The 276,468-nt window shown below is 45.2% G+C and overlaps 1 protein-coding gene across 5 annotated transcripts; it reads right to left on the bottom strand.

The window, feature by feature from the left end:
• Positions 1 to 48,770: 48,770 nt before the first annotated feature.
• Positions 48,771 to 270,564, bottom strand: CPNE9 (copine family member 9). Of its 5 annotated transcripts, XM_029601130.1 has the most exons (21): positions 270,064 to 270,564; positions 243,576 to 243,616; positions 240,440 to 240,486; positions 223,249 to 223,352; positions 199,408 to 199,447; positions 198,721 to 198,723; positions 173,153 to 173,229; positions 92,313 to 92,376; positions 76,663 to 76,766; positions 74,661 to 74,765; positions 74,265 to 74,306; positions 73,075 to 73,150; positions 72,389 to 72,442; positions 71,512 to 71,573; positions 69,038 to 69,084; positions 67,801 to 67,982; positions 67,161 to 67,288; positions 66,698 to 66,800; positions 61,865 to 61,922; positions 56,018 to 56,091; positions 48,771 to 53,719 (listed from the first exon to the last, which is right to left on the bottom strand). In XM_029601130.1, exons 1-21 carry the CDS (start codon positions 270,138 to 270,140, stop codon positions 53,537 to 53,539), a joined length of 1,671 nt encoding a protein of 556 aa, XP_029456990.1. In that variant the 5' UTR covers positions 270,141 to 270,564; the 3' UTR covers positions 48,771 to 53,536. The 5 variants fall into 5 exon arrangements, with proteins under 5 accessions (XP_029456990.1, XP_029456986.1, XP_029456987.1 ...); XM_029601126.1 differs by lacking the exon at positions 56,018 to 56,091 and having other exon boundaries at positions 270,064 to 270,181; XM_029601128.1 differs by lacking the exons at positions 48,771 to 53,719; positions 56,018 to 56,091 and adding an exon at positions 56,417 to 58,561.
• Positions 270,565 to 276,468: the final 5,904 nt, after the last annotated feature.

Below are 276,468 nucleotides of genomic sequence, written 5' to 3'. Positions count from 1 at the left end.
AGCAGCAATTTTCAAGCAGCCTTTTTATGAGGGTAAACAGGTGTTTTCCCTCCTTGAAAATTGACTTCCTTTTAGCCTTCTTTTCTTTTATACTTTATTATTTTCTTTTATGATTCTTACAAACACATACAGAAAATGATAGTCAATAAATAATTTAGGTTTCAGAAAAAACAAAACAGTAGTCTGCTTTTCAAAATGTCTGTCCTCCTAAATAGCCTTTGTGTTTGTCATATTGAAATCTGACTGTTGCCTCGTCCTCCCTCCTCCTTGATCCCTGGTGGTCATCTTTCCCTCCTGGGCCATGGTAGTCTTTTATCCCTCCCTCTCTCTCTTCCTGTGACTAGCATGATTCCTGGGGGTCCTCTCCTGTTCCCTGATAGGCTGCCATTCACTCTCACTGCTCTTAACTAGGCCAATCATGGATTCCTGCCCCCTCTTTATCTTCCATTTCTTCATTCCTGGCTCATTCATTCTTCCCTCTGTCTTTCCCCTCATTCTGTCAACCCCAGTCCCATTTACGTCTGTCATCCTCTGAGTCATTCTACTCACTTTTTTGGTGAGCTCTCTTCTCCTCTGTCCTCTCTCAGGCCAGAGGCAGAGCACATGGCAGTAGTGAGAAATGTTTCTTTGCCCTTCCTCATAATCTTCAGCAATGAGGGATGAAGTTTTCAGGATCATAACAGACCCCACACTCATGGCCTGTGACAGCAACTCAGCTAATCACAGGTAGCAGCAGCCCACTCATTTTCTCCCTTACTAAACTTTCTTGCATCCCTTCTGGAGGACCCCTTGGGAAGGTCTCGCAGACCCCACTTTGGGAACCACTGCTTTATAGAAATACTTCAGGCCTCTTTCTGGAATCCTTGTGATCTTGTGTTTTATGCTGAACGCCACAAAGTTCACTTGTCCTACTTTTTAAACTTTGGACTTTGGCAACTGATGAAGGTAAAATAAAAAGCACAGGAAGTATTGTGTTTTTAAATGACTTTTTTTTGTGGCCCTCTGAGTATCCCAAATGCTTTGTTGTGTATCAGCACAAGGTACTATAAATACAAAGTTAAGGTATCAAGCCAGCAATACAGAACTGGGATGAGATAGGGGACTTAACTGGTGCACTGTATTTTATATATTTTGAACCTTTTGTACAATTTTATTGTAATTGCCTTGTGGCATATACATTGGATTAAGGCCAACTGATACCCTAAGCAACAATGGTGCCCCCTCTGCCCTTTCATTGTTTAACTGACAAGACATTAAGACTCAATAAATGCTGAAGGTGAAATAAGAGATTAAACATTCAGTTTTCCTCCAGGCCAGACCCCACAATTATATTAAATATAAACTTTTTTTTATTTAACACTAAATAGTAGTGAGCAAATCATTTACGTATAACAAGGTGGCAACAGTTAAAAATGCAGATTTTTAACACTCTGGTGTCCCCCCTTCCCTTGGTACCCTATGCATATGCTTATTTTGCTTAATGGTTAATCCAGGGCTGGTATAGCTAGATGGAAGAGTATCATAGTAACATATTTAATGATGGTAGATAAAGCCCAAAATGGTTAATCTAGTCTGCCCAGCAGTTGTTTAGGGTTGTGACTGCAGTTCCGTGCACTAAAATTTGCCCCAGGTTACCTCTGTTCTTCATTTCCATCTTGCATTTATCCCATGCCCTTTTGAATTCTGTTACAATTCTTGCCTTCACCAACTCTTCTGAGAGGGCACTCCAGGCTTCCTCCATTCTTTCTGTGAAAAAATATTTCCTGACATTGTTCCTGAATTTACTCCCCTTGGAGTTTCAGGTCATGACCTCTATTACCCACTATTTCAAGTAAAAAAACAAACAAACTGCATAAAGAATGTGAAGCATCACTCTAGTACATAAAATTATGAATGACACATAAGTAGCCAAATAGTGACTTTATTAGAATATGCTTTATAAAAAGACTTTTTCTTAGGGTAAAACATTTAGTAACTAAAAATATTAAGGTTGAGGGCATAAAAAATAAAATTCAGGAGGAAGTCCAGCAGAATATTTTGAAACAAAAATATAATTTAAAAGTGATGTCACATTCATAGAAAATAGAACTTGATAGCAGATAAAGACCATACGGGCCACATCAAATCTGCCCATCTGCATCTCTTGGTCAGCTTTATAGTTCCTTCCTCTCCCTCAGAGATGCCCTGTGCTTGGATTCTGATATTATCCTTCACTTTGTCCATGTGTCCACTATCCATTTTGTAAAGAAATATTTCCTTAGATTACTCCTTATATTACTCTTTTTCACTCTCATCCCATGACCTTGTGCAGCAGAGCCTCCTTTCCATTGAAAGAAGCCTACCTCTTGTGCATTGATACCTTGGAGATATTTAAATGTCTCTGTTATATCTTCCTTATCCTTCTTTTCTTCTAGGGTTTAAATTAGTACTCCTGCTACTACTAATTATAATGTATAAAGCACTACCAGACATATGCAGCGATGTACAGATACATATAAAAGTCAGTCTGTGTTCCATGCAGTTTATAATCTCGTCAAGACAAACATACATGTCAAGCAAGAGTCAATGGGAATTTGTGATGGAAGAGAAGGGCACAGAGTTCACGAGGAAAGATGTAGGAAGGAGAGAAGCGGACAGGAAGACAGTGTTATGACTTCAGAAGAGCAGTTACATGATCATAGCGACGTTGAAAGAGGATAAGCCATGAAATTGAATTTGGAATAGATTGAAGAGAGAATGGTGTTAAGCGGAGTGCCACAAAGATTGGTGTTGGGACCGGTCCTGTTCAATATCTTTGTGAGTGACATTGTGGAAAGGATAGAAGGTAACATTTGTCTATTTGCAGATGATACTAAGATCTATAACAGAGTGGACATGCCGGAAGGAGTAGAGAGAATAAGACGTGATTTAAAGAAACTGGAAGAGTGGTCGAAGATATGGCAGCTGGGATTCAATGCCAAGAAGTACAGAGTCATACATCTGGGGTGTGGTAATCCAAAAGGGCTGTTGTGCACAGAGCAAGAGAGGGACCTTGGGGTGATAGTGTCTAGAGATCTGAAGACCGCGAAGCCAGAAGAATGCTGGGATGCATAGAGAGAGGAATAACTAGTAAGAAAAAGGAGGTGATAATCCCTTTGTACAGGTCCTTGGTGAGGGCTCATCTGGAGTATTGTGTTCAGTTCTGGAGACTGCATCTCAAAAGAGTAAGAGACAGGATGGAGATGGTCCAGAGAAGAGTGACAAAAATGGTGGGGGGTCTCCATCAAATGACTTATGAAGAGAGGTTGCAGGACCTTAATATGTATACCCTGGAGGAGAGGCGGTGCAGGGGAGATATGATACAGACCTTCAGATACTTGAAAGGTTTTAATGATTCACATTCGACAAACCTCTGTTGGAAAGAAATCACTAGAACTAGGGGTCACGAAATGAAACTCCAGAGAGGACAACTCTGAACCAACGTCAGGAAATATTTCTTAATGGAGAGGGTGGTGGATGCCTGGAATGTCTTTCCGGAGGAGGTGGTGAAATCAAAAATTGTGAACGATTTCAAAGAGGCATGGGATAAACACTGGATCCCTAAAGGCTAGAGGATGGAAACGAAAAGAGCACGTGGGGGTAACTTGCTGGTCTGGTGGTTACTACCTTTAACCAATAAGCCTTCATATTGTTGATGCAACTCCATTATTGCTCTCTGTTTTAACAGCAGGGGGGAAAGAGGAAAAGGGGAATTAGATTCAGACTGCAACTGACAAGGACATTGAATTTTACGGTCTGGAAAAACAAGTAACTTGCTGATGCAGCTGTTGCTACTCTTGATCAATAAGCCTGATACTTTTTGATGCAACTCCAACATTGCTCTCTGCTTCAAAGGCAAGAGATAACAGGGAATTGGACTTGGACAGCAACTAACAAGGGCCATGACTTTGACGATTTGGGAAACTAAGTATAGGGGTGACCTGTATGGTGTGGCAGATGCTGCCATGGGCTTGCTGGTCAGACTGGATGGACCGTTTGGTCCTTTTCTGCCATCATATTCTATGTTTCTATATTTCTATAAGGTAGTTCAGCAGGAGACCTGTGAAGAGCAATAGTTTATATAGTGGATGAGCATCTTGGTAACATGCTCAGAAAAGAAGGGACACATTTAAGCGATATTATGGAGGAAGAAATGACACACTTTGAAAGTGTTTGGATGTGTGTAGAGAAGGAGAGCATGGCATAAAAAATGACCCCCAAAGTTATGGATCAAGGGAACCAGGAAGATGAGAGCGCCACCCACAGAGATAGGGAAAGAGGCGAAGCAGGTTTGGAGAAAAGACAAGAAGTCTTGGCCAAGTTAAGTTTAAGGGAACAGCGGGACAGGCAGATTGAGATTTGGCACTGAATTCTCGATGAAATCTCAGGGTTAGAGAGGTAGATGTGGGAGTCAGCATAAAAGTGGTAATTGAAAGCTATAAGAGGAGCTCAGAGCACTGAGGGAAGAAGAGGGCCTAGGACAAAGCCTTGAGGCACACCGACTGCTAGTGAAATAGCCGTAGAGGAAGAACCACCAGAGGATACAGTAAAGGTATGATGGGAGAAGTAAGAAGAAAACCAAGATAGAACAGCATCCCAAAATCCAATTGAGTATTGTATGTCAAGGAGTAGACAGTGATCAACCACGTCAAAAGCAGCAGATGGTTGATTTAGATCTTTAAGTTTGGTCCCATAGGTTTTATTACATACATACCAGTATATTAAATAATTCAACAACTGTTATTGAAGGGCCTTGCTGGTATTTTTTTTTTTTTTTCAGAGAAAGAAATAAAAGTACACATGATAAACTGTTTTACTGTGCATTTACATTTTGGGACTGTGTCACTTTAAAATTTCACTGGGGCTTTTGTCATGTATCACTATTTTAATGTATCATTACCTTAATGTATCACTTTAATGTTGTTTATTGATTTTATATCCTTTGTTGCATTATTCTTTGTGCCAGTAGCTGCTGCTTCTTGGATTATAAAGAAATACAATTTAAAACTACACTCAAGGAACCCAAGTGACTGATGAGGACAAAAGAAATAGTTTGTGAAAGAAGAAAGCTGTTCCTCCCTACGTACCAGGATCAGTCCAGACGGTGGGTTATGTCCCTCGTCCAGCAGATGGAGTCAGAACAAAGCTTCGGAGGGCGCTAGCACATAAACCAGTGTTCCCTCAGAGAAGCCTCAGTATCTTTCTGACTCTAGCAGATAGGAGGGTGTAGAGTTTTGTTTTCTTCTCTCTTGCTCTCCTTCTATTCTTTGATTACTCTTTGTCTCTCTGGGCATGGATCAAATTTGTTAAAAAAAAAAAAAAAGTTTCACAGGGCTTAACAGCCTATGGACAGGCACTTCCTCCCTGAGCTTGCAAACAGTTCTGTGGTTTGGGGCTAGCCTGTCTCTCCCTTCTCTCCTACACGGCCTGCGGGGTAAGTTTTGGTTGTTTCTTTTGGGTTGCAGATTTTAGCTGCTCCGGACTTCTCCAGGGGTGACTGCTGCGGTGTTCAGCCCCCCCCCCCCCGACGCACATCCTCGGGGCTGCCTGCTGCGTAGAGCATCTTTGCTCAGCTCAGGGTTGAAGTTGCAGCGGACGTGTCGTTTTCCCGCTGCCACGGTGCAGGTTCCCTCGTGGCGCCACCCCCCCCCCCCCCTTCCTTTCACCTTTCGCTCGCAGCGATGTTCGGCATGCAGGGAGCTGGGTTCCCAGCTCTCCCGCGAGGGGGTGTGCACGAGGTGCCTCCCTAGTGGGGAGGGCACCTCGCAGCCAGCGGGACGGCCTTCTTCGCGTGATTGAGCGTGCCTTCACATTTCGGGGTCGGGGTTGGCCCCGTTCCCGACTATGGTGAGAACGGCGGCCATTTTGGATTCAGAGCTGATGTTGCCTGCACCGGAGGGGGAGGAATTGGACGACAAATTTCCCTGCCAGCCACCGGTTCTTACTCCGGTTCAGCCTCTGGACCCCGTGGGTCAGCCCGGGTCTCTTCCTACACTGCCCTCCCCCCATCGGGACCTTCTCCTTTCTCTACAGGCTTCGTGCTCTTGATGCATAATGCCTATATGGCACATATGGGCCAGCTCCCTGACCCCGCAACAGGCCCTCCACCCGCCAAGGCCCCCAGGATGGCGGATTTCCCTGGGGGCGGGCCCTCAGGGACTTCACGGGGGCCCTCCCGGGTGCGCCTGGAGTTACCCCCGGTACAGGGTGTATCCCCAGCCCCGGATCCTATGCCTGTCGATCCATTAACCGGTGCGGATGACCTGCTGCTCGCTGCCCAGCTTGAATGCGACGATCCCAGGGTACTGAGGATTTTTCAGTGGGAGGAGCTGGACAATCTTATTCCGCATATTCTACAGGAACTTGATCTTGACGCTCCCCAGGATCCGGGACCCTCAACCTCGCATAAGAAGGAAGACCCAGTGCTAGCGGGCCTCCGACCTCTGGCGAGGGCCTTTCCTACACATCCCACTTTCATGCAATTGTTAGCTAGGGAATGGGACGCACCCGAATCCTCCCTTAGGGTCAGCAGGGCAATGGAGAAGCTTTATCCTCTTCCCGAGGACTTACTGGATCTTCTCAAGGTTCTGAAGATAGACTCTGCAGTGACGGCAGTCACAAAACGTACGACGATTCCAGTCACCAGAGGAACGGCACTACAGGATCTTCAGGATCGCAAGCTGGAGGTGCACCTCAAGAGGGTCTTCGAGGTCTCCGCCCTCAGAGTCCGAGCGGCCATCTGTAGTTCTCTTGCTCAAAGGGCGGGTCTCCGCTGGGTGCAGCAACTCTTGACCTCTCAGACATTGCCGCCGGAGGAAGCTGCTCAGGCGGATTGCCTGGAGGCGGTCATCGCCTACTGCGCAGATGCCTTGTACGACCTCCTGCAAGTGCTAGCAAGGGCAATGGTGTCGGTAGTCTCGGCTCGCTGCCTCCTTTGGCTGCGTAATTGGTCAGCGGACTCGTCCTCCAAGGGACGTCTGGGCTCCCTGCCATTTAAGGGAAAGTTCCTCTTCGGGGAGGATTTAGATCAGATCATCAAGCTCCTTGGTGAGAATGCGGTACACTGTCTACCTGAGGACCGACCCAGGTCTGCCAGATCCTTTAATTCCTCCAGAAGTCAGTTCCAGGTACAGCGTCACTCCCGTACCACCAGGCAACCAACACTGAGGGCTCCCTCCTACAGGTCTCAGTCATGGACATGCTCCTTTCGCGGGCACAGACCAACCAGGGACGGGGGGACCCAGGGAACCTCCGCCAAGCCCGCTCAATGATGCCAGGCTGATCCACTCCTCGAGCCCCAGGATTGGGGGATGCATCTCTCGCTTTTACGAGGAGTGGGTCCGCATTACCTCGGATCAGTGGATCTTAGACATCCTAAGGCGCGGCTACGCATTGGAATTTGTAAGGCCTCTCAGAAGCAGGTTTCTCTTCTCTCCATGTGGAACCCCACACAAGTAATTGGCGGTCTGCCAGATGCTCGACAGGCTGTTGATCGTAGGGGCTATTGTCCCAGTATCCCCTGGGGAGGTGGGTCTCGGGCACTATTCCATATACTTTGTAGTCCCCAAAAAGGACGGTTCATTCCAGCCGATACTGAATCTCAAGATGGTCAACAAGTCCCTCAAGGTGCTCCACTTTCGGATGGAAACACTACGGTCGGTAATAGCGGCAGTCCACAAAGGAGAATTCCTGGCCTCGCTGGACTTGACGGAGGCTTACCTTCACATCCCCATCCTCAAAGCACAAGATTCTGGGTCAGCACTTCCAATTCGAAGCCCTGCCTTTCGGTCTTGCTACCGCACCCCGAACATTCTCAAAGGTGATGGTGGTAGTGGCGGCAGCCCTCAGACGGGAAGGAATCCTGGTGCACCCGTACCTCGACGATTGGCTCATCCGGGTCAAAACATTGGCACAGGGGAACGCGGCGGTCCAGCGGGTGATCCACCTCCTGCAGTCCCTTGGATGGGTCATCAACTTCGCCAAAAGCAGTCTCCTGCTGACTCAGTCCTTGGTTTTCCTGGAGGCACGCTTCGACACAGCCAGAGGCGAGGTCTCCCTGCATCCAGATTGGGCGACTTCACTCCGAGAACAGGTGCATTGCTTCTCTGCTCTCCCCGAACCCACGGCCTGGGACTACCTACAGCTACTGGGATCAATGGCATCTACCATCAACCTCGTTCCTTGGGCCTTTGCACACCTGCGCCCCCTGCAAAGGGCACTTCTCTCTCGTTGGAAACCGGTGTCTCAGGATTACCAGCTTGTCCTTCCGATTCCCCAGTTCGCCAGGGACAGCTTCGGGTGGTGGCTGGAACCGCTTCACCTGGTGCGGGGCATGCCCCTCAAGGTGCCAGACTGGGTGGTGGTCACCACAGATGCCAGTCTGACCGGCTGGGGGGCAGTCTGTCAGACGAAATCGGTCCAAGGTCAGTGGACGAAGGCCCAAGCCACGTGGCCAATCAATCGACTAGAGACGAGGGCAGTTCGACTGGCACTAGAACACTTTCTACCTCTCGTGCGACATTGGGCGGTCAGGATCCTTTTGGACAATGCCACCACCATAGCGTATATCAACCGTCAAGGGGCCACGAGAAGTCGACACGTCTCTCTCTGGAAACGGACCTACTGATGGCTTGGGCGGAGATTCATCTCTCCCATCTTGCAGCCTCCCATATTGTGATGCGACTACTCGTCCGCCACTGGGGCACACCTTGTCTAGACCTCATGGCCACCTCGAGCAACGCCAAAGCACCTCGCTTCTTCAGTCACAGAAGGGATTACGGCGCAGAGGGGGTAGATGCGCTGGTTCTCCCCTAGCCTCGGGACCTTCTACTCTACGTGTTCCCTCCGTGGCCACTGGTGGGCAAGGTCCTTCACCGAATAGAGGTTCACCAGGGACTGGTGATTCTGGTGGCGCCAGAATGGCCACGCCGGTCGTGGTTCGCAAATCTGATCAACCTGTCGGTGGACGGTCCACTACACCTGGGGCACTTACCGCGTCTCCTGCATCAGGGTCCAGTATTTTTCTACCATACAGAACACTTCTGCCTTGCGGCATGGCTTTTGAAAGGAGGAGGCTCCGGTGACGGGGGTACCCGGACGCCGTAGTCACGACTCTGCTAAAGGCCAGGAAGACGTCAACATCCGTCGCTTATGTGAGAGTCTGGAAGGTCTTCGAGGTCTGGTGCGGCTCTCATTCCACACGTCCGAGATCGGCTTCCGTTCCTCAAATACTGGAGTTCCTCCAGGACGGTGTAGACAAAGGTCTTGCTTACAATTCCCTGCATGTTCAGGTCTCGGTCCTAGGGTCCTTGGTTGGTTTGCAGGACCGTTTGCCTCTGTCTTCTCATCCTGACATAGTTCGTTTCCTTCGAGGAGTGAAGCACCTGTGGCCCCCGAGTCAGCCGCCTTGTCCTTCCTGGAAACTCAACCTAGTCCTTCGCTCCATAATCTGACCTCCCTTCGAACCTCTGCACTCCTCCACCCTTAAAGATCTCACGCTCAAGACGGTTTTCCTGGTGGCCATTGCCTCTGCCCGTCGGGTTTCAGAGCTACAAGCACTGTCATGCAGGGAGCCCTATCTTCGTTTCACGGACTTCGGCATAACCTTGCGCACGGTTCCTTCCTTCCTGCCCAAGGTGGTTTCGGCTTTTCATTTGGACCAGACAGTGGAATTGCCCTCCTTCACTACAGAGGACTCCAGAGATCTTCGCAGACTGGATGTCAAGCGCCTATTGATTCGCTAACTCGAAGTCACCAATGAATTTCGGCGCTCCGACCATCTTTTTGTCCTCTGGTCCAGACCAAGGAAGGGTTCTAAAGCGACAAAGACAACCATCGCTCACTGGTTCAAGGAAGCGATCGTAGCAGCTTATATTGGGGCAGGCAAACAGGTCCCTCTGGGACTGAAGGCCCATTCTCTCCATTCTCAGGCTACATCCTGGGCAGAAAGCCAGTCTGTCTCCACTCAGGAAATTTGTCGTGCAGCGACTTGGAAATCACTACATACATTCGCTAGGCACTATCGTCTACACTTACAGTCGCCGGTTTCCGGTCACTTTGGCGATAGCGTCATTCGAGCAGAGCTTTTAGGGGCCCACCCTCTGTAGGGAAGCTTGGGTACATCCCATCGTCTGGACTGATCCTGGTACGTACAGGGAAAAGAAAATTATTCCTTACCTGCTAATTTTCGTTCCTGTAGTACCATGGATCAGTCCAGATGCCCTCCCTCAGGTATCTGGATTTTTTGGGGTTTTACTGCTTGACTGCCCTTATTCTGCAGTTTCTTTGTCTTCGTTCTTCCTCTGTTAACCACTAGGTTACGGGGTGGTGTTTCTGAGTTCTCTTTGCAAGTTTCACTGTTGACACCAGCCTTGCGTGTCGTATTTCAGGTTAATCTTTTTATTCATGTTTGTTCATGATGCATAACTTGATCCATCCTTGGCTTCCTAAGGCTTTGATATTCTTGATACAAGGCTTCTCTGAGGGAACACTGGTTTATGTGCTAGCGTCCTCCGAAGCTTTGTTCTGACTCCATCTGCTGGACAGGGGACATAACCCACCGTCTGGACTGATCCATGGTACTACAGGAACGAAACTTAGCAGGTAAGGAATAATTTTCTTTTAACATACATGATCCGTAAGATATGGTAAACCAAACTCCAGTAACCACTATTAATGCTGAAACACACATTATTGAATTGCAGCTGCACAGTGCTGCAATATATATATTCAGCAAGACTAATTTAACATTTACACAATGTGTGTGAACAGATGACAGTTACTTCCACTTGCCTTTCATTCTCTCTCTCTCTCTCTCTGAATATCCGGTGTTCTTGTTTTCTGCTTATTCTTAACTAAGGGGGTCATTTACTAAGTAGTGGTATTTTTTCCTGATACCACAGGAGATAATCTAAGGTGTGGTACTCAGCATCGCAGCTCAGCTTAGTAAACTGTGCAGTATTTCCCCTCATGGTAAAATAATGTGGGGAAAAATATTGCAGGATAAAAGGCCACAAAAACCATGCGATAGCGGCCACATGGGACTGCTATCTTCTTAAAGGGTCATAGCAACCTGTCCAACCCCCCCCCCCCCCCCCCCAACATGTGAAAAACCCTGCCAGACATCTTGTGCGATCTCCATCCCCATCTGCATCTCGGCGGCCCCTACACATTAAAAGTCAAAATAAAAAATATAAAAAGTCACACGATGGCCCTCCCTTCAAGTATTTGTGGCCCCCAGCACCCAGACCCCCCCCCAAGCTCAATCGGGGCATAAGTAGTAATGCGGCCAGCTGCTGTCAATTTTTGGCAGGCTCCAGAGGCCAAGGTAGCACTCCAGGCCCTAATAGACAACCAGGGAAACTTTAGGTATGACTGGGAGGGGTTGGGCTGGAGAGGACTGTGTCTAGGTACCTGGGGCGGGGGTCTAGGTGTTGGTGGAGGGACCAAAATGATTGAAGAGGCAATCAGTGTTCCAATGATCCCAGGGGAAGTTAGTTACAACTCCCAAATTGTAACTAACTTTCAATAAAATAACATGGCTTGCGATTTTTCAGGCAAGCTGCATTAAATTTATTTACATGAAATCGCCTAGTAATGAGCTGCTTTGCATGCAGTTACAAAGCGTTTGCATGCAAGGCAGCTTATTACCATTTTGGCGATATTTGGAGTTAAATAATGCACGGCATTGAAAATACCACGTAATTGCTACCGCAAGATGCTTTACTGCCTGGTAAATGCCTAACCTGGCTTAGTAAGAAAAAAACCCAGAGTTTGCGAGTAAAAGCCTGAGTTTTGTAGATTGCAATATCTTTATATGACCAATGAAAAAGATGCTGTAGTACACAAGTTTTTGAAGTCTCACCAGCCTCTTCAGCATCTGGAGTTAAGGAGTAGTTTAGTGGTTAGAGTGGTGGGCTCCAAACCTGGGATCAAATCCCACCTCTGCTACTTGAGGCACCTTGGGTAAGTCACCTTACCCTCCATTGCTTCAGGTACAAACTTAGACCTAGATGCATCAAGCCACAATGTTTTATCGCGGGAGAGTTCCCACCACTATAGCAATGGGGGGGGGGAGGGGTGTTGCTGTGATAACGGGCCCCTCTCCCCCCCTCCCCCCCTCCCCCAAAAAAAGCATTGTTTTGTCTCGCAGCAAAACACTGTTGGGCAAAACAGTGCAGCATTGGCCCTATAGGCACGATGGCGGCCCCAGCCTCATGGGATCGCCATCTCCTTACAGGACAGATGCCTAAAATAAAAACCCACAACTCAGAATAGGATAAAGCTGTGAGGGGGACAAGCCTGACCGCTGCTCACCCTGGGGCCACCAGTCAACATGGCCCGGCATCCAAATGTAAAAGAAATTCAATATTGCTTGAATGACGACAGCCCCCCCCCCCCCAACCCATTCAATAATCAATCAAGTAGGTCCCCCTCTTCCTCTTTGTTTATAAATATGTGCCACAATTATGTCCCTCTCCCCCCCCCCCCCCCAATTTAACAAACAAATCATTGGTGTACAGTGTCCCTCATTCCTTTCTCCATCCCCCAAATGTTAGAAAAGTTCATTGTTTCAGTTTTAAACCTTAGTCACCCCCCTCACCCCTCCCAAACCCTCCTCCTGCGTCTCCTAACCTTAAAATAGCCAAAGGGATCCTGTGATGGGACACGGAGCACCCCCTAGCCCTAGGCCCAGGTCCAAATGAATAGGGCAAGGTTCAGGCACCAGACCTCAGCCACATGCATTAATGTAATTGCAAACTTTTCATCCTTTCATCTGTGTTTGAGAGAGAGAACACTGTTGCAGGTATGAGCTGTAAATGAGAATTCTTCCAATCGGTGTTCTCCGCAGGATTTGGGTCTTCTGATCTTGAAAGAACTTTTCAGAGGCCACTCAAGATTTTATTAGCAAATTTAGAATATCTCCCTACCCTTGATATGACATTATACGAGCCCTGTAATTCTAGAATAGTCTGTGAAATTTGGTGGTCTATTTATTTTTCTAAAATGTTGATTACATTTGGATTTTGTCATTGTGTCAAGCAAAAATAAAATCATTCAGGCCGCTGACCACCAGAATTGATGATTTCTAGTTATGCTGTGGCATGAAAAGGAGAGAAGTACTTTTAGATGTATAAATCTGCATTGTCCAGTAATGGTGCTTGCAATGGCAGAATTGCAAATGCAGACTGCCTGCATATTTTTTTTCCTGAACCCTTTTAGGCTCATTGGCTGCAGATGGTGCTGTTGCACAAGACTAGCTTGTTGTTTCTCTTCCATTGCAGACAGTAGAGACTGAGAGCCCTCCTGGTTAAAGGATTTGGTGGCAGGAAATCCATACTGGCAAGTGAGATTTCCAGATATGAATTATTCACTTCACTGACTGGGTGGCTTACCTGTATTAATTTCCTGATATCTAAACATCAGTCTTAAACCAAAAGGTTGGTTAAAACCATCCTCCTTAACACAAAGGCTTCCATTGACTCTATTGTGTAATTGTTGCGTCTGTCGGTCTCAGATGGCTTCGCCCCGTATGCCTCACCTTGTTCTCGGCTCCTCACGCTTACCTTGGGAAAATGGCTACCACCGCATCTGTTTGCCGCCCTCTCTGGCATCCCTGGAACGGCTATGGTGTTGCCTCCCGCCATGTTCCTCCCAAGGACCTACTAGGGTGCACGCGCGCGCTACCCTCATCTTTATTCCAGCTATGGCGTGACCCTCGGCGGCGTCCCCCTCGAGTGACGTCATCATCATTCAGGTATTTAGGTTTCCCTCTTTTGCTAGCTAATCGAGTTAGCAACGATTGGATTCATCCGGTCTAAGCTGCTCTGCCGCTTCGGTGCTGCCACTGGAAGCTCTCTCCTTGCCCTTCGGGGTAACTACGAACCTGGGTGCCCGCTCCTCGGGGGCCCTTCCTCTTCTTTCAGGTGCCTTACTGGGATCAGGTACTTGCTCCTCGAGGTCCTGCTCTCCCTGCCTCGGTGCCTGGAACTAACTACTTCTGCCTGGTGGGAACCTACTACATTACAGCTACCATCTAGTGAATAATATAACTTTCAGTCTATCTCATTTATTTATTTATTTATTTATATATTTATAGCTTTTATCTATCGATCTTCTTGCATTAGATACAAATCAAACCGGTTTACAGTGAACAGAAAAACTTGCCTGTAGGCTTTACATAGAACAAGAATCGTTTTTAAAAAATTAGTAACAATTAACTAACAACTTAAATGCAATAAATAACTTGAAAATACAATTACATAGCTATACAGTTACAATAAGCGGTCAAACAAATTACTTGGGCTAGGATGCATAGAAGGGAGAGAGGAAGAAGGATGAGGTGCAAAGGGCTTGAAAAGAACGAAAGATATGGGAAACAAGACTAAAGCGTATCTGTGGCCCTCATATAGAGAAAGTGTGATTAGCGTGCATAAGAGCGAGATTGAAAAACGCAAAGAAGCAAATCATACTTGCGAGGAGATTGAATATGGATAAATTGAAGCTAAGGTGAGAAAATATTGGTCAGTATGCGGGTTCTGGAAATGCTAGTTTAACCATGTTTTGATTTTTACAGATTTAGTCCTGCTTGACTAAATTTTTACAGATCTACAGCTTTGCCGTGCTGGGAACCCGACATCGGAACCTCCCTATATCATCTTGGTGAGAAGGGTCCCTCTGCTGAGGGTCCCTGGACTGCTACCTTGGAACCTGCTCATTACTGCCACCTCTGGTGGCCTACATCTGCTGTTTAATAAAAGATAATTCAGTGTTTGTGCGTCCTGAGTCTAGCCCAGTACTGTGGCTCCCCGCGGGGCTCCTCCCCATGGGCGTGGTCATCTGCCACAGCACCCAAGAATCCACCCAAACACCTCAAAACCAAAACAGTAATATGAAAGACTGCTCATCAGAATAGGCTCCTGTTATTTCACTATGCTAAAAAAAAAAATCTTTGCTTACGAGTAGCCATGGTAAGATAACTGTACATGTTGGGATATCATGGGCTTGGGATGGTTGTATGTTGCAAGTTTTGTAAAATTTGTTGACTGATATCTTCATTATTCAAGGATCAATTTGTGTGGTTGCCATGTTAGTCAACTTGAATATCTACCTTATAAATGGCCTGTGACCGACGGCCCGCAAATGCGCAGTAGAGACCAGCTCTACCGCGCATGTGCGGGCGAGCACGTCGCTCTGAGGCAGCTTCAGAAAGAAAAAAAATGGCGGCGTCCAGCGGCAGCAGCGGGCGGCGGCGGCGGTACCGGCAGCGGGCGGCGACGGCGGTAGCGAGCGGCGGCGGTAGCGACGGCGGTAGCGGCGATGGCGGTAGCGAGCGGCGGCGGTAGCGGCGACAGCGGGCGGTAGCGAGGGAGGGAGAAGAGAGAGAGAGGGAGGGACGGACTGAGTGGGAGGGAGGGACGGAGAGAGAGAGTGGGAGGGGAGTGACTGAGTGAGAGGGAGGGACTGAGTGGGAGGGAGGGATTGAGTGAGGGGGAGGGACTGAGTGAGAGGGAGGGAGTGGGACTGAGTGAGAGGGAGAGGGGGGACTGAGGGAGGGAGTGGGACTGGGAGAGAGAGAGAGGGAGGGAGTGGGACTGAGGGAGAGTGAGTGGGACTGAGTGAGTGAGAGGGAGGGGGGAGGGAGTGACTGAGTGGGAGGGAGGGATTGAGTGAGGGGGAGGGACTGAGGGAGGGAGTGGGACTAAGTGAGAGGGAGGGAGGGAGTGGGACTGAGGGAGAGGAGGGAGGGAGTGGGACTGAGGGAGAGGACGGAGGGAGTGGGGACTGAGTGAGAGTGAGTGGGACTGAGTGAGTGAGAGGGAGGGAGAGAGGGGGGAGGGAGTGAGTGAGTGAGACTGAGTGGGAGGGAGGGACTGAGTGATAGGAGAGGGAGGGTGGGGAGGAGTGGGTGAGGGAGGGGGTGGTGAAGAGTGAGGGGAGAGAGAAAGAGGGGGAGGTGAGAGACAGAGGGATGTAGCCCGTTTTAACGGGCTTAACGGCTTGTGTAGAAATAAGGGACAACAAAAAGATTGCATGTGATACATAACTTTTTGTTGGACCAATGTAATACTTTTCTGGCTAGCTCTTAAGAGCTAATACTCAGTTCATTAATTTACTCATCTTCCACCTCACCTTCATTTTAAGGGAAGCCACTGCATCTGGATCTGCAGTTTTTCTTCACCCTTACTAATTCTTAGGCTTAATGCTACCGTGGTTGTTACATTTCCTTTCTGACAAATCACAAAAGCATGCTCATTAGTGAGTGAGTAGGATGGAAAACTTGTTTTTACTTATGCATTATACATGTAGGTCATGCAGGACCTTACAACCCTTTGGCCCCTATGGTGAACACAACTATTGTTCATCAGAAATATACATTAAAGATGGGCAAACACCCGCTAACAAAACAAAAAGCAAAACACCAAACAAAGATGTTCAGTGTATGTTATGTGTCCACCTTATATAGCAAAGAAAGTACTATAGTACATTCACTGATTTATCACGTTACAAGGAAGTTAGCAGTAATGTGATTATAGGAGTCATATGCCATAACTGTATGGGGTTATTATGTCAGATTTGTGAAATGTATGGACTACTGGACTCATAAGAGCCAACATTGGAAAAAAAATTGGAGTTGCTAAATGCAAAACAAATTACCTCTTCCTAGACATGCTTAGTATTGGAAGTTCTCAAGCACCTATGCCTATGACTGTACTTAACGTGTTACAAAGGACTAGATATCACCTTGCCTTCAGTCATCAGTTTCCAGTTTAAAATTGGGCATCGAAATGGCAGATGAAATTTACTGTGGATAAGTGCAAGGTGATGCATATAGGGAATAATAACCCATGCTATAGTTACACAATGTTAGGTTCCATATTAGGTGCTACCACTCAAGAAAGAGATCTAGGTGTCATAGTGGATAACACATTGAAATCGTCTGTTCAGTGTGCTGTGGCAATGAAAAAAGCAAACAGAATGTTGGGAATCATTAGGAAGGGAATGGTGAATAAAACGGAAAATGTCATAATGCCTCGGTATCGCTCCATGGTGAGACCCCACCTTGAATACTGTGTACAATTCTGGTTGCGATGGAGAAGGTAGAGAGAAGGGCGACCAAAATGATAAGGGAAATGGAACAGCTCCCCTATGAGGAAAAACTAAAGAGGTTAGGACTTTTCAGCTTGGAGAAGAGACGGCTAAGGGGGGATATGATAGAGGTGTTTAAAATCATGAGAGGTCAAGAACGGGTAGATGTGAATCAGTTATTTAGTCTTTCAGATAATAGAAAGACTAGGGGGCACTCTATGAAGTTAGCATGGGGCACATTTAAAACTAATCAGAGAAAGTTCTTTTTTACTCAATGCACAATTAAACTCTGGAATTTGTTGCCAGGGGATGTGGTTAGTTCAGTTAGTATAGCTGTGTTTAAAAAAGGATTGGATAAGTTCTTGGAGGAGAAGTCCATTTCCTGCTATTAATTAAGTTGACTTAGAAAATAACCACTGCTATTACTAGCAACAGTAACATGGAATAGACTTAGTTTTTGGGTACTTGCCAGGTTCTTATGGCCTGGTTCGGCCTCTGTTGGAAACAGGATGCTGGGCTTGATGGACCCTTGTCTGACCCAGTATGGCATGTTCTTATTTCTTAAGTAGCAGTAGTTACTGGGAAAATATTGTAAATAATCCTTTTTCGTCCATTCAGAACAAAACATGCAAAGTCCTCAGTGGTGCCCAATTTTGCCATAAAAGGCTAAATCCATTAAGGGGCTACCTTTGTTTTGTGCCAAAGGGTCTTAATACTTTTAGTTCTTGTATTTGTAGATAATGATATCCTAAACTGCAAAGTGTAAGAATACATTTTTCCAAGCTGCTAGTGACATTTATACTGAACATTATTAAATAAGGCTCTTCTAATTGTGCTATCGTGTACATTTCTTGTAAATTCCTAGATGCTGGGAATTTATTTAAAAAAAAAAATTCAAGGACTTCTTTGTAAAAATGTATTTTCTTTCTTAATCAATGAGGTTAATTCTGCTGTTTTCAGGGAGGCTCAATATTCAGTAAAACAGTGAGCAGATAAATCAGATATCCTGCTAAAGTTATCTGAATAACTTGTCCTGGATATTCAGTGGGATAAATGCTGGATAACTTTAAAACTGACTTGCCAGATTTTGAATATGGCTGGTTATAAATTTATACAGTTATAGTTATCCAGATAACTTTAGACTTAACTAGTTACATTCAAAAGATTGCGGGCCTATTGGCCCTAACAGATCCTCCCACCTGAGGTCCAAATTCTCGGTCCTGCTGAGCCGATCCTATAGCTCCCCCCACTTAAAAACCCCTCCACCCTTCCACCCTCCTGGTACCTTAAGTAGCCTTTATTCTCCACCTGGATCATGGTAGTGACCTATCAAGACCCGAGCTCGGCGCTTCTGGTGTCGCTAAGCACCTACATTTCCAGTGTACTAGAAGCATATGATGGAAATTAGGTGCTTAGTGATGCCAGAAGCACTGGGCCTGGGTCGTGGTACACCACTACCTCAATCTGGATGAAGAATAAATGCTATTTAAGGTACCGGGAGGGTGGGAGCGTATGGGTTTGAATGGGGGAAGGTAGCGGGCCCTAGAACTTTGAATTATGGTGAAATTTTGACAGGCTGCAGGAGCCCGGGGAGGGGCAGGACCGGGACCAGCCCAGGGCTTTTCTTTCAATATCTGATGGAGGGTTTTATTTTTTTTTTGGGAGGGGCGGGCTGCAGGATCAGCCCAGTAGGGCTGAGAATTTAGACCTCAAGTGGGAGATAAGAGGGACAACCTGTTAAGGCTAGCAGGCTCATGATTATTTTTTAAATTTTACACCCTCTATTCGCCGTTTAACCAGCTATATTCTTTGAATATAACCAGTTAAGTCTAAGGTTATCTGGGAACATGCTCCTGGATAACTTTAGACCTGCTCTTGGGCACGTCTAGAGTTAGGCCAAAAACCTATCCAACCAAATCTTAATTTTGGTGTTAGCCAGATAACTTCACCTAACTTCCCCACCGCAGAACGCTGCCAACACTCCCCTTTATTATTTGGCTAACTCTTATCTGGATAAAGGTTACTCTAGCTAACGTTTAGCCAGATAAGAAAGGGAAATTTCAAAACCAGCCATTTAGACGGATAACTCACAAAATATCCATCTAAATGGCTTTGAATGTTGACCTCAAGGAGTCTGATTTATCAGGTTTTCTCACATTCTGTCCATATAGGAAAACCCCTCAATAAACTATGCTTAAGATATGATCTCATTTCAGGACACTTTAACACAGCTTTGAGAAATGGATGCTGGGATCCCTTACTCATGTCCTACTTACCTGAGGAGAAACTCTTTCATACACCTGTTCTCCTCATGTTCATTTGACTTTTTCATCTGTCTACTGGAACTTAATTCCTAACATTTCTGCTGAGTTTTAATTGACTTAATCTAAGTATGTTGATGTGCACCAAAATTGGAAGGTTTAGTACATCAGCAAACATCAACCGACTGTTTCGTATGTCAGAGTATTCACTACTTGCCTTAAAGCGGGGAAACTGAATGCAGTGCCTTCAGGTTCTTAGGTAATCCTGGGAGCTAAAAGATTTCATTTAGTACGCTGGAATTACTAGAGATTTCATCATTCAGCTTTAGCAGAATAACAGGCACCGTGTTCTCCCTACACGTGCCTCTCTCGCCTTCTGTCAGGAGGATGTAATAATTTTCACTAGGGATGTGCAGTGCATTAATTTCTAGACAAAATGAAAAAAATGTGCCAAAACTGCATTTTTATTTTTAAAACAAAATGAGGAAAAAAAGTCTTTGTCTTTCATTGACTTTCATTTTGGAAAGTCAACAGAAAAAAAAAGAAGCCACCAGAACTCCTACCAGTGCCATTTGCCAACCGAGACTCGGCAGGACAGGAGCAGCTGGGGTTGCCCCTTCTATTTCACAGACTCCAGGCAGGGGGTAAGAGAGCTCGGGGGGGGGAATGGGGGGTGTTTAATGTTGCTGTTTTGACATCAGAAGAAGGGATTGAAAGTCAGTTTTTAGTTCTTTTGTGTTTTTTTCTTTATATTCATTTTGATTTAGTGAACAAAAAGAGCTTAGATAAACATAAAATGAACCAAAACATGAATACAAAAAAACCTCAATACACCTGAATCAAAAAAACAAAGGATACTAAAACATTTTCCCTGAACATTCCTAGTGTTCACATCACCATTTTCCATGCTACCCTTCACTCTAGGGTCACAGATGTTCAGTGATTCCCAAGGTTGAGTTTTAGGCTTTCTACAATGAATATGTATGAGAGAAATTTGCATACATATAGGTCTCCAATAAATGTGAATATATCTTATATATCTTCATTGTAGATTTCCTGAAAACTCAACTGGAATCCCGAGGACAGCTTTGGGAACCTTCAGTTCTTAGAAGGACAGCCTTCCAAATGCAATGTTCCTGCCTCCATATTGAGAGCACTGCCAGCTGAACCTATACCAAACCAGTATCAGCTTAATGGGCTGTAGTCCATTTTCAGATGAGATGTTAAACTGATGCTATCTACCTGATCCCAGTTCCCTTTTTCTCAGGAGTAGGATTGTTAGTCCCGAGACCCACTTAATTGCTAACCCAGGCTATGTAATACAGTCCTGCTTGACTAAATAATTCCCCTTGTACAAAATCTAATTAAGGAAAAACCCTCCTAATAACTTTAGTTGTATGGCAGTAATTCAAAGATGAATGTAGGCTCCCTGAGGAAAAGCATTATCAGCGTGAATAAATACTACCCAGACAGTACAGCGGCTTAATAGGAAACTTGGAACTTGTCTAGTCTCAATAATGAAGAGCATTAGGAAGGAGATGGTGCATTTCATTTCAGGCTGAAGAAATAATGGTAACCGTGGCATCAGAGGGGAGATCTCATGAGGAAAGAGGGGGAATAGAAAGCTAGACTGACATTCTAAATTCTGGAATTTGAGAGCTTATCAGATTGCTCTTTTCTGTATACAAAGCTAAAAATACATTCCAGCGCAGCAAATGGAAAATATATGCAGCAGATTCCTGCAAGAACATGTTAGGGACCAGTTTAAAATGTTCTTGTAAGCAGAGAGTTGTGTTTGGCTTGGCATTGAGATATAGCTCTGTGCTGTAAAACAAAGATTGTTCTACCAGCACTAACAGTACCAATCAGTAAAAATAAGAAGAAAAGTATTCGGGGATGATAACTTTTAAACAGCCTTTGCAGGCGCACTTGCACACATTTGCCGGTTCGTGTCCAGGGATGCAGTCATTTTATAACATACATGCCAATATGAGCGCATGGTATAAAATAAGCTGACTGCGCGCACATGTGCATGCAATTTTAAGTAGGTGCACGCCTATGCGCACAAATGCCACTTCTACTGCGTAAGTGAGGGGATTTTAGTAGACGCGCGTCATGTAATTACCAGTTTTCCCAGTTCATTCCCAGTTCGCCCAGATAAGGGATAGGACTTCCTAACCCCCCCTAGTTAAATAGCCTTGCTTTTACCCTGCTAACCCCGACCTTTAAAACCTGGCTCACCTCTTTACTGTTTTTTGTTTTCTGACTTACATGCCATTCACAGCAGATGTAAAGTTACGCGACAGAGGACCCCAGTTCGCACTTGTGTGCATAAGTATGTACATGCTAGATTCATTGTGAAATCCAGGAATGTCCATGCCTTGCACAGACCACGCCCATGCATGTATTTGTGCGTGTAGCAGCAAGTACGTGCGAATGCAGCCACCTTTTAAAATCTGCTCGGCATGCACTGGCCCGACTTGTGCACATATCTCCTGGTTTTGCCGCACGCAAGGCTTTTAAAATTCACCTTTAAGGTTTCAAAATCTATAAAAGCAATTTATGGTAAACATTTTAAGAACGGATAAAGAAGCCTTTTGTTGTTTTGGCTCTGCAGACTTACATTCCATAAGCGTTTTCAAGTGTCTCAATCAGATTCTTTTTCTCTGTGCACCGGCTACTGAATGTGGCCTGCAGCATTCAAATAATGCCTCCAATTAGTTGTTAGCAGTGCTGTGAACTGTTATCTGGATTTCGTATCAATTCAAAAATTAATTGCATCCATCCAGATACACATTCTGCTTATAGAGTCTGCTGGATGAAACTGATCTGAACTAGTCACAAAATGGTATCAGATAATTCAATAAATATATCTCTAATATAGGGCCCAATTTACTAAAGGCTTGTCTCCCATTCTGTGTCCATGGGAAAAATGTGTAGTAAATGAGGCCCATAGTTTGTGTTTGTGCTGTTTCATGTATATGCATCTTTTGCTAAAATCCTAGAAATGTAACTACAAGAAGAAGCCAAGTGTTATTAATCACTTTACAATATATATTAAGCCAACTGTGATGTCAGCTTATGTGATAGTTTTCTCCTTCCTCGGAAGGAATTAAAGCCTGAACGAATGCTACTTTGATTCTCTTTCTTAAGATTAGTATATACTGTATATACTAGTGAAAAGTATCTGGTGTTGCTTGAGGTGTCTGGTCTATAACAGCCTGTGTTTGTGCACCTGTGTGTGTGTGTTCCTGTGGGTGTGGGGGCCTGTGCCTGTACGCGTGTATCTGCCTGTTTGTGTCTCTGTGTGTGTCTGCCTACATGTGTGTATGCATGTTTGTGTGTGTTTTGGAGCCTCTGTGTGTGTGTGTGTGTGTGTGTGTATTTGGGAGCCTGTGTATATGCCTGTTCCTCTGTGTGTGTGTGTGCCTGTATATGTTTGTGTGGGAGCCTCTGTGTGTGTGTGAGAGAGAGAGAGAGAGTGCCTTTACCTGCCTGTGTCCCTGTGCCTGCCCTTGTGTGTGTGAGTAGGAGCCTATGTGTGTGTGTATGTGTGCAAAGCTGGTGGAAGCAGTAAGTGGACTAGGCAGCCACCTTGAGCGCCAGCAATCTAGGGGCAGCAATGGCTTCTCCTTCTTCCCACCCATGCAGCCCAAAAGAGGAAATAGTATGGCATGTGTTCGCACGGGCAGAAAGAAGGAGATGCCATGCTGTTGTCAGCAGAAGCAGGAGAAAGAACATCATGTCCCCTGTCACAGGGAAAAGCAGTATTGTCCCCAGCCCCCACAGCATTTGAATGCAGGAACAGCAGCAGTGCATCCCCGCCCATCTCAGGAAGTAGCAGCATCCATCCCGTTCTGTGGTCAGCAGTAGAAAGAGGAATAGGGGCCCATAGGTATATGGGGAGAAGCATGGCCATGGGCCCTTAGGCGCAAGAAGTAGAGTAGCATCAGCCCCAGTGGTCTGAAGAAAGATGAAGAGCCCTGTTTGCTGCGGGGGTTGAAGGAGGAGGCTGCTGCTGGACTTGTGCTTCTGAGGGGGAGGGGGACATGAGTGAGAGAGAGTACGTCTGTCTGTGTGGGTGTGTGAGAGAAAATGTCTGTGAGAGCACGTCTGTGTGTGTATGAGAGAGCTTGTCTGTGTGTATGGGTGTGTGTATGAGAGAGCATGTTCCTGTCATTGAGCTTGTGTGTTTATCTGAAAGAGAGAAGAAAGTTTGTTACAAACAACCTTCTCCCCTCCCCTGTTAATCTATGACATTCTCAGGGCATCTGGAAATCAAAAATTCCCAAGTATATGGACTGAAGGGTATTTTAAAAAAATTCTTATTAGTTTTAAGTATTGGGTGGTGTTTGTGTCTGCTGTTTGGAAATATTTTATTGGTCTTTGGAAAATTTGTATGAGTTTTAAATTATTGAATGTTCCATTCATCAACTGTTTTGAAATATTCTTTTGATTAGCATGGTTTTACTTCTGTTGATGATTTATATTTCCAGATTTTATTGTTTGATATTGTTGCACCAGAGGTGGACCCTTGGCTGAAGGTGGGGTTGACGCTAACCGCAGGGCAAGCCCTACAGGTCCCCACCGTCGAAAGGCGGAGCTGGCTGAGCAACAGAGGCCGGCGGGAGCTTTGCCAATACCAGCCCTTCTTCCCCGCAGGTTGAGCTCTTAGGTGCCAGGGCCGGCTGGTCTTAGGTGGGCCTCCGTCCGAAGACTCCCAGGGTACGATGTCGGATTCAGCCAGGGGCCAGCAGTGCTAGCAGGAAGATGAAGGCGAGTCCAGACGAGGCAGGGATCCAGAGACCCGGGCGCCAATGGAGTACCGGAAGCAAAGACAGGTGGCGCCCGAGTAGGAGAATGCCGAAGCCTGAAAGGCCAAGTCCAGGGTAATACCAGTAGAAGCAAAGGAGAGCAGGCTGTGGTCGGGGCAGGTGGCAGACAAGGACAGGTGGACAAATGAGCAAGGGTCGAAACCAGAAGTCAATCAGAATGTGGTCAGGCAAAACAGGGGTAAAGCCAGGAATCAATCCGAACGTGGTCCAGCAAAGCAGGGGTCAACCCAGGAGTCAGTCCGAACGTAGAAATCAAGGACCGGGAACAAGAACCAGGAACGTAGACAGGATCAGGTACAAGCAACGAGCACACGACAAGCCTGAAGACTGTTGCCAAGGCAAAGAACCACTGGCTGGGTCCAGCCTTATAAACCGGGACCCAGTGATGTCATCAGGGCCGCAGGGTGGATTCCCGCAGTGGCCCCTTTAAAACCCAGACAGTCGCACATGCGCCTAATGGGCAGCATGGTGCTGGACGGCGGCGTCTCCCCATGGACCATGCGGGGAGGCCCACCGAGGAGCTGGGGAGTCCGCAGAGGAGCGGGGGATGGCAGAGGAGGCTTGGGTGCGCAGGCGGCTGTCCACAGCCGCGAGGGAGGTCAAAGCGGGAGCAGGAGCTAGAAAGGAATACGATGAATGAGGTTATCAAATATGCGGATAATACAAAATTATTCAGAGTAGTTAAATCACAAGCGGATTGTGATACATTACAGGAGGACCTTGCAAGACTGGAAGATTGGGCATCAAAATGGCAGATGAAATTTAATGTGGACAAGTGCAAGGTGTTGCACATAGGGAAAAATAACCCTTGCTGTAGTTACTTGATGTTAGGTTCCATATTAGGAACTACCACCCAGGAAAAAGGTCTAGGTATCATAGTGGATAATACTTTAAAATCGTCGGCTAAGTGTGCTGCAGCAGTCAAAAAAGCAAACAGAATGTTAGGAATTATTAGGAAGGGAATGGTTAATAAAACGGAAAATGTCATAATGCCTCTGTATCGCTCCATGGTGAGACCGCACCTTGAATACTGTGTACAATTCTGGTCGCCGCATCTCAAAAAAGATATAGTTGTGAAGGAGAAGGTACAGAGAAGGGCAACCAAAATGATAAAGGGGATGGAACAGCTCCCCTATGAGTAAAGGCTGAAGAGGTTAGGGCTGTTCAGTATGGAGAAGAGATGGCCGAGGGGGGATATGATAGAGGTGTTTAAGATTATGAGAGGTCTTGAACGAGTAGATGTGAATCGGTTATTTACACTTTCAGATAATAGAAGGACTAGGGGGCATTCCATGAAGTTAGCAAGTAGCACATTTAAGACTAATCCGGGAAAATTCTTTTTCACTCAATGCACAATTAAGCTCTGGAATTTGTTGCCAGAGGATGTGGTTAGTGCGGTTAGTGTAGCTGGGTTCAAAAAAGGTTTGGATAAGTTCTTGGAGGAGAAGTCCAGTAACTGCTATTAATCAAGTTTATTTGGGGAATAGCCACTGCTATTAATTGCATCAGTAGCATGGGATATTCTTGGTGTTTGGGTAATTGCCAGGTTCTTGTGGCCTGGTTTGGCATCTGTTGGAAACAGGATGCTGGACTTGATGGACCCTTGGTCTGACCCAGCATGGCAATTTCTTATGTTATGTTCTTAAGCTTGAGGGTAAGTGGGCCTGGACGCGGGCCTGCCACGGGCGGCACACGCAACAGATATTTTATGAAGAATTGTAATGTTTCAGTTTTTCCATTGTTGCACTGTATACATAGTCTGGCTTGTTGCGGTTTACAGTTTAGTTATTGTCTGCACATTTGTATTACTAGTTTATGGTCACTTTATTCTGCATTTGGTGAGGGTGTGTTTGTATTTTGCATGCGTGACCGAGCTGATGTATTCTATTAGCATGTAGGTTCTCTGTAGGGATCTATAGCAGCTTGGTTTTTTCTGTTTTCCTAATAGTAGGTGTTTTGGCATTTTAGGGCCTGTTGTAATGCAGTGTTTGTCTTTTCATAAGTAGGGTTTTTAATGTTTGAGTGCTGGCAGTTATTGATGTATTAGTATGGAGTTTTATTATCTTGAAATTATAATTCAGTTTACTTGTGGCTTTCTGAGGGCTAAGCCCATTCCCAACACACATTACAATAGATCTAATACCAATTCGAAGGGTATTTTTTTTTACTTTTTTTCAGAGTTTTCTGGCTGGCATGTAAATGTAATATATATGTTGTAAGTGATATTTTTACCTCAGAAGACTGCACTTTAAATGCTCTTGTTCCTGTAAAATCTATTATTAAAATTGCATAATTTTAATGGTGTGTGGGGAGAGTGTGATGGGGCGGGCAGCGTGCCAGGCTGTAACTTTCGCCTAGGGCAACTAATACTCTTGCACCGGCCCTGTATGCATGTACTTGTGTTTGGCAGTGTGCGTATGTGTATCTGTTTGGGAGCCTGTGTGTGTGCATGCCTGTGTGTTTGGGAATCTTTGCATGTGTATGTGTGTGGGAGCCTCTGTGTGAGTGTGTGTGTGTGTGACAGGGCTTTGCAGACAGAGCATATTGTCTTCCACAGTGCACTGTCCATTGTTTAGGGTGCCACCTGGTGGCCACAAAACAACTGTGTGACTAACTGACTGACACAAGCCTAATTTCTATCTATCTATCTATCTATCTATCTATCTATCTATCTATCTATCTATCTATATGCCCAGGTGACATCTAGGGCAGCGTATTTCAATCAGTGTTCCTTCAGAACCGATCAGGTGTAGCATGGAAAAGTCACCACTGCCTAATGTTGAGATCCAGGCCAGTACCTGGGCTCTGCTCTCAATATCTTACAGCAAAGAGAGACAACAGTGGTGGCTCTTAATTTATATAGAAGCTCCTTTCTGAGAAGATGCAGAATTATGCTTGTCTCCTCTTCCCAGCTGCAGCATAAGCCCGGAGTGTGGTAATCAATGGGTAGCATACAGGACATGGATAGCCAGGCCAGAGCCGTAGATAGCCTATGGCCGATGTGGCCTCTCCACGAGGGGCGCCATCACTTTCAAAATTTGATTGACAATCTGACGGCCTCCCCTCTACCAATAAGAGGCTTGCACCTCAAAAGCTCAGCTGCCAGAGGGAGAAGAGCTGCTGTTCCAGCTTCTGGAGTTTGTTGCGGGGGAGGGAAAGCAGCAGTGGCCCTCAAATCAGGACAAAAGTAAATCACCAATGCTGCCCCCCTGCCCCTGCGCAGTCAAGTGCAGAGGGGCCCGCAGAGCTGCAAGAAGCAGCATTGGCCTCCCATCCCTAGAAGTCAGGAGCACACTCTGGCCAGCAGCATCAGCCTCCTCCTCTGCATTTAGGGAGAGTGTAAGCCATGAAAACTAAACATCGGTCTCTCACCATGCCCACGCAGCCTGAAGATGTTCCGCCTTTGGAGCTGCATTGGCTTCTCACCCCGCCTCAGCAGTCAGAATGAGCGTGGCCCACAGAGAAAGAAAAGCAGCATTCACCTCCCACCCCTGGAAGTCAGGAGGAGCCAGCCCATGAAGTAACATTGGCCTCCACCACCTCCCCCGCATTAAAGAAGAGCATGGTCACAGACCAAAAAAACCAAAACAAAACAACAAAGGCCTCCCATTCTGCCCCTGCAGTCAGAAGAAGCATGCCTGCAAAGAGAAAGAGAGAGAAAGAAGGAGCATGTGTGTGTGTGAGAGAGAGCAAAGGACCATGTATGTGTATGTGTGTTTGTGATTGAGCATGTGTGAGAGAGAGCGAATGAGCATGTGTGTATGTATAGTTGATCATGTGTGTATGAGAGAGAGCACAGGAGCGTGTGTGTGTGAGCGTGTGAGAGCGAGTGAATGAGCATGTGTATGTGTGTGCATGACTAAGCATGTGAGAGCGAATAGACGTGTGTGTATGATTGAGCATGTGTGAAAGCAGAGAATGTGTGTGTGTATAACTGTGCATGTGAGAGCAAATGAGCACATGTGAATAACTGAGCATGTGTGAAAGCAAACATACATAAGTGTGTATGATTGAGTACGTGTGAGAGCAAACAAGCATTTGTGTGATTAATTGTATATGTAAAAGAGAAAACAAGCATGTGCATGATTGTGCATGTGAGAGAGATTGAGTGAATGTGTATGTGTGTATGATTTTGTATTTGAGAGAGAATGAGGGACTGTGTGTGACAGCGAATGAGCCTATGTGTGTGTGTATAATTGAGCATATCAGAGACAGAGCAAACTGTGTGTGTATGAGCATGTGAGAGAGAGCACAAGCGAGTGTGTATGTGTGTATGACTGAGCATGTGAGAGCCTGAATGAGCATGTATGTGTATAATTGAGTATGTGAGAGTGAACAAGCGTGTGTATGTGTGTGTGTGTATGATTGAGCATATGAAAGAGCACATGAGTATGTGTGTATATGAGTGAGCATGTGAGAGAGCGAACAAGCTTGTGTGTGTGTATGATTCAGCATGTGAGTGAGAGATTGAATGCGCTTGTGTGTTAGAGAGAGGGGAGAACTTTTGTGTGCAACATCAGCTCCCACCACCACCCTGCTAATCCACGACATTCTTAAAGCATCTGGAAATCAAAAGTTCCCAGGTATGGAAAGTGGGGGATTTATTAATCTCTGTCAGTTATAATTATTGGGTATTATTTAATGTATTTGCTGTTTTTAAATATTTTATTGCCATACTAGCGGTACCCGGCCACGCGTTGCAGTGTCCGAGTCAGGTTCTTTAACCTCCCTCCCCCTTCCCCTTGCTCATTTACCTCAGTCACTCATCCTCCTCCCCCTTGGTCACTCACCCCCCCCCTTCCCTCCCCTGTCCCCCCTCCAACTCTCTCCCCTCACACTCACCTCTCCCCTCATTCTCCCTCCCCCGACACTCACCTCCCCCCTCATTCTCCCTCCCCTCACTGTCACCTCCCCCCGCCTACTGCCTACCCTTCAGATCAGAAAACCTTTGTCTTTCTATTTCTGTGGGAACCCCCCCCCCCACTCCAAACCCCCCCCCCCAATCCCAACCCTTTAAATCAAATAATAACCCCCACCCTCCTGCCCCCTCCCAAGACCTGGGAAATTAAAATTGTTGGTGCTACATGTTGTCTGTCCCTGGGCATCTGTGCGCGTTATAGAAACATATAGAAACATAGAAACATAGAAATGACGGCAGAAGAAGACCAAATGGCCCATCCAGTCTGCCCAGCAAGCTTCCCTCATTTTTTCTCTCATACTTATCTGTTTCTCTTAGCTCTTGGTTCTATTTCCCTTGGTTCTATTTCCCTTCCACCCCCACCATTAATGTAGAGAGCGGTGATGGAGCTGCATCCAAGTGAAATATCTAGCTTGATTAGTAGAGGTAGTAGGGGTAGTAACCGCCGCAATAAGCAAGCTACACCGATGCTTATTTGTTTTTACCCAGATTATGTTATACAGCCCTTATTGGTTGTTTATCTTCTCCCCTGCCGTTGAAGCAGGGAGCTATGCTGGATATGCGTGAGGTATCAGTTTTTTTCTTCTCCCCTGCCGTTGAAGCAGAGAGCTATGCTGGATATGCATCGAAAGTGAAGTATCAGGCACATTTGGTTTGGGGTAGTAACCGCCGTAACAAGCCAGCTACTCCCCGCTTTGTGAGTGTGAATCCTTTTTTCTTCTCCCCTGCCGTTGAAGTTATGCTGGATATGCGTGAAGTATCAGTTTTTCTTTTCCCCTGCCGTTGAAGCAGAGAGCTATGCTGGAAATTCGTGATGTATCAGTCTTTCTCCCATGCCGTTGAAGCAGAGAGCCATGCTGGATATGCGTCGAGAGTGAAGTATCAGGTACATTTGGTTTGGGGTAGTAACCGCCGTAACAAGCCAGCTACTCCCCGCTTTGTGAGTGCGAACCCTTTTTTCTTCTCCCCTGCCGTTGAAGCAGAGAGCTCTGCTGGATGTGTGAAGTAACAGTTTTTCTTCTCCCCTGCTGTTGAAGCAGAGAACTATGCTGGATATGCATTGAAAGTGAAGTATAAGAATGGAGTGATCAAGCTAGTTGAAAGGCATCAGGAATAGAGGAAGGTGGAGGTAGTAATTTGGTTATTTGGTTTGGGGTAGTAACCGCCGTAACAAGCCAGCTACTCCTGTCTTTGTTATGTAGCCAAATAGGGGAGTGCCTAACCAAATTTGTTATGTAGCCAAATAGGGGAGTGCCTAACCAAATTTGCACTTCCAAATTTGTTTTGTGGACTGGGGAGGGCTATTTTGGTGCATTCCTGAGATCGTGCAAGTTTAGTGTATGTATTTGTGTGTGAACCTCCCTCTTCCCCCAAAAAACAACCCTATGAGAAAAGTTCTCTTAAACTAACCACCCCACACTCTCCTGCCCCCCTCCCCCAGCCCCGTGAAAAACAGTAGCCCACCCCCCCTGCCCCCCCCCCCAGAGTTGCTGAATGAATGAATCCTGCTCCCCCCTCGTGACCCCTCCCCAAGATGTTCACAATAAATTCATTACCACCCCCCACCCTCCAGACCCCCAGAGACCTGATAAAAATGTCAGTCGGTGGAGCAGGCGTTCAGGAGCGGTCCAGGAGCGATGTATTGGCGTTGGTCCGTCGGCTGCGAGCACTGAAACGGGTTCCGACGGCCCTTTGCCCTTACTATGTCAGTGGGGTGGAGCAATGGCAGCGGTAGGTCCTCTGACATAGTAAGGGCAAAGGTCTGCCGGCTGTCAGTCCTGAAAATGGCGCCAAGGGGCCCTCGCCCTTACTATGTCACATGGGCTACTGCCGCCATTGGTGTCCCCGAGTGGCATTGTAAGGGAAAGGGCCGTCGGCTCCATGTTGATTGCTGGCAGCCGACGGCCGTAGTGCAGGAGATGTGTCCCGGACCAGTCCTGGCCCCCCGCTGGAGCCTCCCGGACTTCTGTCAGGTTTTGTGTGTGTTGTGAGGGCCTGGGAAGTAAATAAATTTGGCATATGTGTGGGGTGTGTGAGGAGGGTGGTTTTGTGTGTGTTGGGAGGCTGTGGGAAGTAAATAAATTTGGCATGTGTGTGGGGGGTGTGAGGAGGGTGGTGGGTGTATTTTATCTGTAAAGGAAATAGTTATCGTCCGGCGAAAAAATTGCGCGAATGTGTTAAAATGGAAGTGAAACGTGGACCTGGACTGGCGAAATGATTAGTGTAGCGTGTGTTAGCGTAAGGTGTAAACATCCAGTTGAGTTGACGCCGCGAGGGGGAAGCAGGGGGAGCCGTCCCTGCTTCCCCCTCGCGGCGTCCAGCAGCGTTTTCCTTCGTGGAGGAAATCCAAGATGGCCGCCGCCATTTTTAGGCGCGAGGCCGCACCTCCTTGGCTGATTTAAAAGGACCTGATCCCTTTAACCAGCTGCAGCTGTTCCCTATCAGCCAGAGCAGGGGAAGTATAAAAGCCAGCTTTCTCTGCTCATTCCTTGACTTGGCAAAGTCCTTCGTTCGTCAGGTCTGCTTGCTTTGGTGAGTCTTCCTGTGCTTTGGATCCGTTCCTGCTTGTCTTGGTGTTTCTGGTTCCTGACTTCGGATCGGCTAGCGGTGATTCCTGGTATTGAATTCGGATTGGTCCCTCGGTGTGTGACCTCGGACTGGTAAGCGACTTTCCTCTGGCACTTGACCTTGGACTCCTTCTTGACCGCCGTCTTCAAGGGCCCGCCTAAGTCCCAGCGACCCGGGTCCCTACGGGCTCCTCCCGGGGGGACCGTGGGCCTCCAGGGGTAAAGCTCCAATCAGCTCTTGCACCGAGTTCCTTGACCTCTCAAAGGTCCACCTAAGTCCCAGCAGTCTGGGTTCCTATGGGCTCCTCCTGGGGGGCCACAGACTTCCAGTGGCGAAGACACAGCTCCTCTCTTCTCGTCTCTACATCCACCTTCACAGTCGCCTCAGTCTCCAGTGCCGAGGGTCAGCTGGTCACGTTTCCTGCTCTGCCTCGCCACCCGATGGGAGAACCTACGGATCTTCTCCTAAGGTATACCATCCTCCTGTCGGTCCAAGGGTTCACAAGCCGAGCATAACAATTTACGTTTTCTTTTCATAAGCAGGATATTTACTGTTTGAGTGCTGGCAGGTAGGGCTGTTTTGATATGGGAGATTTACAATATTGTAATTGCAATTCAATACATGGCTTTCCCGGGGCCAAGCCCACAGCCAACATGCAGTTCCATAGGCCTAATACCATATGGGTTCCAAGTGTCTTTTTTTATTTTATTTTATTTTTTTGAGGCACCACAACTGACATATATATCAGTGGTTCTCAACCGGTGTGTTGCCAAAAACACACAGGTGTGTCGCCACACTTCCTGGTCCCCCGCTGACTCAGCTGCTCCCCTACCCGAGCAAAATAGGTCCTCCACCCGGGCTTAAAACGCTGATAGCTGCGGCACCGGCATGCTCTCTTCTTCCTGACCCCCCGTGGCCCGGAAGAGGAAGTGGTGAGCAGCGGGTGCGCACGCGGGAAGAAGAGACCATGCTAGTGTGGGCAGTGTCGGCCCAAAGAAGAGAAGAGAGGTGCAGCCTAAGGAATGAGCAGCGTGTCTTGGAGAAAAAAGAAGAACAACATCGACCCCCGCGGCCGATGGGACTCCTTTCTCCGCGAGGGCTGAAAGTGAAGGAGGTTGCTGCTGCTTCTATGGTTGGAAATGGAGGAGGCTGCTGCTGCCGCTAGTTCGGGGGGAGTGTGTGAATGAGCAAGCAAGCATGTGTGTTTGAGATCCTGTGTGTGTGTGTGTGTGTGTGTGTGAGTGAGTGAGACAGCATGTATGTGAATGATTGAGGCCTGTATATGTGAAAGAGAGTATGTGTGTGATTGAGAGCCTGTGTGTGAGAGACAGCATGAATGAAGTGTATGACTGAGAACCTCTTTGTGTAAGTTTGTGATTGAAAACCTGTTTGTGTGAAAGATCCTTTGTGTGTGAGATCCTTTGTGTGTGAGAGAGATCATGTGTATGTATGATTAAGAGCCTGTGTGTATAAGTAAGAGAGAGAGCATGTGTGTCTGTGTGTGATTGAGAGCTGGTTTAGGTGAGGGAGCATGTGATTGAGAGCATGTGTGTAAATGAGAGAAAGAGAGAGAGCATGTTTGTAAGCATGTGAATGAGAGTCTGTGTGTGAGAAAAAAAGACAGCATGTATGTGTGCAATTGAAAGCCTGTATGTGTAAGCGTGAAAAGATAGACAGCATGTGTATAAATGTGTAATTAAGAGCCTATATAAGTGAGAGAGAAAAAACATGTGTACATGTGAGTACTAAGAGCATGTGTGTATAGGTGTGTCATTGAGAACCAGTGTGAGAGAGAGCGCTGGTATGTGACTGAGAGAGGAGAAAGTTCCAAGCAAACCACCCCTCTTCCTGCTAATTCAGAACAATCTCAGGACACCTGGATATCAAACATTCCCAGGTATGCAGAGCAAAACAGTTTTTGTATCCTTATTATTTTTCATTATTGGTCCTTTGTGTCTGCTATTTTGAAATATTTTATTGGTATCTAGAAATTTTTTATGAGTTTTTAATTATTGGATATTCCATTCATCAGCTGTTTCGAAATAATCTGTTGTTTTTGTTAGTATGGTTTTGCTGCTATTGATTTTATATTTCTTGATTTGTTTTATAAGGACTGGTGATGTTTCTCTTTTTCCTTTGTTGCACTGCATACAGAGACTGTGGATTGTTGCTGTTTCCAATTCAGTTTTTGTCTGCATGCTTCTAGTTATGTGTTTTGGTCTCTTTATTCTTTGTTAGGTGAGGGTCAGCACATGTGTTTTAGGTGAGGTTTTCTGCTGGCATGGTTTCTGGTAGGGCTCTATAGTAGCCTGGCTTGTTCCGTTTTCCTAATACGAGGTGTATTGGTGCCTTAAAGCCTGGTGTAATATTTTCAGTGTTGCCTTTTCTTAGGTAAGGTGTTTACTGTTTGAGTACTGGCAAATTGGTGCTGTTTTGGTGTGGGATGTTTACTATTTATGCAATTTCTGTTCAGACAGTATATGTATCTTTCCCTTGTGTCATTCTTAACAATAAAAATAATACTGGAACTTTATTTTTTATTTCCGCCGTGAATTGTAATGAGTAATGTGTCACACATGTGAGCATGGTCTGTCAGGTGTGTCATGATGGCAGAAAGGTTGAGAACCACTGATATATATGATATAAGTGGGGGGTTTTTTTACCCCAGAATGTCTTCTCTTATGTAAAATCTGTTATTATACATGCATAATTTTGAATTGTGTATGGGGAGGGTGCAACCGGGAAGGAGATGGATGCAAGGCTGAGAGGTTCACCTAGGGTGCTTAATACCTATACACCACCCCTAGGGAAGTAGGATTGGTTGGCAGATGACGGTGGAAGATGAGAGAGGGGGGAGGGGAAGAGGAGGATTTGGAGATGAGGAGGTTCCAAGAGCACAAGAAGACCCTATAAAAGAGTTAGGAGACCAAGAAGAAGAAAGCAGTATAAAAAGATGAGGACCAAAGTGATTAGAAAAATAAAAGTCCAAACAGCCAGATTAAAAAAAAAAAAAAAAAAAAAGCTTTTTATATTCAGTTTAGTGGATGGACTCTGTCGACTTTGGGAATGTGCAGCTCATGATATCTTATTTTGCACAATACAGGAGGAAATTTATTTCTGTTTCTCTTTTTCTGTTATTGCATGGCATGCAGAATCTGGTTTATTGGGGTTTCCAGTTCAGTTTTTGAATGTAGGCTTATGGTGCCAGAATCCCTGTATTAGTTCCGATTGAGCTGGAAGCCCATTGGGGCAGGAGAAAACTGCTGGATCAAAATAAAAATTTAAATGAAAGCCCCATTTAACAGCATGTCCTAGCTTGTGGGGTTGTGTGTTATGTTCAAGTTGAGGGTGCCCTTTTTTTTTATTTGGCCATAGGTGCCAAATAGCCTGGCTATGGCTCTGAGCCAGTCCCTGCTTTGTTTAGTGCACACACACACACAGAGCATCTCCTCATCCTGAGCTTCCTCCTGTAAGTTCTTTCAGCCTCTCTCTTATTCCCAGGCTAACAGGCCGATACAGTTTGGACACACGTTTTCGATGCGCTAGCTTTACCCCTTATTCAGTAAGGGGTAATAGCACGTCGAAAACGCCCGTCCAACCCCCCCGAACCTAATAGCGCCCGCAACATGCAAATGCATGTTGATGGCCCTATTAGTTATTCCTGCGCGATACAGTAAGTAAAATGTGCAGCCAAGCCGCACATTTTACTTTCAGAAATTAGCGCCTACCCAAAGGTAGGCGTTAATTTCTGCCGGCACCGGGAAAGTGCACAGAAAAGCAGTAAAAACTGCTTTTCTGTGCACCCTCCGACTTAATATCATGGCGATATTAAGTCGGAGGTCCCAAAAGTTAAAAATAATCAAAAAGTTAAAAAAGAAAAAATTAAAATCGTCCCGCAGCTCGCGGGTTGAAAACCGGACGCTCAATTTTGCCGGCGTCCGGTTTCCAAATCCATGGCTGTCAGCGGGTTTGAGAACCGACGCCGGCAAAATTGAGCGTTGGCTGTCAAACTCGCTGACAGCCGCCGCTCCTGTCCAAAAAGAGGCGCTAGGAACGCGCTAGTGTGGGAGCTACATCTAGTAGCCAAGGTAACTAGCCCAGGCACCAATGCAGAAAGGTGCATTCAACCAAACACACCTTTCTGCCTACATTTCAACTCACATTTTCTGTGCACAAGACTTACTGCCACTGCAGCAAGGAGTTTTGCACACAGAAAATGTGCGTTGCAAAATGGGAGAACTGCTTAGTGACCTAGCATAGAAATCCCATGCAAATAAGGGCATTAAGCTGTACTCCTGAAGCAGAGAGGTGGCTGGCTAAACATGGTCTTTCCTAGTGCTGGAAACTTAACCCTTGATCAGAGATGGAATTAAATTTCTAGCACTGCTGTGCTGGCATTTAAAATCCTTCAAAATGGAAAATAAAGTACAAAAATTTGGATTTACCATTGCCACTTATCCAGATAAGTGGTATCCAGATAAGTGGCAGTGGTGGCTAATGGGAATGCATTGGTCTGTCAGGGACGTCCTCCCCCCCCCCACCTTCCTGAATTAAAATGTCCGTTCAGCTTGTGCCGAACCTACATTTTATACACAACTTGCTTTTCAAACTCCCGATGCATTTGCTTACTGCAGTGGGAGTTTAAAAAAATTAAATCTGGGTTAAAAATCACAGTTTCTTAACACCCAGCTTATTGCATTGACCCATGAGCCAGTTGCCCGCACTACACTGACTTTTCCCCTCTCCTACACTTGCAGGTAGAGGTCCATTATGAGGAATTCATGGTTGTCTCCAAGCCCCCTCTCTCCTTTAGTTTTAAAGTTTGGCAGAGAGAGTGGGGGTACTTTCAGCACTTCCCAAACTCTTCATCTGGTCTTCTCCATGTTCACACCCCCTGCTTTGTGGAAGCTGGTGTGCCACACAACATGTTTTTAAATATAGGTGTGCCTTGGACTTGCAAAGGTTGGGAAATGCTGGTCTAGGAGCCTTCACAAGCACTTGCTAGACCAACCAACAACTCTGAGTTGCATCCTCAAGAGTTTCCTGTTGGCCAGTAGGGCCTCCATAATATTTGTCACCATCTTCCCACCCTCCCTCGGATCGGAGCCCACCTCCTTTGTGGTATGCCCAGGTCCAGCTGGCCCCAATAGACTAGGAATCTGAATCTACATCTAGAGAGTCATCTGTAACTTGATCAACTTCTGCTGCATCTACTTAAGGTATTGAGCTTCAAATGAGTCCCTTTTTTTTTTAAAGGAGACAGTTGTAATTAATTACATTTTTGTAACTCAGAAAACAAAGATGGGAGATCATTAAGAGCCCTGAGAGCGGTGATAAGGAGGCTGTTGTGTGGATTCTGTAATTAATGCCTAATGGATGTTAATGCTGAGTGCGTAAAAAAAACAAAACAAAAAAAACCCCAAAAGCAAAGCATTCTATACTGTGGTCAAAAAAACCTGAGAATGACGTGCTTTTGATTTTTAATCTGAAGTGTACGTAGAGAAAGTGAACACTGAATTCTTCACTTTCTTCAGCTGAGCTTACATGAATAGGGCCACCTGGCAGAGGAGGCATCAAAAGTGAAAATAATGAGGAAAATTAAAAGCTCAGAATGGACCAAGCTGTCAAGAGAAATCTGCCGCTACTTCTGGGGGAGAAAGTGACTCATTACCAGATTAAAGGACTGTGCGAATATGCCAGCGGCAGCCATGGTCCCCTCTGAGCTGCATTTCATTGACAAAGTCTGAGGCTCCATGCAGGAAACAAACCAAATGTTCATCCTCTGATCTGAGTTCACCAAGGCCTTCCCCCTGCTCCCTATCACCCCCCCCCCCTCAACACAAAAAGCTTGTTCCGTGGAGTTTCCTTTGAGTGGAAGAATCCCATATCAGCTAGGAAGCATCGTCAGAGGCCAGCAGATGGCCGAAATAATGAGCTTGTCTCGAGATGCTTTGCTTTGAGGTGACGAGTATACAGGCTCATTCTTTACTTTTTATTATTTTCAATACCTGAAAAAATTGGACATGATCAATCCAAAGTCCTGGTTTGAAAGCTGCATAGTATATACTATAGTGAAGGGTGGTGTGCCTAAAAGTGGCACAGCATATGCATCTCTCCACTTCCTGTTGCACAGAATCACGTCAAGCCTTCTGGAAAAGGAACCAAGGCACAAGGCAAAATCATTCCCTAAAAGAACAGGAGGAACAGTAAAACTATAGATCTATAAACTACTGAACTTTGATTGATTGAGAGATTTGTTGCAAGAGGGTCATTTCAATCTTATGTTCTCAATAAGGGAGAATGCTGGACAGATGGACGTCAGCCCTAAGACACCCCCCAAGGGTCATTATAAAATGTATATAAAAATGTCCTTGACACCAGCAAGCATCTCCCCCTCACAAAGACAGACTCCCTTTCTCACGCTACTCAACCCCAACTAGACAGAGAGAAGGAGTAGCCTGGTGATTAGAGCAGTGGGCTGAGAGCCAGGGTTTGAATCTTGCTTCTCCCACTGATGCCCCTTGTAACCTGGAGCAAGTCACTTCATCCTCCATGACTTCAGGTACAAATTCAGATTGTAAGCCTTTAGGGGCAGGGAGCTATTAACTGTACCCGAATAGGTAAACTTGCCTTGCGCTGAGATTTGGACTTAATTACCTTTCCAAATTCATCTACTCACTCACTCTTTAATTCTAAAGCACAGATAGGTCCAGACACATACACACGCGTGCTCTCTTTCTTTAGGGCTGGCTGCTCCAGCTATACACACATCAAGAAAGTGGAAAAAAAGAAATTAGCAGGCAGCTGCAAGTCTTATTAATTTATAAATTTAATAAAACATTTTCAAAGGCTGAATGCTGAGATATCATATTGAGTCACGTTCGAATTGCCAGCAGGCACACTCCAGCAGCACAGAATTTGTTAAGAATTGTTACCTTTTTATTTGACTAAGTCAAAGCATTTTGTAGGTAAGCTTTCAAGAGCCACAACCTCTTTATCAAGTTATAGTGGGGGATTCAGAGTGTACAGTGCAGAGTTTCCTTAAAGACAGTAATTGTTTAATGCAAGCACCTGAAACACAGATAGGGTTGGAGAGGAGACTGGGCAGCTCGAAATAAAGTAGTCAAAAAACGGGGAATACAGAAAGACATGAATAATCCAAATAAAAGCAGGAAGAGACAGGGCATCAGTTATCTCATGCATAATACAAAGCATAGATAAGTCTAATGTTGAAAAGGATTTCTCTGGCTAAGTTTGAGAGGTATTCTGGCAACAGGGTTTAAACTTTGCCAGATAATGCTGAATATCCATGCTATCCAACTATGTTTAGCTGAGTAATTTTATTCGTCCTCAGAGCAGATCTGAAGTAATCCAGGAATGCATACCTGGATAACTTTAGACTTAACTAGCTATATTCTGATTATATTGCTGGTTAAGTGGCATAAATAGCAACAAATAAATAAATAAAAATGCAGGCCTCCAGGCCCAAACTTCAAGCCCCCATCCCATATCCCATTAAAAAACAAAATTAAATGTGGGCCATACCACCTGAATCCCATCCCTCCAAGCCCTCCAAAAGTTAAGCCTATTGGCCCGAGGATCCTCCCTAACCTCCCATATCAGAACATAAATAGGACGACCAGGTCCCCTCCTCCTGCCCACCTTCTCACTCCCCCAGCTCCAACCTGAAACCTCTCGCCCCACACAGCATCCCTGAAAACTCCTACAGCCACCGGAAGTGTGGTGCCATCGAAGTGCTCTCAGCAGTAGTGTCCAGCTCTGCTGTCAGAATATTACTCTGCTGTCAAAGCAACTCTGGCCTCCCCTGGGAGTACTACGATTGGCTGCAGGAGTTTTCAGAAGTGCATAGTGGGATGGGAGAGTTTGGTTTGGGGCTGTGAAGAAAGGGGAGAGGAGGAGAGAGGGTGGGCACGAGGAGGGAGCATGGATGCCTTATTTTCTGAATTTTTTTTGGGGGGTGGGGGAGGTGATGAGTTTCCTCGGGCCAATAGGCCTGCAAATTTGTTTTTTTTAACTTTTGGAGAGTTTGGGGGAGGGGGAGGGGCTCTGGACAACATTAATTTTTGTTTTTTAGTGGGATGGGTGGTGGGGAGGTAATAGATCATGCCTATAGGCCAGCAATGGAGAAATTACTTACCTGATAATTTCGTTTTCCTTAGTGAGGACAGATGGACTCAGGACCAATGGGTATAGTGTACTCCTGTTAGCAGTTGGAGATGGATCAGATTTCAATCTGACGTCAGCCCTAGTACATATACCCCTGCAGGAAGTGCAGCTCTTCAGTATTCTCCTCGAAAAGCATTGTGGAGATATGTGTGACTGACTAATTTGGATAACTTGAATAACTAGATTAACTTTATAACTTGATAAACTTGAATTACTTGAATTGGTTGAATTGGCTATAGCTGGAGACCGCCAGAGCCCTCAACCGGGAAACATCGACACCCGGTAGGATGGGTGTCCTAGATTGAAGGAAAGCATGGCTTACCCTTGATTCCCTCGCTCTTGGAGCTGTCCCCCGAGAATTCCCAGAGTAGCAGCAGCTGTGGGTGGGATGCTGAGTCCATCTATCTACACTACCTGATAATTTCGTTTTCCTTAATTAATTTCTCCATTACCTGGCGTGTAGCAGATGGACTCAGGACCAATGGGATGTATAAAAGCTACTCCCAAACCGGGTGGGAGGCTGCCTGTGATCCACTTAGTACTGCCCTTGCGAATGCTGTGTCCTCCCAGGCCTGAACATCCAGGCAGTAAAACCTGGAAAAGGTGTGGATGGAGGACCATGTAACCACCCTGCAGATCTCGGCAGCTGACAGCATCTTGATTTCTGCCCAGGACACTGCCTGGGCCCTAGTAGAATGGGCCTTGATTTGTAGAGGTGGCGGCTTGCCTGCTTCTATGTAGGCCGCCTTGATGACTTCTTTGATCCAGCGGGCTATGGTTGCTCGTGAGGCCGCTTCCCCTTGCTTCTTCCCGCTGTGAAGGACGAACAGGTGGTCCATCTTTCATACGGATTCCGACATTTCCAGGTATCTGGCCAGGAGTCTGCTGATGTTGAGGTGGCGTAGACTTTTGGCCTCTTCCGAATTCTTATGTTCATCTGGCGATGGTAGCGAGATGGTTTGGTTAAGGTGGAAGTGAGACACCACTTTGGGGAGGAACGAGGGAACCGAGCGTAACTGGATGGTTTCAGGGGTGAGCCTGAGAAACGGCTCATGACAGGACAGTGCTTGCAGCTTGGATATACGACGGGCTGAACAGACTGCCAGCAGGAAGGCTGTTTTCAATGTTAATAGTCGGAGAGACAGGCTGCGGAGAGGTCTAAATGAGGCTCCTGCTAAGAAATCCAGGACCAGGTTGAGGTTCCAAAAAGGTACCAGCTACTTTAGGGGTGGTCAGATGTGTTTAACTCCTTTCAGGAAGCGGGAGACATCCGGGTGAGAGGCTATGCTGCCGCCCTCGTTTTTGGTGCCGTAGCATGACAATGCGGCCACCTGTACCTTGATGGAGTTGAGGGACAATCCCTTCTGTAGGCCGTTCTGTAGGAATTCCAAGACTGCGGGAATTTTGACTGAGCGAGGTATGATGTCGTGGTCCTCGCACCAGGCTTTGAATATTCTCCAAACCCTTATGTATGTTAGAGATGTGGAGAACTTGCGTGCTCGGAGTAGGGTGTCGATTACAGCCCCAGAGTATCCGTTCTTTCTCAGGCGGGCCCTCTCAATGGCCAGACCATAAGAGAGAATCGATCTGGATCCTCGTGGAGGATCGGTCCCTGTTGGAGCAGGTCTCTGTGTGGAGGTAGTGGCAGGGGGTTCCCTGTCAGTAATCTTTGCATGTCTGCGTATCATGGTCTTCTTGGCCAGTCTGGGCCCACAAGAAGTACCGGTCCCCTGTGTAGACCTATCTTGTGAATGATCGCGCCTAGTAGGGGCCACAGTGGGAAGAAGTATAGCAGAGTCTCCTGTGGCCATGTCTGTACCAGAGTATCGATGCGCTGGGACTGAGGTTCCTGTCTGCGGCTGAAGTAACTGGGTACTTGGGCGTTGGACCGGTTTGCCAGAAGGTCCATGGTTGGTGTTCCCCAACGGTTCACTATCAGTTGGAATGCTGTGGTCGACAGCTTCCATTCTCCTGGGTCTAGACTTTCTCTGCTGAGGTAATCCGCCGTGATGTTGTCTTTCCCGGCGATGTGGATGGCTGAGATCTCCTGGTGGTTCCCTTCCACCCACGACATTAGGGGGTCTATTTCCAGAGACACCTGTTGGCTTCTGGTTTCTCCCTGACGGTTGATGTAGGCCACTGTTGTGGCGTTGTCCGACATTACCCTGACCACTTTGTCTCGGAGTCTGAGATCGAACCGTAGGCAGGCTAGTCTGACTGCCCGGGCTTCTATTTATTTATTTATACCTTTTTTATATACCGAGGTTCAATTAACAAGATTAATTATCACTTCGGTTTACATTACAACCAGCAAAAAATAACAGAGACAAAGTCTTGTTTTACAATGAACAGGGTAGAAGTAACCTGGATTAAAACAATGAACAGGGTAGAAGTAACCTGGATAAACATAAAATGGGTGGCGATTGATGTTCTAGGCGATTCTAGGCGATTCTAGGTGATTGATGTTCCACCCCGACTCTTCTGCGTTCCACTGCCCTTGGGTGGTTAGCTCTTCGCAGTGTGCTCCCCATCCTCGTAGGCTGGCGTCCGTGGTGAGCAGGATCCAGGTCGTTGAGGATAGTCTCTTTCCCTGGCTCAGGTGGCCGTCTTGTAGCCACCACCTTAGTTGGGTTCGAACTTTGCCCGGGAGCGGTAGACATACGGTGTAGTTCTGAGACAGTGGACTCCATCATGATAGGAGTGAGCGCTGTAGGGGCCTCATATGAGCTCGTGCCCATGGTACTACTTCCAGTGTGGATGCCATGAGACCGAGGACTTGTAGGTGATCCCATGCTGTGGGGCGAGGTTTGCTCAGCAGGGTTCGCAACTGGTTCATCAGTTTTAATCTCCTCGTCGGTGTCAGGATGACCTTGTCTTCCTTGGTGTCGAATCAGACTCCTAAGTATTCTAGAGTCTGTGAGGGCTGCAGACAGCTCTTGTTTGTGTTGACCACCCATCCGAGGCTCTCCAGTAGAGTCTTGACTCTGTTGGTTGCCTGGTGACTTTCCTCTGGGGATTCGCCCTGATCAGCCAATCATCTAGGTAAGGGTGTACGAGGATTCCTTCCTTCCTCAGTGTTGCCGCCACCACCACTATGATCTTGGTGAACGTCCAGGGTGCTGTGGCTAATCCGAAGGGTAATGCCCGGAACTGGTAGTGATGGTCCAGGATTTTGAAGTGAAGGAAGCGCTGATGTTCTTGATGGATTGGAATGTGTAGGTAGGCTTCCAACAGATCTAGGGATGTGAGGAACTCTCCCGGTTGCATCGCCCTTATTACAGAGCGTAGGGTTTCCAATGCGAAGTGGGGAATCCTCAGGTGGCGGTTGACTGACTTGAGGTCCAGGATGGGCCTGAACATTCCCTCTTTCTTGGGGACGATAAAGTAAATGGAATAATGCCCAGTATTTATTTGTTGTGGAGGCACTGGGGTTATGGCCTCTAGGGCCAGTAATCTGGTCAGAGTAGCCTCCACTGCCACCCTCATGGAGGGGTCATGGCAGGGGGATTCCACAAACATGTCCTGAGGGGTTTGGAGGAAATCCAGGTAGTATCCCTCTCGAATAATGGTTAGGACCCACTTGTCCGAAGTTATTGCGACCCATTTTTGGTAGAATAGGGCAAGTCTGCCCCCTATGGCTTCTTCCTTTGGACGGGTCGGCCGAATCTCATTGTGGGGTGCGGTTGGGGCCGGGGCCTGAGCTGGTTCCCCTTTTGTTGTGCTTGTTCCGAAAAGACTGGTTCCTGCCTGTAGGACAAGGCGCTTGATAAGTGTTTCTGTATGGATTGAAGCGCTGTGCACTTCTGCCCCTGGAAGATCGGGGGAAGGGTCGCTGGTTTTTCTTATTCCTGTCCTTCGGTAGCCATGGCAATGGGGACTCGCCCCATTTGTTAGCCAGTTTCTCTAGTTTGCTGCCGAACAGGTGGGATCCTTTGAAGGGCATCCTTGTGAGACTCGTTTTGGAAGATGCATCGGCCGACCAGCTTCGGAGCCAGAGTTGCCTCCTGGCTGCCACAGCTAATGATACTCCTCTGGCCACTGTGCGCACCAGATCGGAAGCAGCATCCGCAAGGAATGATACTGCTGGTTCCATGGCTTCCCCAGGGGTGTTGCTCCTGGTCTGTGATAGGCAGGCACGAGTCACCATGGTGCAGCAGGCTGCTATTTGTAGGGACATAGTGGTGATGTCAAAGGACTGTTTAAGGATGGATTCCAGACGTCGGTCGTGAGCATCTTGAGTGCTGCACCTCCCTCCACTGGGATAGTAGTGCGCTTCGAGACCGCGCAGACCATGGCATCCACTTTTGGGCATGTCAGAAGGTCTTTGGCCGCCGGGTCCAGAGGGTACATGGCTGCCATAGCCCGTCCCCCTTTGAATGTAGACTCTGGAGCACTCCATTCCAGGTCAATTAGCTGCTGGAACACTTGTAACAGAGGGAAATGGCAGGAGGTCTGGTGGAGTCCCTCTAGCAGGGGATTCGTCTTAGGCTCCCCCGAAGCACTTGAGCCCAGGATAGCAAGCTCCTTCAGGCTGTGGGTGACCAGGTCTGGAAGCTCTTCCTTGGTGAAGAAGTGTCTCATGGTCTGGTGAGGCTCTGTCCCCGGGGGGAGCTCCCCCTCCTCCAGTGGCTCTGATTCCTCCTCTGAGTTGTCCGTGTCCCCGTAGGTGGGACTTCTGGGTGGTGGATTCATTTGTCTGGGCCTAGAGGGCCTGGGGCGTAAAGGTCTTCTGGTGGAGGCTGTGGCTGTCTTGCCGGAGGCTCTGTCTGCATGTGAACGAAGGTGTGTAGGCCTTTGAAGAATTCCACTCATGAGATAGACGCTGGGTCCAAGCTAAGGGGTGCTGTGTCCCTGGGGGTCCCCGTTTGAAGGGGTGTCCCGCTGGAATTTGCTAGGTCCGGGGTACTCATTGAGGAGCTAGTACTCGGTCCTGGGTGGGACTGGCCCTGGGCTGGGTCTCCCAGGGCCTCCTCGCACTGGACGCACAGGGCGTTGGCCTCTTTGTGTTGTGCGGCTATGATGTGGCATGCTGGGCAGAGGCCTTGAGCCTTGAGCTCCATTTCCGGTGGTGCCATGGATATAGGCTCGTAAATCTTTATGCGCTCCGGTGCATCGAAGATGTGCGTGCGGGTTGTGTGTGCGCACAAGTCACAGTTGTGTGCCGGCCCAGTAAGCGCGTGATACGCGCGTATCTTGTGCGCACGGTACTTGTGCATGTAACTTTATGTGCACATGTATTTTGTGCGCCTGGCTAGCCTTGTGCGCCCAGATCGAGACGGCGGACAGAGCGGCGAATAGGGCCAAAATGGTGACGGTGACCACGTGGGCAATATGGTGACCACCTTGGAGGGTCTCCACGTGGGAGGACCCTTGGATATAACCGGGGCCTAGCCCTCCTAGGGTGGATCAACCCAGTGGTACTGGTCCCAGCCGGCGACCTGTGTGACTCCTCGAACCTCGGAGACCAGAGTCTTTAAAGAAGATTTCTACCTTACCTTGTCTTCGGCACTTCCCAGTTTCGCACCGGGCGGTCTCCGGCTGCAGGGGGAGAGGGCAAATACCTTCACTGCCGCGCTCAAGAATGCACCCGCTGCCTCTCAGCTGCGCCCAAATTCGGGGGCTAGGTCCCCGCCGAGGATCAGCCGCCAGACCAAGGCTTACCTTCGAGGGACCACGGAAATCACCTCGGGAATTCTCAACTGGGGGAGGGACCCGAGTGTGTCACCGCAGGAGAGTGGGGCTCATCTGTAGAGGTAAGTTTTCTTCTAAATTTGGGTTTTCTCCGTTGAATTTGTTCTAACGCTGTGAGAGCGTGCAGGTAGTCCCTAAATGCTATGCAGATGGAAAATACTGAAGAGCTACACTTCCTGCAGCGGTATATGTACTAGGGCTGACGTCAGATTGAAATCTGATTCATCTCCAACTGCTATCAGGAGTACACTATACCCATTGGTCCTGAGTCCATCTGCTACACGCTAGGAAATCTTTTTTTTTTTTTTTTTTGCTATTTCTGCCATTTAACCAACTGTATAATTTGACTATAGCTAGTTAAGTCAAGTTATCTGTATACACGTACCTGGATAACTTTAAATCTAACAGCTATATTCAATCATAGCTAGTTAGTTTTGAAAGTTATCAGGGTAATGTTACCCCAACAAACTTTTATTCAGTATTTTCAGCGAGACATTTATCCCACGTCAACTTATCTGGCTAACTTTAGCTGGATAAGTTACCCATTCGTGGCTCTTCTCTAATATTGGCCTCAATGTGTTTCACCAGTGGGCTAGAGTAAACCTTTTTTTGATTATGGAACATTATTATAATATACTGTGAAATCAGTAGAGCCCTGACCCTTTTCTCTCCTTTTATCCCACAGAATGTATAAGAATATGTGGGACCCTTGGGTTCCGTAGAATTTGGAAACTGAAGTCCATAGGTGCGCAGATTTTCAGGGAAAGGTTGGGTTTGCAGTGCACAGGTATAACTTTTCTGCTGGGTTTGCAATCAAATGAGTCTGGAAGAAAAGTTACACATGTACATTTCTTATGGATGACTTTGCAAAAAAAGATGACTCAATGAGGTGTAATTATCAAATTTGCAAAAGCCAACCTGTGAAGACATTTCTGGCTTTTGCTGAATCCTGAGTTAATGAGCTGCTTTCCATGATAATGCATCTCAGCAGCTCATTAACTCAGACTTATGCATGTAGTGAAATACGTATATAAGTTTGCAATGTACGAGGGGCCTGTTTTGTAAATGTTTTGGTTTGGAACGGAGGAGTAACCTAGTGCAGTGTTTCTCAACCCTCTCTTGGAGGCACATTTAACCTGTAGGGTTCTCAGGATAACCATACTGAACATGGGTGAAATAAATTTGCATACATTGGAGACTCAGTGTATGCAAATGTATCTCATGCAATCCTGAAAACTTGACTGGCTAGATGTGCCTCCAGCTGGGAAACATTGGCTTAGTGGTTAGAAAAGTGAGCTAAGAACCGAGGAAACCAGAGCTCAAATCTTGTTTTGTTCTGCGGCATTTTGTGCATGTGCAATGATAGGGATGTGAATCGTTTTAGGACGATTAAAATTATCGTCCGATAATTTTAATATCGTCTTAAACCGTTATGGAACACAATACAATAGAGATTCTAACGATTTATCGTTATAAATCGTTAGAATCGTGAGCCGGCACACTAAAACCCCCTAAAACCCACCCCCGACCCTTTAAATTAAATCCCCCACCCTCCCGAACCCCCCCCCCAAATGACTTAAATAACCTGCGGGTCCAGCGGCGGTCCGGAATGGCAGCGGTCCGGAACGGGATCCTGCTACTGAATCTTGTTGTCTTCAGCCGGCGCCATTTTCCAAAATGGCGCCGAAAAATGGCGGCGGCCATAGACGAACACGATTGGACGGCAGGAGGTCCTTCCGGACCCCCGCTGGACTTTTGGCAAGTCTTGTGGGGGTCAGGAGGCCCCCCCCAAGCTGGCCAAAAGTTCCTGGAGGTCCAGCGGGGGTCAGGGAGCGATTTCCCACCGCGAATCGTTTTCGTACGGAAAATGGCGCCGGCAGGAGATCGACTGCAGGAGGTATTTCAGCGAGGCGCCGGAACCCTCGCTGAACGACCTCCTGCAGTCGATCTCCTGCCGGCGCCATTTTCCGTACGAAAACGATTCGCGGTGGGAAATCGCTCCCTGACCCCCGCTGGACCTCCAGGAACTTTTGGCCAGCTTGGGGGGGGCCTCCTGACCCCCACAAGACTTGCCAAAAGTCCAGCGGGGGTCCGGAAGGACCTCCTGCCGTCCAATCGTGTTCGTCTATGGCCGCCGCCATTTTTCGGCGCCATTTTGGAAAATGGCGCCGGCTGAAGACAACAAGATTCAGTAGCAGGAGCCCGTTCCGGACCGCTGCTGTTCCGGACCGCCACTGGACCCGCAGGTTATTTAAGTCATTTGGGGGGGGGGGTTCGGGAGGGTGGGGGATTTAATTTAAAGGGTCGGGGGTGGGTTTTAGGGGGTTTTAATGTGCCGGTTTTGCGATTTTACGTTTTTTCGATTTTTCACGATTTTTTACGATATTTTACCCCCCCAAACGGCAACAATACGATTCCCTCCCCCTCCCAGCCGAAATCGATCGTTAAGACGATCGAGGACACGATTCACATCTCTATGCAATGATACCCTCTCGATCTATGGTCTGCAAAACCTTTGTACCTTAGTATATTGGTCCCCTAAGTGTAAAAAACACTGACCGAGGGGGAAAGAGTTCCATCCTATGAATATCAGTGGCTGGACTTGGGGTACACACATTCTGGTTTCCAGGGAAAGACTTCTAGGTTGCAATATCTGAGCTAGATGTGTGAGAGGAAGGGAGAAACCCTTGACAGTTGCGAATGAAAGCAGGTCAAAAATAAAATGTTGGATTGTTTTTAGTTTGAATATTTTTCTCCTTGGAGTGATTTTGAAATTTCTTTTCAACACTGTTGGTTTTGGTTGCAGTGTGATCTCTTCCAGAGAAATGTTCAAATCCTCCTTTGAGTTTTCTTCTGCCGTCTGTTCCTTAATGTATGCACTACTTAATTCTTTTTTAGTTTTTTCCAGTTTCTCTCTCTCTCTCTTTTTTTTTTTAAACTCAGACATGCATGTCTCTCATCTCACTATACATCCTGCTTTAAATGCATCCTCCACATGCAATCCCAGTTCTCCTCTAATTTGCATTCTTATACAAAATCTGGAGCCATGTCATTGTTATTGACTTGACAAGGGGAGTGTAGTCCTTGAAAAGCTGTTGTACAATATTTAGTTAGTTCCATCAAACAAATAGAAAAATTAGCAAACACGTTGCAGATCATAATTTTTAATTAGGCCAACACAGCTACCACCAAATTATACTTCCTGTAGGCCAAAAATGGGATTAAATCCTCAATGAACCAGAATTTCCATAAGGGATAACCTTTGCATATTTCATCCATAGTTCAATGTTACAATTGTTGCATTTATCATACTCTTGTGGAGTTAAACAGCCTAGATTTTTATAGCACTCACTACAGAGTGAATGCATATAGTTCAATAGACCTTGTCTATAACCTAGATAGCATGCTAACTTCAAACAGTAGTTGTGCCAGTAATTAATGCATCAAATTTAAATAGTGAAAAGTGAGTTGATTCCACATGAAAATCTCCTAAAATAGCTGAACTACCCAATGAAATTACTGGATATAATTTCATTCATAGCCATAAGATGTTTTTAGCATGCTTATGTATATAATGTTGTGATCCACCATGATCTTGTGGAAAAAGCGGAAATCAAACTCTGTAAATAAATAGATATGACTAAATATGAATTTCCAAGTCAGATGAGTGTTAAGTATGCTATACTCTTTGGAAGAGAAAATTCTGTCATGTCCCTGGAGAAGGAACACTTATTGATCTGCGAGGCTTTCTCTGCTGGTAAATGGAAGAACTGCTCTTTTAATCAGTACAGAAAAGTGAGCTCAAACCTAGCAATTTGTTTTTTCATGAAAGAATGTTAGGAAGCTCAACCCATAAAAAAAGCAAAAAGATAAAGTCTGGGAAAATGCTGAAAGAAATCAAATTTAAATGCAAAAAAAAATTAAAAAATTGGAAAATAAGTGAAACAATGAACTTGATTTAAGAAGCTTTTTCCCCATAGACACAGAATAAAAATAATAATAATAAAAAAAAAACCACTTAGTAAACCAGGCCCAGTGTTTGCACTGAGATCCTTCATTTAATAGCATATCATTTTTTGTGTTATATTTTTTCATTCTATTTTTCTTATCAGTTTTATTCTCCTTTCTCTTTACGATCCAGTCCTTCCGCCAGAGATCACAAATGACAATTCCCTCTCCTTTCAATCCTGTATGTTTAACCCCTGAGCCTACCTAGCCAGTAGGTGTCACTGGTATGTGCTGGCTAGTTTCTTGTGTGGCAGTGTGCAGGGCTGCCACCGAGTCATTGGTCTAGCTCAATTCTATGCAAATATATTGAATCAAGTTTGAACTGCCAAAATTAATACTCGGGCATCTCAGAATTTAAGAACGTTTACATCTTGGATAAGTTTTGTTTTGTTTTTTTTAAGAGATTTGCTCACATATCTAATACATCCAATATAGGTTTTGTCCCATTGCATGCATGGTCGTTTTGTCCCATTGCATGCATGCATGCATGCATGGGGTCATTTTCTGATTTTAAGAAAAATAGGGCATTGTATCCTGCATGCAATTGGGTAAAACCAGGACTGGCTCAGGTGGTCACCTTAACTATAGATCATAGTAAGAACCCTGCTACAATATCATTTGGATAAGGGATGGTGCCTATATTTTGGCTTATAAGTTTAGCTATTACTCAGAAGTTGTAACCTTTGGTTATAGTAATAAATCAAGAACAAATGCAGAACTAAGCAAAGAAAAGAAACAATCCCCCAAATCTATCTACCTACAATATGGACTTCAATTAATACAAAATGAGGGCACAGAGAAAACGAATCCTTTTTGTGGAGGTTTTACATTGCACATGCAGGACTTTTCCTTCTAGATCACACTTTAGCCAGGGCTTCCCAAACCTGTCCTTGGGATCCCACAGCCAGTTGGGTTTTTAGGATATTCCCAATGAATATGCATGGGATGAACCTGGCTTGTGCTTCTGGATTTATTTGCTTCTCTATCGAAAGTGGAAGAATCCTAGCTGGACAGACTGGATGGGTCAATTTTGTCTTCTTCTGCCATCATTTACTGTTGCTATGTTTTATGAATGTATCCCACCCAGAACTGTGGATGGGTGGGTTAGAAATTCTTTTGAATAAATAAATACATGCAAATTGTTTTCATACATATTCAGTGTGCATATCCTGAAAACCCAACTGGCTGTGGAGTCATCAGGGCAGGTTTGGGAAGTCTTGAGGTCCCATTTCATAAAACAGTGGTCCCGCTCTCATTTCTCTCAGATTGTGATACCTTTTCGTATGCTGCATAGAAATGTGACAGTAGACACAGACCATACAGTTTATAGTCTCACCAACTAATCAGCTCTATAATCCCTACCACTTCCTCAGAGATCCTCTGTGCTTATCCTGTGCTTTTTTGAATTCAGATACTGTCCTTGTCTCTCTCTATCACCTCCAAGGGGTATGCATCCAGCACCATTTCTGTAAAGAAGTACTTCCTTAGATTACCCCTCATTCTGGACCCTCCTTTCTGTTGAAAGAGGTTAGCCTCCTGTGCATGGAAACTTGGGAGATATTTAAATGTCTCTAACATCTCTCCCCTATCTTGCCTTTCCTCTAGGGTGTATATGCTCAGATCTTTAAGTAAGTTTGTCCCCATATCCTTTACAAAGAAGCCCACTGATCATTTTAGTAGCACCCTCTGGACTGACTCCATCCTGTTTATACTCTTCTGAAGGTGTGGTCTCCAAAGCCGATGCCATGCAGTATTCCAAATGAGGTTTCACATAGGACCTACACAGGAGCAATATCCCCTGTCATAGATGAGCTTCCCAAGGAACCTTCTCTTGTTACACACCTGTAATTTGGAATGGAGTCCCTCTTGAGTTACGGCAAAAGTTAAACTACCTGACTTTTAGAAAAAATGTAAAGTTATAGGTTATACTCATGCTTTTGGTTGAACAATCTGCTTCTTTATATACCTAGACCGAATTATCTAGGGAGATTTTTTTAAATTGATTATTAACTGGGATGATGTTTTTATGTTTATATTGGGATGTGTGTGCATGTGTGTGTGTGAGTATTTTGATGTCTGATATTTTGATGTTAATTTGTGTAGTATTTTTATGATTTGTTTACATTGTATTTTGTATAATGTGTTATTTATTGTAACCCATTCTGAGCTTTTCCGATGAAGTGGGAAATCAAATGTTAATAAACATATGCATAAACCTCTCATCTACATCAGCATCTTTGACTAATTCTTATGTTGGTCCTAAGAAATATATCAAAACCTGAAAAGAATCCTGTTTTCTCTAGGAACAATAAGTCTATCAGAACTCTCAATTATCCACTCTGGTGAGACATAGCTATTGTGTTAATTCTCCATCACATTAATAAGACCCCCCCCCCCAATAGAATGGGAAATTCTTACCCTGGCACCCACTTCCAATGTGGTCCCACATTTGTTTGCTGGCTAAAATCTGGAGGATTTTTTTGCACACAAATTTTTCTCAGGGGACACTCTTCTCATCACCTAAACTTTTAAATGGAAGCCCTCAGATTGCAGGCAAGTATTTTTTTTTTTATTAAAGTTTAAACTATGACCTTTTGGTTAATTAATTAAAATCATGTTTAATGGTGAAATATGGAGCCAAGCATTTTCTGGGTCATGGATCTCCATCCAACCAGAGCGCTGTAATGCAGTCCCTCACATTAGTGAGAGCACAAGTAATTCTCTTTTATTTTTTGTTCTGGTTTTCACTGAACTCTGCCCATAGCTTTGGAAGATAAAATTTGCTGTTTACCTGGAAACTGCATCTGAGTATCCTCTCAGTTACCTCAAGGTTGTTCTGAGCTAATTAAGTTGATACCTATTTGCTGGTCTGCCAAAGGGTGAACATACTCAGATGCAGCGCTGCACCAGTCCTGGAGCTCTGCTAAAGTAAAGTCATCAGTAGAATGAACTTGCAGTGAAGGTTTTCATGGGTAAATTAAGATTGGGGATATAATTTTGTGCTAAATCATAGTTGAATTACAGCTGAAAATAAATTATATTTACACGGTGGATTTCTATTATTAATACTGTTATTATGTGAGATAGATACTTTGAATATTACTTGCATCCTATGTTTTTTCCTCAGAAATCTTTCCCTAACGTGCCTGCTCCTCTCAAAAAATGCAGATTTTCGCTAGCCTAGATTTTATGAATTATTACAGATGTACAAAGTCTCTGAGTTCAAAGTCTGATTTCTAATTATTGTTTACTGAGAACTGTGAGGTGATCAGCTGAGAACAATTCAGTCTCTGTGGTAAGAAAAATGAAAGTGAATCATATATTTCAATGCCCCATCACTCTGCCTTGCTCCCCAAACGGAAGATATCAACAGGGGACTCCTGCCCCTTAGAGGAATATAATAAAGCTTTGAAGATTTATTGTTATTCTGAATCACGAGAGAGCTATGGTATATGATGCCTTATTAAGGACTAATGTACAGTGTGTCTTGGAATAATTAAAAAATGTTGTAAATGCTGTACATTAGCTAGCTGCCAGCTCATATTCCCGAGGGACTCTGCCGCCTCTTCACTCCCCTCTGCCCTTGTTTCATCCAGGATAGCCCACAGCGATGACCCAGCTGGTAAATCTGAATGATATACCCCCTCCTGCTGTTCTGTGCACACACAGCCAGGGCTGCATATTTTTCACCGAAGTCCTGCTGCGCTCTTCTGCTTTGCTACAAATGGAAAGGAGGAGCCAGAGGGAACCTCTAACTTCAGCGTCCCCTCCCGGGAGCTCTCAGCAACCTTGACCCCCACAAAGTCAGCAGAGTAGCAGCAGGGGTGTGGGATGTGGATGATACAGTCACACTGGATATCTGAACGGATGCTGGGGTGGGGTTCAAAGCGTTAATCTGCCCGCGACTGGCAGGAAGCGTTCTCATCCGGCCTGGCAGAGAAGCAGCTGGCAGGGGGGGCCTTTCAGGCATGCACAGACAGGCTCTGCTGCGTGGCGGAGGCTGGAAGGGGGCGGGGCTTGATCTCACGGGTCTTCATGTAGGACAGCAGCTGCTCGGGGATCTCGGCCAGCACGTCCTTGGCCAGGCGGGCCATGCTGAGAACCTGGTTTCCCGCTCGGTCCACGTAATCCCGGAATGGCACAAACTGCAGTGCAAGACAATCAAAGAAAGAGGCCACACGTGAGACCGAAATGAAACTTGATCAAAATGGATGATCGCATCTTAAGCAGGGTGCATCCTGGGGCAGGGGAATTTCATTCTTAAGCCCATATCGAATGGCAGCAGGTTACTGGCCAGTCTCACTGGTGAACAGCTTTATGGTTTGTTTGTTTTTTTTAGCACAGGATATGAAAAATGACTTGCATGCACCAAATACTGATTTTTGCGAATGTGACTTTTGAAAAACAATCAGAGCCCCGTGCACGTAAAAGTGCACACATAAGTTGGTTTTGCATGCACTTTTACGTGTATTGTAAAAGCCATTCAGTAAAGGGGGAAGGTGCAGATATAGCACTGATGTGCATAAGTCAATTTTTAAAAGTATGTGTGTAACTCCTAAATGTACGTCCGCTTCTGAGGTACATGGCTACCGGCACTGGCTCCAAGCACACCTGCAAGTTTTCAAAGCAGATTTATGCACATAAGTCAGCCTTGAAAATTCACCCTAAAGTCTTTGTACACACAAACCTTAGCCATGGGCAGGCTGCTGAAAAGTACCCTTCCTGAGCCCAACACGGAGTCCAATGTTTCATGTCTTTAATGGGGCCAATTTTGAAAGTGATCTACAGTAAAAAGCGTTTTACCTGCGTCAGGTAGCTCCCTCTGAAAAACTGCCCTCCCACCCTGTGGCTGAAAGTCCCCAACAACCCGCACAATTTTAGTTGCACTGAGAGAAGGCATTCCTGGGGGACGGGGGGTGTCACGTGTTGTGGTCGGGGGATGAAAACAGCATGCAGAGATTGTATTTTTCAAATACATACCTGTTATTTTCAATGAAAAAAAAAAAGTACCTGCAGATAAATCGGGCACAAATGTCTGCAGATACTTTGTATTGTCTTTAAGTTTAACAGCGAAAGTGCATGCACCCCTTTTCGTTCGGAAACTGGTCCGAAGTCTGCAGGTTAACAGCTGCCCCAGACCGTCTGAAAATTGCTGCCCCCTCCCACCGTAATGCATGTGGCTCTACTGCACGAGGGGGCTCACAGCAAACCAGGGCATGCAGTTCCAGCGCAGGGAACCAAGCCCCAGTCCCCAGCGCTTTCCGCTGAAATGTGAACCTTGCTGCGAAGATAAATGACTTTTCAATTAACGTCATTTTCTCCATCATTCAAGGGCCTATATATATATGTGGCAGAAGAAGTCTGCCCTTTTCCTGGGCCCGCTCTGGATCCCATTCATTAACTAATCCCCAGCAGTGTGAGAAGGCAGACACAGACTATAACTAAAGCTCTCCTCTCCTCCCCTCCCCCCAGTGATGCAGCATTCTCCCGAGAAGGGTAGGAACATTATCTTTAACTGGCCCTTGGATGAATATTTTAACAAAAGTAGACTTCCGAGTCAGCCCAAGATTGTAAAAGTCGCTGTCGGCCCATCCTCTGTGCCGGAGATGCTTTGCCAGCTCGGTGCTGCGTGAATGGTCTCTTCCCTGAGCCCCCATCAATCATTGATTAATTGACCTTTTCCTCAGATGCTGCGTCACGTCGTGCAGCAGCTGATGGAGGTGGCAGCTCGCAGCAGTAAAGCAGAATGCTCCTGCAAACTGTGTGCGATTCTCTGCGCCCCACTTCTCCAACTGCTGCTGCTAGATGGATTTATAAAGCAAGCCCGCCCACTGCTGTAAAATAATAATAAACAACAACAACATTACTGAAAAGAATTACTAGCCGGAGGCAGGCTCTGGAAGAGGGATCCCACTGATCCGGAAAGTTACTGGCCAAGGAGGGATACATAATACCTTTGAACAGGTGCTTTGAGATGAAGGAAACAGCAAATGGAACAGGGAAAACCCTTAACCCTCTATCCCAAGGGAAAACAGAAGCTCTCATATTATTCTAGAAATTATCTTCCCCATGTCCCCAGCCCCAGATCTGGACCTGGTAGGTGCTGTAAAGCGCACAGATAATTTGGGACCCCTGGCCTCTCTTAAAGATGAATTTTGAATATATTTGAAATGCTTAAGGGTTTCCAAGTGGCTCCAGATTTGCCCCGCAGAGTTGATCTATTCCTGGGTTTACACCCATTGCATGCAGGGACTTTACAGTTGGGGTAAACCAAGGATAGGGTCAACCCTGCTGGGCAGATCTGGAGCAAGGTGGCAACTCTAAAAGCAATGGAGGGATGCTGTGGGGATCTCTGATTCTCACACAGCAAGGACAGGAGGTGCAGGCATTTCTCGGGGAGGCTACTCCTCAACAGGCCTGTGTTGCCGCATCCGCCACTGCACCTGTACAATGTCTCGCTCTGCATAGCGCCCCCTGGAGGAGACGCGCACTTCATCTCCATCCAGTTCTTCCATTGCTGCAGGTTTGGGAAGGGCAGTGCACAGGGTGGGGGAGGAAGACGAGGGAAGAAGACCAGAAGGAAAAGGAACAGCAAAAGGAAACAAAGGAGGAAAAAGAGAAGGGGAAGAGCAGAGAAATAGTGTCAATGTCTCAACGGCAGGCACTTGTCAGCTGTAGCATTCTTTCATAGATCTGGCTCATCGACAGACTAGAAGGGCTCTGGCTTAATTTAAGTACAGATACTGTAAATCAATAAGTAATTACATGCACGGTAACAGTAACACCTAGAAAAAAAAAAAAGAGCAAAAATGACCTAAGCTCACACATAAACCTACCTGGAAACATAAGCATATATGGGATGAAATGCTACAGAATGATCCACCCACACACTGACTGCTTTCCCCAAGGGGGTGGCAATTTTCCTTTAAATAACACCAACCTTAAACAAACAATTTTTAATTCAACCTATAGGGTAGCATTGCTGTTTATTGCTTATGAGATGTTTCCAAGCAGAACGTAGCAACAACTCGTTTTCAGGAAATTCCTAGCTTTTCTGTTTCTAGTGCAGACCAGGCCTCCCTGTTTGAAGGCCAGGGAGAGAGCGTGTATGCATGCATGTACCTTTGTCTGCCTGTATGCATGTATGTAGTGAGCACTGATGCTTTCCACAGGCTGCCTGTTCATTTCTTTCTGCCTCTGGCTTGCAGAAGACATTTGGGAGGCAGGAGGGAGACCTGGGGACCCGGGTGTTCCCTGCCAGCCTCTGGAGAAGCTTGCACTGAATTACAGCTGGAAGTGCGGGGGCAGCAGAAGCCGGGCAGCTATGGCAAGGAGAATCTATCTTCCATCCATGCCCATGAGGGAGGGAAGCTCTGACCCAAGCCCAGGTCGCAGAGCACCAGTGGCAGCCCAGACGATGCTGCCTGTGGATGGTGTGACAATAAGGCCAGAAGGCACGAAATCAGCAGCAAGACCGAAAGTGGCCCAGGGAGCCCATCCTGCACAGCACAGCCTGACTCATTCCATGGCCTTGTGTGTACACGGCAGCAAGTCCAGGCATACAGGAGTTTGTACATTCAGTTTAATTCAGACAATTAACAATCATTCTCAGACGCTCTGCACGAGGTTACCCACCGAATTCTCCTTGTCTGCACTGGCAGGAACTGAATGATTAATCTGTCTTGTCCTTATCACAGGGTCTGCATTTTGTACACTTTGAATGCAGTAGAATTGATTTGCCTGTGGTTTTGTTTTGCTGCCTGCACCCATCAGCTCTCCCCCCCCCCCCCTTTTTGGGGTGTATATATGTGTGCTTGTGGGGGAGGAGGGCACGGTGCTCATCTCTGCAGGATATCTGGAGTGGCTCCAGCCTTGGGGTGGGAAATCCGACTCTCTGGCATGACACTGAGCTGTCTCCCCTGACTAATTAAGCTCTGCTCTTCTATGTATTCCCCATCTTCAGCTCTGACAATCATTTTTATTTAGTTATTTATAGACCTTTGATATTCCATGAGTGACCACTCTTCACACCTTTGAAGTTCAACTAATTGCTCTTCTATTTCCGGGGATGGCTCTGGGTCCATTCTTAGACTGTGATATAACACCAAACGTTTGCCAGTGTTCAGAGATTTCTCTAGACTTATGTGGGAAGTCCATAAAGGAATATACACAGAGCTCTCCTGAACTCTTTTGCCTGTGTTCTTTAATGTCAATCATTTGCTTTTATTTGGTGCCTAAAACTTCCATGGATTCTCTTTCTTCAAAAGCCATTATAACTGGTTTAGCAGCAAGTCTAATCTTTCATGTCGGTGAGTGCCATTTCTTACCTAGGCAAGTGCATTGCTCTTTGGTTTGTAAACACAGAGGTAAGGCAAATGCATCAGCGTCTGCTGTTTTCTCATCCTCTGTGGTTAGTTCACTAGAGTAATTTTTTAAGGCACGCAAGCTCTGCATCTACACAGTAGCCTCTTTTTTCCTTTATAGACAAAGGGGATGAAAGATTTAAGGGGGACACGTATCTAAACAGCTTTCTCTTGGTCACCTGCTATTACATTTGCTGTGGACATGACGTCTGGGGCAGAGTTTGCCTCTCTGTACTATGCAGCTAATTTTGTTCGGAATGGTTTGGAAAGTCCTCTGTGTGGTGGATGAGAAAGACAGCACTCCTACTGCGGGATAGTAGATCAACCTGTCAGGACTCTTCAAGGAACTTTCAAAACAGGAAATGCTTATACATTTACATTTTTGTCTCTTAAATTGCTGCTTGGCCCTCTTTCCCTCTTTTAAGGACAAAAGGAAGCCCAAATTGGAGAAGACATACTTCAATATTTCCTATCACAGATTTATGTCAGAATCTTTGCCCGACTGTTATGTAGAAACCATTTTGACTCTCGCATGTCCTTTGAATTCATGCCACCTGTTCTGATGTTCTGGTCTCATGAACACTAAAGGCCTCATTCAGAAATAATTGCTTTCCCATTCTTTACCTACAGAAAAAAAACACTTTGTTGAACAAGACCCTGAGCCTTCCAGTCTGAAAGCTTTGGTACGTTTACTAATTTTTCTTCCCCATTTATATTTTATTTTTATAAATGCAGTGATGCACCACCCACCTTATTATATTTACTAGAACACTGGGAAAGAAAGCTTGATGCTTGGCTAAAGGTATCCCAAAATTTGAGATGCTGAGTTTGTTTCCTAATTGATTAATGGAGGGACTCTGGCGTTTTTATTTTTTACTGTGGTTTTCTTTTATACAAGTAGATTTGCGGCTATTCTGAGAGTGAGGGTGAACAGGTTTAATGTCCTTTCCTAATGTTATTGAGGACAGAGACACCCAGATATGAACAACTTATGGCCAAAAGAGTATACTTTACCCCTTGACTTCCAGAGAAGAAACTTCTGCATTTTAAGCAGGATTGGATCCATTAATAAAGCAGTACAAAGATTAATTATGAATATTCAGTGGCAGTGACGACTGAATTCTGCTCTCACCTCATCCTTATTAGGTGCGTCTGGGCTCCAGAGGTAACCTAGTGTAATAACCGAGCGTGATCACAGAGAGCAAAGTCTTCCTTGCCCTGGGTCAGTTTCAGTGCACTGGGAAGAGGATCTCACCACTGAATCAACATGGAGACTGACTTCCCCTCTCATACTCCCTTCTGCCCATAACTGAATAAATGTGAGCAAACTCTCCCTTTCCCAACAGAAGAGATGAGCCACAGCCAGCAAATATTACACAGTACAGGACATAGTAAACATATGCATTTGTTTAAAACAAAAAGGTAATCTGAAACAAAATAGCCATTTTAGTTGTGGTATGTTTACCCAAAAATGAATGCACAGCCCCCCCCCCCCCCAAAAAAAAAAATCCCCAAATTTTGGGGGTAAATTAATTTTGGAAGATAGCACACACTGTTTGTAAACAGTACATTCTATTTTCTAAAATGAATGAAAAACAAGCAAACACAAATTCCCCAAATTTAATTCGGGCAAAAAAAACCCAACCCAAAATAAAATTCAATGACCTTTGCACATCCCTTATACATTGCATGTACTGGACCAATGCAGGAACACAGTAAGTTGGATGGAAAAATGAATATGATAGTAGATAAGATCATAAAAGCTCATATGGTCTGCCCATTCCCTATGATAGCATTTACTTCTCACGTATTTGAAATGTGCGCTAATGAGACTGTCTTTCTACAGCTCCATGCTAAGGTCTGTTGGGGGAGTCATAGTGCAGTTCTTCATATTGTACTCAATTGAAGGACTAAATTTGATATTACTCTTTTCTAATTCTGTCATCAACACTGTAATGACTAAAAAGCCCAAAGGAGTAGTGTCCTGATTAATTACCTATATTTTTAGATACAATGAAGGAAAGATCTTGAAGTTAGAATACATTTCTTTTGCCATTCTGTAAGATTAGCTATATTTGGACACAACTGGAAATCTTCCATCTTGCTGTCAAATGTTTTCGGGCCACTAAGTACTAATTACTTTGAGAAACACTGGTTAAACGAGCCTTAGAAACTCCCTGGGGGGATTATTCACCTTGCAACTTTCTACTGTCCTATTTCAAAGTGACTGAAATGGATCGTAGACAATTTTAAGCTATCCAGATGCACTTTTAAATTGTTCCATCATAGTGTACCTTTCCTTTAACACATCCATAACACTGTGTCCCACTTGCCTCTTGAACGATGCATCGTAATATATTTCTTGGTGGCCTTTCCAAAGCCTGTCCACAATTTTTTGCTTGTCAGTGACTCGTTACTAACTTTGCCCCTGCTCTTTCAGAGGCTGCACTGGGTGTTCTCCTCCTTCCTCCCTAAAGACATTGCACGATGCAGTAAAGTGCTTCCTTCTTCCATGGCTTTTCATAATCACTGAACATTTAATAGCAAGACAATTTCAATTCTTTTACTAGCGTAAAGGTATCTTATCGCACGGGGATTACATGTTGGCCCTTGGCTATTGCCTTCTGGTATAATTCTTTTTTTTTTTTTTAAACTGAAGCATCCTTTAGATCTTATGAATGAAAGATTACACTTTGAGAAAGGCCTCTTTTACATTCTGAAATAGCATTGATTTTCCTAAAAGCCTTTTGTTGACTTTATTTTGTGTTTTCCTTTGGCGTCTTCTGCTGTTTTTTTTCTCTTTAATGCACAAAATACCATCATGGTCTATTGTGTGGTGCCTCCAATTCCATTCAGAAACCTTTAATTAAAACCATTTGTCAAATGCAAGTGCTCTGATGCTTTCAAAGCATTAAAATCTTAACAGCTCAGACTCAAAGTCTACACTATCTAGGTGTGTGTGTGTGTATACATACAGTAGAGAGAGTAAAGAAGATACAAATGAAAAAAAGAGAGTGATGAATGACTAAACGTTTATATGTGAGGTGGGAGTAGATGATTGATGGTGAACCAATGACACACAGGGCCGGTGCAAACATATTTGGTGCCCTAGGCTTCACCCTAACTTAACTATCAGTAACAGTGGCTCCAGCACGGCACTCCCTTCTTTGATGGTATTGGCTGTGGGACAGCACCCTCTCTAGACATCAAGCTGGCAGGATTTTACCACCCCCAAAATCTTGGTACTCTAGGTGACCACCTAGTTTGCATAATGGAAGCACCGGCCCTGATGACAGAAGTGTCACCGGAACTCAAGAGGTGCAGCTGGAAACGAAGCCCCCCTGATGCTGCTGAAAATCAATCTGATGCTTTGAGGGGTTGTACTTTATGACACCCCATGCCCTAAAATGTTTGCCATCCTTTTCCTAGTGTGTGCACATGATGAAATCTGTGTACGTCTGTGGGTGTAACATGAGCCTGGCAATATGCTTCTGAGTGCATGTTGGTGTTCCACACATATCAATGTCCTTTTGCAGGGTGCTAGTGTGCAAAGATGGACGTGAAGATCTGGTTGTGTGCATATGTGCAAACCTCATCTTTCATACTATACTCCTCGTATCCTCTAGTTTGGTCTGCACACTACTACTGCTTTGCTGTAGCAGTGGACAGACAAGAGGAAGAGACAAGGTGGTGGGAACTATTCAATAGCAAAAAGGAACATGGGAAAAACAACTCATTACAAATCTGCATCTTCATGTTTCTATCATTAGACCACATAATTCCCAATTCCTAGCTCTACTAATAACAAGAATATTGGCTAACAGTAGAACGGCAGAAACAAAGAGGGTGGACACAGACATGCCAGTAATCTTTCCAAGCCTCTGGAAACATCCTTTCAAGAAAGTAATCGCTGATATTACTACTTACCATCAAACTCTGCTGGTCCTACCCCCACAATGATGATGGACATCGGGAGAGAAGAGGCCTGGAGGAAAATGAGGTAGTGCCTTTTAGACTAACATGCTTGCAAGGGGAGGTGGACACATCTAGCGGCTAGAACTGTGATTTAGGAAAACCCCATATTAGCATGTCCACCAGCTCCCTCTATGACCTTGGGCAATTTACTTTATCATTCTGCACCTTTTCCTCTCTCCCCTTGAAATGCCATCCTAAAATGTGGTGTCAGGCCTTCCACCTCAGAATCGGATGCAGGCGTTATTTCTAGCAAGCTAAATTATGCTGTGCATTGCTATCCTGTGTCTACGAATCCAAATTATTGTTGTTTTATTGTAGTGTTCTAGCCGGGGAAGGAAGCACAGACTGTTCAGGCTTCATTCTAATCAAGTTATTATGTATGAGATATATTTGCATACACCAAGTCTAGATGGAGTTCATTTGTATTTGCCTATTAACCTGAAATCCTGATTGATGTCTAACCCTCAGACCTCCAGAGCTGCCTCCCCGCTCTGTTACAGCAGATATTTTGAAAGCAGATGCCTCCTGACATTCTAAAGCTCCCACCTGCCTATGAACGTCAGTGTGAGAAGAGGGACCCTCCAGCCCATCGTAGGTCCACATCTGTGGCTGAGTTGCCTTGTAGGGAGGAGTTCCAGCACTCCTGCTGGTGCCTATCCCTAACGTACATTACAGGAAGTGGAGGCCCCCCCCCGTCTGCACTGAGCCCAGCATCTCTCCCTGCTGGATTTTTAACCTTCCTTGCTTAATTAGAATTACTGTCAGCTCTTCATTAAGCCAGATTTTCATCAGCCATACAGAAAGCATCCTTTCATTTCCTACCCCAGTGGGAAGAGCTCATTGTCTGCTTTAGGTTTTAGGAGCTAATTATTATTCTCAGCATTTAGGATATTGGCTTATCTGACTGCCCTCTTCCCTCCCTTACTTTCCCCGGAGGAAATGTGATTTTCTGCCTCTCTTTTTCAAATTTCTTTGCCATCCTTATACCTCTTTTCATCTCATTTTTCCCTTTGTCTCTCCCTCACATCATGTATGCTCTCTCCCTCTTCTCCCTCCTCAGCTCTCCATAGTTTTTTTTAATTCTTTCTTCCCCATTGTAATTCCTTTCATGCATTCCTCTGTTTTTCTTCATTTTGCCCCTCGTTTCAGTACCTCTTTCTCCTCAAATCTCTTCTCTCTTTAAGCTAACAGTCTAGTACTGATTTAGCTAGGCACATGGTGTGGACATTGCCAGTAGCCTGTACAGTTATAGTAATAATGAAAGAAAAAAATCAAGCTGCGAGTGTGGCTCTTTGAAAGTAAACTGTTACCTCTGTGTGTGGGTTCATATTTCAGAACTACATGCAACAAAACCCAATACCTAATCTAAGTGTTTATCTCTAAATCATTTTAACAGCTTCACTCAATTTCCAAAAACTTCTAAGACCAGCCATGCTCGGAACAATGTCAGTTACCTCACACAGAATGGGATCTGACTGGTTCATGTGGTGTGTGACGTCACCTGTGACATCATAGCCAACCTAGACCAATCAGACCCAGCAAGTCTGAAGGAATTTGTGATTCATAAGAATTTAAGAAGTGCTGTGCTGGCTCAGACCAAAGCCCACTGAGCTTGTCTCTGACTGTGGCCAGTCTGGGTCACAAGTAACCAGCAGATCCCCAATAGGTAATCTATTTCTTGTTGCCCATGGATAAGTGCTGGCTTTCCCAAGTTTATCTGGCTAAAATTGTGTATGGACGTTTCCTTAAGGAACCTGTCCAAACCTCTTTTCCTTCCCATTATACTACTTATCATCTGGCAACAGATTCCACAGCTTGAATTGTGTGTTGAGTGAAAAAATACTTTCTGTGCTTTGTTTTGACTCTGCCGGTTGCTAGTTTGATGTAGAATCTCCTTACTGTAGTAATATTTGGAAAGGTAAATAACCAGCTCTTATTTACCCATTCCACTCCACTCATAATTTTATAAATGCCTATCAGTCATTTCTTTTCCAAACTGAAGAGCCTTTACCTATTTAGTCTTTCTTCATAGGAGAGCCAATCCATCCCCTTAATCATTTTGGTTAACCTTCTCTGTACTTTTCTAGTTCCACTGTCTTTTTTTTTTTTGAGATGGGAGATCAGAACTGCACTCAATACTCAAGGTGCGGTTGCGCCATGGATGGGGACATTTATTTTCATTTTGTATTTTTATTTTCCCAAGAATAAAAATGGGAGAAAAGCAGTGGAAAAAAATGTACTTATCATTTTTCCGGGTGAATATCAGAGCATAGTTTAGTGGACAGACGTGAGGACAGGGAAAAAGTGCTGAAGGGGGAAGAAGTGGAGGATGGGGAAGAGATGTCAGGGTGCTTAAGAGGGAGGTGAGAGAGCAAGAAGGAGTGGGGATAGGGAGAGAGGAGGGATGCTGAAGAAAAAGAGGAGGGGTCTGAAGGAGTGGCAGGAGAGAAAGAGGATAGGTCTGAAGGCCAGGAAGAGAGCTGTCCCCAAGAAAAGCAATGAAGGCTCTGCATCCCCAACATAATTAACAGTATTTATGTTTGGTCTACCGAGCCTTTGTAGTTTTTCTACTAGAGGGTAAGGGGATGCATATGGGTAGGGTTAGGGGTAAGGATAGGAGGGGTGGCAGGAGGGAAAAGAGAGCAAGAGGAGGGGTGGGAGTAGGGGAAAGGAGAAGGGGGTGCAGAAGGGAGAGGAGGAGATAGAGCCCACTTAGTAAAAATGATGACCAGGCATCTCTTCTCTGCCCCCTCCTCTTTCTTCCTGCCCCCAGCACCACTCCAGGATCCCATCTCTCTCCCCAACCCCACTTCTACTTTCGTCTTCTGCCCCATCCATCCTCTCCCCAACCCTGCTCTCTCCTCTTGCCCCACCTCTCTTCCCCCTAATAACATCCCTCACCCTCATTCACACCCCCACAATCCCTGCATTTCTTCACACTAATCCCCCCCATCTTCATTCCCATCCCTACAATCCCGTCACTCCCTCCCTCTCAAAAAGGTCTATCACCATCATCCATGTCCTCCTCTCTCTCCATTTCTGAACCTCTGCTGGCCATGCCTGGTGAAGTACAGCAGGGGTACAAATGAGCAGCCTAACACTATCTTCATCAGACTCCATCTTCATCTGCTCACCCACATCTTTTTCTCCCAATCCTCCTCCCTCTTCTCGATGCTGCTGTGATGCCATCAGCCATCAGGGTCAGTCACTTTACCCACATGGCCACCTCCAAAAACGTCATGGCCTTGCAAGCACTCGGGTTTCTTTCTGCTCTGTGCCTGTTAGCTCCTGATGATGTCATCAGGCACCGACAGCCACGGAGCAGGAAGAGGAACTGAAGCACTGCCATATCAGAACTGAGTGAGTGACCAGGATTGCGGCAGAGGTCGTGGCAGGACATGCAGCAGCGGCCACCGCCAGGGGAGCTTCAGTTTTGCCGTTCCTGTTGCCATGACCTCTGTGGCCCCCTCACTTCTGATGGCTGCCAATTAGGGTGAAAATCTGTTTAAACTGATTTTCACCTTTGTAAAAATCCAGTTCTTCATAATCCGCTGCTTTTTCAACAACTTTGAATAATTTAGTGTTATTTGCAAATCTGATGACCTTGCTCGTTACTCCCTTTTGCAGATCATTAATGAATATGTTAAACAGCACAGGTCCCAGTACTGAAACCTGAGGTACTCCACTGTTGACCTTTCTTTGTTTGGAAAACTGACCATTTAGTCCTACTCTCTCTTTCTTGTCTTTTAACCAGCTACCAATCCATAATAAGACACTGCCTCCTATCCCATGACTTTTGATTTCCTGAAGAATATCTCATAAGCAACTTTTGTCAGATGCTTTCTGGAAATCCAAATACACTCTATTAACTGTTTCTCCTTTATCTACAAGTTTATTTACACCTTTAAAAAATCAAATATTGTAGTTTGAGTAAAGGCAAACTTTCCCCTGCTAAAACCATATTGACTCACTTGTTACCATGGCTGCTCCAGTGGAATTACCAGGAAATGTCTTAAATTAATTAAAAATCAATGACTCAGTAGTGATTTTTAATGATACAAGGAGAATATGTTGTCTTGCTTCTTTTGCAATTCCAGTTTAGACCAGAGCTTCTCAAACCTGTCCTATGGACCTCCCAGCTAGTTGGGTTTTCAAGAAATCCACCAGGAATATGTGTGAGATAAATTTGCATACACTGGAGACTCAATAAATACAAATTTATCTCACGCACATTCCTGGTGGGATATCCTGAAATCTGTGGGATCCTCAGGACAAGTTTAGGGAGTCTTGGTTTAATGCAGGGGCAGCCAACTCAGGTCTGTTAGTAAATCATTCACATAGAAGAGAATGGGGGAAATATGCTAAAACTTCTGGCAGGTTTCTATAAAGTAAAGAGGGCGTTTTCCATAGAAAAGAACCTCAAGTTCAAGGGAATGCGACATGAGAAAATACGCAGGAAGGATAAGTCAAGGAAATATTTCTTTTGGGAGATGTGAGGGATGCCCGTGCTCTCTTGTCAGCACAGGTGGTAGCCAAACAGTGACCAAATTCAATCTCATTGGGGACCAAGAACAGAGGCCAGTGGTAAGGAGGGAGATGACCAGATATCAAGCAGGGTAGACTTGAAGGTCCTTATCTGCATAATTACTATATTACTATGACATTATGACTCCTAGACCAAACACTTTTTGGTTAAACAATGACCTAAGAAACTGTCATCATTTAAGAACTGCCTTAATTCCATCAGGTCTGGGTGCCTCTGTGGTCATTTAATACTTAACTCACATTCACAATGGCTTCCTTGGTCTGGACCATGTCCGAGATGACCCCATCCGTGATGACTAATAGCACATAATACTGTGATCCGTCTACAACCTGAGAGGCGGTACTGTCAGGAGAAATCAGGGAGAGACATGCAAGAGTGTTAAAGGAGCTGGGATCTGTGCTACCAGGAACCTATGAATAATTAGGTAAGACTTCTCCCTTGTTCACTGTGAATCTGCTCTGCATAGAACATATTTTTCCTGTAAACTTGCTGACAGATAACATTGCTTAAATCCTTTTGGTCTTGCTCCTCTTCTCATTTTCTGACCTCATGCTCACTTGTCTCTTCTCTGGTTACATTACCATGTTTTATTGGACCTTATAACTCTCAACAAATTGATCAAGATTCATTTTTTGTCTACCCCTAGTGGGCTTAGCTCTGCTATTATCAGCTGTAGCAAGATGTTCAGATCTTCCTACTCACCGGGCAACTTGATTGATGACAGGGGCAAAATTGGTAGGTCCATAAAGCTGCACTGTCCGTAGGCTCTTAAAATATGCCTCCAAAACTCCCTGGATACCATCACAGTTTGGGTTCTCAACATCACTATTCTGTAATACAAAATTGCACATGGATAACAAGGTCTAAATATGTGAGTTTACTACCACCAATTATGATCTTTAGATGGGTACATTATGACATATAAACATAGAAAATCACTAGGAATACCTACAGGGCATAAAAGCATGGATAATATCATGGCAACTATGAAATATATAGAAGGAACTGTAGACATAGACAGCACTGGAAATAATTGGGGAGATGGGATGGGCCAACTGGTCTTTTTCTGCCATTATTTCTTGTGTTACTAGGGAATAACATCTTGGATGGCTATAGAACAAAGAATGGAAAACACTAGGAACATCTTCAGGGAACAATTAAATGGTCTTTGCAATCATTTTTGCCAATATTGACCAACCTAACAAAACCTAAAATGAATTTATTGTTTCATCTCCTGGCCTCCCCCAGGAGTGCAAGACGACTCCAGCAACATGCCAGGTGATGATAAGAACAAATGTATGTTCTGAAGTCTTTCAGTGAAGCTTTGCTATAGTTTCCATACCAGTGGAAACTCATGGGAGATCTTCCCATCTGGTGGGATCTTGGCACCAAAACCGTATGCTGGGAAGAGTTTGTCACTGTCATAGTCCTGGATTATCTCTCCAACTGCCTTTAGTGCCATGCCATATGCATTCAGCTGGTACGGGTTCATGTAGTGGAGGGAGGTGGGCTGTGAGGGATTACCTACAGGGAGCAAAGAGAAACATAGTCATAGAGCTTGACCCATCTCTATCTAGGATGGCTTCCAGTGATCATTTCCTTTTGGATTCCTCTTCAGTCATAATGATTAAGGTTTCAGATTCTAGTGTATTCTCGACTGATTCTCCAGGGACTATACTGTGCAACCCTCCTGCACCTAATCAGTCCTGGTTAATGCCCAGAATCACTGAGAGCTTCACATCAACCTACTGACACTATCTGACAGGATTGTACTAAATATCCACCATACCCAAAAAAAAAAAAATAGTGAAAATCAGGCATGGATTAAGTCACATCTCATATTCACTATGTATTAAGAAATGACATTTTATAATAGCGGCTTTACAGGTTTGCAGTCTTTCTCCCAAATGTATTTAATTCCTCAGAGTTAAGAAGTTCTCTTCTAGGATCTAGCATAAATTGATTGCTTAGCTTATTCACCCATTTCACTTGAATCTTCTTTTTCAAAGAACTGGAATAAGATCAGTAGAAAAAGAGCATTCACTGGCCTGCTTTAAACACCTGGGCCACAGAGCTCCTGACCATAAGCACAGCTTGTAGAGCTTCAGCACCCCCCCCCCAATCAGAAGCAGCCCTCCCCATGGCCATATGCCCATAAAGCCTCAATAACTGGGGAGCTGGCAGTGTCTACCGGGGTCAGACAGGGTACTTGGTAGAACAGCAGCCTATGTCTCCCTCTTAGCAGCACAACCTGTCCTCTTCCCAACTGCTCCTTATCTGGCCTTGAACTTCCCCAAATGAATTGGGGGTGGAAGAAAGAAGGCAGGAATGCTGCTCTTATGTCATCATCCAAAGTAAGTGAGGAGTGGGAGCAGATAACACGAGCACAGTGTTTTAGTCAGGAGCTCAAGGCCTGCGTGCGTACGTTGCTTACACCGACACGCATGCACACGGCATGGAGAGCTGCTGCAGCGTAGCAGACAAAACAACCCCCAGATGCAGCAACCTCGGTCATGTCACCTGGTGACCGGAGCTGCTATTCACATGCTAGGCTACATGCATGACAGCTGCTGACTCACCATTCGATGCTGTAAAATCAATGGCCACCGTGAAGTTTAGCTGTGTCCTGGTTTAAAAAAAAGACAAAACACGAGTGAGAGAGAGCGGCATGAAAGCGCGCAACTGGCCGCTCGCTGTCTGATATGGATGAGGCACATTGCTTTCCGTGTTCCTCCTGTTCACACTGCAAAACAAAGCACTGAGGCTTCTTCTCTTGGAGAATTCTCTTTTCCCCCCCACAAACTTCGGGTTCTGCCTAAAATAAATTGAAGCTCAGTCCCAAATACTGAAATGGCCACCGGGTAAGCTTTGTCCACAGGCCACCAGAAAAAAAAAACCCTTTCAAGAAACAAACATCCATTTAGATCAGTTCATGAGTCCTTTCCAAAATGGGGGTGGCACTTTGTGGACTCAGCCGATTGCGGGGCCATGGCTTACAGTGTTCAGCTTTTAATGACAAGTCACTTGGCACTTAGACAAAATCATTAAGATCCCCCTTTTCTTATTTTTTTAAAAATATATTTATATTATCTTCTCCAGAAGATAATCAAAACAAAATGAAAATCACAACAGCAGGACAAGGAAAAAATAGGAGACCAGGAACAAGACCAAAGAAGGAAGCAACAGTACCAAGAAATAAGTAGGTTGATATCTTAAGGAATCCAACAAGTGCTGCTGTTTTAAGGATAATTTCCAGATCCCAACAGACTTCTAATGAACTCCTTGCATTTCTTTTACTTTGCAATGAACTATTTTTCTAGCTGAGTAACTGGTACTGGGAACTGTGTTAATGCTGCAGAAAGGTGTATCTTTCTTTGATTTCTTACAATACAGCATGAAAGAAAGCGGGGAGGGAAGCTTTTGTTCTGAAGCAGAGAAAGCCTTTGGGTTACACTGGTACTGCTCCAGAATGGAGAGATGCCGAGTACCTGAACACCTGACATAAAGCTTCCAAGAAGTGGTTGGTGGGATAGAGGCTGCTTAGCAGACACAAGGCAGAGAGTTTGTGCGTCCACTTTAAAGTACATTTAGAAACCACCCTGAATACTGCACCAGGGCAGGTGCAGATGCTCTGTTAAGGAGGGATTCCCCACCAGCTGGGACCAGGGACTTCTGGGAACTCCGCAGAGCTCTCTCTAGTGCCCTAGATAACAAAACAAAATAACGGGCCGATACAGTAAAGTCCGCGGGAGAGCGGGCAAACGCACAGGCCACTCTCCGGTGCGCACAATTCAGTATGCAAATTAGGCCCGGCGGTAAAAACAGGTAAAAGGAGGCGCTAGGGACACTAGCGCCTCCTTTTCGACCGGAGCGGCGGCTGTCAGCGGGTTTGACAGCAGACGCTCAATTTTGCTGGCGTCGGTTCTCGAGCCCGCAGCCAAGGGTTTGGAAACCGGACGCCGGCAAAATTGAGCGTCTGGTTTTTGAGCCGCGGGCTGACTTCACTTTTTTTTTTTTTTTACTTTTGGTAACTTTCGGGACCTCCGACTTAATGTTACCATGATATTAAGTCGGAGGGTGCACAGAAAAGCAACCTGTATGACAAAATGCGATGATTGAAAGCATCTAAGGCTGTGGAAACATCCAAAAGGGCCAAAACAAAATCTTGTCCATCATCAAAACCTCTCCTGAAAAAATCAGTGCTAGACAGAAGTAAAATGTCCATATTTAGACCCTTGCGGAATCCAAATAAACTGATCCAGCACTTGGTACTCTTATATGAAAATATGAAATCATTAAGTTGTTTCAAAACAGCATTTTCTATTATTTTTACCATGAAAGGGAGGGAGGAAATAGGGTGGACATTGAAGAGATCAGACACATTCCCAGCTCAGCCTAAAATCAGTTTAAACTGAAAAACTCTGGAAATTTAGATAGGTTTAAACTGAAAATGAAGGCTCCTAATTATCCAGCAGCTGTAGTCAGATGGCACACCCTAACGGCATGCTAAAGGCATTGGTTTAACGCAAGCTGAAATGAGGACTGAAGTGAAGCAACACATCCACTCCTGGCGGAATCTGGTTCTCTATGGGAGTCTCGTTCATGCATCATTCAGACTGGGCCTTGCTCGGTTTCTAGGATTTTACAATGTTAACACTTATGGTGGCATGGAGCTGAAACATGATTGCTTATCAGGTTAAGTGAGAAGGAGTCAGCATTGGAGTCCTGAGGTGGTGGTGGGTAAATTAGTTCAGTTGTCAGAAACACCGCTCTGATGGTTATGAAAGGGGACAAATTATACTACTGGTTTAGTGAGAATGCTCTGGACGAATGCCTGGTCGATTTTTTTTTCTAGTATGATTTGTTTTCACCAATCTATGTTATTTGGTTGAAAATGAATACAATGCAATTTCTTTTTTATTTTTTTTTAGGGGCAAACTGAGAACAAAGAATAATTTAATAATGCTATTTATCTGTGGATATCGGCAGATAAGCAGGGATTTGCAATCTACATCGGTACACTACCATAGGTAATGGCTTATTTCTGACTTACCCTCCTTTGATGTAATCTACAAATGTGTATTCAGACTCAACCTTGAAGGACAGAAGGGTCACCTAGGAGACAAAAATTCAGAATGCTGTCTCAGGCATCAGATACTTAGTTACTGTTTTGGAAATACAATGAGCATGGTGATGATGTTGGCAGGGCCGGTGCAAGGGTATTGGGCACCCTAGGCGACCCTTGCACTGCCCCCCTCTACCTGTTTTGGCGCCCTGAGAAACACACAGTCTCTATTTCTCTTTGCCGCAAGCGAGATAGGCCCCGTTTGCGGCACCATGTGGCTGCTCTTCGGCTCCCCCTATGGCTCGCGCCCTAGGCGACCGCCGAAGTTCACCTAATGGATGCGCCGGCCCCGGATGTTAGACTAACACAGAGAGGCTGTGCTATCAAGCAGAGAAGTAACCTAGTGGTTAGAGCAGCAGGCGGAGAACCAGATAAGCCACAGTTCAAATCTGATGCTGCTCCTTGTGACCTTGGCAAATCACTTCATTCTCCATTGCCTATATATTAAGCATTTTCCCCATAGACACACAAAAAGAGAAAACCTTTAGAAAATAGGCCTCATAAATTGTAAAGTCTTCTGGGGTAGGCGAATGTCTACAATACCTGAAAATAACTTGCCTTGAGCTACCAATGGAAAGGCATGAGGTAAATCTAAAATAAATATTGAAAAAAATAAAATGAATGTTGAATGTTTGCAGACAATAAAAGAGGTATGTATGTATGTGTGAGAGAGTATATGTGTAGGGGGGCTAACCTAGGAAATAGGGAAACTACTTACTAGCTGGCTGCTAGCTAAACTTTTTCGCTGACTGGGAAACTCCAGAAATATGGTGGGAATTAATCAGCCCCTTGAAAAGTTACTTACAGTTCCTGAGTTGATGTATTTCTTCTTTTTGACCTTCTTCTTTGGATTTAAAACCTAAAGAAGGCAGAGTGATAGATCAAGGATACCCCTGTTAGTTTCCAGAGATGCAAGACATTTGTTTTCATTAGTGTGGATACTGGTGCATTTATCACTGGAGCCTGTTACTGCTACCAGTCAGATGTGGGGGGGGGGGGGGGGGGGGGTGTGTGCACAATCAGATGCAAGGAGAAGGACATTTCACGCGACGGGAAACAAGCCGGACGCGGGAAGACAGCATTTTGCTGGTATACTACATGGGGGAAATCCTGGATAAGACCTACTCAAAACAGCACAACAGGCAAATCTGCCAATGTGGGGCAGGGAAGCAGTCTGAGCGAGAACCCAATTAATGCAGAACAGAGGAAATTTTGGACTAGCACCTTAAGTGTGGGGTGGAGGATCAATCTGGAATAGCAATGTGGGAGAGCATGAAAGTATTTTTATTTACACCATAGCCCGCTGTATGGTGCTAAGATTGTGATGTCTGGAAATCACTCAGATCGATTCATCCAGATAAAAACAAAACAAAACTGTCAGTGAGTGGAGCCAGAATCAATGGTTGTGTGGCTGTTTAAAAACCTTTGATCATTGTTGGCACTGGAGAGATGGAACATGTGCTGTGTCTATTCTTGGTGTTCTCTCCTCACCTCATACACACTGAACTGACTCTGTCCTCGGGATAATTCCCTGTAGCTCGTGGTGAACTCCCCAATGAAGTCATGGCTGCCAAAAAAAAAAAAAAAAAGAAAAGAAAGAGGGTCAATTATAAAGGTATTTTGAGATATCAACCTTCATATTAATGCAGTAACTCTAGAGAAAAGAAATGGTCCTAGATAGGTCAATTGGAAGTTGAAATACAGCTCCCTTTATCATTATATTTCGTAAGTGGCAAGCTTTTTTTTTTTTAGTATTAATGATGGAAGATTTCCCAGTGCTATGTTTGATCATTAACTCATAATTGATCGGCGTGGAGTCCCAGTGTTGATTTTATATCACATGGGGATCAGTTGTTTTAGACTATGTCTCATGGTCGCTCATTCTCTAGGCTTCTGTTCAACTGGGGAGAAGGTTATCTCAGGGGCATCATAGGTCTTTAAGAGCTTTTTCCAGATGTGAGGCAGAGGAAGCTCTGCAGAACCTTCTTGGTGTGGGATAAAGGGAGCTCTGGACTGGAAGTGATACCATCAGTGTGTGAGAATTAGGGGACTAGGAACTCAGAATAGCTCCCACTCTCAGTGTTGGGGGGGGGGGGGAATGTAATTACAGTAACATCTCAGGCTGAGACACAGGGACACCTGTCACAGAACATTCCCTGTATGGGATGATTTCTTCTCAGTGGATGATGGCAAGTTCTCGGACAGAGGAATCCCTTGCTTCCTCTATAAAGACATCCAGCCTGGGAAAGTGAGAGCTCTGAAACTGTATCCTTATAATATGGAGCCCTAGCTCAATTCATCTTAGTGTTGCACAGAGGACTCTCTGGAGTTGTATAATGTAGTCTCCAGTTATAAGAAAATTATAGGTGTTCAAAAAGATGTGTCTTTTTAAACAGTATCACCTTAATATAGGGGTGAAGGTATATACATATCTAAAGCACAGGACTAGCATATACTAAGTAATTTAAGCAAAAGTGTTCATATGATACTACACACGAGTAAGGAGATAGGTATGGGTACATATCGGCCAACTGATACTGAGAATGAATAAGGAGGTGTGGGATGGATATAGATGCCAGAATGTGAGGTACTGGGATAGATGTGGAGTCGAGTAAAGACACAAATAGTAGGCAGGCACCCTATACAAGTATTAGGTTTCAGTTTTCCAAGCAAATGTTTACCTTCCACCCCGGTCCCAGTCATACACATCCACTTTCACAGTCCTGAAAGAAAAAAGCAATACAGAATGGTCAAAAAGTATCCATAGCTTGGCACTTATCCATGAAAAGAAATGATACATAGTACGTGTAAAGGTGCTGTGAGGAAGTTTACACTTTCAGAGTCCTATCTGGTATTGATCCAGCACTGCTGAAAGAGACAGCTGATAAGAGGGAAGGCAGTACCTGTGAAACTCACTTCTGTAGTGCCAACTGGTGCTTACCCAGGAGAGGGGGCAAAAGCTGCTGACAAGTTCCTACCAACTGTCCATGGTCGTAACTTTGAATCTGTACCTAGCTTAACTGATGAGTAAAGAGGAAGGATGAAAAATGGAAAAAAGGCAGTCACGGTGTCCAGACCTGTCATAATCCCCATTGCAGAGGGCTCGCACGGGAATAGTGAACGGCTGCCACACAGGGTTCAGTGTGTTCTTTATAACTTCTGTCTTGTGGCAGATGGTGAAGCTGCAACAGACACAAAACAAAGGTTCAGTCCAAATCCATCCAGCTCAGGAAGAACACACTCTGGGGATAATTTTCAAAAGGAGTTACGCAGGTAAATGTAATATACTATTGTAGCAATTTTCAACAGCCATTTACTCAAGTAAAGTGCACTTACGCAATTCAATGGCATATATTGTGGCAATTTTCAAAAGCCCACTTACTTGAGTAAATGCTGTTTAAAATCAGACCCTTAGTGAAGAGGGGAGTGGGTGGCAGCTTCCAGATTCAATAGAAAATAGAATGAAGTCTGGGGGGGGGGGGAGGGATATTTAATTCAAGAGGGCTCTGTGGAACAGACATAAAAACTCCTAGTTTGCATCTGACCTGCAGTGCAGACAATGAGGCTGCAAATAAAATCTCACTGACTCATAAGCAGGGGAAGATAAGGCACAGGTAGAACATGCCAAACACAGGTCTATGCACCAAAGTCCCATTGGGTTTCCTACTCACTTTGCTTGGGAAGGATTTGGCCTTTGAAACCATAACACTTGGCGAAATGGAAGACATGGCTGATAAGGCAGCCTAGCCTCTCTGCTGATAGGGCATCTCTCTCCATACTAGGATCTGAAGCTCTCGCCTTGTTTCAGCCAGTAAGAAAAGTATCCCTGGGGGATCCTATTCCACCAGAGTCTGCCCCTATCCTACATCTACAGGAAAACTCATTACTGATGGGGATTTAAGGGCAAGTATTATTGTAACAAAGGTGTTTAAGTTTTAAACTTGAAAAGTGGTTCAGTGTTTCAGTATGATTTTCCAGGAAAAGATTATAATATGTGTGTATAATATAACATATTATTAGAGTAGTTTGAGTTAAAATTCTTGTGCTACTACGAGCGGTAGCAGCCTAATAATTCCCACAGTACTGTAAATACTGTGGCCGTATTTACAGCAATCATTTTGCTAGAGTGTTCCCTATAGTCCTATTAAACTTTCTGTAGTATGCGGCATCATAGTAAATACTTTTGCCATCATGGTAAATTCTGATAGAGTGGATTCCTCTGAAAAGCCCAACCTTGTGGGACTAATTGAAAATGTTCTTGCAGTAGGAATGTCTCCCACAGGCCCTTTGAAAATACACAGTACTTTGAAATACATTATACCATGAGCTACAGTTTCCACCAAGATATTACAATGCCATAGTGTAGCTTGACTTGGTTTTGTTTTGATTTTCATGGGCACATCAAGTGACAAATGCAACCCTTTTTGGCCCACACAGTGGTAAATGCAACCCTTTTTTTGGGTCCGTACAGAAAAAGCTAAACTGACTAGCGTGACAGCTTGATGCGGCTGTTTCCAATGTGCTAAGCCTCTTTGAATTGGAGATAAGCGAGGATGGCAGAAGTTCTGACTGGCCCCTGCTCTTCTTTGTTTGCCAAGATTCCCATCTCTCCTCCTCCCCAGTCCCCAGAGATCACCTCCAACCTGCTGACCATCTCCAGAGTAGCTCAGAAGAGCCAGAGGGTCAGCAGAAGTCCAGTTTGTTGAGAGTTGCCTCGCCATTGGTTGACTCTTTCTGCCAGGGCTCTAACATACCGCCTGATGGCCAAACAGCATTTAGCTTATTCAGGCATATATTTTTCTGTTAAGGTGCAGGGTGCTAGTGCTCAGCACCCTTTTCAGTTCATGATAACACATTGTCTTCCAAGCACTACAGACCTCATTACTTTTATAGCATGAGCTAGTAATGTTTTACCTAAAAAAAAGGAATAGCTAACCAATCCTGTTGGTCAGAAGACTAGAAATGGTAAGCAGTTTGGAAGCCTAAATGGCCCCTTCCACCTTTATGCTTCACTATGTTCTTTTTTTTGGCATTCATACTGCTGTTTTCACCCAGAGGAGAGAGCAGGAGGGAACTCACGTCCCGTCCTCATTGCTGCGGTAGAATACAAGAAAGGGGTCCGATTTTCCAAAGAAGTCCTTCTTATCCAGTTTGTTGGCGCACAACTGCATGGTGGCGATATCCTGCAAAACAAAATATGTAAATCAGAATCTCAGGAGAATGTTTACTTATCAAAAAAACCAAATGTGACAACAGATAATGACTTCAATACGCATATCATCTACTTATGCACTCTTTCTACTGCAATACTGCAGACCCTAATGGATCCCCTCCATCACGCTGGTTTTCTTTGTGCTTGTCCCATATTTTCTTAAATTCTTTACTATTTTTGCCCTCACCCTTTTCATTAAAAGTAGGAATGTGCATTTGTTTCAAACAAATGCACAAAATCTGATGAATGAGGCTATTTTTGGTTTGTGACTAATGGGAAAAAAAATGAAAATAGCCTCAGACAAAATTTTGGAGTGTTTTCATAATCATATGTTTAAAAATAACAAAACAAAATGGGCCTCTGGCAGGACCGTGCCTTGACTCAAGGCCAAATCCTATCACTGGGGCCAGGCCCTAGGCCTAGGGCCAACACCAGGCCTTATTCAATGGAGGGTCCCATTGCTGAGACCCAGGCCTAAGCCCTGGCCCAATACCAGGGCTTGGCCCAAGGCTGAGTCCTGTCACTGAGGCCCTGGCTTAGACCTAAGCCCAATTCCAGGGACTGTTTCTAGGCCGAATTTTATCATTGAAGCTTGGGCATAGGCCCAGGTCAAATCTCTGGGCCTGGCCCAAGCCTGGGTTCCATTGCTAAGACCAGGCTCAATGCCGGGACCCTGTTCTCTTCACCGAGGCCCAAGCCAAGGCCTAGACCTGGAGCCCAGGACCAGGCCTTTCAACATCTTTTTTCCATTTTTGTTGACAAAAGATGATCCTGTCCACTGAAAGGGCACCTTCCTCCCGAGCAGAGAGCACCATTTTGATGTACACCATTGACATGTACATCAAAATTACAACATTTGCTCAGGAGGAAGGTGTCGTAGTGGTGTCACTGCAGTGCATCTCTTTAGGTGGGCAGCATTATTTTTTTGTCAACAGAAGAAAAAAGAAGATGGCAGAAGACCTGGTGCTGGGTCTCCAGGCCTGGGACTTGGCAAAGGAGCCTGGTCTTGATCTGGGCCCTAGGGTCTTGCCTGGCCCTATGTTTGAGCCTCAGTGACAAGATCTAGCCTATGTGATGGGACCTGACCTTGGATTGGGCCCCAGTGTGATTTGGTGATGGGACCTAGGCCTAGACCCATTTTTTCTTTAACATTGAAGGCTATAGGGTCTATGGATTGCTTTCCCCATTGACTTCAATGTAAAAAGTAAAACAAATGAGACGAACACATTTTATTTTTGTTTGAAACAAATCTTATGAATGACTGTAACCTATGAAACAAATGAACGAACCAAAACACATTTTTTGATTCTGTACCCTCCTAAATGGAAGACTGTTCCTTGCATCCCCTCCCCCTTTCTGTGAAGAAATGTTATTTTTTTAGTAGTGCTTTTACTAATTTATTTATATTTCTCTTTTCAGCAGTTCAAAGTGGATTGAATTAAGTAGTGTTGTTGGTTCTTGTGTAATACTATAAGGGAAACTGATATCTCTTATTATAATACTGTCAGTTATCAGCAAACCCAGGGCTTAATTTGTAGACAGAAAGGAAGTGGAACTATGGAGGGGGTGATATGGGGGGGGGGGGGCCTGGGGCCAGATCTGACCTAAGAAAGGGGTGGGACCAGAAGTATACACACACACACACATACACACACACACATACTCACACACACACTAATACACACACACACACACACACACACACACACACACACAAACAAACAAACACACATATACTTGAATCAAAGCCATGTGGCTGCCCTTGTCTCAGAGTAAGCTGCTCCACCTTCTCCAAGAGCCGGGGGCCCATAAGTTATCCGTGCAACTACTGAGTCTGTTCTGTTTTCTCGGGGGAGCCAGAATTAATATACACTGCCAGCTCTGCTCTGATTTCTCGGGTCCCAGAAAAAAGGTGGCAGAACGCCATTCTGGGTTGTTCTGCCAGAAATGAAGCCCTCAGTAACAGACATAAAAAGGGGTTGAATTAGCATCAATTTGAAAGTTGTGAGCAGAGGTTCCATTCAAGACCAGGGCTGAAGCCTTAACATTCGGCACTGCTGCTTTTACCTTTCAAACTTGTGTTAAGTCAAACCTTTTTTTTTTATGTCTGTTCTTTGCTCTGCCATGCCCGCTTCAATTTTACTCCTTCCCCTTCCGTTCCCTGCAATACAGGAGGAGAAGTAGGGTGAGGGGAACAAGAGGGGAGGGTCCGGATTAGAGAACAGACTGGATGTTCTCTTCTCTGTGTGCTCCAGCTCAGCCCATCTCCTTTTCCCTGCAGGCTGCCTGGAGGAGGATGGGCTGGAGCAGAAAACCCCTGCTGCGCTGCATCTTAAACCTGCAAAGAAGTGCCAGAACTGCCTTCCACCCCGTACCCTCACAAATGAAGCCTTGAGCACACCAGATCCACCATGGGAATAAACCTTTTTCAAGTTTACATGTGTATAGTTGAGGGCTGGGATGATCATAGAATATAAATAAGGGGGAGATCCTTCCCCTTATCAAATGAAAGTCAGTCATTTTCAGCAAGGTAGATGTCAGATCCATCCACCACCTCCTCTCCCTTCCCAAGTTTAGATCCCATTATTGAATATTCACGGAAGCTTTCATGCCCCTTGACAGACAGCCGGATGGATTCAACTTTTTCAGCCCTGATTGAAAAATGCTATAAACAGAGAAGTAACATGGAGACATGCTGATATATGAAACATATGCAAAAGAAGCAGTGAGCAGCAACCTATAGAAATCAAAATACAACAGGAATCAGTGCAAAATTAAATACTAAGTGCAAATATATTCTGTATATGGGGGTATCTCACATATCAATTATAACAGCGCTCACAGTGAGACTAACACGTTCACCCAAGTTAGAATTCTCTTACCTCATTCAAAAACGTATTTTCAAAAAATCAAACCAAGTGATAACATTTTTTTTTCCAAACAGTGGACAAGGCTCATCTCACTTCTTCTAGTCCAAAAACCTGCATACTTCAGACCAGACAGTGGCCATGTTTTGGCAGAGAAACTGCCTGTTTGGGGAGTGAACACTGAAGGAGACCACTGCGGAAATCAAATTAACCTCCAGATGTGAATCTCTTTTCATGGTTCAAGTGCATGGAAATAAAGGTTAATGAAAAAAATGTTTTAAACAGACAGGGAAGCTAGATGATATATATATACCTCAGTGCAGGAGTGGCCATTGGCCCTCAAAGATTACATGGTCTTTTTATTGAGCCTATTACTAGGGATGTGCATTCATTTAAAACAAAATAGGCAATGTCAATGGCATTGTCTATTTCATTTCACTGAAATCATGAAACAAAAAAAACACCAAGGGCGGATTCCAAGATGGCCGCATGCTAAAGGACAGAGCTCCGTGGACCCCCTCTTGCTCTATAAAACTTGGCATTCTTACCTTTTCCTCTGTTTTTCCCCATGGGCAAGAGAAAGGGCAAGGCTCAATATGTCAGCTACCTCAACGCCGAAGGGCCCGATGGATAAACATCTCCTCTGGAGCTGGGACCCTCAGTTTTGCTCCGTAGAGCAGTTGCTAGATAGTTTGCTGGGCGATAATTCATCGGCTGCAGTCCCTGACTTGAAACTTTCACTTACTCCAGAGCATCGCCGAGGACCTCCCCAGCCTGGGGTCTCTGTGGCCAGTATCGACGGGAATGGAAGTGTTCTATTGCAAGCCAATGACATTGCAGCGCCAGCTCGGTCGGCACTGGGAGATGCCAAAGTTGAGGAGCATAGCTCTGGGGAGTCCCCTTGCTGTGCAGAGGCAGCGGGACTGTCTGTTGATTTTTCCTCTCCTATGCCTATTACAGAGGGAGTTTCTAAAACAGAGGTATTTTCTTTATCTTTAATTAAACCCCAGAACATAACTTTAGACTTAATTTGGGAAGCCATTATGAAGCTTTCTCTTCAAGTGGCACAATTTATATCGCACCATCAGGAGTTATCTACTATAGTTCAAGAGTCACAGTCTCGCATAGCTGGAATTCTACCAAGAATGGAGCAACTGAAAACTAAAGAGACTTGCCTACAAAATTTGGTGGGAGCTATTTCTTTTGTCATCTGTACTTGCAAAGTGGAAAATCTGGAAAATGTTATCTGTCGTCAAAACATCAGGTTAATACATTTTCCCAAGAAAAAATTGATATCTCCTTTGGAGATGCTGTGCAGATATTTTATAGAAAATTTGAAAGATTCAGAAACCGTGCTCCCTTCAGTTTCGAAGGCTTATTATTTGCCTATGAACCATAAGAATTCACAAGAAAAAGAGGATTTTACACCTCCATTAGAATTATCACATTTATCTTCACTTCTTGAAAAATCTTCAGAAAAGGAATTGAGTCTTCTACTCTAATAGTAACATTTGCTATTAAGTCAGATCGTGATTTCATTTTGAAATTGTTCTTTCGTAATAGGGATGTCTTATTTCTAGGACTGAAAGCGCAAATGTTTCCTGATGTAGCTAAAGTAACTTAATCAAAGAGAAAGCATTTTCTGCTGATGCATCCAGCTGTCACTAGTTTGGGGGCTTTGTTTTGGCTTTACTTTCCATGTAAATGTATAGTTAGATTTAAGGGAGTTAAATATGTATTTTTTGAGCCCTCCCAGATAACTTTATTTCTTAATGATAGACCCTCACAGGGACCTGCTCCCTCTGTCACAGGTTACAGGTTTCTTATGATACCGGCATTCTAAAATTTTTTTGAGGGTTCCTTCCCTTCATTCGGTGTTATTATTGGTCTGTATTAATATTATTAATTTGTCTCTGTATTTTCTAGCTTGGAATTCCCCTTTTAATTGTGGGCTGACAGAATATGATTGCCTATAATGTTGTTTCCTATTATAAATGGATTTGTATGTGCTATTTCTGTACAAGTTTTTTTTTTGTTTCCATGAATTTTTGTTGAAAATTCTAAAAATAAAGATTTTTTAAAAACACGTCAAAATTTTATTTTTGAGTTTCGTATTAGTGTGCACTAACTGAACTTAATGCATGCTAACTTAGATTTTTTTTATTTTTTTTGTTTTATTTTTATTCAATTATATTTGACAAGTTTACAAGAATATTATCTTACATTAGGATAATATCATAGGTACATACACAAATTAGTAAATATAGGAAAATAGAGGATAAAGAATAATAATCACAATGACCTATGCAATCAGACCACAATGTGGGGAGAAGCCAATAAGAAAATATAACAAAAGAAAAATCATCTAGCCTAACTTCTTCTAATAGTTCACATCTTCAACATCCAATAGGAGTTGACAAAGATATTTAAGCATAAAGGTTGCTCCACGCTAACTTGGATTTAGTGCACACTAAGGCCTGGATTTTCTAAGTTCACAGAACTTAGAATATCCGGCAGTAATGGGAGGCGGGGCAGGCCTGCGAAAGCCGGCAATGATTGCACCGTGAACCCAATAGCGCCACCGTGAAAGGTTCTGCTATTGGGCGTGATACTGGCGGCGATAAGGATTCTTACCTTTTGCCGTCAGCAAAGTCATCGTGGAGTCTGCCCCTAGGCCAACATGACTCCTCCCCTTCCGGTGTGGACTCCGCCCTGATTTAGATATCGCACGCGAAAAGGGACTTTTCGCGTGCAATACCTTTGGAAAATGACCTCCTATGTCCAGTTAATGCACAATAACCATGAAATTAGGGGAAAAAAAACAAAAACCAAAACACATTTTAAAAAAGAAATCAAGCAAAAAATGACACAAAATAAAAACAACACAAAAAATTAGCTCACACCCCTACCTATTACCGAGGCACCTTATGCGCATAAGGGAGAAGCAAATCTTCATTTAAATTTTATGAATGGCGAAGAAGAAAACCAGTACTGCAAAGCATAAATAACAGATCTTTGCAGTTTGAATTTAGCCTACATTAGTATAACATTTTTCATGTAGCCAGCAACCCAAAATGCTCCACTATTTTATTCTGAGGTCCATATTCAGTCACTGGCCAGATTACAAAGTTAGGCCTGGATTCATCATTCCTCGCAGAATGATGAATCCTGCGAAAACAGGAGGCGGGCCTGCAAAAGCCCGCAGTCTTCGCACCATGGCGTTGCCCCGGCTGCTGGCTTTCGCACCGAATAACGCCACCGTGAGAGGTGGTGCTATTCGGCGTGCTACTGCCAATGATAATGTTAGTAACATTATCGCCAGCAGCGAAGACACTGCCGATTCCGCCCCTCCCCTCCCCGCCCCGATTCCTCCCCTCCCCCTAATTTGCATTCTATCACATGCAAAAAGGCCCTTTTGACATGTGATGGAGACTTATCGCACGCAATACGGCCATATCACGTGCGATAAGCCTTTGATAAATGACCCCCTTAGCTGGATAAACTTAACTGGCTAACTTTGGAGGGATATTTATTAGTGCAGCAACTCTATAGAATATAAACAGCTATCTTAATGATAGCTGGATAAGTTTATTTGGCTAACTTTAGGAAAGCTCTACAGCACAACCAGAGTTAGCCAGATAACTTATCTGGCTAACCTAACTCCTTCCATAAACATACCCAGAATGCCCCTAAGTTATCTGGCTACATTTTAGTCAGACAATGAGATATCTAGCTAAATGTTAGCCAGAGAAGTGGGGGAAATATTCAAAAGTTGACATGTAGCCAGATAACTTGTGAGTTCTCCAGCTAAATGCCTCTGTTAATATGCCTTTACAAATATCTATTATTTATACAGCATCTATATGCAAGATGCATTTTGCCTAAACCCTATAACATCAACAAATAAAGGCATGCTTCCGTAACAGAGATATAAGTGCTTTCTGTATTTAATATTAATTCCCAAATGAGAAGTATGCAGATAGCTTTCAACACTTCCCCTTAGCTTTGCGGAATAGTGTATTGATTGTAGTAACCCTGATTATTGTGCAGGGTTTTATCACAGCACTTGAGGGGTACATACATGGTGCCATCCTAATGGCAGCAGGGTGCACTGAAAGCAAGGACATAAGGAATGAGTACAGTAGGTAGGAAGAATTCTAATCATCGAGCTAAGAATTGTGTAAGACGACAGTGAGAAGCAGGGTTTGGGTGAATTTGTACTGCTCTGTTGTATGAGTGAGGTGCATCATTAATAGGGAGCTCTGAGCCAGAAGAGAAAGGTATTGTAGGAGTTATGCATTTATAAATTAAAAGTAATGGCCTGGCCTTTCTCTAATGTGTTGGTTTGCATAATATTCTCTTCTCAGTTTGGCATACAATTCATTTTGACCACAGTGAAAAGACACTGGAAAACAAATCCCAACCTTCCCATGGTGCTGGGCAAGGGTAGCATACAAAGGAAGTTCTGAATTCTGTCTCCAGCCATCGAGCTTCACTGTCATAAGTCCAGCCATTGAATGCCATGTTCTGGCTCCTTCAGTTTGGTGGAGGAATAGTACATTTCCTTTTCATCTTGTTTCTATCCTGGCAGTTCCCCAAAAGTGTTCCTTTCTGTCTCATCTCTCATGTGATCACCTTGCTGACTGTGCAATCATTTCAGTGGTTGATCTCTCCTGTTTATCTGTCTTGCCTGGTAAACATTAGTATGTTTCATTGGCAGAGCCTCCTTTAGATCCCAGGAAACTGTCAGAGCAGTCAGCCCCTCTTCTAGAAGATTCCATTGCCATCAGCTCTTGTCTTGAAGCTGAAATTCTTCAGGTCCACTTGTGATTTTTCTAGTCTTGCTGTGGTTGCCTCTGCCTTTGTTATCCTTCTGCTGAACCTGCGCTATTTAAATCCTCCTGCAGGAAAAGACTTGGAGCAGAAATCCTGGTCTTTATAGAGAGAAGCTTCCCTTCCTTTCATTTGCAGATGACACAGATCCAGATGACAGAAGTGAGCAGCAGCAAACAGTGGAGTGCAATAGAGCGTATTTGTTCAAAACACAGAATTTAGTGTTGCATAGGCCACTGAGGTGATGATTCCCACTCCAGGCAACTAAGCATACTTTATGAGGGTAATTTTCAGCAGTGTACTTTGCACATGCAGAGTTTAGGCTGAATTTTCAAAGCAGGCTTATGCATGTAAGTCCACTTTGAGAGTCTCATTTTCAAAAGCATTTATGCATGTAACATTTATTTAATTTGACAATTTATATGCTCTCTTCACAGCTCTAGGCAGTTTACAAAATCAACATACATAAAATAGAGCAAACAAAATAAAACATTAAAACTGCCAGACAAAATAATATCAACCCATTCCGGATTAATTGAAATGCCCCGGAACAATCTTTGGCTCTCAACCATTCAAGTGCTGTGTGGGAATGAGCGGTGATTCTCAAAGACCTGGAGACAAACTAGTCTGATTCCAGTCTTTCTTAAAACACTTATCTTTATTACAGCTTCACAATCACACAACAGTAGACTGTCTTCCCTTTAGAACAATGTACTCTCTTTACTTACAGTTCAGCTTCATCTCTTCTCAGTGTTTAGGCAGTGTTATGTTACAGGGGCTGCCTTCCACCTGGAGACCCAGGTCTGATCTGGTTATCCCCACCTGGATCCAAGCTCTTATTCCCTAGACTCTGGTTACATGCTCTGAACTCAACCTTCCCTGCAGGATCCTGCCCATAAAGCATACTTTCCTTAAGGAATTTAAGGTGGACCAGGCGACTAGCCTGGTCCTGCACCTGTAAATAGGGGAACACTAGGGACACAGCTTCACATACCCTCCCCTCAGCTTGGACCTACTCCCTCCTGGGTCCTATCCAGGAGAGTCCAAGACATCCCATTCCCCTTTCTCTGGCTTCCCACTAGCTATGCTTGGGAATGGGGACCTAGTGACATGCTCACTCCCATCTCTTAGGGTTACCCTTGACAGCATCACAACCACCATCCAGTGTGCCGTTCATGCAGTGCTCATCCCCAGGCCTTTAACTAAGTCCTTTGCTGGCTCTGGGTTCAAATTCCACCCTGATGGAGCTTTAAGGGATAGACTGGGGAACTACCAGTACTGGTTCCTCTATAGTCAGCTGCACCTACTTCCTGGCATCTGGTATCTTTTATGTAGAGCCCCTCCTTGTTCCTCTGTATCCTCAATTGCTGGAGTCTCCATAGCACTATCCTCTTGGCTCTCCATGGATTCTTCTTCCAGATTCTCTGCAGTGTCTCTCTCTGGACTCTCCATGGTTTTCGCCTGGTGCGTGAACAAAAGTATGCTTGCGCGTATGTTTTTAAAATCTACCTCAGCATGTTTAAACTAAATAAAAATAAATATAATACTTAGAACGGTACTTGCATGCATAAAAGAGATGCATACCACATGGAGATGAACTTATAACATCATATTATTATCCATCTGGCTGGCATTAAATTGCAAAGTTATTTTTTAATTTTGATAATATTAAAACCAGTACCACTAAACTCTACTTTCCCTCAAAAGAAATAAACTGTCATACACTGATTAAATTATGGCTTTAAAATTTGTTTGCATGATAATTTTTAGCTTGCCTTTTCAAATAATGTTCATGGCTGCTTACAGCATTATTAGTATTCAGGCACAATAAGTCCCTGTGCCAAAGAGTGCCTGAGGCAATGGGAGATAAAGTGACTAGTGCAACATCAGAAGCAGTGTTCACTGTTCACAGGGGGACAAGGGATCTGAACGCTGCCTTCTCTAATCCTTAGCCTTTAGTCTAGCCACTAGCCCACCCCTCCTCCGCTAGTTGCCTCTCCATATCTATATCTATCTATCTATATAAAACTAAGCCAGAAAATCAAACTGTGATATCATCAAGTTCAGCTGCTTGTTCTGCTATGACTGTTCAATACTTTATCTTGAAGCATAATGAGTATTTAACATCAGATTGCTCATGCTCATGATGGATTATTGTTACATAAATGTCTTACTCTCTGCATAGGAATCTTTGCATATTTCTGGGATGAGAAGGAGTATTGTTATCAGCTCTCTTCTGTCCCCCTGCAGTCCTGTTATTGCTGAATATCCCAGATAATGTTAGCTGGATGTGTTTATCTGGCTAACTAGCTCAGCTGGATAGTGGCTGAATATGGATCTCTTATTTGCAAGTTGCTCTATAGAGCAATTGTATGAGCATAGTTTGCACAAAGCTGTGCTGAGCTTTTGGGGTACAAATCTCTCACAGTTCCAACAAGCCAAGCTCAGATTATGATTCACTCCACATTCCAAATCATTGTCTCATAACCTAGTTTAAAGATTTCAAAGTCTTCTGCTTCTCTCAGCCTTTATGAAGTTACAAATCTCCCCAATTCCTCCTCTTTCTAGGGCTTATTCTATTTTTGGCTTTCCCTGGTGCTTTGGGATCATGGTTCCCAATGTAGAATTAATTAAATATCTTACTCCAGCTTCAGATAAACTACTTGGAGAAAACCCCAGGAGTTTAAAGCATGTTGCTTCTCTCCAGCTTTCCTATGGAAATAGTTTTTTTTACTCAATTTCTAATGCATGCCCTCCCCCCCAATAGGATACAACCCAAAAAATCCTGTCTGTTCCAGAGTTACCAGGTCTTCCATTTTTATTCACATTTCAAAGTTTGGGACTTGTTGCACTGGGGTGTGAAAATTCCACTGTTGGGATTCATATTTCTCCTTGGAGCTGTAGTTTCACCAGTAGCAAAGCATTTTTCCAGGCCTGCTACAACACATCCTCTTCTTCATCTCCTGTGCCATGCTGCTTCCCAGCATATTGCCTCCTTCAGCACTTTCAGCTTTTCAGCATATTTACTCTGGAGCATGCCCACAAATTCTGGTGTAGGATCCAACCACTCAGGGTGCACACAGAAAAAATGTTGGCTTTGGTTTTCTGTTTCATTTAATTTGTATCAGAAGTTCATTTGTTTCATTCATTTCATTTGTTTCCATTAAAGTTAATGAGGGAAGCAATGCATCCTATTTAGACCTCTATCATATCCCCTCCTCAGCCGTCTCTTCTCCAAGCTGATCAGCCCTAACCTCTTCAGCCTTTCCTCATAGGGGAGCTGTTCCATTCCCCTTATCATTTTAGTTGCCCTTCTCTGTACCTTCTCCAGTGCAACTATATCTTTTTTTAAGATGCGGTGACCAGAATTGTACACAGTACTCAAGGTGCGGCTCACCATGGAGCGATAGAGGAATTATGACATTTTCCGTTTTGTTACCCATTCCCTTCCTAATAATTCTTAACATTCTGTTTGCTTTTTTGACTGCCACAGCACACTGAGCCAACAATTTCTGTGATGCCTGGGTGGTAGCTCCTAATATGGAACCTAACAGTGTAACTACAGCATGAGTTATTTTTCTCTGTATGTAACACCTTGCACTTGTCCACATTAAATTTCATCTGCCATCTGGATGCCCAATCTTCCAGTCTCACAAGGTCCTCCTGCAATTTATCACAATTCGCTTGTGATTTAACTACTCTGAATAATTTTGAATCATCTGGAAATTTGATTACCTCACTCATCGTATTTCTTTCCAGATTGTTTATAAATACATTGAAAAGCACCAGTCCAAGTACAGATCCCTGAGGCCCTCCACTGTTTACCCTTTTCCTCTGAGAAAATTGACCTTTTAATCCTACTCTCTGTTTCCTGTCTTTTAACTAGTTTTTGTAATTCACGAAAGGACATTGCCTCCTATCCCATGACTTTTTAGTTTTCTTAGAAGCCTCTCATGAGGGACTTTGTCAAACGCCTTCTGAAAATCCAAATACTCTACATCTACCGGTTCACCTTTATCCACATGTTTATTAACCCCCTTCAAAAAAAATGAAGCAGATTTGTGAGGTAAGCCTTCCCTTGGATAAATCCATGCTGACTGTGTTCCATTAAACCATGTCTTTCTATATACTCTGTGATTTTGATCTTTAGGATAGTTTCCAATATTTTTCCCAGCACTGAAGTCAGACTCAGTGGTCTATAGTTTCCCAGATTGCCCCTGGAGTCCTTTTTAAATATTGGGGTTACATTAGCCACATTCCAGTCTTCAGGTACAATAGATGATTTTAATGATAGATTACAAATTTTAACTAATAGATCTGAAATTTTATTTTTGAGTTTCTTCAGAACCCTGGGGTGTTTTCCATCCGGTCCAGGTGATTTGCTACTCTTTAGTTTGTCAATCTGGCCTACTACATCTTCCAGGGTCACAGGGATTTGGTTCAGTTCATCTGACTCATCACCCTTGAAAACCATCTCCAGAACTGGTATCTCCCCAGCATCCTGATTAGTAAACACAGAAGCAAATAATTCATTTAGTCTTTCTGCAATGACCTTAACTTCCCTAAGAGCCCCTTTAACCCCTCAGTCATCTAACAGTACAACTGACTCCCTCACAGGTTTCTTGCTTCAGATATATTTTTAAAAGTTTTTCTCTTAGCCTACCTTATCAATGTTTTACACCTAACTTGACAATGCTTATGCTTTTTCCTATTTTCTTCAGATGGATCCTTTTTTCAATTTTTGAAGGATATTTTTGTTGACTAAAATAGCCTCTTTTACCTCACCTTTTAACCATGCCGGTAATTGTTTTGCCTTCCTTCCACCTTTCTTAATGTGTGGAATACATCTGGACTGTGCTCCTAAGATTGTATTTTTTTTAAATGTACATGCCTGTTGTACACTTTTAACCTTTGCAGCTGACCTTTCGTTTTTTTCTAATTATTTTCTTCATTTTATCAAAGTTTCCCCTTTGAAAATTTAGAGTTAGAGCTGTAGATTTACATATTGTCGCCCTTCAAGTCATCAAATTTGATCATGTTATGATCACTATTGCCAAGTGGTCCCACCACCATTACCTCTCTCACCAAATCCTGCGTTCCACTAAGAATTAAATCTAAAATAGCTCCCTCTCTTGTTGAACCATTTGCTCCATGAAGCAGTTGTTTATTCCACCCAGGAACTTTAGGTCTCTAACATGTCCGGATGTTACATTTACCCAGTCAATATTGGGGTAAATTAAATCTAAACACAACAGTGTGGAACCCAAATCAATATTGAAATATTAGCCTAAGAAGGTGTCAGCAAGCCTGACGTTGTGTGACTTCAAAACAAGACACCAACCGGTCTTCTAATCATTCACCTTCATCATTCTTTAATGCTTAAAAAAATATTTTTTTTGTGATTTTTATAATTTCCTTAAAAATAGTCATCCATCCTCAAAGAATATTAAAAGATAGACTCTTTAGATGTAAGCATTATATAGCCCAACACGGCCAGTGTTTCGCTTGATAGCTTCCTCAGGGGCATGCGAAAAATGTTGACATAGAGTCTTTAACCTATAAATAACAATACTGTCTTTAGAAATATTCAATTGAAAGAAGATGAAAGAATACTTATCATAGCGATATTAAGTCGGAGGCCCCAAAAATAGAAAATAATAAAATCTTCTTAAAAAGAAAAAAAATCTGCCTGCGGCCCGCGGGTTGGAAAAAAGATGCTCAATTTTACCGGCGTCTGTTTTCTGAACCCGTGGCTGTCCGTGGGTTCGACAACCGACGCCGGTAAAATTAAGCACCAGCTGTCAAACCCACTGACAGCCGCCGCTTCTGCCAATAAGGAGGCGCTAGTGACGCGTTAGTGACCCTAGTGCCTCCTTATTAGCGTGAGCCCTGAATTGAATACAAAATCGCGCGCCCAGGAGAGGTACCTGGGCGCGTGTCGGGAGCGCGGGCGCTCGCCTAGGAGCACCGGCTCTCCCGCGCACTTTACTGTATTGGGCCTGATTGTGACATCATTAAGACACATCCCTGTGCTAGGTGGGGCATCCCATTGGCCATGTCCTATGCCACCATTACACTGTGATGTTATTTCGGGCAATGTGCCAAGTATCTCTGGTAAACTCAAAAAAGGAAATAGTTTAATTGTGACCATAGCAAACATCTTTAAGATAAAATCACCAGCAGTGCAGTTTAGTAAATAATTTCTATCTCTTCCAAGCCATACAGTTGTGTTTGGTGAAAATTCAGAATTCATTTCTTGTTGCTCACTCCCAGAGATAAATGATGGTTTTCCCACAAGTCCACCTGACTAATAATTGTTTATGGACTTTTCCTCCAGGAACAAGTCCAAGCCCCTTTTAAATCCAACTATGCTAGATGCCTTGATCACATCCTCCGGCAGAAAATTCCATAGCTTGATTGTGCATTAAGGGGTAGATTTTCAAACGGTTACGCGCATATCCCCCGAAAACCTACCCCAAACCCCCCTGCGTGTGCCGAGCCTATCTTGCATAGGCTGCCAGCATGTGCAAAGCCCCAAGACGCTCGTAAGTCTCGGGGCTTTCCTGGGGGGGGGGGGGGAGAGCGGTGTCAGGGCGTGTCGGGGGCGTGCCGTGGCTGGCGCGTCATCAGGGGCATTCCGGGGGCGTGGCCGCGGCCTCCGGACCAGCCCCCGGACTGGACCATGGCGCGCCGGCAGCCGGCCCAGCGCGCGCAAATTACGCCTGCCTTGGGCAGACGTAACTTGTGCAACAAAGGTAGTGGGGGTTTAGATAGGGCTGGGGGGTGGGTTAGGTAGGGGAAGGAAGGGGAAGATGTGGGGAGGTGGAGGAAACGGAGGCAGGCTGCGCGGCTCGGCGCACGCAGGCTGCCGATCTTGGGCAGCCTTGCACGCGCCGGCCCCGGATTTTAACAGATATGCGCGGCTACGCGCGTATCTATTGAAATCCGACGTACTTTTGTTTGCACCTGGTGCGCGAACAAAAGTACGCGCGCGTGTAGTTTTATAAAATCTGCCCCTAAGTGAAAACATGCTTTCTCTGATTTCTTTTAAATCTGCCACCTGCCAGTTTCATGGAGTGTCCCTTAGGCCTTGTACTATTTGAAAGGGTAAACAGCCGTTCCCAATTTATCTGTTTATTTATTTACTCCCTATTTATCTGATTTTATACATCTCTATCAGTCAGTCACATATTTCCTTTATTAATACTACTGTGCGCAGCGGTAATTTATGTTAATGATTATTTCCCATGTTTTCTTGTGCGACAGAAGTGCCTGTTGTCCTGGGTCTAGGAGACACCGCGATCACTTAAATAATGAAGGGATACGGGAAAAGGAGCGCGGAACTCATTTCAGGTGCATAAGGGACCCACCCTTTGCTCCGAGGATCCTTCTTATAGAAGGCCTTCCAATATTTGCTGATGTTAATAGCACAGCCGTGAAAAGCCGAAGGGAGGGTGAAAGGGAATGAAAGAACAAACTGGGGAAAAAAAAACAAAAAACCCCCCCGATGCGCTGAATGAAAGTGATCTCAGGGTGGGGGTGGGGGGAAGAAAGACGAGGGAAGGCATGTAGAGAGCACAATTTCATTTCCTGCTTCTCTATCGTGATGAAATCTCCAGCCCGGGACGGAGGATCCAGCCAGCTCTAATTAACAGGACTTGGGGGCTGCTTGAAGTGTTGCTTCTGCAGTTCCTTCTAGGAAGGTTTAGGGGCAAAACAGATCTGGACGATGAGAGGATACAAAAAAATGAAGACGAACCGGGGCAAAGATGGTTTGTTTGGGGGTTTTGTTGTTGTTGTTGTTGTAATGTACTAACCCGACAGTTGCTCAGCTCCTCAGCAGTTAAGATAATGGTCCCACATTTCTTTCCCGGGATTCCCCTGGGTGAGAGAAGAGAGAGAGAGGGAGAGGGACATATGACTATTTATCAATAACAACAGCTTCTTTTGAATTCAAAGCCCCAGCATGATTGACAGATTGAGGACTGAGGCCATTCCTGAGCACAGGACAATGCAATTACTGTGTGGCTGCTGTGACGTGCACCTCCCTTCTCAAGGCTACTGAGATGGTCCAAAAAAAAAAGGAGTACAAATAAAGATAAAGCACTATCCTCATATTCGAGCTAAACGTACATTTCTGGTGTAATAATGAAAAAGTTGGGTTTAGGACTCACTCTACTCCCTCTCCTCATTTACCTTACCTTCAACTAAGGGCTCCAGGTCATCAGAGGCAGGCTGAACCAGTCCTGCTTTTACACTTATAGCATCAGTGATAGATTTAGGATTTGCTGCTCCCCTCCCATCTCCTTGTAAGGTCTCTTACAGGGTAGCAGATGGCAAGTGCCCCCCAAAATGTCACTGCAGCATCCACCTCACTTTGCATCCAGTCACATGTTTACCTTTTTTTTTTTTTTTTTGCCAGCATGAAACAGTGCCACGAATAATTCTGCAATGCTGGTGGGGTAAAGGGAGAGGAGTAGGGGATAAGGAACATGATTATATATATGAGGTGTGTGAGAGAGTGTGCCCCCTCCCCCACACACACATACTCACACATACACCATTCATCCATCTCCCACTGCACTTGGGGGCAGATGCTGGGAAAGGAGGGGAGGCAGGAGTACGGCAGGGTTGCCAGCTTCCTAGAAATATTATTATTGACATGCTATCTACACCTTGGGGAACCCTGATCCCTGCCTCCTTCCCCAGCATTTCAAATCCTTGAAAGGGCCAAACTCCAAGTCACTCCCACTCAGCTAAATTGCAAGGGAAGCCCCCCTCGCCAGTGGAAGAAGAACAGTGTTGCAGATGATTAAATGTGCAAAGCGGGGCCCTTGACAAAGTGATCCGCAGTGAGCCGGAGCCAATCATTCTTAATGTTGCCTACTCCCACCTGACAACATGATCTGTCAGTGGACAGCTCCACAGGAAGACAGGAGGAATCAGGCAGCCACAGCATGTGGCTTGGTTGCGCGTGAGCGTGGGGGGTGCCATCTCATTCCTTGCCTTAGACAGCAGATTGCCTTGAGCTGCCCCTGGGTGTGTCAGTGTGTGTTGAGCCAAAAAGGAGATCACAGTAATCTACTCCTGTCCTGACTTGCCACAAATAAGGTTGCTATTATGGAATGGTATTTGTATTACCAGAGGTAGAAGGAGCAAGGGAGACACTCAGGTCTCCATAATGTCAGAGCGCAACTTGTGGAAAAGAGCTCACAGATTCTCTAGTGCCTCAATATGAGAAACTGGGGGGTCAGTGAATTGCATTAGAAGGCGGTGGGATTTGGTTATGCTTTCCTGGCCTCTCTGGCAAGAATAAGTCTATTTCACTCTCTGTATAGAAGTACTGGCTATAGCTGAGAAGCTCGCAGCTGCTCCACGCTACTTTTTCTTGTCCGCAGGAGCTGCTGTGCACATAATGGTGTAGATATACTGACTGTCAGGGGTTCTGCTCTACTCCAATCCCAGTGGTGCTTTTGCAGATTTCACAGTAGGACAATGATGTGTACTCCGTATAGCACTATGAGCCTTATTTCTCTATAGTATGATATAAGAAAGCCATGAAAACCACAGTGGAATACAAGACGAAAGAGCTCCCATCACCGCCACCAATCAAAGAGGACTGCATTGTGTTTGGATTGTTGACCTTTTTATGCAATTGGCAGTGTGCAGAGAAATGTACAGCACACACCTGGGAATAGCACACACATTGCCAGCTTCGGGGGTACTTCCAGCTCTCTCAGCCTCAGTGTTCCCTAATAGGAGTCCCTGCAGAGGCAAAGACTACACAGAAAATATACATGGAACTGAGTAAGAATCAACAGTCTGGATCAATCAGTGCAGTGGTCCCTTGTACTGACAGCCCATGGCAGCCACCAGCATCGACTTAGATCCAACCTTAAAACCTACTGATGCTGTTCACTAGGAACAATTTGTGCTAAAGGTAATGTAAGCGTGACAGCAAAACACAGTGAGAATGAGACAGAGGGACAATGAAAGGCAGAGACAGAGGAAATGCAAAATGGAGATTGACTGCTTAGCTAAAATATTTATTTCTAACAAAAAAAGTAAAGGAAAAAACTTAGACATCACTTCTCTTCAACGTTTTTTTCCGTGTTGGAAATAGAATATTAAAAATGCCTTGAATCCATTCCCTACTGGCTGGGCAACGCTGTAGCTCTCCGGACAGCGCTGTGCTACTGATTTTCCAATTACTGCATAAATGCTTTAATGAATACAGCACTAAGAGCACAAAGGCTCACCCCCTTCTCCCTCCTCCTCCTTTTTTTTTTTTTTTTATAAAGTGTTCAGCGAGATGGTTCAGCTGCTTTCCTACAGATTCAGTATGATTCTTTTTAACTGCAAAATGCAAAACCAAAATACATCACAGAAAAATCCAGCACAAAGCCACTGGGAAATCAGATGGCGTGTTGAAAGGGAGACAGTATTCTGCTTTAGCTGGGGCAGTTCTAGTGTTGCACCAAAGTAATGAATGCAGGGGAATGGGAAGGATCGCGGGTGGCAGAAATTATTCTAATTACATGGATTTGCAGGTGGGCCTTATTTTACAGTAATAAGAATTTCTGGGGTTTTTTTTCTGGAGCCTGCATCAGAGCATTTCAGCATTAACAAATGTGGATCACCTAATAGCGCCCCATTATTACTTTTGTAAAAAAAAGCAAACACAGCAAGATACATATGCTGACAAATAGTGCAAAAACACACTGGCTACATGGAAGTAGTACCTAGGCACTGTCCTATGCCTGGATTTATGACGCCTGCAGGAATAGTTGTGGGAACAATGCAATGGCTATGGGAATATACAAGCCAAACCATAGGTCATACAATAGGGCTCTCCTTATTTGCTTAGCATTACATAAACACCAAATTAGAATCACAGATTTCTCACTTTTTAAACCTTGGTTGTATAAAACATATCAGTGCTAAATCCTTGTCCCTACCCTAAATGATGAGAAACATGAACGGAATTGTAGAGCAGCTCTAATCTGCCATTTCAACTAACCAGCATATAGTCACCGAGACCACAAGTTTGCTGTAGAAGCATAAAATAAAATGCAATGACATCTTAACAGGCTACAGACAGGTTCATTCACCAGAGACAGATGTGGATTGTTAATTATCACCAAAACGAGCTGAGAGGCTTTGGGAGGGAGTGCACAGCGCATACTGTGTTCAGTATTCTGGCTGTATTTCCAAATGGTTTAACAGAACCAGTTAATTAGCATTCACAGCTCTGTCACTTAGTAACAAAACACACAAAAATAAAAAGGATGCCCATCAATCTTTTAGAGAGGCCATATTACCAGTTTACTGCGTACCACTCTGCCACTGATTCCTTTTACCTGTCTAATATGGGAACTGGATGGACCATTGTGGTCATTTTATCTGCCGTCATTTACTATGTTATTGGATGGCCAAGGGAAATGGTCACAGAGCCTTACAGAGCCCTTCATCGCTAGGCCACTAGCTGAGGTGGCCTCAGTTCATTTCCAGGGGCTTCGATAAAAGCATTCGAATTGCAGTTCCTGTCAGTCTGTGCATACTGCTCCACACCTTAGTCACTTACCTGTCTGATTACTAGAACCATAGCTCCCACAATTGTAATCAGCACTAAGGGTGTGCTTGGAAAAAAATGCTTTGTTCAGTACTTAGCTGGGTAAAGCATGTATTTATTATTATTATTTTTTTAATTCCCGCTACATCTGCAACCTCTGGCTTATTTGGCTGACTGGTCGATTTTAAAAGCCTTACGCACGCCAAAACCGGGAGATATGAGTGTCTTGGACCTGCGACTGCCGCATGGATTTTAAAAGGCCTGCGACAACGCCCGTATTTCCTGTTCCGCGCACAAAACTTTTTTTCTGAAAAAAGAGGTGGGGGTTGGGCCGGACACATGGGCGGGGAATGGGCGGGCTGGTCCTGAAGCATGAATTCAGTGCGTAAGTCTTTAAGCGCTCATGCACATCCCTGGGTCCCCTACCGTATAACTTTACTTCTACTATGGATGGCGTGCAAATCATAAAAAATAAAAATAGGGTAGTCAGTGGGGTTTTAAGGGTTGGGGTTTATAGGGTAAAAGGGAGGCGAGTTAGCTAGGGGGCTTAGGAAGTCCTCTCCTTTACTGGGGCGAACTTGGAATGAACTGGTAAAAGAAGTAATTGCGTCGGCGCGCCTGTCTAGTAAAATCCCCCCCACACACACACACTTATGCGAGCAACGCCGTATTTGCACGTACATCAATATGAAATCATGCACACGTGCACGAATGTATACGCGCACGTGTTCTAAAATCGCCACATCCTTGTACCTCTAAGTTGTTATCCACTGAATAACCATTCTAGGGTGGGGCTGACTTAGTCAGATATCAGCGGTATTCGGCATTATCCAGTTAAGTCAGTCCGGTTAGTTTGGTTGTGCCGCAGAGCAGTCCTAAACGTCATCCAGATAATTTACCTGTACTGCCCATGGCTGAATAAGGACCTAAAGAAATGATATTTTGTTAGTTCTTTTGTGTCATTTTGGAGGGGAATTGGCATCTAACAAAACAAGACACATCGTTGGTCATTTTCAAGTGACGGCACAGCCCTAACCGGTACCAATTCATCAGTCCCTAAATGTCAAAGTGTAGTCCTCCTCTGCATCCTGTTCTATCCCTGTCCTTTTCTGTTCATGCCCTCTCCTTTATTTCCAGTCCTCGTCAATGCCAATCAATCTCTTTAAATCTGACTAAAAAAAAAACAAAACCCTGGCAGAAGACAAAAGACATCCTTTATTGCCAGCTGGTCAAGGTTGGTCCAAAATGTGACAGCTTGCAACACCCACCTGGCAAATGTTAATTATCTGTAAAAAATTAATCCAGAGGTATTGTAGCCTTAGATGTTTTCATTTCTGCTTTGTCCATCATCACTAAACTGATAGAAGCCCACAAGTATGAGGATTTTACAAGATGCAGCATATTTCACCGAAAGAAATTCATGAGAAAGGACTTTATTACCCATAATAAGGACAGGCTCTAGGAAAACAGAGGAACATTAATATCTGTGCATTATAATATCCAGATATGGGGAAATGTGCAGCTCTGGCTCTTCTTCTCAGAGACAGTTAACTTGATTAAAGTGCAGTTCATCTATTTCTTTGCTCATTAAAATTTTGTCTGCTCCCATCTGCTTAACATGCTGCTGAGTCTTGCTTGTAGTGTGCTGTGGGATTCCCTCACCTGCCACCCACGCCAGTTCCAGCACTCTGTCAAAATTGTGTCTCCACTTTTAGTTGCTGTAGGGGGTCTTGGGATAAATTAGTCTTGCACTTCAAAATACTTTCATTATGGCTTTGTTTTTTAATTCTCTTGAATCTCGGATGGAAAAAACTTTTGCAGAACAAAATACTAACACCGACATGAGTGAAGCTAATACTCCTGTGGCTGCTTTCCTGGGAGGGAGAGAGTCCTGTTCTGGGTGGATATTTCTTCCTCATATCGTTCTGGTAAAAATAAGTGTTATGGAAGTGGACCCTTAGGCCAAGGTGGAGTTGGCGCAACCTGCAGGGGGGAGCTCTGCAGGTCCCCGCTGTTGGCAGGCGGAGCTGGCAGGAGCTGAGGCCCAACTGGAGCTTTACCAAGTGCCGGGGTCAGCTGGACTTAGGCACGGGCCTTTGTGGAGGTGAAGATCCGAAGCTTGGAAGACAAGGCAGGCCAGCTCAGCAGGAAGCGCAGTCAGGTCAGACAGCAATCTGGACAGGTGACAGGCAGAAGATTCTGGACGAGGCAAGGGTCAGAGGCAGGCAGAGGTCAAGCAGCATCGGGGTCCAGTCCAAAGTCAAAGCCAGGAGATCAATCCAAGGAAGATGATGAAGAGGAGGAAGATGAGGGACCACAAGAACACAAGGAGATGCTGAAGACAGGCAAGGGGAAGACTGACCACAGAAGAGGAGCTTCGGAGACAAACCACACTGTCAGGGAACCAAGGGCAGAAGACTTGAACTCGGGAATACCACAGCGGAGACAGGAACCAGGAAGCAGTATGCAGGCAAAGCACTACTCCAAAACGGGAGTCAACCTATTTCCGAGGCATCTGTGGAGCACTGGAGGGAGCCTTATATATAGAGCGGTCTCGACATCATCAGGAGGCGCCTTGGGGGCATTCCCACCAAGGAGCCTTTAAGAGACGGCAAGTTCGGCGCGTGCGCGCCTAGGGGAAGCCCAGAGCAGCTGGCGGCAGCATTCCCCCGAACTACGCATCAGGTCTGTTCAGGCGCGATGGCTTGCGGCGCTTCTGCCCGGGAGGGTGGGGGGGGGGGGGTGTCTGCCCCGGCCTCGGGGGAATCCCAGTTGCAGCTCGGGGCTGGAGGTAAGAGCCGCGATTTGCGGCATGAGCCCAGGAACCGCCGAGCACAACGATAAGTTTTATCGACTCATGAAGATGCCTAGTTTCCTATTTTGGATATGGCCAATAATTATGTTATGGTTGGGGGCCACAAATGCATTATGCCATTATTAGGGCCCTAACACATTTTGATGAATGACCCTGCTAGTTTGCTCAGGGAAAGGAATTAGTGCATGGGGATGCTGCATGGCCATTTTCAGACATTAGCAAAATACAGGAGTCAGCTCACATGGTCAATTAATTGCCTATCCGGATAAATATATTAATACGAGAAAGCCTCTCTTATCGTAGCATTAGCCAAAAAAGGAGAAAAATAAATATTTTTTTCTAAAAAAAAAACCTCCTGGATTCTTTGCCATGATAAATGTCCAGTCCTTTTATTTAACATCATTATTTCAGCATTTTATATATAGCGCATTCATGGGTTCCTAAGTGATGCAGCCTCAATCGTGGCCAATGAAACAGGTGCAAAAGATGGAGAGTCTAAGTGTATTTACATGAAAATGAGCTGAAATAAAAGACTTGGGAAAGTTCAGATCTGCGGATGCATGCATATGTATGAACCAATCTGAGTAATTACAGATTTCTTTTCAAATAATTGGTCGTATTCAAAACCAGTCTGAAGCTCCTTCTGATTATCCAAGGAAGTCCATGTCAAAACAGTTGCAGATTTAAACCTGCATTCGAACCAGGCTGGAGAGGATTCACCCATCTCACATAAAGGAAACACCTTCGGGTCAGACGCTCAGTTGACCAGTGGGAAGTAAAATCATTTGATTATTAGCAAGGCTATGGGGATACTTAGACGCTCCATCATCAGTAGAACCCTGAGTTACCTAGGCAACTGATGGGATTTATGAAGCACAGTATTACTGAAAACCCCATACCACGTATGACTCATAACATTCATGTGCCATACAGAGCATACATATAGAGGACAGTAATCAAAGGCAGGTAAAATGGTGTTTTAACTGCAGAAATAGGCTCTTTGATTACTGCCCACCCTGTATACTGTTAGAAGTGCGTGCATATTTCAGCAAGGCATGTATTTTTAATCACATACCCCTGAGGCAGTGCCGGGGGCAGGGGAAGGGCAGAGAATGGAACTGCATCGTTCCAAAAAAATTACACACAGAGGACGCAGGCACAAATGTCTGTGCAGAATTTTATCCTTGGGCAATAATCAGAGCAAAAGTATCCACACCTCCATTTGCCTTGATTATGTTGCAAACCCCACAGAGTTTTCACCAGCACACCAAGTTTTGATTATTCAGCCTTTGATGTATTGCATTCAATAAAATTGAGGCAATGCAGGCTGGCTGTTTAAAACATGGGAATGAGATTCCGGAGCCTCCAGAGAGATGTCCCTGAGTTCTCATCCCAGGTCTGCCTTTATCACTTTATGACCTTGAGTGAGTCACATTATTTTCCCCGTGCCTTTTTGTATTCGCTGATACATGAGAAATAAAATGGCTTCTCTCTCGTAATAAGATGGGTAGTCTTCTTTTAGAAAAAGCTAGTATTCTACTGAATGGTGCAGTGATGTGTTGACGGATAACGTTCTGGAAATAATGATAAATAAATTAGGGCTCCTACGTTAAGTGCCTAAGTTTGGCACCTTTTTTCAGACAAACTTAGCAGCCAGGGAGGATAACTTTCAAAACTGCTCATGTGTGCCCATTTACACATGTATAGGAATTCGCACAAAGTTGCCTCAGTATTTTATAACCTATGCGCAAACAATACATGCAGATTGTAAAACACGGGTACATATGCATGAAAACATGCTTGCATATGTAAAAACTGCGAGCCACGCAAGTTCAAACGTATCTGGATAAATAGCGGCACTTATCTGGATACGTTCCGATTCATCCAGCTGCATAGCAGCACTTATTCGGATAAGTTCTGATCTATATGGCTAAGTAGTGGCACTTAACTGGTTAAGTCTGAAAAGTGCTAGTTGTCTGTCTAAGCAGCACTTTTCAGACTTATCCAGCTATGAAAGATAGCCGTACAGGTCTAAAAATAAGCACTACTTAACCGGATAAGTCTTAAAACACATAAAGGTCAATCAATATTCAAAGCCATTTAGATGGATAACTCACAAGTTATCCTTCTAAATGGCAAATGTAACATATTCAGCCACTTATCTGGCTAAATTATATTTTATTTATTCATTCATTTATTTATTTATTTAATAGTCTTTATATACCGACATTCATCAATGATATCACATCGGTTAAAGTAAAACAATAAACTACGCTTAAGATGCGTTTGACAAGAAACAAGAGAACAAAAATATCAATGCAAAGAACAATATATATGTCAAAAAGATTATCTAAAGTACTTATCTAGCTATAATAAAGTACTTATCCGGCTTTAATTTAGCTGGATTGAAAAGGGGCATTTCGGGGATGTTCCAAGGAGAGGCTGAGTTACCTGGCTAACCTAACCGAAAATCAGGTAAATCCAGCCAGCAGGGTCATTCTTTATTCTGCAATTGGCCAGTATCGCATGCGATATCGGCTGCATCGTGGCGGTATTATTCTAATTAGGGTAAAGGGAGGAGTGTGGGAGAGATTTTAGGCAGGGTTATCACCCGGCAGTGCTACAGGGGCGATAATGCTTTTCGCATTATCAGCCGGCAGCACCGCGGAAAATGACAACACCTTTTCCCGTGACGGCTATGGGGGCGATAGTGGGCGGAGCGTCTGCACCGCAGCAGGCGAAACCACACCGCCGTAATGTGGCCGGCTGCCCACTATCGCCCCTCCCCCACCCGCCCCTTTATTTTTCACACCTTATCACTCTGCTATAAACGTAACAGAATGATGAATCTAGGGGTAGGTTAGCCGCATAACTTTAGACCTGCTTCAGAGCAGGTCTAAAGTTATTCGGCCTTATATGGCAGGATAACGCGCTTCTTAACCGGATATCTTCAAAAATATCCGGTTAGACATAGATTGGTAAAGGGGGAAAAAAAAAAACATATGTAAGGAGACTGTGGCCTGTTTCTCTAGATCCCTTCTCCAAATTATAGCTGAGGCCCTGTCGGCCTTGCATCTGCCACCCCTCAAATCCTGTAAAGTATGTTTACATGCCCCTGCCCGTCAACCCCATTACCAACTTTTAAAAAAATTGTAAATCTCTCCCCTCCCCCCCGGGCCCCCCAACCTTCCAAGGTTTACGATCTAGCCAGTACTCGCACATGTGCTCTGGACCCCCCTGGACCCCCTCCTCTATCCTCCCCCGTCTGTGCTGGGAGCAAGGGATTTCCTTCCCTGCTCCCGGCGCTGCAGTGCTGTCTGTCAGATTCAGCGCTGGAAGGATAAGTTAACTCATTACTTACACTTCCCGCACTAGTTTTTGAGGGTTGGCAGATGCAAGGCCAACAGGGCCTCAGCTATAATTTGAAGAAGGGATCTAGAGAAACGGGCACAGGCCTCTTTACATGTTGTTTTTTTTTTTTTTTTTCCTTTTACCGATCTCTACTTAACCAGATCTCTTTGAAGAAATCCAGTTAAGTAGATGTTATCCGGCCACAAGGCTGCATAACTTAGAAATCTAACCAGCTATATATATATATATATATTCAAAGATAGCCGGTTAGGTTTTTTTTAGTTATCCAGCCAATAATTTTAGGCTGGTATATTCAGCAGGACATTTATCCCACTGAATATATGGGTCAAATTATCTGGCTAACTTTAGCCACATAACTTGTCTACTACCTGCGTATTCAATATGGATCTTGTTGGTATTTTTGAGTCATTTGATAATGGCAGCTCACCCCTAATTGTTTGAACCTGCATTTGAAGCTCACTGGCATATCTGTCTTGTAATGTGACTGCAGCTGTAAATTGCACTCTGTGCCAGGCGTTCAGAATGGAGTCCAAAGATCATTAAATAGCAGGAAAGACAAGGATGGAGCAAGCATTTCAGATGGAGAGGCAGGCTTAAATCTGAGGTACGAGACCGACACCTCACACAAGTGGAAAGAAATCACAGGAAAGTGAAGGGAATTACTGTGAAGAGACAGAGGCACTGAGGCTGAAGGCAACAGAATTTTAAAACAGTTCAAAACCTGGTGCGGATAAAGGCGGTGGTGAGAGCCACCTTGGGCATGAGCATCATGGCAGCGTCTTCTTAATAGAACCAAATGGGAAAACTTAAGGTGGGGGGGGGGGGGGGTGTCGTGTGATCTTCTTTTAGAAAGGAGAAAATATATTTTGATGCTTTCAAAAGATTGTGACAGTTCTATACTGTTGCTCTATCATTTGAGGATGCCCTGTGAGGCATTCCCATATGTTCTTTCAACATGTGTGCCACAGCCTGAAGCTCGTCAGGTCTGACACAGAGAGAAGGCCATCCTTACAAACATAAGAAGGTTTGGCAGAACTCATTGACTTTTATTAGGAGGAACAGGTAAAACAATGACAGAAATAACCTTTGAAAGAGTATATAGAAGACAAGCTCAGAACACCTTAAAGGACCGGCCCAGATAGCTGGACCAGTTCACCTCAAGGCATACCCCAAACAGGGAATCCTGGTCCCACTGCGTTTCCCTAGCAGGGAGATCACTAGCCAGGCCCAGGAAGGAACAGAGAGAGAGACCCCAGACCAGAGAAAGAATCAGGAATTACAGCAAGACTGCTTATGTATACTTGCTACATTTTGTTACACTTCTGCTAAGGTAAGCAAGCCTTTTTGGTTTTGGTGCAATTAATAAAAAATCTGCAACTACAGCCAGAGTTCAGATTCTCTGTCCTCTACTTTCCCCAAGCGATGGCTGTTCCCACAGTCTCACCTATAGTAGTAGCAGTGGGATTTTCTGACCTAAGCACCTGCACAAAGACAGGGGCCCACATCAGTAGCAGAGGGGAAAAAAGATTATTTTTCTGGGTCCTGGCAGAGATACTGAGATACAGCAGGCTAAGGAGGATAGCTCTGTCTGGATAGATAAAGACTTCTATTAACTTACAGGCCGATACAGTACAGTGCACTCCGACGGAGCACACTGTTAACTTGTCATTGGACGCACGTTTTCCCTTACCCCTTATTTAGTAAGGGGCGGAAAACGCGCGTCCAACCCGCCGAACCTAATAGCGCCCTCAACATGCAAATGCATGTTGATGGCCCTATTAGGTATTTGCGCGCGATTCAGAAAGTAAAATGTGCAGCCAAGCCGCACATTTTACTTTCAGAAATTAGCGCCTACCCAAAGGTAGGCGCTAATTTCTTCCAGCACCAGGAAAGTGCACAGAAAAGCAGTAAAAACTGCTTTTCTGTGCACCCTCCGACTTAATATCATGGCGATATTAAGTCGGAGGTCCCGAAGAGTAAAAAAAGTTTAAAAAAAAGAAAAAAAAAATTTGAAGTCGGCCAGTGGCTGTCGGGTCAAAAACCGGACGCTCAATTTTGCCGGTGTCCGGTCTCCGAGCTCGTGGCTGTCAGCGGGCTCGAGAACCGACACTGGCAAAATTGAGCATCGGCTGTCAAACCCGCTGACAGCTGCCACGACTGTCAAAAAGGAGGCATTAGGGACGCGCTAGTGTCCCTAGCGCCTCCTTTTGCCCGTTTCTACCGCCGGGCCTCATTTGAATACTGTATCGCGCACAGGCGAGTGGCCTGTGCGCGTGCCGGGAGAGCGGGCATTCGCCCGCACTCCTGCAGACTTTACTGAATCGGCCTGTTAGTAAGAGACAGATAGGCTAGGGTTTTTCTGTTTTGCTTCCCTGGAGGAAAAGGGAAAAACTTCTGTTTATCTGTACCTTGGAATAGGGCAGCACCCCCATGAAGCCTCTGCTAAACCAGTACCCATTAAAGGGAAATGGAGTGCCTACTGCAGGCCCTTACAGAGGGGAATCCAAACAGCAATGCAGAACTAGTATGCCCAGCAGTAGGCACTGCACGAACAATTTAACCAGCAACAGTTGTCATTGACACAGATAGCACAACCTATGCAAGTTGCTATGGCCTGGCAACCACCTCTCTTTCTGATAATCCTTAAAATAATAGCAGGAGAAGATCTGGACTGGTTTTTCACAAACTTTGATAGAACTGTCCAGCTGGCGGGCTAACCAGAAGCCTCGTGGACCACCTATCTAGGCAATCTGCTCACAGACAGCAGCCAGGCTGCCTTCCTAGCCATCAACTCAGATGTATAGGACAACTAAGCAGAATTAAGGCCACTGTTCTTGAATGGGCCAGTTATATGCCTGAAGCATATCAGCAACCATTCCAGTGGGGAATCCTACATCCCAGGAAGAGTCCACAGAACCTGTTTTATCAGTTTATGGACATCGGCTGGAAATGAATACAGTACTGCCCGGAAGATTATCAGATCGGTTGTACTGCCTGCAAAAAGATATGAAGGGGACCATCTATCTATGTAAATTGTTGACCAACAACAATGTTTGGAGTCACCTATTTTAAAATTGGTAATGCTGCATCTTCCTGTAAGCATACTGCATTGGTTGTAAAAGTACTCTGGAATGAGTACTGTGAGCTGCCCAAGGAAAACACAGCATCAATGGGAGCAAAACCTACCTCCTGAGACACTGCCTCTTTTATCCTAGTGGAAACCTCCCTAGTGTGTTTATGTGAGGTCATTCCATTCAATAGTTAAATCACAAGAGATTGTGAAAAATTGCAAAATTGGGAGACTGGACATATAAATGGCAAATGAAATTTAATGTGGATAAGTGCAAAGTGATGTACTTAGGGAAGAGTAACTCAAATTATAGTTACACAATGCAAGATTCCACATTAGGAGTCACCATTCAGGAAAAGGATCTAAGCATCATTGTTGATAACACGTTGAAATCTTCTGCTCAGTGTGCAGCAGCAGCCAAGAAATCAAATAGAATGCTAGGATTTATTAGGAAAGGAATGGAGAATAAAACTGAGAATATCATAATGCCTCAGTATTGCTCCATGATATGACATCATCTTGAATTTTGTATGCAGTTCTGGTCGCCACATCTCAAAAAAAATATAGCAGAACTAGAAAAGGTACAGAGATGGGCAACCAAAATGATAAAGGAGATGGAATGATTCCCCTAAGAGGAAAGGCTAAAGAGATTAGGACTCTGCATTTTGGAGAAGAGACGGCTGAGGGAAGATATGATAGAGGTCTATTAAATAACGAGTGGAGTGAAACAAGTAAACATTAATCGGTTGTTTACTCTTTCAAAGACCAGGCGGCACACAATGAAATTACTAGGCGATACATTTAAAACTAATAAAAGACAAATTTTTTTTAATCAGTGCATAATTAAGCTCTGGAATTCATTGCCAGAGGTTGTGGTGAAAGATTTAAAAAAGGTTTGGACAAGTTCTTAGAGGAAAAGTCCATAAACAATTATTAAGGAGGGCTTGGGGAACCCCACTGTTTATCCCTAGGATAAGCAGCATGGAATGTACCTACCCTTTGGGATCCTGCCATGTACTTGTGACTTGGATTGGCCACTATTGGAAACAGGATACTGGGCTTGATGGACCTTTGGTCTGACCCAGTATGGCAAGTCTTATGTTCTTATGTTATGTTCTTAGATGGAAAGAAGGGTGTTGAAATAGAAGTTCCTGGATGGCCTGGACCACCCTATGTAAAAATGGATATGTCGACACCTGAAACTCAACCTGGAGATTGCCTTGGAGGTAGCTGATGATTTTCCTCAGGTCCAGTCGATGCCAGAGCAGCCACGATGTCCAGAGAGACAAGTCTCATAGAGCCCTGGTGCTGCGGTCTGAAAGCAAGACCCCTGCCATGACCCTTGGAGCAAGTCAGACCCGATTCTTTGCCCCGGTCACAGGACTCAGACCTGCCACCTTGCTTCAATTGTGGATAGAAAGGTCACTTTGCCTGCGATTGTCACTGCATGGGGGATGAACTCACGGATGTCAACTCGATGACCCACCACTTCTGCAATTTTGCGGACATTCCGCATTCATAGTTTTCGACTGTCGTGGATCTAGTAGAACTGGATGATTGTTGTGTCCGTCACTGTCCGACGTCTCTGCTCTGCCCACCTTACCTCGTTGGTGACTCTCTTCGGGGTTGATGGAAGGCTAGCTGCTGCAGCGTCTCCAGGCCGTCCTCCTCTGGCGTTCCCGGACCGGCTCGACGCTGCAAGCCACCATGTTGACCAGATGCCTAAGGGCCTGCGCGTGCATGCGCAGCCCGACTGATGTACCAGTGTTGGCGCGAACCTCAGGGGCGTCCCCCTGAGATGACGTCACTAGCTCCAGATATTTAAGGTCTCAGTTTTCGCTAACAAGATGAGTTAGCAAGGGTTCGCTTCCTCCTGGTCGCTGCGGATGGGATTCACTCTCTGCGACCCTAGCTACTCTGCCTCCTTGGACTTCACTAGAGGTACCCGCTCCTTGGGGGCCTCGCCTTCTCTTTTTCTTTGCAGGTCGCAGTCCGGAACCGGTACTCGCTCCTCGAGGGCCCACGTCCCGGACTTGCTCCTGAATACCACTTCTGCTAAGAAGTCATCGCTGCTTACAACATTGTGAGTTTCCATCTATCTCTCGGAGCTTTCCCTGGGTTCAGGTACTCGCTCCTCGAGGGCCTAATGTATACCATCTCCTGGGCTGCCTTAAGAGACTATTGTGTGAGTGTTACCATCAAGGACTTGTTCCAGAACTCTGCATATACTGCCTACTCACTGTCTTAGTTTCTCTACAGCTCAGCCACCCTGGGATCGCTGTTCCAATACCTGAGGGACTACAGCCCAGCCGGGCGCTTCCAGCTCACTACTGCCACCTCTGGTGGTTTACTATATTGTCTAATAAAAGAACTAGTGTGTGTCTGTCTCCCACAATAAGCCTGACCAGTGGTCCCTCTCGGGAATTCCCCCGAGGGCGTGGTCACCTGCCACTGGTCCAAGGATCTACCCACAATTATTCTCAATAACTACAGATTGCTAATACCAGCTTTATCAACAGAGCTTTCTGACAATGATATCCCTATCCAGGCCCTAGTGGATTCAAGAGGTGTAACACCCTCATTTGGAAGGAATTGTTCAAGCGGAAACAGATAGACAATGAGAAAATGATGAGCCTCGCTTATATCCATGAAGACCAGCTACAATACCTGACCAGTCAGATCATGTTGAAGACCCCAGTTGGACAAGTTAAGATAGAAGTAAGAATACTTCCTTGGATCCAATATCCTGTTGCGCTGGGATGGGGCTATCCAGACTTTGGGACTCTCTGGAGCTACCTTACAACTGGTCCGGCTAGCTCCAACAAAGAAGACACATCATTCCTGAAAGTCTTCCCATTAGAAGACCCAGGTCTTTTATGTTCAAAACCCTAAGATACCTAAGCCCCATTGACAGTACTGGCAAGAAAAGCATAACTACTCCTAGCACTTAGGGGCTGCTTTAGGTCTGAATCAGAGGAAGATCCCCAAGCTGTTCAGAAGCCCAAAGTTATCCACCCTGACTGGGTGGGAGAGGGAAATTCCAGTAATTTTAGGTGGGTTCAAAGAGAAAACAAAACGTTTAAGTTTGCTTGAGAACGTATACAAAGTGCAGATTAAGAGTTAGTTGCTTGGGCTGAAGGCAGTAACTCAGCTCCTCTCTTCTTCATACTGAAGAAGGACTTAGCATACCAAAGGTTGAAACTTTTGAACAACTCTTGGTATCCCAACCTTATCACCAACAATTGTTGCAGTTAGTCCACAGCCACCTCCAAGAGAGCCACCTGGGGGAGGAGAAAACTCAATAAAAAATCCTAGCTCAGTTTTGTTGGACTAGCTTGTACCAGCAAGTCTAAGACCATTGTTAGCTAACAAAGCCTGCTGGTGTTCGAGCAGCTCCCCTGCTACCAATGCCTATCATAGAGACTCTGTTTGAGAGGGTTGCTATGGATTTAGTAGATCTCTTGGAAAGTTCCAACTGAGGGAATAAATACATTTTATTTATTCTGGACTATGCTACCAGGTATCCAGAGGTTGTATCCCTGTGGAATATGAAGTCTCACATGGTAGCAACAGCCCTGATGGGGTTCTTCTCCCAGGTTGGGCTACCCAAGGAGATATTAACTGATCAATGGACCCCATTCATGTCCAAGGTAGTGAAGCAAGTTTAAACCTTACTGGGTGTAAAAACCATGTGGACTTTAGTTTATCATCCACAAACCAATGGGCCAATGGAGCAATTTGACAAGACCCTCAAGCAGATACTGAGGAAGTTCATTGCAGAAGATGGCAAGAACTGGGATTTGTTGTAGCCCTATGTATAATTCACAATTCAGGAAGTTTCCCAGAGTTCATCAGGTTTCTCTGCATTTGGACTACTATATGGGAGAACACAGAGGGGGATTCTCGATATAATCCATGAGACCTGGGAGGAGAAACTCATGTCCATACAGAATCTGGTTGACTAGGTAGTCAAGATGCAGGAACAACTAAGAAGGGCAGGAGAAGCTGCCTTCCTGTGCCTTGAGAAGGCTCAGTCTACCCAAGCCTGGGAATATAATCGGTCCACTGTTCAACAGGCCTTCCAACCTGAAGACAGGGTCCTCATACTACTACTGTCTTCAGCAAGAAAACTATGAAGTAGTAGAAAAGATCAGTCACATAAATTACAAGGTGGCCCAAGCAGACAAATGGAAGAAAGCACAGGTCTACCATGTGAACTTTCTAAAAATGTGGGTCACACCAACTTGTGGCCTTATCCAAGAAAATGACTTTGGCCCAGAAATCCTGCACATCCCACGACCATTACAAGTCCCATTTGGGGACCAACTCTCTGTGCCACAGAAAATGGATCTAGACTAGTTTGTAATCTCGAATAAAAAAGCCTTCTCCAATGTACCAAGGTGAACTCACCTCACTTCCCATGAAATCATTATACTTCCAAGAATGGCGATTCAGCAGTAGCCAAACCAGATCCAGAAGCCAGACACCACATGGTAGATGCTGAGGTGAAAGAGATGCTTCAACTCGGTGTAATAGAAGAGTCCAATAACGATTGATTATCACTCATTGTACTTGTCCTAAACCAGATGGCAGCATCTGGTTCTGCATAGATTTCAGAAAAGTCAATGAGGCCTTGAAGCTGGAGGCCTACCCAGTGCCCTGCATGGATGAACTAATTGAGTGACTGGTGACTGTCCAGTTTATCTCCATGCTCAACCTTACAAAAGGATCTCTGCAGATCTCACTCACACAGGCAGCGGAAAAGAAAACAGCTTTCGCTACCCTGGGAGGACACTTTTAGTCCTGTCTTTTGGACTTCATGGAATTCCAGCTATGTTCCAACGCTTGGTTGACTGTCTACTGCGTCCACACCAGGGGTATGCTGTAGCCTACCTGCATGATAATGTCATTTACAGTGGCAACTGGGAAGAACACCTAAGTCAGCTACAAGCAGTACTTACAAGCTTATGGAAGGCCAGGTTGTTGGCCAATCCCAAGAAGTCCATACTAGGCAGTCAGGAAGTTCAATCCCTGGGATACTCCCTTGGAAAAGGGAAGGTCTATCACCAAGTGAGGAAGATAGCAGCTGTTACCTGGGTGCCAGTCCTGCAAACAAATAGTAAGGTGGGAGTCTTTTTAGGCATTATTGGATACTACTGAAGATGCATACCAAACTTTGCAGTTAAAGCAGAAATTCTCACCCGTATGCTACAAAAAGAAGGCACAGAGAAGTATGATGATCCCCGGAGGCAGAACAGGCCTTCCAGAATTTAAAGAAGGCCCTGTACTCAGAACCAGTTTTAATCAGCCCGGACTTCACCAGGTCCTTCATGGTATAGACGGATGTCTCGGAGATGGGCTTAGGAGCAGTTCTGGCCCAAAACAAAGATGGCCATGAACACACAATGGCCATCATTAGTTGGATGCTAATGCCAAGACATAAAAATTACTCATTGATTAAGAAAGACGTTTTAGCTGTCTGAGGCCTTCTGGTATTACCTACTGGTCACCAGTTCACCCTAGTAACAGACCATCAATCCCATGTTTGTGTCATCTGAAATAAGAAGTCACATAATAGGGTTATGAAGTGGTTCTTGGCCCTCCAAACCTTTCATTTTAAGCTGTAGCACAGATTTGTAAAGAAAAATGCCAGTGCTGATTTCCTTTCCAGGGAAGTGTCACAAGCGTAGGCAGATGCTCAACTAAGGAAGGTTGAACTAATGGAGATGGTGTATGAAGGAGTGTATGGAAGACAGGCTCAGGGACTGCAGTGGCATAGCCAGAACTGAAGTTTTGGGGGGCTCAAGGTTAACATGTGTGGGCAGTAGACATACAGATCTAGGCCCTACTAGTTATATTCTTCTTGATAAATAATGCCTTAGCATGCACCCTACAATGGATTTCTGAGTAATTTGCAACAGCCATCATGCATGAGTGACATTTTAAAATATTTTAATTCTATTACTTCAAGCACTTACAACTTTAAAAATGCCTTATTAATCTATATTAATTTAGTTTATATTTATTGCAGTTTATAAATACACAATATCATGTAAAAAGTAATCAAAGTTCAGAAACATCAGATCCAATCACGTAATAAAACAAATATCAATATATTCTTTTATGAATCCTCTTTCCAAAAATGCATAAACTACAATAAAACAGCAATAATCATAATAATCATCATAAAAAGATTTGCAACAGGTGCAGACAGAACTAGGACATGCAAAAAAAAAAAAAAGTCAAATTCTGGTGTCCTTCAGTGACAGCAAAATGAATTCCCTTCACTGCCAAACACTTTGGGGCGGATTTTAAAAGCCCTGCTCGCGTAAATCCGGGCGGATTTACGCGAGCAGGGCCTTGCGCACCGGCGCGCCTATTTTCCATAGGCCTGCCGGCGCACGCAGAGCCCCGGGACTCGCATAAGTCCCGGGGTTTTTTGTCGGGGGCGTGTCGGGGCGTATCGGGGGCGGGGCCGATCGACGCAGCATTTTGGGGGCGGGCCCGGGGGCATGGTTTCGGCCCGGGGCGGTCCGGGGGCGTGGCCGCGCCCTCCGGAACTGCCCCCGGGTTGCGTCTCGGCGTGCTAGCGGCCTGCTGGCGCGCGGGGATTTACTTCTCCCCTCCGGGAGGCGTAAATCCCCGGAGAAAGGTAAGGGGGGGGGTTTAGATAGGGCCGGGGGGGTGGGTTAGATAGAGGAAGGGAGGGGAAGGTGAGGGGAGGGCGAAAGCGAGTTCCCTCCGAGGCTGCTCCGATTTCGGAGCGGCCTTGGAGGGAACGGAGGCAGGCTACGCGGCTCGGCGCACGCCGGCTGCACAAAATCGGCAGCCTTGCGCGCGCCGATCCTGGATTTTAGCAGATACGCGCGTATCTACTAAAATCCAGCGTACTTTTATTTGCGACTGGTGCGCCAACAAAAGTACGCGAACGCGCATTTTTTGTAAATCTACCCCTTTGTGAAGTAACACGAAACTTGCAAAAAAATAAATTAATAAATTACTAGAACCTTACCAAACCATAACAGCTGTAACTCTCAGGACTCAAACAGCAGCAACCTTGTCTATGAAACGGCAGCAAGACAAATATTACACCAGGCCCTAGAACACTAATACACTACCTAATGGGCAAACAGAACAAACCAGACTGCTACAAATCGCTACAGAGAAACTAGACACTAGCCAAAATACTGCATCTCTGTCACACCTATGAAACACAAATAGACCCTTACCTAAGACAGAATAAGTGAAAAAAAACATGCAGACAAAAAAATGGAAAGCCTGGAATAATGAAGATAAAGCAAAATACAAGAAGTATAAGTATAAGAATTAAATAAAACTCTGGAATTTGTTGCCAGAGGATGTGGTTAGTGCAGTTAGTATAGCTGTGTTTAAAAAAGGATTGGATAAGCTCTTGGAGGAGAAGTCCATTACCTGCTATTAAGTTCACTTAGGGGTAGATTTTTAAAAACGGCGCGTTCGCGTACTTTTGTTCGCGCTCCAGGCGCAAACAAAAGTACGCTGGATTTTAGTAGATACGCGCGTAGCCACACGTATCTGCTAAAATCCAGGATCGGCGCGCGGAAGGCTGCCGATTTTGGGCAGCCGGCACGCGCCGAGCCGCGCAGCCTGCCTCCATTCCCTCCAAGGCCGCTCCGAAATCGGAGCGGCCTCGGAGGGAACTCGTTTTTGCCCTCCCCTCACCTTCCCCTCCCTTCCTCTACCTAACCCACCCCCCCGGCCCTATCTAAACCCCCCCTACATTTCTCCATGGATTTACGCCTCCCGGAGGGAGGTGTAAATCCACGCGCGCCAGCGGGCTGCTGGCGCGCCGAGACGCGATCCGGGGGCGGTTCCGGAGGGCACGGCCACGCCCCCAAACCGCCCCGGCCCAAACCACGCCCCCGGGCCCGCCCCCGAAACGCCACATCCCGCCCCCAAAATGCAGCGCCGATCGGGCTCGCCCCCGACACGCCCCTGACACACCCCCAACTGAAAACCCCGGGACTTACGCGAGTCCCGGGGATCTGTGCGCGCCGGCGGCCTATCGAAAATAGGCGCGCCGGCGCGCAAGGCCCTGCTCGCGTAAATCCGCCCCTTAGAGAATAGCCACTGCCATTAGCAATGGTAACATGGAATAGACTTAGTTTTTGGGTACTTGCCAGGTTCTTATGGCCTGGATTGGCCACTGTTGGAAACAGGATGCTGGGCTTGATGGACCCTTGGTCTGACCCAGTATGGCATTTTCTTATGTTCTTATGTTCTTAAGAAATACACAAAGTATAAGAAATACACATTCCCAAAGACAGCATATTCCAAATCGCTGAAAGGCAAAATAATTTATTTTTATCTTTGTTGTCTGATCTTATTTTACTAATCATTTGGTCCCAATCTCTTTTTCCCCCTTGTCTGTCTTTTCCTTGTTTCTTTTTCAGGGTCCCTTTTATTCTGTCTGTCTTCTATCCTTCTTCCTTCATACACACACAGAGACTCTCTCTGACATGTTCTTTTACACACACATGCTTTCTCTCACCCAGGATCCCACTCTTCCATGCTCTCTCACATACACATAGGTTCCCACTCCCATATCTCTCACATGTAGGCTCCCACTTCCACATGTTCTCATTCATATCCTCCTAAGCAGGCTTCCATTCACACACACACACACCCAGGAGGGCTATCATTTACATAAACACACAGACAAACACAGAACACAGGCAGACTTCCCATCGGTAGCAAAAGGAGAAGCCTGGTCTGCTGCTGCTCTTTGTGTGCCTGCCCGTGGTATTCAAAACTCGTGCGGCTAGTACCCCTCTATGCTGGCCGCACAGGTTTTGAATGCGCAGGGTCAGCATGTGTGGAGGAGCAGGAGAACGGGCACCTTCTGGTGAGGTTTTTTTTTTTCTTTGACTGCCAGCCTCCCGGTTCTACTCCTTTTCTTGGCAGCATCACAGACCTCCTCCTCTTCTTGGCTGCTGCCTGCTGGTGGGATGGGGTCCACCGGTGGCCTCGTGGATATCTTCCTCTTCATGGCCATGGTGGGATGGGGTCCACCGGTGGCCTCGTGGGTATCCTCCTCTTCTTGGCTGCTGGTGGGATGGGGTCCACCGGTGGCCTCGTGGGTATCTTCCTCTTCATGGCCATGGTGGGATGGGGTCCACTGGTGGCCTCGTGAGTATCCTCCTCTTCTTGGCTGCTGGTGGGATGGGGTCCACCGGTGGCCTCGTGGGTATCTTCCTCTTCATGGCCATGGTGGGATGGGGTCCACTGGTGGCCTCGTGAGTATCCTCCTCTTCTTGGCTGCTGGTGGGATGGGGTCCACAGTGGCCTCGTGGGTATCTTCCTCTTCATGGCCATGGTGGTATGGGGTCCACCAGTGGCCTCGCAGACCTCTTCCTCCTCTTGCCCAGCATGTCCGCTGCAGCCTGTGACAGGATATCTCTTCTTGGGCCACTGGACAACGCTGATTGGGTGGGCCTGAGCCCAAAGTAGGTGGGTCATGGCCCACCCAGGCCCACTCGTGGCTACACCACTCAGGAGCTGGCTCAAGGTATCTGGCCTGCTCCATCTTAAGACATATTCCAGCAAGGAATCCTGGTCTCAGGGCATTTCCCTTATCGGGGGGGAAATAGCCAGGCCAAGGAGGGACCAGAGAAGGGAGAAGGAATTTCAGCAAGACTGCTTATGTATAGTTGTTATGTTTTGTTACAGTTCTGCTGATTTAAGCAGGCCTTTTTGGTTTTGTTGCAATTAATAAAAAGTCTGCAAGTACAGCTGGAGTCCAGACTCTCTGTCCTCCACTTTCCCCAAAGCTACAGATGCTCTTATGGTCTCATACATCCGAATTAAGCAAGATCTACATAGAGTGCTCACTTTTAGACTTTTCTGTGTTCATGGAAATGAGAGGTAGTGAGAACAAACAGTAGAACGTGTGCCCTGCCTCACCACAGGACTAAAATGGTTTTTCATACATTTCAGACAAAGAACTTTGCTGTTATTAGTAAAAATCTTGGTAGATGTCTACTTGCAATACTGCGTTCATTTCTATTTTATTTCATATGGGAAAATACCAAGGAAATGTATAAGCCTAAAACATGACAGCAGATAAAGACCATGAGATTCATCCAGTCTGCTCATTTCACCTTCCTGCTGCAGTACCACTGATCCCACTTAGTCTCAGACTTTACCCTTGCTCAGTATAACACAGGGTCATAACATTGCTAAGCAGTAACGTATGTCAGCTCAAAGCTTTCAGGAAAGCTCAGTTGCATTCAGCATGTTCAGCCTGGAGCCAGAGACTAGGAAGAAAAATAAAAGCAGTCTTCAGGCTGTTCTCTGGGGGATGATGCATGGGGCAATTTTTCAAACCGCCCACATTGCAGCGAAGCCCGTGGGCACTTTTTACCTATGATCTTTGCACCCAATGTTCAGAGTGCAAGAATATGCGGACTTTCACTTTGACAATTGCTGAGAAGACAAAGTATCTGCAGGCATTTGCTCCTGCTTTTCCTGAGAGTACTTTTTTCATGGAAAATAATAATAAATACACTGCCCCCACCACCCCCAGAAATGCCTCCTTTTAAAGCGGCTAAGTGCAGGCGCGTCATGCAACTGCATGGACTTCCAACCGAGTTAACGATTGGCAATTTTCAGACCAAGCAATATCCTGCAAGTGCTCAGTTTCTACAGCTGGCAGCAGGAGTACATCTGGGGCTTCTGAGTTGTAGGTTAAAACTGAAAAACACCCCCTGATGAGGAGATTGGGCTTTTCAGTTGTAAGCTAGCGGAGGTCCAATGATGCCATCTAGCCGCTGTGAGTCAAGAAGAGGCAGGAGGTCAGTGGCCAGGTGATGTCATCGGAGCGGGCTGGCGGGGGAGCCCAAGCTTTGCCGGCTCAAGAAAAAAGGAGGCACCACTGGAGTTTGTCAACTGGAAGAACTGGGTAGACTAGATGGACAGACTTGTCTTTATCTGCCGTCATCTACTATGACACTATGCAAAAATTCAGGTGAACGATGTAAGAAACCTCTCAGACTGCTGAGCCTTCTGCCTTTCAGGTTACCTCGGGGATAATTGGGAAACTTAAGAGCTGATGTTGCTTGACAAATCAGAGTGCTGTTTTCACAAATATAACTCTAAAGGCTCTACTTTCAGTAAGTGTTACAGTTTTGGCTGCAGTGCAACCGCCTCACCACCAGGGGTCCCTCTAGTGCTGGCTTTCCTGACAGGCCCAGTCCATCTCCTCTGTCCACTCTATGCTCTGGGTGTGCCCTTATAACCCTGCCTGACAGTTGCCTCGGGGCTTCGGCATCGAGCTCTCCTGGGCTTCCTGCTCTAGCCTTGCGTGGCCTTCGGGCCTATCCTTGCCTTGCACGGCCTTCGGGCCTTTTCCTTGCCTTGCGTGGCCTACGGGCCTTCTGACCTGCCTTGCGTGGCCTACGGGCCTTCTGACCTGCCTTGCTCTGCTTACGGTGTGTGGCCTACGGGCCTTCTGTGTGTGTGTGGCCTACGGGCCTTCTGACCTGCCTCGCCCCGCTTACAGTGTGTGGCCTACGGGCCTTCTGTGTGTGTGTGGCCTACGGGCCTTCTGACCTGCCTTGCCCCGCTTACGGTGTGTGGCCTACGGGCCTTCTGTGTGTGTGTGGCCTACGGGCCTTCTCTGTGTATGTGTGGCCTACGGGCCTTCTGACCTGCCTCGCCCCGCTTACGGTGTGTGGCCTACGGGCCTTCTGTGTGTGTGTGGCCTACGGGCCTTCTGACCTGCCTTGCCCCACTTACGGTGTGTGGCCTACGGGCCTTCTGTGTGTGTGTGGCCTACGGGCCTTCTCTGTGTGTGTGAGGCCTACGGGCCTTCTGACCTGCCTTGCCCTGCTTACTGTGCCCTGACCCAGCCTGAACCTAGACACTGCTTTCTGCCGCCTGCCCTGACCCAGCCTGAACCTAGACACTGCTTTCTGCCGCCTGCCCTGACCCAGCCTGGACCCAGACACTGCTATCTGCCGCCTGCCCTGACCCAGCCTGGACCCAGACCCTGTATTAGCCATTCTTGTCTCTCTCAACCTGGAGCCACCCTTCTGGGTGGTGTTCACGACTCCTGACCGGAGCCCAGTCGTAACAGTATGCCGAAGCCATTCACATTGGGAGAGACAGAAAGGACTCAGTATTCAGACGGTGAGTCCTCACGGTTTATTATCTGTACCATTTGTCAAACTCTGAATTATCCTATGTACCTGAACTGTTTAGCTTGTCAGCTCTCGGACCAGGAGCACTGGATGTGCAGCAACTGTCACAGAAGAAATGTGTCTGTATACCAAGAATGCCTTAATTGCAATTCTCCCAAACCAGGCTGGTGGAAGTGTCTCTGTTTTCCTTGTCTCTTGCCTCCAGGCAAACCCTGCCCCCGCTGCACAGCTAACGGGCCACCGTCTCCTCATAAAGATTCAGCCAGAGCTATCACACTCTGCCCTGCTTCTGGCTCAGCTAGGAATGTTTTCACCCTGGACAGTTTACTAACAGAAGATTGTAGCATAACTTGTCACAAAACTTTTTACCAAAAAGCAGCTTATACTTCAGGAAAACCAAAAACTTACCTGGCCAAGAGAACTTCTAGGACTTCCGTTCTAGGAGATCAAGCACAAAAACAGATGGAACTCATTAACCCGAGCAGGGCTCTGCTTCCCACAGCTGCTGAACAGCCTGTAACGAGCTCCTTCCCTAGACGTCCTAGAACGGCCTGTGCCTTCTCTAACCTGCTCCTCCAGAAACAAAATCAGGAGCTTCAGACTTTGGCTCGAGGTATCAAGCCCTTGGCAGTACAATCTATGTCTTCCATATACACTACTTCTAACCTTGCTGCTCTGCCATCTGAGTTTGCTTCATCGCCCCGAATGGGGTCCGAGCCTGCTTCATCGCCCCGAGAGGGGTCCGAGCCTGCTTCATCGCCCCGAAAGGGGTCCGAGCCTGCTTCATCGCCCCGAGAGGGGTCCGAGCCTGCTTCATCGCCCCGAGAAGGGTCCGAGCCTACTACAACACCCGGAGAGGTGTTCCAGCCTACTGTTTTACCCCGAGAGGGGCCCGAGCCTGCTGCACTACCCCGAGAAGAGCCTGCTGAACCGGTCCTGCTGCCGCCCCCGGAGGGGCTTAAACCGGTCCTGCTGCCGCCCCCGGAGGGGCTCAAACCGGTACCACTAAAAGACTTTCTGACTCAGCCATCTGAGCCTGTTGAATTGCTCCAGCTGTTGCTGCCCTCGGAGGGGTCTGATTTCATTTTTGAGTACCCCCTGCTAAGATGGGACCCAGGAGGAGGGGGAGGCCTTGAGGAGGGGGTACTGTTACAGTTTTGGCTGCAGTGCAACCGCCTCACCACCAGGGGTCCCTCTAGTGCTGGCTTTCCTGACAGGCCCAGTCCATCTCCTCTGTCCACTCTATGCTCTGGGTGTGCCCTTATAACCCTGCCTGACAGTTGCCTCGGGACTTCGGCATCGAGCTCTCCTGGGCTCCCTGCTCTAGCCTTGCGCGGCCTTCGGGCCTTTCCTTGCCTTGCCTTGCCCTGCGCGGCCTTCGGGCCTTTTCCTTGCCTTGCCTTGCCTTGCGTGGCCTACGGGCCTTCTGACCTGCCTTGCTCTGCTTACGGTGTGTGGCCTACGGGCCTTCTGTGTATGTGTGGCCTACGGGCCTTCTGACCTGCCTTGCTCTGCTTACGGTGTGTGGCCTACGGGCCTTCTGACCTGCCTCGCCCCGCTTACGGTGTGTGGCCTACGGGCCTTCTGTGTGTGTGTGGCCTACGGGCCTTCTGACCTGCCTTGCCCCGCTTACGGTGTGTGGCCTACGGGCCTTCTGTGTGTGTGTGTGTGGCCTACGGGCCTTCTGACCTGCCTTGCCCCGCTTACGGTGTGTGGCCTACGGGCCTTCTGTGTGTGTGTGTGTGTGGCCTACGGGCCTTCTGACCTGCCTTGCCCCGCTTACGGTGTGTGGCCTACGAGCCTTCTGTGTGTGTGTGTGGCCTACGGGCCTTCTGACCTGCCTTGCCCTGCTTACTGTGCCCTGACCCAGCCTGAACCTAGACACTGCTTTCTGCCACCTGCCCTGACCCAGCCTGAACCTAGACACTGCTTTCTGCCACCTGCCCTGACCCAGCCTGAACCTAGACACTGCTTTCTGCCGCCTGCCCTGACCCAGCCTGGACCCAGACACTGCTATCTGCCGCCTGCCCTGACCCAGCCTGGACCCAGACCCTGTATTAGCCATTCTTGTCTCTCTCAACCTGGAGCCACCCTTCTGGGTGGTGTTCACGACTCCTGACCGGAGCCCAGTCGTAACAGTAAGCTGCTGAGTGGCAAAAAGAACTAGGTCATTTAACCTAGTTATCAATCGCTGAATTTTTAGCCAAACATAACCGGCTAGGTTGGCAGTTGAAAATTCTCTTAAATCAATCCAGACAAAATTTGCCAGATATAGGCCAGATATATGTACAGCCAGAGTACAACTGTGCTGAGCAGCTATATTGAAAACACCCCCCCTCCCCCCAGGAATGCCTCCAGAGTTGCCCATTCTCTGACCTATAAAATTTGTGCACCCCGTGACTATGATTGCAGAAAGTTTGCTGGTCAACAGGAGGAAATTTTCAAAGTCAGAGTTTTACCTCGCTAACTTCTGAAGTTATTGCAAACTGACTTGCTAGGGTTTTTTTTTTTTCCTGTTCTGGGATTGATTTGCAAAGCCATTTCGGCATAAACCCCACTTTTAGGCATAAATGTCTCTTACAAAATAGACCGGGGCTCCACGTGTGGAAAAATATGTGCATAACGTTCATGCAACCTCCACAGAGGCATTCCAGGAGGGTGGGGGTGCTGGAACTTACGGGTATACTTTTGCATTTTTAAAAGTAAACATGTGTGACCCTCCCCTCTGGGTTAATTAAAAGAGTTTCTTCTAGAGATTGAATCTTTCCTGCAGAGGAAGTTCAGGAGGCGTTTAATCAGCTTTCTGTTAACATTGCTCTGGTGGGAGGTGTTTTTCCCTTAAGGGATGGGTTTATCTGGGATATAAATAGTGCTTTCCACAGGCACCAAGAGCGTGGTGACTTGGAGGCTGGAGAAGAGACAGAGAAGTATCAGGGGAATTCCTAACCAAGAAGGCCATGGTGGACAAGAGTGGAATTTGGGGAAGCAGAGAAGAGATGCAGCCTGCAGCCCTAAGAAAGTGGGGTTGACAGTACACGTGTATTCGTTTGAAACAATATAGACAAAATCAATGACATTGTCTATGTCGTTTCATTTTGTTTTTGAAACAAAATAATAGAAAAAAACCATGAAATTTCATGTTCTTTTACTATTATGTTTTGTGTGCACTATTTCCAAATAGTACACATAGGTACCCCTGACAAATGGTGCAACCTGGGGGTCTCCAGAGACCTCCTGTGCCACCTCCCACCCCCGCTGCCCCTGTGGCCATTTCAGGAGTAATATTAATATTTTTTTAAATAAAACCCCAGTCACAGGCCTGTCCCCAGCCCCCAGCCCCTCTCTTTTGTAAAAAAAAAAACCAAAAAACACTCCCCAGGGAGCCAGCCCATCCACGATCCACCCTAGCCCGCCCCCCCTCCCCCCCCCGCCGGACTCATCAAATTCTCCCTAGCAATCTAATGTGGGCTTGGGAGCAACTCCTCCGCTCCCGAACCTGGAAGTTGCTATTTTATTTATATATTTCTTTATTTCTTTCTTTTTATTTGCTGCATTTATAAACGGCGACATCCAATCAAATTGATCTGTGTGTACATAAATAAAACATAAAATGGCATCAACAGCCTTCATGTTACAGGGGCTACCAGTCCCTCATCACATGATAGGAGCAAAGAGTGGCCGGAGTCATTTTTCAAAATGGAGGCTGCCAGGTCCGGGAGCAGAGGAATTGCTCCTGGGCTCACACCAGACCATAAAGGAGAATTTGGTGAGTCTGGGGGACTGGCTCCCTGGGGAGGGGTATTTTTTTAAACAAAGGGGAGGGGCTGGGGTGAGAGTGGCCTGAAACCAAATCAGAATGGAAAAAAAAGGACACTTAAAAAACTCTGAAAATACTTTGATGAAACAACATGAAAAAAAACTAAACAATAATTTTTGCTGTGCATATTTCTAGTTGAGCTTGTTGGAGATGTCAGGGAAGGGTTGCTGCCAGGATCACGAGTCCACCAGAAGGACCAGGTTAAGAGAGAGGGAGACTCCATTCTTTTTAGGGAAGCCCACAGTGAGGAGAAAATGAAGATACTGGGAGTTACTAATCTGTCAACCTTGGGTTAATAGAAAGAGAGAGGAAACTGGGAAACCTGAGTGAATACCGTGTTTGGGGATCTTACATGCACTGGAGACTGTAAAGGTGCCTTCTGTTTTTTTTCTTCTTTGGTATTGGTCTGCATGCTGTGATTTTTGAAGTTTGATTATTGTGTGACTATGCAATAAATTCTGTTTGCTTTGGAACCACACGACTGTGGCGTGGACCCTGTTTCGTGAAAGTCTCCCCTCGGGCCTCCCAGATGTGTCTGGTCCCTGATGGATTTGGTGGGTTTTGGTCTGTTCCAGGGCTGCAGAAGGGTCACTCACCACTCCTGAGGCTGCTAAAGGTGAGACCAACCGAAAAAGGGTTGCACGTAAACTAACCCCTATGAATTACAGCTTGCAAAGAGGACGTGCAACTTTCTGCGAGTTAATCCAAGGTGTGTGTACCATGTCAATTACCCGATCATTCTCACAGTGGAGTTAGGCACATAAGTTTGCTTTGAAAATACCATCCCACGCTGTTATAAAATTGCCCTCTCTGTGCCCATGGGAAAAGGGACAGTACAGACACCTAAACAGCAAATGAAAGGATGGAGCTCTTGTACAGTTTCAAAATGGCCTAGCTGGGAAGGAGAAGTACTCTTTTTCAAACAACAACATTACCTTTCTTATACTACCTACCTTCCTTAGATTTCCTCCCTCTAATACATTACAGTGGAGAACTAACACATTTCTCTCTTTCTCTTACCAAGTCTCACCCCCAAGAGCTTTCAAAATGTTGATATGTGATGCATCCGGCAGAAATCCAAGTCCGTAACCCCTTAGGACAGGCATTCAAAGTTCACTGAACCAGAAATGTTAAAAGGTTTATGCTGTGATGACAGCTTTATCCTTCTAGTTAAAATAAAAACATGGTTGCAGTAGGGTTTGCTGTCATAAAAAGAAGGTCATGCTTGCGTTCCTCGCAGTGTGCATGCTCTCAAAAGCTTGCGTGGTATGGTAAAAATAGCTGTGGTGATGATTGGGAAAAATGAACGTTCTGGCAGCATCTGGATGGAAAGAGTGCATGGTACGCATATCTGGGTTTAAAGATGCATGATGGATCCTTTATTTCTCTGGCCTTAATATAGGAAACCTGTGTGCACTCCCAGTGGGAAATGGAAGTCTTATCAAATGCTTAGCCATACCTGAAGAGGGCAAAGGGTATTTTAGCAGAGAAACAGCTGCCAGCACAGCACCAGCTGCTCGAAATTGACTTTCTTTATGCAGTACTGAAGCAACAAAGGTGGTTTTCTCATTTCTTGCAAGGAACCCTTTCCAGCAGAAACCCATCCTAGTCCTAACTGGAATGGTGCATGCAGGCCTGCAGAAGGGGCTGTTCCATGCCTGCCATGAAATACGGTAAACGTTTTCAGCTCTGGTCCTGCGACCCCCCAAGCAGGTGCTGGTTTTCAGGATCTCCTCAATAGGTGTTTCTGTACACGTTGGGTGAAAGAACCAGGTTAATTCTGCATATTTTTGTTACCCTGAAAGCGAGACTTGTTTGAGGATCAATCGTCCTGTCTTTTCTGAACACCACAGAGCCTACAACAGAAAAACCTTGGAGCTTTTCTGTCTGCCGTTCAGCATATTTTATTGACTCTTCAAGAATTGCATCGGTTGCTGATTAAAAGTAGGATTAATTTCAGAATCGTATTGATTCTGCTCAAGATGTTACATTTGGCGGCTCGCAGGTCAACCCCATGAGCCACCTCACTCACCCAACGCCGCCGACAACCCCCAATGCGGCCTGAGGCTTATCGCAGCAGGGACGCCGCACCTACATCTTCAGCCGTGCTGTGTGGCCCACATGCTGCCTGACTGCCTTCCCTCCCAGCTGCCTCTAGGTGTGTGCGTACTTGATGCGTGCCTTCTTAAAGGTCCTGCAGCAGGAAGATAACTGCGGTGCCCTTGGATAACATCACAAGGCCTTCCCTTATAAGGCCCTGTAGGAGGAGTAGTCTCTCATCTTAGAAACAGGTCTCCTGGTGCCCTCGTGTTCCAGCGGGTGTTGCTATCCCTGTCTCTTTTTTCCTTGTACCTTGTCCATGTTTCTTGACTTGGTTCCTTGTTTTGTCCTAGCCTCCTCCATGCTCTGTTCCTTGTTCAGTTCCTTGCCCGTCCGTTCTTGTTTCCAGGTCTCACTTGTTCCCTTCCTTATTGTCCTGTTGATCTTGTCTGTCCTGATTTGTCTCAGACTGACTACCCGGATTCTGACCCTGGCCTGGCCTCTGAGTCCTGCTGTCTGCTACCTGCCCTGACCTCTGACCTGTTACCCATTTTGCTGTTTACCGTCTGTCATCACCCTTGCTCAGATCGGACTCTCGCACTGGATAGCCCTAGGGACCCATCTAACTCCTGCCGGCCTCCAAAATCCCAGGTGAAGCTCCAGCCGGTCTACGGGCTTCTCCACCAGCTGCCAGTGTGGGCCCAGTGAGTGAGCTCACTAACGGGCCGATACAGTAAAGTCCGCGGGAGAGCGGGCAAATGCCTGTTCTCCTAGCGCGCGCACAGGCCACTCTCCTGTGCGCGCGATTCTCTATTCAAATGAGGCCCAGCGGTAAAAACAGGCAAAAGGAGGCACTAGGGACACTAGCGCATCCCTAGCTCCTCCTTTTGGACCAGAGAGGCGGCTGTCAGCGGGTTTGACAGCCGACGCTCAATTGTGCCGGCATCGGTTCTCGAGCTCGCTGACAGCCACGGGCTCGGAAACCAGACGCCGGCAAAATTGAGCGTCTTGTTTTCGACCCGACAGCCGCAAGCTGACTTCAATTTTTTTTTTTTTTTTTTACTTTTGGAAACTTTCGGGACCTCCAACTTAATATCGCCATGATATTAAGTCGGAGGGTGCACAGAAAAGCAGTTTTTACTGCTTTTCTGTGCACTTTCCCGGTGCCTGAAGAAATTAGCGCCTACCTTTGGGTAGGCGCTAATTTCTGAAAGCAAAATGTGTGGCTTGGCTGTACATTTTGTTTTCTGAATCGCGCGGGAATACCTAATAGGACCATCAACATGCATTTGCATGTTGCAGGCGCTATTAGGTTCGGGGGGTTGGATGCACGTTTTCGGCCCCTTACTGAATAAGGGGTAATGCTAGTGCCTTGAAAACGCGCGTCCAATGGCGGAGCGCACTCTACTGTATCGGCCCGTAAGTGGCACCAACTACACTGCAGCCACCAGGGTCCACTTCCTTCGGCAGTGTTACACAAGATTATGCTTCATGCCAACGGGTCTTTTTGAGTGCAGGTCCAGTATTATGGAATTCATGCTGAATATTTGTTTGGCTACTGATAATTTTTTAAAACAAGCTCAATGGTAAATTTGTTTTTGTCTTATTTGTTATTATCTTAGGTTCAATACAGAGCCCTAGATGACTATGAATTCAGCTAAGCCTTTGTTTGGTTTTATGAGGTTTAGGCATGTGATGAGTTAAATGGTGAAGAGAGGGATTAAGGATATGTAGAATGTTTGGGGTAAATAGATAAATGAGATCTGTAAGGATGCTTCGATGCTGTCATTTTGATTGTCTTTTATGGTTTATTTTATTATGGTTGTACCTGTGTTTTTTGTTTTGTATCCCACTTGGAGTGCATTTTTCATGAAATAAGTGGTTTAGAAATGTAAATAAAATTTTCAAACTTAAGATCCCTTAAGATCCTGTAGCTAAGGAGTAAGTCAGACTTCGGTGTATGGTAGGGTCATGCATGGACAACAATTTTGTTTCATGTCATTATGTCATTTTATTTCATATTTGTGTTGTGTAAATCATTTCATTTTCCATTCTAGGATTTTTTCAGTCATTTCATTTTTTTCCGGTTTTAGCACATGCTGGCTATTTTTTTTTTTTACAATGCGCATACTTTGGCAATTGCAAATAACATGTGCTAAATTGGTTTAGAGTGTGCTAAAACAACACAATGGCATGAAACAAAATTTCTTTCTTTTTTGTGTCATTTCATGTGGAAAATGACACAAAACAATCAGGAGCTATTGCTGGCATTTCCATGTCTTTTTAAAAAATATCAGTGCATCCCTAATGTACGGTAAAATGGACATTACCACACACACTTCGCTAGTGATAATTTCATTCCAAGGAATGGCTCATTTAGCTTCTGAAATTAAATTTTATTTAAAAAAAAAACAAAAAAAAACCCCAAACACAACATATTTGACATCCATTCATAAAGAAAATCTTACCCATTAGGATTATTTTATTTTTTATTTTAATCTAATTAATACTGCAGTAAATTTGTGTATTGTGAGAGCACAACCCTTTTCTCCTGGTTCCTCTCATTCTTTCTTTGGCAGGGTTATCAAGAAAGTATGCAAATACAAAACCATGTTGAATTTGGCCTTATTGTCTAAATAAATAATTAATTCTTGGAACACCAACAGAAAACTCTTACTTCAAGCCACAGCGCAAACTAAAACAGTATCATTAGAAACAGGAATTTCATTTAATTCCTTGGTCTGGTTTCTCCTGTTTCAGGTTTCCTGCTTCCAGACTCCAGCCTGGGTTGCAGCTTCCCAGCTTTTGACCCTCAGGCTCCTGCCAGAATTTCACTTCTCTAAACAGAAAATGAAAGAAAATCCTCAGTTTTAACAAGATGCTGCTGGAGCAGCCCTACTCCCACAGTTAATTAACTCCCCAGGCTCCTAAAGCTGTCAGCTCTGCAGCCCAATTCTTTAGCACAGCCTTTCAAAACATATGCAGGCTGTCCATCCTATTACATTCCCATTACTCTAATCTAATTTTTGTCAAACTTAGTAAGTCAATAGATATTACATTAGCAAAAGGTGATTAGGGCGAAATATGTGCTTGGTATCTGTGGCAGGGATTTTTGGCCTGGCAGTTTCCTCCTGCTCGTTTTAGCTTCCAGCTCAATCAGAATCTGACTGAGTTCTGATGTCATAAGACTTCATTCACAATTACCTGGGAATTGTTCCCAATTGCAGCGACAGCCTTTGGGTGGGGACCATGCACCACGGCTCCTTCTGGGACCCTGTTACCATCGGACCTAAATCGGGTGTCACAATTACACAATGACTATGACCATTCCTGGGAACTCTTAGGATTTCACCCCAAGACTCGGGAAATTTGCATCAGTTGCAGGGTCTCAGGGGAAACACTTGAAATCTCAGGGCCTCTCTATACAACTCAGCCACTCATCTCCCTCAGTAAGCCTGCAGAGAATAGAAGTTTGGAGAGCCTGGAGTAGACACTGCAAGCAGCATGTGGGGAGAAGTTGGAGAGGGGCTGCAACTCACACAAAACTCAGTCTGCAGCTGTGATTCCAGAACTTGGGAATCACTCAGCTAAGGGTAGAGTGAGGATGCATAAGTCATGGAGCTGAGACATACAGGGAGAGAGCAAAGAGAGTGCTGGGGTCAGGGAGAGAGGAAGGGGAAGCAATAAGGGATCATCTCTGGAGGTTGGGGGGACAAGTGATAGTGTTGGGAGGGAGAACAAGAAAGTGTCGCTTGATTGGAGGTGGGATGGAAGAGAGAAAGCTAATTACATATTGTTCCAGTCCTTCTTCCTCCCCCACCCTTTGCTTATCAACAGCAATCTCAGGGTGACCAAAACTGAAAAGTTCCCAGGTATGACTATGACTCCCAGGACCCTTCCAGAGACTGTGAATGTTGCTTCTGTAGCACCCCCATTCCAGCTGACCTGGGGAATTGTCTGAAGTGATAGGGAGTTATTTTTAAATTGCATGAAGAACTTTTTTACTCAGTAGGTGGGATTAATAATAGCGGGACAAGGCAGTCGCCAATCAATAAATAAAATGTGAATCAATTTTAATTGCACAAGGACTTAACATGAGATTCTTTTTAAAACATGCTGGTTTCACATGCTCTTTCTTTTAAGTCTGTTAGTAAGTGACCAGTTGAAATAGGATCAGGAAACATCTGCTAACTGCTGAGATGGGCCAGTATCTGAACTGTTGGTGATTCTTGCAGTAGCAGGATGTCTTCTGTTGGCAGAAGCCACAATTAAGCCATATATCTGCTGAAATTGTGCGTACAAAATAAGACCAACTGAATTTGCAACATTTGGACTAGAGCCAGAAAAGGATACTATAAAATTAATTATAATGAACTGTGTGCTTTAGATCAGATGAGAGGGAGAGTAGTACTAGCTGTCCTATCTATGATCTCCAGGCCTGCATTTCCTGGATTCTTCACAGATATATTGTTTTGCAAAATGGGAGATTAGTGAAGGAGGTATCGTCTTTATAAATCTTTATTATCTCTTTATAAATCTTTATATTTTAATATTATTATGCTATCTGCTTTTTACTGATTTATGCAATATTGCTGTGATGCTGTTTGCCTTTATTGATATTCATTATGATACTTTTTACCTTTGTTGATTTTTATTATAGTTTACAATTATCAGTAAACAAAATATTTGCTTTTACCAATTTGTGTTGCATGTTCTATGACATAATATACCCTCACTCAGCCCACCATTTACAGGAATGGATGACTGGACTAGGGAATCAAACCCAGGTCCCCTTGCATGGTACAGCACTGCTGCTGAGTAAATTTGTTTTTTGAACTCTTTATTTAAAGCACAGCAAGCCAAAATGCAGAACAAACATGCAGGGTACAGAGCAGAAGTAAACACAGCATATCATGAACAGTGTACAATATCATGGCTCAAAATAGCATTAAAAGTGAGGCCCAAAATAGCAAATATGCAAGGTGACACACATTAAAATGACCTCATAAAAGCATTCATCTCCAGGCCCCGTTTACTCCATACATCTGCTTATAACACTCTGTTATTTCTAAGTGCAAACATAACCTGTTCCATCACTGTAATTTCATCCATTAGTCCCCTGCAATGACTCAGAGGCGGTGTGCCCTTCCAATAAAAAGCTATGGTGATATGCGCTGCATGAAGCAAATGGTTAATCAACTGTTTTGTCCTTTTCGCTAAGTCTTGTGAAACCCCATTTGCTCAGTAGACATAAAGCGGCAGTCATGTCCATGGAAGAACTAGGGATTTCAAAAACATCCACATGACCTTCCTCAAGAACTCCCCCAACCTATCGCGTTCCCACCACATATGTAGATAAGATCTCATGTTGGCCTGGCCAACATAAGGGACTGGAGCTAACGAACCTAGAAAAATATAAAGGACATATATATGCCCTGTGCAGCAGATGAAACATTAATTCCCTGCTTTTGTTGCATAAAAATAATTTAAGCTACTCCAAATCTTGTACCAATCCATCTATTTATGACAGAGAGGAAAATCAGAATTCTACTGTTGAATGGGTGACCCACTGGTTAACAAATTCTGGGTCCCATTTTGAAGATACCGATAATGTCATGGATAGAGGTGGGCTCTCTGCGGCTGATAGTCAGGATCAAAGCACAAGAACAGAATCAGGAGGCAGAGACATAGTCAGAAGGCAGGGTCGAGGCAGGTAGAGTTTATGCAATGTCAGAGGCCGCATCAAGAGGCACGCAAGAAGTCAGAACAGGTAGCAGTCAAGGTAGAGTCAAGGATCAGGCCGGGTCTGATTTTAAAGTAGCAATGAGAATAGCAACACACAGGAACACGGAACCAAAATCTGTTGCTCAGGCATAGGTTCAGGGGACTGAGCTTCCTTTCTAGTAAAGCAGCGATAATGTCATCAGGAAGTGCCCACAGGAAATCCTGTGTGCTGGGCCTATAAAACTGCTGAGTTGGTGAGGCCCTTTAGAAAGAGATGCAGAATGCATCAGATGATCAGGATAACAGGGACCGTGTTGGACTCAGGACCTTGAGGTATGGAATGCTGAACACTGTGCAGCAGCCCACAGTTGGCAGCATATTACGGTACCACCTCCTTATGCCCCACCCCAGGGGTACCTCAAAACCATCTGTACTTGGGCTTGTGAAGAAAGAGATGGTAGAACTTCTGAACCAAAAAAGGGGCATTGAGATTCTCCACTGGTTCCCAGCTCTCCCAGTCTACTAAATAATAAAGTTAGTTTCTCACTATTTTGGAGTCCATGATGTCATTTATTTCAAAATCAGCAGAGACAGAAATGGAAAGAGGTTTTCTCTTAGTGTATCTGTTGAGAGTCAGAGTTTGAGCAGAGAAACATGGAGTTATGGATATAGAGAGAAGGGGAAAATTTAAGATGATAGGTCACAGGGTTTGTTTGTTTCTGGACCTGATAAGGTCCAATGAACCTAGGGGCGAATTTATATGAAAGACCTTTAGTCAGATGTTCCTTATGCTGAACCAGACCTTGTCCCCAGGAACGAATTGTGGAGCAGGTATATGCTTTCTGTCAGTATTCTTCTTGAAGTGATCAGCTGCCTCCCCAAGAAGGTTCTGAGTCTTCTTCCATATCTCCTGTAGATTGGCAGAAAGAGAGTCAGCTGCTGGGATGTCAGTGGACACACAGAAAGGTAGAGGCACTCTAGGGTGCTGGCCATACATTATGTAGAAGGGAGAAGATCCTAAAGATTCACTGACCTGGTTGTTATAGCAGAATTCAGCCCATAGAAGTAGTTACACCCATTTATCCTGTCTAGCTAGCACATAAGCTCTGAAGAAGCCGTCTAGGATTTGATTAACCTTCTCCATCTGACCATTAGATTGTGGGTGGTAGGCAGATGAAAGATTTAGCATCACCTCCAACTGTTTACTGCTTTGCTGACTTCTTCTTGGACTGATCCCTGGACTCTGACCTTTGCCCGCCTGACCACGTCTCTAGATTCTGGCTTTGTTCCTAGCCTTGTCATCACCTACACTCTTCTGGTCCTCCTCGTTCCATCTGAACTTCAGTCTCGAACCTGACCATGCTCTCCTTCTGCCTGTGGGCACGCCGGACTTCCATCCTTTCAGGAGACCCTGCAAGGCCCACCTAAGTCCAAGCGGCCCGGGTCCCTACGGGCTCCTTCCGGGGGGACCTCGTACTTCCAGTGGGGAAGTTCATCCTAGCCTCTGTCTCCTCCAGTGCTCCGCCCCCTGTGGGCAGTTACTTCCTGGTCCCTACCAGGGAGCCGTTCTCCACTGCTCCAGGACAAGGGTCCACCCCCGAGCGCACCACTCAGGGTAAGGGCTTGCCTTTGGTAGCGGGCTAGGACAGTACAGCCCCTACTCTCACCAAAAAGGCATCGACTTCCCTAAAGAAGGGTTGCATAAGGTTAGGCCTTTGGGGCACTGGAGCAGAGAGAACGGTGTCTTTCAGACTAGCAAATTTATTAATGGCATTAGATGTCTAGACCTTGGCATTCAAATCTTTCTTGGTAAGTGCGGTGATGGTGGTGATAAGGTGGAGTAATGAGGATGAATTGTCTGTAATAGTTGGCAAAACCAAGGAATCACTGAGTTGCCTTGAGACTCACTGGCCGTGGTCAATCCATATTAGCAAAGCATTTCGAGGGGTTCATTTGTAGGCCTTGCGCTGATATTATGTATCCCAGAAATGAGAGTTTGGCTGTTCAAAAGTGCATTTCTCCAATTTGGCATAGAGGGCATGTTCCTTTAACTGCTGAAGCGCTGTTTTAACATGAGAGCAGTAAGCATGAAGATTATATGAGTAGATCAGGATGTCATCCAAGTATACTATAAAGCAAGTATATACCGTAGCAAGTTCCTGAATATGTCATTGACAAAATTTTGAAAAATTGTTGGGGCATAACAGAGGTACTCATAATGTTAGGCTGCTGTGAAAAGGTTTTCCTATAAAGCTATTATCGCACTGTGACAATACACTGATCAGACTTGTAAAATTATTCAAGGTTGCTGACATGACAGAATATGCTGAAATGCTAGAATGTAGGCCACAAGTCAAAATGTAGGTTGATTGAAGCCTTAAATTTCGTTCCTGCATTCTGGACTCAATTTATAAAAATCACATGACCTATAGGAATCCCAGCCTTATTAACAAATATGAGGTAAAATTATAATATTACATTATTAATAGGATGTTGTCTTAATGTCAACCAACTAGGAAAATGTTATGCAAACAAACTAGCTCATTGGTGTGTAAATTGGAGGTGGTAATCTATTTAATCTATTGTGTAAATAATGCTCTGCCACACTGCTTTTGAATTGCTTTGCTGGTAATTTCATACTCTCCTGGAATATACCATACTTTATTCTGAATAAAGATCTTTCTTTAAGATGCCAGTATTATTTCTTTTGGAACCCACAACAATTGTTTGGTGTTCATGGGTGGGCTGGAATGAGAAGTGAGTTCCTGATTGATTAGTGAAGATTTGTCCCTTGCCTTGCTTCTCTAGACAGGGAGCCCTTGCTTTCTCCCTTCCTTTCAGGCCGATTCAGTAAAGTCTGCGGGAGAGCGGGCAAATGCCCGCTCTCCCGGCACGCGCACAGGCCACTCGCCTGTGTGCGCAATGTGGTATTTAAATTAGGACCGGAGCGGCGGCTGTCAGCGGGTTTGACAGCCGACGCTCAATTTTGCCAGCGTCGGTTCTCGAGCCCGCTGACAGCTACGGGTTCGGAAACCGGACGCCAGCAAAATTGAGCGTCCGGTTTTCGACCCGACAGCCGCCGGCCGACTTCAAATTTTTTTTTCTTTTTTCTTTTTTTTTTACCCTTCGGGACCTCAGACTTAATATCGCCATGATATTAAGTCAGAGGGTGCACAGAAAAGCAGTTTTTACTGCTTTTCTGTGCACTTTCCGGGTGCCCGAAGAAATTAGCGCCTACCTTTGGGTAGGCGCTAATTTCTGAAAGTAAAATGTGCGGCTTGGCTGCACATTTTACTTTCTGAATCGCGCGAGCATACCTAATAGGGCCATCAACATGCATTTAGATGTGGAGGGCGCTATAAGGTTCGGCGGGTTGGACGCATGTTTTCCGCCCCTTACTGAATAAGGGGTAAGGGAAAACGCGCGTCCAATGACTGTACTGTATCGGCCTGTTTGTGTGGAACCTCCACCTGATTTGTATATTTTTGCCACATATCTGCAGGTGAGAGAGATTTCTGTTATTTTAAGTTGTAGGTTGTTTAGTTAGTGTGTGTGTGTGTGTGTGTGATTTAGTAAAAGGGGTCAGTGTTTGTTATCCTCACATGCCTAGGGCACAAGTAGAGGTGGGGGAGGGAAGTGGGGATTGTTTTTTTGTGTCTGTGCTGTGTACTAGGAAAAGTAGGAGGGCTTTCCCTGATAGATAAATGGGGCAACCAGTTGTGATTACCTTTAGGGCAACATCCCTGGGGGACTTGCAATATTCAAGCAGTTAAATCAGTTAATTGTGGAAGCCTTTGCACATACAGGCCGATGCAATATAGTGCACTTGGCTGAGTGCATGGCTTTACACACGTTTGGACGCGTGCTTTGGACATGCGTCCAAAACCCCTCATGCAATAAGGGGATTAGCGCATCCAAAATGCGCGTCAAACCAGAGTGTAGCTAATAGTGCTCATCACATGTAAATTCATGTTGATGAGGCTATTAGCTATTATCCCCCAATGCTGCGTGTCCGCGGAGCCCATTTTAACGCTGCAAATTTAGTGCCTGCCTGGGAGCAGGCATTAAAGCATGTGGCACTCAAGGGCTGACGAAAAAACCCAAAACATCCTGCTTTCTGTGATTCCTCCTAATAGTATCCTAGCGAAAATAAATAGGAGAACCACAGAAAGCAGAATTATGTCCTGCTCAAAGGCTTAACAAAAACAAAAACCTGCTTTCTATGGTTCCTCTTATGGAGAATCACAGAAAGCAGCATCCCCAAGGTGTAGCCCAATCGAAACCCCTGCCAGCTTTGAATGAAGAAGTGAATACATTAATATTAAGTGTCAGGCACTTGATATTAATTTATTCACTCCTTCACTTCCTGCCGATTGGCCCATTCACTGTCACATGTCAGTGAAAGGACCAATCCTCTTTCAGAAGGCTGTCCTGAAAGGGGATTGGTCCTTTCACTGACAAGTGTCAGTGAAAAGGACTAATCAGGAACAGCCCTTCTGGTGGTGGGGAGGGAATTCTGGCCAGGCTGTTCTAGATGCACAACTCCTTCTTCTGGGCACCCGATACAGAGTGCTAGGGACGCACAGATTACCCATTTTGCATCTCCTTTAGCGCAGCAGCTCATTTGCCTATTACATCGAGCACCTAGGACAAGTGCATTCAAAAAACATACACCTAGTTTGCATGCTCAGTTTTTATGCGCTGATATTGCATCAGCCTGATTATGGTTAGCCTCGGGGTTTGTAGTCCCTCGGAGGTGTGAGATCTCTTTAATGTTAAGTAGATGAGTGCATATTTTGTCAGTCAGAGAGAGAGAGTGTATGTTTTGCCTGTGTGTTTGCAGGAGAATTTTTTTTCTTGCATGTTGGAATTCACATCATATCCAGGAAATACATCTCACCGATCTATTATCAGTCACACACATTTGCAGCTTGTAAGGAGGGCAGTTGATTATGAACCCTATCCCTTTGGGGGCCATAAGAACCTATGGTACATTCTAACAGCATGCAATTGCATTTACATTTTTGTTTGTATATATATTTTTATTTGGTGAACATGGTGTTGCAGTATTGCACTAGATTAAAAAGCATATTTCATGATACTGTGTTGATTAACTTTTTCAAAATTGTTCTACACATTTGGTACTGAAATTTGAAGCAGTGTGAGTGTTTATAATTATTGTATATATTCTCTGCACCATTTCAGTAGGATAGCACAGGGGCTGGCCCACCTCCAGCTAAGGCGGGGACGGCCATAACTGACGAGGTGCTCTGCCTCTGGAGCTAGGGAGGGGGCAGGGGCTGGGGGGTTGGGCCAGCAATCAGAATTTAAAGGTGAGCCAACCAGCCCCCCCAGATTCTTCTTTCAGTTCCCACTTAGCTCACGCATGAGGGGATGGCTTTTACGGTTCTAATATGGCATGGTAGGTGTAGGGAACTGCAGAACAGTCGTAGCATTTGGGCGGGGGATTGACCAAGGTCCGGAGAGCATAGTATCTGCAATTCTTGAAAGCAGGTGGGCTAGAGGATACCAAGTTGCATAGTATTCCTGCTCCTACATTTTATCAGTGGGTGACAGCGAGATGAGCTGACTGTCAAGTCTTTGGCTTTGTCAGCCGGGATTGGCCTGTGCATCACCCAAAAATTGTGTTGGCATGCTTAATTGAATGACACCAGCTCATTTATGGAGCAGGACTTCAGCGCACTGCTAGAACTTCAACAGTAATCAGGATCGAATGCAGGATAACCTGAGGGGCAAGGCTTTGACAGCCCTGTGTCCCCCAACGGCGCTTCATTGCTATAGCATGATACTTTGGAGCCCTTGTGAAATTGGAACATGGCTTTGATGGCTCTGCGTCCACAACAGTGCTACAATGCAGGAGCAGGATCCTAGGGAGCTTTTAGCGAATTGAAATTCAGGAGGTGAGGGCATGGTCGCCCCTGGGGATTGAGAATATTTTAGTAATCAATGTATTGCAGTGGTAGGCCTCGGCCGGTCCCCCCTACCTCTTTCGCTGCCCGTCACTGCCGCAGCAGGCCTACCGTGGCCCTCCACGCGGCCGCCAACGCCGTCTTCCTCCGGCCAGCAGGGCTTCTCTTAGGTGTGCGCATGCGCGGGATGCTCCATCCTTTAAAGGGGCTGCGGTGGGAAACCTCGGCCCGGCCCCGGGAGATGACGTCACGCTACCAGGGTATTTAAACCCCACAGCAGTCTCCAGCTCCTTGCCTTTGCAACAGGTTGTCTCCTCGGAGTGCTAGTTGCTGTTCCAGACGTCTCTTCTTCCTGTTCCTGCTTTGACCCTGTTCCTGGTTTCGTTCCTGCTCCTGTTCCAGTCCTCGTGATCCAGTGTCTAGTCCTGCGTTCCATTTCCTGCCTGCCTGACCGTGCCTTCGTCTCTGCCTCCGGCTTCCTCCTTGGTCCTCAGTTCCTGTGTCCCAGTCCTTGGCTTGATCTCCTGGTTTGACCTCGGCTTGTCCTCTCATCTCTGCTTGTCTGCTGCCTACCCCGGACCTTCGGATAGGACTCTGTTCTGCACCTTTGCTGCCAGCCCTGACCCAGATCTCCAACCCTGTATTCGTTTTCAGCTTCGCCGTCTTCATCGAGGCACCCACACCCAAGTCTTGCTCAACCTACGGGGAACGAGGGCTGGTATAGGTGAAGGTCCTGCTGGGTTGTCCTCGCCAGCTACACCTACCGGAGATGAGAACTACTGGGGCCAATCCCTCAGTGGTCACACCATCACTTGTCCTGGCCCAAGGGTCCACAACTTCAACACAATGTTTTGTAAATTGAATGAATGTTAGTAATTGTTTTGTAATATAATAGTTGTATGCTTTGACCTATGCTGCAGCTATATCCATCCAATAAAGTTCTTGAAAAGTGACAAATACCGTGGTTTGTATTAATAATTTGATCTTTTATTGAAGCTGGACATTTCTGAACTGATCTGATTGTCCCAATACGTTATTTCACATACCTGGTTCCTCCTTTTTTCTATATAAGATAATTTTGAACTGTTTTGCCACCCCCTACAGACTCTCTTTCTGCAATTGCAAATTAACTCTATACACATACCAAAAGTTCAGGACTGCTAATATTGCTTGATGATAATGTACATAAGCCTATATCAAAGTGACCACTGCAATAATATAAAATATAAACTTCACTGACTGAAATGGAAAGATGAGCTGAATTATTAAAACGGTTATAAAGAAACTGGGTTTCCCTGCTCAGAATTATTTTTGCTTCTTCTAGCAGTATTAAACAGCCAGAGAAACTAATGTTGAATTCATTTGAAGTGTTTACTGGGCACCCATGCTTACATCAGTACCCCAGCTCTGAACAATGCCTGTTCCTGGAAAAAATGGTTGTCTGACAACTACAGTCCAGAAGAACTTAATCTTACCAGCTGCTGAATATACATTCATTTTCTGATCGCAATCATATCATCTTTTACAGCTAATGCCTTCCTCATTGTTCCAGCATATCTTACCACCAGAATGATCTTGTATACAAAGGTCATGTTCTGCAGACCATATAGACTATTGACTGGTTTCACATCTTGACTCGGCTGAATGGTGTTTCCAGTACAATCCAGGTGAAACATCGTGATCTCATAAGGATGTCTACCTGCAATGCCTTCACACTGTTGAAGTTCACCCTAGTGAAAGCTTTACTCTTCTCCCTGGCTGAAAGAAAACTGCAACCTAGGGATCTGGTGCTAAGTGCTCCTCTGACCTACTGGTGGCACTGTGGGCCACATAACCTATCCATTCCATCCTCCCAACTCAGTGCTTCTTGCTTCCCTTGGCAGACATCTGTTTCCTGCATAAACTTGCATTTATATAGAGGCATTCTCAACAGTCAACTGCCAGAGCTTGATTCTTCCTCAGTCCTCTTCCTCTGGCTCCGCTCTTCATCTCTTGACTCTACAGCCTGCGCTCTTGCTTGATCTCCTCTCTGGCTTCTGGTTTCCTGGTGTAATCCAGTTCCTTGTTCAATTCCAGCTTTCTCACCTCATTCCCATTGAGGGCTCCCCCGCTTCTCATGCATTGCCTGCCACCAGCACTGGAGGGCCCAACCCAAATGGAAGGTGGCTGGCAGAGATGAAAGATCCCCATGCTTGTACTATCATCAGCCTGGATTTGCCTCTATAGATATTAAGCTACTCACTCCTGAGACAACTCACTGACAATAATTGTCACAATGTTTTATCAGTACCAACTCTGAAACTTTACCAAGACAACATTTCCAACTTATATTCCTGTAGACTTCTCCTAATGTTCATCATCCTTTGGCTCCAAGAATCATCATCCATTTCTGAACTTCTTGGTTTTGCAAAGTACTACTTCATCCAACCATGATCGCCAAGTCCCTGCTGATCTTGTTCTTGAACTTGATTCATCTTGACCCAGTCATTTGATTCATATGGGTGACCCAAAAATCACAGAAATCCTCTTCAAGAAAGAAATGGCAAATGTACACCTCATTTGTGCTAATGGACAAATAACTATAAATACTGTGGGTGTCTTTCAAAAGAGCTCTAATATCTTCCATTACCTTTCAGTACCCCATTCCCAACTTCTCTGTCCAAGGTTATGTAAACACTTCCATGATCACTTCTGCTTTCAGTTATCATCCAGATATCTATCCTCATTATCAAGTGAAAGAAAGATGACTAACCCCATCAGATCCATCCAGTTGGTACAAACTTATGTGTTACTTAATTTCCAACCTTGAAGTCTATGAACTAGTATTGCATTTGGTGGTCTACGGGTCTCCTCCGCGAACTGCCATACTTATCTCCAGCCCTGAGCCACCGTTGTCAATTCCCAATGTTGACAAGGACTTCCCGAGCAGCCACGCGGCAAGCCGCTACATTCAGACAGGCCCAATACGATGCATGGGACACCTGCTGCTCTCCCCATAGCTGTCCCTAGGCACGTGCACACCCGACATCACTGAATTTAAAGGGCTTGCAGCAGAAAATCCCCTGTGGCACCCATGGATGACCTTGCAAGCCCTGGCCTGTAAAAGAAAGATCCTCTTTTCCTTCAGTCCTCACCTCGGCAACAGATCTCCCTACAGTCCTTGTAGTGTGAGTTGCCTCAGTGATCCCTGCCATCTTTCTTAAGTCCCTGCACTCAATGTCTTCAGTTCCAATGGTCTTTGTCTTCATCTTCTGTTCTTCTACTTGTTCCTTACCTGCTTTTGCTGATCACCTCCTTCCAGCCCTGTCTATCAATCCCTCCTGCCCTATGGACAATTTCCCAATATTGACCTTGGCCTGTCCTCCTGGACATTCTCACTTGCTGACCACTTTGACTCCTGGACTCTCTAGACCGCTGCCTGCCTCCGACCATAGCCTGTCTTTGGATACACTTTATTTTCTCCTGCTCCAACCCAGCTTTGTCGATGGATCTCACCAACAGAGGCCCCTACCTAAGAACTGCTGGCCCTGGCACCTAAAGGCTCAATCTGAGGGGAACATGGGCTGGTAAAGGCTAAGCTCCAATTGGGCTTTTGCCTCATCTGGGTCCGCTTGCTGATGGTGGGGACCTGCAGGGCTCCTCTCTGCAGGTTGCACCAACCCTGCCTCAACCTAAGGGTCCACGCCCGCAGCAACTAGTAGTGTTTATAAAAAATCTCTCCTCCATAGTAGAGCAAAAAGCCAATGAAACTAGCAAGAGACTGGTAAAGCCTTCACAAGAAGTTTCTTTACATGACGGGATGGTTATGAATAATGGGAATTGAAGGAATTCTCCCTGCAGGAAGAGTCTGTTTGGTTGAATATGGACTTTTTGTAAGGTGTTTAAGGGTATGTGTAAATGTAATGACAATGTGTGGTAACATGGCATGCATAAGAAAGTTTAAGTTTAGATCTGCTCAGTTAGAATATTATATTAATGCCTTGCATTTGCTCTGACCAGTAGTGGTCCTCAGAAAATTAAGTTCTGGAAAGTCTATTCAAGTTCTATTATGAACGCTCTGCCAGCGAGTCTCCCCACGAGCAGGCTCCGCTTACTCACCCCATGCTGCCTTTCTTCGCAGCGCGATGCCGCCGATGTCGGCCCTCCCCCCGCACGGCAGAAGCCGCGGACTTTCCTTCCTCATGCGGCCCGGAGGCTGCCCTTGCTTCTCCTCTTCACCGCGGCTGGAGCCGCGGACTTTCCAGCCTTCTTTGCGGCCCGGGACCGCCCCCGATGCTGCTTTCCATCTTCGCGGCACTAAGGCCGTAGCCCCGGGCTGGAGTGGTGGTTGGAGCCGCCCCCGGGGCCTCCTGCAGCGGCTGGAGCGGCTGCCGACATCGGAGCCTGCATCCAGGCTCGGTCCTGCCTCTCTCTGCCTTGTGCGTCAGTGCAGGCTGCTGTCCGCGGTCCTGCACAGCTTCCTGCTTCCCTTAGGCACCGGTGCGCGCCTCTCTTCAAGATTTAAAGGGCCAGGCACAGGAAGTGTGCTGGCCCCACTTGTTATTGGACTTCCTGCTTTAGTCCTATAAAGGGCTGCTTCATCAGTCTGTTCTTTGTCTTGCATCGTGATGACTTCTCTCTGGAGGCTCCTGCCTGCCAGAGTTTGTAAGGTCTTCTGTCTTCGTGGAGCTCCTCGTCTCGTCTGCCTTCTACCACGTCTTCATGTCTTGGTGTTCTGCCTGAGGTCCCGGTCCATGTTGTGATGTCTCGCTATGTTCCTCCACGTCCTGATGTGTGTTCCTGCCTCTCGTCTTCTATGCTCCCGAGCCTTCTGGTCCTGTGGGCTGGACTCCCTCGGATGATGTCTTTCCCGGGTTGGAGTGGCCTGCAGGTGGACTGGTGTCCTGCGCTCTCGAGCCGTCATGTCCTGGATCTTTTCTGCGCTGTCCCGTTCTCCTCGTGGTCCGTGACCAGCCTGCAAGGGCTGTGTAGGGTGCACAGTGGGACAGGGTGGTCCGCGACTCAGTCCCGCGGTTGGCCTGAGTAGGGCGCCCTGAGAGACAGTGCCAATGTCCATGCCTTGTGTTTTGCCTATTTGGATGTCAAGTTCTTTGTCTTGGATGCCGTTGCATCAGCCATGTGTCTTCGTCATGGATGCCGTTGCATCAACCCTCTGTCTTCGTCCATGGATGCCGTTGCATCAGCCAAGTGTCTTCGTCATGGATGCCGTTGCATCAGCCATGTGTCTTCATCCAAGGATGCCTTTGCATCAACCCAGTGTCTTCGTCTAGATGCCGTCGCATCAATCATTGTCATGTCTTCGTGTCAAGGCCGTCTGCCCTCAACCTCAGGCCAGGCCTGCTCCTCCATGCTGTTCGCAGCAGGTCATGCTGTTCGCAGCAGGTCCGAAAGGGCTCGGAATGGTCGGAGGACCATTCAACTTCCAACATCCTCGGATGTTGGCCATGGGAGCTTGCCGGCCTGGCAGAGGGTAAGACTGTCAGCCATGCGGAGCCACCGTCAACCCTTGGCTCGGCCCTGAAGGTCTGGGTCCGGGCTGAGGCCCAAGGGCACACTAAACACCCCGTTCTCAACAGAATGCAAGGCCTTTCGAGGACGTTCTCAACAAGTTCCATAAACATTTACATTAATCTAACTAATTTGAACTTTATTTATTGTTGATTATACATATTCTATGGACAAAAGACAATTGGCCATTTCCTGTCCTCTTTTCTCTAGGGGGGGAACTACTTTCAATTCAAAGCTTCAAAACTGCAAATGATTTTTAATGTCAATATTTCCTATGACCCAAGATTTAGAACTTAGTTCCAATGAACCTTCTTATATTTATTATTTAAATTAAAGTTATTATGTTGTCATACTAAATATAACGAAGTAGGAATGTTAAGGTGCTGTGAAAAGGTTTTCCTATGAACTTAAAATTACTACACTGTGAAATTACACTGATCAGATGTAAAATTATTCAAAATTGCTGACATGAATGGATTTGCTTAAATGCTAGAATGTAGGCCAGAAGTAAAAAAAGTATGCCAAGTTCAGTCTTAAGTTTCGTTCCTGCCTTCTGGGCTTACAGGTATCCCAACCTCATTAACATATATGAGATAAAATTATAATATTAGCCTATTAAGAGGATGTTGTCTTAATGTCAACCAATTAAGAAAATATTATACAAACAAACAAACTAGCTCATTTGTGTGTAAAGTAGAGGTGGTAATCATATTTAATCTATTGTGTAAACAATGCTCTGGGAGACTGCTTTTGAATTGCTTTGTGATAATCTCATGCTGTCCTGGAATATTCCATATTTTATCTGAATAAAGATCTTTCTTTAAGCTACAGGTATTAAGTGTTTCTTTTGGTGACCATTTCTTGTGTCAAAAGCAGTTTGTCACTCATCACCCTCATATATTCGTATGAGGTTATATGCCCCCTGCAGATCCAACTTAGTGAAGATGGTGGCTCCTTGCATGTGGTCAAACAATTCAGATGTTAGTAGCAGGGAGTATTTATTTTTGATGATGGTGGCATTTAAACCCTGTTAGTCAATATATGGGCATACTGAATTATCCTTCTTGCCCACAAAGAAGAACCCAGTTTTAACAAGAGAGGATAACAATCTGATGACCGTTTCTTAAGGTTCTTTTGGATATATTCTGACATATTCTTGGTTTCCTGTACAGACAAACAGTATACTGTAGCACAGGGTGGTATCTTGCCCAGCATTAGGTTGATGGCACACTCATAGGGATGATGAAGAAGTAACATCTCAGCATGCTTTTTATAGAAATTCAATTAGCTGCAGTACATCAAAATGGCACCCTCCGCTGGGAAGGATGCATTGGAGTTAATTAACTCTGGTGTGTCTGAAGCGAACACCACCATTTCAAATATGAAGATAGAAGAAAACACCTCTGAAGAGGACCTCTGAGGTCTGGGCTCCAGGCCTGGGCCTGACCTTGGGCCGATGTCCGTTATAGAGACCTGACCACCAGGCTGAGCCCTGGCATCGGGCCTGTGCTTGGATCCTGGCCTAGGCCAAGGACCAGGCATCAGGACCCAGCCTCCAGGCTGGGCTGCAGCATTAGGTCTGAGTCCAGGCCAAGGCCCACGAATTGGGTCCCTGCCTCCAGGTTGGGACCGGCATCAGGCAAAGGCCTTGCCCCAGTGTTGTGCTTGGGCATAGGCCGCATCCTCTGCTTTGGGTCTAAGCCTATTCCCTAGGCATGGCCCTGGCTTTGGTCCTAGGCCTAGGCCCAAATAGCAATATTTTTTAAATTGATTTTCCCAAAAAAATGAGATTCCGATTAAATTTTGTTGGAATTTAACTTGTTCTGTTTTGAAAAAGACCAAAATCGATATAGGAAATTTCATCCCATTTCCAATTTCATTTTTCCTGAATGCCAATCCCTAGTGATTAGGACATTGTTGGGTAATAATTGTCTCAAAACTAGTCCATGCCCATAACATGTCTACCTGTCCTTTATGCCACTGTAGTTACGCATATAGGGGCAGATTTTCAAAGGGTTACGCGCCTAACCCCCGAAAAGCTGCCCCTGCACGTGCCGAGCCTATCTTGCATAGGCTCGGCGGTGCGTGCAAGCCCCGGGACGCGCGTATGTCCTGGGGCTTCGAAAAAGGGGCGGTCCGGGGTGGGTCAGGGGGGTCAGCGGGCAGTCCGGGGGCATGGCGGAGGTTCGGGGCGGTCCGGGGGCAGTCCCGAGTCCTCCAACATAGCGGTCAGTGCTGGGGGATGGCAAGCCGGCGTGCGCAAGTTACGCCTGCATCGGGCAGGTGTAACTTCAGAAATAAAAGGTAGGGGGGGGATTTAGTTAGGGCTGGAGGGTGGGTTAGATAGGGGAAGGGAGGGGAAGGTGGGGGGATTGCAAAAACAGTTCCTTCCAAGGCCGCTCCAATTTCGGAGTGGCCTTGGAGGGAACGGGGAAAGCCATCGGTGCTCCCCTTGGGCTCGGCGCACGCAAGGTGCACAAGTGTGCATCCCGTTGCGCACGCCGACCCCCATTTTATAACATGCGCGCGCCTGCGCACACATGTTATAAAATCAGGTGTACATGTGTGCGCGCCGGGTAGCGCACGCACATGTACGCCGCACGCGCTCCTTTTAAAATCTACCCCAAGTGTTGGAAAGGATTCAACAAATGAGGAAAAGCCATCTTAATGAGTTAAGCTCCTCCCAGTAGATAAATAGGGAGGTTTATCCATCTATTCATATGAGCCACTGAAGGATTTTAGGATAATTTAAATTATAAAGCTTTGTAATTGTGCTATAAAAGTAAACCCCTAAATATTTTAATCTTGATGTAGCCAGAGTAAAATTCCCTATATTCAGAGGCTGTTCGTGCGATAGTCCTATTGGAAGGTGTACAGATTTTGAATAATTAACCTGATAACCACACATCTGAGTAAGATTTTATTCCAGTACTTGTAGCTTTCTTCTCTCTTCTGTTTTGTTTTGTTGTCAGTTACCTGCTTGACCTCTTCCCACAGATTCTGGGAAGTATCTTCACTTGGTTTCCTCCCTCCTCTTTCCTGATAATGTCATTATTCTGGTACCATGTGTAGGAATGGCTCAGATTTCTGGTAGTAGACGTTCTCATATCACGCTGCAGTTGATACTCCTTGGATTTCTGCCTTTTTTCTTTGCCATTTACGATATTTCCAGTTACTTGCCCATTGGCTCCCCTGAGAAAGAGACTGATTTTTTTTACTGCCTTGCCTGATTCTTCTTATCACTCTTGTTTCTCTTGAGAATGTCCTGGGTATAGCTAACATCATACTTTTGGGCATCCTCTGAGATCATTCTTGCACAGTTCAGTGCCCTCCGTCTGTCATTTTCTTTTTATATTGAAATCTCTTTTCATTTTGTTTTCCATCGTTTTCTCTAAGGAACAGACAATCTCCCCGCCTTCCTCTGTACTGCTTCCCTCCTAGGTCCATTCATTTTGCTGGTGACTGCTTACCAGATCTCTCTTTCTTCTTTCTTTAGTTTTAACTCTTGGCTCTGTCCACACCACTTTCTTGGTAGTTTTCTTGTCTTGGACTTCTGAGTGAATTACAACTTCCTGTTTTACTGTATTGAGACAAGAAGAGGCCACTTTGCATGTCTGAAGGTGATTGTTATTGTACTTTTCTCACCTGCCTTGTGATCCAGAAGCTCTGGGGAGCCTACTGATGTAGCTTCTGAAACCTTTCAATATTTGCAAACCTCTTTTCATATTATTGTTCTTCAAGAACAGTTGCCACATGGACCTGGAAATGCCTTCATGAATTTCTACTGTACTTGCAGTGTAGTCACTTTAGAATTATTTTAACTTTCTAGAGCAGTTGTCATTTCCCTTGCTTGTATGTTAATTTGCATTTATTTATTTAGACATTTAGTTTGCCTTTCCTATAAAGCCCAAGGCAGCTAACAACTTAAGCAGAAACAACACACTCATAAAATATTTAAAACAATAATACTGAACAATAAAAACTATGTCAGTTCCTGCCACTGTAGTTGTTATTTCTACCTATGGACACCCTGAAGAGTAAGGGTCCCTTAATTTCAGGAATCTACCTTAGGAAGCAATTTTCATAGTGTTTCATTGCTGTGAAGTCTGCGGGTACCTTTTGCCTTCAGTCTTTGCTTCAATTCTCAAATGGGAGAATGCATGCATACTTTTACTTTAAAATTTATCTCAGGGAAAAAGTACCTGCAGAGGTTTGCATCTGCTTTGTGTTTAGATGCTATTTCCAGCCCATATTATGCACATAGTTTTCCTGCATATAGTTTTCTTCCCCACCGTCACTATGCCCCGGGTTTGCCTTCACTACAAGGCAGGTAAAAGTATGCACGTTATGGAACTATTGCATAATTTTACCAATTTACCAGGTGGGCAGTTTTCAGACAGGTGATTTACCTGTGGAAATCCCTTTGAATATTGCCCTCATAGGAGCTGATTTTCAAAGTACTTTACCTGCACAAAATTCTGTTTTAGGCATGTAAATTTTGCTTTGAAAATCTACCCGAGGGCACTGCATGCAATTGTGCGCATAAAACCTGACTTGCATGCGTTTTTACCCACAGTTGAAGTAGGCATTCTGAGGAGGCAGCAAAAGGATTTATGTGTATATACTTAGTTACACCTCCTTAGGAGCACATATGTACTACCCGGTGAACCCACGACTTTCCAAAGTGGACTTTTGCACATAAGTCCACTTTGAAAATTCAGAAGTGAGTGGATAAAAAGTACTCACCCACTTTAGCTCTATGTAGCTAGTTATAAAATTATCTTCCCTATGTGCTTCTAATTTAAAGTTCCAGGGAAAGAAAATATATGTATAATATTTTATGTTTTAGAATATTGTTTTATATTTAATATTTTAATTTGTGCCTTGATTGTAATGTTCATTTACTGTGCTGTTCTTTGCTGGCATCATCAGTTTTAGTGATCCAACAAGTAACAAATTGAACAAACAAACCAGCAAAATAAACATGTGCAGTTTGTCCTCCACGGTAACTGAAAGTTGATGATTGCCAAGTGCAGTTTGAGGACTATAACCAAATATTTTATTTGACTGTTTTGATGCGAAGGTTAAGCCAAACTTAAATAGGACAGGATACTATTGCCATGCCTTGGTCATGAGACTTAGGCGCTATCAGTGCTTCTGTGCAAACCAGACTAGCTCTAGGATACTAAAAGTTTGCCTGCTCTTCATCAGCTACTCAAATATGTGAGCAAACAGTGCCCAAACACGTTCCAGTCCACTAGTTTTACTTTGTTCCAGTGGAACATGGCAGTACAATTGAAAGAAATGTGCGATACTTGAAGCTACTCTGGTAAAGTCTGACATTGATAACTGGAGCAGAGGAAAGGCTTGGACAGCAGATGTTGGAATTAGTGCTTCATGAAACCTACGAGCAGGGCATTATTGTGCCCTATGCTTCTCTCTTTGTACAATTCTGGGTTGATTTTCTCCACCCTCTCTCCATCTCTCCACACTTCCACATAGATGACTGCACACACACACACACACACACACACACACACACACTCTCTCTCTCTCTCTTTCTCTCTCCCTCTCTCTCTCTCTCTCTCTCACACTCTCAAAAGGGCAGAACCACCGAGGTGGAAATGTGCTCAGATTTTTAAGATGTAGAATTTAGGAAGAGAAAATCATTCAACCTTTAATACAGCTCCTCCTGTTGTTATTTTTAGTCCTGCCATCCAGCAGAGATGAAATTAGTTTTGCAGACCATTGGTTATGGACTGAGGAAACCTGATGGGAAGCGGAACCGGCCAGCTGATGCCAGCAGAGGTGTCGTGCTGCTCTGACCCCGCTCCGGAAGAGCTGCACATGCAGGGCGGCTCTGTGATACCAAGCTGATGCACCATACAGAGCCAGAGGCTGTCAAATGCTGGCATTTAGTTCAGCTGGACGCTGGCCAGGGGCCAGCACTGATCATAAGTAAAACGCAACTGCAGTTATGACCATTTCAAACCAATCTACAAAGCCTAAATGAACCTGAATGTAAACATGAGAGCCCACTGTTATAGGATCACATTTTGTTTTTTTAAAGAAGAGAAAAAAGGTATTAGACCACCATTGTTAAACTCTCGTCCAATAACGGAGGCAATAGTGGTGGGAAACGGGCGACCCTCCAGCACGGATGTGCGGGTGCCACGAATAACCGGGCACCCCATACATCTGTGTGGGCGGCCACCCCCACCGCGCCGGGGCTTACCTCAGGTGCGCCAGAGTGGGGTGGGGGCTTGTTCTCTCACCCTGTGATAAAGATGATGGCACCGGCATTGTGCTGCCAGCGCCATGGGGGGGTCCCCTCTTCTTGGCGGTGCCACATTTGACGCCGCTCCTCCGGGTTGGTCCGGCGTCGGATGCAGTGACGTGAACAAAACGCCCCTCGACATCGGACCACTGGATTGGCCCGGAGGACCGTGCCATGTCGTGTCGGAGGAGGGGCGGCTGGCGGGAGATTTAAAACCCGCTGGCTTCCCTCAGCTCAGCCTCTTCTTCCTCTGGTCCTGAAGCAGGACCAATTGCTGCTCATTTCCCTGCCGGTTCTAGTCCTGCTGGACTGCTGGCTTGAGACCTGCCACGATCTAACTGGTGAGCAGTGGATGATTTCATTCATTTTGTGTTAATGTTTGTTTTAAAATTATGAATGTTATTTTTGTAAACCGTTGCGATCTCGATATGGAACCATGTTACATAAAATGTCTAAATAAACAAATAAATAAATAAAATAGCACCTAAGCAGCACTCCCACTACAATTAAATTTAAAAAAAAAAAAATTTCTTTTCACTTTCGTCTTACTTTTGGGGGACTTCTAAAACAGCAGGACCTTTGGCTGGGCAGCAGGCTCAGCAAGCTGAAGTTAATTGAGTCACCTGCCTCTTTCGCAACCCCGTCCGCCGCATGTCCATTCCCCGTTTCCCTAGACCCTGCTCCAAGAAAAGAAAAAAAAATTATTATAATTTTAATTAGTAAGATTTGGCCGATAAGTGTCAGGATCACGCCTATCTTTAAGGAGGTGCTGCCAACGTTTGTGACAGATGTCCTTGAGGTCCAACTCCTCAGCTGTGGCTCAGCAGGCCCCAGGTTTTAGGCACCCCTGTCTTTGAAGTGCCCGTTAGGCCGGAACCTTCAGGTGTGATCCTATGGCCCACCCACCCGCCTGTGTTTCTGACTAGAGGAGAGCTAGAATCGATGAGGAGGAGGTAGGGCACCTGGGCCGCCTTGAGGAGAAAATGCGGTTACGAAGGGGTCTGTGAAATGTGAGGAAAGGGTCAGAAAGATCCCCAAAGTAAAACATAATTTGACTAATTCTGTGACAGAAAGGGGCCAAGGAATAAAAGTGCAGGGGGAGATGCAGCAGCAGTTTCGGTGCTCTCAACACTGAGATGCCGCAGTTCGCATCCAATGAAATCAAGGACCAAGGGGTTCTCCAGCCGGAAGTCATCTCGCCTATCCTCCCTAGCATGGTACCAGAAGCAGGTGCGCAAAATTCTGTCGGCTGCGTAGAAGATGCCTTGGCACCTTCTCGCAAGGCTAGTGTCAGGAGCATGCGCAACCCAAGGGAGGAGCTGCGGTACAGATCCCATCCTGGCCAGCTTCTCGCTCATCTTCCGAATGTTTCCATAAAAGTCATGGTCCATGGCACAGGCTGTACTGGTGGCCCACCGACAGAGCTCATGCCCCAAGGGATCTGGACAGTTTCATGCATTATTGGAGGTAGAGGCCTTTCGATGTTTGTCCCCGGTCCATGAGGGAAAAATGTCCTCGCTACTCCCCAACTGCATTCAGATCTCTCCCATAGCCCTACCTGGATTTCTCACCATATCCTGATGGCGGTAAGAAATCGGGAGAGCGCAGTTACTGCCCTGACCAATCCAGGTGCAGGCGCGGTCGCAAGGAGCAGCCTGCAGCACTCTTAGGCAGCCTACATCAAGCTGGGGGTGATGACACACTCAGTCAGCAGCAACATTCATCATTGAAGCACTCAGCCCAAATCCCATCCCAGTGATGATGGCCGCAGATCCTTGACATCAAAGCCGCCAGCAGAGATTCCCGCACTGGTGCCACAGCCTACCGAGGAGCATGGTAAGTCTGCTGCACGGAGCATAGTTAGAACGAATAAGTGATTTTGGGTGCTTGCCAGGTTCTTATGGCCTGGATTGGCCACTGTTGGAAACAGGATGCTGGGCTTGATGGACCCTTGGTCTGACCCAGTATTAGGGATGTGAATCGGGCTTTGGACAATTGAAAATATTGGACAATATTTTCAAAATCGTCAGAAATCGGGGGCTCCCCCAAAACGATAAGAAATCCCCACGATATTGATCGTGGGGGTTCTCTTATCGTTTTGGGGGAGGGCAGGAAAAATGGCACAGAAAAATAACCCCTAAACCCACCCCGACCCTTTAAAACTAATCTCTTAGCTTCCCCCACCCTCCTGACCCCCCCAAAAACTTTTTACAGGTACCTGGTGGTCCAGTGGGAGTCCCTGAAGCGATCTCCCGCTTCCGGGCCGTCGGCTGCCACTAATCAAAATGGCGCCGATGGCCCTTTGCCCTTACCATGTGACAGGGTATCCATGCCATTGGCCGGACCCTGTCACATGGTAGGAGCACTGGATGGCCGGCGCCATCTTGTTCTCCTACCATGTGACAGGGGCTGACCAATGGCACCGGTAGCCCCTGTGACATAGTATGGGCAAAGGCTATCGGCACCATTTTGAATACTGGCAGCCGACGGTCCGAGTGCAGGAGGTCGCTCCCGGACCCCCGCTGGACTTTTGGCAAGTCTTGTGGGGGTCAGGAGGGTCCCCCAAGACTTTCCAAAAGCCCCTGGTGGTCCAGCGGGGGTCCGGGAGCGATCTCCTGCACTCGGGCCATCGGCTGCCAGTATTCAAAATGGCGCCGATAGCCTTTGCCCTTACTATGTCACAGGGGCTACCGGTGCCCTTGGTCAGCCCCTGTCACATGGTAGGAGCACATGATGGCGCGGGCCATCCAGTGCTCCTACCATGTGACAGGGTCTGGCCAATGGCACGGATACCCTGTCACATGGTAAGGGCAAAGGGCCATCGGCACCATTTTGATTAGTGGCTGCCGATGGCCCGGGAGCGGGAGATCGCTCCAGGGACCCCCACTGGACCACCAGGTACCTGTAAAAAAATTTTTGGGGGGTCAGGAGTGTGGGGGAAGCTAAGGCATTAGTTTTAAAGGGTCGGGGTGGGTTTTTTGTTTATCGGCTCGGGTAATGTTAGGCTGGTCCTGGGAGTCCCTGCAAAGTCACGACGTGCGGAAACCACTGACCCATGACCTACTGTTACGGCTTTGGCACGTCTTGCCCTCGGTCGCAATAGACGAATTCAAGACTATGCTCTTCCGGGTTGCATTTGCACTGGCATTCTTCAGCACCTTGCATTAGCGAGTTCACAGCGCCATCACGGAATGCATCGTAGCTACATGGCTTACTGTGGGAGGATGTCAGTGTCTCGAACAACACCTTATACCTAAGATTGAGACAGTCCAAGACCAATCAGGGGGCCCACGGTCAAATCATCACATTGTCAGTGGTTAGAGGTCTGGTGACATGTCCAGTCGCGGCCATGACCCTATACTCAACCCTACACTGAAAAGGGGATGGTCTGTTTTTGCTTCACCATGATAAGTTCCCATTAAACCATTATCAGTTTTCGGCAGTTTTCAAGAGAACCCTTGTGGAAGCAGGGCTTCAGAGTGAATGTTTCGGCACTCACTCATTGCGCATCGGAGCCGCTTCCAGTGCTGCCACCGCCGGTATCCCACAGGCTGTTATACAGCAGATTGGACAATGGAGGTCGGGAGCTTATGTGTCTTATGTTAGGCACAACAACAGTTCCCCTGTGCTGGGTTGGGCGCATGCTAAGATTTAAGTTTTCCTTTCACTTACAGCTGCCGTCTGATGTCGTGCTGCATGGATCATCGGCCACTCATTCATTACGCACACCTGGAAAAGGTCCATGAGCGGGAAATTTGGGCATGACCCCGGTTGTCAGGAAAAGGCTGGACTATCAAATGGCTGGGTTAAGGAAGCAATCGATGGCACAATTCTGGTCCATGCTGCAGTTGAGAAGAGTGAGTCTGACACCGCCAGACCTTATCATCATACACCATGGTGGCAATGATTTGGGTACGGCATTGGTCTCACTCTGTTGAACATGAGCAGGGACGACTTGAGCCACCTTGCCTCATCGTGGCCGTCCTAAAAAATCTACTGGTCCAAAATCATATCTCGACAAAAGATGATGGGCACTGGATGGTGGGGAAGGTACTGTGCCAAGTTCAATTGGCAAGTAGCCAAAGCCATCCAACACTGGGACAGTTATAATTTGAGACACGAATGGGTGGATGTGCATTGTGCAGAATTGTATGTTCTGGATGGAGTATACTTGTTAAACATGGGAAATGATCTGTTTCTGCAAGCTATTCAGATGTTACTCACTGATTTGAAGCATAAGCCATAGCCGTTTTGTATGGGGGGAGCCCATCACGTGCAAGTAGAAGGGTACTACCTTGCCCTCACATGCTGGGGCCCCTGTGGCAGTGGCGACCGAGTCTAGGAAAGCCTATTGTAACACAAGAGGCAGTAGAAGGAAGCAAGGAGATGCCGGTATAGACGAGAGGGGCCTATGGGCCACCACTTGGTTTTTGGCCATGGATGATGAATGTCAGGCCCAGGATTTGGGCCTTGACGAATCGATGGCCAGATACATGGGGAGGGACTCCGGCAGGGCTTGCTGCGTGGCGGCCGGGCCGAGACCCCTGCAGTGTTGGAGGTCACAATGCCTGTCCGGGGGCTTGCAGAGAGCGAGACCCCATGGCTCCGCTTGGGTGGAAAGAGTTATTGGCACCTGCCCGGCAGCGAGAGTTGGCATTATTGGTAGGACTCAGTGCCTACATTAGAATACCCTATTAAGGTACTCTAATAAATGGCTGTGGCCATTTCATCCAAGTTATGTGTCACATTTTCCTTGTGTGTCTTACTGGAGGTGTCTAGCTAGGTTGGGTGGGGGCGGCATTGAACCATGGGTGTCTGGGCTGCCAGTTATTGAGAAAGTAACTGCTACCTATGTCTGTAAATCTATTTCTTTCAGACTGCAAAGTAGAATTAAGGCCAGGAGTAACTTGTTTATTTTACCAAGGCCATGACTGTGTCACTTACTGACAGCCTAAACACTGCATTTTTGCTTGAAACCTGAGCCTTCGGATTCCCTTCCTTCCCCTTTTCCGTTTTTTTTCTTGTCAACATACAGAAAGGCAGATAAGGTTCACATCTTAGCCTTCTTTCCCACTGACGCTCCCATGTAGCAGGACATCAGTGAATCTCTGACCGTGACTTCCAGTACACCAATGGCTAATTCTCTTGGCTCTGTAGTTCCAAACACCCCAGAGGCCTCTTGTGATATATCCTATAGAAAGTAAAGTATTCAAGCTACCGCTTTCAATTCTTCTTAAAGCCTTATCAGATAAGAAGGAAGTCCCAGCAGGAAATGAAGTGCTCAATCCCATCCAAAGCAAGGAAGCTTTAGAAAAGTGACTGACATAAAAGAGACAGACAAACAGACATCAGATTCTCTTATAAAGTAAGGAAAGGTCGAAGATGCCTGCCGAGCCAGCAACTATAGTATCTTGATGTTTGGATGGAAAAGGGGTTAGTTAAATGCAAATCAGCAGACTACCACATGTGTGACCACGGAAGCTTTTTAATGGAGCAAAGAGAACTGCAAGACCACAGGATCCCCTGAGGAAAGTGCAGTTGTTAGTCCAGCACTTCAAAGACTATTTATTTTTCAAATTTCAAAAACCTACACGAGCTCCCCATCTGTGTTTCACACTTGACATGTCGCAGAACATCAAGATCGTTTTCCTGCCATTCCTTTCATTCTCCGAAATGCAGACTGACAACTTGGTAGCACTTAAGTCAATCCTGCTCACTTGGGTACATTCATCTGTCGCTTCACCTCACTGACAGCGCGTGGCTGATCATGCAGCTCATTATTCCCCAGGTCTGAAAGGAGCACAAAATCCCCTCTCTTTTGCCTAAGTTTCCTACTGTTTTGCCTTGTCTGTAGACGTGTTGAAATTTGGCTTCTTATCTTTGCGCATGAAATGACTTTGAGAATGAGTAGTTACATCTGTTTACTACACCGCTATGTGCGGTGTAGTAAATAGGGCCAGATTTAAGATTACAGTGCCCATAGGCAGAGGACTGATGGAAGCAGTTAAGAACATAAGAACATAAGAAGTTGCCATTCTGGGTCAGACCGAGGATCCATGAAGCCCAGCATCCTGTTTCCAACAGTGGCCAATCCAGGTTACAAGTACCTGGCAAGTACCCAAACATTAAGTAGATCCCATGTTACTAATGCCAGTACTAGCAGTGGCTATTCCCTAAGTCATCTTGTTTAATAGCAATTTATGGACTTCTCCTCCAGGAACTTATCCAAACTTTTTTTTAAACACAGCTGCAGTAACTGCCTTAACCACATCCTCCAACAATGAATTCCAGAGCTTCATTGTGCATTGAGTGAAAAATAATTTTTTCAAATTTGTTTTAAATGTGCTCCTTGCTAACTTCATGGAGTGCCCCCTAGTCCTTCTATTATCTGAAAGAGTAAATAACCAATTCACATTTACCGGTTCTAGTCCTGTCATGATTTTATAGACCTCTATCATATCACCCCTCATGCGATTCTTCTCCAAGCTAAACAGCCCTAACCTCGTTAGCCTTTCCTCATAGGGGAGCCATTCCATCCCTTTTATCATTTTGGTTGCCCTTCTCCCCTGGAAATCAGAGAGGAATAGGATACATCTCAGTTTTGGATACCATTAGACTTTGGGACACAAGGCATGTGCCTATGTTGCTGTGCCTAAATGTGGCCCTGGTTCTAAAATTATTCTTGACAGTACTTCTTGCTTTGCTGCATTCTCCTCAAGCCTCCTTCAAACTTGTGTGAGGCAGATCTCTTACCTAATAAGAGGTACCTCCTGCAAGACATATTAACCTCTTACACGACACCACAACACAAAGTCTGGTTCTCAACTACATACCCAAGAATTGAAAGATTATGTGTTTACTGAATTCTGCACATGTATTATGGCTAATCTGAATTAAAGGAACATGCTATTCAAAAAATTAAACTTTTTTTTTTTTTTCTGACTCTGAGCTTGTGACAGCAAGGGACTGGACTCCACAGAGTCTGTGCTCTGTTAACCATACATTCCCTAAGTTTATTAACTTTAACCTCTCACTACATGCAAAGCTACCTCTTTAATCTCCCCCCCCCCCCCCCCTCCCCAAAGCTATTTCTAAAATCCAGAGCTAAGCTTCTGCACTATGCCCTGCATCTCGCTCACTTTTGTTGTGCCTTAGGCCATGGTCTGGCTTTCATTTGCTTGCTGCTCTGTTCATCTTCACCTGTTTCTATTTCTGGTTAGCTTTCGGCTCTTTGCTGCAGGCACTGCTGAGAGGTATAAAACTGTCCAACTTTCTAATGGAATTGCTTTTAGCACCATGGAGAGACATGGTCTGCTTTTAATAGTCCCAGCAGTGGACTGGTGTCAGACTTAATAACCGGTGAAATCAACAACCCAGCACGAAAACTGTTTGATCAACTCAGCGGTGCTAAAAATAAATAAATAAATAAAAGGGAAAGGGAAAAAATATATATACACACGTCAAAGCAAGTCAAAAGGTTACCAAAGCTGCAGGCTTCCAGGGCTAGCTGCCTCCACCTGAGCTGGTACCCAGCTCTGCTGTCATCTGGCGTTTGCAACTGAGGGGAAGGGAGGGATTAGGGATCATTTTAAAGAGTCTCCATACTGCTTAAAGTCGCTGTTGGAAAACATGAGGCTAAGATTCTGGACATGATCCAACTGTATGACTTCTAGGTTATATCTGTTCACTACCTTGTACCCTTTTTTTTTGTTTTAACCTCTGAAGACATTGCACAGTGCAACTGGTGTGTATATTCTCCTTACTCATCACACAGACGTCACTGTGTAGCTGGGTCATGAGGGGCGAGAACATAGTCTGAACAGGGAGTCAGAGGGTACAAAAGTGCATCTAATTAGAGAGACTAGAGGAGATGTGGCCTGCAAGTCAAAAGAAAGCAGAGGTAGAGAAGGAAGAAGGAATCCCAACATCTCATGCTCACAAGAATGACTTTGTGTGGTGTTCACAAGCTTTAACGGTGCTATGTCCTGGCAGCGCTGTGACATTACATGGCCTCCTGCTTGGTGATTCAGTTACAGCGTTTACATGGCACCCTCCCCAGATAATTAAGTCTAAGCAAGCATTCCTGTTTCATGTTTTTTCAAAGCAGACCTATGAAAGTCCAGTAATGTGGCTGGTTCTGTTACAGCATTCCTCCTACAGATTTTGGGTCAGTTCAACCTTCTGCCATGAAAAATAAAAACACCAAAATGCAGAAAAACCCTTTGTCGAGGCAATGCCGACGTGCATCAGGTGGGAAAAAAAAAACCCACAAGAGGAGGCAGTTCATCTGGGCTCAAGGGCACTGCGCCAGGAATGAATGAGGCTGCACAAACTTCAATAATGGGCCTGGCAGTCCTTAGCTGACGTCATATTCTATGTTTCCATGACAGCTGGAAGCCTCTCTCTGTTTCTGTAATTCATTTTTCTGCAGCTCAGACAAGTTGAAGAATGAATTTTTAAAATTTAAATCAAGGATCAGGGCATTAGAAATCCCTCCTAACTTAGTCACCAGGCTCAGTGTCCCCAGAATAGGAACTCCTCAATCCTTTCTTCACCCTTCTCTCTCCCTCTCCATCTAAAGGGCCTCTAATTCAATCCTTTTTTTTTCTCTTTCTGGTGAAACCCTCTGCCCCAGTTTCTCCAAATCTCATAAAAAAAGAATGGCCTGTGCCTACTCCACTCATGCAGAGAAAATGCTCTGTCCTTACCCCTCCCCAGACGCCAGAGGAAATGTTTTGTCTCTCTTTCCTTCTGACAGGGAAATGTTGTTCATTTCTCCCTCCTGCCACAGGAATGTAATGTCTTTACACTTTTCCCTCCCCAGGGTGGGTGTTTTCTATTATTCTCTTCAGGCACCCTTGGCTTTGGCCAAGAATATTTTATTTTGACTTCCTTTGTAGCAAGAAATGAGTGAGGGCAAATAGGTGGTGAAAGCAATGCTCCGGAACAGCTTATCAGATGATGTTTGAGGAATATCTGATTATAAGCTGTTTCGCAAGGCAGTAAAAACTGCTCTATTTGTAGAAGCATTTCAGCAAGTGTAGTTGTTTTTTTGTTGTTTTTTTTAATCTAGTTTAATGTTTGCTGATTGTGAGTGTTTATGTTACTTATTGTTTTAATGTTCATTTTGTAATACGCCTAGCATAACACAGTTAATATAGGTGGAGTATAAATATTTTAAATAAATAAAATCATGTCATGCCTCTGTACCCTAAAGATGCTGCATAGGATAAATGAACTGCTCTATTGATCTGTCTGCCTAGTGAGTCAGATTCTCATCTCTATAGCAACAGAGGGAAAAAAAAAGTTCCATCCCAGTTCCAGACTGCAGAGTTAAAGCTAACTCTTTCAAGATGCAAAACTGGATTTCACTCCACTGTACCCAAAGAAATCTTATCAGATGTAGCTTGACAACTTCTGTACATTATTATCTTCACACTGTGGAGTTAAAGGACAGGGGACTGAAATAGTTTAACCTACACTTAAATAAAGATATTTGGAATATTTTTTATATTTTCCCAGAATTTTAAATCTGTTGGGTGGGATGTTTTCGCATTACTACAGATCAGCATCTCTAAAACTGCAGCGTCAATCTATAGTGGAAATCAGTGGGTTTGTTTTTGTTTTTTTTAAAGAACATTGCAAAACTATTTTAAGAAAGTCAACAAGAAGAAAAAACAAGTTCTATTCAATGGCCAAAGAAAATTCTTCTCACTTCTTCCATCTACACCCAGGAGCTCCACGATGGACGGGCAACTCAGTCTTGACCCTGTCACAAGGTGGGAAAGAGTTTGCTATCATTTACTAGTTCTCAATAACCATGATGGGCATTTGCTGCAACTGAACAGTTTCTGAGCTGACAATTTAGGTCTTGTGATGGACAAAATAATATATGGAAAGGAAATAAAATCACAGGAGATGACAGCAAAGGAAAATGGGCATTTTGGCTGAACTACAGAAACTGGGTCATGTAGACTAGGATGCAATTTTGCATTGTATTATTGAAACTATATTATTGTTAACTATTTTGCACTGCAATCTCTCTCCTCCTTCATCCAGATCACGTATACCTTACCCTTTTCTATTACCCATCTCTAGCGCCATCTCCTAGTCCTGAATACGAATAGTATTGCACTGTGGAATACACTGCCTAAATGCCTTGGGTGACATTTTCAGCTTTCAACGTATGCGAGGCCCCTTCCTACAAGTACTACAATCCTACTTTCTCTATGCAGACTGGTAAAGTATTCTTCGATTGTATTTCTGATTTCTATGTAGGCATTTCAGATCTCAGAATTTGCTATTTAAACTCAAACCTATCTATTCAATCAGTTCCAACATGGTTCAAAGTACAGTGCAGCGTTTCTCCTGCAGTCCTGCCAGGAAAGGAGAGATTTGAAACACAGTGTTAGATTTTCTATGAGACTTATCATTTGCTGGGGTCTTTTTTTTGATTTGGCAGTATTTTTTTTCTCTTTCCTCTCTGACTTTACAGCTCAGTTGGAACTAGCCCCCAGCACCCTGAGCCTTCATTCACAACAGCCTGGGCTTACTTTAACTCCTCTCCCATGTCGCCAAACTGTCACAGCAACTATCCTCCTGCAAGGGCCATAGACTGAAGCTCCCTCTGTAATCCAATGCATCAAGTCTAGGCACTAAAGAGTCAATATTTAAAAGAGTTTGTCTGGCTAAGTGACAGCCTTAACTGGACAAACCACTGAATTTGAAAATCCTGCCAGTTTCACCACCTCTAGCTTTAGCCAGCTAAGTTCTGGGCGCGTTCTGGACAGAGCACATGTAAAGACCTAACTCGGATATTCAGCATTATCTGGCTAAGTTAACCTCTGCTAGTGCCTAACAGAATTCCTAGCCGGAAAAACTTATCCAGCTAACTTTGAGAAAGCCAGATATATTCAGCGATGCACCCACGTTGCTGAGTATCGGGAACAAGTTTGCTGGATAAGCTTATCCAGCTAACTTAGCTGGACCACCTGTGGCTGAATACTGACACCCAAGAGGACAGTATTCAAAGGACTTTATGTGGGTAGATTGCCTTAGTTGAAAATTGCTCCCCTCAAAGCAGATAAAATTAAGTGTGGACTTTCACATAGTGCATAATTTTAGCGGGACTAAAAGAGGCATTTCTGGGAGGAGGGTGTTTAGGCTAGAGGAGGAAAATGACGCACATACATTTCATTTTTCTTCTCATAGTTTTTTTCAATTTTCATTCAAAAAATGGATGCAAGGTGGCTCAAAACAACAAAATACAATAAAATAAACAGTCATTTATAATAAATATTAAAATACAATCAAACAAAACAATACAAATATATACTGCACAATAAATATCTCATCCCCCCTGTCTCCCTCACAAGGGAAAGGGATTAAGAAATAATCCAATCTAGTTCTAAGTCCATTCTGACCAAATCACCTGCTGTCTTAGAGAACTCTGCCTCTCCTGGTCATTCCCAAATAACTACGCATGTTCTTTTGCCCCCATTCTGCCACCTGGCGTAGGTAGTCTTCAAAGGGAAACTGCCTACCTGGTTTCCCGTAGAAAAAAAGATGCAAGGTGCACACCTGCTAACGTGCATACAGATCTTGCAGGCTATTCAGAATTGCCCCCTAGATATGTCTGTTGTGCAATGACTCAGGCACTCTAACTCCCAGGAGCTGTGAACACTGCCTTCATAGAATCCTTAGTCCCCTATGGACCAAGGAGCCGAAGCTGGGTTCAGGAACTCAATACAGGTATCCTGCAGGCCAGCATCTCACAGGAAGCCTGAGAAGACTCTGGGCGAGAGAGTAAGGCATAGTATTGACAGTGTGAAGAGCTCTTTCTGATTCCAGGAATCCAAGCTAGCTAGCCACCCGGTTTATGATAAAAGAGCTGTCACTTGTAAGGGTGCTCACTACGATAATGGGACAGCTCGTGGAATCAGGGGGTCTCACTCACATGTACTGATTTCACTGACCTGCTTATGCTCAAAAAATAGCCTCTCTGTTCCTTATGCTTTGGTAAAAACAATGCATTAAAAGATAGGCAGATGGGTAGAGACTGCAAGATTAAACAAGAGAAAGGAAGTCACAGTACCCAACGCACTTTTGAAGTTTGCTTCTAGGCTATAAAGTAACAATCTGCCTTAGTGTCATTTCCTATGCCTTGTATGAAGAGAAAGAGCAAGAGAAACTCTGAGAGAAAAGAAGAGAGAAATAGTCACTCAGAATCCTTCATTCTCATCTCCTACCTTCCCATGTATCTCAATCCCTGCTCTGGCCTCACCCCCTCCCCCTCGTCCCTTGGGAACAGCACATCTGTATCAGAGCATGTGCTTGTTCACTTTACTGCGGAGCTTCTGCTCCTTAAATGAGAAGGGCGGGGATGACACACCAAGAACCCGGCAGCTACACACCCGTGCACGGCAGACAGCACATTGCTGGCATGAAATGGGGCCTTCGTTCATGCAGGAGGGGAGGGAAGGGGGAAAGTGCTGTGGACATGGGGAGATGACAAAAAGTGAGAGAGCGTGTGTGTGTGTGTGTGAGACTGTGTGAGAGAGAAAGTTTCTATGTGTTTAGGGAAGACCTGAAATCTGCGTAATACCCTTGGAGACACAACCCTACTTCATTTGCGGCTACTTGGGCTACTGAAAATTGCCCCATCAAGAAGAGCAATGGGCAGAAAAACTCATTGTCAACGTTTGTGTTTAAAATAAGAAGACTGAGAACTGAAACTTGCATTTGAAAGCTGTTGAAGCTGATACAAAATTTTGACTGCTAAGTAGGGAGCAGGAAATTAATTTTTAAAGATAAGTGGCAGCAAAGGTTAGGTGATTACCTCATGGGTTCTGTTCAAGTTTCTGAACGTACAGACAGCAAAAGTTACTTCCTGCCACCTACTTAACTAAAGAGGCATCAAAAGGCTCAGGTGGTGTTTGTGCACAGCATTAGATACACCACACACCAACAAATTCACCCATGAAAGGGCATTCAGCTCTCTGCCTATGGTTCTCTTTGGCAGCTCTGGCAGGGAAATTGCTCCCTGTAGGAGCTTTCAGAAACTGGAGACCCAGGGCTCTCTCTGTCCTTGCAGGTTTCCTTCCAATGCTAACAGCTTACTTTTTCTAAAAATTTATATTCTGCCTTTTGTGACTGGTTAGCTATTTCAAACAGACTATATTCAGATACTGTAGGTATTTTCGAGACTCCAGAGGACTTACAACCTAAGGGGGGTCATTTACTACGCTATGATATTTTATTGTGGAAGGGGCAAAATATCGTGGGGGTGGGGGAGCATGGCCACGATATTTAGCCCCTTCCTGGGAAAGTATTGCGGCAGCCTCCACGCAATATTTTTTCTTGAGGAAAAATATCGCAAGAAAAAATATATCACGGGGAAAGGGGGGAAAAAAAGCACATGATGGTGGCCCACATCACCCAGGGCCACCATCGTCTTAAAGGGCCATGCAGGCCGTAGTACTCCTGCCAATGTCCCTAAATCTGCCCCGGGGTTCTGGATATACCCCTACCCAGCCTTCTGCCGCTTGTGGAGGTGGCTGAAAAGACAACAAGTGTTAAAAAATAGAACGAAGTGTTGTGCAGCAACTCCTTCCCCTTTAAACCGAAGTCAATACCCCCTGCTCTAAATACCCCACTGATCCTTATATCCCTGGTAGCAGCCCCCATCCCCAGACCCCTTTTTAAATACGACAGATTCTATGGTAGTTTATTGGACCCACACTCCCCTTTCACTCTCTGCTAGGCTAGTGTCTGGCCCTCCCAATTCCCCCAGATCCCCTCTTATCTAAAGGAAGTCACCCTGATGGGTCAGTGGTGGTCCAGAGTACTCCCTAGGCTCTGAGTTGCTCAATTACTTTTTTCTAAAATGGTTCCGGATGTGATGGGGCAAAGGTATTGGCACCATTTTGAAAAAATCATGCAGCTTGCAATATTTCAGAAGATAATGTAGTTTACTATATTTCTGATATGCCAGGTCATTGAATTTGATCAAATTACCTATGATGAATCCGGCGAAAAAGGGGGCAGGGGGGTGAAGGGGGGTGGGCCTGCGAAAGGCTGCAGCCGTTTGCACCACGGCAGTGTGATTTCACCTGCCGCAGTGCGGCCGGCTGCAGTTTATTGTGCAAATAGCACCTCCGTGAAAGGTGGCGCTATTCGCCGCGCTACTGCCAGCAATAATGTTTCTCACATTATCGCCGGCAGCGGTGCCACGGCCGACTCTCCCCTCCTCCTAATTTGCATTATATCGCATGCGAAAAGGCCCTTTTCACATGCGATATGGCTGTATCACGTGCCCTAATGCATGCGATAAAGCTTTAGTAAATAGCCCCCTAAGTTTGCCAGATAATTTAACCAGCTAAATTAATATTTTGGCACGTATCTCACTAAAGGCCCTTCTCGCACGCGATAAAGCTTTAGTAAATAACCCCCTAAGTTTGCTAGATAATTTTATCTGGCTAGCCAGGCATGCCACACAGTGGCTGAATATGAACCCTGTATGCTTTTATTGTTCCTTGCCCTGAACCCTAGGAAGGGAGGGGGCTATAAACATTTTAAATAAATAAATAAATGATTGATTGATGAATTATATGCTCATACGTGACTTATAATCAGTGCATGAAAAATTATTAATAGTGCCAGGGATATCAGATACAAGGCTGGAGAGGTCTAGGGGAAGGGAATTTTCTGTATTTTTTCTCCTTCCCCTTCCCCATGGATATGGAACAGTTTACCAGATGTATTATGTCTACGAAAAGATTACCTGCGTGTAGGAAACACAAACACATGACTCTTTCAGCAGGCTGGCCCAGAAAGCAATTAGGAGGGGCAGTAGAGGTTTAAGAAAATTTGACAGGAAATTTTGGTTACTAGGTTTATTTAGATAGTGACCAAAGAGGAAAACAGAGTGGAAGGTGTGTTATGGCTGGATGGAGGAAACTCAAGAGATGGGTGAGTAAGAGAAAGCATATATCATGAGTATGGGATGGAGCTCAGGAGGTTGATATAAATTTTAATTATGCTATATTAGGTTTGAGTTGATAGTATGTTTTAATTATTGGGTTATTATTTTAATGAAGTTGTTTTTGAGAGTAATTGTAAACAGCGTGCAGAAGTCAGCACGTTTAAATCTGCACACAAAAAGTTATGCCTGTAAACCACGGGTCTTTGCCCTGAGAGCATGCCCCTGTGCTTCAGCATGTGCACGTTTTTGTAATGCAGGGAACCACAGATTGACTACATCTGTGAAATAATTGTAACGTGCATATTTACCAGAGTTTATCCATGGAGGCAAGTATTTTATAGAGGATGTGTGTACTCCACTTGTGAAAATAGTATACTCGTGTGTGTACTTCTAATCATTGACATCTCCACCAGTTCACCCACATTTCCACCAGTTCACTGAGACCCTCCATCACGTCACCCTGAGCCCCCCCTCCCCCCTCCCCCCCCACTGCTTAACCCATAGCTCAATTAGGTTGTCTAAAAGCGGGCATGTAAGTTTGGTAATGTCTGTGCATATACCACTTATTAAATAAAATGCTCACTTGTGAGCAAACTACTGAACCCCGTCCTGGAACTCTCATAAACTGCCCCTCTTCTCATGTACATGTATGCGAGATAGTGCTAGTATGCACATACTTCGGGCTCTTACAAAATACTGCTTGCATTCGATCATACTATTTATATGCATCATTTCCAGTTTTACACGCAGAAACCTTTTGAAAATTACCCCCATTTTGTTTCACTGTATTTTTTATTGTGAAAGCGTATTTTGATATGCATTAGTGAGCTTGTTATTTCATATTATGTTATGTTTTATTAATTGCTTTGAGCTGACCATAGACAAGACGATTAAAAAGTTGAGGTAAATAACTGGCTGTTATTTGGAAACAGCAAGATGCCTTGTGAGAAATTTGGACTTGTTCTAGCTGGGAGCTTCAGCAAGAAAGGAAACACTCAAAGTAGACAGAAAAATCTCAGTTCATAGGCGATAAGCGAGATTCTCTTCTTGTGTAGAAAAGCCATTTTTAGGTATCTGTTTCCATCCAAAAATCTTTGCTTCTGTTTTCTGATGCATGGCAAAATGAATTTATCTAAGGGCTATGGCATTATTTGTGTCTGCAGAAATGATTAAGTGCAGCCTAATTTTGCCTTTTGTTGGATTTGAAATGTCAGCCCCCCATCAAACACATGAAGGGGGTTGATAAAATATCAAAAGAAATCAGCTCAATTCCACTCTTCAGTAGAAGGGAAGAAAAGGAGATCAGGAGGAATAGCAAGCCAAGGGAGTACAGGTGGAAAACTATGAGCACAAATACTTGTAGTCTGGGCAATAAAGGTCTAGATCTGCAGACCCTAGAGGTGGAGGCAGACTTAGGTATTGTCACTTAATAGCAGAGACATGGTTCAGTTAATCTTAAGAAAGCAGTATGGTCATACCGGGTTATAAATCTGTTGAGAAGGATAGAGAAGACAGAAAAGGTGAAGGAGGAGCTCTTTATGTCAAAAATAATATCCAAGCAACTGAAATGCAGGGGCATTGGGAAAAGAGGAAGCACTCTGCGTTGTCTTAAAAAGATGCAATGGCACTGCCACTTAAACTGGAGTGGTCTCCAACTCAGGCGAGAAACCAGACAGAGAACATCCAAAAGATGGGAAGGAAAGGAGAAGTGCTGCTGGTTGGAGATTTTAATCTGCTGGATGTGGATTGGAGAATCCCTTCTGCAGAAATTGTTAAGAAATAGAGAGAGTGCGGATGACCTTCAAGGGACTCTGCTCAAATAAATGGTGATGGAATCCACAATGAATGGGGCAATACTGGATCTGGTGCTCACAAATGGCGACAGCATCTCTAATGTCCAGTAGGTGCACACTTGAGATGGTTTAATATAACAGCGGAGGCAGAGGTAAGACACATGAAGCTCAAAGTCCTGGATTTCAAAAATACTGATTTTGAGAAAAGAACCTTGAGGAGGAGCTAGAAGGACTGGGAGAAGATGGGTGACTTGGAACAACAGTGGAGCAAGCTAAAAGGAGCAAAGGCAAGAAATCTTTATGCAAGAAAAGTAAATAAAAGAAAGTGAAAAAGGAAAGTGGTCTGGTCCTCCAAAGAGGTGGCTGAAAAAACGAAAGCAAACAGAGCAGCATTCAAAAAGTACAAAGGATCTCAAAAAGAAGAACATAGGAAAGAATATATGCTGACTCTGGAAAAAGCCGAGGAAAGAAATCAGGATAGCAAAGGCCCAAGTGGAAAAAAAAGGATTGCTAGAGAGGTAAAGAGAGGAGACAAAACATTCTTCAGATATGTCAGAGAAAGGAAGAATGCTAGATGTGGTATTGTGAGACTGAAAGGAGACAAGATTCAATCTGTGGAGAAAGATGAAGGAAAAGCAGAAATAATAAACAAACACTTTAGTTTGGTGTTCACTAAAGAAGACCTTGGATTGGGACTGCCACTGTCGGCAAGAGTACAGATGGAAGTGGGGTACATACCACCTCATTTACAGAAGGGAGTGCTTGGATGGAACTAAAGAAGCTGAAAGTGGAGAAGGCCAGGAAACTAAAGGAGCTCAGCAAGGTGCTGGCGGGCCTTTCAAGGACCCATTCGATAGACCCTTGGAGAAGGGGTGGTGTCGCAAGGCTGGAGAAAGGCAGTGGTGGTCCCACTTCACCAAAGTGGTAGCAGAGAGGAGGCTGGAAACTACAGGCCCGTTAGTCTTACCTTAGTGGTGGGAAAATGAATAGAGAACCTGATGAAGGAAAGGATAGTGAACTGTCTACAATCCAGTAGGTTGCAAGATCTGAGGCAACCTACAGAGGAAAGTCATGTCAAATGAATCTGATTGATTTTTTTTTTTTGATTGGGTGACTAGAGAATTGGATCAAGGGTGGGCACTTAATTTGCTTTGCTTTGATTTCAGTCAAGCTTTTGATACTGCTCCACATAGGAGGCTCATGAATAAGATGAGCAGCCTAGTAATGGATCCCAAGATGGTGGAATGGATTAGAAATTAGTTGACTGACAGAAGACATTTGGGTAGTAGTACATGGAATTCACTTTGAGAAGATGATTAGTGGAAGGCCTCAGGGATCGTTTATTTATATATTTATTATCAAATCTTTATTCCATAGCATCCAACTATACATTGTCCAGCACAGATTACAAATTAACAGTCATAAATAATAAATTAACAAAACGGTTTTGTTACTATAAGACTTTACAAATAAAACAATAATAAACATGGAGCTGATTCTGTTCAATATCTTTGTAAGCAATATAGCAGAGGGGTTAAAAGGAAAAGTTTATCTTTTTGTGGATGCCACTAAGATCTACAACAAAATGGACACCTCTGAAGGAGTAGAGAGAATGAGAAGTGATCTACGAAAGCTTGAGGAATGGTTAAGCGTTTCCAGTTAGGAATCAATGCAAAGAAGTGCAGAGTGAAGAATTTGGTGTGTAATAATCCCAAAACATTGTCATTGATTAGGCCGAGAGACTGATGTGCACGGACACGGACAAAGAACTCGGGAGGATAGCATCTGATAATCTGACAGTAGCAAGGCAATGCAACAAGGCAGTGACTCAGGCCAGAGGGATGCTGGGATGCATAGAGAGAGGCATAACCAGCAGGGAAAAGAAGGTGGTAATGCCCCTGTACAGTTCATTGGTGAGACCCCACCTGGAGTACTGTGTACATTTCTGGAGATTGTATCTCAAAAAAAGAGAGATAGAATAGAAGCAGTCCAGAGAAAGGCAACTAAAATGGTGCAGGGTTTGCACCAAAAGACATGTATGAGATGTATATCCTAGAGGAGAGATGGGGGACATGATACAGAGTTTTGAATACCTGAAATGTATTAATAATGGAAAGGAATCTTTAGAACTAGGAGTCATGATATGAAGCTCCATGGGGGTAGACTCAGAGACTACAACAGGAAATATTTTTTCATGGAAAGGGTGGTGGATGCCCGCAATGCCCTCCCAGAAGAGGTGGTGAAGATAAGAACAGTAATGGAATTCAAAAGGGCATGGAATACACACAGAAGATCGCAAATGGCCAGAGGATGGAAATGAAGAAACAGGGTAACCTATGATAACTTTTGGAGTAACATTTCTGCATAGAGATAATCTTCATGGAGCGGCAGTTACAATTCTAAACAGAAGGCGAGGGGGTAACCTGCAAGGAGCAGCAGTTACAACCCTAAACAACTTGCTGGACCTTTTCTGCCATCGTTTACTATTGGGCTGATACAGTACAGTGCGCTCCGACGGAGCGCACTGTTAACCTGCCATTGGACGCGCGTTTTCCCTTACCCCGAACCTAATAGTGTCCGCAACATGCAAATGCATATTGATGGCCCTATTAGGTATTCCCGCGCGTTTCAGAAAACAAAATGTGCAGCCAAGCCGAACACTTTGCTTTCAGAAATTAGCGCCTACCCAAAGGTAGGCACTAATTTTTTCGGGCACCGGGAAAGTGCACAGAAAAGCAGTAAAAACTGCTTTTCTGTGCACCCTCCGACTTAATATCATGGTGATATTAAGTCGGAGGTCCTGAAACTTTCCAAAAGTAAAAAAAAAAAAAAAGATTTGAAGTCGGCCCGCGGCTGTCGGGTCGAAAACCGGACGCTCAATTTTGCCGGCGTCCAGTTTCTGAGCCCGTGGCTGTCAGCGGGCTCGAGAACTGATGCCGGCAAAATTGAGCGTCGGCTGTCAAACCCGCTGACAGCCGCTGCTCCGGTCCAAAAGGAGGCGCTAGGGACGCGCTAGTGTCCCTAGCGCCTCCTTTTACCTGGTTTTACCACCGAGCCTAATTAGCATACTGAATCGCGTGCACAGGAGAGTGGCCTGTGCGCGCGCCGGGAAAGCAGGTGTTTGCCCGTTCTCCCGCGGACTTTACTGAATCAGCCCGTATGTTATTGTTCTTTGATCGGTGCCTAGCTGTCTGGGACAGTAACTTTCTCGCTCTTACAGGTTTTGTCAGAAGAAAACATACAAAACTTACATAGTAACATAGAAATGACGGTAAAAAAGGTCCAGATGGCTCATTCAGTCTGCCCTGCAAGCTTCATATGGTAGTATTTCGTTCTGTGCAGGATACCCCCATGTTTCTCTTAAGGGAAGTAACTGCCGCTCCATGCATTTACCCCCAAGCCTTATGATAAGGGTAGTAATACTTACAATCAAAACCAAATAACTGTCAAACCCATAACAAATTACTGCTAGGAACATTTTTACTGGGTGAGGAGCCTTCTTGATAATTCAGACAATGCTGCTTGATGTGCTTTGTTTTGGGACTTGGCTGTAGAAGCTGAACTGTGCTTTTTCCCTTATGTCTACGTGTCGGTTCCCCGGACCATAAAAGTCGAGGCCCGTGTTGGTTGTCGTCTGTATCCAATTCCCCTTTTTGCCAAACTGATTGAGTTTCGTGACAAGGAGAGCTAATCAAGCACTGGATGTCCAGCTGTGTTTGCTTTTTGCTGAAATAAATAAAATAAATATTTCCTTATAGCACCCGGTAACTAATAATGAATCAGAAGAAGGGCAGTTTTCAAAAAAAACCTTGTATCAGGCTTTTTGAAAACACATCCTCATACCTGCATTTTACGGAGGCATTCCTGGGGCAGGTTTAGGGTGGGGGATGCAACAAAGCACCCAGGTTTGCATTTTCAGGTGCCAAGCTCTGCAGGAACCTTTTCCTGGGCACTTCAAAGGGAGAGCACATGTGCACACTGCCCTTGGTAAGTGGTGCATAGCCTGCAGGTAAGGCTCCTCCGGCTGAGCAGCTACCTGCAGATTTTTAAAAATGGCCACAAGAAACTGCAATGAAGTTTAGAGAAAGTTAAACTTGGAAGAGGTCTCTCTCCCTCTTACTAGCTGAATGGTGAAAGAATGGAAACAGAGGGGAGCTTCATGCATGAGGTGACATTTCTTCAAAATGTGAGCTATATTTGAATGCTTTGAAATACTGATGTCTTGAACATGATTTATCATTCCCAGAACATTGTACATAATTGCTCTCTATGTTAAATTCCTTTAGACTTTCCTCCTCCCAGTTTCGAATTTCCCCTGTTCTACTGTAACTTCAGAGTTTTTTCTTTTCACTTGCTACAGTTTGTTAATTAATTAATTAATCCCCCCCCCCCGGTTAAATGTAAACCAGCATGATGTGATGTTTATCTTGAATGCCGGTATAGAAAAGCGCTAAATAAATAAAATAAAATAAATGTGGAACCTGCTTGGGAGTATAATTAGGGTGAGCAGCACCCCAGCCCTGAGGGTCTCTCCTTGAGCACCCTTCTCTGCTAGGCCCTGGTCATGAGCTGTAACTGTGATGCCCCAGTACTTGTATTGCATCCTCTCTTTTTCATTACCAGATGCAGTCACCCGTGCACCAAAAAAGTTAGGCAGACAACTTTGTTTGTTATTCGGTTGCAAAGCTCACTTAAGAAGAGAGGCATCAGCCCAAAATTCCAGGCAACCCCTGGGCGGTCCTTTTGAAATCCATTATCACACTGGAATTTCTTCTATACGGGAGAAAATTCCCAAGACAAATGCATTCCTTCTCAGAACGAATGAGGATCTGTAGCCAGTTGGTGACTTCATAGTTATTGTCGGGGCTGCTTTAAGGAGATCACATCCACCAGTACTGGGAGTAGAGAGACGATATATTGGGCAACGAAAGGGCAAAAGATGCAGAAGGGATGAGGGAATGCAGGGATCACATGCACTATCAACTGCTTATGTTGGCAACATGCTTTGTTACTCATGTATTCTGCCTTTGAGAAGCCCTTCTCTAAAATCACGTTAATCAAATTAATGGGACTTCGATGAGGGTGATCAGGAGAAACCCGTGAGCACAAAAATAGTAATAAAAAGACCGACAAGCTCCAGTAAAATAGTGAGATGGGTCTCCCACCACCCCGTACAGAAAGACCTCTGGCTAGACGGCGGATAAGGTGCACATTCATAGATCAAATACAATTTGAAAGTCTTCGACTGGTGCCAGGCTGGTGTGAAACCAGCAGCAGACCTTGACAGGCAGGGAGCACAGGGAGTCTGCTTCACACGTGGGAAGGGACGCGCACATAAATCACCGCATTGAGACGAAACGAGAAGCCTGGGAGCAGAGTTAATGCTTTGGTGAAGAATGAAGGGAGGGAGCACAACAGTTTGCGGCGTGAAAGCAGCAAAGCACGACGAAGCAAATGAGACCTTTCAAATTTGTCAAGAAGCACCATGATTACAATCTGCTCCTTGATAAGACCCACATCCCAATGTGGAGCGCTAATGGAACAGGACTACCTCAGAAATTAAAGAGTGGCTGCCCATAATTGTACAGCGGATCATCGTAATAAGCTGTATGAGACGTCCAGGGGATGGTTCCAGGTTTGAAGGAGACTTAAACAGGCCATTACACACAATGACAGGAACTTCCCCCTTGCATTAAAGAAAAGGGCGTAAAACAATATCACGTTGCCCAAAAAGTGACTTTGTTTACTGCCTCCCAACTTCCCATATTTGTGCAGTAAAGGCATTGCAGGGTTTGCTTTCTTTGGAATAGCAGAATGCCTTGGATACAGTCTAAGACCCAAAAAATGAGCTGAGAAGCACTGATGTGCATCCTGCAGTGCCTTATTGCAATTACAAACTGATTTTATTAAAATTACAACGTGTGAATCATGGGGATACTAACAGGCCGATGCAATAATCTGAGAGTTAAAAAACTGTTGGGCAAGTGCCCGCTCTCCCGACGCAAGCCCAGGCCACTCTCCTGGGCGCACAATTCATTAAGGAAAGGTATACAAATTAAGGCCCACGGTAAAAAGGAGGCGCTAGGGACACTAGCGCGTCCTTTTTGACAGAAGTGGCGGCTGTCAGCGGGTTTGACAGCCGACGCTTAATTTTACCGGCATCGATTGTCGAACCTGCTGATAGCCACGGGTTTGGAAAACGGACGCCGGCAAAATTGAGTGTCCGTTTTCCAACCTGCGGGCCACGGGCAGATTTTTAATTTTTTTTTATTTTTGGGACCTCGGACTTAATATCACTATGATATTAAGTCAGAGGGTGTACAGAAAAGCAGTTTTTTCTGCTTTTCTGTATAATTTCCCAGTGCCGGCTGCACATTTTACTTTCTGGATCACGTGGGACTAACTAATAGGCTCATCAACATGCATTTGCATGTTGCGGGCGCTATTAGTTTGGGGGGGGGGGGGGGTTGGCCGCGCGTTTTCCACGCGCTATTACCCCTTACTGTATAAGGGGTAAAAATAGCGCGTGGAAAACGCATGTCCAAACGGGGGCTAACAGTGCGCTCAGCCTGAGCGCACGTTATTGTATCGGCCCGTGTGTGCTGGTATGCAGTGCACATTTTTAATACTCAGGTTAATTTTTTTTTTAACTCCCAATGCAGTAAGCTAATGATATGCTAATGCATCAGGAGTTAAAAACAAGCAAAAATGAGCATAAACTGTAAAATGTGCATTTGTGACTCAGTAAAGTAGGGGGTATTCCTGTTACTTTTCTCCAGGCGCCCGCCATTTCCTGGTTTGGAATCTGCTGCTCATAGTCTTCTGCTCCTTCAAGGGCCTTCTCCAGAAAGAGAATGACAAACAGCTTCTCAGCCTTGTCAGTGTAGCACAGGTGGGTAGGCAAAGTGCAGTTCTGAATCTTTCACGGGATTAGCAGGGAAGGTACAATTCAGAACTGTACTTCACAGGATCACGCGCTGCTAACAGCTGGTGACAGAAATTACAGCACCATCGCACCCCACTGTATGAAATCTCTAATGGCATAGACGTTTATATGTAATACACACATTATTTCTTTCTACATCAGCAAGGGCAGACTTTCCTCTTGTGCAATAAACATAAACACGCGTGCTTTGTGCAGTGAGGTTCTTACAGAGAAGACCAAGCAGCCAAATGTACCACGGGATATGCAGGTTTTTTGTAAACTCCAGGATCCTATGTTGGCAGCCAGTGGAGCAGACAAATTTATGTCTCCCGCTTTCTAATCCCCTTGAGGCAGAGATTTATGTTGAAAAGGTACTTCATTCGGCAGAGGTGCTTCCCCGCAGAAGCTGAGGGGCTGAGAACTTGTCGCAAAAGCCTGGCACAGCCCCCAGCACCTGTAAATCTCAAAGCAAAGGGATTCCCTGCACGCGACGCTCTTCCTTGCCCCTTTTTTGAGGGTGATGGAGGGTGAAAACCTGATGGTGGTCAGTATTTTGGCTAGCTCATGATTTTGGATTGATGGCCGGGGTCGCTGGGCTTCTTGGGGCGGTCTGCTCTTCATGCTGCACGCGGCCACCAGCTCACTCACGGGGGTCAGTGCTTCTAGCCCGCAGTGCTGCCTCTTGACGACTCAGCGGGTACGAAGATAAAGATCTCACCTGAGCTTGGTCTCTGTAATGCTCCTGACCCATGCTGTACTTGTCAACGTTTTCCTAGTGCTGGAAAGTTTACTCTATCTCTGACCAGGAGTTAAATTTTCTAGTGCTAGGAAAATGGGAGCTATTCCAGCCCACCTCTCTGTGTTGGGAGGGAACAGCTAATGCCCTCACTAGCATGGAATTTCCATGTGTGAGCGCTAAGACCTACTCACAGTTCTACCTGCACATTTTGTGTCTGTAAAAATCCTTGCTGCGTCGGCTGTTAGTTTAATGCACAGAAAATGCACGTAGAATAGGAGGTAAAACTATGCAGAACTCACAGTGCACCTTAATGCATCGGCCTGTAAGAAAGAATCTGAATCACAGTGCAGGGATCCTTCCTACCATTTTATAAGCCTCATTATCACATTTCCCTTTTTTTTAATTTAATTTAATTTTTTTTATTCTTTATTTATCAATTTAACATATTACAAAACCAAAAATTTTGCAATAAGAAATAGGCAGATAGGGTGGAATATTAGAAATATCACTACTTCAGATACACTGTTTTCAGATAATATAATTAGTATTCCATCCTTCTTAATTTATAAATCAATATACAGTGTTTCCACAAAAGTTAGGATCCGAATGCAGAGAGACTATAAGGAATAACAAAACAAAAGAAAGGAATAACAGTCAGCATCTATCAATCACTTTACAAGTTACTGGGAGTAGATGTAAGGGGGGTTTTTGATGTAAGAAAATCACTTAGTTGTTGAAAAGTGAAAAATATGTTAATCTCAGAACCTTTCTTCAATATACATTTACATGGAAACTTTAAATTAAAGGTATATCCCAAAGAAATGACCTGCTGGCGAAGGGATAAAAACTCCCTTCACCTGCCTTGAGTGATTGGAGATATATCAGGAAAAATTTTTACATTTTCACTATGAAAAATGGTAGGAAATTTTCTAAAATAATTTTTCATTATTAATTGAACATCTAGGAGCGAAATTAGTGAGACCAGTAAAGTAGCTCTGTCTATTATTTCTGCTGCTGAGTTCTCTAAGAAATCAGTTAGATTTTCTTGTACATTTATTCTATTAGCTGCAGAAGTCCCTTTAGGTAAAAAGAAACATTTATTAATAGCTGGCAAATGGTCTTCATCAAAACAAAGAACCTCTTTCCGATACCTCTTCAAGGAGATATATGGATTTTCTCCCAAAACACGAGGAAAATTAAGAATCCTTATATTTAGGTATCTGGAGGCATTTTCTAACGATTCTAATCTTCTTGCGAAGAACTGACTATCTTTGGCGACCGCAGCTTTAAAAATCAGATTTTCACGATCGTTTTCTTCCAATTTCTCAACCTTTTTTTTAGCACAAAATCATATTTCTGTTGAAAATCTATAGAATTTTGGGTACCTTGAAGAGCCAAAAGTTCCACTCTTTCACTTACACGATTCACCACCGTTGCACACCCCCACCATCAAGTCCCACAGTGCAGCGTTGGTCACGTTTTCGGGTCGTTCTGGGATTTTAAGGGGGGGTAATAGGCTGGGGATTTACCTGTGGCAAAGGCAGAGAAAAATGTCCACAGGACTTACCCCAGCACCCCTTCCTCCCTGTCCGATAGGAGATGATCCCGCGATGGGACTTGCTTCACCTTGGGCATCACATTTCTCTTTTTATAGTAATGAAATTATTCCCTCTCTGTGGTTTTCTAACCAAACATATTATTGAAGTAGTGTGTGTGTGTGTGTGTGTGTGTGTGTGTGTGTGTGTGTTGGGGGGAGGTAAACCTGCAGTCTCCTCTCATTTCGGGTATCTTCATGAACTGAGGAAGTGTTGAAATGTTACCTTCCTTAGGGTGATTGGAGAGAAAAAGGGCATTTCCACCACCTACAGGGTCGCATGCACTTGAAAGTAAAAGCTCTTTTGTTTTGAACTTACGTGAGTGGCTTCTCAAGGCGGCTCCTGGGCGACCCAATCACCTCTCCCAAAGTGCAGAACGTCTGACCCAGGAAGTCCTGAGCAAGAAAGAACATTTCCTATGAATACAGTGGTACGCGCATCTTATTAACACCATTGCCTCAATCAAACCAGCGTGGGTGAAGCTTATTTACACAGCGCTTATGCATGCAGTAGGAGAAGCGAGGCCATAACCTAATCTAAAAGAAAGGACCTCAGAACCAGCTACTGGGATCACAGTTTTTTTTTGTTTTTTTTTAAGGAAAAGAGCTGTGGCAACAGTAGGATAAAAGAGATTCGGGATCAATATCGAGTCCAGGTCGAGGGTAAGAGAGAGACAGGTCTGGAAGCTGGGACATAGAAAAGGCCAGAGAGTTTCATTTGCTTCTCCTTACTTTATTTGTTATTGATCTGTTAGGTCCTCTAATGGGCCTATATTAATACCTGTAATTAAGAACATAAGAATATAAGAAGTGTCATGCTGGGTCAGACCCTGCATTCTGTCTCTGACAGTGGCCAGTCCAGGACACAAGTATATTTATTTATTTATTTATTTATTTTTAATTTTTATATACCGGAATTCCTGTATGCAATACAAATCAGTCCGGTTTACAAGTAACGAAAAGGTTGCCCTGGTCTGGGAGATTAGACTGGGGTTCATCAGATCCCCAATAGTTCATCAGATCCCCAATAGTTCATCCCCAATAGTTCATCAATAGTTCATCAGATCCCCAATAGTTGATCTATTTCTTGTATCACACTGCCAGGGATAAGCCCTTGTTTTCCCACGTCTGTCCAATCCTCTTTTGAACCCCACTATCAGGCCGATACAGTACAGTGCGCTCCAATGGAGCGCACTGTTAACCTGCCCTTGGACGCGCATTTTCCCTTACCCCTTATTCAGTAAGGGGTGGAAAATGCGCGTCCAACCCGCAGCACCTAATAGCGCCCTCAACATGCAAATGCATGTTGATGGCCCTATTAGGTATGCCCGCGCGATACAGAAAGTAAAATGTGCAGCCAAGCCGCACATATTTACTTTAAGAAATTAGCGCCTACCCAAAGGTAGGCGCAAGTTTCTGCCGGCACTGGGAAAGTGCACAGAAAAGCATTAAAAACTGCTTTTCTGTGCACCCTCCGATTTAATATCATGGCGATATTAAAGTCAGAGGTCCCGAAAAGTAAAAAAAAAGTTAAAAAAAAAAATTTTAAATGGGCCGGCGGCTGTCGGGCTGTAAACTGGACGCTCAATTTTGCTGGAGTCAGGTTTCCGAGCCCGTGGCTATCAGCGGGCTCGAGAACCGATGCCGGCAAAATTGAGCGTCAGCTGTCAAACCCGCTGACAGCCGCCGCTCCGGGTCAAAAGGAGGCGCTAGGGACGCGCTAGTGTCCCTAGCGCCTCCTTTTGCCCGTTTCTACTGCACCACCTAATTTAAATACAGAATCGTGCGCACAGGCGAGTGGCCTGTGCGCGTGCCGGGAGAGCGGGCGTTCGTCCGCTCTCCCGCGGACTTTAGTGAATCGGCCCATATGTTAGTTGCCTTGACCATGTCCTGTGGCAACTGTTTCCATAGGATTGTGTGCTAAGAGAATAAATACGTCCTATGATTTGTTTTAAATTTGCCGGTTGCTAGTTTCAAGGAGTGTCCCCTAGTCCTACTGTTGTTTGAAAGAGTAACTAACTGTTCCCTACCCATTTCACCCCACTCATGATTTTATATATTTCAATCATATCCCCTCCCAGTCGTCTCTCTTCTAAGCTAAAGAGCCTTGATCTGTTTAGCCTTTCTCCATAAGGGAGCTTTTCCATCCCCTTTATCATTTTTTGTCACCCTTCTCTGCACCTTTTCTATATCCACTATGTCCATTTTGAGATGGGGTGACCAAAACTGCACACAATATTCAAGGTGCAGTCGCACCATTGATCTATACAAAGGCATTCTGATATTCTCAATGTTTGTACTCTACTCCTTTCCAAACAATTCCTAACATTCTTTTTGACTGCTGCTGAACTCTGAGCCAAAGATTTCAAGGAATTGCTCTCAAGGACTCCCAGAATCTTTTCCTGGGTGATGACGCCTATCAGGGACCCAGCATTGTGTACTTGTAGTAGGAATTATTTTTCCCTACCTGCATTACTTTGCACTTGTCCACATTAAATTGCATCTGCCATTTAGAAGCCCAGTCTCTTAGTCTCACAAGGTCCTTCTGCAATTCTTCACAATCTGCTGCCATTTTAACAACTCAAAACAATGCTGTTTCATATGCAAATTTGGTCACCTCACTCTTTGTTCCTTTCTCCACATCATTTATGAATATGCTAAATAGCACAGGTCCCAGTACAGACTCTGGGGGCACTCCACTAAGGATCTTTCACCATTTGGAAACCTGACCATTTACTTCTACTCTCTGTTTCCTGTCTTTACCCAATTTCCAAACCATAATAGAACACTGCCTCTGATCCTATGACCTCCCAATTTCCTGAGGAGTCTCTCATGAGGGACTTTGTCAAGTGCTTTCTGAAAATCCAAATACACTATATCAACTGGCTCGCCTTTGTCCGCATCTTTACTTACATCCTCAAAAAAATCTAGGAAATTGGTAAGGCATTGCAAAAGCCATGCTGACTCTCCCCCATTAAACCATGTCTATTTATGCGGTCAGTAATTTTGTTTTTAAGGATAGCGCCGACCATTTTGCTCAGCACCAACATCAGGCTCATTGGTCTATAATTTCTGGGATCACCACTAGAGCCTTTTTAAAAATTGGCATCACATTGGCCACTGTCTAGTCTTCTGGGACTGTGACTCTTTTAAACGATAGTTTGCAAATCACCAGAAATAGGTCTGTAATTTCAGTTTTGAGTTCCTTCAGAATTCTGGGGTGAGTACATCCAGTCCCAGTGATTTGCTATCTTTAGTCTGTCAATGTGAGTTATTACATTCTTCAGTTTCACAGTGATTCCATCTAGGCACTCAGAGTCATCACCATCAAAAACTTTTTCTGGTGTGGATATGATCCCGACATCTTCGTCAGTAAAGACAGAAGCAAAGAATTCATTTAGTTTTTCTGCTATTTCCTTGACCTCCCTAACTACCCCTTGGTCATCTAGGAGCTAAACTGACTCTCTCACAGGCTTTTTATTGATTTATCATTTAGATTTAGATTCCACTTTAAAGCAGATTACATTCAGGTACTCTAGGCATTTTGCTGTCTCCAAAGGGGCTCTCATTTTAAGTTTGTACCTGAGGAATTAGAGAGTGAAGTAATTTGCCCAAGGTCACAAGGAGTAGCAGCAAGATTTAAACCCTGGAGTCCAACTCACTGCTCTAACCACTAGGCTACTCCTCCAATATACTTGAAAAAAGAGTTATTACGTGTTTTTTCCTCTATGGCAAATTCTTTCTTAGTCTGCTTATTTACTTTTTTACATCTAACTTACTAGTGCTTATGCTTTTCCCAATTTTCCTCATTTGGGTCTACTTTGCATTTTTTGAATGATGCCCTTTTGATGTTAATTGCCTCTTTCACCTAAGAAACCACACTAGCAGTAGGTTCCTTCGACCTTTTTTAATGCACAGACTACATTTTATCTGGGCCTCAAGGATAGTAATTTTAAACAGTGTCCATGCCTCCTGCAAATTTTTAACATGGATTGCTAACAAATGTCCTGAAGGTACACTGAACCCCAATGATTGAACTTAATACCTTTGGGGGAGAGGGGGGCCCTATGAGTTTACTTTACTATTGAGGTAGGAGATCCCCCTGAACCCCAATGATTGAACTTAACACCTTTGGGTTGAGGTCTTATTTATTTGGAGAGGACAGGGTTGGGGGCCATTGCTGTGAGTCAAGGTTCATCTATTTTTTTCACTTCGAGGTATTGGGGCTGCTTCCAGTATGGCCCTGGATTGAGCCAGGCGTGAACTCTGACCCCCGCCCAACTTTTACTGTTTGCTTGTGTCAGCAGCTGGCTCTTTAAGGCGATGGCAGTACCTTGAAGTTGGGGCAGCCATCGCACCTAAAGCCCGCAAACCGCGTTGTTTTGTCCTGCAATTTTTGGCTGTGAGACAAAACAACATACCTTAGAGCCACAATGTTTTCTCAGGGCAGGGGCCCCACTATTGCAGTGACATCCCCTGGGATGGTGGGACCCCTCCTGCAAAAACAACATCACGGCTTAGTGCTTCTAGGTGTTAGATTATAAGCCATCTGGGGATAGGGAAATACGTCCTGTACCTGAATGCAATCTGCTTTGATGTGCAGAATATAAATAACTATTCACTCTCCAGTGATTATATCAAATTTTATTACATTGTAATCACTGTTGCCAAGTGGCTCCACCACCTTTATTTCTTGTCCCAGGTTCACTGAAAGCTAGATCTAATATTGTTCCCCTCCTCATTGATTCAATGACCAACTGCTGCAGGAAGCAATCATTGATGGCATCTAGGAACTTTACTTCCATTGCACGTCTAGATGTGACATTTACCCAATCAATATTCGGGAAATTGAAGTCTCCCATTATTATCATGTTGCCCATTTTACTAGCCAGTCTAATGTCTGTTAGCATTCTGCAATCTCTTTCCTCATCCTGGCCAGGTGGGTGATAATACATCCCCATTACACACTCTTCCCTTTTATCCTTGGAATTTTTATCCATAAGGATTCCAGAGTGAAGTTGGTCTCCTGCAAGACTTTTATCCTGCTTGACTCCATGCCATCCTTAAAATATAGTGCCATCCCTCCACCAATTTTATCTGCCATGTCATGCCAATATAATTTGTACCCTGGTATCACAGTGTCCCATTGGTTAAACTTCTTCTACCATCTCTCAGAGATGCCTATTATAATCTATATCTTCCTTTAGTGTCATGCATTCTAACTCTCAATTCTTGTTTTTCAGACTTCTGGCATTTGCATACAGACATTTTAAAGTAGTTTTATTTCTATTTCTATTTTTATATGTATTCACGACCTGCTTATTATCAGATGATACAGGCAGTTTGAAGTCATTTTTATCTGTGTATTCTGCATTTAAATTCATCTGGGTTTTTCAGCTTTTACAAGCACCACTCTTGCAGGACATTCTAACAGTTTTGGTTTGCCAGTGTCCTTTAAAGATAGCTCCACTGGAACCATGCACTGCTGAGTGACTTTCAACTTTCTCATATATTTTAATTTATAAGCTGCTCTATCTCCTTTTTAAAAGTTAGCACCAGCAGTCTGGTTCCATTCTGGTTAAGGTGGAGCCCATCCTTTTGGAATAGGCTCCCCCTTCCACAGAAAAAGAACATAAGAACATGCCATTCTGGGTCAGACCAAGGGTCCATCAAGCCCAGCATCCTGTTTCCAACAGTGGCCAATCTAAGTTTCAAGTACCCAGCAAGTACCCACTTTCTAACAAGTCTGAAATCCTCTTCCTTGCACCATCAGGGGGAGGAGGAATAGCCTAGTGGTTAGCGCAGTGGGCTATGAACCAGGCAACCAGGGTTTGAGTCCTACTGTTGCTCCTTCTGACCTTGGGCAAGTCACATCACCCTCTATTGCCTCAGGTACAAATCTTAGCTTGTAAACCCTCTGGGGATAGGGAAATACCTACAGTATCTGAATGTAAGCAAACCAATGTGATATCTCAGATCAAATGTGGGTATATAAAAAATAAATAAATCCATGCATTCAGCCTCTGGAGCTTGGCCTGTCTCTAGGGTCCTGCATTTTGGAGAATTCAACCCTGGAGGTTCTGGATTTTGGTTTTCTACATGAGAGCCTAAATTTTGCCCCCAGAACCTCCCTCCTGTATCTTCCTATATCATTGTTTCAATGTCGTTGTGAGTGACATTGCAGAATGGTTAGAAGAAGGTAAAGTTTGTCTATTTGCAGATGATACTAAGATCTCCAACAGAGTAGACATGCCGAAAGGAGTGGAGAGAATGAGACGTGATTTAGGAAGGGTGAAGAGTGGTCGAAAATATGGCAACTGGGATTTAATACCAAGAACTGTAGAGTCATGCATCTGGATGTGGTAATCCAAAGGAACTGTATGCGATGGGGGGAGGAGCACTGCTGTGCACGGAACAGGAGAGAGACCTTGGGGTGATAGTGTCTAACGATCTAAAGATGGCGAAGCAGTGTGACAAGGCGATAGCTAAAGCCAGAAGAATGCTGGGCTGCATAGAGAGAGGAATATCTAGTAAGAAAAAGGAAGTGATAATCTCCTTGTACAGGTCCTTGGTGAGGCCTCACCTGGAGAACTATGTTTAGTTCTGGAGACCATATCTCAAAAGGGACAGAGACAGGTTGGAGGCGGTCCAGAGAAGGGCGACCAAAATGGTGGGAAGTCTCCATCAAATAACTTATGAAGAGAGGTTGAAGGACCTAAATATGTATACTCTGGAGGTGAGGAGGTGCAGTGGAGATATGATGCAGACCTTCAGATACTTGAAAGGTTTTAATGATGCACGATCAACAACAAATTTTTTCCACTGGAAAGAATCCAATAGAACTAAGGGTCATGAAATAAAACTCCGGGGAGGATGACTCAATGTCAGGAAATATTTCTTCACAGAGAGGGTGGTGGACGCCTGGAATTCCCTGACGGAGGAAGTGATGAAGACCAAAATGGTGCAAGATTTCAAAAGGGCATGGGATTATCACTGTGGATCCCTAAAGGCAAGGGGGAGGGGAATGAAGTAAGAGGCATGGGGGTAACTTGCTGATGTGGCGGATAACTACCCTTAACAAATAAGCCTTCATACTGTGATGCAACTCCATCAGTGCTCGCTGCTTCAACAGCAGGGGGCAAAGAGGAAAGAGGAATTGGATTCAGACAACAACAACGACATTGAACTGTACAGTCTGGGAAAACAAATAAGCATGGGGGTAACTTGCTTGATGTGGCAGTTACTATCCTTAACCAAAAAGCCTGATACTACGCTTCTGATACAACTCCAACATTGCTCTCTGCTTCAACGGCAGGAGGGGGGGGGGAGGGAAAATGGACTCAAACAATAACCAACAAGGGCCCTGACCTTGGTGGTCTGAGTAACTGATAAGTATGGGAAACTGGTAACTATGAGAGCTTGCTGGGCAGACTGGATGGGCCATAAGGTCCTTTTCTGCCATCACTTCTATGGTACCTACATAGATCATGACAGCTGTCTCTTCCTCAGCACTCTTTAAAATCTTATCTAGGTAGTGTATGAGGTTCGCTACCTTCTCTCTAGTCAGGTAAGTTACTATTATCATTTCATGTAATGAATTTTACCTTTTTTAATGCAAAACTCATTAAAGCAAAACCTGAAAGAAAAAGTCAGACAGAAAGAGAGAGAGAAACCCAGTCAAAGTCAATTAGGATGTAATTTACTAAAGTACATCTCCTGAGACCCCATACTTTCAGCATAAAGCCATTTCATTCAGCCAATGAGAGCACATCAACTGCTGCAGAGGGTAAGGAGAATGCTCTGTAATATAGTACACAAAGAATCCTGCTGGGTGAAGGTAACTCACTCTCATGGGGACTTGTGAAAGGGACTTCCTCTGAAGATGAAAAATGTCCACTCTTGCAGCATGTGAAGTTCATACAGGAGGTAAGAGACTTGTCCCAGCAGAAGGCAGGGGAGTCTTGGTCATGGCATTGCAAGAAGGACAGATGCCAAGAACTGATGAAGCAAAGCTGTTCACACAGAGGACAAGATGACTCACTGAGGATTGCTCTGCTTTGCATGGTTTCTATAGAGGCCAAACAAGTTACACTGTAATGATACGAATAATTTGTGGCTAATAATTTGTTCCTTGTATGATCTTGAGATAAGATGAGCAAATTAAAATTAATTCATCCATGCTTAGTGGAATACTGGAATGAATGCTTAACGCCAGCGTTAGGAAGCTGTCTAACTTCAATAATACAGCCTTAGTGCAGATATCACTTGGCATGACTCCAGAAGCAGGATATATAGCCCATTACTCGCTGGCAGGAAGCATGGATTCTTCTCTACAGTTCTAATTAGTGAACCCATTAATTATTGTGAGGAGAACCTTTAGCTATATTTAAAAAAAACAACAAAAACAAAAACCATAATACCTTTAAAAAATGCCCTGATTCATGAAGAGTGATCAGAAAAAACTGAGTGTATCAGCTTAATCAAATAGTTGCTTCCTGTAACATAAATGAATATGAACTTCTTGAATTTCCTTACACTGCAGAGCTACCGTAGAGTCTCAGCTATGCATGCAGTGGAATAAATCTAGGTGGTAAACATTTTCCTTGACATTTAACCTGAATGTCTGAATTTTCATCAGAAAGAGAAAATTATAAGCAACTGGAATGGGCTTTTTTATTGACCTCGAAAGGAGAATTGTAAAGTCATGTGACTGACAATGGTGCAGGGCTGCATTAAGATAGGTCAGATAACGTCTAAAAAGTGGAAGACAGTCCAATTGGACTTGTTCAGAAGTTGGCATGAGTTGATGAATATCACTGTCTCTCCTGAGCAGATTATTGCATGTACAGAAGATAAAATTAGTACTTTCCAAAGAGTATATGGGCCTTTTTTTTTTGTCTTATATTTGTCAAAGGTTTAACCATATACCTTTTTCTGCATATAAATTGACACAGGGGATGTTCTATAATGAGATAGGGATGTGCATTCGTTTGCAATGTATTGGCAATCCGCAACGTATACATCCCTATCCGTTCTATTTGTGGGTTCGCGAAACGGATCGCGATCCCCCACGAATACAAGCATATCATTAGTTTCATTCTTTTGGCTCGCAATGATTTCTTAGCGGCCGATTGAAATAGGAGATAGCAAAAACCAGCCCTTTCCTGTGAATCATAAGTGACCTCACAGCCCTGTCTTAGAGTGGGTCAGACAGGTTGGCAAGGAGACCAGAATGCAACCTATCAGAGCTAAGCATTTTTTGTAATGCAGCCAATCGCCGCTCTCACTCAGTGCTCTGTGACGCTGTTCCTGATGACGCAGCACTATTTATACGTGAAGCATGCGGTGTGCCACGCACTTTCATGGTGGGGAGGTGGTCTGGGAGGTGGCTGAACTCAGAGCTAGTCTGAGTGTATCAAATCTGTATTCAATTGCTAGCTACTTCGATAGAAAAAGATATTTGTTCGATTTGGCTGCAGTGCCATCTAGCCCTGTTTTCTTTTACCTCACTTTTTTAAATTGATCTGAGACGGTATCTCTGTCGGTGCCACTGAGAGAAGCTGCTAGCACTAGCAGTGGCATTTTGCTTCTAATTTTACCCCCTGGGGTAGGTTGCAAGCAGCATTTGGGTGTTGTGGGTGGGAGATATATTCAATTTCTAGCTAGTTTGATAGAATTGCCATTGAAACAGATATTTCATCGATTTTGCTGCTGTGCCAAGCCAGGCTTTTTTGTTAACTGGCATAATTGACGTTTTTTTTTATTGAACTCACTGTCTCTCTGTGCTCTTTTAATCCAAGAAGGCAGTGCACTGGGCATCAGTAACAGTGGGCACTGGGTAGTTTTGCAGACTCACATATATTGGGACAGCGATGGTCTCCGAAGCCAAATCCCCAGTGGACCTCTTTTGTAGTTACAACTTTGTTGTGTGCACATACATTACATTAGTGCACACATCAAGGTACTGTGCCTGTGGGCAGCCAGATTTGCAGACTCACACATATTGGGACAGCGGTTCTCTCTGAAGGCAAATCATTTTGTGTGGTATTCTCATCATCAGAAATGGAAGAAGTAATAGCTGACGAAGGTTTAGGAGGATTCGTTAGTCCTGTCTTAGCCTCCACTTCAGTGCAGCAGGGGAGAGATGAAACCGATGATGATTAGGAGGAAGAGCAGTCAGCACAGGCACAGAATGTGACTGATACCCCTGGCATTGCTTCTCAGAGTGCACCCACTACTTCAGCTCCAGTGCCAGCATCATGCATGAAGGCTATAGAGAAGGGATCACGAAAGATATCTGCAATCTGGAGCCACTTTAAAGTGATGGAAGACCCACGTTTTGCTCAGTGTAATTACTGAGGCAGAGCTATTAGCAGAGGCAAGCAAATGGGACATCTATCTAATTTTGGCATGATGCATCATATGAAGAGGCAACACCCAACAACAGAAATGCCTTTTGGGGATGGTGGCAGTACCAGTCAGGGGACCCCTTTTTCCAGGCAGCGTAAAGTGGTTGAAAAGGAGCAGAGTCACCCCACACTCTCAACCCCTTCTAGCAGTCAGGTGGCAGGCCAGCAGCCCCCTGCCATGTTTCAGAAGTGACAACCCACCATGAAGGAAATGGGGTGGTGTGCAGTAACGCTATCCCGGAGTAGGAAGCAGGCAGCCTCAAAAGTTGTAACCAGGAGCATTGGGGAAATGATTGCCCTTGATAACCAGCCCTTGCAGAGAGTGGAGAATGTGGGTGTTGTGTTCCGCGGCTGTGGTAGGCCACGACCGCGGTCCCCTACCTTGCCCGTGACGGCAAACTGCCGCAGGAGTCCCGGGGGAAGGCCCTGACCTGAGGCCCGTCACTCCGGCACGGGTCTCCATGCTGCTCGCCGCAGGGGGAGCCGTTCCTGCTCCCCCCTCATGGCGTCCAGTAGCCTGCTCCTTCGCGGTGGGAATTCAAGATGACCGCCGCCATCCTTAGGTGCGAGGCTGTGCCTCCTTGGCTGATTTAAAGGGACCTGATCCCTTTAATCAGCTTTAGCTGTTCTCTATCAGCCAGAGCAGGGGAAGTATAAAAGGCAGCTTCCTCTGCTCATTCTTTGACTTGGCAACGTCCTTCGTTCGTCGGGTCTGCTTGCTTCGGTGAGTCTTCCTGTGCTTTGGAATCTCATTCCTGTCTTGTCTTGGTGTTCCTGGTTCCTGACTTCGGATCGGCTAGTTGTGATTCCTGGTATTGACTTCGGACTGGCAAGTGGTGATCCCTCTGTGTGTGACCTTGACCATCGTCTCCAAGGGCCCACCTAAGTCCCAGCGGCCCGGGTCCCTAAGGGCTCCTCCCGGGGGGACCATGGGCTTCCTGGGGTGAAGCTCCAATCAGCCCTTGCACCGAACTCCTTGACCTCTCAAAGGTCCACCTAAGTCCCAGCAGTCTGGGTCCCTACGGGCTCCTCCTGGGGGGACCGCAGACTTCCAGTGGCAAAGACACAGCTCCTCTCTTCTCGTCTCTGCGTCCGCCTCCACAGTCACCTCAGTCTCCAGTGCCGAGGGTCAGCTGGACACGTCTCCTGCTCTGCCTCGCCACCCGATGGGAGAACCTACGGATCTTCTCCTAAGGTATACCATCCTCCCGTCAGTCCAAGGATTCACAAGCCCAAGTATAACAGATTGCCAAGTCCATGGACCCGGCAGAGGCATCTGCCCGCCAGGCCATTCCGGGAATGGCCCAGCGCCTGATGGACCAGCAAAGAACCCTGGATGCCCTGGTTTCTTCAGTGCAGAGCTTGAACCAACGCTTCGATGCGTTGGGGCCTATGAATCCTACGCTGCCATCTCCACCTGCGGCTTCTGGGGGTCGTCCGGTAACCCGCCTGCCCACACTGCCACGTATGTCTGGGGAACCTCGGGCCTGCAGGGTTTTCATTAACCAGTGCAATATGCACTTCCGCCTGCAGGCTGGCCTCTTTCCTGATGATGCCACCAAGACCACCTTTATCCTGGCTCTTCTTGAAGGCCCTAGAATGGGCTTCCCCTCTGTGGGAACGGGATGATCCCATTCTAAGGAACCTAAGAGAGTTCTGGGAGTTGGTCCGGATAAACTTCGGGGACCCAACTCAAGAAGTTTCTGCAGGGCCGAAGCTGCTGCAGTTACGTCAAGGTTCGAGGACATTGGCTGAATACGCCATAGTCTTCCAGACTCTCTCTTCGGGGCCCTGAATGTCTACACACCATCTTTTTTCAGGGGCTGAGTCCCTGAATTAAGGAAGAGCTCGCGGGGCAAGAGATACCGAAGTCCTTGATCGACTTGGCAGGGCGCATAGATCAGCGCCACCAAAAGCGCCATCAAGAGGCCCAGACAGCACCCAAAGCCGCAACTCTGTCCAGACGCCCTCGGCATTCGCCCTCGCCCAAGGGTAGATCGGGAACTCCCTGATCTCTGCCTGACGAGCCCATGGAATTGGGTCATGGAAAACTGTCCACTTGTGAGCGCCATCGGCGAATTAAGGAGGGTCTCTGCTTTTATTGCGGCGCAGCAGGCCACCGAATAGCCACATGCCCTGCGCGATCGGAAAACTCTCGTGCCTAGGACCTGAGGGAGGTCTCTTCCTAGGCCTAACATCACCAGCACCTCCAGTGGCGCTAACATCACCAGCGGGTGAGTTTCATACGTTAGCCCTGGTCGACTCTGGCGCCGGCGGCATCTTCATTATGCAGAAATTGTAGGAGCACCTGAAGATCCCACTGGTCCGTGTTCCAGCTCCTCTGGTCATCTCTTCGATTCAAGGGAAACCCCTCCCGGGTCATGTGACCCACATCACAGAATCCACCCAGCTGAGGGTTAGGCTCCTTCATCGCGAACAGATGGCCTTTCATGTCCTGGAGCATTCTATACACCCGGTTGTCTTGGGCCTTCCGTGGCTCCAGGAACACGGCCCCAGTTTGACTGGAAGACCTTACAGCTGTATATTGAACCACCAGAGGTGGAAGTAGTGAGCTGGAAGTGCCAGACAGGGCTGTAGTCCCTCAGGTACTGGAACAGAGATCCTGGATAACTGAGCTGTAGAGAAACTGAATATAGTGAGTAGGCAGGGTATGCAGAGTTCAGGAACAGAACCTTGATGGTAACACTCACACAATAGTCTCTAGAAGTAGTCCAGTTGGAATGAGTTAGGCCCTCGAGGAGCGAGTACCTGGTTCCAGGGAAAGCTCTGAGATAGAGAAGGTGACTCACTGGTGTAGTAGACAGCCATGACTTCCAGGCAGAATAAGTATTCAGCAACCAGTCCGGGAACATGCGCCCTCGAGGAGCGAGTACCAGTTCCTGACTGTGACCTAAAAAACAAAGAGAGAGCGAGGCCCCCGAGGAGCGGGTACCCCTGGTAAGTCTGAGGAGGCAGAGCAGCTTAGGTAGAGTAACCCTTGCTAACTCAATTAGTTAACGATTTCTGAGACCTTATATATCTGGTACTGATGACGTCATCTCAGGGGGACGCCCCTGAGATTCATGCCACTGCTGGTACATCAGTCAAGGCTGCGCCACACATGCGCCCTTAGGCTCTTGTGACTCATGGCGGTTTGCAGCGTCGAGCCGCTCCGGGGACGCCAGAGGGAGTCGGCAGAATGACGCTGCGGCAGCCAACCTTCCACTTGAGCAAGAGGGAGTTGCCGAGGAGGTAAGGTGGGCGTAGTGGAGACATCGGGCAGCGACGGTCGCAACAGTATCCCCTTCAAAGGGCAATTTCCTCTTTGGGTACCAGGCTTAGGTTTAGAAGGATGCACGAGGTGGAACTGACGAAGCATCTCTTTGTCCAGAATATAGGCCTGAGGCTCCCAAGATCTTCTTTGGGGCCGAAACCTTCCACTTCAGAAGGTATTCAAAAGCATACCTCTCTACGAACATCCAGAACCCCTTCGACTTGAATCTAAGTTGTCTTCTGCATTGATGACAAGTGGATCTTGAGGTTTGAAGGAAATTCGCTGAGTATGAGTATGGAAATCAGCAGCGGTGGAGTAAGCTGCTGGGACATCACTGAGCTTCAGTGAAAGTGGTGGTGTTGGGGAACATCCATAGACCACTTCAAAAGATGACACAGTATTGATCTTCCAGCTTGATGGAGGGACTCCTCACTTCTTCCACTAGACACCTGAGAATGAAGTTGCCTTCTGCCCCTGAGTCCATCGGGGCAGAAGTCTGAACCGTGACCAGTCCGTGAGTCCAAGAGACTGGAAGAGAAAGCGGAGGAGTGGGCGCGGTATGGCCTAAGAACAGTCCTCCTGCAGGACTTAGGCCTGTCTGTTTTCTGGACGAATGAGGCATGTAGAGACATTATGGCCGGGATGACCACAGTACATGCTAAGGCCGTGCTTTTTCCGAAGTCTTCTTTCTTTGGAAGTTAAATGTCCATGACCAAGTTGCATCGGTTCCTCTTTATTAGCAGCAAGAGTTACTGGAGCCATCCGAGGTGCGGATATAGAACTAGCCTGTTTCAACCCAGGTAACACCTTAGGCTGGAGTTCCTTCATCTTGTCCCAGAGCCGGTGATCAATCCGAGTGGCCAAGGCTACTAATTCGTCCAGCGAGTCAGGTGTTTCGCGAGCAGCCAGCTCGTCTTTAAATGGGTATCCAGGCCTCTGCAAAAGAGTGTCTTGAGACATTTGGGGTCCCAGCGGAGTTCTGCCGCAAGAGTTTTGAATTTGATGGCAAATTCAGCCAATGATCTGCTGCCTTGCTTCAATTCCACCAAAGCAGAACCAGCTACAGCAGTTTGAGCAGGGTCATTAAAAATGGATTTAAGCAAGTCCATAAATCCTTCTATGTCCTGCAAAATGGGGTCCTTGTGCTCCCACAAGGTAGTTGCCCAAGACAAGGTCCTACCATCCAGGTATGAAAGGATGTAAGTGGTCTTGGAAAGAGCCGTAGGAAATAAAGATGGCTGTAAGGCAAAGTGCATGCAGAACTGGTTTAAGAAGCCCCGGGCCGTCTGAATTTTACTGGAAAAGCGGACTGGAGCCGCCAGTGGTACAGCGGTTTTTAAAGTTACCTCCTGTAACTGACCTTCTTGGTTGGAAGCTGTGCCTTGAACCTTCTGTGTGTGTAGCTGATGAAACGCTGAAGTAAGTTTCTCCAAGGCGTCTTGCTGCTCCACAATGCGCTGGGCCAGGCCCAGTATGGCCTGCAAGGCATTAAGTTGTGCCGGATCCATGGAGTTAGCAATCTGTTGATGTTTGAAGTAGTTGTGAGTGGATCCTTGGGCTGGTGGCAGATGACCACGTCCCCGGGGGAAGATCCCAAGAGGGACCACCTGTCAGGCTCAGAGTATGGAGACAGAAACACACTAGTTCTTTTATTAAACAGTAGAGATGTGAATCGTGTCCTCGATCATCTTAACGATCGATTTCGGCTGGGAGGGGGAGGGAATCGTATCGTCGCCGTTTGGGTGTTTAGAGTATCGTGAAAATCGTTAAAATCGTGAACCGGCACACTAAAACCCCCTAAAACCCACCCCCGACCCTTTAAATTAAATCCCCCACCCTCCCGAAAGCCCCCCAAATGCCTTAAATTACCTGGGGGTCCAGCGGCGGTCCGTAGCTAAATCGGGGGAAGGGGGAGGGCAGGAAAACCGGCACACTAAAACACCCTAAAACCCACCCCCGACCCTTTAAATTAAATCCCCCACCCTCCCGAACCCCCCCAAATGCCTTAAATTACCTGGGGGTCCAGCGGCGGTCCGTAGCTAAATCGGGGGAAGGGGGAGGGCAGGAAAACCGGCACACTAAAACACCCTAAAACCCACCCCCGACCCTTTAAATTAAATCCCCCACCCTCCCGAACCCCCCCCAAATGCCTTAAATTACCTGGGGGTCCAGCAGCGGTCCGGAACGGTCTCCTGCAATTGAATCGTGTTGTCTTCAGCCGGCGCCATTCTGCGCCGCCATTTTGGGCCCAACGAGGGGTCCGGGAGCTGAACCGCGATGGACCACGTGACGTCGGCGTCACGTCGGAGTGACGCGGATGTCACGTGATTCCCCACGCGTCCGCTCCCGGACCCTCACGGAACTTTTGGCCAGCTTGGGGAGTTTTGGTAAGTCTTGGGGGGGGGGGATTAAGGAGGGTGAGGGGTTTAAATTTTTATTTAGATCAACAATCACGATTTCCAACGTATTCAACATAGCTATGTTGAATAAGTTGGAAATCCGATCGTTTACGCCTCATCACTTTTTTAAGTTAAAAAAAAAAAAAAAGTTGCGTTTTCCATTTAAGTTCAAAACGAATGCACACCCCTACCATATGTATTGCAAGTGTGATTTTTGCAGGGTTGTGATATTTTTACCTCAGAAGACTGTACTCTTAATGTCCTTTTTCATGTAAATATTATTGAATGTTGTTCATGTTGTTAAATATTAGGGATGTGAATCGGGCTTCGGATGATTGAAAATATCGTCGATATTTTCAAAATCGTCAGAAATCGGGGGCTCCCCAAAAATGATAGGAAAACCCCACGATATTGATCGTGGGGGTTCCCTTATCGTTTTGGGGGAGGGTGGGAAAAACGGCACACAAAAATAACCCCTAAACCCACCCTGACCCTTTAAAACTAACCCCTTAGCTTCCCCCATCCTCCCGACGCCCCCAAAAACCTTTTACAGGTATCTGGTGGTCCAGTGGGGGTCCTGGGACCGATCTCCCGCTCCGGGCCATCCTCCCGCTCCCGGGCCGTCGGCTGCCACTAATCAAAATGGCGCCGAAGGCCCTTTGCCCTTACCATGTGACAGGGTATCCGTGCCATTGGCCGGACCCTGTCACATGGTAGGAACACTGGATGGCTGGCGCCATCTTGTGCTCCTACCATGTGACAGAGGCTAACCAATGGCACCGGTAGCCCCTGTGACATAGTAAGGGCAAAGGCTATCGGTGCCATTTTGATTACTGGCAGCCGATGGCCCGAGTGCAGGAGATCGCTCCCGGACCCCCGCTGAACCACCAGGGGCTTTTGGCAAGTCTTGGGGGACCCTCCTGACCCCCACAAGACTTGTCAAAAGTCCAGCAGGGGTCCAGGAGCGATCTCCTGCACGCGGACCGTCGGTTGCCAGTATTCAAAATGGCACCGATAGCCTTTGCCCTTACTATGTCACATGGGCTACCGGTGCCATTGGTCAGCCCCTGTCACATGTTAGGAGCACAAGATGGCGCCGGCCATCCAGTGCTCCTACCATGTGACAGGGTCCGGCCAATGGCATGGATACCCTGTCACATGGTAAGGGCAAAGGGCCATTGGCGCCATTTTGATTAGTGGCAGCCGACGGCCCGGGAATGGGAGGACGGCCCAGAGCGGGAGATCGCTCCCGGGACCCCCACTGGACCACCAGGTACCTCTAAAAAGTTTTTTTTGGGGGGTCGGGAGGGTGGGGGAAGCTAAGGGGTTAGTTTTAAAGGGTCGGGGTGGGTTTTTTGTTTATCGGCTCAGGCGCAGCCAATAAACAAAACTGCGATTGGGCCCGATGCAAAAAAACCCACATGTGAATCGGAACTGGAATCCGAACCGATTCCGGTTCCGATTCACATCTCTTTTAAATATAAAAAATATTTGATGTGATAAGGGCAGGGGGGACACTAGCACAAGGCTGTAAAGTTTGTCTAGGGTATCTAAAGCCCTTGCACCACGCTGGAGAGAGCCTGCCACACACAGAACCCCACCAATCACCCATCTCCAGGGAAAAATGCTGGGGAAAAGGTGGGAGGCAGGTCTTGGGGTCCCTGGGAGTGTGGCAGGGTTGCCATCTTCTGAGAAATATTATCACTGACATTCTTGTCTGCCACTCCTCTGGGAACTCTGACCCCTGCTTTCCCCCTTCCGCAGCATTTGAAATCCCCTAATGGGCCAAATTCTAAAGAGACCCCTTTTGCCTCTCTTGATGATTTGACCTGCATCATGTCTTGAAGGTGGGGGATTAGCCCTCTCATCCCTCGCTTTAGGCAGCAGATTGCCTCGAGCCGTCCCTGAACTGACATATTAGTGAGGGAATAAAGATATATAATCCGATGACTTGGTTAGACAAAGCTATGATTTTGGAGGACTGGGAGGTTGAGTTGGAGAGGTGGAAGAGCAGGGGTGGGCAATTAATGGTCCTCAAGGGCTGCAAACCAGTCGGGTTTTCATACCGTCTTTAAGGGATGTGCATGCACTATGCCTCAGTTGTATGCAAATCTATTTCATGCATATTCATTAGGGACAGCCTGAAAACGCAACGGGTTTGTGGCCCTCGCAGCCCTGAATTGCTCGCCCCTGTGGTAGAGGGGTAGAAAACTTATAAAGTGGGATTTTTCACTGTAATTATAGGGTGGTAATGCTGTACTGCTATCTCAATTCGTCTGTATATTGTAGAGTTTGTGGTTGTTAAAAGATTGGATGGATTATATAGATGCGCATGTTCTTCAGTAAAAATTCCTGATTACAAAAAAAAAAATAAAAATAAGAAAGAGAAAGAGAACTTCACTCTTTATGTAGGGTCCCAGTGTGTTTTAGAAATCAGGACCAAGGCTCGAAACTAAACTAAGCACATTGATTAATGCATACAGCTTACAGAGAGTGCATTTTTCTCATGCTTCCTGCCTCACACCTCTGCGTGTGTGTGCGTGTGCGTGTTAAGTCAGAACCTCTGATCCCCTCTGGCATTTGCACCCCCCCTCCATCACCATGGCAGCTTGGTAATGTTATCCCCTAAACCTGGGCTGGAATATAAACAGAATTGAACCGGCAGGAAGCACAAACAAATCCTGGTCAGGATTTCCGGGATATGTCTCACTAGGACATTGTACCCTACGTTCGTGCCAGAATGCAAACTAATTTACAGCCTCAGGAATCCTGGCCTTTTAATGATCATCCAATTACGAAGAACTCAACCGAGCCACTGGGAGGCAAAATAACTTGCCCAGTCTAGCCCGGCCGATGGCAGAGCCCAGACACGAACGAATGAATTTTGGACTCAACGTCCTGAGCTGAGACCAGAAGGCCATTCCCCTCCGCTCCGTCAGGCCAGTGCATGTGCTTTATTTTGAGGTTAGTCTTCCAGACTTTTTATGCCGGTAAACAGGCGTTAACCCTCGTGAAAAGCTTGTGCGGGTAAATGTACGTGTGCTGTTCACAGCGTGAATATTTTGCCCATGGAGAAAATGGGGCAGGGCTAGCTCAGGGGAGGGAAAGAGCTCACAGGGATTTCATCTTGCAGATGCAGAGGGCACAGGTAGGAGGTACCCGCACTCCGCCGTCAGGGCGTTTCCCTCTGAAAATCTGCCTGCGGGCCCATGGGGACCGTGGTACTCGTGGGCTAACAAACCCCCCCAGATGATCTCCCTCTACGGCTCGTAGAGGCATCAAACAAGTTAAGGAACTAAGCATGAGGGTGAATGCACTGGAATTCAGGAAGGGTAAACCTACATTTCTCACACAGACTTCTGGTGACATTACGACTTTTGCAATTGCTAGGTAGCGTTGGCTTTTACTGGACCGATAAAACCCATGGTAGTGGATGAGCTTCTGAAACCAGGTTAAGTCCCTTCTTCACATGTCAAAAAGAACCTGTGTGATGTTTTAGCCTTCTTGTTTTTGTAAGACAAGCATTCTTTTCACAAGGGAAAGGCTGGAAAAAAATAACTATAGATTGCAATCTCAAACACCCCCCCACCACCATCACCACTGACAATTACAGTCCCCAACTGCATGGGAGCGGCAGAGGAAAAATGGAGGAAGAAATAACAGCGTCTCCGACAAAAGTGCTGGACAGGCCAGGGTACGCTTTCAGCCCATCTCTAGTGTTTGTTTACTCATGTACAGGGCAGCTGGAGAAGTGCGGATATAATAAGCAGGAGCTTCTGAGGGCACATCTGAAGGAGGGGCGGACTTACATGGGCATGAAGGATCCTGTTCAATATCCTCTGTGGCTAACCTTTATCGTTATTAAAATGTATTAATCGCTTACTTAGCCAGGCACTAAGCGAAATACAAATCAGAACATGCATAGTTCAGTAGTAATCACAGATGACAGATGTACAAATGATAAGTCTCTGAAAAAAAAAAAAAAACCCAGTCTCAAAAATGTATATAACAGGTGATAGCAGTTCTCCACCTACAAATAGGACTGCTTAAAAAGATGAATTTTTAATGGTATATTAAATGTCTTTAGACACTGCTGCCTCACTTCTGGAAAAGAATTCCAAAACATTTTGTGCTGCAATGGAAAAGGCAAATTCTCTGCCTTTCTGTAAGCCGAACGCAAAAAAACATATAGTGACATATAATATATTATAATCTTTATTTATTTTACAAAGAAAATATTTCCCAAACAACTTCTATCTAAAAATTTCAGAACACAGACCCAAGGAATACCCTCCTAAAAATCCCAGCCAATAATTTCATACCATTCATGAATGGTATAAAAATGGTATAAAAATCCCAGTATAAAAATCCCAGCCAATACTTTCATACCATTCATGAATGGAATGAAAGTATTGGCTGGGATTTTTAGGAGGGTATTCCTTGGGTCTGTGTTCTGAAATGTTTAGATATAAGTTGTTTGGGAAATATTTTCTTTGTAAAATAAATAAAGATTATAATATATTATATGTCACTATATGTTTTTTCCGTTTGGAATTTTGTGATGTATTATTGATTTGCCAGTGTAGTTGTATCATTTCTGTAAGCTGAGCCTGATTGCAGAGGGAACATCTAACAGACCTCGCTGAGAAAATCTCAGAGATCACATGGGCTGGTACATCTGTAGAATGGCACTGGACCATGGAGATGCATTGGAGTTGATCAATTTAAAAACAATCATACCAATTTTATGTTGTATCCGCTGTTGGATTGACAGCCAATGTCGGTCCATGAGCACCTGAGTGATGTGATCCCTAATGACTTCTGCTACATAGAAGCTGAGTGGCTGAGTTCATCAGTAGCTGCAATGGTCTCAAAGCAATTGCCAGGAGTCCAAGATAAATGGCAGTACGGTAATCATTCAGCAATAGAATAGATGCTTGGGTCACTACCCAAAGGTCCAGAAACCTCAGGTAAGTGCTTCAAGCACAAAGGATGTACAATTTATATAATTGCTTTATGGATCCAATAAAAGTTCTTGCAACCTGCAAAATTTCCAGCTTGCTCCAGGACCAGAATAGTTGCTGGACTTGGAAGTGACGATTTTAATGTGGAACCAGACTGGCTCTTACTTTGCTGCTTGTAAACCCTCTTGATTGGTAGTGCCATCAGCGAGATTTGCTAGCCAGCTCCACGTTTTCAGGACAGATTGATCCAGTCCTGGTTTTAACCCCACTGCCTCATGGACTTGTGGTTCTGGTGCCCCTTTTGATGTCCCTTAAGAAAAACAGGGCCTGCAAGTCCATGCAGGCCCTGTGACAAAACCAGGACTGGATCAGCCTGTCTTGAAAATCTGGAGCCATCTGGCAACCCTAGCACCAGCATCCTGTCTTCTTTTGTAAAAGAACTGGTGCATGCTATCAATCAGACGCTGGCGGAGTTATTTTCATGAAATCGGTCTGAGTGACTGTCGTTTATGTCTCCGGCTTTTCCTTGGTTCCTCTCCTCTGCAGACAACACTGCCTTCACCTCAGTTCATGAGGATAAATCAGGACCCGTACTCCTGAGAGAGAATCATCAATTTATGCTTTGGGATTCTTTTTTTTTTTTTGGTCACTTATATGCAACTGCTCCTGAGGAAAATAATGCCAGGGCCGCCCACACACTTTGAGCTGAGACAAAATTAGTCCTAATTAGTTTGCTAGATAACAGATCACAGTTCCTCTGTCATTTCTGAAGTATGCACTTGGAAGCCTTCCCATTCCTTTGTATACAACTTTTCTTCCATAGCGCACTTACTGTAAATGTGTAAATGGTTTAGCACAGAATGTTTGGTTTGGGAAATTGGTTTTTATTTCTTATAGCTGCTTCTTCTAGGCCTCAGGCTTTGCATATTTAGACATTATTATAAGTTAATAGGCTCGAAAAGGGCAAAAGTCAGGGCTTCCCAAACCTGCCCTGGGGAACACACGCAGCCAATGGGGTTTTCAGGATACCCACAAAGACTGTGCATGAGATAAACATGCACACAAGGGTGATCCACTGTATGCAAATTTATCTCATGCATATGTAGCAGATATAAAAATAGTGAGAGAAACATTTCTCCTCTTGACTCCCTTCCGCTGGAATCTGTCCTTGTTTCTTTGGGTGCTCTTGTGAGCTGTGCTGGACTCTTCCAGTGTGTATCCGGCAGGGGTGTTAGGCTGTCATGACTGTTTATTTCCATGAACAACCACAAGTCCTGGGTCCTTTTTGCTCAGTTCTCTTTGATACTAGGAAGGTTGCAATAATGGAAGCACCATGTTATTTGGGTGTTTTTATGTCAGTTGTGAGCCAGAGTATTTCGTTAGGGAATTTCCATCTCGCCCCTGTGCTTCCCTCCTCAAGCTGCCTGGATCAGAGGGCATTAAGTAAGTTTCTTCTGATTTCTGAATAGGTAAGAAGATGTGTAATTAACTTCTCTGTAGTCTTAAGCAGAAAGAACACTAGAAAAGGACTTTTTACCCAGGCTCCCTAAGCCTGGCTTGCGTTTAGTTTTCGCTGGCTGGGGCAATAACTCGGGGAAGTCAAGATGCAGCAGTATTTTAGCAGGCTGCATGGCTACATGTCAGTGGTTTGATTATTATCAGGAGAAATGCTTTGCAATTTGTTTGCCTTTTGTGTGCTTTACATTAAATGTTTAGAAAATTCACTATACGATCACTTGCTGTGTTTTTCCTGTAAAGCTAAGATGATGTCAATTATTAAGCTGTTTCCTCTGACTCCTGACTAATGACCGGCTAATAAAATCCAGCTGACTGTTACAGAGTGGCCTGGTGTCTGTGCACATAAAATGTGTTGCTGAATCCATCTATTACCCATAGTCATTGTGGATATCATCAAAAACCAGGACAGGTATGGGAAAACCCTGGTATAAGTCAGACTCAAGATCTAAATATAAGAACAGAAATACCTGATTTCTAAAAAAAAAAATTTAAATAGTTGTGGCTTGCTAAAACAGAGTATTTTGAAATTATTTTTTATGGAATTTAATCTCCAAATCTTAAAATTTAACTAAATCTTTGGATGAAGCAAAGGATTAAGCTTATGATATAAAAAATGACTAGCAATAAAATTCACAAAAATTCACTTAGATGTGGCATATTTATTTACTTAGACTTATTAATCGCTACTATAAAATATTTGCAAAGTGAAGCCCTCTGCGTGCACCTGCAAGAGAAGTTGGATAGCATACACCGTGCATGAAGGATACCACTGCATTTTTTAAGTATGAGTTATGATTTAAATTACCCACTGCACTGCACAGAAGAAGGAAGAGAAAAATAGACAAGTAAGAGGAGATAGACATAGGATGGTGGGGACTCATAATCACATCTGAAAGGTTTCCAATCTAAGCAAACAGACTTAACAATAAGTAAGTTAGGACTTGTGTGCAAGGAGATGCAAAAGGAGCCTATGTAAAATGGAGTGCTGTGTAACATACAGTCTTGGAAAATTCAGAATATTGTATCTTACTTACTGATGTCTCAGATGCCTTTCACAATGTACATGACTGCAGTAGAAGGTCAGCAATGCTAATACTGCACACAGCATACAATTTCAGATTGCGTAGGAAGCAGATCTACTGTACCTAATATGTGATTGCAGTCTGAGGCCAGCACATGGGATTGCAGTCTGAGTGGAAGGCAGGTGAATGCTGAGGGATGAGTCCAGAGGAAAACTGAGATAGTATTTTTAGTGTGCCATGGAAAAAAGCCTCTCTTTTTTTATTTTCTGGAAAGACAAACTACTTATCCACAAATGAGTTTTCCTCTGCTACCTTCGCCCATGGCAATGCCCCAAGAATCTTCAGAGCTCCACACACTGAAGCCAGGACTTTGACTACTGAGTATGTTTGAGATTAAGCAGCTGCATTGCCAAAAGCCCTCAGACACCGCATGGCTGTTATCTCCAGGAGGCTGTTGCCTGCCTTCCACCAAGAAAGGACGAGGCAAGAGAGCAGATGGGAAGGGGACAGGGGACCGCCCCTGGTCAACATCCCCGCTGGATTGGTTTGCTCGCCTGGTCAATTATACAGAAACAATGGGGTTTCCGTGCCATGCATCCTGAAGCCCTGGAGACAGAGAGTGACTGAGAGAAGAGGAGCAATGGGGAAGAGAGATGTGAGAGCAACAGCCGCCGTAGCATCCTCCTCTTCATGGAATCCAAATGTCATTATAACACCTGATTATGCAGACACTGCTAACAAAGGCAAACTATGAAAGAAGGCCTTGAGATGATCTGTCGATCAGAGTCTACAGCGGAAAACAGTTATCATTCCATTAAATATTTGGAAGCTAAAAAAAAAAAAAGCCATGGCATCTTAAGGATTCTATTTAAGAAGAAATTAAATAGACTGAATATCATTAAGGACAGGAAAGCCAAGGGAATAACATTCCCCGGCATCTTACAGAAATTTCCCATTTTTATTATAAAACAAAAATGGGAAGCAGACACAGCATGTCTGTAGAGCGACAGAAGCCAGGTATCCTTGAGTTGTTCTACAAAGCATCCTAAGAAATAAAATGTGTGTGTGGGGGGAGGGGCTGTCATCATTAATGAATGCTCCAACTTCAGTCATCTTCAAGGGTGAGAGAAAAAGTTCAATGCACCCCAATTTCAGTGAGTGCAGGGGGATCTACAGGCTGATCCGCCAATGAAACAGAAACCACCACTGGAAGGAAAGAGATCCTCTCATAGAAAAAAAAAAAATCGAGCCAGAGTCTTAGTTTTCAGTCAATCTTGATCCCTTCACTAATTCATCAAGAGATCCCAAGTCTTCCATACAGAGAGTGCCATCATAGATGTGAAATGGGAGTTAATTCCATGTGCTTATTAAATCCTGAGTCATACATTGATCCATCCCTAACCTACAGAGATCCCCCTCACCTTCAGTAACAAGGAAAGTCAGTCTCATGCATTCTCTCTCTAGGATGGAAACTCCAGAGAAACCTCAAAATCAGGACAGTTATCAGCAATGAATGACAATCTAGACTGGAATAGCTGTGGGTCCTGTAGGTTGGTATTGAGAGCTAAACTTCTGGGAAAGCAGGTGAGACGAGGAAAGGCACGGGAAGAGTTAGGGGTACAGCTAAAGGTTCAGGTGCATTGTCTATAAGGAAGTCCCCAGTTGGATTAGCAGAGGCACCATAGGTCCATACTGAGGAGCAATTTCGGGACTGGAGTAGAGGTGTATTGGAAGGAATAAGAACACAGTCAGACTTGAATGGAAGTCTCTCTATGCGGGCCCAGGGCTGGAAGTCATCAGGCAGTATCATGGACGTGTACAGACCCAATAAGAGAGGAAAAAGCAAAAGAACAACAACAACAACAACAGGAAATGAAAGTAAGGAAATTAAGTTATGGAAAGAGATGCAACCCTTGGACTATTGGCAGATTGGGTTCCCAATCGGCTCCAGATTTTCAGGACAGGTTGATCCAGTCCTGGTTTTACTCCATTTCAGATTGGGACTTATTCTGATTTTCCTGTTGCATTCCCTAAGGAAAGCAAGACTATCAGTACCTGCATGAAGGGGAGTAAAATCAGGACTGGATGAACCTGTCCTGAAAACCTGGAGGCAGTCGGCAAACTTATTGGCAGAATCTTAGAATGTAAAGCACTGTCTGGTCCAGGCCAACTGTTCTGAAGGTATGGGAGAGAGCTCCAGCTGATCAGGGGGGTCTGATTCCTCTGATCCACAGGAAAAACAAGACACACTGCGCCTCTAGATTGCAATCAATTAATGAGGCTGGAAACAGAAACACATACCTTCTGCAAATCCAGATGCCAGAGAAGCGAAAAGAAAAACATATATGAAACCATGTTAGTGGCAGAAAATTCATACTACATTTTCTTCCTTACATTCTTCATTTACAGGGGGCTGTGACACTCATGTGTGTGCAAAACGTAATGTCAAGTCTCTCAGACTTGCGAGACTACGAGCAGAATGATTATCAGATTTGAGTTAACTGGTTGGGAAAGCATGAGTTATCACAGCTAACACACGCTAATCAACAGATGCGCAAGGGTGGGGACACATAGCTCTTCAGATGCCTCCTTCCCACGCCACACTACACACATGCACCACATGTAAGAAGATCCACAGTCCCCATGGCAAAGTGTGCTTATGTCTGTACACACACAAATACACACAGCAAGGTTCACCTGCACAGAGCACACACAGAGGCCACAGCGCCAGTCTCACACACACTCTCAACAGGCCAAGGAAATCCTCCCAAATGACATATGGCCTTGAAGACTTGTGTTTGAAGTGCAAATGCATCCCTGGGTTTCTCCTGGACATTTGTTCCTTGATCATATGCCACATAAAAATAAAATGAGAGAACAGGATATGGGAGACACCAAGACTAAGAGACAGGGATACAGAGGGGGGGGGGGGGGGGGGGGGGGGGCAGGGAGTCAAAGTCAGAGACAGACAAAGGGACACATACTCACATGTTTGGAGATATTGCAGCTTCTGGAGTCTACGTTGAACCTACAGTTAAAGAAAATAATTATTTTTGCCATGAAATCCCCTCAGGCTGTTCTGTTGAGTTGAGGGAATGAGGATGAGAGGGGGGGGGGGGGGGGGGGGGGGACAGGGCAGGGCAAAGCAGGCCCCATGATGAAATTTCCCTAAAATGAGCCCTCTAATACTGCCCCATGATCATCAATGCTAATTGTTCCCTCCCCACCAAGTAAGGGACTTCCAGTAAATTTTCTATAAGGTATGGTGCAAGAATCCAAATGCACAGCCATAGAATGGCAGCACTTCATAAGCATGTGAGTTTTATGACTGCTGCGATTGACTTTTTTTGTTTGTTTGTTTGTTTGTTTGTTTATGGGGTTTTGTGTTTGTTTTGACTATTTTATGTTAGTGTATTTTTATGTCTTGTGTAATTTTGATTTATGTTACAAACTGGCCCAGAGCCCTTGCTAGAGGGGCAGTTTTATAAATGTGATATATAAATATCACATTTATAAGAAATCTTTCCTTTCTTCCAATGCCCATGTTTTTGCTCCCTGTTTAATGTAACTTTATCTTCTATATAGTTGTTAATTGGTTTCCCCTAGTTCTTTTGTAAACCGGTACGATAAGACTTGGTCTTGTGCATCGGTATATTAAAAGAATTTAAATAAATAAATAAAAATAAATACTCACACACATACATATATAACCTCTCGCTAGAGAAGTCCATTACCTGCTATTAATTAAGTTGACTTAGAAAATAGCCACTGCTATTACTAGCAACAGTAACATGGAATAGACTTATTTTTTGGGTATTTGCCAGATTCTTATGGCCTGGATTGGCCACTGTTGGAAACAGGTTGCTGGGCTTGGTGGACCCTTGGTCTGACCCAGTATGGCATGTTCTTATGACTGTTGTAATATTGTGGTGACTACATTTGCATTAATTCTGATTAAACAAGCTTCACCCCCAATTCCATGAAGAGATGGGCATCTCTCTTTGAGACTCTTGTAGGAGGATTTCCCAGTCCAGCTCACATTATTACAACCTGTTTCTTTGTACCTCCCAGTCCCTGGTCAACTTTGCAGATTTTCAATACAAGTGAATAAAAGAGTATTTTTTTAAAAAGATATTTTATGCAATTGCCCTCATTCTTTGCACTGTGCTCTACTGATAACCCCTACCCACAGTTCCCTATGCAGCTGGTGCTCAAGGGAAGAGCAAGCTGTGGAAGGCGAAGCCAGGAAGAAATGTTTGCCTGAACTGTTGCCCTTGGGCCTCTGTGCTTGAATGCAGAATCACTAGGTGGGCACTGTCACTGAGAAACTGGTTTTAATGGAATTTTATCCCTCGCAGACTTGGAAGTTTCTGTGTTGATATTAGTGCCATGAGGTCTTCTTCTGCAGGAAGAATTATGGACAGTGGATATAGAGGTCCAAATAGCACCTGTAGCAGTTTTGGATTTCAAGCTAATGGAGGCACCTTTTGTATATACTTGTTTTCTTAACTCACACCAAGGGCATTTAACTTCTCCCTAAAAAGAACTGGCATAAACACTACAACTGGAGATCAAGGCATCATTGCCATACTGCAGCGCAGATTTGCTAATGCACATATTATTTAGGTTGCACTGCAATAGCACTACATTCATAGTGCAAACAAGTGGAATAGTAAAGGAGCATCTATTATGCTATCACAGACATTCTTTTACCATTTTAGTTCATCTGCATTTAGGTCTGACCCAGCCAGAAATATGAGGTGATGCAAAATACTTGTGCCAATCTGATTGGTCAAGTTCAGTGGTGTAATAAAGCAAAGAACAGCAGGCCACTTTCACGGGATAAAAGAAAGATATTTGAGCCTTAGTAAGAAATTGAGATATTTGAAAGAGAACATCGAGAACTGAGAGGAGAATAATGTCGGGTGAGTCCCGATTTGAAGCCCCGCCCCCCCTCGACATCACTCCGAACTGCGCCGACCGTTTAACTGCGCCAGTCCAGCAGGTGCCGTGCGACAAAGGGGCTCTCCCCTTTGTACACCCCTTCGTACAATCCGTAGTACATGTTCTTTTTACATCTTTGTAATTAGTTGTCTCTTTTTGTTTAATATGCCCCTTGTTATACCTTTTTCTCAATTGTTAACAATTTTTGATTATGATTGTTTTTATTTTTGTAATCACTTAGCCTCAGGGACAATAATTTTAGATTGTAAGCCCCTTTAGGGGATAGGGAAATACCTTCTGTACCTTATTGTAAACCGATGTGATATCTCTTATTGAACGTAGGTATATAAAAAAAAAAGCATTAAACAAACAAACAAACAAATAAATAAATAAATAGTGAGCTTCACAAGCAATACAGTCTTCAGCTTTTGGCCAAGAGCAGTATGATTCCATCAGACACTATTCCTTTCCTCTGGGCAAATACTTTCCACCGCTGACCTCAAAGGCAGAAAAGATCTCTCACATCGATCATCCAGGCCTTCAGTCTGCTTCCTAACCCTTTGCGCCTCTCTAGAAAATGGAGACGCTTGTGGAGCGAGGCTTGTTAGTGACTCTGGGACTGAAACCTGAATCAGATGCAAAATCCCTGGCTATCAAGTAATTTTTTCCTGTGCTAGGCAGGGTTCTCCAGCAAGCAGCAGACAAGACGAGAGACAGGGGATCACTCTGCCACATTTCTTACCAGGAACTAAGCACCAGGGCTTTACATAAAAACCCCCATCAGGGCGCACTGGGGTTGCAGTTAGGTGCTATTGTGTGGGCAGAATCTTCCCGATTTTCAAGAGCTCAGCAAGGTGATGCAGAAAAACCACAGACACTAATGAAAGCCTGAACCAGCACTGGCTAGAGAGAGTCTCTGTGCGTCCAATGCAGGATTCTCGCGGGTGTGCACTGGTATTCCCCCCCCCCCCCCCCCCTTGCTAAGGTTTAATTTTTGAAGAAGGGCCGAAAAGAAGAAGAAGGGCAGCCAGCACTGCAGGCGTGCAGCGAGAGAATGAAAGCTGCTTATCACGAGCTCTGGAGGCAGTTCAGGGTGGCTGCTGCTTTTCATTTCCACACATTCCCCGGCGCACCCGCTCTGTTTCTTTAAGGCTGCCCCGTGCCCCAGCAGGGCCAGTGCTGCTGTTGCCATGGAGATGCAAATCTCCAAATAGCTCCGCTAGCTGAATGCCCCACTTTCCCCTGGCTCCCCGAGGCCGAGGAGAAGGATCTCCGGGAAGGCGCCTTTCCCCTGCCTGTGCTGCCCGTCAAGGAGTCGGGAAGACTTCCCGCATCGGCCACTGGCAGAGAGCACAGATCCTGGGCGCTAAGCCGAGGGATGAGCGCTGGTCACCTCACAGGCTCTTTTATATTTAAAAAAAAGTTCTGCGTGCATCAGACGAAAACAAAAGAAGGGAAAAAGAAAGAGGCAGAAAAAACGATCTATGCTAAGGACCTTCATGTAGTTTTTATTTTCCCTGGGAATTTATTAACATTCATTATCAACAACCAAATGGCAGAAGATCAGTGGATAAAAACTATTCCTTCCCATCCCCCAATGATTTTCTCCTGTATTTTTTTGTTGGTTATAATAAACACTGATAAATTCTTGGGAAAAATAAAATAAAAACTGAAAAACGAAGGTCCCTACAGGGAGCTTGCATTATGGCAACCGGGCCCTATTTTACCAAACACGAGTTTGCATGGAACACCTGTAAACCTGAGAAGAACTCTTAGCAAATCTGACACAATGATGATGACCTTGATTTTATCTTAATGAGAGAACTATACATTTACACACACTTAAAGAGTTCCTAGCTGCACTCATACTGCAGTTAAGAAAGACAGAGCAGAGATATAAGACCATAAAAAACACAAGTATGGCAAATCTTATGTTTTTATATTCTTATGTCTCTGCTCTCTCTTTCCTAACAGCAGTATGAGTGCAGCTAAGAACTCTTTTAAGTGTGTGTAAATGTATAGTTCTCTCATCAAGATAAAATCACTGTTTCCAACAATGGCCAATCCAGATCACAAGTACCTGGCAGGATCCTAAAAGGTTGATAGATTCCATGCTGCTTATCCCAGGGATAAGCAGTGAATTTCTGCAACTCCAGCTTAATAATAGTTTATGGACTTTTCCTCCAGGAACTTGTCCAAACCTTTTTTAAACCAGCTACACTAACACCTTTTACCACATCCTCCAGCAATGAATTCCAGAGATAAGATATGTTTTGAGTAAAAAAAATATTTTCTCCTATTTATTTTTAAATGTACTACCTAGTAATTTAATTGCATGTAACCTTTGTACTTTCTGAAAAAGAAAACAATCGATTTCTGTTTACCCATTTCACGCCATCATTATTTTATAGATCTCTTATCATATCTCCTCTCACCATCTCTTCTCCAAGCTGAAGAATCTAAACCTCTTTAGCCTTTTCTAACAGAGGAATCGTTCCATCCCCTTTATTAGTTTGGTTGCCCTTCTCTGTACCTTTTCTAATTCTGCTATATCTTTTTTGAGATGTGGTGACCAGAACTGCACACAGTACTCAAGATGAGGTATTATCATGGAGCGATACAAAGGTATTATGATATTCTCTGTTTTATTTTCCATTCCTTTCCTAATAATTCCGAGCATTTTATTTCTTTCTTGGCCACCACTGCACACTGAGCAGAGGATTTCAAGGTATTATCCTGGGTGGTGAATCCTAATATGCAGCTATAATTTGGGTTGCTCTTCTCTGTGAGCATCACTTGGCACAAGGGGATGGTAACTTTGAAACAGCTGCAAGGTCGCACATGTACATTTATATGCAGGCTCAGGCTGGTGTATGTGGCCATTTTATAACATATGCGTGTACATGCATGCGTGGCATAACAAAGGCTGTACACGTGTACATGTGTGCACAATTCTATATATACACGCACATGTGCGCGCAAATGCTGCCTCTACCAGGTAAGTGGGGGGATTTTAGTAGATATGCGCGCTGACACAATTACCAGTTTCCCAGTTCGTTCCCAGTTCACCCAGGTAAAGGTTAGGACTTCCTAAACCCCCCCCCCCCCCCCCCCCAGTTAACTAGCCTACCTTTTACCCTGTAGCCGCAACCCTTAAAACTCTGCTAGCCTCTTTCAGGTTTTTTTATTAAACTTTTTTTTTTTTATTGAGCAGAAACAAAACACACAACCCGGGTTGTATGGACACTTATACAGCCCGGGGCCACATGAAACCAACCAGTACAAACTTGCTCATTTACAATTTAACCTCTTTAGTTTTTTTTGTTCCAGGACTTCCCCGCCATACACAGCAGAAGTAAAGTTATGCAGTAGAGGACCCCGGCACGCGCTTATGAACATAAATACTTATGCGCAGATTTCATTGAGAAATCTAGGAACGCCCGTGCCCCTACCCAGGCCATGCCCATACGCTGCCCATTTTTTGCAAAAAATGTTTTGTGAGCGTACCAGGAGATTAGGCACGTACTCGTGCGCTTTTTAAAATCCATACTGCGACTTCTATGTGTATCTCACAGGTTTGGTGCAGTTAGGGCTTTTAAAATTCGCCTTAAAGAGAGTAAATTAAATAGAAACAGAGAGACATGCACATAAAGTTACTACCAATAACAGAAGGTGTGGCGTAACCTGCATGGACAGGCAAGTACTCCCCTTAACAGAAGGCATGGGGGTAACCCACACAAAGCAGCAGTAACTAAGCTAAAAAAACTTGCTGGACACACTGCATGGACCTTTGGGTACATATCTGCCATCATATTTTATGACATTTATGACTATGCATTGTAAATATTTTTTCTCTGTTCAGTTAAATTTTAAATTTTAACTGTGTTTGCCCTGTTTACTATGTATCAGCTCGATCCAGTATCGTCCGCTCGAGGATTGCCCGTCTGTAACGTGCTCGTAGCGCACAATTCGGGCGCGCAAGGCAGTTCGGCGATACAGTGTCCAGTTTCACGCGTCCGTATCGCTTCTGAAAACAGACGCATAACCCTTTCCGCACCCGGCATGTAAATGAACGAAAAAGCTGTATAATGAAGGAATTAGCTATTCCCCTGCGATACTGTAACGGGCGCTGATATTATCTCCTCCGTAACCCGCTGTTCTGCCGCGGCCTTAACCTGCTAGTTTACCGCCTCCCCCTAGTAGGAGTTAGTGTAGTGTAGTGTAGGGTAAAAACATTGCTTACCCGCCCTGGTCCCGTCCGGTCTCCTGCAGCCCCGTCCGGACCGGACGGGGCTGCAGGAGACCGGACGGGACCAGGGCAAAAAAAAACAAACGAAAAAGTAGCAAGGCTCGGGCCTGCTATGGTAAGTGTAAAAAGTGTAAAAAACAAAAAACCTGTGTGTTATATAAAAAAATAAAACAATTTTAAATACCTGTCGGAGGGCCGTGGGTCCAGGCGGCCGGTGGGCGGCGGGCAGCCATCAGCGGCATCCGGTAGTCCCTTCTCCCTTCCAAAATCGCCAAAATCGCCAAAATCGCACTGGCGGGTCGGCAGCGGGGGGGGGGGGGGGGGGGGCGGCAGCAGGATCCGGGAGCGGCGGGTAGGCAGCAGCGGGGTCCGGCAGCGGGGGGGCGGCAGCAGGATCCGGGAGCGGCGGGGTCCGGGGGTGGCAGCGAGATCCGGGGAGCCAGCAGCGGCAGCATGTTCGATCGCGCAGGCAGGTAGGTGGCAAAGTAAAGATGGCCGCCTGCACGGGAAAATCGTGCAATTGGCCGCTGAAGACGTGACGTCACGACGTTTGGCGTCACGGGGTGTGACGTCACGTCTTCAGCGGCCAATTGCACGATTTTCCCGTGCTGGCGGCCATCTTTACTTTGCCACCTACCTGCCTGCGCGATCGAACATGCTGCCGCTGCTGGCTCCCCGGATCTCGCTGCCACCCCCGGACCCCGCCGCTCCCGGATCCTGCTGCCGCCCCCCCGCTGCCGGACCCCGCTGCTGCCTACCCGCCGCTCCCGGATCCTGCTGCCGCCCCCCCCCCCGCTGCCGACCCGCCCGTGCGATTTTGGCGATTTTGGCGATTTTGGAAGGGAGAAGGGACTACCGGATGCCGCTGATGGCTGCCCGCCGCCCACCGGCCGCCTGGACCCACGGCCCTCCGACAGGTATTTAAAATTGTTTTATTTTTTTATATAACACACAGGTTTTTTGTTTTTTACACTTTTTAAACTTTTTTACACTTCCTGGTGCCTGTCATTTCAAATGTCATTTGAAATGACAGGTACCAGCGCACCCAGGTTACTGTATAGGCGCTGTTACAGCGCCTATACAGTAAAATGGGTTGCGCGGGCATAACCCTTCCCTAACGCTTCACAGCCGCGGCATGCATTTGCATGCGATTAGAGGAGAGTATCGGGGAGTTAGTGAAGAGAACTGTGCATGCGGGGAGGAAGGGTGCGCCTGACACTACCTCACTGTTTTTACCGCGGCCTTACTGGATCGAGCCGTATGTTCTTAGTTCTATGTATCGCCGTTCAGGCAATTTTTTGTTCTTTGTAAACCGGTTTGATTTGTATTTAATGCAGGAAGATCGGTATATAAAAATCAAAAATAAATAAAATAAATAACATTCTATGTTACTATATTAGTATACACAAAAACAGAAAGAAACACATACAGCATAACCTTTTGTCATTTTGCTTTATTTTATGATTAGTATATTTTTTCTTTTACCATTTTGTGGACAACTTTCAGCTAGACAAGTAGTGAAGGTCTGATTTTCAACTAATTTTGGAGCTTCTCTGAGCCTACCGTGGGTTTTTACTTAAGTTTTTTAGCCTGGGTTTTTCGGTGCTAATCTTACCAATGTATGTAATATAGGTTTTAGCGCTAAAAGAAATCTGCGCTAAAAATCCATGGTATCTGTGAGTGACAGCTATGTGTGAGCCACCAGTCACATGGCAAATGCCATGTAAACAAAGCTATTGGCTATTACAGAGCAAAGCAGGACCCACATTACCAGGGAGACATTCTGGTGGCCGTTTTAGTCCATTGTGTGGCTGTGTGTGGGTGCGTCTCTGTTACAAACATAGATTACATACGCTTTCTTTTGATGGTTTGGCCAAAAGCGCCGTTAGCACTGGGCATAGGCGCCCCTTGCCTCGAGTCGAAACATTAGTGCCCAGAGTCTCAGCGGTGGTTACTGCTAAAGAGGAGACTAATGAGTGGATGAGGTCCACGTGGCCTGAGAAGTCTATAGCTGTGTCAGCCCGTCCCACGAGGGGGAAAAGAAGAGGTTGCTGTGACAGCTGGGCTTGTGCAGGGAAAAGGAAAAGAAGTGCTGCATTGGTTGTGCCCACACAGCCCAAGGAGGCCACTGCGGCTGTGTGGGCCGGGCTGCATGGTGAAAGGAAGCAGCTGCAGCTGTGTTGGTGGGGCCCATGTGGCCCAAGGAGGCTGAAGCTGGTCTTGTAGACCAGTCTTGCAAATCTCAGGACCAAGAATGTAGGCCTAGACCACCCGTTGACAGGCCCAGCGTGCGTGGTCCAGAGATTTATGAGAATAGTCTACAAGACCAGTCTTGCAAATCTCTGGACCATGGATGGAGGCCTGGATCTCCCCTTGATAGCCTCTAAAGAATAGAAACACAAGACACATAAAATGTTCAGATTGTTTACTTGACTTCAAAAGCAATCAGACAAGTAAACATTTAGGATTCACTTCAAAATGATTGCACAAAATGCAAGGTTGCATATACAGCAAAAGTCCATAAATTCCATCAACAGGTCCATAAACTGGAAAAATATTTGGAAGACCCATGCTGACAGCCTGGAAAGGAGGATGAAGCATCCCTGTTCTGAAGGAAGAGTTGTAGATGATCCACCATCTCAGCAAAACAGCAGCGATGAGTGAGCCAAGAGGGAGCCACCATTTCTGCACACTGCAGTGATGAGCGCTGATGATGAAGATGCAGCCACCTGCAAAAAAAAAAAATAGGAAAAGAGAAAAAAAAAGTGAGAAGAACTGAGGAACCAGTTGGAATAGTGCTCTAGAATGCTGGCATGTAAATACTCACGGGAAGCAAAGAGATGGATGTCAGCAAGCGGCAAGTCAGGCGATGGCAGAGATGACTCATCCAAGAGGGGACAGTATCTGCATAGAGATGAGTGGGAGAACATCTGCACTGGAAGGAAAAGCAGGCGCGCAACCACCATGTCAGCATACGGCAGCGATGAGCACTGATGATGCACCTACCTGCAAAAGGGAAAAGAAAAAATAATATGGGAAATGCAAATCCTAAGCCGCCCATCACACACCGGGGATCGGCAGGAGTACATCTCTGGAATGTTGGGGTGTAAATACTCACGCCAAGAGAAGAGAAGAGAGTTGCCTGGCAGCGGGTCTGGCGATGGCAGAGACGAGGCATCCAAGTGGGGAAAGCAACTGCATAGAGATGAGTTATCTGTGAGGGAGAAGCATCTGCACTGAAAGGAAGTGACAGCTATGTGTGAGCCACCAGTCACAGACGAGAGCTGAGAGAAAGTCATCGGTGGTCTGGCACGGCAGTTGACTATGGGAAGGTCATTGGTGGTCAGCGTGGGGCTTGTATGGGCCCAGATGGAGTCATCAGTGGTCCAGCGTAGGGTTCGACCCAGATAAAGTCATGGTGGGAGTTAGCATGGTGGGAACTAAGCTTGAGGATACTGCTTCTGTCTGTAGCAACCATCTCTGCCTCTGCTTGTAGGGGTTGCCGTGCTCAGTGGCTTCTGAGGAGGAAGTGCTTGCTTCCTAGGGAAACAGGAGACTGGACAGATGGTTCAGTGTCTGATTTACATCCAGTAAAGTGGAGTCAAGACCAGGTAAGACACTAGCAATGTCATCAGACGAAGTACGAATACAATCTGACATCACATTGACTGGAGCTGTGCTCTCCCTCACTACCATTCTGGGCTCTCTACACATCTGGACTATTTCCTTTCACATGCGCACCATCTCTGCGTGTATTGCCCTCCATCCAGCCATTAGACCGATGTTTAGCCCCCTGTTTTTACTCACATATATATACAAATATATATATACATACATATATATATATATATATATATCAGGGCTAAACCTTGGGGAGTTTATCCCTGCTTTTTCTAAAATTCTTTTATTTTCTGTTCTTACCTGAGACTTCTGATAACAGGAAGAAATAAGCCACATAGATGCAAAATGTAAATGTTTACAAATGGAATTAAATTTATTTAACAGACAACAAGCACAAAGCATTAGAAATGCATCATTTAAATCTCAAGCAGAGAGAGACTGGTAAGCAAAGCTGTCCCTTTCTTCCTGGGTAGACTGGCTGCACCCGCGCAGAGCACTGGGTGCCTGGAACCAGTTCTACAAGTTTCTGTTTGAATCCTCCCATCCTATATACTATGGGGCAGATTTTAAAAGCCCTGTGTGCCGGCGCACGTATGTTGCATAGGCCGCTGGCGTGAGCAAAGCTCCAGGACACACGTAAGTCCCGGGGCTTTACTTGGGGGCGTGTCGGGGGCATGTCAGGGGCGTATCGGTGGCGTGTCAGGATCAGCGCAGCATTCGGAGGCGTTCCGGGGGCGGGTCCATGGGCATGATGCCGGCCCGGGGTGTTCCGGGGGTGTGGCCGAGGCCTCCGAACCAGCCCCCGGGCTGGGGAATGGCGCGCCGGCAGCCAGCCGGCATGTGCAAGTTACGCCTGCCTCAGGCAGGTGTAACTTTCTGAACAAAGGGAGGAGGGGATTTAGTTAGGGCTGGGGGGTGGGTTAGGTAGGGGAAGGGAGGGGAAGGTGGGGCGGCCAGAAAAAAAGTTCCCTCCGAGGCCACTCTGATTTCGGAGTGGCCTCGGAGGGAACAGAGGGAGGATGCTCGGCGCGTGCAGGTTTCACAATTGTGCACCCCCCTACGCGCGACAACCCTGGATTTTATAACATGCACGCGGCAGCGCGTGCATGTTATAAAATCGGCATAGATTTGTTCGCGCTGGGTTGAGTGAACAAATCTATGCCCGTGCATAACTTTAAAAATCTACCCCTATCTGTCCACGTGACTGGCTAACTGGTATACTGTCTCCTCACTGCCTCTGTACCCCTCCCCACAATTCAGATTTAATGGTAAGCACATCTCTTTCATTGATCTTTAGTTCTCACTTTTATCAGGAAAAAACCAGTTTCAATCTCCCTTACGGGCCGATTCAGTAAAGGTCGCGGGCGAGCGCACAGGCCACTATCCTGTGCACGCGATTCAGGGGGGAAGAAGATGCAAATTAGGGTCCATGGTAAAAAGTGGTGCTAGGGACACTAGCGGCGGCAGTCAGTAGGTTTGACAGCCGACGCTTAATTTTTCCGGCATCGATTCTCGAGCCCGCTGACAGCCATGGGTTCGGAAAACGGATGCCGGCTAAATTGAGCGTCCGTCTTCCGACCTGCAGGCCACCGGCCGATTAAAAAAAATTTTTTTGTATAGTTTTTTATTTTTTTTTTAATTTTGGGGCCTCCGACTTAATATCGCTATGATATTATGTTGGAGGGTGTACAGAAAAGCAGTTTTTTCTGCTTTCTGTACACTTTCCCAGTGCCAGCAGAAATTAACGCCGGCCTTTGGGTAGGCGTTAATTTCTGAAAGTAAAATGTGCGGCTTGGCTGCACATTTTACTTTCTGCATTGTGCAGGAATAACTAATAGCGCCCGCAACATGCATTTGCATGTTGCGGGCGCTATTAGTTTCAGGGGGGTTGGACGTGCGTTTTTGATGCGCTATAAGGGCCTCCATCAAAGCCCTGTTGAAAAGTCTGGTTTTGATTATACAGATCTATTAAATGACTGTCCCATTTCAATTTTTTCTTTTCTTGCCAAACTCCTTGAATCCACTGTTTCAAAACAGGTTGTATGAATATGTGGAGGATTGTGAAATTTTAGATACTCATCAGTTCGGTTTTCGTAAATCCTTAACTACCGATATTTTAGTTTCTTCACTGCTTGATACTGTGAGAAGAGGGCTTGATTCAGGAAGTAGTTATATTCTCCTTTCTCTAGACATATCCTCAGCATTTGATACTGTCGATCACTGGATTTTGATGTACAGAATTAAGGAATGTGGTTTGTCAGGTATGGTTTTATCTTGGTTTCTTTCTTTTCTATCTCACCGTACCCAACACATTTGTATTGGTTATTCCATTCTAAGTTTTCCTGTCTTAAGATGGGTGCACCCCAGGGATCTGTGCTATTTACAACACTTTTTAGTATTTATATTGTCCTGGTTTGTCAAATCTTGGCAGGCTATGCGGACAACATTCAATTTTTAGACCGCGTTACCTCATCTTGGTCTGAAACAGCTAAGATACTTCAAATTTGTTTTGTCTACAATTCAAAAATGGCTTTTCTTTAATAAGCTCTCACTGAATATGGCCACAACTTATTTTATACTATTTCAAACTCCATATGCAAAGTTGCAGCATATCTCAATTTCTATTGATGGTACTGTTTACCCTTTACTTTCAAATATAAAAAATTTGGGAGTCTGAATTTACTCTCATTTAACTTTTCACCATCATGTTAAAACTATTATTAAATCTGCTTTTTCGAATTGAGGGTTTTAAGTGGTCTTAAACATGTGCTTTAAAGTTGATTTTCAGACAATTGTTCAAGCTTCTATGCTACCCATGTTTGATTATTGTAATATTATATATTAAGGGCTTCCAGCCCTAACTTTGAGACCTATTCGGCTCTTACTAAATTCAGTTGCCTGATTAATTTCCAGGAAAAATTGAAGAGAGCATATTTTACCGGTTTTGATTGATTTACACTGGCTTCCTGTATTGCAACATGTCCAGTACAAAACAGCAATGCTAACTTTTAAGCTGCTTTCTTCAGATAAATCCCCATGAGGAAATGCCCTTGTTTAACTTTACTGCCCAACACGAGCATTGAGATCTCAACAAAGAAGCCTTGTAGATATCCCATCAGTTTGTCAAGCTCACTTATCCGCAGCAAGAGAGTGCATCTATTTTGTGGAACTCACTGCCGGAAGAGATTAGGCAACTGGACTGCGTCAAAACATTTAAATCAATGCTAAAGACATTCATTTTTAAGCAGGCATACTTTTGTTAGTTTATTGTCTCCTTTTGAACCTTTAGTTGGTGATGTCTTTTAAAATTCTTATGGATTTCATATTATTTTAAGTAATGTTTTATAATTTGTATTGTTTTAACTTGTTTATAGTTTTAAATGTTATTTAAGAAACTGTTTTAGCTGGTTTAAATGTTTGTTTATTTATGATTGTATTTTGTACATTGTCTTGTTCAAAGATGATTAATAAATAATAATAATGGCCCTGGAAGGAGCTGCCTTTTATTCCCCTGCAAGGAGGAGAGTCCAAGAATATTTGATGGACATCTGTGCACCACCATTCACACCACAGTTTGGCCCATATCACCTTTACCAGCCGAGAAGGAACTCTTTAGCATTCTTTTAAATCAGCACTGTTTTTAACGCCAGTTTTTCCCATGGTTTTCTGCATCAAAGCTTTCAAATAAAACCATAGAAATGATGGCAGAAAAGGTCCAAATGATCCATCCAGTCTGCCCAGCAAGCTTCTTAAGGTAGTAATTGCCATTCTGTGTAGGTTACTCCCATGTTTCTTTTAAGGTTAGTAACTGCTACTCCATGTACTTCTCCCCCAAGCCTTTTGATAACCAATAAAAACTGCAGCTAGCAACAATTTTTACTGGGTGATGATCTTTGACAGACAGGGCTGCTTGATGTGCTTTGCTTATAGTCTTAGCTGTAGAAGTAGTCATGTGCTTTTCCCCTTATGTCTGCGTATCAGTACCCCAGAACGTAGAGTTGGGGACCTCGTTGGTCTGAATCCAATTACTCTTTTGCCCCCTGCCGTCAAAGCAGGGAGTAATGTTGCAGTTGCATTAAAAACATCAGGACATATTGGTTAAGGGTAGTAATCTCCGTGCCTTCTGCTAAGGGTAGTAACCGCCACTCCAGCAAGTTATCCCCCCTGCATGCTTTTCTCATTTCCATTCTCTAGCCTTTAGAGATCCACAGGGGTAGATTTTAAGAGAAGTGCGCGCGGGGTACATTTGTGCGCGCTACCCAACGCGCACAAATGTACACCCGATTTTATAACACGTGCGTACTGCCGCGTGCATGCTATAAAATCCGGAGTCGGCGCGCGCAAGGGGATGCACACTTGTGCACCTTGCGTGTGCCGAGCTCTAGGGGAGCCCCGATGGCTTTTCCCATTCCCTCCAAGGCCGCTCTGAAATTGGAGTGGTCTCGGAGGGGACTTTTCTTCCGCTCCCCCCCCCCCCCACCTTTCCCTATCTAACCCACCCCCCAGCCCTACCTAAATCCCCTCCTACCTTGTTTAACTTTTTACGCCTGCCTCCTGTCAGGTGTATCTTGCGTGCACCGGCCAGCTGCCAGCGTGTCAACCCCCGGCACAGCCACTGTGCTGGAGGCCTCGGTCCCGCCCCCGGACTGCCCCCGGATCGGCACCATGCCCACGCCCCCACCCCCTTCCCGCCCCTTTTTCAAAGCCGCAGGACATACGCGCGTCCCGGGGCTTGTGCGCACCGCCGAGCCTATGCAAAATAGGCTTGGCGCACACAGGTGCAGGTTTTCGGGGTTGCGCGTGTAACCCTTTGAAAATCTACCCCTCAGTGTTTATCCCAAGTCCTTTTGAATTCTTTGACTGTTTTCGTCTTCACTACCTCCTCCAGAAGGACATTCCAGGCATCCACCACCCTATCCATGAAAAAACATTTCCTAGCATTGGTTCTGAGTTGTCATCCCCTGGAGTTTCATTTTGTGACCCCTCTCCCGCCTAGTTCTATTGTTTTCTTTCCATCAGAAAAAGTTCAAAGTTCATACATCATCAAAACATTTTAGATATCTAAAGGTCTGTATCATATCCCCCTGCACCTCCTCTTTTCCAGGGTATATACATTCAGATCCTTCAGCCTCTCCTCTTGGTCTTCTGTTACAGACCTCCCCCCACCATTTTGGTCGCCCTTCTCTGGACCGCCTCCATCTTGTCTTTATCCTTTTTGAGATACGGGCTCCAGAACTGAACACAGTACTCCAGGTGAGGCCTCACCAAGGACTTGTACAAGGGCATCACCACCTCCTTTTTCTTACTGGTTATTCCTCTCTCTATGCTGCCCAGCATTCTTCTGGCTTTAGCTATTGCTATCTTCAGATCACCAGACACTATTACCCCAAGATCCCTCTCTTGGTCCATGTACATCAGTCTTTCACCCCCATGATACGCAGCTCTTTTGGATTAACACGAGTTTGACGTGGTTTTTTTTTTTTTTTTACCTACCATGGATTTTTAATGCAGGGCTCATTTTTCATACCATTGCTTTAGTATAAAGAGTGGGGCTGCTGGTTTTTATCTGTTCTAAAAATATTGTGCCAGTTTTGGTTTATTACATCAGCCCTTTGAAAGTAAAAGTTTCCCTTTGAATGTTCTTTTCTGCAAGGTCTGCAGGTATTTTATAAGTGCTTTTCCTGCAGGTAGAGTGTGCTGGAGAAAGCATGTGTGGGAATTTGAAAATCAAATCTCTGCATGAACTTTCATGTCCCTGGCCTCTTCCTGCCCTGAAAAATGCCCCCTTACCCTGCAGCCGAATCCAGCTGCCTCATAAAATTCAGCAGCTGGGGATGTTCATTCTTTTGAAACAAAACTAGAAATGTTAATGACATTTTCCATTTTGTTTTAATTTGTTTTTAAAATTAAATGAAAGAGAAATGGAAAAAAATGATATTTGCTTTCATTCATTTCATTTTACTTTTTTTTTTTTGCTGCCAACACCCTCCTCTCCCAGGTCAGTAGTATTCTTAAAAATGGTGCCAGAAGACCAAGACTGGCTCCATTGTTAATCTGTTCAGTACAAGATGGTGCCAGCCAGTCAAGACCAGACCGGTGCCATTTTACTTGGAAGAAATGAACCATGGCACTAACCTTAGTCAGCTGGTCAATTTCCGAGCATACCACCAGTGAGGTAGGAGTGACCTGTAGGGTAAACGGCAGTGGCCCTAAACAGGGTGTGCATCATGAACTTTTGAGGCCAATAGCTATGCACATAGAACAAGTAAAAGTGCAGGCCTAAAGTAATGCAAACATGGAGTTTGCTGCCATGTGATATTTTGGGCAACTTTATATGGGACTGTTTTTAACACGAAGGAGAAAAGACAGTTTGTTTCTTCATATCAGAGAGTTGTCATCGCCTCCTAAATGAGAAGGAGAACTTTGGACCAGAATAAAGAACATGTCCTTGGACCAGAAGTAAGAACATGTTCTTGGGGAAAAATTTGTATCCTGCCTGATACCAGCCATGAAACATGTATTGTTCTAATACTTGTTTTGCTGATGGGCTCCAATGAACATATGAGAATATTCCTATGTATTGGTGCCTGGATAACATCATTTGCATCCCACCAATCCTGTGTCTATAGGAGATGGCAATATCCAATCTGAATCAACATGGACCTTTATAGAACTGAATATGTAATAAGGATTGATTCAGAGAAAAGGACTCTTGAGTTACCCAGATGGAATGGAGTGTCTGGGGAGCTGAACAGATGTTAGCCTGGGGATATTTCTTTGCCACAGTCCTTTCCCCCGTGGTTTTTCCTTCATGAATTCCTGGAAGGTTGGGTGGAAAGCCGTGCTGCCAAACTGACTATACAGGTCACTGCAAGCTAAGGCTGAGTTCTTTCTCAGCACAGTTGCTCATTAATATAAATACAACTGTTTGCCAAATATTTACCCTGGAAGTATTTTTGGCCAGTTAGTGAATTTTACCCTTTTCCTTTGATATCGAGACAGCATCCTATTAAAGGGGTGATCCTAGACTGATGCAGTATTAAGGAGAGTGAGAACACTGGTTTAAGTTACCTTGAAGCTGGGTTAATCTAGCAGCAATTGCATAATTCTTAAGTGCTAAGTTGAGCTTAAGGATAACATTTATTTCTTGCTTATCTTACAGAACAGTGCTTGAACTGTAAAATAAAACTGTAACAAATCAAAAAGAAAAGAATTGTATTGTTATCATACTTGTTTTCACGTATGCTAATAAATTAATTGACTACCTCACAAAAGTGTTTGGATCTTCTCCCTAAAGCTAATGAATTTTTATCATAAGGTTATTGGTTAAATCTAATAATCTAAGGTAAATTTATCCATAACAGAAACTTCCTACAGCTGGAGCTTCCACTTATACAGTCGGAGGTTATCCGCCACAAATATTTGAGGTTACGCTGATATTCTTATCGACCATGGATGGTTCCTACCTCATGAAGAAAGAAAAATATGGTGAGCAGGTTTGAGGGGGTGGGGGAGATTGGAGGGGAGGCCCACAGTTTTTTTTCTTCTCCAACTGGACCTGACTTTTTTTTTGTTATTCTTTTGTTTTTAAAATGTGTTTCTTTTTTTTTTCATTTTACATAAATAAAAAGAAATAAAAACAAAATGGAATAAAATGAACAACAAAATGAAACAACAACAACAAAAATGTTTGCGGGCACATCTATCAGCAGTGAGATTTATCCACGGAGGGAAGAGCAATTTTCTCCACCAGAAGTTTACTCCCTTTGAGAACCCTTCTCTTTTTCTATTACTTTGGCAGCAAATGCGCATTTTTCAAGTTGATAAAGTTTTCTGAATCTGAGAAAGACACAGAAACAGAGAGTGACAGAGACAGAGACATATACACAAAGGGCCTGATGTACTAAAGGTTTTCTCTCATTTTTTGTCCATGGGAAAATACAGATTATCCAGAGACACATAGAGAAAAAGAGACAGGTTCCCCAGCTGCCCACCCCCAGCATGCTGTGCCCATCTCTTCCTTTTAATTCTTTATGTAGTGGACATTGGTTTAAAAATAGCTTCCCCCCCCCACCATCTCAGCGCTCTTTATTAATACATTGCCTCCGGCGGAATCTCCTCCCAGTCAATTCTGAGATCTGGGCAATGCCACGACGCCTCTGTGACCCTTACAGACCCACCATGAGCAGCCAAAATACAAGAGAAGGATCAGACACCTAGAAGCACGTGCATATGTGGCAGAGAGGTCGAGCTGCTGCTTCAGGAGGAGAAAAGCTAAGGGGGAAAAACTGAAAATAAAGGAAAGCCTGGAGGAGATTAGTGGAATTTCTGTCACCTATCCAGGAACATGACATATGGAAAACGTTTGAAGAAGGGAACCTGCGTGATCTCAAAAGCTCGTGTCCACCTCTGGAGAATTCCTTATTTTGGTCCAATTGGCATTATCGCAACCTGCAGAGAATCCAGCTATTTATCTTCTTATCTTATCAATATATCTACCCCTCAACGCCCCCCCCCCAATACAATGATTTCAATACTCTTTCCTCAGACCATTAACAATTTATTCTATCACACAATTCCATTCTATACACATTAACCCTGCCTAAATGACTATTCTTGGCTTTGAGCCAGGGTTTTGCAGGGCAATCTATTATCTTAATATTTTAGCCCATCTCAAACCAGCAGAGTGATAAAGGCATTTATGAGGGCTAATTAATACTAAAACAAGTTTGAGAAGATACTTTCATTCTGCTAGCCTTCCAGACCTGGTTTCAAATCCAGTTTTTTAAGCTAGCTTTTTTCCTGAATCTTGCTCCGTATTCCTTGCGTCCTTGTTCCCTGTACTGTTAGTGTACTTCATCCTGGTAATATTCTATGCCCTTTTGTTTGTCGGGCACACTGAGAAGGGCTTCAAATAAATAACAGAATAATAATAGTGGACTGACCTGGTGGCTTACTGACCAGCATTGCATGCTACCCAAATCACAAAAGAGAGGGAATACAAAATATAATAAGAAATTCTCGAGAAAAACAATATGGGCCAGATTTTAGTAGCTAGCTACACGCAGGCGTAGATTTGTGCACGCAACCTGGCGTGCACAAATCTATGCCCAACTTTCTAACATGCGTGTGCAGCCACGGCATGTTATAAAATCCGGGGTTGGGGCGCGCAAGGGGGTGCACCTTGCGCGCGCCAGCCATAGGCCCCAATGGCTTTCCCCGTTCCCTCTGAGGCCGCTCAGAAATCGGAGCGGCCTCGGAGGGAACTTTCCTTCCCCCCCCCCACCTTCCCCTCCCTTCCCCTACCTAACCCGCCCCCCAGCCCTCCCTAAATCACCCCACCTATCTTTATTTTATAAGTTGCGCCTGCCTCTGGTCAGGCGTAGGTTGCGCGCGCCGGCCAAGTGCCAGCGCGCGATCTCCCGGCATAGCCGCTGTGCCGGAGGCCTCGGTCCCTCCCCCACCCGGCCCACTCTCCGCCCCTTTTTTCAAGCCCGGGACATATACGGGTCCCGGGGCTTGCGCGCGTCACTGGGCCTATGCAAAATAGGCTCGGCACGCGCAGGAGCAGGTTTAAAAGGGTTACACGCGTAACTCTTTTAAAATCCGCCCCTGTGGGCTGGATTTTAATAGCTTAGCGCAGGAGTAGATTTGTGCACACAACCTGGCATGCACAAATCTACCACCGATTTTATAACATACACGTGCAGCCGCGCACATGTTATAAAATCCGGGGTCGGCGCGCGCAAGGAGGTGCACACTATCTTTTTTCCCCCACCTTTCCCTCCCTTCCCCTATCTAACCTGCCCCCCAGCCCTACTTAAATCCCCCCCCAACCTTTATTTTATCAGTTGCGCCTGCCTCCGGGCAGGCGTAGGTTGTACGCGCCGGCCGACGGCTGGCTCGCGATCCCAGGCACAGCGGCCATTTGCCGCTGTGCCTGGAGGCTCTGGCTCCGCCCTGCCCCTTTTTTCGAGCCCCAGGACATACGTGCGTCCCGGGGCTTCATATGTGCCGCCAGGCCTTTTGAAAATAGGTCCAGCGCAGGTAACCTGTCTGGATTTATGCATGTAGGCTTTGAAAATCTGCCCCTATATATAATAACTAAAAAACTAGATGAGGAGAGCTGTATCAGAAAAGCCTGTATACCAAGTTTAATCCACTGTCTCCCACACGCAATGGGCCTCAGGCAGTATCACTTAAATCTACACCACGGATTTAAATCATATACCGCAAACCTCAAATTTACAAAAATCCTTCATTTTATTTTAGTCAGCAAAAGTCTAATTTATATTGTAAATACTAGTCATAAAAACAGCTAAGGCACTGCATATCGCTTTTTCAAAAAGCAACCACTGAATACTTAGCTTAATATCCGATCATAAATATGTAATAGAAAAACCCAACATGGTCCATGTTTCAGCAAACAAAGTCTTCTTCAGGGGTTTTATATTATCATCATTAATTTGCCAGACGCTTATACTCAAAATGGCATTGATTGCAGGGTTCTGGAAGGAACCTTGGTGGTGTGTGACCTCTGGCTGAGGACCGTCGCTGCATTGGCTGAGGAAAATAAGTTGGGAGGGATAATAAACTAGGAGAAAACTCCTTGGGTAGTTGTCAATGAGGTCTCATGGCACTGTATCCCGACAGAGGGGAGTTTCAACTGATCAGCAAACCCAGAGGAATCAAAGGAACCCGCTGGGCCAAAAAGAAATTATACCATGGTCATTGCTTTAGCATCTCTCTTATTACAGCATTGACGCAGTGTTTTACCCCGGTATTATGTCAGTGCTAATGCAACATTCTGTCAAGCCTCCTAAATATTCAAATTAGAAATGAAATCAATGTGCACTGCACTGCCAATGAATGTGCTCCACTTAAATTTGGGCTGCTGCAATAACGCCATGAGCTGGAGTACACAACTGAAGGGTCACTCTCCTGTTAAGATGAATTAACACTGCACCTCTAAGAGTTACTTCACAATCTGAGTAGATTTACAGTACAGTAAATGAGTTACTCCTTAAATTGCAATGAGCAATGCTACAAACACCAGGGTATATTTCCAATAAGCTTTCTAACAAAGTACGCAGTACCTTTCAGCCCACGGGAACCAACTCGTCTTGCAATCACAAACTACCTGCGCACAAACTACTACGTGAACTCTGTAAACCATTTCCAGTGTGGGCGTAATGCATGCACATTGACCAGGCATGTACAATCGTTTTTTAAATTTTCATGTACGTATTTTGGGATGGATTTTTAAACCCATGCGCCGATTTTATAACATGCGTGCGCCGGTGTGTGCATGTTATAAAATCCAGGGACCGCGCGCAAGGGGGGGGGGGAGGGGAATTATGCATCCCGGTCTTCCCCAGTTCTCTCCCAGTCCGCTCCAATTAAGGAGCGGACTGGGAGGGAACTTCCCTACCCCCCTACCTCCCCTTCCCTGCCCTTCCCCTCTCCTCCCCACCTCCTAAATCCAATTTGGTTTTTTTAACCTTTGTAGAGCAACTTACTTCAGCTCCTGAGCTGAAGTAAGTTGCGACGCTGGCAGCCAGCCAGCAAGCGAGGCTCCGGGACAGCAAACGATGGCACTGTTCCGACCCATCCCCCGTCCCTCCACGCCCGCGGCCCGCCCCTTCCAAGAGGTCAAGCACTTGAGCGCGTACCGGCTTTTACGCACGTGGCCGGGCCTCTTGGAAAATATACCCAGCACGCGTAAAGGCCGGAATTTACGCACACCGGGCATTTAAAATCTGTCCAATAGTTTCCTCTCCTCCGCCCCCGACCAAGTTATGCTGTGGGGAATGCCTGATTGTACAGCAGCTAAAAGCACACACTTGATGAAACCAGGCATGCATTTCCAGCTGAAAAATTGACTTAGGTGGATTCAGCCATTCTCCTCTCGTAACCCCCATTTTTACCCACATATTTCCCCATTAAAGCCTTTCAAAATTGATCACATAACGTGTTGGCTTTATTTCTTTATTAAAATCATTTTATATCCCGCATCATCAAGACATGGGTGCGGCCAGGCTATTTTATAACATGTGTGCATATCCACGCGTATGTTATAAAATAGCCATGTCCTTGGGTACGGACCGAGGAGAATGTGCGTGCGTATATGCACACGTTATAAAATAGCCTGGCCATATCCACATGTGGGCGCATGCAGGTGCGTGCAAATGCTGCTTCTACCATGTAAATCGGGGGATTTTAAAAGGGGTGCGCACGAACACCATTGCCACTAAAACCAGTTTGTTCCCAGTTTGCCCAGTTAGAGGATAGATCTTCCAAATCCCTCTAGTTTAATAGTCTTTCTTCCCCGCCCCCCCGTTAGTTCAGACCTTTAAAACCCTGCTGATCTCTTACACGCTATTGATAGCAGAAGTAAAGTTACACGGCAGGGGGACCATGGTGTGCGCTATTGTGCACATTTCGAGTTAAAATCCCAGGGCGCCCATGCTTCACCCAGACCACGCGCAAGTCCGTCCCTTTTTAAAAAATTTTCATTTGTGCGTGCAGCGGCATTTACTCACATATCCAGGAAGCTTTTAAAATCCGCTCGGCGCGCTAGCCCAACGTATTTGCACATCCCCTGATTGACGTGCATGTGGGGGCTTTTAAAATTCTCCTTTAAATCTTTAACCTTCGTCTTTACAGCATGGAAAAACTGATTTTCTAGCATCTGCCAGACTCAAAACTGGAACAAATCCCAGTGTATGCAAAGGCCTCTTTTCTGCCTATTCTAAAGATGCATTGCCAGACAGAATTTACCTAGAAACCATCAAACCACCCACCCGAATGGTACTGAGAGAATCTTGGTTGAGGGGTACCTGGAGGACCTCGCACATCACAGCTTCCGTCTTGGATTTACCTGAGACATAATCTGTCACGGTCTGGCAATAATGCTAATGAAGGACATCCTCCCATCTGAAAGATTTATTTTACTTTACAAACCGATTCTGCTCATCTATAACCTCTGGAACGTCTATAAGAGAAATCATGGGCTGCTGGTTTGCAGTCCTTGAAGGAGAGTGTAAACAAAAAAATAAAATAAATGTACGTATGTTTATATATATATATCAAGCAAGGAATATAAAAAAAGGCCTTGCAGTCTGACACTCTCATTTTATGTTATTTGTCTCCATAAACTCCAAATGCATTACACCTCTGAATAACTACATTAGTCCAAAAATATGAAATCTGTATGCTGCTCACCGAAAAGAAATATCACCACTAAACTAGCCTCAGTAGCAATGCAATTGATAAGAAGATTTGGGACAAGCCAAGCTGGTGTCAAAAATACAAAGGACCTAGATTCCAGGAAGGTTAGTCCTCTTCTGTGGACTATGTGCAGGCATTATTTAGTCACAGGGGTGTTGTAAGCGGTATTAGGGCTGGGTTGGGCAGATGGACTGGCTTCAAAGCTGCACTGAACCATTCTAACGTGACTGATGCTTTTCTATGTGGAAAGTAACCTGACTTCTAGTACTATAGGCTTTCTCTCCGGAGGGGTGCATTCACTGCTCTGATTAACTAACATTCTAACAATTATTATCAATATTGTTATATGAAAGGTACACCATCAGGGCTGGTATAATGGTAAAAAGGATATTTTTTAAAAGATGGCTGTCTGTTTTTTAAAATATTCTTTTAGGGATGGCCTGCTCTATCTCACTTTATCAACCCTGATGATATGCTGTTGATAAAGTGAGTGAGAGCAGACCATGGTATTCCAATGAAGAACAGCAGAGCAATGATGATTTCATGAGTGATCATGTGGGCTCCTCCCCCCTATTTGAAATAATCAGGAAATGGTACACAAATTTCAGACTTTTCACAGAGCAAACCCAGAGTTCAAATGTACAAATGCCAACTGCCAGAGTGTAAACCGCTTTGGTCAATGTCATATTGGTAAAACGGTATATAAATATGTTAAATAAATAAATAAGGGAAGGGGTGAGGGGTGACTGGAAATCATGCAAAGTCCAAAGCAGTGGCCTACTCACACGTCAAAGCGCAGATTCTGTTTCTCTTCAAAGAAGTAATCCAGAACGAACTTGCGCACAAAATCTGGGTTGAGCGTGTTGTCAATGACTTCTGTCCTGCCATACTGTAAGACACAAGTGCAATCCTCCGTCAACTGCCAAGTCCATGCCGGAAGGCCTTCCACCAAGCGAAATTGCCTTATGTACTTGCTGCATTACAAAATTCCCAAAGTAGTCCTAATATTTGGAGAAAGTCATGAACTTGCCATCCTAATCCACCTGAATCTGTGGAAATAAAGCCAATAAATACACACAAAAAAACCCCCCATTCCTGATCATTCATTTGCATAAACTATGGATACATTGATTTCCATTCAGGATGATCAATTTGTCACTTCGATTTTTAAGGAACTATCTGACAAAAAAGGCTTTGTTACATTATAATAGTCATCACCCTTGAACTCTTTGAGATAACATTCTGGTTGGTCACTTTTTAAGGCTTTGTCATCTTTGCTCCTCATTGACGGCTCGATCCAGTAAGGCCGCGGTAAAAACAGTGAGGTAGTGTCAGGCGCACCCTTCCTCCCCGCACGCACAGTTCTCTTCACTAACTCCCCGATACTCTCCTCTAATCGCATGCAAATGCATGCCGCGGCTGTGAAGCGTTAGGGAAGGGTTATGCCCGCGCAACCCATTTTACTGTATAGGTGCTGTAACAGCGCCTATACAGTAACCTGGGTGCGCTGGTACCTGTCATTTCAAATGACATTTGAAATGACAGGCACCAGGAAGTGTAAAAAAGTTTAAAAAGTGTAAAAAACAAAAAACCTGTGTGTTATATAAAAAAATAAAACAATTTTAAATACCTGTCGGAGGGCCGTGGGTCCAGGCGGCCGGTGGGCGGTGGGCGGCGGGCAGCCATCAGCGGCATCCGGTAGTCCCTTCTCCCTTCCAAAATCGCCAAAATCGCCAAAATCGCCAAAATCGCACGGGCGGGTCGGCAGCGGGGGGGGGCGGCAGCAGGATCCGGGAGCGGCGGGTAGGCAGCAGCGGGGTCCGGGGCAGCGGCAGCAGGATCCGGGAGCGGCGGGGTCCGGGGGTGGCAGCGAGATCCGGGGAGCCAGCAGCGGCAGCATGTTCGATCGCGCAGGCAGGTAGGTGGCAAAGTAAAGATGGCCGCCAGCACGGGAAAATCGTGCAATTGGCCGCTGAAGACGTGACGTCACACCCCGTGACGCCAAACGTCGTGACGTCACGTCTTCAGCGGCCAATTGCACGATTTTCCCGTGCAGGCGGCCATCTTTACTTTGCCACCTACCTGCCTGCGCGATCGAACATGCTGCCGCTGCTGGCTCCCCGGATCTCGCTGCCACCCCCGGACCCCGCCGCTCCCGGATCCTGCTGCCGCCCCCCCGCTGCCGCTGCCCCGGACCCCCCGGACCCCGCTGCTGCCTACCCGCCGCTCCCGGATCCTGCTGCCGCCCCCCCCCCCCCCCCCCGCTGCCGACCCGCCCGTGCGATTTTGGCGATTTTGGCGATTTTGGAAGGGAGAAGGGACTACCGGATGCCGCTGATGGCTGCCCGCCGCCCACCGGCCGCCTGGACCCACGGCCCTCCGACAGGTATTTAAAATTGTTTTATTTTTTTATATAACACACAGGTTTTTTGTTTTTTACACTTTTTACACTTACCATAGCAGGCCCGAGCCTTGCTACTTTTTCGTTTGTTTTTTTTTGCCCTGGTCCCGTCCGGTCTCCTGCAGCCCCGTCCGGTCCGGACGGGGCTGCAGGAGACCGGACGGGACCAGGGCGGGTAAGCAATGTTTTTACCCTACACTACACTACACTAACTCCTACTAGGGGGAGGCGGTAAACTAGCAGGTTAAGGCCGCGGCAGAACAGCGGGTTACGGAGGAGATAATATCAGCGCCCGTTACAGTATCGCAGGGGAATAGCTAATTCCTTCATTATACAGCTTTTTCGTTCATTTACATGCCGGGTGCAGAAAGGGTTATGCGTCTGTTTTCAGAAGCGATACGGACGCGTGAAACTGGACACTGTATCGCCGAACTGCCTTGCGCGCCCGAATTGTGCGCTACGAGCACGTTACAGACGGGCAATCCTCGAGCGGACGATACTGGATCGAGCTGTGAGTGATTATGTCATGCAGGCCCACTCAGTAACCATAAGTTTCCTACTACATGGTTATCCCTGATGCATGGTCAAGCTAGCCTTTAAACGTGCTCATTTTCTCAATCGCGATTTGTTATTTTTTCCTCATGCTACTTCTGAACCTGATAGATTCACCTGATAGATTCACCTGTGTGTTACCTTACTCTGGTTGTATTAATGCAATATGTGTCACCAATAGCTGACATTGGACAGATTTTTAATACTAATATATCTCCTTGTTTTGCCTTTCATCATAGCCACAATCTCCAAGACCTGTTGGTGTCTTTAGATATGCGAACAGCAGTCACTCCCATTTCATCAAGCCCTGCTGGCATAGTCTTTGTGGTCAATGTCGCACTTGTGCAATCATTTTCCCTCCCCATGTTCATTGCCTCGCTGTTGCTATAGCGGTTTCCCTTTAATTTCTCATCTGTCTGTGAAACTTTGGAGGAGGAATACGTTATTTTGTGCCTCTGTCCTCTTATGAGTTGGCAAAACTCTCTGGCTGGCTAAGACTAGGATCTTTGAACACTACTGCAATATCCGTCATTGTTGCCCATTTGGAATCTGACCTCAGTTTTGTTTTTTTTTAATCATTGAATGTTGTTTGTCATGGATCCATGTGTGGTGACTTTGCCCTGCTCCTGAGCTGTGGTGAACAACATTGGTTCTTTTTCCTGAGTACACTCCATCCTGCAGACTTCATCAAGATATTAACTGGTCCTACTGTCTGTAGAGTGTTTTCCTCCCATTATACACTTCTGCCCTTTTCTTTCCTTCCTTTTTCTCTTTCTTTTCTCCTGTTCCCCTCTTCCTTTCTAACAAGGCTCCCTCTTTTCATATGGTGTTTGAAGGCCAATGCTTTTATCCCTGCAAGTCGGTTATGTCATTTGTATATTCTAGTAACTACAGACGGTAGTTTTCTTATTTTCGGCTCGATCCAGTAAGGCCGCGGTAAAAACAGTGCGGTAGTGTCAGGCGCACCCTTCCTCCCCGCACGCACAGTTCTCTTCACTAACTCCCCGATACTCTCCTCTAATCGCATGCAAATGCATGCCGCGGCTTTAAAGCGGTAGGGAAGGGTTATGGCCGCGTAACCCATTTTACTGTATAGGCGCTTAATACAGCGCCTATACAGTAACCTGGGTGCGCTGGTACCTGTCATTTCAAATGACATTTGAAATGACAGGTACCAGGAAGTGTAAAAATCAAAATTTGTAAATACCTGTCGGAGGGCCGCGTGGGTCCAGGCGGCCGGCGGGATCCGGGGGGCCGGTGGTCGCGTGTTAAATCTAGGCCGCGGGCGGGTGGGCGCGGCGGCAGCGGCGGCGGGGGGACACGCGTTAGTTCGAGACGGCCGGCGGGCGGCGGGTGGTCGCGTGTTAAATCTAGGCCGGGTCCGCACAGGCGCACATTCATTCATTCACTGCCGGTGGGGGCTGCCGGAGAGGCAACCCCCACCGGCAGTGAATGAATTCATTCATCCAGGCGGAGGAGCCGGCTGCTTTCGCCACCGGCTCCTCCGCCTGGATGAATGAATGCGCGCCTGTGCGACCCGGACCAGACGGGGCGTCCAGGATTTCCTCCCAGGTAATGCTTTGGTACCTTTTTTCAAGACTTTTAACTAGGCTTTTTCTTTTAGTTGATGTCTGAAGGCTGATTCCTTTATTACTTTAAGTCAGTTATATTATTTGTATATATTTATGCTAAAAAAAAAATAAATATATATATATATATATATATATATATATATATAGTTGTGCTTTTCACAGTGCCTATTATATACTGAATAAGGTTTGTTTGTTTGTTCTGTCCTATGATTTATATCAATTATTATTCTATATCTCTTTCCTTTTCAGATGTATGTTATCCCCTTGAAACAGCTACAGGCAAAAAAAAATGCTCATGTCATAGATAGTGTGTCATATCTTTTAAGTGATATGCCTCCATTTTGAAGAACCTTCTATAGTAAAATTAGTTATAAATGTACCATGTTGGCAACTGTGTGGATTTATTCAGGCCTCTCAGAGCATTTCCCACAAAAAAAAAAAAAATACAGTTGCATTGGAGAAAATGCAGAGAAGGGCGACCAAAATAATAAAGGGCATGGAATGGCTCCCCTATGAGGAAAGGCTAAAGAGGTTAGGGCTGTTCAGCTTGGAAAAGAGAGCGCTGAGGAGGATAAGCTAGAGGTCTACAAAAATCATTAAAGGACTTGAATGGGTAAATGTGAAACAGTTATTTACTTTTTAGATAATACAAGGACTAAGGGGCACTCCAGGAAGTTAGCAAGTAGCACATTTAAAACAAATAAAAACAATTCTTTTTCACTCAACGCACAATTAAACTCTGGAATTCATTGCCAGAAGATGTGGTTAAGGCAATTAGTGTAGCTGGGTTTAAAAAAAATGTGGCTAAGTTCCTGAAGGAGAAGTCTATAAACTGCTATTAATCAATAGGGAATAGCCACTGCTTGTTGCTGGCATTAGTAGCATGGGATCTATTTAATGTTTGGGTACTTGACAGGAACTTGTTACCTGGATTAGCCACTGTTGGAAATAGGATATTGGGCCTGATGGACCCTTGGTCTGATCCAGTATGGCATCTCTTATTTTATTATTGTGTGTTTGGCGGACCGTGGGCCCAGAGAGTGCAGCAGACCCTCCCGGCCGAGACACAGTCGCCCATCGCAGCACAGCTAGGCTGATACCGATGCTGCCACTGGTCCTGCTGCAGAGCCTCTCTAGGCGCCCGCGCACCCGACTTGCCAGGATTTAAAGGGCCCACAGCAGGAAATCCTCCGCGGTGCCTTCTGATGACATCACAGGTTCTTCAGTATACAGAGCCTGCTTGGAAACTCCTCCAACACCTCAGCAATGGGTCAACTCCATTGGAGAAGTTCTTTGCCTCTGCATTTCTGGTTCCTGGTCCTTGCTTCCTGGTTCCGCTGTGTGTCTGTCCTGATTTTCTGTGTTCTGTTCCTGGTTCCTGGCAGTCTGGTTTGTTTTCTAAGTTCCTCCTTCATCTGTCTTCAGCGTCTCATCTTATTCCTGTGTTCCCTTGTCCTACTTCCTCCTCTTTGTTCCTCATTTCATTGGACTGGATTTCTGGCTTTGACCTTGGATGGACTTCTGGTTTGACCTTGGATTGGACCTCAACACTGCTTGACCTCTATCTGCCTCTGACCACTGCCTGCTCACCATTACTGATTGAACTCTGCCTGCACTGACCTCTGCATGAACCACAACAGTGCGTGAACTCCGCCCATCTCTGACCACAGTCTGTACCTGTCTCCATTTGCCTGCTGCCCGTCCCAAGCATTGCTTGTCCTGACTCCGCTTTCTCCGTGCTGGCCTGCAACCTCTTCTATGCAATGGATCTTCACCTCCATGGAGGCCTGTGCCTAGGTCCTGTCAGCCCCAGCATCCGGAGGCTCAACCTAGGGGGAACGAGGGCTGGTATCGGTGAAGCTCCAGTTGGGCCTCTGCCCCGGCCAGCTCCACCTGCTGGTGGTGGGGACCTGCAGGGCTCCTCCTTGGCCTAAGGGTCCACTTCTGCAACAATTATGTATAGGTTTACAGAATCTTAACCCTACAACCTATTTTCAAAGTAACATATTGTTTAAGGTCTGGGACCAGGGCTGATGCAAGGGAATTAGGTGCCCTAGGCGAACCTTCTGTCCCGGCTCCAACCTCATTCACTCAGACAGGTCCCCTCTCTTACACACACTTAGGTTCCTTGTCTCATTCACACATGCACCCTTACACAGGCTCCCTCCCTCTTTCTCACTAAGACCATTGCTTTCTCTTGTACACACACAATCTCGCTCACACACACAAACAGAGGCGCCACTTGTGGCCCGCCGAGACTCTGTTTCTCTCGGCCACAAGCAGGATGGGTGCTGCTTGCGGCCCACATAGTCTCTACTCCTCTTGGCCGTGCGTGGGATGGGCTCCGCTTGTGACCCCACATGGATGCACTTTGCCGTCCCGTAATGGCTGGCGCCCTAGGCAACCTCCTGGTTTGCCTATTGGGATGAGCCGGCCCTGTCTGGGACAGTTTGACTTATTTTCACCTTCCTTTTTATTTGGGGCATTTAATTTAGGGTCATCATTTTTGTTTTCTCCACTTGTCCCTTTTTGCTGTAAACTATTCCCATAATATGGAAGCAAGTCAAGAGAAAGATGCAAATACTAGATGGAATGGGGTTTCCAAAGTACAGGAGACTTTTGATAAAAGGAATATAGAGATTTAATAACCAGCATGTATCTGAAAGCTGTCAATATGTTCAGAGATCTTTTCATGCAGGTTGTGTTCATGTCTTTGCAATAAATGCAAGCAAGCCTTGGACCAGGATTCCATTATCTTAGTATTGTCCTGTCCATCAGATGGTTCCCACATCTGACTAAACAGAGGGGCCAATGTAATAAGCTGTGCAAAACCTGCCACAGGTTTTTGTGTGGGTAACTGCACGTGATTTAAGAACATAAGAAATTGCCATGCTGGGTCAGACCAAGGGTCCATCAAACCCAGCATCCTGTTTCCAACAGAGGCCAAACCAGGCCACAAGAACTAATCATACGCTCGTATGTAATAATGCATTTAGTGTGGAAAAATTTGCGCACACACCTACGCAAAACCCTGTGGCTGGTTTTGCACGAGTGCATGCAAATAGCATGTAAAGGAGGCAATTATCCATTCATGGGCTATGCAGGGAGCCACACTAGCAGGGAGATCAATTAGTGTGGGTTTTATTAAGTGGGTTTTTTTAGCAACCGGGTCAGGGCAGGAGTTAAGTGAAAGCACCTGTCTGGAGGCCCTTTGCTAGCATTAGTTCTCATTAGTTTTGTTGAGCTACTTTAAAACTCCCTTCATTTCCTGAATAGTTTTCTGATGCCAGGTTGTGTGTCTGTGCAGCCTTTTCCTTGCTGGGTGCCCGGGGGCTTGCTGACCGCGATCGCTCTTGCCACTTTGGCAATGATGCGGCTTTGGGCAGCGTCTGCGCTTTGCTTGTAGTCCCCAGAGACTGCTGGTCTGTCTGTTCTGGCTCTTGCTCTCTCCCAGCGGGGCTGATCCATGCCGAGCAGCCCGGATGCCCAGCGAGGAAAAGGCTGCATGGACACACAACCACACTAATGCCAGCAATGGAGTAAAAGGGCCGGTAGGAGCTGAAACAATTTATTTTTGAATAGTAGTAACTTGAAATCATTAGAAGAGTCTGCAACATTTTTCTTGCGGCTTTCTGCATAGGGGCTGATGCAGGTACTGGCGCATGTATTTGGTCTTGCGCTCATTTTTTTTTTACGTGTATCTAATTTGCATGCTATTCTCTTATTACATCCCATAGGGTTGTCTGTTCTTGCTGTGCAGAAAAATAGCACCTGTTTCAGCGCAGGTCTTATTTACCTCGCCCATAGGGAGCCCAGTTGTATAATCTATTGTTTAGGGCTGAAGTCCGTATGTGCAAAGTTCACATAGACTTCAGCCATAATTGTCCAAGCAGACTTACTCGCATAAGTCCACGTTGATAACATGTGAACCCTTCCACGGCATACACATGCACATTTATGCCTGCATGGGAGCAGATTTAAATATTCATGTGCCAAAACTGTAGCTAGGCAGTTTGGCACCTATGGCAACATTTAAAATGTGCACCTTCACCCTGTGCGCAAGAAAGGACACTGCAAATTAGAATAGTGTTTCATAACAGCTTTCACCACATCCTCTGGCAATGAACTCCAGAGCTTAATTATGAATCAAGTAAAAAATATTTTCTCTTATTAGTTTTAAATGTATTACCCAGTAGCTTCATTGTGTGTCTCCTGGTCTTGGTACTTTTCAAAAGTTTAAACAAGTGATTAACATTTACTCATTCCATTCCACTCATTTTATAGACCTCTATCACATCTCCCCTCAGTCATCTCTTCTCCAAGCTGAAGAGTCCTAAACTTTTAAGCCTTTCTGCATAGGGGAATTGTTCCATCCACTTTATCATCTTGGTCGCCCTTCTCTGTACCTTTTCTAATACTGCTATATCTTTCTTGAGATGTGGTGACCAGAATTGAACACAATACTCAAGATGATGTCGCAACCAGTGTGCCATCATACCTGATCAGGTTTGCTATGGAATAGTCAGCACTGCCTAATACTCAGGATCTTGCAGCAAAAAGGGTCACTACTAGCAGTAGCAGTGTCTCTTAATTGTGCAGGAGCTCCTTTCTGAGAACATATATAGTCAAGCATGCCTCTCCTTCCTAGCTACAGCATGAGCTCCAGAGTGTAGGAATGACCAGGAAGCATGCAGGTCACAGACACTGTAGCTGGGCCTCGCTTTGTGTGGCACACATGTCGCACACAGTGCCTCTTCCTTTCTAGCCTCTGTCCTATCACCAAGTTGAGTGAGATGGGGAGAGCACACATTGAGCACTGGATGTCAGTCACTATGAATGCTGGAAGTAACAGCAGTGGAGGAGCTCTTAGAGTGCACATTGAATGAGCACTGGATGTCAGTCACTATGAATGCTGGAAGTAACAGCAGTGGAGGAGCTCTTAGAGTGCACATTGAATGAGCACTGGATGTCAGTCACTATGAATGCTGGAAGTAACAGCAGTGGAGGAGCTCTTAGAGTGCACATTGAATGAGCACTGGATGTCAGTCACTATGAATGCTGGAAGTAACAGCAGTGGAGGAGCTCTTAGAGTGCACATTGAATGAGCACTGGATGTCAGTCACTATGAATGCTGGAAGTAACAGCAGTGGAGGAGCTCTTAGAGTGCACATTGAATGAGCACTGGATGTCAGTCACTATGAATGCTGGAAGTAACAGCAGTGGAGGAGCTCTTACAGCCACATCTGGCAGCTGAGGTAACTGAGCTGGCTGCCCACACCACCCCCACAGCTCCTTTCACCTGCACTTGTATATAGAAGGAGCTGGTCTACTGTGATGGGTTAATGTGTGTCTCTGCCTCCTCTCTTAAAATTTGGAAGAGAGATTGGTGAGGCTTTCTGTCTTCCCTGGATCTTCTTTTGGTCATACAAGTCCTTTTCATGTCTGCATTGCCTGCTCCATGGTGGCTCAGAGCTATATTTGTTTTAATATAGGTGTGCTTTGAGCTTGAAAAAGTTGAGCTGGAAGGGTCTGTTAAAATTTTTTTAATTTAAAATATAACAGTATTACTATTAGAATCTATAAGTAGACACAAGTGTGACCTTGTCCCAAAATTGTGACACCAGGCACCAAAATCACCAATACACCTTCCTATTAGGAAAACAGAATAAGCCAAGCTGCTATAAATCCTTACACAGGAACTATAGACTAACAGAATATCTCACTTCAGTTACACAATGAGAACAGAGACAGACCCTCACCAAATACAGTATAAAGAGACTATAAAGTATAAATAGAAATGTATAGACAGAAACTGAACTGGAAACCACAACAAGCCATACTCTGTATGCAGTGAACAATGGAAAACAGAAACATTGCTATTGCTCAGAAAACATCAAACAGTACAGACAAAAAATATAAATCATTAATAATAAAACCATACCAATACAAAGAATAAGTATTTCAAAACAGCTGATGAATATAACATCTAATTATTTAAAAAAGTTCATTAAAAAAATGTGTCACTCTCTATACTCGGAAACCTTTGATTCCAGTCACCCTAAGATTGTTGTGGATTAGCAGGGAGATTTATTGTACACAAACTTTCTCTTTCATGTGCACGCTCACACGCATGCTTACTTTCACTCACACATACATGCTCTCTCTCACACATACACATACACGCTGGGCTCGGGGACCCTTAGACTGAGGTGGAGTTGGTGCAACCCTCAATGAGGAGCCCTGCAGGACATCACCGTCAGCAGGCAGAGTCGAACGAGGCAGAGGTCCAGCTGGAGCTTCGCCTTTAGCAGCCCACGTTCCCCTCAGGTTCAGCCTTTGAGTGCTAGGCCTCTGCTGATGATTGGAAAGTCCATTGAGGTCACTGGGCTGGAGCGGATGTGGTACAGGTGAGCCGAAACAGGCTGAAGTCAGAGGCAGGCGGCGTTCAGGAAGATACAAGGGACAGGGAGTGGTCAGTGACAGGCAGTCTTCAGTGAGGTCCAAGTAGCAGGCAATTGTTGTCAGTGGCAGGCGACATTAAGGAAAGTCCAAGAAGCAGGCAATGGTCACTGACAGGCGACTTTCAGAAAGGTGCGAGAAGCAGGCAATGGTCATTGGCAGCCAGTGTTCTGAGAGGTCTGAGAAGCAGGCAATGGTCAATACCGGGTATCTGTCTGAAGGATAAGGCGGGATGGATAACCAGGGCAGGAAAGCGAGGACACAAAGAGGAAGCGAAGACCTGAAGACACAGACACTGGGACTGGTGATCAGAAGAGGAACCACAAGAACTGGAAATGTAGACAAGGACCACAGGAACCAAAGACAAAAGCAGGAACTGGAATTGAGGATAAAGAAGCCGAAGCAACTTACACTATGAAGCTGTAGGGAGACCTGTGGCCGAGGCACTGGTGGAGCATCTGCCGAGGCCTTATGTAGGCCAGGAGAAGTGATGTTATCCGGAGGCGCTTCCTGGCTTTTCCCACCGCAGGCCCCATTAAAAGTAATGAGCTCGGGCGTGTGTGCGCCATAGAAGGTGCAGGGCTTGGTGCTGTTGGCAGCGTCCTGCCACGTCGAAGCACAGTGTGTGTGTCGTCCCCCCCCCCCCCCCCATGCTGGAAGGAAGGGCAGTTTGGCAGCCTTGGGGAGCAAAGGGGGAAGCCCAACCTGAGGGGATCAGTGCGGATCACAGGAGGAGCCCGTAGATTGCCAAACGCAAAACACACACACACTCTCTCTCTCTCTTTCACATATAATCCCTCTCAGTCATTTTTTCCCTTCTTTCCAAGCAGAAATAGCAGCAGCAGCAGCAGCAGCAGCATGTGTCTCCTCCTTCAGTCCCCTAGCCAAAGGGTAACTCTTCCTTTGGGCCATGGGGGCCAACCCTGTTCTGGCCTCCTGCTCCTTTCGGCAATGGAAGCTGCCCTGCTTCTTCTCCCGAGGCCCCACCGGCCGCGCTGCTTCTTCCAGTGGGGCCACGCTGCTCCCGTTCCTGAAGCACTTCTGCTTCTTGCGGCGGACCACATTGCATGTTGCTTCTCCTCTCGAGGCCCCCGATGGTCATGCTGCTTCTTCTGGCAGGGCTGCACTGCTCCTGTTCCAAAAGCAGCACCTGCCTTAGAGGGGGTGGGAATGAGGCATTCACTATCACAGAAGAGTGCTCCTTCTGCAGCAGCTGCACTATGGCACCCTTTGAGTAGTTGTGCCTATGGCCAAGACCATATTGGCCATAGTTTTGCTAAGGCTCTGTCATGCACATATTTACATGCATACTTTTGATTTTAGAAAGTGCATACATAAATGCTTTCCCTGCTCTAACTCTGCCCTGAGAATGTCTCTTTCAGGTACACGTAAAAGTATGTGTGAAACTGGTACTGTGCATACTTTTATGCATACACCTCCTGGGGCAATTTTCGAAAAAGGCTATATCCCCATGTATGCTTTTGAAAATTCACTCCAAAGAGTTCTAAGGCTCCTAACTAAGAAGCTGACATGTCCCTTGAGCAAAGGTTATGGAGCAGTCAAAAGATTCCTAGTAGAAGGGTGTTCGAAGGCAGAAATACCTAAATACCTAAACTGTTTTTGGAGGTGGTGGTGGTAGAATTAGTTTAAGGAAATATTTTCATTTCAGATTCTGAGCACCAGATCCAGAAAGCATGCAGACAATACAATGGAAGGAGCTGTGGTCATTTGGGTAGAGTATCGAAGTGAGGTGGGAGCCCTCCTGGCATGCAGATTTAAATCCCTACTACCAAAGCCATGATATGATGTTGGCCAAGGCACCACTTTATACTCATGACTGGTAGGGAATAATGACTGGTAGGGAATAATAATGATACATTATTTATGCCCCTCTCCCCACGTTAGAAATAGACCTGGTGCCAGGAGTGTTCTACCAGTCTATTTACCATATGCGTGTGCTTGAAGTGTTAAATTGTAAAGTGCACGGGAATACTGTTTGAATGACATATGCTTCATGAATCCAAATTATTATTATTATTTATTACTGAAGAATGCTAATACTTTCCCCCTACACACACATACAGGCAGGGAGGGGAAGGAGTAAGAAGGAAAGCAAAGGGACTTTTTAATCATCTTCAACATCATTTCCCCAAATCCAGCTGCATGAACTGAGACATTTGTCCACTCATGGATATCTTGTCATTTTTCTAGGTTCTGTATGTTCCCAGGCCATTTTGATTTGCCTAATATGATATTGGTCCTAAGAAACCATGCAAGACACTTATTCTTTTATTTTCTCAAATTCTAACTGTGGATAACAGAGATCCTGATGGGCTTTGCAGAGCCCAGCAATGGCAGAATGGGTTTGGGGTTCATATTGAGGCCAGTCAGCCATCTTGTTTCATGGGACAGAGGACGGGGAAGGTGGAGATTAAGAATTATCAGCTCCAGGTTTTCCTATCTCTAGCACAAGAGAAAAGTGATTCTGCTCTGGCTTGTCTTGCTATAACCCCGACTGACAACAGCCTGCAAGTCATGATGTCATGCCACTATGGAGCATCCTGGGAATTTCTGTTTTAATTTAACCCACTTTGGGTGCCTTTAATCCAAGTGCACAAGGGATTAAAGGCAACAGCAGTTTAGCAATAGCAGAGACCATTATGGGCTGAATCGGGTAGGGGGAGGGACATATGGGGCCGAACTGATTTAATTTGTCATAAAGCATCCTGGCTGGATTACATGCGGGGGAAGGCTGCTGTATCTCCTTTCTCCGATTCATGGAATTGGGAAATTGCATGAAATGATCCAGGGTAATTCCCAGCCTCTGACTTTCATCCCTGTTTCATTAAAATCGGTTCTGAAAGTGTGCTTTTGGGGGCGTGAAGGGGAGGTGGGGATGTGGTGTTCTTTATTTTATTGGCTCTGAAAATTGCCATGCACAAGATATTAATTGCTCGCTGCCTGACTCACGAAGTCTGCGTGTGGCCCACAGGATTAAAGTGACCTGAACAGACTGGTGAAGAAATTCTCTGTGGATCTTTTCAGCACCTCGGCTAGCCACCACACAGATGCTTTCGCAGTTCCCATGATTTACCTCGGGATATTGTGAGCCAAATTGATTTGCCTTGGTACAGTACCTAAACTATGTCCACTTTGATGTGACATCGTGAGGTACATAGAAGCGACAAGCAGCTATAGCACAAAACAAGATGCATATCTGTGTTCAGCCACTTTGCTATCCCATAACTTGAATTTTCTTTTTGGATTAAAACATATTCAGATAAACCAATTGATATTAGATTCATCTCAACAATCTGGTTAGTAGCTAAGTATTTCCTCCCTCCCCTAATTTTAAGGAATTGTGTTGAGCCTCTGTGGGGATGAAGGCTGAAAATGGTCACGGGGCTCGGAAAGAGGAAGGTCAGGTCAGAGCTTCAGACACTGCTCTGAGCAGCTGCTTCTGACCGTAAGTTCACTCACTATGGGTGCCACGTCTGGCCACAGGGTGTGCACAGTTGCCAAACACTGAACTTTGGGCCAGATTCATTAAGGCTTTTCTCCCATTTTGTGTCTATGGGAAAAACCTTTAGGACTGGATTTTAAAAGGGTTACATGCATATTTTAAAAAGGCCCGGCGTCGCACATAAAGCCCCAGGACGCATGTAAGTCCCAAGGCTTGCAAAAAGGGGCGGGAAGGGGCGGGGAGGGGGCATGGCGTGGGCGGGATCAGGCTCCCGGCACAGGGGCCATATTTAGTAACTGTGCTGGGGATTGTGCGCCAGCAGTCGACCGGTGTGCGCAACTTTCGCCTGCCCAGAGGCAGGCGGAAAAGGTAAAACAAAAATTTGGGGGGGGGGGGTTTAGAGTAGGGCTAGGGAGGAAAGATTAGGGGAAGGGGTGGGAAGATCAAGTTAGGGGGAACAGGGGAAGGCAGCGTGGCTCGGCACGTGCAAGGTGCACAATTGTGCACCCCCTTGCTTGCGCCAACCTCTGATTTTATAACTTGCGCGCACCTGCGCGTGCAAGTTATAAAATCGGGCGTCCATGTGTACACGCGCACATGTACGCCCATGCCCAACCTTTTAAAATCTATCCCTTAATGAATCAGGTACTTTGACTCATGTGATAGGGTGAAAGCAGACCTGCAAAAGGGCACAGCTGGACAAGCATTTCTGCAGGGCAGGAGCAGAAGAAGGACACGGTTAAGGGAGAATATGAGAGACCGAACATCTAGGTTTTCTGGTAACCCAGTGCAGAGCACAAACCTGCTGTAGATTCATCCCCGCAGTCAGTCTATGAGCACCCACCGGGGACTACAGGAAAAATCCCTGGAGATGCTCACAGACTGTTAACACTTGCTTAAGAATTTGCAGCTTCCAGTTTTGTACATTGCACTGCATATGTACTATAGTTTATTTCCAGTATGGGCAGGAGATTTCTTGGAGGAAAAGCTTGTCAGTTAGTTAAAGCTGCAGCTTTTAAAATGTTCCTAGCCTTGTTGCTTTTAATCATGTTTTCTCTAATAACCACCGTTCCTGATGTCTTGCATTTGTCCTTCCTGTGCGTCTTGAATGGACAGCACCACAAACCAGTGCTGTATGTGTCTCCTAGTGCTACAGAAGTGATAAGCGGAACATGAAAGACTTGCTATAGGGAGGTTTCATGCATGCTCTGGCCATGTGCAGCTCAGATATTCAGTGGCTTCTTGACACCTGACTAGTAAGGTGCCACTGGTTTCTGGATTTTCAGAAAATGTGCCCAAGAACCAAGTATCAGGTTTTTACATTCTGAGGTGGCATAATAAAATGAGAATGAAAATGAAGAAATAAACCAAGAAAGAGAAAACAAAAGGAACTCAGTGGCTGTGTGGGAAAACAGATGAACATTAACCCATTATGTCCCAGTATCCTGTTTAGAGGATAGCTTCTTAAAAACATTTAAGAAAGTAGGACTGCCTTGCCGGGATAGACCGTAGGACCATCGAGCTCAGCACCCTATCTCTGACAATGGCCCATCTCAAAGTATAGATCCAGTTACTTGTTGTTCCCTCCCAGTGACAAGCAATGAGGTTCCCAGAATCACCTGGTTAATAATCTTTGCTATACTTTATTTCTAGGAGCTTGTCCAAAGCCCACAATGCTAGTTGCACAGTGACTACACATCCTCCAGCAACAAATGTTACTAAGCAAATGAGGGCCAGCCCTAGAGTTCAAAAACCAGCCTAGGATGCTTGTTGGAAGTAAGAGGAGAAAGAGCTGAAGGGGAAAGTCAGGGAATTAAAAACATTTAAATTGTTTTGGCCATTGTAACTGAGAACAGATTGTCTTGTACATGCAAACGATATCTCATTTTGTCTCTTCAGCTCCTTCACGCCACTCTTTCCCATGAAGTTTCACCTCCTTTTAAATTTAACCTAAACCATGCTATTCTGTATTTACAGTCACAAAACAGGAGAAATCCCAGAACTCTTTGAGAGCAGAGCTGTTAAAAGAGCTGGATCTGGGCTCACTGTCACTCATGACACAGCGTGAGCTGGCTGAACACGGTTTGTGATTCTCCTGTGCAGCTTTTTGGCACCATCATCTGAAGCCTCCCGGAGTCGTCTGAACGCCTGCCTTTCCTACAGTGCCCAGAAGCAGACAGCACTGCAGAGCACTGAAAAACTAATTATCTTTGTTAAAAAAAATAAAAACATAACAAACAACCCTATACCGCAAAACCTCAGACACAAAAAGCATTGAGATACCAGTTACCTCTATGCAGATGCAGACAATACTCCAGAACTCTGTGGCACTGAATGCAAGCCGAGCTTTCCCCAGGGAGGAGCTGATTCAGCATTCACCTCTACAAAATGGACAAGCCTGCAAGTTGCAACACTGGGAGCTTGGAGTCTGTGCTTTACTGACACTTTCCCTGGACATGATCCAGGGGTGTAAGTTGTAAAATGGGACAAAGTGCAGCATGATACTGTTCCATTTGCTAGTGCTATACAGTCAAAAATAAATTATGGTGTGCAGGGGGATCTCAGAGCTAATTAGATATGAGCCTAGTCAGCACCCAGAGAAGAGACTCCCATGGGAAAGTAGGAGCTGCAGGAAGTGGAGTTAAGAACTTAGGCCTGGATTCACCATTCTATCGCAGAATTGTGAATCCAGCAAAAATGGGGGGCGGGCCTGCAAAGCCGGCAGCCTTCGTACCACCGTGGTGTTATCGCTGCCGGCCTTCGCACCCAATAGCGCCACCGTGAAAGGTGGTGCCATTGGGTGCACTACTGGCGACAATAATGTGGCTTACCTTATCGCCGCCAGCGAAGACATCGCGGAGTCCGCCCCGACTCCTCCCCTCGCCGCCCCGACTCCGCCCCTAGCAAGCTATCGCACGCAAAAAGGGCCCCTTAGTAACTTATGGGCACTCTCCCATCTGAACCTATACTGAACCAATACATCAGCACAATATTAGGGAATACTCCTCCTTAATCAGTACTGCGCAAATACACTGGCCTCTCTTCTCTCTGATCTAGTATTCAACCAAATATGGTGCTAGTACCACCTTGTTAAGTGAGGTTCTGCTCACCTTTGTGAATAGTAATAATGCTTTTTAGGAGGTGCAGAGATGCTACCCTTGGCATTACAACTAAATTTCACCACAGGTTGCACAATCTGGCTTGTCAAAAGCTTTTCCATAGAAAAACCCAATGAGCCTCAGAGCAATACGGTCTCTTTCTATTGCTCACATCTCTTATTAAAATGAGCTGTGCATGACATTAAAAGAACTCCACAAATGCATAATTTATTGTATTGTATAATTATGTTGTTTATTGTTCCCTGAACATTGGTGGAAATGTGACCTCATATATATACATATTTTTAGAATAAAAGCATAGTTTTTAATCGCTAAGAAACCTTTATTTAAAAAGTCTGAATTTTGTGTTAGCCACATTGAATTGTAAAGGCACATCACCAGGTCACTTACCTCACTCCACTCCTTGTTGGCAATTCCCTGAGCAAACAGAACTACCACTGCATAGAAGAAAAAAAAAAAGACATGGGTTTAGTACTGACCATCTTCATGGTAGGAGAGACAAATATGCATAACAGCACACGCCAACACATAGGTGCAAAGGGCCATTCACATAGACAATGATGTATACACATACAAGAATTCTCAAATTTAATTTTGTGCTAGAAACACCTCACACACACACACACACACACACCCTTGGGTGTTCTGAATTCCTGTTTATTATGATGTATCCCATTTCTGTCTCTGTTTCTACTGAGCCTGGAGTGCAATGTGTTTTATCTGCTGTCTTAGATTTGGCTTCAGATACCTGAAGCCTGTACTTCTAAGCTGCTGCTTCATAGGAAGCAGGCCAGACTGGCTCCCACTGGCTCAGGATTTTCTAGCACTTTGGTATAATCAAAATAATGTCAGAGTCTTAGTTTTGTCTTAAGAACAAAAGCTTTAGTGCTGATTGCTGTGACTTGGCAGACTCAGTAGGACAAGTGATTATCCCCACGCTGGTTGGAGAGCTTTTCCATGGATACATAGTTTAGGACACAGAGATTTCTGGAACAGATAGTTGAGCCATAAGAATACAATAGAAACATAGAAGCATGATGGCCCAGCTAGTCTGCCCAGCCGTTCAATTAATTTAGCATTATAATTCCCATCCCTCCCTTAGAGAGCCCCTGTGTTTATCCCATGCTTTCCTGAATTCAGAAACTGTTTTTGTTTCTACCACCTCCACTGGGAAGTCGTTCCATGCATCTACCACCCTCTCTATAAAGAAATATTTCCTAGGATTACTGCTGAGTCTACCTCCTTTCAATCTCATCGAATGACTCCCTCATCCTAGAGCCTCCTTTCTGTTGAAAGAGACTCACCTCCTGTGCACAGAAACCTTTGAGAGATTTGAATGTCTCTATCATATCTCCCTTATTTCGCCTTTCCTCTAGGGTGTACATGTTTAGCTCTTTTAATCTATCCCCATATGCTTTAGAATGAAGAAGACCGTTGACCATTTTAGTAGCCACCTTCAGGACCGACTCCATCCTGTTTCTATCCTTTTGAAGGTGCGGTCTCCAGAATTGTACACAGGATTCTAAGTGAGGTCTCATCAGGGACCTTTATAGGGACAGTATCACCTCCCTTTTTCTGCTGACCATTCCTCTCCCTATGCAGCCAAGCATCTTTTTGGCTTTGACTGTCACTTAATCCACCTGTTTGGCCACCTTAAAATCATCAGATACAATCACCCCCAGATCCCGCTCTTTGTGCTTAGAAGAATTTCACCTCCAATACTGTACATTTCCCTTGGGTTTTTGCATCCTAAATGCATTACTCTGCATTTTCTAGCATTAAATCTTAGCTGCCAGACTTTAGACCATTCCTCGAACTTCACTAGATCCATCTTCATGTTTTCCACAACTTCCTGGCTGTCCACCCTGTTACAAATTTTGCTATCATCAGCAAAAAGATAATCCTTTCCCAAAAATCTTTCCATTATGTCGCTCACAAAAATGTTGAAAAAAAAACTAGACTAGTACTTATCCAGCTAAGTAGCAGTGAACTGTGCCAGATAGCTGGATAAGTGCCGAGTTATCCAGCAAAGTGGTGGCAGCTAACCATAGCCAAATAGCTGGCTAAGTGATGGAGGAGCTGGAAAGAATTTTTAAAATTTTTATGTGCTTGTACAGCCCCGCTGGAAACTTTGCACCACCTCTGACTCAGGTATAAAGTTTCCAGCATTAAAAAAATGTGTGTTCAGCCAGCACCCCTCTCTGCATTGGGAGGGCATTCATAACACCCCCATTAGCAGGGAATCTCCACGCGAGGGGGCTAAGCTGACCGCACAATTTTCAGTGCTCATTTTGTGACCCTAAAACTCCTTGCTGTCTCGGCGGTAAGGTTTAGGCTCACAAAATGAGCATTCAAAAATCAAGAGCAAGTAACCTGGTGCATTCGAATGAACACACCTTTCTGCATCAGCCTGTGAGTGTGTAATCTTAAGCAGGTCACAATCTCTTTGTTCAGACGCTCGTGTGGTACAGAGTCTTTGGAAACACCTGAGAGCAAACCTACATCCGAGGCAATAACCCATCGCTACACTAAGCTCCTTGACAGCATATGTTGATTATCACACACTGACGTTTTTGCTTCCCCCATGATAATTATTTACTATAGCAGTCATAATAACAAATTGATTGACTTCCAACTCATCTGCTATGAGCAAGGTCCCAAGTGTAAATATTAGCAAAGATTTTCTTTTTCAGTGCTTCAAATGCATACGAGCAACCCTCTACTTCTTTTCTGTTTTCACTGATTTTATTTATGTTAGTGTATAGATCAAAGGATACTGTGTTCATGCTGTAGTATTGCAGCAGTTATGCTATAGATCAGATATGTGGTCCTTGCACAAGATGTGGACTGAAATATTGTTTCTTAATGTGAAACTACAAGACTAAGGCAGGGATTTTCCATTCTCGCAGAGAATGGTGAATCCTGGCGGCAATGGGGGGGGGGGGGCGGGCCTGCGAAAGCCAGCAGCCAACGCACCACCACAGTGTTATCGCTGCCGGCTTTTGCACCCAATAGCACCGCCGTGAAAGGTGGTGCTATTGGGCGCGCTACTGGCGGCGATAACGTGTCTTACCTTATCACCTCCAGCGAAGATAGCGCCGTGTCCGCCTCCTCCTGACTCCACCCCAACTCCGCCCCCAGCAAGCTATCGCACACGAAAAAGTCCCTTGTCGCGTGCGATAGCCTTAGAAAATAACCCCCTAAGTTTGTTTCCTTGGGGCCCCAGAGAAACTAATATGGAAATCTAGCTCCTGGAAAACCTCCTATGCCTCTAGGGAAGGGATTGCCATAGGCCTTGATGGATGCCCTCCTCGATCTTTCATTGAAATAAGATGTAAGAAGTGAGGGGTTTGGAAGGCAGTTAAACAGTAAAGCAAATTGCAGATAATAAGGGGGGGGGGGAGGGGATGTCTGAATCAAAGGATTTTAAGACAACTAAATAATAAATCTCTTTATGCATCGCCTTCCTCTCTCTCTCTGAGTTTGGACATTTTTTTTTCATATCTTCAAAATAAATGACACATACCAGGGTCAGATTTTGAAAAAGTGTCCATGTCCAGAAGATTCCTAAAATCAACAGGATAGATAGGAAAATATATATAGAGAGAGAGAAGTTAGAAAGAAGGAAAAAATGAAAACACAAGATTACAGAATAGGAGAAAAAGGAATTACAAAGGAAAGACAATATCATCAATTTAAGTAAAAAGCATTCACCAACAAACTTTTTGGCAATATTAGAAAAAATGTTCCTTCTGTGTTCTGGGCAGTATTTTAAAAATTATTACATGGCAAGCAGTAATAATTAAAAACTTGGAATATTAAATTATCTTTGAAGCAGCTGAATTTCTCTGACTCTCTGGAAGCAAGATAGCCTCAAAACTAGCTCATACTCACTGAATTTGATTGGTACATTCTGGTTATGCTTTATTTATTTAGCTTCTGCTTTTCAGGCACTTCAAAGTGGATTAGGTCACAAAATGCCATCACAAACACACCATGTCAACCAATCAGATCCGGCTCCATGTAAAGGCACAATGATGCCTTCCAGGGATTCAGAGGAACTGCAGGAAGTGGCTTGATTTCTTTCCTCTGACCAAGCAGTACAATTATTAAGTGATAGAGGAAGAGATAGCACCACTTGCTGCATGTGACAGTACTCGGGTACACCGAGTGACTGCTTTCTTTTACACAATCCGCTGAACTAGCTTTCACAGTTTGGGGTGAAACTCCACACAGCGAAAGTTAGTTCACAGAAGACACAAGAAACTCCAAGCATTCTTGGGCTTTGAAATGAAGTGCAACAAGGGGAATCTTGCCTTCAAATTACAGTAGGTGGCTCAGAAAAGCACTGGAGGGAAGACACATTAAGGCATGTACACAGGCAATCTAAAAGAACATCTAGAAAAAAAGTCACTATTATGGTGGTGATCTCAGAGTCACAGCTCCCGAGAAAAAGCACAGAGGAGTAACAGAGGCAAAGGGCAGATTAAAACACAAGCCTACCTTTTGAAAGGAATAACCTTAGACACAGTGAAACATAGTGCAGACCAACTCCTGTCAGCATACATTCTCCTGTTTAAAGACCGAGGCAGAGCTTTCCAGCAGCAGAGGGTACAGGTCCCAAGGACCCCCCAGCCAGAAGGGCTTTCAGGATATCCACAATAGATATGAATGGGAAAGATCTGCATATACTGGAATTCTAATATATGTGTATTCATTAGGGATGTGAATCGTTTTTTGACGATTTAAAATATCGTCCGATATATTTTAAATCGTCAAAAATCGTTAGAAGCGCGATACAATAGGAATTCCCCCGATTTATCGTCAAAAATCGTAAATCGGGGGAAGGGGGAGGGGAAGGGGGAGGGCGGAAAAACTGGCACACTAAAACAACCCTAAAACCCACCCCGACCCTTTAAAATAAATCCCCCACCCTCCCGAACCCCCCCAAAATGCCTTAAATTACCTGGGGTCCAGAGCGGGGGTCCCGGTGTGATCTTTTACTCTCGGGCCTGCGGTGCGTTGTAGAAATGGCGCCGGCGCTACCTTTGCCCTGACAGGTCAAAGGTAGCGCCGGCGCCATTTTGTTTTTTGTCCCCCGACGTCAGGAGCGTAGGAGATCGCTCCCGGACCCCCGCTGGACCCCCAGGGACTTTTGGCCAGCTTGGGGGGGCCTCCTGACCCCCACAAGACTTGCCAAAAGTCCAGCGAGGGTCCGGGAGCGACCTCCTGCACTCGAATCGTTTTGCCGTACAAAATGGCGCCGGCCATATGTATGGCCGGCACCATTTTGTACGGCAAAACGACGTCAGGAGCGTAGGAGATCGCTCCCGGACCCCCGCTGGACCCCCAGGGACTTTTGGCCAGCTTGGGGGGGCCTCCTGACCCCCACAAGACTTGTCAAAAGTCCAGCGGGTGTCCGGAACGACCTCCTGCAGTCGAATCGTGTTGCCGTACGGCCGGCGCCATTTTGCACAAAATAGCGCCGGCCGTACGGCAAAACGATTCGAGTGCAGGAGGTCGCTCCCGGACCCCCGCTGGACTTTTGACAAGTCTTGTGGGGGTAAGGAGGCCCCCCCAAGCTGGCCAAAAGTCCCTGGGGGTCCAGCGGGGGTCCTGGAACGACCTCCTGCAGTCGAATCGTGTTGCCGTACGGCCGGCGCCATTTTGCGCAAAATGGCGCCGGCCATACGGCAAAACGATTCGAGTGCAGGAGGTCGCTCCCGGATCCCCGCTGGACTTTTGGCAAGTCTTGTGGGGGTAAGGACGCCCCCCCAAGCTGGCCAAAAGTCCCTGGGGGTCCAGCGGGGGTCCGGGAGCGATCTCCTACGCTCCTGACGTCGGGGGACAAAAAACAAAATGGCGCGGGCGCTACCTTTGCCCTGTCATATGACAGGGCAAAGGTAGCACCGGCGCCATTTCTACAACGCACCGCAGGCCCGAGAGTAAAAGATCACACCGGGACCCCTGCTCTGGACCCCAGGTAATTTAAGGCATTTTGGGGGGGTTCGGGAGGGTGGGGGATTTATTTTAAAGGGTCGGAGTGGGTTTTAGGGATGTTTTAGTGTGCCGGTTTTCCCGCCCTCCCCCGATTTACGATTTACACGATATTTACAAAAACAAAACCGCGACGATCCGATTCCCTCCCCCCCCCCCCCCAGCTGAAATCGATCGTTAAGACGATCGATCACACGATTCACATCTCTAGTATTCATTGTGGAGATCCTGAAAACCTGACAGACTGTGGGGGTCCTCAGGATTGGTTTGGGAAGTCTGGCATTCAACCTGCACTGGTGGAAGAATATTCCTTTATCTTTATATAGAATAATGTATTCTGATGATAGGAGCTGATTTTTGCTGAGTGAAGGACAGATGATTCCACTTCCTTGGCAGGTTGTATGGAACCTCATATGCTGGGTATCGTTGTCCAAGGCAACACTTTTCTTAGGCTGTCTGGAAGCACAGCTCTGTTAACAATGTATGGGCAGTGGGCACTATTTACTAAGCAGTTTTCCCATAGACACAAAATGGGAGAAAACCCTTAGGAGATAGGTTCCTATGTTTGGCTGGAGTTTTGAATGAGAATTGCAATACAGATCTGCTGGTATTTATTTTGCAAACCTTTTCTTAGCAGCTGGACTTCTTTGCGTACTTAGGAGAATCAAGTTTACCCACTGCTGTTTCATGGCAGGGTTGAGCTGGATCAAGCCTCTAACTTGAAGGCCTTGATTATAAACTCATAATTAGTAACTCTCTCAAGTTTGCAAATGCAGAAAAAGCAGGATAAGCATTTCTAAAAATCTTCCAGAAAAGGACAGGACTAAAAATCACAGAATTCCGAGAGTAAAGGGGACCAAAATTGTGCAACAAAGGAGTTTTATGTCCTGCACATCATCTATTTTTTATAGGATCTGAGAAAGTTTTCTATACATTTAAAAGCTATCAGGACAGTATCCTACCACCTTCTGTATTTGTCTTATTATTTGTCTTGTCTATTCTAATTTAACATGCATTTTCCTACATTCACTACATTTGTACACTGTGTGCACTGATGACGCTTTAGAAATACTAACACTAATGAATCACAGGAGTGGCACGCCAACAAACAAAAGTATTCCTAAGCTAGAAACAGATGCCAACATCCTAATAAATGAAAAAAATTATATGCGAGGGGTGAGACTAAAATGCACCGGAATAGATGGGGGGCAACAGATGAATCTGTTCTTTAGTTACAGAAAACAGAAATAATGATACAACTGCAGTCAATATCATGGCATCAGTTACATTTGCAATTACAAAATATCAAGTTATGACTCAATGTTTCCCAGCCCTCTCTTGAAGGCTTACCAATTGGATTTTCAGGATTGCCATAACAAATATGCATGAGATAGATTTGCATACATTGGAGACCCAGGATATGCAAGTATCTATGCATATTCATTGTGGCTATCCTGAAAACCTGACTGGTTAGGTGTACCTCCAGGAGATGTTTGGGAATCAATGGCATAAGTTATGTGTGGATTAAATGAAACATTTGCATACTGTTTGCAGGAAAAGATGATCAACTGGTAATCTCACAACTCAGGCCATGGCAAAGAGAATCAGTCGACAAATCTCTTGGGCAATGAGCATGGAGTTACTGGGTCCACAATGCTCCCCATGTACACAATATTCAGAGTCACAATAAAATGAAAAGCCAGCATCACTGCATTGTTTTCACACTTCAGCAAATGAAGCCATAGGCACCAAAGAGCCAGTGAAGTCAGAGTTCTGGAAAGGGGAGAGAGAGAACTAGGGTCTGGGCCAGTGCAACACTAAGAGAGACCAAAGCAGCCTGGTGGGGGACAGAAGTTACAAAATCTATTGTGCTTACTTAAAATATCCCCATTTTCTTTCCCTGTGTTCCAAAGCAGCACGAGTGCAAAAGGAAAGTTACTAGGTCTACTTTGGTTATCCCATTCCAATACAGAGAAGGATGATGCAAAGACTATCACCGTGGTCATCTCTCTAGCAGCTCATTGATAAGTTTGTACCTCCTAGCACTCCAGGTTAAAGAGTAAACGCATCAAGAAGAGACTTGTGATTTACTGTATTATGTACAGACCAAGTACTATAAATAATAAATAATTAGTAAGTTCAGTACTTAACAAGTATAAACTTATCTTGGACTTAAGGTTTGCTCTGGTTACTGTGACATCTTATCAGAGATTCAGGATCATGCCATAGTTCAATAAGCAGCTGAAGGAAAAGAAACACAGTGCGTGTTACTGAGCACTGGTGGCATAAGTCTAACTTAGCAGTTGACTCAGCTAACTACATTTTACGTCTTGACCATTACATCAGCTAACGGAGATTACTATTTAACAAAGATTCAAGATGCCATGAATTCTCCTAGAGAGCTGTTCCATATCATGCGACAACTACCTCAGACCTCTGTGCAACCTACCATCCTCGATAATAATAGCTTGGTGGATGAATGTGAGCAATTTGCCAAATTTTTCTCTAACCAGGACAGTTTTAAATTGGATTGCCTCTTTTGTAATGGGGCAGTTACAAACAGTGCAAGTAGCAGATAACTTTTCCCAGTCGATGTCTTTATCAACTGGAGTTCCTCAAGGATCTTGCCTTTCTTGTTTGCTATTAACATCTTCTTAAAGCCATTGGCAGATCTGCTTGTGGAATTAGGAGTGCTGGCCTATATGTTTGCAGATAATATCCAGTTCTGGGTACCACTAGATGACACTTGGGGAGAAGACCTTAAGTGAAAAGTGTTCTAAACATCAAAATCACAGAACATATAGAAAGACATGGTTTAATGGAACAAAGTCAGCATGGCTTTACCCAAGGCAAGTCTTGCCTCACAAATCTGCTTCACTTTTTTGAAGGAGTTAATAAACGTGGATAAAGGTGAACCGGTAGATGTAGTGTACTTGGATTTTCAGAAGGCATTTGACAAAGTTCCTCATGAGAGGCTTCTAGGAAAAGTAAAAAGTCATGGGATAGGTGGCGATGTCCTTTCATGGATTTCAAACTGGCTAAAAGACAGGAAACAGAGAGAAGGATTGAATGGACAATTTTCTCAGTGGAAGGGAGTGGGCAGAGGAGTGCCTCAGGGATCTGTATTGGGACCCTTACTTTTCAATATATTTATAAATGATCTGGAAAGAAATACGACAAGTGAGATAATCAAATTTGCAGATGATACAAAATTGATCAGAGTAGTTAAATCACAAGCAGATTGTGATAAATTCCAAGAAGACCTTGTGAGACTGGAAAATTGGGCATTAAAATGTCAGCTGAAATGTAATGTGGATAAGTGCAAGGTGATGCATATAGGGAAAAATAACCCATGCTATAATTACACAATGTTAGGTTCCATATTAGGTGCTACAACCCAAGAAAGAAATCTAGGCGTTATAGTGGATAACACATTGAAATCGTCAGTTCAGTGTGCTGCGGCAGTCAAAAACGCAAACAGAAAGGGAATGGTGAATAAAACAGAAAAAGTCATAATGCCTCTGTATCGCTCCATGGTGAGACCGCACCTTGAATACTGTGTACAATTCTGGTCGCCGAACCTCAAAAAAGATATAATTGCGATGGAGAAGGTACAGAGAAGGGCTACCAAAATGATAAGGGTAATGGAACAGCTCCCCTATGAGGAAAGACTAAAGAGGTTAGGACTTTTCAACTTGGAGAAGAGATGGCTGAGGGGGGATATAATAGAGGTATTTAAAATCATGAGAGGTCTAGATCGGGTAGATGTGAATCATTTATTTACTCTTTCGGATAATAGAAAGACTAGGGGGCACTCCATGAAATTAGCGTGTGGCACATTTAAAACTAATCGGAGAAAGTTCTTTTTCACTCAACGCACAATTAAACTCTGGAATTTGTTGCCAGAGGATGTGGTTAGTGCAGTTAGCATAGCTGTGTTTAAAAAAGGATTGGATAAGTTCTTGGAGAAGTCCATTACCTGCTATTAATTGAGTTGACTTAGAAAATAGCCACTGTTATTACTAGCAACAGTAACATGGAATAGACTTAGTTTTTGGGTACTTGCCAGGTTCTTATGGCCTGGATTGGCCACTGTTGGAAACAGGATGCTGGGCTTGATGGACCCTTGGTCTGACCCAGTATGGCATGTTCTTCTGTTCTTATTTGAATACTTGTCTAGAAACAATTACACAGTGGATAGTTATTTTGAATAAAACGATGACAGAAGTGTTGGGAGTGGGGAGATTATTTGAACAAATACAGGGGGTGCAGGATCAAGTGGTATTAGATGGTTGTCCACTTATCTCTAAGAAAGTGAGAAGTCTGGGTGTGGATTTAAATTCCACTTTTATGATGGAAGTCTATGGGCAACAAGTATTGAGGCGAGCATATTTACAACTGAGAACAGCTAACCAACTAAAACCATTCTTATATTTTTCAGCATTGTGAACAGTGGTATCAAATATATTTTTGAGTTTATTAGATTATTGTAATGTATTATTGTTGGGAATATCAAAAGGCAATGGTCACGAAAATGCATGTTTTACAAAATAGTGCTGCCCAACTTTTATATAGAAACAGCCAAAATGAAAGTGCTAGACCTTTACTGATATCGCTGCACTGGCTGCCAGAAGCTGAGCACATACAGTGTAAGTTATTAGTAATGATATTTAAATGTATGCATGGTGGTAAACCACATACTTAATTGATAAATTAAAATGGAATGTTCAAAGTGGTTGCTTAGATCTTCCCAGGGCAATCAATTGGAGTTGTCAAATTCTGTTAAAAGCCAGCAGATTGCAAAAAGGATTTTTCCAATAATGGTGCTGGATTTCTGGAAATAAGTTATCTATTCAAATCAGGGCTGAATTAAAGTATCAGAAATTTTGTAAATTAGTAAAAGCCCATTTATTTCCAGATGGTGGAGGGATTAATGAGTTATGAGGGCAAGGAGTCTGATAATGGCGGATAATGATGATAGACCTTGAGTGATAAAGTCATATATAGAGGGGGTGATATGAAGAGCTTTTAATATTTTATGGTTTAATTGTGTGTGTTAATTTGTAAACTGCTTTGATGGCCCAGGCCGATTTGAGCGGTATAGAAATTTGAAAATAAATAAATAAAATATCACATGCAGCAGGGTTTTGGCAATGGTAATGAATCAGTGGTTTGTGGTAGCTGCTTTTCCAAACAGACTTCCGTTCTGAAATTTCATTCTGTATGATCCAATTAGAAAGAAGACCTTTGTGTCACTGTATTAATTAGATCCTGTTAAAATGATGGCGCAGCAGCGTTATTATCAATATCTAGAAATCCTACCAGCACTATCAAACTCTCATGTGCTGCTGTACTGGCAGGAAACATGCAGTGAATTTTTAGAGGTATTGCAGGGCTTCAGCCCTTACATGGCTGCCACTAGCCAAGCCCCATGTAACATCCATGATGTCTATTTGGTTTTTGTATTCCACCATTCAGGCATTTTAAAGTGGATTATATTCAGGCACTGTAGGAATTTCCCTGTTCCCAAAGGGCTCACAATATAAGTTTGTAAGAACATAAGAACATGCCATACTGGGTCGGACCAAGGGTCCATCAAGCCCAGCATCCTGTTTTCAACAGTGGCAATGGAGGTTGAAGTGACTTGCCCAAGGTCACAAGGAGCAGCAATGGGATTTGAACCCTGGCTTAGAGCTCTAACCACTAGGCTACCCTCACCATCTCCACTGAGTACTTGCCTGCAGGCTCCTATTTTATTGTTTCTCAAGCATGAGGCTTTTTATTTTTTCGTATTTTTCCTCAAACCTTGAACTTAAAAGCATTGGGGCCCAATTTCCCAAGTCAGACTTTTTACTGCTCAGACTTTTATTCCAACAAAATTAAAAATTATAGGAAAAAGCAAAGGATCCCAACTTTATGAAGGCCTAAGCCCCAGTGTCCTATTTAGAGGATATCTTCTTAAAAATTTGGGACATAATGGGTTAAGGTGTATTAGCATAGACGTGTCACTAGTAAGCAGGGTAAAGACTGGAAGCCTCTCAGCATCCATGTCGACCAATGATATGGAAGGGAAGAGGATGAAGGACCACGTTGGAGAAGGCACTACGTGCTGGGATGGAAGTTAGAGGATTATTTGCGTAGAAACCTCTTCAAAGCAATTACAAAATTTCATCTTAATCAGTGCTGAGACTCTGGACAGTCATTAAAATTGCTCTGATTCATAACCTCCTGCTGTTGCCATGGCAGCATTACATTCGCACAAATAGTAAATAAAATTAAACAAACACTCGCCCGGTCGCTAATCACTGTAATTACTTTGAACCCCTTTTGCGCTGCTGGAATGCAGCCGGAGATGGCGTTGATTGAGATAATGGCACAGCTAGACTCTGGCTCAGGCAGTTTCTAACTGAGAAACAATCACATTCTTCTTCTTTTATATATTTTTTTCAACATGTACATCTCTGTAAAATACGCTGATGCCAGAGCTGTCAGGACTTTGAATGCCAGGGAAGGTGCTGTGGCTATTTTGTTTTCAGAAAGAAAAAACAATTACTATTGCATTTCCCTCCCTGGGAAGTGACTGAGACATTGTTAGTGGTTTTCAGCAATTTTGCTGGAGAACTGCAGATTTCAGTAACCGCATTAGACAAGCACAGACTTCCTAGTCACTCGTGCGCTGCTCTACAGGTCCAAACTTATGATAGCCAACCACACGACCCTATGAAACAGCTGGTCAGTTAGTGTGCAAGGTTTTGCTTTTTCCATTTGGAGATGACTGTGGGATTTGGGCCGAGTCCTGGTTTTATTTCCACCATCTCGAATGCACTTTGCAGCCAGTCAAGACCATAATGCCAGAAGACATTAGGAGGACAGGTGGAAAGTCAGGAATGGATCAATATCTGACATGGAATTAGGTTGGTGCTAAATTAATGACATAAAGAGCACACAGGAAGTCTTAAAGAGCTACAGGAAATTTCAGCTTTACCACACGAGATAAAGGCTATGGCAGAAAAGAAGATTTACCTTGCAGGGTGTGAATATAGGAGATGCAAGCTTGAAAGACCTCCTTGGAATAGGCAATTTGTTTACTTTGGTTAATATTGAGAAAAGAAGGGGATACAAGGATGTCTTATTTTATGCAGGAAGTAGTTTACACTTAGAATGATCAGGTTATGGAATCCTATGACCAGTAAAGTTGGGTGCGGACTTACAGTGAAACTGTATTTGTCCCGGAAGTTTCCTCCTGTTCCTTTGGGCTTCAAGTTCAGAACCACTTCTCCTGGGGCTGGAGCCATAAGCTTTTGTGTGTCGTATCATTAAGTTCCTCCCCAACTGGAGCAGGAACTTCATGACATGGCATGCAATCTAGCTCAGCTGTCGCAGGAACAGCCCTTGGCCAAGGTCCAAGACCGTGGCTGCTTCTGCAACTCAGTGTGAATAAAGACTGAATCTGGCCACTAGGCATAGTTGTTGTTTGTCTGTGATGACTCCTGTCCCAGGGCTGTGAATGCTGCCCCCACAGTATCTCCTTAATCCCACTGGCCCAGGGAGCAGAAGCAAGTCTTGGGAACTGAACCTAGTTCTTCTCCTTGGCAATCCCATAACACTTTCACAGAGTCACTGGGCAGATCCTTTCACTGATTATTTAGAGAGAAATTTGAATAATTTCATGAGAACACAAGTTACTAATGGATATGGTTGTGGAACCCACCTTTGAGCAATAGGCATAATTGGTTGCCATGAAAAAGCAGAAGGATGAGCTCAACGGATGCAAACAATCATGCTTACATCTTGTTTCACTGACATTACCAAAGGCACCACTAGTGATATATTTCCTACCCACTGAGTTACTGATTATAATATTTCGCTGTTTGGCTATTAAACCAAGTGTACAGTCTGAGTCATGATCTGAGGATGGTCCCTTCTCAGCCTTCTGGCTAAGAATGAAAACCTGAACAATATCGGGGGTGAGGAAGAGAGATGGTTAATACCTGCCACCCCACCCACTGGGAAAACAATGTTACAAACACTGACAAAACAAGCATTAAATCTTCTACTAAAAAAAATGAAACTAGCAAACAACCCAAAATGTCTTACAGATGAGCAACTTTTTTCTGTAGAAAAAGAAAACACTAAAGGTTGTCAGGTTCCCGGCCTGAAGGCCTCTCCCCAAGTGCCAGAGATAGTTCTAGGCCTCTTGCAGTTCAGAGTCAGCTCAGAACTGATCTAGCAGTACTATGAAGTAGAAGATGAGTTTACCAGTGGTCCAGTCCAAATCAAAGGATTAGTAGATACTTCTCTTTCCTTATTCCAGTGAGTTCCGACCATGGTCATTTCAGCGTGTATGACTGCAGTCAACGCTCTCGGTTTCTCCATGTCACTCCAGGCTTCTGGAGTGGACAGGGCCATGTACCCCCAAATTTCACAGGCCTTTCCATTCAAGGTGCTCTTGTGATGCTCTGGGTTGCTGCTCTTCTTGACTGTGGCCTACTCAACTGTTTCCAAGAGCACATTGAAACGTGGTGCCCTGGCCTTCCACAATACCGGCACAGATTCTGGTGTTGCTGCCACTTACTTTTGTCCCATGACAACCAAGAGCAAGTCAGGTCCATCTGCATGGGTTCAGGGGCTAGAGTCTCAGCAACTGCAAACATGAGGGCCAAGAACATGAGTCAGGTTGGCCTGGGGTTTCTTTCCTTTCTTCAAAACATTCATCCAGACAAGAATATATCTTTATACACAAAGCCATGAACATATCTATCCTCTCTTGTGGTTCCACCCAGGTCATTTGTTCTTTGACGGCATCCCTTAGTACCATATGGAACTGGTACCACTGGGCAGGTTCTTTCCAGGCAGTGTCTGCTGTCAGTTGATGGAAGCAACTGACATAAATACTCACTCAACCAGGTCCTTATCTCAGTCATTGCAATGCTCTCGCAGCATCTTAGTTCAATAGGTGAAGGCTATTCTGTTCAAGTAGAGAAGATACTCAGTTCAGAGTGTTGCTTGTGAGTAGGATTAATGCCAATGCCATTTTGGTGCTCTCTTGGGCAAAGTCCTGTGGGTGCATCATAAATTGAAGTTAACATTGATTAATGAATCACCCTTGGGTTCCATCACAATCCTCTTGGAGTGGTAGTAGAGGGCCTCAAGTCGCTACTCAAGGTGATTGCAAAGCTGTGTTTTCAGTCCACAGTTAGTTTAATTGCTGGCGCAGGTCCTGAATTTCCATAGCCAATTTGCTGATCCATCCCTGCAGGAATTCAAGTTGCCATCATGGGGACATCTATCCCATGTTACGTTGCTAGGAACACTGGAGATGGAACAAGGTTTTTGCAAAGTTGTCAAGTTTCCAGACCAGAGGGCCTGCCCTAGGCACGGGGGCCAGAGATAGTTCTAAGCCTCTTGCATTTCAGATCCAGTCCAGAACTGGATGAGTTTACCAGTAACAGGTCTAGTCCAAATCAGAGCATTGGTAGACAAATTTATCATTCTAGTTTCAGAAATAGCTACCCCTGTGCAAAGACAGAATCTGTGTTCCAAGTATAGGACCAAATAGCCTTCAATTTTCCAGGAACAGCTTCCTGGTTTCCAGCTATCTCTTTTCAAGGCCAAAGACCCAATCAGGTTCGTTGGGGTCATGGTTATTGGCCCCAGCATCAGACACATTCTCTTCAGTACATCAGTTTTCCCTGTGTAGAAACTAGTCTAATGGCCACAGCACTGTTTTGCTTCCCTAAGCAGAATCTGGTTTAAACTCTACCAGTTGTCAGTCGACATAGATCCAACAAAAAGTAAGAGGTGAAGTCTGGATGATTAATGCTACTGGGGTTTTTTTGCACAATTTTGAAATAGATTATCATTTTCCAACCATTTTAAAATTCCTGCAATTTTTAGAAGGAAAAATAATCCACAGAAAAAATTGTGCAACAAACCTCTATGCTCACAAAAGTTAAACTTATGGATGAGATGCCTCACAAATTCTTTTGCACAAATTCTTCTTTGCATATTTTTTTTTCCTGTAATGTTTTCCCTTCCAGAAGCTACAGAAAATGAAAGACTTGGGACAACAGCAGCACTATTTTAAAATTGCACACATCAACTGCCTTGCAGGATCATTACATTTGTATTCCTAATCCTTGAGTTGTCCCTTAGGCCTCCATATTCCTGAGCTGCAGCATTTTTTTTCTCACACTCCTAGGAAGATATTTAGGCTAGCTGAGGATATATAAAACTCTTTCTGTGAAGATTTATGCCTGAAAACCACAGAGTGATGATGAGCTGATTGTGCTGGAGTGACCCATAAAGAACAGAATAGGTTAGTAGTTCCCAAACCTGACTGACCTACAATCCAGTTGCTTTTTCAGGACATCCACAATGAATATGCATGAGATATTTACATAAGTTGCAAATTTCTTTCATACATTTTGAATGGAGACAACCTGAAAATCTAGGGGGTCATTTATCAAAGCACTATGTGGCGTCTTCACATGCGTTAAGCACCATAACGCATGGTGTGATGCAAATCAGAAAAAGGGGAGGAGTTTGGGGTGGGATTTGTGGCCAAGCTTCACAATTTTGTGAAGCCATATCGCATGGTGCAATATGGCTTTATCGCACTTTGCGATGTTTTCGCAAATAAAAGGAGAGGGAGAGGGAGAGAATCTAGCCATAATGCCCTCATACTAGGCAGGTATTTATACCTAGTTACTCAAGGTGAGGTTTAGGAATTAGGGTAGGGGTTAGGGGCCACTTTGACATTCAGAGTGAGACATACGAACAGAACAGTGCTCTCTTGTGTAGATTTGATGACCTTCAGAGTGAGGAAACTCACCCAAAGATGAGATTTGTGTAATGTTCTCTCAACCTAGCTTGATGGTTCCCAGGTAGAGAGTCCATCAAGCTAGGTTGAGAGAACATTGCACAAATCTCATCTTTGGGTGAGTTTCCTCACTCTGAAGGTCATCAAATTTTCACAAGAGAGCACTGTTCTGTTCGTATGTCTCACTCTGAATGTCAAAGTGACCCCTAACCCCTACACTAATACCTAAACCTCACCTCAAGTAACTAGGTGGGCCTCATATAGAGGTATAAATACCTATCTAGTATGAGGGTATTATGGTTAGGTTCTCTCTCTCTCTCTCTCTCTCTCTCACAATTCTAGCACTATGATAGTGCACTTTGCAATAATTAACATAAAACTTGCCCCTATTGCATGCAATATTTAGTGCATTTTGATAAATCCAGGCCCTAGCTAGCTGAGGGGTCACCAGGACAGACTTTGGAAACACTGACATAGGAATGCTTTGTGTGAAGCTCACAACAATTTTTGCCTCCCTTCAGCTATTACAAGAAATGAAAGCATTGACTCCTGGGGTGATAATGTTTATTTCAGTGCTATTCTCTCTATACAACTCTGCTGAGCAGAATGGTATATGAACTCATGTACAGGGAGACAAAATCATGACAGCACTAAATTCTAAATGTAAAGACAAGAGATGGTACTTTAACTTTTACTCCAGTCAATAAACCCAATTTTAAATTCCTGTTTTGAGTCTTTCTAAAGAATTGCTCAATTGGTGTCAAAAATAGCATGATTGGAATGGCAATGAGCAAAATGCAAGAATTAACTGAATTCCTTGCTAATTAGTGGATGACAAATACAAGAGAAGATGGATGATAAACAAGAGCCTCTGAATTCTTTAAATGTCTGATCACAGAATAATTCTTTGGAACATTAAGGAGACATATATATTTGTATATATTTGACCATAGCCTTGGACCCCTCTTTCCTGTACCCACTCTGGAGTTGGTTCTGCAGTACAAACTAGAAAATTCTGCAATAAAATGTTTAAAAACTGTCCTGCGCAATTCTGAATCATGTTTGCAAAGATTAGCATACAATTTACATTTAAGCTGCACAACTTTTATATATTATAAAAATAGGTTTCCAACATTTCTTATGTATCTGGATAATTTTGCTCTTCTTAAATTTTCTCTCATTTCTTTCTATCAGTTTTTACCTTTATTATTAATATTAATATGTTACTTTTCATTCTCTTCTGTTTTCTCTTCTCACTCATCTTCTCTCATTGGCTAGGAGAGTCAGGGGGAGAGAAGTAGGAATGAGAAGTTGTATAGTGAAGCTGGGGGAGAGATAAGAGATAGGAGGGGTGAGGCTGAGAAAGGCAGGGGAGAGAAGAGGAGGTTTGGTGGTGAATTTGTGGGCGGGATAAGAAGTAGGAGGGGTGATGTGAGTGGAATGGCAGAGGGGGGTAGGCTAGGGTGGAACTGGGGGATGGGGATGAGAGACTGGAAGGAGGAAAAGCTGTTAGAGAGGTTTAACACGGCAGAGAGAAGAAGATACTCTGGGAAAATGGAGAAAAGGAGGGGTGGAGGCAGGAGAGGAGGGAGAAAAACTGCAGCAAAGGAAAAGGACAGGGAAAAAGAAAAGAATAAAAAGCAAGCAAAGTGATAAAAGCTGAAATGGAAAAAAAAAAGAATTAAAAAAGTAACAAAAAAGAACAAATTAAAACATCCAGACACATGAAAAACTATTAATGTAAAATCATTTTTGCTTGTTAAATAATATAATTTGTATGCATATTTATGCTACTATACTACCGGATCCGAATTTTTAAAATTTTGTGGCAGAATTTTCCAACTTTTGCTGAAGAATCTACCCTGGACTGCTGCAGAACCAGGGCAGTAGCATATAACAGACCCTGGAGCTTTTCACAACAAACCAGATAGGCTCTGTGGTCATAAATAAATTAAGTTAGACCTCTTTGAATCTGGCTTCTTCCTCTCTTCCATCTCCTTTTTATTTTTGATGTCCACCGTGTTTCCCCTTCCTGGCCGGTAGATGATCTTCTTCTTCTTTTTTCTCTTCTTTTGTTGGCTGACCACGTCCCTCATGTATTTTTGTCACTTGCGCGAAATGTTGGGAAAGAGAGTGGATCACACGGTGAGGCCTGCCACATGTGCTGCTCTGGCCCTGGGAGCAGTGGAGGAGCAGATAGAATCAGATGGGGGATGCCCAAGGATGGTGACACAACCATGTCTAGTGAATGATTTAGTGGCGAGTGCTGAGCCTGAGAGCCACACTGCAAGAGGAGGGCTGCTGATTAGCGAGGTAGATGTGAATACAAGGGAAGAGGAGGTAGATGTGGCCTTTAGCAGGGCAGTGGCTGTTGGTTCCATTCAGGGACCTTGGAGGCCTTTGCCTAGGCCTATTGAGGTTGGACTCAGAAGACCTAGAGGCACTAGTATAGGATCCATTTGGGCCCTTGCGAGTTCCATCAGCTTCTCAACCTTGGGTAACTTGGGTTTTCCATAGGTTGGTTGATGTGCAAGGTCCTATTCCACCTTTTCCTTCTTCACAGTGGCCTCTGGTGGACACCCTTCCTTGGTTGTCTAGAGCAGATTTTGGGCCTATGCTGCTGACAGCTGGCCAATTGCCCAAGGGATTGTTGTTTCCCGCGGCCGTGGCAGGCCATGACTGCGGTCCCCTACCTTGTCCGCGGTGGCAACCCGCCGTGGCAGCCTCGGGGGAAACCCCTGAACGGGTGTTCGTTGCTCCGGCGCGGGTCCCTGGCTTGACCATCGGGGGGAGAGCCATCCCTGCTCTGCCCCTGTGCCGTTCCTGCAGCCTTTCCTCCACGGAGGAAATTCAAGATGGCCGCTGCCATCCTTAGGCATGAGGCCGCGCCCCCTTCAGAGATTTAAAGGGACCTGATCCCTTTAACAAGCCTCACCTGTCCTTGATCAGCCTGAGCAGGGGAAGTATATAGGGAAGCTTCCTCTGCTCATTCCCTGACTTGGCAACGTCCTCCAGCGCTGTCTAGTCTGCTTGCTTCGGTGAGTTCCTTGAGCTTCGAACCCCTGTTCCTGTTACATCTTGGTCTTCTCGGTTCCTGACTTCGGATTGGCTTACGGTGATTCTCTGGTGTGATTTCGGACTGGCAAGTGGTGATCCCTCGGTGTGTGACCTCTGACTGGTAAGTGACGACTCTCTGGCACTTGATCTTGGACCCCTCCTGGACTCTGTCTCCAAGGGCCCGCCTAAGTCCCAGCGGTCCGGGTCCCTACGGGCTGCTCCTGGGGGGACCGCGGACTTCCAGGGCGAAGCTCCAGTCAGCCCTTGCACCGATACCGTGACTCTTCGGGGTCCACCTAAGTCCCAGCGGTCTGGGTCCCTACGGGCTCCTCCTGGGGGGACCACAGACTTCCAGGGGTGAAGACACAGCTCCTCTAACCTCTTCATCTGCCTGCAGTCGTCTCCATCTCCAGAGCCGAGGGTCAACCTCGTTCCTCTTCTGTTCTGCCTCGCCATCCAACGAGAGAACCTACGGATCCTCCGTAAGGTATACCATCCTCTCATCGGCCCAAGGGTCCACAAGCCTGAGCATAACAGATTGCCAAGTCCATGGACCCGGCGAAGGTATCTGCCCACCAGGCCATTCCCAGAATGGCCCAGCGCCTGAAGGATCGACAACAGACCCTCGATGCCCTGGTCTCTGCAGTACAGGGCCTGACCCAATGCCTCGAGGCATTAGGGCCCGCGAACCCTATGCTGCCATCTCCGCCTGGGGCTCAAGGAGGTCGCCTGACCCAGCCACACACCGTCCAGGGCTCCAGGGATGACCAGGGGCCAGTAACATCCACTCAACTCCCGGCGCCCTCTCGATACACCAGAGATACAAAGTTGTGTCGAGGATTCCTCAGCCAATGCCAGGTCCATTTTTTCTTGTTGCCTGTGCAGTTCCCCAGCGACCTGGTCAAAACCAGCTACATTATGTCCCTGTTCAACAGGAAGCCTCTGATCTGGGCCTCTCATCTGTGGGAGAAAAGGGACCCTGTCTTCGAAAACTTGAATCAGTTTCTGTCTGCCTTCCAGCAGATTTTTGATGAACCCGTCCGCAAGCCCACTGCGGTCTCAGAATTACTCCAATTACAACAAGGTACTCGAACAGTGGCCGAGTACGCGATGGAGTTCCGCACCCTGGCCGCGGAGTCTGCTGTTATCACTAATGTGGGAACTGAAGCTTTTGTTTGATAAACTACTTTAGGTAATAAGGTTAATAGTAGTTCAAAGACTGTAGAGGACAAGAAAGGTGATTTGGCGAAGGTTAAGCGTAAGCATATGCATCCTAGGTTTTCCTTTTCATCTTCTTCAAGCTCTTCCAGTTCATCCTGTTAGCAACTCAAATGTGGCTCACCTGCCTCCTGCCTCAGAGGGAGGTCCCCCAATGCTAGTGGCCCTGTACGAATTATGGGAGGGGGTTTCCAAGTCAATGCTTAAGAAAATAAAGAAACATCAATATATAGATATATTTTGTTTACTCGAGGGTAGGAGAGGTAAGAGTAGGAGAAGTAAGAAGTAAGAAGGGTGATAAAAAGGAGCAGCTGTGCGGAAAGAATCAATGGGTTCCAAGGAATATATTGAATGGTTTTGTTTGGGGTTTTTTTGCACTTGGTGAGTGTGGTCAGGCACTACAACCCTTCTCAATATGGTCATTTATTGCAGACACAATAGTTACTGCTTACAATGATGAGCATTTTAGGCACAAAATGGAGGAAAAAAGATATGTGGAGTGGGGCATTCAGATGTGGATTTGTGGCTTACCCAGATGACTTCCAAAGCAGTAGGATTGGGACAGAAGTCAGTGGGTCAGACAGCGCAGGGTCGCCACTTTCATGAAACAGCTGAGTCTACTCTCTCAGGTAAATTGTCGTCAGGCATGCCAGATTTTACTGGCATTTTAACAGGTACTCCTGCAATTTCCCTGATTATAAGTTCAAGCACGTGTACTTGGTCTGCGGTGCAGCCCACCTTGCCACCAAATACCAAAGAAAATCTGGCCCAGGTGGGTCAGCTTCCAACAAATAATATACTGGATAGGAATCTCACTCCTGTTAAGGTGGCATCCATGTGGCCTTGGTTAGATAGAGATCTGGACAGAGAGGCTGCTAGGACTTTGTTCAAGGGGTTTTCACAGGGCTTTCGCATTCTGTATTTCGGCTGCTCGATGTGTACGCTAGTAACTAATTCTCAGTCAGTTTTCCATCTTCGGGATGTGGTGGCAAGGAAGATTGCAGTGGAACTCTCCCTTGGGAGATTTGCTGGCCTGTCTACTTCCCCTCACTTATCGAGAGATGATGTTCTCCGCTCTAGCTGTGATTCTTAAGAAAGATCCTGAAAAATGTTGTTCGATCCACAATTTGTCTTATTCAGAAGGTGGTTTGGTTAATGACTTTGTCCTTCTTGATTTGTGTACTGTGGATTATTCCTCTTTTGAAACGGCAATACAGGTGGTGTGACATTGTGGATTGGCATCGCTAAAGGCAAAAGCGGATATTGAATCTGCCTTTAGATTGCTGCCTATTCAACCAGATTGTTTTCCCTTGTTGTGTTTTGAGTGGGAGAGTAAGTTTTATGTAGATCGCTGCTTACCCATGGGATGTGCCATATCCTCTGCTCTCTTTGAGCTTTTTAGCTCTTTTGTGCATTGGGTTACGACCCAGGTAGCTTGATGCGGGGATATAGTTCATTACTTAGATGATTGTTTTGTTCATCGGGAATGCGGATTATTGGGACTGCAAATGGATATTACAGGCTTTCTTTTGGGTGTCCGAGCAATCTGGAATTCCCATAGCCGAGAATAAGACAGGAGGCCTGGAGGCAAGTCTTACCTTTCTGGGTATTGAACTGAACTCTATGGATATGATATTGTCCCTGCGATTGTGATCTATTATACAGAATTTTTTAGGGACCAAAAAGGCCACCTTGGTAGCGTTTGAGTCTTTGATCGGATTGCTGAATTTTGCTTGTAAATAATTCTGATGGGGCATATTTTTCTTAGATGTTTCTCTCAGGCTAAGTTGGATTACGGAGAAAGTTTCACGTAATCATGTTTCCAGAGGTACCCATGAGGATCTCTTGGTCTCTTGGTAAAAAGTCCCTTTTTACAGGACTTTAATGGAGTCACCATGTGGCAGTTGGAGCCAATGTCAAGTCGTGATTTGGTGCTTTTTATGGAAGTAGTTGGTGGTGTTGGATTCAGGGCATTTTGTCAGGGATCTTGGTGTTCTGCCAGATGGCTGGAGATTTGGACAGACTCAGGAGTTACAAAAAATATTACATTCCTAGAGCTATTTCCCATAGTTGTTGCCTTGGTTATTTGGGGGGATAGGTTCCATAATAAGAAACTGATCTTCTGGTGTGATAATCATGGTGTGATTGAGGTGATCAATAGACAATCAGCCAGATGCTCCTTATCTGACTTATTGTGGGAATTCGTGTTTTGCAGCTTGCGGCTGAACTTGACAGCTTGGGCTAGACACGTTCCTGGCATTGACAATTCTATTGCAAATGCTCTTTCTCATTTCTAGCTTCTTCACTTCCTTGAGTTGGTGCCAGAAGTGGATCCTTGTGCCTCTCCAATCCTCAATTACCTTTAGAAATTCAGGATCCAGAAGCATGGAGCTTGCTGCATGCATCCTTAGCACCTATCACTTGGAGAGCTTATTTACACAAATATTACAAGATGTGGGAGTTTCTTGCTGAGAAAGGGTGGACAGAAGGACCAGTGCAGGGTGAATTGTTGTCTTCATGTATTGTTTTTGCTCATGGTGTGGGGGTGTCTAAACCTAGAGTCATGGTGCACTTTAAGGGATTCTCATTCTCTGTGAGGGCTCATAGGTGAGGGTTTTCAGCCAGGCAGTTTATTGTTCACCATATGCTGGCTGGTTGGGCTAGGAATGCAGGATCGGCCCCTAATTGGCACCACTCCATTACCCATTCTGTCCTTTTATCCCTACGACAAACCTTGCCTGATATTTGCTTGTCCAACTATGAAATTCTATAATTTAGAACAGCCTTTGTCTTGGCGTTTTATGGAGCTTTACACATTAGTGAGCTGGTCCCAGCCTCTAGTAGGGTTCAAGGTGGGATGGGTCTGCTTATGGAGCATGAGTGGTTTGAAGATCAACAAGTTTTCCTTTTCCTTCAGTGTTCTAAGATGGATCAACTTAGTCATGGGTCTTCGTTGATCCTCAGTGCTACGGAAAGTTTGATGACTTGTCTAGTCCAGAACATACAGCTATATTTGTTATCTTGCACATGTGGTGGGGTTCATTTCTTGGTTCACAGCAACCTAATGCCATTGACCAAGTATGAATTCACCATGGTTCTTAAGAGGATCATGTCTACTGTTGGTTATGACTCAAGGGATTATGGCACACACACTTTCTGCATTAATGCGGCGGAGGCTGGCCACTTTACCATCATTCAGATGTTGGCAGTTGGGGGTGTATCATTCTTATGTGTGAAGAGAGATCAGGTTTGTAGCAGATTTTAATTATCCTTTTGCTTTTAGATGTTCATTGTGCTGCTGTTCCTGTCTGGATCATGGGCCACTTATGTACACTGGGCCGCAAAGCATGCTCGTGTTCGCTTGTATGATTCGCATCTGGATCTTGGACAGAGAGGAGCTGTGGTGCACTGGCTTGGGCATTGAGGAATGAATTGGGACTAACTGCTGCTCTTGATTTCATCACTCATTGACTCCATGGTTCCTCCGGAAATCCTGGTTGTGCATCTGGGTGGCAACAACCTGGGCAGATGGACTTGCAGATGATTAATATATGTGGTATGCAAGGAATCTGCGTTTCTTTTCTAACTACTTCCTTTTTCCTCATTGTGTTGGTTAGATATCATCTCTCAGCCTAAATTTGAAGGTCAGGCTATGTGGGGCAGAGGCCTTAAAAAAGTGAACCAGCAAAGTAGCTCCTGGCTAAGTTCTCAAGGTGGTGTTCATATTCATCATCAGTGGTCCTGGGAGCGGTGCTTGGGATTATTTTTTAGGAAGGACTTAGTTCATCTGTTGGACATTGGTCTAGATTTGTTTAATAATTCATTGCAGGAGGCCATTGATGATATCCTATGCCTTGGGTCAAGGTCTGCATCTTTGGGGGGGGGGGGGCCTCATACAAGTTATTGATTGGTATGAGGCTATGGCAGGGTACCCGAGCAGAAAATATAAACTTTATATGATTTGGTGTTTCTTGGGATTGTATTGTGCTGCAGGGTCTGGGTTAAGCACTGCGGAGACTGACTCCTTGCTGGCTGTGGTAGAGGCCAGTGGTCAAGTGGTCTACAGATCAAGTGACCTGGGGATAGTGTTAATTTGCTGGGCTGTGGCAGTTGACCTACCAAGGCCGGTTTGTTGGAGTGTTTTTTATGCAGATTATATACAAATGGTTATGTTTGGCTTGGGAACTTGATTGTATTGAAGCTGTGGCCTTTCACCTCCCAAACTGGTGTTTTTATATAGTTATTTATGTTTATGAGAGAAGGGGTGTGAGGGTGAGAAGTGAGTCCTGGGTATCTTCACGTTGTATTGTTTTTGCTCATGGTACCAAACAATGTCACTGCAAGAGCACCACTCAGTTTTACACACAGTCCCAGATACCTCAGCATCAGATATGTGCTTATGATTGCTATATATTAACATTTGTCAACCATTTTGATACTTCTGCTGGAACAGTGTTAAAGCAAAACAAATAAGCTTAACTATAAGTGTAGTGTAATGCACATGGGGTACAAGAATGGCCAGGTGCAGTGCTTTGGCAGTACTTGCCAACTCCGACCAGGGTAATAAACTGGGCAAAAGCACATCAAATCAAGTAAGAGCAGTCAAAGCTGGGTGCATGTTGGTGGGTATTAAAGATATTCTTCTGCCGAGTAAGGGCCTTATCAAGTTACATTTAGAGCAGGACATCATGTTTAGCTACTTGTCTCCAAAGAAAGGTCCATATCCCAATGAGCATAAACAGACAAAAAACTATTAGTTTAATACAGAAGGCAGGGGGTACGCATATGCTGAAGGATTCATTTTAAATGGGGGAAAAAAAAAAGAGATGATTGAGGAAGCATTTAATTGGACTACACCAATGTAATGAATCCATTGAGTATACAAGGATCATTCGGGCAACCATTTAACTATAGCAGCAAACAAACAAAATAGAGGAAAGTGTTTGAGTGGGGGTGGGGGTGGAGGGAGGGGCCCGATGGCAAGGGGTCAGTTTCTAAGAGGAAGTAGGTTTCATCACTTTCAAAAGAAAGAAATCCTTCAGGCACACAGCTGTGGTAAAATTATGATGCAACATTTTGCTAGCAGTGACAATGAACACTAAAAAAACCCCAAAATAAATTGGACACTTTCAGAGGAAAAAGGAGTTGGCGAGTATAATGATGCAGGGACCTCCATATTTGGGAGCTGGGATTAATTTGTTTCTTTAGTTTGCTGCAGAACATGTCAGTAGGAGCACAATGTTAGAAGGTTAGGCTTGAAGGACTCAATGATTTTTTTTTTTTTTTTTTTTTGCAACCTAACTAACTAAACTGATCTAACTATGAAAGGCTAGAATGCAGCCAGGTCTGGTGAGTCAATGAAAAGCGCCACATACTACCAGATGGAAAGTTAGGTTTGGTTCAGCACCCGCAAAGAAAGATGCAATGCTCCACCAATGCTTTGCACAGGAGACAAGGGGGGAGCAGGAGGCACGGGATGCAAGGAAAGAATGGTTAAGTAAGCTTGGGACAGAAGCCATGGGAGAATTATTGAGGATGTGAATGAGTGCAATGTACAGCAATGAGTGAATTTGAAAAAAAAAAAAAAAAAAGGAACAACTGCAGTTTAACGATTATTGAGCATGTGTGTGTGTATGGGTGCAAATGAGAGAAAGACTGAAAGGCTCCTGGAATGAGAAGTTTTGTGGAGAAAGGGGTTAGAATGAATTGAAACAGTAAAAGGAATAGTAGATAAAATCTAAGGAAGATGGTTGGGATGTGATTGTGTGACCAAAAAGAATGGGGAATTGGGAACAGGGGAGAAAGGAGAGAATAGAGCGTGGGAGGAAGAAATCCTTGGCTTGAACACAGATTGCACTAGATATAGAAAAGCTATGAAATATTTTGGTTTTACTAAAGAATTCATTAGTGCATGACCAGATAAAACACGTGTACAGGAGAAAGTCATTACCTTTAGCACAAAGAAGGACAGAGATGCTGAGAGAAATTGCAAGGAAGAAAAAGAGTACAAAAATGATGGAAAGAGATATGAGGACAGGAGCATTTAGAATGACACATTTCTTAAAATTTAAAAGAATATCCCGGACTGAAAGTCTTTTTTTTTTTTTTTTTTTTTTTTAATGAGACATGGTGAATCGTATTTCTGTCAGTGAGTGATGAGGGCTCTGAATGTCTTGAACCAACTGGAATTGTCTGTCGCTCATGATCGTGCCACTGTTACAGAGGCTAGTGACCTTCCACCCTTGAGCTTCCTCCATCCTGTATCATGGAATGAGGCCAAAAGGAGAAGAATGCCAAATGCAGAAGAAAGAGCATTCTTCCAGTGGAGGTGGTAAATGCAACACAAAGGCAAGAATGCATAGCATGAATACAGAATATTATCAGGGACACTGGATAGATGGGGGCCTTCAGCATAGCAGGCAGGAATGGCTAATGAGTAGAGAGGCTGGGTCTAGTGCATGCTATTTGCCTGCATATTCGGTGTTCCTATGCTTTAGCACAGAAAACAGGCAAAAAGCATGGAAATATCCCATAATTTCTCATAATGTATTCCTGATGTGGTGAATATCTTCCATGCAAATATTCTCTTAGCCTTTACTGTGTAAGTTTAATTCAGTCAGTCATGCACACATCTGACTAGATACACTCAGAGCTGCCAAAACAAGTTTTCTGAAACCGTTTATGGGACCAAAATGTGTGCTTTTTACACACGTGTTCAGACCTCCAGACATTTTCTCATCAGATTCAGAAAAGGATAATGAAGCAAAACAATAACTGACTACTAACATACTTTCCACTGTCTTGTTCTTTCTCCCCCAGATGACACAAGTCAAAAGTGTGGAATCCTTAGATTGCAAGCACAAGGCAGCTTCATGATATTAGTCAATGCCATGTGTGGGATATCTCACCACCTATGTGCAGCTGGTGGATTTAAATTATCTTCTTTTCTATTACAGCACGTCTTCACACTGGGCAATTTCAAAAGTGCTTTTTTAACTCACAGAACAACCATTAAAAAAAAAAAGAAATAATAAGAGGGCACAAAGTCGCATATACATACACAGTGATTAGGTAGAAACAAGCACATAACATTGTGCTTATCAGTTTTATTAGGTTGTCCCTTTTAGTTCTCCCTCCATTCGCCCTTAGAAAGGGCAGCTCGCGCTTGTAAAATTAGCTTAGGCCGGAGGAAAAAAAAGAGAAAAGAAAAGGGACGACCGCTTCAGAGAGGCAGAAAGCCGGTACTCTGGTACTCATAGCCATTGGGCGAGGAGAGGAACCTCCTCAGCAAGACACCGGTTTAATTCCGGTGGAGGTGGTGGCAGCTTTCGGGATGGTAAGGATTGAATGCCGCTGTGGAGTTTCAGGGGGACGTGGGCATTCGTGGCCACATTCCTGCCTCTCTCTTGGCACCGAACAGGGAGGGGGCTGGACTTATTGGGGGAGAGCTCCCACAGGCCGGTTTGCATTGGACATGAAAACGCAGCATAGGACGGAAGAGAAATGCTCGTCTAAATCTCAGCTGCTTCGTACATAAAAAGTCCACCGGGTTGCAATCCCTGGCCCCCGTGCTTTCTGGTCCTAGGGGTGCACTTCTGGACGGCGAGCCCCTCCCGTAAACCCAGGGGGTCCTCTCTCTCTCTCTGTCTCTAGCTCGCCAGTCCCCCGCTGCTTGGGGATGGCACGGATCGGTGGGTGAAGGCTGAGGAAGCAGCAGCAGCAGCAGCGAGGGGCATCCAGCATCCAGGCAGGGTGGGGTTTTTTTAATCCGTCTCAAGGAATCTCCTCTCCTATGGAAGCCACAGTCGCTGCCCAGACCGAGCATTTCGCAGCCTTCAAGCCAATCACACGCGGTGGTTCGGACAATTATTTCAGCCCCTTCCTACAAAGTCCACTTACGTCCGACCTCTTGGTCTGTTATGTGATTTATGTATTTTCTATTGTTGGGTTTTAATGTATTGCTCTGTACTCCATTTGTGGTCAGGTAGGCGGAATCGAAATATTAAATAAATCTCAGCCTCAGTCATTGCTTTCTTATTACAAAATTGCTCTGCATGGAACTTATCTGGTCAAACAAAAAACCAGAACATGCCAACAAAACTGCCTTGTATCGCCGACGTCCGAGCCTAGGCAGTGACAGAAAACCAAGGGGACGGCGGCGATTCCCGGGGAAAAAAAACCAAACAAACCGAAGCCAAGCGGCTCAGCTCCGGCGCAATCGATTCTGGGACACCGGAACCTAAATCCCCGGGTTACATTCGTTAGAAAGAGAGACGATTTGATTTATTGCACTGCCTTTGCCAAGGAAAGGTGTCTCCGCTCCTCTTTCAAAATATGCACAGCGAAATCAATTAAAAATAAGAACAAAATAATGACTTAAGTTTTCCTGCCTATAGACCACGTGAACTAGAAACAGCAGCTGGGTACTAGATTTGCTCGGTTTCTAAATCTCTGGAAAGTACATAAATCGATGCCCGCATAGGCAAATACAGCCAGAGAGTATCCACCCAATACCCTCTGGGTAGGTACCGGTCTGCAGAGGATGGAGAACTATCATATTCCTGTACACATATCCAAACTCCAAGGCGCCCGCATCTCTTAACAGCAGTTCTCGCTGGCTTTCCCTGCCACTCGCAGTATTTACAGAGCCTGTCCCTAGCGGATGACCCGGCCGTTGAGTTTCTTAGGGAACTGGAGACTGGGCTCGGCTGCCAAGAGCCAGCGGTGGAGTTGGAGGCTGGATTGGACGGCCCCAGCCTCCCCCGTGCCACCTGCAGCCCCTCCGTCCAGCCTGCACCCCGGGAATCTGCTGCCCTCCCCGCCCCCTGGAATGCCTCCGCTCCCGCGGGAACGAGAACTTTTCCCGCGCGCGCACACCTGTAGCGCGGAGCTGTCCCGCGGCTTCCCGGCTCCCCCTTACCTGCAGGACACCGTGATCTCGATTTTCGTGGCGGGCACGCTGGAATGGACCGGGTCGAAGTCTCCTATGGACGCCATCCTTCGGCTGCCCGGATCTCCGTCCAAACCGGCTTTCCTCAGTCCCGACTTCTTGGCAGATTATGGGGAGAGCGTCAGGGCCGGCAGCATTTACACAGGTGGCAGCAGCAGCAGAGCCTGGAGCGGAATCGGAAAACGGGCAATGTCCATTAGGAGTAAAAAAAAAAAAGAAAATCTTTTATATCCTCTCGTGCGCTCCCGATGCTCTCCCGTGATGGCTCTCGCTCGCAAATGGACTATTTCTGGCCAGGTTAGTTGCCATTCTCTCCCGTCTCCAGGTGGCAGCAGACGTATGGTTTCACAAAATGCCTCCACCTATGGACCCCTCCTCTCTGAGCACCGGGAAGCAGCAACCGGTTTGCAGGGCAGTTCCAAGGAATCGGTACAGTCGGGCTGGCAGTAGCAAGTAACTCCAGCTCTCCGGTGGATCGCGATTTTACAACCCCCCCCCCCCCCCCCCCCCCCGTGATATCGGCAATGAAAAGATATCACCGTTAGACCCTGCCCAGTCCTTGCAAGCCAAAATAAAGGTCAGTTCCGTACATTAAATGCCCAGCATTAAGCCGCTCGCCCAGATTCAGGGTCACTCGCCCCTCTTCCCTGGCGGTTGGAGCGCAAGTGCGCTGCCAGGATCGCGCCTGCAACAATGAGGAGACCAAGACAGGCAAACAGGTAATGGAGGAGGCCGGAGGGTGGAGGAGGCAAGGGAAGAGTGGGGAGGAGTGCCCGGTGGGTGGGAGGGCAAACTGGGCTAGGACAGTTCTGCTTCTTCAGCGGCTTTTCCTTACTGGTAAACTAGATTTGGAAAAGAAAAACCTAGTGAGAACACACTCAACTCCAGTGGAATGTAAAAAGTATTTACTAAGGTGTCCACATATTGTATAATGAATCTTTAGTTGTAACTTGCCCTAGGTGGGAGTGTAATATACCGCTGAAGAGATTTCCTAGTCGCCCAATGAAGCATCTTCTCTCCGGCTCGGTCAAAAACAAAAAGTTATTTTCTCAGACTTGTGCAATTTTAGTGGCTAAGCAAAATGTGCCCGAGCTGCCGAAGCTCTGAAAATAAAGCCAAGCGGCTAGTGCTAAATGGAACGGGGCTCCTACTACTGAAGGACCCGCCCCCTACCGGTGAAGGGCTGACTCCGGGAGGTTCATTTTGGTTTTTAATGAGTGTTCTCGGGGGGGCTTAAGGAAATGAAGATTTTGGTTCAGTCGGAAAGCTTTTCCCTGGCTCTGCAAAGGGCTAAGATCGCAAGTTCAGAAACCCAGCCGGAATGGTTAGGGATAAATCGAACATCTTTGCACACATCATCTGCGTGCTAGTCTAAGGCGCCGTCAAAAAAGGACAGGGGAAAGGCATTTAGAGTCATCCCCTGACCTCGCCCCGCCCCACTTTTATGCAGCTGGTGAAGGCGCTCGCACTATTGGAAATGGACGCATCACCCCATGGATGCGTCCATTTCCGCAACGCAAAGGAACTATTGTTGTTGTCCGAATAACTGCATTATTTTATAACTTGCTTAATTCATACACACTATGTAAATTTGTACATAATTCTTATACTGTAAGCACCCTCTCCTGCTTTTGCCCTTCTCTCCAGTTAGAATTTGTTTAAACTATCTTTTCTCTAACAGCCTAGTTCCACATTCCCTGTTATAATGTAACTTTTGTTTTTGTTTGCTCTGTTAATTGGTTCCCCCTAGTTTTATGTAAACCGGTACCATAGGACCTGGTCTTGAGCATCGGTATATTAAAAGAATTTAAATAAATAAATAAATAAATATTACCCGCACAGAGGCTGGGCGACGTTTTACACGTGCAAACACACAGAAACTTGCCATCTTCACGTGTCCCATGAACAAATCATTCCTATTGTATTTCATGTTCAGCTAAGGTTGTTAAGAGATTAATTGTGGTGGGATAGTAAAAGCAGAACCTAAGAAAAGGAAATCAATCAGTAGAAGAACCTAAAAGGCAGCAGAAATATGGTTTTTAGAGCATGAGCAGGGTAGAGTATATTTTATAGAGAGAGATTTCTCCTATACCGAAAATCACATAGCTACTGTGTACCTGCCAAGAATCGATGACTAAACGCTTACGACATCCTATTTGGTCAATTATGATCATGTTTTACACATTTTTTAAATCCAAAATGAGCCCCTTTTTTCATTATTAACTATGAATAAAATCAGAATTATTGACTTTAATTTGATACTAGTTAAGTCATATCTGTTCTCTCTTTATCTTCTTGGAGTTATTCCATTTTTCTAGAGAGGTGAGAATTAGCCACAATCGTGCATGCTCTCATTACCAGCTGTATAAAGTATTGCAATTCCTTGTATTAGGGTATGCTGCAGTATAGGCCAAAAGCACCTGCAGCTGCTGTAAACTAGGTTTCTAAGGGGGGGGGGGGGGGGGGGGGGAGGTCAACTGACCATGACTTGCATTGACTCCTGTAGAATTCAGGGTTAAATTTAAGAATGCATGCAGTGTTGTTTTTAAATGCCTTAACCAGTTTGTCACAGGTCTGTCTTCCATCCTGGTCAGCTAGGGACGACACCTTCACTCCTCTTCTCAAGCCTTATAGTGATCCACATCATTTGCGGGGTTAGAATTAACCTACACTCTGCAATGGGCATTGAAGTGCCTGAATTATGGATTCCTTGCTACTTGAGTTGTGTTTAGAAGCCGGTTACCTCAAACAATTTAAGTGGTGGCTCTTCTGCTAAGCTTTTAGGTGGGGGTGGGAGTGGGGGTTGATAGGGATGTGTGTGGGGAAAAAAAAATTGATGTAGTTCATTAACTCATTTTCTTTGATTCAGACCCAAAAGGTGTTTGTGTCTCTCTTAAAGAATTGGGTTTTCTATACAAGTTTAGTGAAACTTGCAGATAGACGTGAAGGAAGGAGCACTTCAAAATATCACCAGTGGCATGAATGGCTCAAAAAACCATGATGGGGCAAAGGTGCCCACGGCACCGTGAGAGAAGCAAAGCAGTGCTTACAGTGGCAAGAACACCCTAGGGCACCAACAAGAGTGACATGAATAGCCCACGACACCAAAAGAGCAGCACCAACAATGGCATGAACAGTCCAAGGCACCATGAGAGAGGGAAACCACCACCAAAAAGTGGCAGGAACACTCCAAGGGGTACAAACAGTAGCAAGAACCCCCCCCCCCCCCCCCCCCCAAAGACACCGTGAGAGAGGTAAAGCAGCAGCAACCAAAAAAACCTTGACAAGAACATGAGAGGAGCAAAGTTACACCTTGATTGGTCCTCCTTCCTTGCCCTAGCCCAACCCACCTCCATCCTGTCCTGCTTGCCTTCAATTAAAATAACCCCACACAAGTGCAAGGTGTTGCATATAGGGAAAAATAACCCTAGCTGTAGTTACACGATGTTAGGTTCCATATTAGGAGCTACCACCCAAGAAAGAGATCTAGGCGTCATAGTAGATAATACATTGAAATCGTCAGCTCAGTGTGCTGCAGCAGTCAAAAAAGCAAATAAAATGTTAGGAATTATTAGGAAGGGAATGGTTAATAAAACAGAAAATGTCATAATGCCTCTATATCGCTCCATGGTGAGACCACACCTTGAATACTGTGTACAATTCTGGTCGCCGTATCTCAAAAAAGATATAGTTGCAATGGAGAAGGTACAGAGAAGGGCAACCAAAATGATAAAGGGGATGGAACAGCTCCCCTATGAGGAAAGGCTGAAGAGGTTAGGGCTGTTCAGCTTGGAGAAGAGACGGCTGAGGGGGGATATCATAGAGGTCTTTAAGATCATGAGAGGTCTTGAACGAGTAGATGTGACTCGGTTATTTACACTTTCGAATAATAGAAGGACTAGGGGGCATTCCATGAAGTTAGCAAGTAGCACATTTAAGACTAATCGGAGAAAATTCTTTTTCACTCAACGCACAATAAATCTCTGGAATTTGTTGCCAGAGGATGTGGTTAGTGCAGTTAGTGTAGCTGGGTTCAAAAAAGGTTTGGATAAGTTCTTGGAAGAGAAGTCCATTAACTGCTATTAATCAAGTTTACTTAGGGAATAGTCACTGCTATTAATTGCATCAGTAGCATGGGATCTTCTAGGTGTTTGGGTAATTGCCAGGTTCTTGTGGCCTGGTTTGGCCTCTGTTGGAAACAGGATGCTGGGCTTGATGGACCCTTGGTCTGACCCAGCATGGCAATTTCTTATGTTCTTATGTTCTTATGTACTGTTTTGCTAGTCCCGTAGCCTCTAGTGGATCTGAAAATGAATGCTTTTAGAGTGCCCATCCATTGGTTTGGCACAAAAGGTCTTTTTTTTGGTTCAGATTGTGCATTTGTTCTATACAAGCGCACATCCTTAGTGTTTAGATAATTGTTAATTAAACCTAGAAGAATAAATTTCTTATAGAAACATATAAAAATGATGGCAGAAAAAGAACATATGATATGGCTTATCTAGCCTGCCCATCCATATCAACTATTCAGCTTTACAGTCCCAACCACTCCCTCAGTTTAAATGTCTCACTTCAAATGAATGTTCATCCCTACCAGTCGCTGTAGCTATAATTAGAAACTACAGTGTTCTTAATTATATACAATCACCATCGTAGGTGCCTAGAAGTATGCCCCTATGTGATTTAAAAAATAAATATTAGATACATATTACAGTAGCATATCTACCAGAAACCCAAGAATCTCAGCATGGGGTTGATGATACCAATAATACTATACAGTATGGCAGAATAGTGAGGTCTAGTAGTTTAATTTAGCAAGACATAATCCAGCAATAATTAAACACAAAGTCTCTCTATATTAATTATACGACACTGAGTTTTCTTTAAGGCCCAGGCTCCTTATGTCTTTTGAAGGATTTATAGCATGCTGTAGCAAGCAGCAAGATGCAGAGTGTTTGCACTGTTCAGTGCTCAGTTTTATGTAAAATGTTGCCCTACAGAAATGTAGAAATATTGCCCATAATAGACTCCAGTTTCAGTTTCTCTCTATTTATACATACATACACAAGGCTTGTGTCAGTCCTGCTGTCATGTCTGTCTGTAGCCAGGAGGTGGTCCCCAGACTAACAGAAGGTGCATTTTGCAAAGGCAATATGCTCTATCTATAAAGTACTAGCAAACAGGCAGATACACACACACACACACCAGGCACAGCACCCATAGACAGACACACATTGTTATTGACCAGACAACCCAAGCAATGACAGGTAATGTTCACCATTATGATCTGTCTGTGAAGTCCAGTCTCTTATACTCTCACACACAGGGAAAGGGAAGCATAGGCGGGCACACACATAGGTCCATGTGCACACAAGCATGCAGAAGAATGCACAGGCACCCACACAAACATGCATAGGCCACCCACCCACAGGTACATACACAGGCTGTTATAGACCAGACTACCCAAGCAACACCAAGCACTTTCTGCTAGTATACTTATAAAAACAAACAAAAAAAAATGGAACAACTGAAAAGTGTCAAATTTTAATTCAGGATTAAATTATTAGAATAAAAAATAAATGCTCAGCCTCCACTGGCTATAGTTTTCCTTTTTTTATTCACAGAATCAAAACACTCTTTATAAATAGGTGGGGGTAAATATGTAATATTTGTAAGGCAAGGTACATGCATAGCCATGTGTACCTTGCAGCTAATATTCAAAAGGGAAATGGACCCAGATAAGTTCCTTCTGAAAATTTGCTAATGCAGCAGTTCTCAACCAGTGTGGCACCAAGCACCGGCAGGTGTGTCATGGCTCCTGCTGTCCCACTGCCCCGCTTGTGCTTACTTTCTCCCCAGGGGCAGGGCCGAAGAATGGAGCGACACTGCACGCCACCGCCAGAGGCCAGGCCGGCGGGGCCGAAGAATGGAGCGATGCTGCGTGCCACTGCCAGTTGAAGAGTAGAGAGACCTGTGCACCGCTGCCGGAGGCCAGGCCGGTGGGGCCAAAGAATGGAGCCACACTGCGCGCCACCGCTGGAGGCCAGGCCGGCAGAGCTGAAGAATGGAGCGATGCTGTGTGCCACTGCCAGCTGAAGAGTGGAGAGACCCTGCGCACCGCCAGAGGCCAGGTTGGCGGCAGCTGATAAGCAGAGGCCAGGCTTATTGAGCCAAACAATGAGAAGAGGCTCCATGTGAGCTTGTGTGTGTATGTGTGTTAGAATGGGTATCTGGGTGTGTGAGTGGCAGCTTCATGTGTGTGGTAGAATGGGTGCCTGGGTACATGAGTGGCAGCATTGTGTGTGCGTGTTAGAATGGGTGCCTGGGTGCGTGAGTGGCAGCTTCGTGTGTGTGTGTTAGAATGGGTGCGTGAGT

Source organism: Rhinatrema bivittatum, chromosome 4, assembly GCF_901001135.1.
Source record: "Rhinatrema bivittatum chromosome 4, aRhiBiv1.1, whole genome shotgun sequence".
NCBI classification, from domain to species: domain Eukaryota; kingdom Metazoa; phylum Chordata; class Amphibia; order Gymnophiona; family Rhinatrematidae; genus Rhinatrema; species Rhinatrema bivittatum.
Note: the sequence above shows the minus strand (reverse complement) of the source record. Positions and strands in the feature narration are given on the sequence as shown.

Excerpts from the sequence above, each read along its gene's own strand:
- CPNE9 (XM_029601130.1), bottom strand. The coding sequence starts at position 270,140 with ATGGCGTCCATAGGAGACTTCGACCCGGTCCATTCCAGCGTGCCCGCC. Across the intron at positions 56,092-61,864 it reads AGGACCAGCAGAGTTTGATG|CAATGGAAGAACTGGATGGA; the intron begins GTAAGTAGTAAT and ends CCAAACCTGCAG. Across the intron at positions 53,720-56,017 it reads CAGAGCGAGACATTGTACAG|TTTGTGCCATTCCGGGATTA; the intron begins GTGCAGTGGCGG and ends CTTGCACTGCAG.